Genomic DNA, 288,358 nt, shown 5'->3' with positions numbered 1-288,358 from the left:
AGAGAGAGAGTGAGAGATGTCAAGAAACCCCAAGGGATTGAGTGAGTGATCACCTCTACAAATTGGTACAATTTACAATGATGACCATTGCAGAACATATACAATAGTAGATATCTAAATTTCCTAAAATGGGTGATGTTGTAACTATTGATCTAAGTGAGCAATGATAGAGTCACATTGATGGCGATAAGGCTCAGTAACCAAAAAATAGGTAGCCTCGTTAATGGGGGATATGAATGTAACATGTATACCGAAGTATTCAAGTTGTCATGGGGTCAATGCAACTCATAGCCATGCAAACAAACGTATTTGGAGTCGTGCATGGGTGCATTTAATAAGATCCTGGAGCATTAATGTCTTTCCTAGGACGACACAAGGATACATGCACGTTAAAGGTGCAAGGAGCTAGATTAATCAAACCAAGAACAGGTGTGAATTATTTCCATGTGAATAAATTAAGCTGAATTTGAAAGTGGGGTAAGCCTAGTGGATCTAGGAGAATTGATCTCCTCCTAGTCCTCCCCAAGGAAAAATATGATAAGGGAATAAATAACTAGGGTACAAATGATTTTCAACATTTCAGAAATTTCCAATAATAGATGTTGGTGTCGACAAGTGAAAATCTCATAAGGGATGTACAAAAAATAAGAGAGTAACTAGGACATGTACTGACATGGGAATTTTTAAAACCGATGGACGAGGTCATTTTATCAATGGGGATTACTTACTTTGAACAAAGCATATACAATGACGATTGACACTAACAACATCGGCAAGTACCATTTGGGTGTTGAAAAAGGGATGGTGCTCTGAGTGAAACCAATGAGACTAACATGATGAAATGGTAAAAGGGGTATCATGGGGAGTACTGGTGTGCTGAGGACAAAAATATTCAAACAAAGGGAGACCAATATGAACAATGATTGATGGTTCATCCTATCAAAGATGACACAAATAGAAAAATGACAAGGGGTATTGTGGAGGTGATGACAATAAAAGTTAAACAACAACGACCAACATTAACAACAAAATATATTCGAACCTACTCAAGTGACTCAATGCTAATGCTTTGAACAAAGGTGACACGTGATTGTTGTCAATGTAGAATTGTAGTATCAAGTACTCGAAATAAGATGATGTGAATTGGGTATCAAGTACCTTAGGCCTATTTTATAGGGCCCTTTGGTGGAGATAGCTATAGAGTTGTGCGGTGACCCAATGTGATTCATGAGGGAGAAGTCCACATAAAGGCCATTCAACGCCTTACACTCTGAGCATCAACAAGGATTACTCATATATATGGTTCAACATCATCACATTGGATCGACAATGGATAGTTGGCAATGTTACGAGCAACATATAGTGTTGTCCACTATAGCCAGGTAGATATCATGCTCCAGAGCATCCAGAGCAAGCTCAAGGAGTCAAGGATCGAGCATCGGTAAGACAGTTGCTTTAGATCAATACTATGATGCTTCCTCATGGAGCATCTTCCATCAATTCAACCAGGTGTGGTCATGCCAGATTTGGGGTGACAGACTCCCAAGCTATGATGGTGGGTAGAGTTGATGCCATGCGTGGGTGAGAGACCTGTTGAGTGGATCTACGATGCTTGATTCATGGAGTTTTGGTGGACACAAATAGGATTGATTAATTGTTATTCATATGTTGGTATGGATTTACGATTTGGTCCAGAGATGCCAATCATTCTAGAGCCGTTATGGGGAGAGTAGGTTGTACATTTCTATCCTTGCCCTTAGTTAGTTTTATGCATTATATTTTTGTTATGCACATTTATGTATATGATTATGGACTAAATATTTTTGTGTGCTTGTGTAGATATGGGTCCCCAATCACCAGTTCCAGTGCCTTCGAGGCAAGATATGCCACAGGATGTAGTTGCAAAGACAGAGCATGTGAGGGCATAGAGATTCCCGAAAGAACATCATGATAAAGAGGCAAGACTAGTTAGTCGAGATAGCGTAGAGATTGAGGGATGTTATGGGGGATGTGGCCCACATAAGATGGCATCTCCTGGGCGATCAAAAGTCAAATTATTGTATGCTTGTGCCAATACGAGTTCCCCCAATGTGGTGAGACATTTTGCGCTGGGCGAAAGTAGCGACTGAGTCATGGCAGCTCAAAAGCAGCAATGGGAGTAGTCTGGATAGATCACCCATAGGATGTCATGGTCTAGGGGTGGAACACGAACCCGTGTTTAAGATAGAGCCTCCTCCTCCTTTGAAGAAGCGAAGGATATGTTGGATGTATGTACTCAAGAGCAGTAGTCCCCTACACATTTTGTACTACTAATGGGGCTTCATGTGTATGTAGACTCCATCCTAGGAGTTTTATATAATTCATAACGTACTATTTTGTTTTGAGACACACACACACATATAGACATGTTTGGTGGCACATGTGTTGTTTGAATGATATGTGACTCATTGTCTTTATTTATAATGCTTTACTGGTTACATAGCTTTGCTTATTATCTGTATGCATGCAATATCATGACGTGTGGTACTATTATAGATACACACACATGTGTATTTATAGTAGATACAATTAACTATGTTGTAGCTTTTAGGGTGCTTCCTTTAAAATAAAGGAGAGATGCAACTCTATTACAAGATTAGCTAGGTAATCGGCATATTGATTGTTCCTTCGATAGATGTGGACAAAGGTAACGGTGTCAAAGTGGTGGCAAAGGAGTCGCACAGAGGTACCAACGGAAGAGATGTTGATCATGGACACAATAGATGCCATTGAGCTAGGTGACTAGAAGTTGTGAATCCAAAGGTACAATTAGATGACAAATATGGAGTTGGACAACATCGGCTAACAAACCAACAAACCAATAACAACGTTATATTCAGCCTATTTTTTCATTGCTCATATTAAGCACATACCGCCATGATGTAAAAGATAGCATTGTGGTATGTAGATGGCCCACACAACCAAAGCTATGTTTAACAATAATTTTAAATGAAAAATAATATTAGTTATCAAAATTCCTATCCCATCAAAACAACTAGATTTTCACACATATTGCATCAAAATAGATATGGGATTTCATGCAAATTTATGAGCAACTTAAACTTCATTTTTTTAATTTGAATCATTATAATTTCTATAATAATATGTGTATGACATATTCATATAAAATGTTTTTAAAATCAATACATTTAAGTTATTTAGAACTCAAAAAATATATTCTCGTAATTTTTATATTTAGAAGAAAATAAAAAATAATCAAGTCTCTCTAGCACAAGCTGTTGAGGATAGGCCTTGTCAACAAGACTACCTAGAGGCAAGAGATGTGATAAAAAATCCAATCAGCTTTTCTATATAGCTTACATAAATTTGTTAGTGATTTGAAATGACGCAAATTTGAGATATTATCAAAAATATGGATAATTGTACTTTAAATTTTGAATTGAAATTCATAACATTCTATTCTAAGACATAAAAAAACATTACTTGCTTTCCAAAAATTTAATAAAAATTTAAATTTTTTATTTTTATTTTTTTCATGAAACTTACAACTTATTTGGTACCCGTCAACAACTTAAAATTTCTTTTAGGCTCAAACATAACGACATAGAAAGATTTTAACAAGTTTACTGAAAAAAACACCTTTAAAATTCACCAAAATCAATAGTGATAAATCGGGAAGCCGGAAAACATGAAGTAAATTTTTCAGATGAAAGATTTATTTTCTAAAAAAGAGTTAACATTTCAAACTAAACCATTCAAGTTTCTTGGCATTCACCTCAAGTGAAAAGTACGATGCCAAAGTTGGCTAAATCGTTCCAAAAAATAAATTTTGAGAGTAGTTCTCTATGGAGGAATAGGAATTTCCTGGATTGTTAACAGTAGTTTGAATCTAAATAAAAAAAGAAAAGAAATTCAAAACTTTTTTGTAGATGCAATGTTAATTATATTTTTGATAGCAGAAATAGATTTAATACCATGAAAGATTTTTAAAATATTTAAAATTATAAAATTTGACCATTTTTACTTGAATTTACAAAAATCTTAACCAACAGCAAAAAAACATAATCATTAACCACAACATTTTACAGCGTTTTATGATGCTACGAAGCAGATATATCTTGTCCACAAGAGATTGAAGCACATGCTATACAGAAATAAAGAACGCTTGCGTTAATTACATCCCACCTACGTTTTCCAATCTCCAGGAAGTAGAAAAATCGTCAAATAACAGGCCTTGCCTGACAAAATCTATATTCATATAATTGTGGCTTGCATCACAGAAATTTTCATACACTGCAAAATTGTCCATGAAATACCATTTTTCACTGAAGCATTTAAGATCCAGGCTCTTCAACAAACCCTCGGATGTTTCTTTGGGAGATTGACAGATTTCGTTCTTTGAATGCATACGTACCTTTTCGTCTCAAACTTCCATGAGTTAACACAGATCAATCCCCTAATCTGAAGCTAGGGTTGGTTATACATGACCACCAGAAATTTCAGAGACCGCAGATTTATCCCTAGACTTTGAGTAACCAGAAGTGCAAGATTCCCCCGGAATCGCTTGCTCGAGGCTTCTCATGACTCCATTTACGAGCTCCTCACCGGGAACACATTATTATTCTTCGTCGGCGGCTAGGGTTTCCTTAACTTGCAGTAGATGAAAGAAATTGCCTGTGTTTTCTGCATGTGGCGTTTCGGTTCAGGATATCACTAGACAGCGTCATGAGCAAGGGACCGTTTCTTAAGCGTCTGTCATGATTAAGAGACGCCCAGAGTTTCGAACAGTGAACACAACGGTTGTGCAAAGATAGACAAGAGGAGAAGAGGGTGGGGGTTCGACTACAGGGGATAAGTGGTCTACTTACTTTGATTACAGATAACGTATAATGACAGCGGATACAATAGCAGGGGATAACAAAATGTTTGCGCGCCCAATCTGATAAATTATTTTCCAATCTTTTAATTTTAATAAATGTGTAGAAATTAAAAGTAATATATTTATATATATATAAGGTTTTAGGGAAATCAATGTTATTTTTCCCATTTTTTTCATTAATGACATAATGAGTTTTTTTCATTAATGACATAATGAGTTATAGTGTTTTCATAAATATTGTTGTAATGATTTCACGCATAAGAATGAATATATATGTAAACTAGTTTGATTCCAGTGATCTCACACTAACGAAAACTAATTTTTTTCATTAATGACATAATGAGTTATAGTGTTTTCATAAATATTGTTGTAATGATTTCACGCATACGAATGAATATATATGTAAACTAGGTTGGTTCCAGTGATCTCACACTAACGAAAACTAATTTCATTTTTATGAGAAAAAAATACTTATAATCCATTGATTCTAACCCAAATCATAATAAAATAAAATATTATCCTCTCAACCCGGTTCTATTCTCATTAATGAGACCATTAGCATAATCAGGTGTGCAAGTTGATAAGACACAAGAGCTATTGTATTAAACAATGTCTTGTAGTATTTACTTTGAGTTGGTTACTTCACAACCACGAGATGATATCATATTATCTTTAACGGCTGAATGAGTAGATGAGGAGGGGAAAGCAAGCATTGTCTTAAAAAATATCATTAAAAAGTCAGTGAAGGAAAAAGCAGTAGTAATAGAGTAAACATGTGTTATAATAAATAATAAATTAGATCATAATATTTGAAGTTACAAAATGGTTGTGTGGATGCATTAAAAAAATGTTTTAATAGGGTTATAGATTTAAAGTTAAGAAAGTATTTAGATTATGAAGATTTTGAAGATTTTATTAAAAATATGTTAATAAAATCGTTGACAATTACTATTTTACAACACATATTTAAGAGAAATGGAACTAAATAAGAATGTGAATTGATTTATTAGGGTATTTCAATTTTATTTTACTTTTGTAGCATAAACATGACGATGGTGGTTTGAGAAGAGGAAATTGTGTATGGAATCAATGGGTGTCTATTTTCAAATATCAAGAACCAAATGAAGTATAATAATTATAGTGTTGCATTATTCAAAACTCAATAAGCATGTCTTTCAAATTTTATAATTAATTTTGGATTGTTATAAGTTTTCCATTTGAAGAGATGTATAAAAAAAGACATTTTAGGATGGAATCAGCGCGCGCACGCGAAGGATTAGGGTAGGGAGCCTTAGGGTTTCTGCAGTACCGTCGCGGTTACTGCTCTAGGGTTTCTCGATCCCTCCGCACCGTTAGGCTCTACCACCCGACGTTTTCGTTCATCAACCTGGGGGACAATATGGCCGACAGTATGGAAGATGAGGCGGTGGACTATTCTGAGGAACCGTTTCCGGACAGGGTTATTTTCGACAACCCTACTTTCTCTTCGAGACCCCTGACAGTACAGCCCCCTGCGGCTCCTGAACCGGATCTGCCCTCTGGCCCTCCTATTGTCTCGCTCCCCCGGCATAGCCCTGCTCCGTCCCTCATCGGTTCGGGCTCGGTGGACTCCCCCTCTTTCGGAGTCCCCCCCCTCTCCCCGGGCACCCTCCACATTCTCTCGACCCATACCCCCCCTTCGCCTTCCTTCGATCCCTCTTTTGATCCTCTATCCTCTGCTTTCTTCGCGGCCCCTCCATCATCCCAGCCGGAACAAGCTGTGCCTCATTCCTCACCAGTTGGTGCTCGCCCGTCTGGGTGCTTCGATACACCGGCTGTGAAAATCAAGCCATCAAAACCCTGCCCTCGCGATGGGATACCCAATCCTTTGGTAGACCATCCTTCGGCTCCTCGCACCAGCAAGAAGCGATCAAGATGCATTAAGGCCACTTCAAAGGATATCACGATCAGGTTCGACGAATCTTCGACAATATCTGACCTCACAGCTATGGCGAACATAGTTTTGGTAGGGCATGTTCGGGTCAGGGTTTACTCGGCAAAGCGTTTAACTCAATGGGTGAAGGAGTTCTCTTTGATCTCCCGGAAGTCCATGTACTCCCCAGAGGATGGTTCTCCTTACATTTCTCAAATGAAAGTCACACAAATCTGGTCCTGGGAAGATACTGGCATATCAAAATGTCTCCAGTCCTCCTCAAAAGATGGAGCCCCCTTTTTGACCCCGAACATGAACAGATTGGCGCAGGCCCGATTTGGGTGCGACTGCCTGGTCTCCCACTGCAATTCTGGGGGGAAGAAGTATTTATCAGGATTGGGAATGCATTGGGCACGTATCTGGACCATGACCACTCCTTTGTCGAATCAAGAAGTCGAACCCTAGCGCGCATACTGGTTCACCTCGACACTCGCGATGGCCTAGAGGAACAGATCACTCTTCAATGGGGAAGGTATATCAGAGTGCAGAGACTAGATTATGAAGGGGTACCATTCCGATGTAGGTGTTGTCACAAGGTTGGATACCTCATCTGTGAATGCCCCCTCATCAAAAAATCGGAAGATTCACCAAAAGCCACTTTGGCGCCATCAAGATTGGCTTCCCCATCCACTTCTCGGCCTATTCCATCGGGGCTGTCACCTGCGGTTTCCCCTCCAGCGGTCGATCCTGGACTCCGGAAGCCTACCCCGCCAAGGACCAGGGCTCGCACTGCAGCTGAAGCCGGTTCGATCTCGGGTTCCCCTCTATATCCCTCTCTTTCTGGTTCTGCATTGACTTTGCACGATGTTAGTCCATCTTTTCATGCTCCCATGGAACAATGTGCTATAAGCTCCCCCCCTCTGGCGAGCACCACGGGCCCCTCCATTATCTCCTCCTCTGATCTGCCTGTGACTCACTCGGATGATTCCCCCCCTCATCCCTATTTCCTCCGCTCCAGAACACATTCGAAGATACCAACTACACATTCGGGCCTGGGCATATTGGAGCCTACACCCGGCCCCCTGCCTACCAGAGGCAGGAAATCACACCTCTCAAAGGCCATCAAATTAGCAGGGGCGGAGGTTGTCTCTGGCCGACAGTCCACCATTGACGGGGTCCTTAGAGTAGGACACACCCCGAGAGGTGTTCCTCCATGAAGTGCCTTTCCTTTAATTGCAGAGGACTGGCTAGTTCCTCCAAAAAACTAGCCATGAAGCGATTGATTGAGTTTGAACCCATCGACATAATTATGCTTCAAGAAACCCTTTGCTCGGCTGAACGGATTACCCATTCCATGCATAATTTGACTCCTGGGTGGATCTATACAGCCCTCGATGCAGCAGGTCGATCCGGAGGCCTGGCTATCGGGGTCAACCCGCGCACTATTCAGGTGGAGTCATCCTGGGGAGGAACTGGTTTCTTGGGGTTGGATATCTTTGCTGCTGACCTGGGTATGAATCTGCGTATTGTAAATGTATATGCCCCATGTAATCAAAGAGAACTATTTTGGCATAAGCTCCTCCATCTCACTCCTATGGCTGAAGATCGGGTTATAATTGGTGGCGATTTTAATTTCTCTTTGGGCTTTCGGGAATCATGGGGATCAGCAGCCCAATGTGATTCCATCTCGGACTACATGAGCAGCCTACTTGAACAAACGAGCTTTGTGGATGTTCCTATGCATAAAATTCTCCCCACTTGGAGGAACCGAAGGGTGGGAGAAGCTGCTCTGGCCCGCCGTCTTGACATATTCATAATGAAGGAGAACCTTCTTCAGCACTTGCATCACTATAAGAAATGGGTAGGATTGGGAGGTATATCGGACCATTCTCCCATATATTTGGAGATTCAGGGTCCTTTCAAGAAACCCAAGGCCCCTTTCAAATTCAACCACACTTGGCTTAAGGATCCATCCTATATTAAGCTGATTACTGACTATTGGAAATCCCATCCCATTAATGTTGCTGGCTCACTTGCTAGAGGATTCTGCAGAAATCTTTCTGAGATCAAGCATCTCTCGATTATCTGGGCAAAGGAGAAGAGGGCCCGTGAAAATACACAACTTGCCCACATTGAATCAGAACTGCATATGCTAACAGATGAAAGGGGACGGGGATTTAATACTGCCGAGGACAAGGGTCGACTGATTGATTTGGAGCAGCAGAAGGTCAGAATACTCAAGGAGCGGGAGGAATCCTTAAGATTAAGGAGTCGGGCAATTTGGATACAAGCAGGGGACGACAATACAAAGTTTTTTCACAGTTATGCTAAAGGAAGAAAGGTGTCTAACACCATCTGGAAGCTCCCCACACCAGAAGGAGATGTGGCAGATACCTTCAATAAGCTCTCACACTTAGGCATCTCACATTTCCGTGCACTCTATAGCAGTCCCCGTGCTATGAGTCTTCCTGATATTATCAATGTAGCAAACCACTTTCTGAGATTTGTGGAGGAAGATGATGTGGATATGCTTAATGCACCGGTCACCTCTGGGGAGCTTGAAGGAATACTGCAATGGTTTAAGAAAGATAAGAGCCCTGACCCTGATGGCTAGACCATTGAATTCTACTTAGCCTTCTATGACATCTTGGGGCAGGATCTTCTGAATGTGGTGGAAGAGAGCAGGACCACTGGCTCCATATACCAGGCCATCAATGCTACATTCCTTGCTCTCATTCCCAAAGCGGATGCCCCCGCCTCTTTCGATGATTACAGGCCTATTTCCTTATGTAATTGCCTCTACAAGATCATTTCTAAGACCATTGCCAACCGTCTTAGACCTATTCTATCCAGACACATCGCCCCTCAACAATTTGCTTTCCTGGATTCTAGGCAGATTCATGAAGCCATTAGATTGGCACAAGAGGCCATTCACTCCATCTGGACCAAACATCTCAAAAGCATACTTCTTAAAATTGACCTCTCCAAAGCTTTTGACCAGGTTAGCTGGCTATACATCAAGATGATCCTTATACATCTGGGATTCCCATATTCCTTCATCTCTTGGATCATGGCCTGTATTTCTTCCCCATCCTTCAGTATTCTTATCAATGGATCGGCCACCTCTTTCTTTCACTCAGAAAGGGGTCTGAAACAGGGGTTTCCTTTATCCCCTCTACTCTTCCTGTTGGTTATGGAAGGCCTTAGCCGCCTTATAGACTCTGCCAAGCGGTCTGGTGATATTACCGGTCTTCGGATATCAGAGAATTGCTACCTCACTCACCTCCTATTTGTGGATGATGTTCTCATCCTTCTCAACGGCAGCATCCGAGACACCAGATCCTTTTCAAGAATACTTCTCCTCTTCTCATCTGCAACAGGCATGCTCCCTAATCAGACCAAATCTACAATCACTTGCTCCCGCACATCGGTTCAGGAAACTCATTTCGCCCGTCAGGTCTTCCCCTACTGTTTCCACCCCCTGGATAGAGGTCTCAAATATTTGGGATTCAGGTTAAAGCCAACTTTCCAAAGAATAGCCGATTGGGTCTGGCTGGTCACTAAATTGGAGAAGAGACTCTCTGTTTGGAGCTACAGATACTTGTCAAGAGCAGGCAGATTGGTTCTCATTAAATCTGTACTGGAGGCTACCCCGGTCTTCTGGATGGCGATTGCATGGATCCCGCGGAACATCCTGGGGAGACTAAAACAACTCTGCAATCGATATCTATGGAATGGCAATCAGGACAAAAGATTATTTGCCTGGATCAGCTGGAAAAAGATCTCCATTCCCAAAAAATGGGGAGGTTGGGGACTAAAGGACCTTCCTAATTTCGCACAAGCTCTCTCTGCAAAGATGGGCTGGTCACTATTGACCGGTCAAAACCTATGGGCGCAAGTTACATATCATAAATACATATGGCCTATGCAAACAATGGACTGGATCAGATTACCAACATGGCAATCGAAGGGATGCTCATCGATCTGGAAGGCCCTCACACAATCCCTACCTCTCATCCGGGACAATCTGGTCTGGCATATTAATGATGGAACACTGGGCAGGATTGGACTAGACCCGTGGGTAGGTAGTGGGGGTAGACACACGCTCAGCAGGGATCTTATTAGACTCCTACATGATCGGGATATCAGGAATTTCGCCCACATTGCAGACCAAATGCACACTGATATTTTCTCTCAGGCATGGAAGTCTGCTCAGCAACTAGACCTCCCACCTCAATGGCACCAAGAGTGGGGCATATATACACAGGCCTTAAAAGAATCACACATCCGCATTAAGCAAGGGCCGGATGAATTAGTTTCGTGTAGGGCTGAAAATGGTACATATGCACCAAAGCAGGGATACATCACCCTCATCTCACATAATAAACCTAATATATCTCCGAACTGGTGGTGCATAATTTGGAAGCTAAATGCTCCTCCTCGCACCAGGCTATTCTTCTGGTGCATACTACAAGATATTGTCCCCACGGGAGAACATCTATCTCGCAGAGCAATATACGGCCCCACCTGGTGCTCACTGTGCAAAGCAGACTCAGAGTCCACGGCGCACATATTTCTTCACTGTCCTGCCACCCGTGCTCTATGGCATAACATCTCTACATCTCTGGGCATCGCTGGAGCTTGGCGTGGGATCGACATAATTCATGCGTGGGAAGATTGGAGCAACAGACACCCGGGCTCAAAGCTCCTGAACCTTCCCCTTGTGGTCGCTTGGCATATTTGGCTGGCACGGAATCAGTACATATTTGAAGAACAAGTTATACGCTGGCCACGGACAGAAGCACGTATTATATCTGCTTATCATGAATTACCCGACCCCCCTCCGCCCAGGATTAGAACCATTCAGCCCCCTCCTATTATTGATGAATCGGTAGCATGGGCCTTCTTTGATGGCGCAGCAAACCAAACAGGTTGCGGGGGAGGATTTGTGCTCCATATCAATGATCATCATAGATACATGGTTAAAATGGGGCTCAGTGTGGGTTCGAATAATCTTGCTGAACTCATGGCCCTGCGAAACTTACTTCAATTCGCCCTACAACATCAGTGCACATATCTTAATATATATGGCGATTCAATGATTGTTGTAAACTGGATCAATCATGACACTATATGTCACATACACACACTCAGCAATATATTATATGAAGCACATAATCTCTAGTCTAAATTTAATCATGTCTCTTGTATCCACATTTAAAGGGAACATAATCAAAGCGCTGACAAACTATCCAAGGAGGCAGCGCTACTGCCCAGAGGAGAATGGTTAATACTGGAACAACAGGGCTCCGAGGAGTACAGATACTATCACAGGCCTTACATAGACCATTGAGCACCGAGGGACCACGGTCCCGGGGACCTACAATGAGGCTATTTTGATTTCTGTCATATGTATATACAGCAGTTTTTACATTTGATGCTTAATATACCCTGCAGGGTCTTGTACCAGCAAATAACACAGATTGTAAATGGCGACATAATAGCATTTTGATATATTACAAGCTAACACACTACGTGGTGAACATACTTGAGCAGTAAAGCATATGCGGCCTGCATATACAATATGTAATTTTCTTCATTAATGAAAATTACGATTTTTTCCAGTGGAAAAAAAACGTTTTCCATTTGAAGAGGAAATATTTTATATTTTATGAATTAATGAGGGGCATATAAATAATACTTGATCTTTTTCCCAACATAAATAGCACAATGGAATGAAAACTTGAAAAATATCATATCCATCGTACAAGCATTTTTAATTCCGAGGACAATGTTGTTGGTACTACTCCAATGCATAAATGGATATGTGTTGATCAGCTTGCTCTTGTACTTTTCATGTGACTTCCTCAATGTCTCACGTACATGTAGATGGATTTGTGTGACCTTCTCAACAAGTTTCTCTAGCCTTAAGGCATCTCTGTGAGATCCTCACTAACTCCTCTTTGTTTTCCATATGCCATATCCAAAGGTCAAGGTGTAAAATGTAATGCCCCTAACTGAACCTATTATCTTATATTGTGTTAATAACTTACCAGCTAAATGATTGTTCTCTATGCTTGATTCTAATGAGTATTGTTAGTATACATACGAGGTATGTGTATGCTAGCTACATACCCAAACCTTGCATTTATATGTTAGTATCCTATGAATGATATTAAACTTGACTTATAGTTAAGTTTGGTTAGTGGTTAATTGATTAATTAACCCTTAATCTTGATTAATAATTAATTAATACTTTATTATTAATTATTATTAATTCAACATTTAATTACTTAGGATTCTCTGAATCCATTTTGATTTGATTAGCCCATAAATGTATATATCATTATTATATTACTACTATTATCTTAGGTATTATTTACTCTTATGTTTTGACAATGTCTAACAACCTCGAGTTAATTCGAGGATGGGACAATGATAGGAGGACAAGGGAGTGGCTCGAGGCTGTTATGGAGGTTTTCATAAAGGGAGAGGTGAAAAGCATGGGGAAGAGGATTTATGACAATTATGATGGTTGGTTGGTATTCATGGGAAAGGGAGGCATAAGTGTGGGGGGGTGGGGAGGTCATGGACATGACAAGTTTTTTATTTCGAGTTTGGATTCATGTGGAAGGAGAGGTGGGAGGGAGAACCGAGAATAGAGAGGAAACTAAGAGAGGAGAGTGAAAGCTCATACTTGGTTTTGGTTTAGAGTTTGGAGTGTGTTGGATCAATTCTAGGCACCCTACAGCTACAGTTGGACATGAGCTCAAAAAGCTAGGGATACTGTGGAGGTTCCCTAGGCTAGAAAGCCATATAGACTTTACTAGTTGGTAGGGTGGCATATTTGGTGAGGTGGTCCCAACAGGAGCATTACAACTGAGCCACTGCATCAGGTATTTTCTTATTATTGTTTAATTTATGTAAATTTCCAATCAAATTTTGTACATGTTTTTAAAGTTTTTAATAGGTCGTAAGAAATACATACATTGAGTTGTCAAATATCCTTTTTTTTAAGGCTGTGAAATTATGTGAAAATTTTTTAAGATATTTTCATTCCCTGTCTTTGGATACTTCTTATTGTAACCCCTCAAATGTTTCACCAAAGTCTTCTTAACTACTTTTGTTTTCTCATATATTTGTGGATGGAACATTGTATACCTCTTCAACTTTATGTCCATATTCTCCCACAATGCAGTCCAAAATGCACTGATAAATCTAGTGTCCCTGTCAAAAATGATGCTCCTTGGTCTCCTAGAGTGTGCCTAGAACCATTGAAAGAATAAGTTTGTTGTTTCTTTACCATTGATGGGCTTTTTATAAAACATTAGGATGCACATCTTTCTGAACCTATCAACTACCACAAACAAGTATTCATGTCCCTTCCTGGTTGTTGGTAAACCTCTCACAAAGTCCATGTAAAGGATTTCCCAAGAACAAGTGGGTATAGGAAAGCAATGTTAGAGACCTTGTTTCTGGTTACTAGGCTTGTTGGTACAACAAAGCATACATCTTATTATGAACCTAGCTACATCTTCTTGCATATTGGGCTAATGTCCATACCTTTGTAATTTGTCCATTGTCTTCCCTATGCCAAAATGCCCTGCATCCTTGAATGTGTGAGCCTCTCTAATTGATTTTAGTCACTCATCTTTAGGAACATGTAACTAGTCCAATCTATAGAGTAACCCAATCTAGAGATGATAGTCAATTTTACTATCTCTATTGTCTACATCACTCTAGTTATACAACCACTGAAACACCTCCAAAGACTCATTGTCCTCTATATATTCTCTCTGTATGCATCATCAATGAAAGGGTCAATGTGCATCAAAGCTCCAAAAGTTGTGATCTTTTATGTGGGTGGTCTTAGAAGCATGCCATCCAACTTGTTTCTGGTACCCTTCTTGTACTTTATCACTAAATGAAACTATTATGAAAAGCCCATCCACTTGTAAAGTTTGGTTTGTTGTAACTTACTTTGGACCTTCAAGTACTATATCGGCTGGTGATTTATGTAAATGACTATCTGATTTCCCATCAGATAGTGTCTCCACCTTTTGACAGCTTCTACCAAGGCATAAAGTTCCTTATCATAATTAGGGTAGTTGAGAACCACCCCATGAAACACTTCAGAATGGTAGCATACAATCCTTCCTCCCTGCAACAAGACCACTCACATCCATTACCACTTTGAAGAGATGTTTCAAGTTTGGTAATGCAAGAACTAGTGCTTGACATATTTTTTTATTTAACACCTCAAAGACATTGTGTTGACCCTTTCCCCATTGAACACTCTTATCACTTGTTTTTATGGCATGGAGTGGTGCTACTGCTACTAAAAATGAGGTTGTGAATTTTCTCAGGTATTGTGTTGCCCCAACAGAACTATTGACCTCTAGAACACTGGTAGGCACCTGCCACTTCATGATGGCCCTCATCTTGGAAAGATCTATCATCAAATCTCCTCCACCAATTACATGTCGTAATTACACCAAAGATTGATGTGAAAACTTACATTTCTTGATATTTTCCATCAATTAGTGCTTCTTCAATGTCTCTAGCACATGAATCAAATGTGAGATGTGCTCTTCCTAGGCAGCATTGTATGCTAGTATATCATCCACATAAACAAAAACAAATGAATATAGAAATGGCATAGTATGTCATTTATTAATGTCGTGAACGTAGTTGGTGCATTGTATAAACCAAATGGCATGACTAACCACTCATATAAACCTTGTCTATTTTTGAAGAAATTTTTCCATGATTTTTCTTCCATTACTCAACCCTAGTGATGGCCTTATTTTAAGTCCAACTTGGTGTAATATTTTACTTACTACAATTGATCCAAAAAGTCAACTATCTTAGGCATGGGACACATATTCACTAGCATAAGTTTATTTAATGTCCTATATTAAATGCACATCTACCAAGTCCCATCCTTATTTGTCAAATTATAATGGGTGACCCTCATGGTGAGGTACTTGGTTGAATGACACCCTACTCCAACAATTGTTACAATTTCTTATTTTCCTCATTTTATCCTATAAAGAATTTTTTGTACAACCCAATTTTTGGTAATGGATAGTCTGAGAACAGTTGGATCTCATGCTCCACTTCCCTCTTGGTTGGTGTCCCTTTAGGCTCCTAGAACACACCATTATATGTTTGTAACAACCCTTCTAGTTGTTATATTTATTCCTTAGTACACCCCTTCAGGGATGAGTTTGCTCTCATTGACTTTTTTATAGACTAAATAATAACTAAACACACTTCTTGTTAGAACTGATCAATTTCATAGCTTGGTTGGCATTTACATTGAAATATTTGACTTGCCCTTATGTGTGTTGATAACGAATGATTTTTGGTCTATCATGAGGCCCTCCACCTAAATATTGATTCCCATATTTACATATACGGACTCCCAAAAACCACTCCACATACATTAAGTGGAACTACATCCAATTCTACTTCATCAATAAAATCAACACTGATAGAAAATTTGATTTTTCTTTATTTGGTTACCTTTATCTCTACCTACCAGAATGTTGTGGACACTGTATTCTTTTCTTCCCCCCTTTTATTGCTTCTTCCCCTCTTTGGAAGCTTATTAGTGTTCCTTCTACTTTGAACTGCTTGAATGCTCCTTTTTTTGGCTTATGTTTTCCAGGTATTGTCCCTATAAACAAGCCTCATTCACCCTTCTAGGTTTGAATAGCATCGCTTCTACAAATGGTTATGTAAATCTCCTAGATACTTGAGGACTATGTGTAGGTACTTGAGAGATATACCCAACACTATTACCATCTTCCTTAATTTAATGGTGTACTCATATACACTCTACCCCTATCTCTATTTGAAGCAATGTCATTTGATCCCCTATTCCTTTACGTGCCCAATAGGGTAGAATTGGGAATTTATGAGAGTTTTAAAATCGTCCCACTTAGTCATTAGAGGATACCCCTATATCTTTAGGGATTTCATGTGGATTTCCTACTAGGTCAAGGAATGGTCCTTTAATGTAGATTTTCCTATAAATTCACAACTCATGTAATGTACTAAAACATAGGACATGTATCTACTCTACTCTTTAACAACAAAAACCAATAGATCGATGAAAACAATAATCAACAAGAGGAAGATAATCAATGGCACATAACATAATAATTTCTTTGGGGAAATCCATTGCTCAAAACCTTGACTATCTATTGCATTAATTGGAAATCTGAGTGATAATACAAAGCTTTTTCACACTAGAACAATTCTTGCACAAGTATGATCAACTCTCTACCTCACAAGCCCGATCTAGCCAACACTTAGCCAATTTTGTTGCTTGCCAAGCCTCTACTTCCTTATGCAATTCCTATGAGTATCAACCCATATTTAATTGGGAAATCCTTCCTGCACAACTGTGCAATCCAAAACTAGGTCCTTCTCTGATTGCATGCATAACCTGTACAAATCAGATCATCATACAACTGATAATACATTATCCCTACACTCTACTCTCAACTGGGTCTTTCTCGGAACTGGCATGCATTCGTTTCTCATGAGGGAATCTTCAGTTAGCTGGAGTAGCACCTGAGGATGCACCAGTGCACCAACTCACTACTAATCCTCTACTAGTTCCACAAATAGTTAGAACTAGTTTAACTGTCTATAACTCAGTCAAACTGAGTTATCTAATTACAACTCAAATAAACCCATCTTGAACCCCTAAAAGGTAGGGAGAACATATACATGACTACAAAAATACTTCCAACTTGAAATTCATAAGCTAATTAAGTCAATTAAACTTAATTAACTATTTACGAGTTTCTATGAGAATAGAATTTGATTTTAATTATCAGTTTAATTCAAGGACAAATTAAACTGGAATTTCTTGTTGTCATTTCTAACACTCCCTCTCAACAAGAAAGGGATTATCATCTACCCCAATCCTATCTCTGTGAAACTCGAATTTACATCTTGACAATGCCTTTTTCAAATGTCTTCATCTTTCTCCTCTGTGGGAATGTACTCCAACAAAATAATCTGCTTCAATACACAATCTTGAAGATGGTGATATCGGATATCAATATGCTTGGACCGATCATGAAAAAATAGATTTTGAGAGAGTTTGATACAACTCTGATTATCGCAGTAAATCACAGTTGGATCCATATGTTGACCAAACAATCCAACCAGGATCTTCCTCATCCAAATCGCCTCAGATGTTTCCTGACTTGCAGCCATGTACTTTGCCTCTACCGAACTCAGTGCAACTCATCTTTGTTTCCTGTTGTACCAAGAAATTGTTGCTGACCCAATGCTGAAGATCCCTCCTGATGTACTCTTCCTGTTGGATGGACTCCCTACCTAATCTGCATCGGTGAAGCCTTGAAGCCTCACTCCCTATGTCTGTTTGTACCACAATCCATACTAAGTAGTGCCTCTGAGGTATCTCAACACATGCTTTGTTGCCTTCCAATACAGCTTAGTAGGCCTAACCATCACTTGACTAAGTTGGTTAGCTGCATAGCACATATCCAGTCATGTGTTCACCAAGTACATGAGTGAACCCACAAGTTTCCTGTAAATAGTAGCTTCCACTACTTCCCCTAAAGTAGCATCCTCTTTCCTCTAGTTACCTGCTAGAGGAGTCTCCATGGGTTTGTTTCTCTCCATGCAGAATCTCTTAAGTATCTCATTGGAAACTTGCCCTGAGACATAAACAATTCCACATCACCCTACCATACTTCCATGACCAAAAAAGTAATGCATGAGCTCCATGTCCTTCATCTCAAACTCTCTTGCAAGATCCTCCTTGCAAGACTTGATCAGTTGATCATCCCCTGTCAAAATCAAATCTTCGACATATAACACAATGATCAACAATTTACCTTCTGTCAAGGTCATAAGTCATAAATGTTTTTTCCATATCCTTTAACTTTCAATTTTCAATATTTGAGCCTATGACTACTGATATTGTCATAGCCTCTAGATCGTTGTCCGACATCTTTGAGTTTCTTGCATGAAGGGTTCATTCAAATTCTGAAAGGGTATTAGTCAATGGCAATCATGGTCGTGTATGTCTGTACAATCAAGTCATGCTTCCTTTTATTTCACACCTTATTTTCCCCATTTCCATTACATTTATACCCTTTCATATATAGCTTACATCCTACTTCCTTTCCCACCTATCATTCATATTACATTTCTTTCACTCCCATTTCATTTTAAACCCATCCCACCATAACACCACTACTTTCCCCTAATCACACCATGTATGACCCTTATGCATAATACACAACCCCCCATACCTAAGATACACCATATCCATTATAATTAAATGTTTCCCCATGCTCCTTTGCTCATGCCAAATAAAGTGGAGTGCTCCAAGTCCTAAAATTATACAAATTATTGTGCTACAAGACAAAATAGAGGGGGTAATTCAAATGGTTATGCTGCCTTAATCTTATGCATTGTACATTGACTACATTAATAATTAGACATACCATCCACATAGGCAACCATAGGTCGATCTCCAGTTAGCAGTTGGAAAGAAACTAGGTCACACTCACTGTGGGAATCAGTTGCGCAAGCCTTGTTTTCTCTTCTCGAGAGTTGCACAAATACTTTGTTTAGTCACCATTTTGCAAAACGGTTTCCGACCACATAGAGGATAATTTTGGGAAAATTAAAGAGGTTTTTCTCAAGGTCATGCCAAATAAAAATAACCTCTTCCATTTTTTTCACAGGTGTAACAAATCGAGCATTTTGAATGCATCTTCAAAGCTCATTTTTCAAAATTCGTAAATTTCTTATTTTAAGTCATTGTTTTGCAGAGCATTTTCTGGGAATATTGGGAAGAATTTGGAGAAACTAAGAGAGTCTTATCTTTAAAAAAACATTATCTACAATAACCTCCTTCTTTTTTACGTGGGTATTACTGTTTGGGAGATATACCCAAAACATTGGCCCATTATACAGGCACTATGCAGTTGTTGCACAACTGCTGCACACAAGTCTTCATGAGTTTTTGGAGGGTGCCAACAGTCAGAGACTAAGTGGAATGAGGTTCTTCTGAGTTGGGATCCAGTTCAGACAACCATGCATCAGCTAGGTTTCACCTTTGGGAGGAAAACATGGCAGTAGAGTGTGCTACCCAACACAAATCCAATAGTTCATTATTGTTTTTTTCCAAAAAGAAATTATTCAAGGATATGGATAATTGTTATAGGTTTAGATGCTTATAATAGGATAAGGTGATAATGAGCACGATGTTTTTTTTTTTTTTGAGAAAAAGGACTGTAAACAACATCAATTTTCCTTTTTTTAGTTTGCTTTGATCCACTTCATGGATCAAGGGTGCACTACATCCGAACATATTTTGGTATTCTATCATATGTTTATTTAAGATTGTAAACTAGAACGAAAGGAGGTTGGACAGTATTAGTATCGATTTTCAAACTCTGGTGTAGATTGGTAATTTTATTTGAATGACAGAAAGGGTCAAATGCACATTTTTTCCCCAATAGTCATTGCAAAGGATATTGTGGTATGACATTTTGGATCTATGTTTTCCTGCATGTCTTTATGTTGAAATTCTTCTTTGAAATTGGAGATAGAGCCCAGTAATTCTAGAATTCAATTAAAATTTCTCTAGTGTTCATTGTGTTCTTGTGTTTCAGTTGCAAATGGAACATGTTGCCTCCTTATTCATCATATGTTTCTCTTAAATATTGTCTCATGAGTATATGTTGAATCAGTTTCTCATTGCTTCCTTCATGGTTAAAAGACTGTTGTGAAATTTTTTCCCACTATACTACATACTCTGTATTTGTTCCAAAATGTGTATCAAGAGCAGACCTTTGTGCTAACTAGGTATATGCATAGGCGTTATATGTAAAAACTTTTGATCACCTACACCATATCTCAGAATTTCCACCAATTCCTAAGAAGACATTTCAAAAATACCCTTCATATCTGGTCTTTGTATGCCATATTGTCAAAGTCTTTAGTTTTCATAAGTTGAGGGAACCCCCTCCGGTTGGAGAAGACCAGTCTCTCAACCCAAAGGGGTTTGTGGTTCCCTCTTAGTTTTCTCCTTTCATTCTGGAGAGAACTACAATGCTAACATATTGGCGTCATTGTCGGGAAGCGAAAGGTTTCGTCTTCCCTGGGAAAGATTTTCAAAGTTTCAGATTTGGTTATTTATGGTTGTTTGCAGTCAGACATAGGAAGGCCAAACCATTCACCTGGCGACTTTGATTTAAAAAGATCTAGAATATCAACTATTCACTTGGTGACTCTGCTAGGAAATTTCAAATTAGTTTTAGAGAAGAACATGCTTTGTCAGTAGAAGGATGGAAGAACAATGTGTGAGAGTGAGGTACTTCAACTTGAATTTTTTGCGGGATATAATTTTATGTTGTATCAATTGCTTCCTATCCTTTCCTAAAAATGTCAAAAAATAATTCTTCTATCTGTTGAATCTGAATGTAGACTGCAAATCTGCACATGAATCCCTTTCTGGTAGTGTATATCATTCTCTTGAAGCTGCAAATGCATTTCCTTTTTGTATTGGTTGTCCTGAAAAAGATACAAATGATAATCACAGCCCAGTTGGTACAACTTCATCTCAGACCTCAGTCATGGTTGCTGCCTAGTATGCCCCATTAAATCTGCCAGCCCCTTTGCATGAGTTACCACAGAATTATGGTCAAAGGCTACCTCAATCTGATGGTATAGGTAAGATCATAGCAAGGAAGCATGTAGACAAAATCATTGACTTCATTGACCTTGAGGAAGTAGATCATGAAGATATCAAATTAAGGTTGTTTGCTCAAAGTCTTTCAAGAGAAGTTAGGACATGGTATAGAAGTTTGGCAGTTGGAAGTATTTCTTCTTTCCAACAATTTGAACATGTTTTCATTGACATTTGGGAGGTCAAAGTGAACCCCTTTCAGATTATGGATGAGTATCCAAATCTAAAGAGTCAACCTGGTGAGACTGTCCAATATTCCTCAACCAGATTCAATAGTGTATATGATTCCATACATATTGATGTAAAGCCTCCCCCAAGATTTGCTATGCCTCATTATCAAGAAGGTTTTGATGCTGAGCTTGCCTATTTTCTCAGAGAGAGGAATTCTGCCACTTTGGAGGATATGCAAAAAAATGTTGTTGATGTGGAAGCAAATTTGTTGATCAAAAAATATAAAATGGAAGTTGAAAGAAGGGAAGTGGTTAAGGAAGATCGTTCTCCATTGTCAGACCTTAAGTTGGATACATTGATGAAAACTACCGAAAGGTTGATGGGCACATTCACTATGGAAAACAAAACTGATGTTAGAGGGCAGCAAAGAAGAATTCCTCCTCAAGCAGATTTAGTAGAAGGAGAGTTTGTTGATTTATGGCACCATAAGTTAGAAAATGGTTATTTTATTTGTTTATTTGAAGACAGTCCTGAAGATAAATCGGTGGCATGTTCTCAGTAAGAGGATTTTCAATTTCAGATATTTGAGGAAAGCAATCTGTCTGCATGTGTCACTTATGACAGCAATGAAGAATATGATGAAAGTATTGAATCAGGTGAGCAGTCTTATAGTTTTGAACATAAAGAAAACAATGAATTTTCTTATGATAACTCTATACCTTTATGTTATGCTACATTTGAATTGCTAAGAGAAAATTATAAGATCGCTAGGAAAGCAAAAGATCAAGTTGAAGCTAGCATAACTTGGCAACAATCTTCAGATATAGTTGAGGACTTCGTTGCTCATTACATTGAAGACTCCTTCATCCAAATATTGCAGTAGTCTTCTGCAGTTTTTTATCATCTGATAGTTGACTACTTGGATGATTTCTACAGTCAAATTTTTTCCCCTTCAGCTAGTTATGAGTCTGAAAACAGGGGTGATGGAAACTTATTTTGTTTTCAGGAATATTTCCACTAGACAAATTTTTCTCCTTTTGCTGGAAATGAAGCAGATAGTACTAGTGATAATGAATCTCATGTTTGTTCTCTTGAGTTTGATGGGTATATTCAGTAGCCTTTCCAATTGTTAAGTGACCAAGTAGAAGATCAGGATATTCTTTTGAGTTTTTCTTCAACCCATTCATTTTTTGAATTATTATTATTTCAAGAAGAATCCTGTGAAAATTAGAGCTTTGAATTTGCATGCATAAAGGCTCTAGATAGTGAAATTGTTCCATGTAATAGCCACCCAGTATTGCAAGAAAATTATGAAGAAGAACATGTTGTTGAAGACCTCGTGGATGTGGATATTTTTTTTGTTGACAAGCTAGTGGCTGAAAACAAGGAGAGTGCTTGTCTTTTTTCTAGTTTTCAAGATGGACTAATGCTTCGAATTATTGAAGATTATTTTGTTGATTTTCTACAGTCATCAAAAGAGGTGATTTTTCATGTTTTTCAAGATCCTTTGGGTGATTTGTTGCAACCATCAAGGAAAATGGTTGTTCTCACATTTGTGAATTGTAGTCAACAGTTTCAATGGCAATTTGGGTTTTCAATCTTACATTTTTACTGCATGTTCAAGGAAACTGTGAACGAAACTCAGTCAAGTAGCCTTCTGTTTGACTGGCTACATTGGAAAGAGGTGATTACCTAGTGTACATACTTTCAACATATGCAAGATTCCATTGTACATACTGTGTTACTTTAAATATTGCAAGTGTGGGTGGTTGCCACTAACATTTTAAGCCCAAGGTGAAGGCCATAAGGTCTCAATGATCTGTTGCCATTAGTTTAGTCAGTCAATAGTTAAATTTTCAACCTTGTCAGTCATATTTTCAGTTTTGATTGTTTGACTCCATTTGCCCAATGGATAGGCTACTAGTCTATGTTGTCGTTCTTGGCACCTCACAGGGAGGTCACCATCCCCATTGGAGCCAATGTTAGGGTCATAATTTTTATCGTCAAATGTTTTTTCCTTATTGTTTAATTTTCAATTTTGAGTAGTTGAACCTATGACTATTGTTGTTGGCATATCCTCCAGATCGTTGTCCGACATATTTGAGTTTCTTGCATGAAGGGTTCATTCAAATTCTGAAAGGGTCTCAGTCAATGGGAGTCATGGTCGTGTATGATTGTACGGTTAAGTCATGCTTCCTTTTATTTCACACCCTATGTTCCCCATTTCCTTTACATTTATACTCATTCATATATAACTTACATCCTACTCCCTTTCCCACCTATCATTCATATTACATTTCTTTCACTCCCATTTCATTTTAAACACATCCCCCCATAACACCACTACTTTCCCATACTCACACCATGTATGAACCTTATGCATAATACACAACCCCCCATATCTAAGAGACACCATATCCATAATACTTCAATGTTTCCCCATACTCCTATACTCATGCCAAATCAAGTGGAGCGCTCCAAGTGTTCAATACAAATTATTGCACTACAAGACAAAGAACAGGGGGTAATATAAATGGTTATGTTGCCTTAATCTTATGCACTATTCATTCATTGCATTAATAACTAGACATACCATCCACATAGGCAACCTGTTATAGCTCCAAATCTCACTCTTGATATTTGTGATGCTACACTTATAGGAAGGCCTAAGGAGGAGAGAAGAGAGAGAAAAATCACTCTGCTGAGATTATCCCTAATCAAGTCTGAAGATCCTTGTGCTTCTAGCACTTCCCCCATTACAGGAAACCCTTGTTTCCTTGAGTTATGATGTCTTTTCACTAGTTGAGATATCCTTGTGTGAGTCATGGAAGGAGCCTTTTGAAGACTTGGGATTGGACGAATTCGGAGGACGGTTCCGCTTGGAGCCTGCAAGAGGAAGATTCAGGTGATATCATTCCTTACTTAGTTTTAGTTATCTGCAATAAAGAAACATTTGTCTTGTTCCCGAAATCAATCTTCTTCATGCTTATGATGTTTTTGTTATGGTTTGTATATAAATAGTTGTTTCAATTGTATAACTAACTACCTTTCAATATGTTATGAAGTTGATTTCTATATGATACTTGGTCCATATATTGCTATGCTTCTTTGAATTGATTATTTTTTAGGTTTAAGGATCGAAAGGAACTCCAAGAGGGTTTGAACCCTGGCTGGATCTACCTGAACGAAGGACCCCCAGGTGCATCTCTCTTCGCATAGTTTGCTTATTTTAGTATCATGGCTGTGTGGAATACTTCTTTTTTACTGTAGATAGCCCCCGCTCTGCTAGGGTATTGACCCAAAACCCTAAGGGACTTTGTCCCTCAACATAACCACAGGTCGATCTCCAGTTAACAGTTGGTAAGAAACCAGGTCACACTCACTGTGGGAATCTATTGTGCAAGCCCTGTTTTCTCTTCCCGAGTGTTGCACAAATACTCTATTTTAGTCACCATTTTTCCAAACAGTTTCTGACCACATGGAGGAGAATTTTTGGAAACTGAAAGAAATTTTATCAAGGACATGCCAAATAAAAATAATGTCTTCCAGTTTTTGCACAGGTATAACATATCAAGCGTTTCGAATGCATATTTAAAGCTCATTTTTTGCAATTCGTAAATTTCCTGTTTTAAGTCATTTTTTGCAGAGCATTTTCTGGGAAGTTGGGGAATAATTTGGAGAAATGGGAGAGTTTTATCGTAAAAAAAATATAATCTACAATAAACTCATTCAGGTTTTAGACAGATATTACTATTTGGGAGATATACCCAAAGCATTGGCCCGTTGTATAGGCGCTACGTAGTTGTTGCGTAGCTGCTGTACAAAGGTATTCACGAGTTTTTGGAGGGTGCCGTTGTCAGAGACTAAGTGGAATGAGGTGTTGCTGAGTTGAGATCTAGTTCAAACAACCATTCATCATCCAGGTGTCACCTTTGGGAGGAAAACATGGCAATAGAGTGTGCTACCCATCACAAATCCAACAGTTCGTTGTCTTTATTTTCTTTCCAAAAAGACATGATTCAAGGATATGGATAATTGTTATAGGTTTTGATGCTTGTAATAGGATAAGGTGATAATGAGCACAATGTTTTTTGTTCTTTCTTTTATTTAATAAAAAGGGTTGTAAACAACATCAAGTTTCCTCTTTTTAGTTTAGTTTGATCCACTTCATGGATCAAGGGTGCACTGCATCTGAACATATTTTGGTATTTTGGCATATGTTTATTTAATATTGTAAACTGGAATGAAAGGAGGTTGGAAAATATTGGTATCGATTTTCAAACTCTGGTGTAGATTGGTGATTTTATTTTAATGAAAGAAAGGCTCAAATGCACATTTTTTTCCCAATAATCATTGCAAAGGATACTGTGGTATGACATTTTGGATCTATGTTTTCCTATGTGTCTTTATGTTGAAATTCTTCTTTGAAATTGGAGGTAGAACTCAGTAATTCTAGAATTCAATTAAATTTTCTCTAGTGTTCATTGTGTTCTTGTGTTTCAGTTGCAAATGGAGCATGTTTCCTCCTTATTCATCATATGTTTCTCTTAAATATTGTCTCATGAGTATATGTTGAATCAATTTCTCACTATTTTCCTACATGGTTAAAAGAGTGTTGTGTCAGTTTTTCCCACTATACTACATACTCTCTATTTGTTCCAAAATGTGTATCAAGAGCAGACCTTTGTGCTGACTAGGTATATGCATAGGCATTATAGGTAAAAAAATTGATCACCTACACCATATCTCAAAATTTCTACCAATTCCCAACAAGACATTCCAAAAAAAACCTTCATATCTGGTCTCTATATGCCATATAGTCGAAATATTTAGTTTTCATAAGTTGAGAGAACCCCCTTCGGTTGGAGAAGACCAATCTCTCAACCCAAATAGGTTTGTGGTTACCTCAGAGTTTTCTCCTTTCAGCCTAGAGAGAACTACGAAGTGCTAACACCTTCCACCACTATGTGGTACAGGTTCACATCCGCTTCACTTTTGGTGAAGTAGTTATCGATAATAGTGTACCAAGCACAAGGTGGTTGCTTTAGCCCATACAACACTCGCTTGAGCCGGCACACATGCGAATCATGGTCGAAGGTCTCAAAACCTTCAGGCTTCTCTATGTACACCTCTTCCTCAATCATGCCATTAAGGAAGGTTGTCTTTACATCCATCTGATGTATCTTCCAACCCATTTGTGTTGATAGTGCCAATATAGATATGATCCAACTCAAGCTTATTTTGTGCATCTTTGGCCACATGGAAATATACTAATGATCGAAAAATCCTATAGTGACCAACATTTGGCCACTTACCAAAGAAAGCCTCCTCTGGTGTCTTCATCCCAAGTATCCGATGTAGGCTCTTGTTCTGCAAATAAACAGTTGTGTTGCATGCATCAACCAAAAATTGTAGTGGTAGGCCATGATCATGCAACATTGCCCTTGTTGCCCCTATAATGCTTCTGATCTTCTACTTGGCCACTCCATTCTGTTGTGGGTTATGGGGTGTCGTCAACTCCTGTTTAATACCTTTGTTGGAAATACTGAGGAGGGGTGAATCAGTATTTATTTTCAATTGTTATTTTTACCAGTTAGATCACTTATATTTAGAACACAAAATGAAAAATAAGAATAAATTCTTTTACTAATTTCTTCTTTACAAAATCAAGTACAATATATGTAGGGCTCCAACCCTAAATGAAGACACCGATCTTCAATCTCCTAGGCTCCAACCTATAATATGCCAAGCAATAACTTGGACTTCCAAGGCTCCAACCTTGTCAATTTTGACGCACCAACCTCAAGGGCTCCAACCCTATATCTGGTTTAGGCTCCAACCTAGTTTCTTGAGGACTTTGATCCTCCAGGGCTCCAACCCTATCTTCCAATGCACCAACCTTGTCTTTCTAGGCTCTAACCCTTAGCTTTACTTCATCAAGATATAGTTGGTTATACTTCACAACTCCCAATGTCTTCTTCAACGAGCCCTGTCAATCTTCAGTTATCCCTTCACTTTAGTCTCCACGTCTCATCATCAATGATAACCTTGATCTCTTAGAAGGTGTCACCGCTACTCTTCAATGTACCCAAACAGTTTCTCCAAGGTCACCTCATGATGGCTTCAATGCATCATGGTCTTCAATGATCTCCACAAATCTTCAATATGCTGCTTCACAAAGTTCTCCAAATCTACCCTATTCTGGTCTCAAGAGAAGACTTCAACAAGCTCTATTTGTGCAATCCTAATAAATCAAAACTTCGACCACGAAAACTATGAAAACTTAGACCATAGGAGCTTTCAACCATGACAACTATGGCAGCTTCTAACACAACAACTGTGGCAGCTCCAACCATGACAACTACAACAACTTCGACCACAACAACTACGACAGCTTCAACTACGCCAATTGCGGCAGCTTTGACCACAACAACTTCGACAATGGTTGCTTCAAACATGACAAGTACGACAACTTCAACTATGGCAACTGCAACCACAATAACTACGGGAAATTCAAGCGTGAAAACTTCTCTACTCTTAGTTCAAACCTGTGGGAGACTATTTAACCCAAGAACAATTCCACAAACTTTTCTTCCTTGTTTTTCTAGGTTGTGACTACTTCTCTACCTCTTGTCTTGTCTCCACCAAAAAATCTGAGCTTGAATGGATGAATTTAGGTTTATATTTATAGTTTTTTTTCCATATTTTGAAGGGACACGTCTCTTTTCCAAGGGTTATGAGCCTACTCAAGTCGGCTTGGACAGTTTGACAATTTTTGACATATGCTGATTTCAAAAATTGATTTCTCTTCAACGGTAAGGAATTAGGAGGCAAGTGAGTACTCATTGGAAAGAGGAAAAAATCCTCTTTAAGATGGTCTAGGTCCCATTGAGAAAATATGCCTCTAAGGTGGCAAAAAATATTTTTCTTTGTAACTGTCCTTAAATTTTATGCATAAAAAGTTTAGGACAACATGAGGAATGTTTGGGACAACATGGATTCTTCATTGTTATCAATGTATGAGTGTGTCATCATGTAGGAGTGCTACATTTATGTCATCATGATTCATGAGTGTATCCAATAATTAGTTTATCATCTTGTGTCATCATATAATGGTGCAGTGATATGTCATAGTGCAGCATCATTAGGAAAGTTCTAAGGTAGTCCTCCATATGTCATCAAGGGATCATCCTAAGTCATCATATAATCGTGTAGTGATATGTCATTTTGCAGCATCATTAGGAAAGTTCTAAGGTACTCCTCCATATGTCATCAAGGGTTAAGGCCTAGATCATCAAGGTACATGCAACACTATATTTAGTTCAAGAAATTCTTAGGACTTCTTCATTAGTGGTTTGACATCTTTGTGGCTTGACATCTTATTTGATGGCATCCTTATCAAACAATTTTTATTACATCATCATCTAGAACCAAGCATCTCAAGAATATTTTCCATCCCAATAATTCCATATTGACATCAATGACAACCTTGATTAACACCCTTCTGCCGCACAAAATTTATTAAACTCATTTCATACATACTCACCACCGTTATCACTCCTCATAGCTTTAACCTTCTTGCCAGACTCTTTCTCAACCAATGCTTTAAATTCACAAAACTTTGTGAAAGTTTGATCCTTCTTCTACATGAAAAATATCCAGCATTTACGAGAAAAGTCATCAACAAATATAACATAATACATGTGTTTGGTCGTGAATACTAGCGAGAATGGTCCACACACCTCTTAATGGACTCACTCTAGAATCACCTCTAATCGACTGCCTCTGTCGTGAAAGGAAGCCTTGGTGTCTTTTCCCAAAGTACACCCCTTACATGTATCAACTCGTTCTAGTGTACCTTTGGGAAGACCAGTAGAGATATGTTGCATGATTTTCAAAGCCCCATGATGCAAGTGACCCAATTGTATGTGCCACAACTCGCCAACGTCTCGACTCTGCACCATCTCTGCTTTTGTGCTCAAAGAGGCACAATCCTCTACCTCCAACTTATAAATATCCTTAACTCGAATCCCTATCTTATTTACCTGACCCATGGTTATGTGTCGAAGGAACACATTTCCTTTGCTAAAAACCACATCATAGCCTCTATCCTCCAACATGGCGACTGATACTAAGTTATTCTTCAACCTACACAAATACATAACATCCCTCAAGGTGAGAGGAGCACCATGCTCCCTCTGAAAATTAACCATGCCCAATCTTGTAAGAATATACCTACTGTCATCAACCATCTCAATATGCATATGGAGATCCTTATCCTCTAAGTCACTGAACAACTCCTTGTCGCAAGTCATGTGGAATGAAGCTCCACTGTCACGATACCATACACTACCCATTGTTGATGACACCATGCATGCAATGATAGTAAATTCCAATTCGAATTGAGAGGCCAAGGCCTCACCTTTCGCTCCTCCTAAGGACTTCTTCTTGGACTTCTTGAGTGGACAATTTGTAGAAAAATTTCCTAGCTCATGACAATGAAAGCACTTAACTTTCGACATGTCTTTCTTCTTACCTCCATGGCAAGAATCTAATTTAGAATGGGATGCCTTTGCTTTTCCCTTCTTTGCCTTACCCTCTAAGGAATAGTTTTCCTCATCATTGGTCTTTGATGAGGAACCATCTTTGGTGTTCCTTCCAATCTCCTCCTACATCAAATCTGATCACATTCATTCCCAATTCGGTAGCTTCTCCCTCCCATTCACAGAGTCCTGATAGTTATTCCAACTCTCGGGAAGGCCTAGTAGAGCTAAGCTCACCATAACATCCTTGATGATAGTTATTCCAACACTTCCAATATCATCACAACAGTGAGTGAACTTGGTCAATTATTTTGGAATGGTCTCGCCTTTCTCCATTTTGATTTTTTGAAGTTTTACTTTCAATGCCAACTTCCTGTGGTCATTGTTGTTCTAAAACAAGTATGTCAGTTCTTTCCACATAACATACAAAGTTTCCTTCCCATGGAGACTCAAGACATTGGGTCTCAAACTCCCTCAAGGATTATTTGTCTCGCCTTCGCCACACACTTCTTCCATTCAGCCAAATCTTTAGCCTCCGATATTGGTACCTTATGAATGTCTTGATCAATGAATTACTTGAGGCCATTACCCTCCAACACTACCTCCATCCTGTCCTTCCAGGATATATTATTTGAGCTTCCTTCTAAGGCATACTCGAGCCTCAAACTGTAGAAAGCTATCTGTTGATCCTGAAGTCTGATTTTCAAATTCAAATTTCACCTATAACCGCAAACTCAAACTTCGAAATCTCCTCTAGTATATTATCTTCAGCTCTAATACCATGTAGATTTTCTTGTAGACTCACATCTCATGTAATGTACTAAAACACAAGACAAGAATCTACTCTACTCTTTAACAACGGAAACCAATAGATCAATGAAAACAATAATCAACAAGAGGAAGATAATCAATGACACATAACACAATAATTTCTCTAGGGAAAGCCACTGCTCAAAACCCCGACTATCTATTGCATTAATCATAAATCTGAGTGATAATACAAATCTTGTTCTCACTAGAACAATTCTTGCACAAGTATGATCAACTCTCTGCCTCACAAGCCCGCTCTAGCCAACACTTAGCCAATTATGCTGCCTACCAAGCCCCTATTTCCTTGTGCAATTCCTGTGAGGATCAACCCATATTTAATTGGGAAATCCTTCCTCCATAATTGCGCAATCCAAAACTAGGTCCTTTTTTGATTGCATGCATGACCTGTACAACTCAGATCATCATACAACTGATAGTACATTGTCCCTGCACTCTAGTCTCAACTGAGTCTTTCTATGAACTGACATGCATGAGTTTCTCATGAGGGAATCTTCAATTAGTTGGAGTAGCACCTGAGGATGAACCAATGCACCAACTCACTTCTAATCCTCTATTAGTTCCATAAACAGTTATAACTAATTTAACTATCTATAACTCAATCAAACTAAGTTATCTAATTAAAAATAAAATAAAGTCATCTTGAACCCCTAAAAGGTAGGGAGAACATATGCATGACTACAGAAATACTTCCAACTTGAAATTCCTAAGCTAATTAAGTCAATTAAACTTAATTAACTATTTACAAGTTTCTATGAGAATAGAATTCGATTTTAATTATCAGTTTAATTCAAGGACAAATTAAACTGGAATTTCTTGTTGTCATTTCTCAACATTTAATTCAAATGAAAAAATGAAATTTTGTATTTCTCTTCTATGTGGTGAACGCTAAAATAAACCTCTAACTACTACAACTAGTGATTTAATTTCAAATCTTCAATCTTACCTTGATATGACTTGAAGTCGACCTTCGCTTCCATCTTCAACAAGGACTATAAATGGTTCATGACACTCGAGTTGCGTTGTTCTTTTCGGGTTCTTTCTTAGACTCTTCTAGTCCTTCCCAATCCCTCAATTTTCCCTCTAATCTAACCTATGAAATGTGACCTTCCTCTTCTTTTAATTTGAGCTTGTTTACCAGAGCCACCATAAGGAGTTTCATATTTCCACTAATATCAACAACCTATTTTTCCATCCTTGAGAAACTCTCCTCTACCAGATCTCAAGGGTTGTTAAAAATAGATTCATTGCCCATGATTAGGCTTTTATGACTTTCTTCTTAAACTGACCTAGATCCCCCGCAGCTTCCCACAAAATCCCAAATGAAATTCATTTTGATACCAATATGATCCATAAACTATTGTGGTTATTCCACTAGTCAGTTCATCACAACAGATCTAATGAAAATAAAATGAGACCTGAAATCTACATTATGAGGATTAATTTTCCTTGTATTTATGGATTTATTAAGTTACTACTTTTTGCTTATGCATGGAATATATAAAATGTGGAAAATAGAGACTAGGTAAAACACAATCACTCACAAACCATAATAAAACCAATATGTGCTCTAGGAAACCCTTTCGAGAGAAAACATGGCTAGAAGGTTAGGTTGCTTTGATCTCTTTCGTCTAGAATGGAAATGATGTGTGTATAAAGGAGAAGGAACTCTCTATGTAATTTCCTAAGACCTAAGGCCAGTATGATGCTACAAAACAAAAATCCCTTGTTATGTTCTTTCTCTATCCATACTTAGCTACTACTATGGAACAAAACACAAATAAATAGAATAGAACACAACGTAGTTATATCATGGCCTGACAACCAACTAATAATTAAATTTGACCTATTCAACCCGCAACATGAGTTACAAACCAACCATTATATAGTCCTTTTCATAGTGTTCATGTGGCTAACCCCTTTTCCATGAGACATGGGTGCTAGCATGGAATCCTCTCAAATTATGGTGGTCAATCATGATAGATCAACTTCTAGGAGGCATAACTTTTACATTTGAACTTAGATTGACATGATTCTTACACCGTTGGAAATGTCTTCTAATGTAAGATAACATTAGGGGGTGCAAGTTAAGAGGAAAATTTTCACCCCCAAAAAATTTCATTTAAAGCCTCAAACTAGCCTCAAAAGGTTTCTAACTTCAATTCTCCAAACCAAGTATCGCTGCTAAAACTACTCTAATAAGCTAATTTTTCTCAATTTTCCACTCTAAAAACATCAAGATGGATGAAAAATAATATAATGACCCAACCCTAATCATAATTTTTGCTACCAATGCTCAATGCTTTAAAATGATTTACTTAGACTTACTATCAAAGTAATCCTCCCATATATTTATCACACTAATCTAGGCTGTTAAAGTATTTATATCTCTACAATGTTGACTAAATTTAGAAATAATATCAAACAAAGCACTTAACAAATACTTTAGATTGAACCAAACTTTCTTTCACATTAAATAGTTGGAATTTACCTATAAATAAATAAACTAAGTATGTTTCAGTTGTTTTATTGAACAAATTACCTTAATATAATATATTTTCCCTCACATTTATCTTCTATATACAATGTGCTTGAATGATATTACATGTTTTCAATCATACCTATTTTTAATTTATAAAACTTTTTCGTTTTTGAAGATCTAAAATTAGGTGAAACTAGTACTAACAACCCACAAGCCAATATTAGCAAGAACTTTGACTTGGCAAGGGTCAAAGCTTCCAAAGACACTCCTTTCGATGATTATTTGGGACCCAGGCCAAAGAAATGCTTATTCCTCAAACCTCATCACAATAGGCCAATATCAATCAAACATGTATAAACTCTAGCCTCCTCTACTTTTACATTATAAAAACATTTCCAAAAATAATCTTGGTGGATGTCATGAGTCATGGACCATAACTATATTGCGTGAAACTAGTTGCCCTTTATTTTTTATATTTCTTGTAAACTAACTACCCTAATTTTTGGTTTGTACATTTATGTACCTATTATTACTCAAAAACACCAAGATAGTTGTCTTTCACATTTAATGAGATAAACAAACTTTGTTTTGCGAGTTTCCAAAAACTCAATGAGTATTAAAGAGTTTCCAAAATCTCAATGAGTATTAATCCTTTAGAATTGCATTTGAAATGTAGCTATGGTTCTTGATTATGCAAAACCATATATATTTCTTATATTTCTTTCACATTATTTCTTTTTATGTTTTATCATTAAAATCATCCCACCAAATAAGTATCATTATTTGTTTTTTTCTTTGCATTATATTTGCTTTATACGTATCATTATTTGGTTTTTTCTTTGCATTATATTTCCTTGAGTTATTTTCTTATGATATTCATTTCTTTAAACCAATTAGGAAAAATAGTATTTAATCCAAAAATAATGTAATGGTTTATTATATTTTGTTTTTTACTTTCTAAAATAGAAATAAAATTATATATTCAAATGATTAAAAACCTAATTATAACTCAATCCAGATTTAAATTGTATATTCAAATTATTAAAAACTTAATTGCACCATGAGTGAATGGTTGTTTAAAAGTGTAGAGAAAACATGTTTCTTCTCACAATCACCTTATCTGCACTATTTTTCATGTTTCTTGGCAAAATCACCTTATTTGCTACTATTGCAATCGATATCTTATCTTTTATTATGATTATGTTTGACGTGAAATTTTGTTTTTTTATGATGTTTTTTAATTTCTAAAACATGAATAAAGCTATATATTCAAATTATTCAAAATGTAATTGCTTTTTAAATTTCGAAAACATAAATAAAACTATATATTATTAAAAAACATAATTGTAACTCAATCATGTGCCAAATTATATATTCAAATTATTAAAAATTTAATTGCACAAAATGAGTGAACCACAATCAACTTCTTCAAATTACTACAACAAACGATATTTCTAATACTATCGCAATTTCCAAAAGCATACCCTTCCTCGAAAATTTCATTCAACATTTCATGTCAATTAAACTATTGTTGAAGCTTGTGCAGAGAGCTTTGTGTGAAAAGTTTTCATTGTGTAGAGAGCTTTCTGTGAAAAGAGATGTTTATACGTTTCTTTTTGACAAATCATTTCTTTTTTTATGATTTTAATTTCGAAAATAGAAATAAAACTATATAGCAAAGCTCCACACACAACTAACTCTATGCCAATTTTCAATGCCAAGGCACACTCTTCATCCATTTGACTTTTTAAAATGGTTATTTCGATTTCAACCATTTTAGCAGTGCCTCCACACAATGAAAATGAAAGAAAAAATCTCTACACAAAGCATTAACGATAAAAATATAAATGAAATCATAAATAATAACTAATAGTTATTAATTAATTAGTTGTCCAGTGATAATAAAATGAACTATAACTATTAATAACTGTAATAATTAAACAACAACAATAATTTCCTCAAACTATTGCATTTTTATAATGTTATAGCTATTACAAGGAAACCTACTAAGGGATTAACTATTTTCTTTAATAGTTATGAATTAATGAGTTAAACTCGGCACTGCAATAGCTATTACATTTAATTATTATTAACTTGACTATTAATAGACTATTTTGTATTAAATGTAGAGATTAATTTTGCGCCATTAATGTTTTTTTTTATAATTATTTTACATGGACAACTTTTATAATACTATAGCTATTAACTTTTTTATTAATAGTTAATAATTAATGAGTCAACAAAAACACAAATATTAGTATTAAACAAAAAATTTCACATTTTCACTAATAGTTAATAATTAATGAGTTAAACTTTGTAATGCAATAGCTATTACATTTAACTACTATTATCTTGACTATTAATAGACTATTGTGCATTTGATTATAGCTATTAATTCTCTGTTAATTAATGTTTCTTTTGATAATTATTTTACATGGACAACTATTATAATACTATAGTTATTAACTTTTTTTTATTACTAGTTAATAATTGATGAGTTAAACCCCATAACGCAATAGTTATTACATTTAATTATTATTAACTTGACTATTAATAGACTATTGTGCATTTAATTATAGCTATTAATTCTACCGCATTAATGTTTTAATGTTTTAATGTTTTCTACTTTCAATAATTATTTTACATGGACAATTTTTTCGAACAATAAAAGCACAAATGTTATTATTAAACAAAAATTTAATGCTTTCTACTTTCAACAATTATTTTACATGGACAGTTTTTTCACCCAATAAAAGCTAAACAAAAATTTTCACACTTTTGGACAACGAAAACACAAATATTACTATTAAACAAAAATATTTACACTTCTGAACAAAATGCTTCTGCACAAAATGTCCTATTCATATAAACCAATATTACTATTAAACAAAAATATTTACACTTCTGAACAAAATGATTCTGCACAAAATGTCCTATTCATATAAACCATAAGTTGCACTGGAGCTATTTATTTTATTTTATTATTGTAAAATGAATACATCATTACCAAAAAAACAATGTACTCAATAAATGTGAGACTTATAACTCACGTGTTAATTTTAGTTAATAATGGTATGTTCTATGCTCAGCACAATTACTTCAATGTCCTTTAGCAGCCCAATGACAATTTCCAATTTAGTTACCAATAGTAATCACATTGACAGTGATTGTAGATAGAACATGAAATAACAAAATGCAGAAGACAAGTCAAGACAAGAGGACACCAGATTTGACGAATGCCACAGAAAAACCCCAAGATGGGGAAAACCATTGATCAATTCTTCTTATTATTATATCAAATGTCCAGCAGAGAGAGAGAGTACAAAAATTCAAAGTTGACTTTCCATATCAAACTCAAATCATCCCTATCAAATCTGTAGTCAAATTCAGCCATAACTAGAAAGTCAACGTTGGTCAAAGTAGCAAAAAAATGTCCTCAAAGAAGCTTGGTCATACCCAGTCAAACTTTGCCTGAACAGGAGGTCAAAGTCAGCTCAAAACAATCCCAAAGTCAGCAATCAAAATTGGTCAAACTCTACCCTAAAGTTTGCAATGAACCTGTAATTTATCTCTGCAGTCAAAGTACCCAGAACACCTCGATTTGTGTGCCAAAGAGTACATCCAGACCAAACATAAAATTGCCCAGATCGAACTTAAAATATGCCTTTAAATTCAAAGTCAATGTTGGTCAATGCTCACCAAACTACAGGAAAATCTGAAATTTTTGGCCTTGCAATTATGTATGAAATTCGTCCTTCTTTGCCACATGTTTGAGTGAGAGAATATGCCCAATAGTTGTACGAACCAATGAGAAGAGAAAGAAGAATGTGTGAGTGATGATAATGCCAAATGAGGTGAGAGGTCACTTATATTTATACAAGTTGTTGAGGGTGAAGTGACATGTCTCATGGGCTTCATGATGTGGTTGACCTTGACAATTTACACGTGTTGGCATAAATTCAAAAACACATTTATGACTGTCCAAATTTGATGATCTTTAGATCAATTTTGGTCCTCTCAAAAAGGGGAATTCAATATAATCATCATCTCCATCAAATGAGTTGTCCAAAGTGGAATTTGGCCCTCATTGTCAATTTTAACACTCCCTCCCAACTAGGGAGAATTCCCCCTGTCAATCCATCCTTCATCATCGACCATCATGTCATCATGAACCGTCTTTGTATCTCATCTCTACTCTGTTGAACATTGATATAGATAATGAAGAAGAATCTATTGAGAGTGAGTAACAAGACCTTAGCACTCTCCACTAAGAAAATTCATTCTAAAGGCAGAACCTCAATCAGACTTGATCCCAAATCAAGTTGTTGAACACCATGCATCCTAGACATAGGTAGTACAATAGTACTCAATGAATTCATCTGTAGTGCTATGGTCCCTGTCCAATTTTCCTAACTCATTGGCCAGATGAGAGGTACTTCCCATGAGTCTCGAACTACATGGGTAGGATGTATGTTAGGACATCAACAGGAGAAGGTGAACCACTCATCTTATGCATATGTCAATCATAGGGGAAGGTGATTCTCTCACCCTACACATGTGTCATCAATCGTATGGGAAGGTAAACCACTCACCCTACACACATGTCAACCATCATGGGGTATCACAAGGGAAGGTGAACCACTCACCCTATACATAACGCACCAATAGCGTAAGGTGAACCACTCATCCAGTACACGAAGCACCAACAAAGGAAGGTAAATCACTCACCCTATGGTCACTCATAGCTCCAAGAAGTACCCCAAGCCCCCAGGAGTTCCCATAGCTCAATGTCCAACTCAAGCAGGACCCTCACGAAGGGTCTTTCCACGACTCCAAGTCTCCCTTGGAAGGCTAAGAATTTGACCTTCCCTAAGGATTTCGTAAGGATGTATACGACCTGCTCATCAGTCCAGATGTGTTGGAGCATTATTGTTTCCTGTTGTACCATATCCCGGATAAAGAGGTACGTAATATCAATGTGCTTGGAGCAGTCGTGGAACACAACATTCTCTAAAAGGTGAATCCCATTTCGATTGTTGCAATAGATCATGGCAGTATCCAACATGTGCACAAATAGCTCATTGAAGAGCTTCCTAAACCAAACAACTTCACACCAGGCCATCCTAGCAACAATATATTTGACCTTGACGGTGCTTAAAGCAATTGATTTATGCTTCCTGCTCATCCAAGAAATTGAATCAGATCCTAATGAGAAGCAACATCCAGACACGGTCTTTCGATCCATCACATTGCCAGCCCAATCAACATCAATATATCCATGTAGCCTCAAATTCTTGGTAGTGTATCTAATTCCATAGTTGATTGTGCCACTGAGATGTCTTAAGAGATTCTTAGTAGCAATCCAATGTATGTCATGAGGCTCAACCATAAACTGACTTAACATATTCACAGCGAAGCATGTGTCCGGAAAAGAGTTTACCAAAAACATCAGGGCCCCCACAAGTTGTCTATATTCAGAAGGGTTTGCCAATTCAGACCCAACAACACTTCCACATAGCTTATTGAATTTGAGTTCCATTAGAGTAGACACAAACTTGTAATCCACCATCCCACATCTCTCAAGCAACTTTACAATATATTTTCCTCGAGAAAGGAAAAACTCAACTAAATTTTTCCAAACCTCTAGGCCTAGGAAGTAGTGCATTGGACCTAGGTCCTTCATCTCAAACTCAGAAGCCAACTCCCTCTTGCACTGATAAATGAGAGGGTCTACACCTGTCAAAAAGAGATCATCTACATAAAGGACCAAAATGAGAGGCATGTCATTTTCAACCTTGGAGTATAGGTTAGGATAAGCATCGCTCCTCGTAAATCCCAACTTCATAAGATAGTTATCAATCCTCTCATACCAAGCCCTAGGGGTTTGCTTCAACCGAATCAACCCATAGAGGGATTTCTTCAATCTGCATACATGTGTCCTTCAATCTTGTACTTCGTCCTCCTTAAGTGAGACAAGCAAGAAAGTAGTCCTAACATCCATTTGATGTAGGTTCCATCCTTGAGAGGCAGCAAGAGAAATAATAGATCGGATAGTGGTATATCAGGAAACCGGTGCAAATATCTCGTCATAGTCCACTCCTTTCTTTTGAGAGAAGCCTCGAGAAATGAACTTGGCCTTATACTTTTCAGCACTCTCGTCAACTCCAAGTTTAATTTTGTAAAGCCATTTAGAAGTGACCACAGACTTTTCCTTAGGTCTAGGCACCACGTCCCAGACACCATTCTTCATGATTGATTCATATTCCTCATTCATCGCATCCTTCCACTTGGTGATTTATGGATTATTCGAGCATGCCTTGTTCAACTAAAACAATAGTACTCATAGCAACCAAGTACCCTTGATACATGTTCAAGTTCTTACCTTCGTGAAATGCCCCTCTTGGATCATTATGTTTTTCAGCATCTTCGAATGTATCTTTGAGCTACAAAGTTCTTTTCCTTGAGGTAGAGGGATCACCAGGAGGTGGATCAATGCGATCCATCAGGCCTTCAACATCGAGCATTGGCTCATCGGTCAGAGGTTCATCACATATTTCTGCAGCATCATTATTGCCCTTCCTTGGGATAGGGAGATCTCTGGCTTTTCCAAGGGAAATATCTTCATCGAAAGTGACATCACGGCTTACTTCCACATCTCTTCATCCAAGCACATAGATTCTATATGCCTTTGAGTTTTCACTTTAGCCAACAAATATACCTTTCTTCCCAGATGCTTCCAACTTGTTTATTTTATCTTTAGGCACATGAAAATATACGAGACAACCAAAAATTCTAAAATGAGAAACATCAGGTTTCTTACCAGTGAAGACTTCTTCGGGTGTCTTGAAATCCAAATCTTGACGCAAGCTTCTATTTTGAACATACACGGTAGTGTTGGCAGCTTCTCCCCATAAGAACTTCGATAGGCCTTGATCATGGAGCATGGCACGAGTGGCCTCCATGATTTTTCGATTCTTCCTTTCAGCAACGCCATTTTTCTTAAGAGTGTATGGAACAATTGTCTCCCTCTTAATGTCAGCCTCTATGCAAAATTCATTGAATTCATTTGATTCATATTCAGTTCCATTGTTAATCCTTAATATCTTGAATTTCTTCCATGTTTGATTTTCCACCAATGCTTTCAAAGAACGAAACCATTTGAACACTTCATCTTTCTTCTTCAAGAAATAGATCCATGTTTTGCATGAGAAGTCATCTACAAAGATTTCATAGTATAAGTATCCTCCCAATGATGTTACAAGAAACATACCAGATAGGTCAGAATGGATCAACTGAATAATATCGGTAGTTTGGCTTTCGCTAGAAGGAAATGGTCCCCTTGTAATTTTCGTAGTTGCACAACCCTGACAAACTCCTTCATGATTCATGTTGAACTTGGGCATACCTGTGACCATCTTCCTTACTCCAGGTAAGGCTTTATAATGAAAGTGGGCAAATCTCCGGTGGAATAATTCAAATTGAAGAGAAGTATCGCCAGTCAAGGCTCCCAAAGGGCTTCCTCCAACTTGATAGAGACCATCAACCCTAAATCCAAGTGTGAATGTACCTTTAGGGTTTCTCTGCCAAATACACCTTTCCATCAATGAATGGTTTGACCTTGATTCAAATGAAGAGTGACAATACCTATCTCTTTCATGGGGTAGGTAGCATTATCTCCAAGTATGATCATTAGATTAGTCTTCTTTTCAATCAAATTTGAAAGAGCCTCCTTGTACCCAGTGAAATGCCTTGAGGCTCCACTATCAATCAACCAGTGATCCAAGGTATGTGGAGGAGAAGCAGTGATAGAGCATAAATAAGATAAAACTCCTTTTGTTTTTCTACAACATTAATTTCCTCATACCTGGAATTTTTTGTCCTTTTGGGAGGTCCGCCATTTCCATATCGAGCAACAAGAGCATTCCTTTTTCCTCCATTTTTGAATAGGTTGTTCCTTTGATTGACATTGCCTTCAAAATAATTGTTGTTGTTGTTGTCTTCCATTAGAGAAACCTTCTTGTGAGAACACTTTCTAGTGTAGTGGTCAAACTTGTTACAATTGTAGCACCTTCCTTTTCTTCCTTCATTGAATCCCTGCTTGAATCCTTGACCCTATCTCATTGGACCAACATTATTTTTCCTCTTAGCATGAGCAGAGAAAGTAGTAGGTTGATTTCCATTTGAAGGCTCATCTCTCTCCATCATTCTCGTCTCCTCTTGAGTGCATCTAGCCAATAATTCATCGAGACTAGGAATCTTGTCATTGTTAAGAATGGTGGTGTTAAACGCATTCCATGCTCTTGAAAGACCTCCAAGTGCAATGAGAATGAGCTCCCTATCAGCAATAACTTCTCCAATAGATAGTAGATCATTCTTGATGTGAGTTACTCTCATAAAGTAGGATTGGATAGACTCCCATTTATCCATCTTGATGTCCTTCAACTTGTTTTTCAAAATGAGGATTTGATTTGCATTGTTTATTTTGAACATCCCAACCAGATTATCATACATATCCTTAGATGTTCCAAAATCAGAAATATAGGCAACCAAATTCTTTTGAATGGAGTCTATGATAATTCTCTTAGCTTTGACCTCGCATTTCTTATAATTCATCTTTTCAGTAGCAGGTGCATTTGAAGGAAGCTCCACCACTCATCCCTGCACATAGTCCATGGCATCATGCTCTTCCAAAGTCAAGTCAAAAGTTATCTTCCATGCATGATAGTCAGATTTGTCCTTGAGCTTATCCTCAGATTTGAAGTAATATGTTGTAGCCATTGAGGCTAGTCCAATAATCTTGTCTAGCAGATCTCCCTTAGTGATTGCTTTTCTCTCTTTTGTTCGGGCTTCGTCTTCACATGTGCTCTGACACCATGTTAATTTTAGTTAACAATGATATGTTCTATGCTTAGGATAATTACTTCAATTTCCTTTAGTAACCCAATAACAATTTTCAATTTAGCTACCAATAACAATCACATTAATCATTAATCACATTGACAGTAATTGTAGATAGAACATGAAATAACAAAATGCAAAAGACAAGCCAAGACAAGAGGACATTAAATTTGGCAGATGTTAAGGAAAAACCTCAAGATGGGGAAAACCCTTTGATCAATTCTTCTTATTATTATATCAAATGTTCAGTAAAGAGAGACAGTACAAAAAGACAAAGTTGACTTGTCATATCAAAGTCAAAACAACCCTATCAAATCTACAGTCAAATTCAGCCCTAACCAGAAAGTCAACATTGGTCAACATAGCAACAAAATGTCCTCGAAGTAGCACATTCATACCCAGTCAAATTTAGCTCAAAACAGTCCCAAAGTCAACAGTCAAACTTGGTCGAACTCTACCCTAAAGTCTGTGGTCAGATTACAATTTATCACTGCAATGAAAGTGCCCATAACACCTCAATTTTTGTGCCAAAGAGTATGGATTTCCCAAACAAAAAAATTCCCAAAAGATTGAACTCAAAAACCACCTGGAAAGTCAAAGTCAACATTGGTCAAACTGCAGGAAAATCTGAATTTTTTGGCCTTGTAATTTTGCCTAAAATTCGTCCTCTACCACACATGTTAGTGAGAAAATATGCCCAATAGCTATAGCAACTAATGAGAGGAGAGAGAAGAATGTGTGAGTGATGATAATGCCAAATGAGGTGAGAAGTCACTTATATTTATACAAGTCATTGAAGGTGAAGTGACATATCTCATGGGCTTCATGATGATGTGGTCGACCTTGACAATTTACACTTGTGGGCATAAATTCAAAAATGCATTTCTGCTTGTCCAAATTTGATGATCTTTAAATCAATTTTGGTCCTCTCGAAAAGAGGAATTCAATGCAATCATCATCACCATCAAATAAGCTGTCCAAAGTGGAATTTGGCCCTAGTTTCCAATTTTAACATCATGGCCCCACACATTTCAATAACAGAGTTTTGCACAATGAGCTAAGTTCCACACAATAAGTTATAATATTATTTTATTAATATTGTTTTTATTTTATTTTATTAGTGGAAAGCGAATACATTATTATCCAGAAAACAACTAATAACTTGTGTGCAAAAAACTTAGCCTATTGTGTGGAAGCGAGAAACTTAACTTATTGTGAAGAACTTAGCTCATTGTGTGGAGCTTATAGCCTATTTTGTAGAACTTAGGTCATTGTATGGACTTATTTATTTTATTTTGTTATTGGAAAATGAATACATCATTAGCAAGAAAATATTATGCAAAAAAAATCAATCAAATAGCGGTAGAGACAGGGACTATGTTGCATCGAATATATTCCTTTTGTTGAGAAGATCCTAATAGTTTCCAAACATTTAACTCCAAGTACATTGTTGATCCCATCTACAATTATAGCATATCTGTAATTAATAATGCAGGTTTATTGGTTTATCATTACTTTGAATTTGAGTAATTGCTAAATATACAAATTCAACTTTGATTGTCTTAATGGAACATGTTATCAATCACTGATTTTCCAAGTATTCCTTGACCTAAATGGCGTTTCTTGTAGATGAAAATATGGAGAAAACTATAATTCAAGAAAATGGAAATAATAGAAAAATTAAAAAAAATTAAAAATTAAAAAGGAAATAAATCTAAAAACAAAAAATCCCTAACTAACAAGAAATTTATTAAACAGCCCATAATAAGACCTCAACTAGTCACTTTACAAATAAATAAATCTACATAATATTAAAAATTGAATTCCTAATGTTAAAATATTGATAAGCATCAAAGTTATTTGGTCAAAGACAAATTAATACACAAGTCAAAGCAAAATTGAATACTCAAAAAAAGACATAATATTGGAAAAAACAAAAAAAAAAAATAACAATATTAGATAAAATGGAACGAAGAAAAAAAAAACATTGAAAAAAAAAATCATAAAAATATAAAAACATTAAAAGAAACTTAAAATAAAATAAAATAAACATTTTAAAAAATTGAAAACTGTTAAAACAAATTAATTACAAAAATTAAAAATATTTAAAAAAACCTAAAATGAAAACAAAAATAAAATAAAAGTAAACCCCACGAACCCTCAGGGTGGCAGGGTCGATTCTCAAAATCAACCCTGCCACCCCTCAGGGGTCGTTTCCCTACCACCCCAAGGGGTCGTTTGGCCGTCGAGTGGACCGCGGCCCAACAAGCCGTCAGCTGATTGAGAATCAACCCTACCGCTCTCAACCGGAGTTAGACCGCAAATTTTTATTTTTATTAGTTTTTTAATATATATCTATATATATATATATATATATAGTAATGTTTTTATGTTTTTTATTTTCTTAACTTTTTAATGCTTTTTTTTAAATTAAATTATCTAACATCATTTTCTTCTTCTTTTAATCTTGGTGTTTAGGTTATTTTTTTATTTTATTTTCTTAAATTATGACTTTTTTAATAATATTTTCCTTTTTAGTTATCTTTTATTTTTTATTTTATTTCTTTATTTTTTTTTAAATTTTTATGAATTGTAAATTTTTTTTTTTTTTTTTTTTTTTACATTTCTATGTTTGATTTTTTATTTTTTTGGTCTTTTTTATATATATTCATATTTTTTTTACTTTTTTGTGTTTTGTGTGTGTGTTTTTTCTCAATCTTTTAATGCTTTAAATTCTTATTTTTCTCAATGTTTTTAATTTTTTTTGTATGGGTATTAGACAACGTGAGAAATGGTTAAATAATAACATTTAAAAAAAATGTGCATACTTAGAACATAAGAAAATTGAAAGTGCTAAACATATGGCTTAAAAAAAATTTATGCTTTTAAAAATGCACATGAATATTAACAAATTTAAAAAAAAAAATTATTCATACTTAATACATTAGAAAATTAAAATGTAAAAAACAAGCCCTTTCAAAATCAACATGAAAATTGTTAACATTTAAAAAAAATGTGCATGATACATAAAAAAATTTAAAGTGCCAAAATATGCTAAAAAAATGTGTATTATGAAGTAGCATTTTTTACTTTTTGTTACCCTACCAAAAAATGGATACTCATTACAATTCTCGTTTCAAAGTTTACCTTGTTTTTTGAAAACACAAATAAAACTATATATTCAAATTATTAAAAATATAATTGTTTTTTTAATTTGGAAAACATAAATAAAACTATAAAAGAAACCTCCACACACTGCTAACTCTATGTTACTTTTCAATGCCAATGCACACTCTTCAGCTATTTGACTTTTTAAATTGATTATTTCAATTTCAACAGTTTTAGCCATTCCTCCACACAATGAAAATGAAAGCAAAAATGAAAGCATTAACAATAAAAATATAAATGAAAGCATAAAGAATAGCTAATAACTATTAATTAATTAATTGTCTCGAGTTAATTATGAAGCTATAAATGATAGCAGCACAATAGTAATAGCAAAATGAACTATAACTATTAATAAGTGTAATAATTAAATAACGACAATATTTTCTTGAAACTATTACATTTTTATAATACTATAGCTATTACAAGGAAACCTATCAAATGATTAACTATTTTCATTAATAGTTAATAATTAATAAGTTAAACCTTGCTCTACAATAGATATTACATTTAACTATTATTAACTTGACTATTAATAGACTATTTTACATTTAATTATAGCTATTAATTATTCGTCATTAACGCTATCTTTTGATAATTATTTTACATGGACAACTTTTATAATAGTATAGTTATGAACCGGCAACCTGACCTAGGGTTTCTGCAAACCCGATTTCGGCAGGACTCTCAATCTGGGTACAGCGGGCAGAGTCTGCTGAGCCAACGAGCAAGAAGGAGCGCCCATAAGGAACAGGAAAATGCAAACCCCTCAGGGGGAGGGCCAGGAGCCTCCCCCCGATCCGGACAACAGAGCACGGCCTACGGCCGACAAAGAGAAGGAACAGGGCATCAGCGGCAATGCCATCGATAACAGACAGAAGAAAGGCAAGGACACTGACGCAGATGAAAGGAGTAAGGCAAGTTCATCAACCTGCAAGCCTGTGGCGATCCATAAACCAAGGGTGGACTTCCCAAGTGAACGCATCAACGCCAGGATACAGTACATGAGAGATCATGCGCTAATCGGTAAATTCATAGGAATATGACCGACGGAGAGAGCGTTGAGAAGTTGGATCAACACTAAATGGCATCCTAAGGGGCACATTTCGTTGCATCTAGGAGCCAAGGGTTTCTTCACTACAGTTTTTAACTGCCTGGAGGACCGCAACAGGATTCTGGATCAGGGTCCTTATTTCTTTAATTCAGCTGGATTATACCTGAAAGGCTGGGTCGAAAGATTTAACCCAGACAAGGAAGATCTAACCTATGCGCCAGTGTGGATAAGGCTTTATTCACTACCGTGGGAATACTAGGAGGAAAAGTCTCTACAAGAAATCGGGAATGCTATTGGCGAGTTTGTAAAGATCGCAGAAGAAACAAAGCTATGCAGATACACATCCTATACTCGGATTTGTGTCTATATGGATCCCAAGAAACCACTGCCAGACACGGTAAGCTTCTTTCATGAGGACTCTGAATGGACACAAGTTATAGATTATGAACATGTGCCCTTTAGATGCAGGAAATGCCATGAGATAGGGCATCTCTATAGAGACTGTCCTCAAAATAAGGTACCCTCTCCCCAAGATAGTTCTGACAATCAAACTACAGATGGATTCACCAAGGTAACAAATCGAAGGAGAGGAAACAAGAAAGCAACAGGCAACACCAAAGTAAATCCAGTCAATAAGGCAAAGCCCACAACAAGCAATAGTTTCGAAGCACTGGACAAGGATGACGAGCAAGAACAAGAGAAGGAAAAGGCAAAAGACAAAGAGGTCCATCAAGAACAACCAGGCGAGACATCGAGGCAAGAAGGGAAGAAAATCCAAAAGCAAGACAACTTGATAACCCCAGCTAAAACCCTGCCATGGCATTCCCAAGGAATGGATGTTGAATATTCGCAGCCACATGAGAAATCTTCACAGGAGCGAGAGGATCCCTCGCAAGCACCTCAAATTATGGAAGAAGATCCGGAACCCTTAGACATAGGGGAGCTGGACATTCTCGGCTTGGAACAGGCATGCAAGACAGGGAACTTTGAAAAGATACCAGAAAAGCAAGTGGATAACCTAGTTGAAGTTCTGCACAGAGCACAGAAGAAATATTCGCTAGGCGTCCAAATAGGAAGTCCATGGGATGGAAAATTTATTACAAAGGATAATAAGAAAAGAGGTAGGAAATCCACTTTGGAAAGAACTATCAAGATCGGAGAGATTTTAGTGGAGTCAGGGAGGTATGCCAAACTGACGAAGTATTTCAATCCACACCCCCAAATTTCTCAATGAAGTTAATATCATGGAATATCAAAGGGCTCAATAGCCCTAGGAAAGGTAGATTATTAAAAAATATGTTGATGCAAGAAAAACCAAGCATTCTTTTCTTATAGGAAACGAAATGTAGTTCAATTTTTCTAGAAAAAATAGCAGTGAAAGCATGGCCAGGGGGACATGTAGTAGCTGTTGATGCTCAGGGAGCTTCGGGAGGACTTGCAATCCTTTGGGATGCGCGAGTCATACAGTTAAATAATATTCAATCTAATAAAAGCTTCATTCAGGCAACCTTTCACCTCTTAGGTTCTAGTATCCATGGGTTAATAACAAATGTTTATTTTCCTCAGGACATAGCTCAAAAAGCTCAGATCCTGAACACACTATCAGATCTCAGCTCAGACAGACCTCATCCACTTTGGATTGTGGGAGGCGACTACAACATGACAGCGAGCATAGAAGAAAAACGTGGAGGCCGAAGCAGAACAAATAATGAGGGCAATCTACTAAAAACTTTCATTCAAAATAACTAGCTGGTGGATGTCCATACAGGCAATGGTCTCTTCACATGGAGCAACAAAAGAGAGGGAGAGCAGCAGATCGCGTCGCGTCTTGACAGGTTCCTTATCTCAGATAATGCAGTACACCTTGGAGGGGAATTTATGGCATCCATACTCCCTGTCTCAGGTTCAGATCATTGGCCCATCGAACTGCAATGGAATAGGCCAGGTAACAATATCAAACGTCCCTTTCGTTTTGAAGAATTCTGGTTTACTCACCCGGACTTTGAGAGGCTAGTAAGATCCACTTGGCTCCATTTCAATCCTTCTGAAGGCACCAGAATGGCCAGGTTTCAACAAAATCTTAAGCATCTTAAAGGGGTAATCAAAAGATGGAATCACAATACGTTTGGCAACATCTTCACAACACAAGCCTCCCTCAACACAGAAATGAAGAAAATCCAGCAAATCATCATTACTGAAGGGCGCACGGAGGAATTAACCAAGCAGGAGCAAGTCTTAGAATCTAGAATCATAGAAAGGGCTAAACAGGAGGAAATATTATGGAGACAGAAATCAAGGATCAGATGGCTAAAAAATGGAGAAAAGAACACTAAATTTTTTCATAAAACAACGGTGCAGCGTAGAATGGTTAATTACATCTCTCACATTAAAAATGAACAGGGGGATAAAATTGAAACTCATGAAGGCATTGAAGAGGAATTCCTGAATTACTTCAAGAAGGCGCATCAGGAGCCCGATTTTAACAGAATGTCGGCCATCAACAAGCTAATTAAGAACATACCAAGGATAATAATAGAGGAACATAACAGTCTTCTCCTCAAGCCCATTAACTTAGAAGAAGTTGAAGAAGCTGTGCGGAATCTGAAGGAAGGCAAGGCGCCAGGACCGGATGGTTTTACATCAAATTTTTTTCATAAGTTCTGGGACTTGATAAAGGATGAAGTCTGGCAGGTAGTAGAGGAATCTAGAGCACTCAGATGGATGTATCCTGGATTAAATGCTACCTTCATAGCCTTAATTCCAAAAGGGGAAGATTCCAACACTCCAGACAAATATAGACCGATTGCGTTGTGTAATATCATCTACAAAATTACTTCTAAAGTAATAGCAACAAGATTAAAGCCGTTGCTCCCTCTGATTATATCGCCCGAGCAATCGGGTTATGTCGAAGGGCGTCAAATAACGGACGGGATTATTCTAACACATGAGATAATTCACTCCTTAAAGCAAACCAAGAAACCAGGTATGTTGCTCAAGCTAGACTTATCCAAAGCTTTTGACAGTCTTAGTTGGGCGTATATTCAAAAAATCCTTTTAGCTTTTGGTTTTGCACACTCATGGGTCAGATGGATCTTCAACCTTCTATCTTCAGTTTTTTTCTCTGTCTTAATTAATGGTATTCCTTCAGCAACTTACCGGCCTTCCAGAGGTATAAGACAAGGCGACCCCTTATCTCCCTTCCTCTTTGTAATTATGGCAGATAGATTAGGCAGAAACATCACCTCGGCCAGACTTACCCAGCAATTACGAGGTCTTTCTTTCAATAATTCCCCCGCCTATTCCCATCAGCAATTTGTAGATGATAATATGCTTTATGGACATCCCTCGGTGCAAGAAGCTCGTATCCTCAAATCTATCCTGTCAACCTTTTCTGATGCTTCAGGAGCCCTCATAAATCGAGTTAAATCCCAAATCTTTTTCTTCAATACCCCTGTGCCTACACAAAGATCTATTGAACGAATCTTGGGATTCACTATTGCCTCTCTGCCCTCCAAATATCTAGGTGCCCCTTTAATGGCCTCAGCCCTTAAGCACTCTTCCTGGAAGCAACTGCTGGAAAAGCTTGAGTCTCGACTCACCCTCTGGACTAATCGAGCTCTGAATATGGCTAGTAGAATTGTTCTTATCAAAGCGGTCCTTCAATCCATGCCCCTCTATCTATTCTCCATACTAGCTGCCCCAAAATGGGTTCTCAAAGAAATCAAGACTCTTCAGCGCAATTTTCTATGGGGAAGCTCGGGGCAAAACCGAAAATGGGCTTTAGTGAAATGGGATAAAGTCTGTCTTCCTAAAATAGCAGGAGGAATTGGGTTAAGGGACCCTGAGCACAGCAATAGAGCAATGGGAGCAAAAATCTGGTGGAGATGGCTTGCCCATCCCAGCACTCCATGGGCCTCTCTTTGGACAGCCAAATATACAAGCAACTGTCCTATGGAAGAACGAATAAGAATGACTGAGCTAAGCACGGGTTCGGTATTTTGGAATTCAGCCATACAACATAGGAGCCTCATACAAGAACACAACTTTTGGGAAATTAAAAATGGAACCACTGCGCGATTCTGGGAAGACTCATGGCAACAATTACCAAGATTAAGAGACATTCTACAAGATCATCAAATTCCAGAACGGGAAATGAATCAATATGCCACAGTCAGCCAATTCTGGAGAACAGGTACCACTCAAGAGCATAGGCAATGGCGAAATGCAAATCAATTTCTATCAAACTGCTCTGAGCAAACGAAGCATTACCTTAATACAGAACTTCAAAAGAGGCAAATCACTATCTCAGAAGGTATGGACACCCTCAGGTGGGGATATGAAGAGAAAGGAATCTTTACCACAAAGGAAGCATACAAAATCATTATCCAAGATCGGCTCAACAAAGATAAACTTTGGGAGGAAATCTGGCGTTCATCCAATTGGCCGAAAGTCTCCACATTCTTATGGCTTCTCTGTCATAATCGAATTCTAACTTGGGATAATCTTAGAAGAAGAGGTTTCTCAGGACCATCTATATGCCTAATGTGTAAGAAGGAGGAGGAAACAGCCATACATCTTATGCAGACATGCCAAATTGGTAGAAAACTCTGGGAGAAGGTAGCTTTTCGCTGTCAAAAAGAGGGCAGAGTACAGGGAGATCTCAAAGCGACTATGTGCAAATGGGATCAACAGCCTTTTCAAAGAAACTTCCTTAATACTCTCTGGCATCTTATACCTGGACTATTAATGTGGAATATATGGAAAGAGCGTAATAGAAGAATTTTCAAAAATCAATCTATGTCTCTAGAGCAACTCTGGATTAAATTTCATCAGAATCTAGTGGAGACTCTTTCCATTAGAGATTGGCACACAGAAGACCTTCCTACTTCACCTCAGGAAAAAATAATATGGGACAACTGGGGGATTCCGATAAATCAAATGGTCGCAGGGATAAAGAACCACATAATGCAGGGACCGGAATTAAACACCTGGATTCCGCCTCCCATCAATATGTTCCAGCTTAATTTTGATGGAGCCTCTAAAGGAAATCCAGGGAAGGCAGGATATGGAGGAGTCTTCAGGGATCATAATGGCAATCCTCACTGTATCTTCATGGGATCGATAGGCTGGGACACTAATAACTCAACAGAATTGGAGGGATTGTGGAGAGGTCTTAAACTAGCCCAAAGGAAAGGTTTATTTCCTCTCATTGTTGAAGGGGATTCACAAATCATAATCAGAATGCTCATCAAACTGTTGCATGGTTCTCCCACACACAAAGTAAGCAATAGTTGGAGAATGGCTCAAAGTTTGGAGTTAATCTACAACTGGCTGGCTCAGCATCAAGCAATTTCTTGCAAACACATCAGAAGGGAAGGCAATAAGCTCGCTGACTTTCTTGCCAACCTTGGAGTGGAAGCCAAGAGCGGTTACTTTGAAGGTCCTATTTCCAGCCTAGATTCAGAGGACCAGATCGTCAAAGTCCAGGAGATTGTCACTAGGGACAAAGCTCAGATCAAGAGAACCCACCCGGATGTGGGTGATCCCTCCAGCTATCAATGATAAACCACAACGAACAGACAGCTCGCTCCATGGATGGCAGGCCGGCGGACTGCATGGTACAGGCCGTAGGTAGAATTAATAGGTTCAAGCTAAGCGAATTAACTCTGTCGCAGCCTCGGAGTTGGCTTGAATTTATTTCGAGCATGGCGACTATGACAGCTCTCTGGTTCCGGATTTTGGATCAATGCAATGGCATCAATGCTTCAGGGCTATATAGGGCTAAGTCGCCTCTGTCATGGAGCATTGTCATTTGGGTTTGGCTGCTTGATCGGCACGGGAGACGCCCTGAGATTTCCAGAGCTCTCTCTGCTCCTGGTCATTTTCATTCCATTTGCCTTCATTGGCTCTCTGCCCTCGCAACCATGATTCGTAGAAGAGGCATCCCTCGCAGGGGAAGTAATTCTGGAAACAGAGGAGGCCGAGCTCGTCCCGTGCCTCAGACTGTTGATCCTATTTCATCTGTTCCGCCCTCATCTCCGATGTCGGAACCGGATAGGTCTCGTCCGAACAACTCTTTTCAGACCTCAAGCTTCTCCTTCCAGAGTCAGCTTAATAGGCCCATTGTGACAATCAATTTCACAGTTTTTGTTTCTGAAGAGGAGGGAAATTCTTCTAGCTCGGCTCCTTCTGATTACGCTCCTTCTCAAGACGACAACATCTTGCTCGGGGACCTGTCCGGACGTGTTTATCATGTGGACCATCGGCAAGAAGACGCCCCGGCTCCGGAACAGACTCAGCATCCGACTCCAGCTCAGGAAAACGCCCCGGTTCCGGAACAGACTCAGCATCCGACTCCAGCTCAGGAAGACGTTTTACTTTGCGGACCCTCTCATAGATATTCCAGAGTTCTGCACCTGGTTACTCATCCAAATGGCGAGCCAGTTCTGGATGAAGATGGTTTCGTTACCTGGCTTGCATCCCCCAGCCCGGAAAAGGAGGACACGCCACCGTTGCCAGGACATGTCGGTTGAGCACAGTAACTTCTTGCCGGGAGGCTCTCTTGCTCATACGTTTTGTTTTTTTGTTCTTATGGTTTTGTGTTGGAAGTTAATGGTTGATGACTGGTCTACTCTTTCATCTGATTATGCTGGAGGTTTTTTTGTACTGGCCGTCAATGCAGGCCAAGAAAATTATAAGAATGCTAAATCTAGTCCGCAGGACTACATTGTAATTTTGATTGAAGGGCTAAACTGTAAAACCCCTGTTTTTCTGGCTGAGGACTGGCTTAGGCCTCCTCTGAGGATGTAACCTTTTTGTACATATTTTTTCACTTTCTTAATAGAATTAGCTTTTATCGAGAAAAAAAAATAGTATAGTTATGAACCTTTTTTATTATTAATAGTTAATAATTAATTAATGAGCTAAACTCTCCAGTGTAAAAGCTATTAAATTTAATATTATTAACTTGGCTATTAATAGACTATTGTGCATTTAATTATAACTGTTAGAGCTATTAAATTTAATATTATTAACTTGGCTATTAATAGACTATTATGCATTTAATTATAACTGTTAATTCTCTTCCGTTAATTTTTTATGTTTTTTATAACTATTTTATATGGACAACTTTTTAGCACAACAAAAACACAAATATTACTATTAAACAAAAATGTTCACATTTTCATTAATAGTTAATAATTAATGAGTTAAACTTCACACTGCAATAGCTATTACATTTAGCTATTATTGACTCGACTATTAATAGACTATTGTGCATTTAATTATAGCTATTAATTCTCTCACATTAATATTTTATGCTTTTGATAAAGTGGCGAAAAACTACCTCTTGTGCAGAGCTTTGTGTGTACAGAGCTTTCCATGTGCGGAAAACTTTGCACAAGTAATGCTTCGCACACTACGAACTTTATGTCCATTTTCAATGCTAGCGCACACTCTTCAACCATTCAACTTTTTAAATTGTTTATTTTGATTTCAACCGTTTTAGCAATGCCTCCACACAATGAAAATGAAAGCAAAAATCTCTACACAAAGCATTAACGATAAAAATATAAATGAAAGCATAAAGAATAGCTAATAGCTATTAATTAATTAGTTGTCTAGAGTTAATTATGAAGCTATAAATGATAGCAGCACAATAGTAATAACAAAATGAACTATAACTATTAATAATTAAACAATAATAGTTTCAAGAAACTATTAAATTTTTATAATATTCCAGTTATTACAAGGAAACCTAGTTACATAAAATACTATAGTGATTAGCTATTTTCATTAATAGTTAATAATTAATGACTTGAACTCCACACTACGATAGCTATTACATTTAACTATTATTAACTTGACTATTAATAGATTATTGTACATTTGATTATAGTTATTAATTTTATGTCATTAATGCTTATTTTTTATAATTATTTTACATGGGCAGCTATTCTTGTTTATTAATAGTTAATAATTAATGAGTTAAACCTTGCACTGCAATAATTATTACATTTAACGATTATTAACCTTACTATTAATATACTATTGTACATTTAATTATAGCTATTAATTATAACACAATAATGTTCTCTGCTTTCAATAATTATTTTACATGGACAAGTTTTCCGCATAATGAAAGCACAAATATTACTATTAAAAAAAATGTTCACACTTCCACACAAAAAAAACACATATATTGCTATTAAACAAAAAATGTTCACACTTCCGCACAAAATTTCATATTCATATAAACGATAAGTTGGACAGTGTGGAGCTATTTATTTTATCTTATTATTGGAAAATCAATACATCATTACCAAAAAAGCGATGTACTAGATAAATGTGATACTTATAGCTCAAGTGTTAATTTTAGTTAACAATAGTATGTTCTATACTTAGCGCAATACTTCAATGTCCTTTAGCAGCCTAATAACAATTTCCAATTTAGTTACCAATAGAAATCACATTAATCATAATAACAATAACTATAGATAGAACATTGAATAACAAAATACAGAAGACAAGCCAAGATAAGAGGACACAAGATTTGGCGGATGCCAGGGAAAAAACCAAAGATGGGGAAAACAATTTGATCAATTCTTCTTATTATTATATCAAATGTTCAACAAAGAGATTATAAAAAGTCAAAGTTGACTTGCCATATCAATATCAAAACAACCCTATCAAATCTGCGGTCAAATTCATCCCTAACCAACAAGCCAATGTTGGTCAAAGTAGCAACAAAATATCCTCAAAGAAGCTTGGTCATACCCAGTCAAACTCGGCATGAACAGGTGGTCAAAGTCAGCTCAAAATAGTCCCAAAGTTAGCGATCAAGCTTGGTCAAACTCTACCTTGAGGTCTGCGATCAACCTGCAATTTATCTTTGCAGTCAAAGTGCTCATAACACCTCAATTTTTGTGCCAAAGAGTATAGTCTACCCAAACAGAAAACTACCCAAAAGATCAAACTCAAAATCTTCTTGGAAAGTCAAAGTCAACACTGGTCAACATTGGTCAAACTGCAAGAAAATCTGAAATTTTTGGCCCTGTAATTCTGTCTTAAATTCATTCTCCTTTGCCACATTTGTGAGTGAGAGAATATGCCCAATAGTTGTACAAATTAATGAGAGGAGAGAGGAGAATGTGTGAGTGATGATAATGTCAAATGAGGTGAGAGGTCACTTATATTTATACAAGTCATTGGGGGTGAAGTGACATGTCTCATGGGCTTCATGATAATGTGGCCAACTTGAAAATTTGCACATGTGTGAGCATAAATTCAAAAACACATTTCTTCTTGTCCAAATTTTATGATGTCATCCTATAAAATGTGATTGGTTCTCATAAAATGAATTTTGATTGTACATTTTTTTAGGAGGCCCATCTTAGACCTCAAAATTCCCCTAATGATCATCAACCATCATGCCATCCTGTCATCATGAACCATCTTTGTAACGCGTCTCTACTCTATTGAACACTGATATAGATAAGAAAGAAGAATCGATCAAGAGTGAGTCACAAGACCTTACGACTCTCCACTGACATGTTGGAAAATGTAACTAGGTTCGGTCTTCATAATTTTACTTGAAGTCAAAATGTAATTTATTTGTCAAAAGAAAGAGAAAAGAATTTTCTTATTGAATTGAATTGACTTATCAAAGCATGGGTTTCATGCTTGGGTCAATGGTTATAGGTCAAGCCTCCATTGTAAGCTATAGGATTGATTCAAAGTCAATTTAATGTTTGTACTCCTCCATCAAGTCATCCTCTCCAGCAAATTCTTCAAGTAGGCCTCAAGTAAGTTATCTACAAGTCGATTTACCTCAATATATTCATGTTAACCTAATATAATAGACGTATCTCTTCATATAAGTCATGTCGGCTCATTTCTATAGACGAACAACTAAATACAAGAGTATAACCTTTGCTCAAATAATCATCACAGAAGTTCAGATTATCTTTGTAATTTGAAAATCACATAAATGCTCTCGGTGCTATCTTAGAAGATATGTTTCAGTTATCACAATTATTATAGGTTCAATACCATTTTAGTTTCGGTGTTATCACATAATTACGGGCTCAGTGTTATTACAGTATTGTCAGCTCAGTGCTATCACAGTTTTGAGGGCTCAGTGCTCCTACAGTGTTAAGGGTTCAATATAATTACAGTGAGAAGGATGTCATTAAAATTCAAAGTGATGGATCTATAACAGTTAGAAGGATGCCATTACCACAATGAAGGATCTATCACAGTTCAGTGTTATCTCAGTGAGAAGAGTTTCACAGTTTCGGTGACATCACAGTTAGGTGAAAAAAGATGACATTTCAAGTTGGTGGTATCACAGTTCGATGACCTTATAATGATAAGGTCTCACAGTGATGATGTCTTAGCGTTACAAGAATTTGGTGCTCACACTGTGATGTAACTTTGGCATGCAGACATGCTGAGAGGAAGAACAAGGATGACTTGATGGAGGAGTCTCTAGTCTAGTTTGTAATGGTCTTGGTCATCTCATCTTGAATCTACTGAAGGAATACTTTGTGACTGGGTTTTCTCCTCGAGGAGGCTTTTCCCTGGCAGCATGCCTAAATCTTGTGTTCTCTTCTTTGGTTGTTTGGAATTAATTTTGATGATAATAAAAGATAATTAAGAAATCTAATACTAATAATGAAACCATCACAAGTTAATGTTGTCATAAGGGAAATCGTTTTAACTGCCAACTCCTTAGATTTCCCAACATGGTATTAGAGATACAATCAAAGTCAAAAGAAATTTTTAGATCTTTGAAACTCTCTCAGTAAGAAGGTCAAAGGCATTTTGACTACAGCTCGATGTTATGCCAACGACACAGTTCAGTACTACTACAATTTTGATGCCACTGCAATGGTTATATTTCAACAATGAAGGATCTCAGATTGATGGTTGATATGAAAAATATCAGAACTATCACAGTTTTCGAGTTATTACAATGAAGACGTTTTTGGTGCTAATGTAGTTCAGTAATGTTATAGTGGTTCTATCTTTGTGCTACCACTACTTCAGTGCAATATTTGTCCCTATGTAATTACAGCGATGAGAGTTAACATGATGCAGGAGCATCTAGCTCACCATGGTCGGGTGAAGTCTCTGCCAAGTTGGAAGGTTGTTGAGTATCTGGATTGTTTTTTTTAATTAGTTTATGAGGTCATGAGATAGGATTTTAGTTTATTTTACTCTTAGTTGTTATGAGGTAAAAGTTAAAAATGTCAAAGTTAAATGTCAGTTAGGGTTGTTATGGTTCCACGGTAATAAACATCAATTTAGGAATTGATCTGCCAATTTAGGAAAGAAAAGACAAAATTATCTAAAAGCAGATCTTGTAATGACAACCAAAACTGTAGTTACCCAACCAATTGTTTCTGTTCAGCTGAAAAACAATTGCAGTTTCAAATTAACTGTAACCAAAAGGTATAAAAGCAGCAATGTAAGACAAGAGAAAGGTTCTGCAATTTCATAACAGAGAAATAAAAGAAACAGAGACAGATCTTATTTCCAAAAACTGTCCATCTGTATTCATTGCCTATCTACTGTAATATTATATCTTCTTTTTATTTATCGAATTTTAATGAACAGTGTTGACAAATAGTGAAAGACCACGATAAGGTCATATTGTTTTTGTGTTCTCGTTGAATAAAAAAACTACAGCAAACTGATTTAAATGTACAGCCACAGAGCGAAGGACCAACGAGTTGAATCACAGTCCGAATAGGGAGTTATAGCAAAAGGACTGAGAGCAAACAAAACTAGCAACAGAGTGCCGAAGAAGTAAACCACAGTTAAGGTAATTTCGAACGAGTCCTCATAATTTTTATAAATCAAATAGATATCACAAAACCATGTTCTCATTGCTATTGACCGATACATAGATACATTACATTCACTAATAAACAAAAACAAGTGTCGCGTCCAGAGTGGACAAACCCTGGCCTAGGGTTTGGGAACAAAAACCCAAATAATCAGTCAAATGAATGACTAACCAGAATAGGAAATTACAACCAGGCAGAAGCCTCATCTCCGCAAGGGACAACGACTATATACGACAAGCAAAGATGGCAAAACAAAATCTACAGAAAACCCAAAGATCTAACAGTGCATTGACGGATTGAAGTGCCAGAGCCTACCGGCAGAGGTTTGCTACCATTGGAAGACCGACTCCCGGAGGAACCCGCGTACCCAGGTCGAGCCATTGACCTATACACACAACAGAGCACCATTAATATAGTTACACAACAAAGAACTGAAGCCAAAGCAACCACAGAAATAGGAGGGTTTCATATATTACTTGAGCAAGCCGGACCCAGGGTTCAAGGAGCAGAGCCATGATCGAATCGACAAAGCTGAGACAGAAGGAGCATTTCTGGTTAGCATCAATACCATGAGAAGGCTGAATTGAATCAGGGATGGAGTCAATACCTGTTTCAAAGCCGCGAGAACCTACTAATTTGTTGTCTGAATCCAAGGACGACGGAAGTTAAACCATTTTGTGCACAGAACAGTGATCAGAGATACAAATAATAGTAGTAGAGGTGACCATACGAAAGCAGAGACAATAAAACAATAGCAAGGAGTAGTTAACAGACGAGACACCAGGTTCTACAACCAAACTAAAGTAGAACAGCAGAACGAGACTAAAAAAACTTACCGTGTGAAAAGGAGCCGAGCGAGCACACCACGAGAACCAGAACAGTTTCGAGTCACCGGAGAAAACCACTGACAAAATCATAACCAGGATTTTGAGACTGATACTCACCCACAGTCATACCCGGAGAAGAACCAGGGATTTCCATACTCACCAGACCAAAAACCACACAACAAACTCTCGCAGCAACTTCACAAGCAAACAGAACAATCTCAAATGACCGGGAAGCCAAAGTGTTTTGGCCAAAGAATCAACGGAGGAACCAAGCCCGAGGTGTGTAGGTAAGAATTGAATGTGGCATTAATTGCTCACAGTTGCCAACCCAACGTTCACTGACCACCTTTGCATGCGACCGCCAGAAAAGTCTAACACGTTGTAAAGTCTGGCAACTGTTGTAAAGCTGAGGACATGTGGAGTTGTGGGCCAGTGTGGCTGGGCTACGTCATAACAACAAAAGTAAACTCACATAAATATCAATGACTCGATGACCTCATCTTAATGCAATTTCAGTGATATAAGTTCAAAAGAATAAATCTCAGAAACTTGCATATACCTTTCTGTGATGAAGTCTAGGTGACCACAATGAAGTTATTTTGGTGTATCTACACTCTTGCTTCCATCTCATTGCTATGATAATTCGGTGTAAAACGCAGAGATGAAGCCTTCCACAACACCACAGTCTTTCAGAATCTGAAGTCTGTCCTATAAAATATGAAATTAATAGTCCAAGGAACCAACTTGAAGAAAGGACTCTTTGAGGATCTGGAACAAAGAAACTCAATATTAAATAGAATATTTATATGTATTTATTAATAATGATTGAAGGATGATTTACAAAGTGAGAGGCTCGAGCTTAAATACAGCCCTACGTGCCTCTTGGTGAATACTAATAGTTTTACAAAATACTAAAAAAATTATATAACATTGCCTTCCTCCCAAAAAGATGTTTTGTCCTCAAAACATACGTAATGACGGATGTTGTTGATGAAACGCTTCAGTCTCTCGAGAAGCTTCTTCTTCTAGTAATTCCTTCCACTTGATCAAGTATTCTTTGATTACTCGTGATCAGATCTTTTTTTCCCTCGTGGATATGATACCTTCTGGTTCTAAAATGACCCTTCCTTCATTATCTAAGGATGGAAGCATTGTTTGTGTTTATTGATGGTCACCAAGTGCCATTTTAAGGCAATATTCATGGAATGCATTGTGGACACGACTTTTATCTAGAAGGGTTAAACTATATGCAACTTGGTTGATCTTTTTGTTGATCTGGTATGGTCCATACAACTTTGGTGCCAAATTATTTTTTCCTTTTTTTAAGGACAATTGCTTGTATGGCTGGAGCTTGACAAATACCCAATCTCCAACTTCAAATTCTCTTTTGGTTCTATTTCGGTCAGCTTGTTGTTTCATATGATTCCTTGCATTATTCAAATTTTATTTTATAGTTTGGAAACTTTTTGGGTTTCTTCTGACTGGTTTTTTAAAGTTGGCAGCTTCGTCTCGATGATAGCAAGGTCCTTCCATTTCGGAAGTTTGTAACCATACAAATCTTGAAAGGGAGTCATTTTCGTTGATGTGTGGTAAGTGGAATTGTACCACCATTCGGCAAGATGTAACCACTGAGCCCACTTGTTTTGTTTGTCTGTGGCATAACAACACAGGTAGGCATCCACACATTTATTGACAACCTCGATTTGGCCATTTGTTTGAGGGTGGTAAGAGTAAATCATGTTGAGGTAGGTTCCTATATGATTGAAAAATTCCTTCCAAAAATTACCCTTAAATTTGGCATCTCTATCGCTCACAATAAGCTTGGGAAATCCATGTACTTTGTAAACATTTTTGCAAAATATTTCAACGATTTGTTTTGTTGAATCTGATTTCCTCATTGCAATAAAGTAAGTATACTTGGTGAGTCTATCGACTACTACAAGAATTTTATCCTTACCATCAGACACAGGTAAACCTTCAATAAAGTCCATTGATATTTCCTCCCATTTCTTATGTGGAATGTTTAAGGGATGAAGTATTTCGGGTGTCATAATATTTTCATTTTTATTTCTCTAGCATTTTTCGCATTCACCTACATATTTTTGAATATCATTGCTTATTCCCATCCAAAATAAGGATTGGTGTGCGTCGTAGTAGGTCTTAAATTATCCTACATGTCTACCTGACATTGAATCATGCGACTCTTTGAGAACCTTGGCTTTAAATTTGGAATCTACATTTAGATAAATTCTTCCCTCGTACCATAGAATATCATTCTCCCATTCAAATTTTGAATTTTGAGGAAGATTATTGATTATAGCACTTTTTTCTGGATTTTCTGCGTATTCACTTCGAATCTCATTAAGCCATTCGGGAATAACTAATGACACTGTGAGTAATGATGGTTCATCGTCTCTCCTCGACAAAGTGTCAATTACTACATTATCTTTCCCTTTCTTGTGTAATATATCCATGTCAAAGGTAGCGATTTTTTCTATCCATTTTTGTTGTTCTATAGATAGCATTTTCTATTGAAGAAGATGTTGAAGACTATTATGATCTATTCGTATTAAGAATTTACTTCCCAAGAGATATTGTCTCCATTTGGCTAATGTGTGCATAATAGCAAGCATTTCCTTATTGTATGTAGGTTTGAGACGTTCGTGCTTATTGAGCTTTCTGCTTTTGAACGTGATTGGATTACCATCCTACATTAGTACTTCTCCTATGCCAAAACCCGAAGCATCACATTCAATTACAAATTGTTTTGAGAAGTCTGGAGTTGCTAATACAGGGGCATTAGACATAACTTCCTTCAAATCTTCAAAACACTTTCCTGCTTCATCATTCCATCAAAATGAGTTCTTCTATAGAAGGTTTGATAGGGGTGTGATTATATGGGCGTAATTTTTAAGAAATCTTGAATAATATCTGGTCAACCCTAAGAATCCTCTTATATTGGAGATATTAGTTGGTTTGGGCCTCCCTTATAGCCTTGATCTTAATAGCATTCACTTTTACTCCTTCATGGGATATTATGTGTCTGAGATATTCTACTTCTTCCTTCCCAAAGGTGCATTTACACTTCTTGGCATAGAATTTATGCTCTTCCAATTATGTAAGAACTTTCTCCAAATTTTGTGGGTTCTCCTTCCAATTTTTACTATAAATTAAAATTTCATCAAAGAACACTAAAACGAACTTCCTTAGATATGGATGAAATAAATCATTCGTAGTAGCTTGGAATATTGTTGGTGCATTGGTTAACCCAAAAGGCATTACTTTAAATCCTTAGTGACCTTCATGTGTTCAGAATGCATTTTATGTCTTTCAGCCTTATTCTGATTTGATAATATCCTAACCTTAAGACCAATTTTGAGAAATATCTAGCGCCATGTAGTTCATCCAGCATTTCACCAATGAAGGGAATTGGGAACTTGTTTTTAATGTTATTTTGTTTAGTCCTCAATAATCGATGCATAATCTGAACGATCCATCTTTTTTCTGCACCAATACAATTGGAGCAGCATACTGACTTTTACTTTTTGAGATGATGCCACACTTTAAAAGATCTTGGATTAATCTCTCAATTTTCATTTTTTGATGATGGGGATATCAATAGAGTTTGATGTTGACAAGGTTTGATCCCGCTTTGACTTCTATTGTATGCTTGATTTCTCTATTAGGAGGAATTATCTCTTTTACTTTTGGTGCTTCCTCATTGATCAATTTTGAAGTTAACATTTCTAATTGGTGACAATGTATTACATAGGCTGGTGCTCTTCTTCAAATCATTTTCATCATTTGGGATGATGATACGATTTGATTTTCAGGTGCTTGGAATCCATATAACTTGTATTTTTTCCCTTCCCATTTAAATTTTATAAACTATTTTTGATGTTTGGCAGAGTATGTACCAAGGGTTTGTAACCATTGGATACTTAAGACCACATCTACTCCTCCTAATGCTACAGTGTAGAACGGAGATTCTAAATTAAAGTCTTGAATTTGCAATTTGAGTTTATGGAATTTCCCTACATTTTCAATCTTCTTATCGTCGGCTACCATCACCTTCATCTTGGGCATGGGAAATGTGAAAAATGTTGAGTCTCGTCACCACGGTTGAGTAGAAAAAATTGTGGGTGCTACAAATGTCGATGAGAACCATTACATTGTTCTTCTTGATATGTCGTTTTAATTTTAATGTTTGGGGTTGTGATATATCTGTCATAGCCGATAGTGACACTTGCGGAATGCTTTCCTTGTCTAGTTCTAAAGAGAATTCTAGGGCATATTCGATTTCTTCTACGTTTGATTCATCACTATCTGAATCATTAGTTGCTTCAGAGTTATACATATTCTTGGTCTGTTTTCTTTTAGCACACCTATGTTTAGCGTCCCACTTTTCACCACAACATTTGCACTTGCCCTCTTTCATCCTTTGCATTTCCACATTAGTTTTTTCTCCTTCACGAAGATGTCATGGAACATATTTTTTGTTATCCATATTCGCAGACTGGGGAAATCTTCATCTCGAATATACTTTTTCAGCCTTTGACCACAACATCTTTTCAAATTTCTTTTCAGCATCTTTTGCTTTTTGTCTTGCTACTTCTATCGACGTAATGTCATGAAGCTCAAGTTCTGCTCGTAGATGGGTTTTAAGTCTAGAGGTGTACGATTGGATTAGATGAGTTTCTGATAATCCAGGTACTCGTGTTGCTAAAGTCTCCCATTCTTGAGTGTATTCATCCACATCTCCTTTTTGTCGCAATCTAGTGAGGGTTACAATAACTCTTCTTCCTTGACACCTTGGAACCTTTTAAAGAATGCATCCTTAAATTTTCTCCAACTGATACCAAGTGTCGTCTTCTGCCACCACATATACCCATTATATGATTTGCCTTCCATTTTCATGGAAGTGTGCTTAATCTTCTCATCATCATTGTCAATATCATAAATCTCAAAATATTATTCTACTTTATTGAGCCAAGCAATGCTGCATTTTTCGTTACCGTCAAATTTGGGTAGCTCGATTTTTTCTCTTCATTGATATGTCACTAATGGTGGAGTGAAAAAGGGGTATTGATTTGAAAACAACATATTGATGAATGGATTCCAGAGATGCTTATTTTGAAATTTCGTGTTAGTATTTTCTAGATTAAGCGTGGAAGATGTCTTCGGGGACTCAGGTTTCTCATGTGCGTCTGATGATTTTGGCAAATCTAGAGAATTGAGATGTTGAGTCGCTTCATTATTCTAGGGTATTTAGTGGGGTGTAATCTTTAGGCTGGTACAGATACAACCCAACATCACCATAGCTTGGTCCACCTTAACTGAAAGGTCTGCCTGATCCTTTTTAAATTCATTCTTGTTCTCCTTGAGTGACTCTTTATTCCATTTGTTGTGTCCTACAATGTCTCGATTTTGTCTCCATGTTCGGTCACCTTAGCCTCAAGTTCTATCATTTTTTTATTGAAATCATCCATTGACATTGATGCAACCATTGAAGTGGTATGCGGTGGAGTATACTTATCCATCTTATAAAAAAAAAAAAAAACAAACAAAAAATTGACCTAATTTTTTTTAATTAATTAGTTAATTATTTTGAATTATAAAGTTTTTATAATATATAGTATAAATGTATAGTTATAACTCTAATAATAAAATTAAAAGGCATGAGGGTCATGACGAGTTGGAGGCATCAAGGTCACGACAAGTTGGAGGCACAAGAGCCACAACGATGAAGGAAGGTCGGGCAGACACTGTCAATTGGTCGGAAAAAACCATAGAGTGTGTCAGTCGGATGAGTGAAATGAAGAAGGGATGACAAGGATGACAGGGAATGGTATGTCGATGGAATGAAGAATGGATTGTAGGGAATTGAACGACAGTTGTGGATGGAAGTGGACGACGACATAAAAACGGCGGAACAGTGGATCAAAGGCGACAGAAAAAATACGATTCGACCTGTGCGGAAGTAGAGAAAATGAGGATAGCCTAGCTCCGATACCATATGGAACAGAGAAACACAGTATTAAACAAAATATTTTTATGTATTTATTAATAATGATTGAAGGATGATTACAAAGTGAGAGGCTCAAGCTTAAATACATCCCTACGTGCCGCTTGGTGAATGGACATGATCTTGGGCATGATTACGCCCAAGATCATGCCCTATGCCCTAATTAACTAATAGTTTTACAGAATAATAAATTTTTTGTATAACAAGATCTGAGTACAAGGAACCAAGTAAGTATTGTTACTACAAGAAGTTGTCAAACTAAGAGGTATGTAATTACAAGGTAAATATGTTCATGAGTCTTTAGATTTAACTTATTCTTATAACTAGACTAGGATAAAGATAATAATCCCTAGATTAGAACCGTAATACTTGTTTTCTAGAGTTTATAAATAATCTAGGATGTCAAATAAAAGGTCCTACTGTTGATTGAAAGTATGAACAACTTATCATAGGATTCCATCCTTCATGATTGTAAATCTAACTTAAGAAGTCAAATCATGTCCTTAGTATCACATGTTCTTCTTGAAAGTATGCATTACAGGTATAGAAGATCATGGCTTACACTTCCTACAAGGTTTGTCAAGAAACATCTCCAGGTATGTATTAGACTATAAAATTCTATTTATCCTATTTTGAAGATTTGCATTACAGTAGCCTTTAATCATAATGACTCTTGTTCCAGGTGATTTATCACTTGGTAAATCTACCCCTCCTCATATTCTTAATTGATTTAGTAGAACCCTAGACAGGTTCTCTGGAAAACCCTAACCTAAGGGTATGTTGACAATGTGTGAAACCCTAGCCTACTTAGGGTTATTATGAAATGCTAATTAAAGTTTTTGTTGATGATGTCATGTTTTGGATTAGTATGATCATGAAATCTTAACTTGTCAGGGTTGAATGATGTTTGTCTGAAATCCCGAAATTTTGGAATAGTAGGGTTTGCTTTGCTACGAAACCCTAGATATTTAGGGTTTGGTTGGGTTTATAAGAAAAACCCATGTTATGTATTTAGAGTCCTAGGGATGAAACCCTAGGCATGTGTTCATAGGTTGAAACTCTAACTTATTCTAGGATGGTATATGTCTAACGTTGCATAGCATATGTTGTGTTTATGATGTACTCATGAATTCCTAGATATATGTGTTAACTTAAGTGTAAATGGGCATGAGTCCTAGAGTTTGGAAACAAGCCCTAGTCGAAGTTTGATGGTCTAGGACAATGTTTGGAAAATCTAGGCTTTAGCCGTTAAACCCTAGTAGTAGTTAAATTATCTAGTATGTATAATCATATGAATTTATATAGTGATTGCTGAGAATTTGTAATTTGAAATCTAAGGTTTACATCAAACTCTAGTAGATGCTCATCATGATGTCGGTTAAGTTGTGATTGATTTTTATTGTTGAAGCTCATGTATGAAATCTTAGTGAGGATTCTAACTCTTGAATTCTAAAAGTTGTTAGATTCATTTATTTGATTTGTTTCTAGGGTTTGCTATATGAAGGAACTCGTTGAAAGAATATTGGAACCCTAGAATAATGAGTTTGAAATCTTGATGAGCTATGAATGTGATTTAGGGTTTGTAATTAAACCTAGGCAAGAAGTTGAAATATAGTCTCTTGTTGATTATGTTAATGCTTCCACTATTATAAAGTTTTTGATATGGCTAACTTCATGCTTTTATAATTTTGGTTGTAATTTTTATCTAAGTTTTGCAGGTACATTATCTTCAAGTTGGTGAAGATGATCGTAAAATAAAGTTGATATGATAAGCATGATATATGAATGACTCTGATAATATGGATGGAAGCCATGAAAGATTCTCTGATGTCGTAAAGAAGTAGTACAACTCCCTAAGTTAAGAGGGAGCCTAGATGAAATCTCCCTAGGATAAGAGGATGGTTGAGAATATTCTTTATACAAGAATGATTAAGTCATCTCTGATTAAGAGGGAGTGAAAAATATACGTATCTACTCCATGTGTCATGCATTGGACTAGGACTAATAACCATAAGTCTTAGTGAAGGCCATGAGTGAGAGAAGGAAATTGGAGAATGCATTTTTGCTAAAAGAAGGAAAGCAGGATCCGATTGAAGAATATGTTATTGTATAAGAAGTAGGAAAGGAAAGTGTATGATTAAGGAATCCTCTATCAGATATTTGGTTGATAGTCCTACTATGAAAAGTTGAGAAGCAATATCAAATTGTCTGGGAGACCCTAAAGGTTTGTATTTGATTATGTACATATGAAAGTGTATTATTGATTTGGGTTGTGTTTGTACAAGTGAATCTCTCAAAGGTTTTGATAGCATGTTGGTTACCAATCAATTTGATTGGGAGAGATTGGTCATCTTTGATCTGTTGGATCAAGCAGTGTTGAGGCTTTATGAGTGAAACATTGCCTGGGAGGACATCTAGCCAGCACTTTGTGTTGATGTCTAGTTCTCGTAGTTGGAAAAGTTGGTGTTGATTATAGAGATTTGTTTCTTGATACACACCTGGATCTTTGGGTTGGTAGTTAGCAAGTAAGCATGATGGTACCTAGAGAGGTTGAAAACTTGAGTCCATATTAGTCCCACCCAGATAGATTTCCCTAGTCAGGAATCTAGTTTGTGGCATTATGGTGCCTAAATTGTTGAGAGGCCAATGGATAGGTTGCCCTAGTTAGGAATTTAGTCCATGGCATTACGGTGCCTAAACTTCTTCATAGATGATGTGGTTTGAGATCTTCCATGTACCTCTTTGGTTATATGTAAATATGAATACCTCCCTAGATAAGAGGGAGTTTTGGAAAATGTAACTAGGTTCGGTCTTCATTATTGTACTTGAAGTCAAAATGTAAGTTATTGTCAAAATAAAGTGAAATGAATTTTATTGTTAAATTGAATTGACTTATTAAAGCCTGGGTTTCATGCTTGGGTCAATGGTTATAGGTCAAGCCTCCATTATAGGCTATAGGATTGAGTCAAAGTCAATTTAATGTTTGTAATCCTCCATCAAGTCATCCACTCCAGCAAATTCTTCAATTTGGCCTCAAATAAGTTATCTACAAGTCTGGTTCCCTCAATATATTCATGTTGGCCTAATATAATAGACACAACTCTTCATGTAAGGCATGTCGACTCATTTCTATGAATGAACAACTATATAAAGGAGTATAACCTTCGCTTAAATCATCATCACAGAAGTTCAGATTATCTCTATAATTTGAAAATCACAGAAATGCTCTCGGTGCTATCTCAGAAGATATTTTTCGGTCATCACAGTGATTATAGGTTTGGTTCCATTTCAGTTTCGATGCTATTACAGAATTATGGGCTCGGTGTTATTACAATATTGTGAACTCGATGCTATCACAGTGTTGAGGGCTCGGTGCTCCTACAGTGTTAAGGGTTCAATGTAATCACAGTGAGAAGGATGTCATTACAATTCGGAGTGATGGATCTATCACAATTTGAAGGATGTCATTACCACAATGAAGGATCTATCACAATTCAATGTTATCTCTGTGAGAAGAGTCTCACAATTTCAGTGGCATCATAGTTAGGTGAAAAAATATGACATTTCAGATCAATGGTATCACAATTAGGTGACCTTAGAGTGAAAAGATCTCATAGTGATGATGTCTCAGCGTGACAAGAATTTGGTGCTCACACCGTGACATAAATATTGCCATGCATACATTGTGAAAGGAAGAAAAAGAATGACTTGATGGAGCAGTATTTAGTCTAGTTTGTAATGGTCTTGGTTGTCTCGTCTTGAATCTATTGAAGGAAGAATTTGTGATTAGGTTTTTCCCTGGCAGCATGTCTATATCTTGTGTTCTCTTCTTTGGTTTTTTGGCATTAATATTTATGATAAGAAAATATAACTAGGAAATCTAATACTAATAATGAAAACATCCCAAGTTAATGTCATAATAAGGGAAATTGTTTTAACTACCAACTCCTTGGATTTCTTAACATGACAGAAGTTAGTCCAGAGGTAGAACCTCAATCATACTTGATCCCAGATCAAGTTGTTGAACACCATGCATCATGGACAAAGGGAGCACGACAATACCTGATGTTTCCATCTGTAGTGCTATCGTCTCTATCCACTTTTCCCAACTCATTGGCCAGATGAGAGGTGCTTCCCATAAGTCCCAGACTACATGGGTAGGATGTATGTTGGGGCATCCATAGGAGAAGGTGAACCACTCATCCTACTCATATGCCATAGGAGAAGGTGAACCATTCATCCTATTTATATGTCAATTGTAGGGGAAGGTGAACCACTCACCCTACACACATGTCAACCATCATGGGATATCACAAGGGAAGGTGAACCACTCACTCTATGGTCGCTCATAGCTCCAAGAAGTACCACAAGCCCCTAGGAGCTTCAAGAACGACCCTCATGGGAGGGTATTTCCATGACTCCAAGCCTCTCTTGGAAGGCTAAGAATGTGACCTTCCCTAAGGGCTTCGTAAGGATGTCTACGACCTACTCATCAGTCTTGATGTGTTGGAGCCTTATTGCTCCCCGGTGTACCATATCCCGGATAAAATTGTACCTGATATAAATGTGCTTGTGGTGGTCGTGGAACACGTGATTCTATGAAATCCGAATCCCACTTCGGTTTCGTAATAGATCATGGTGGTATCTAGCATGTGCTTAAATAACTCACTGAAAAGCTTCCTCAGCTAGACAGTTTCACAACATGCCATACTAGCAGCAATATATTTTGCCTCGTTGATGCTCAAAGCAATCGACTTTCACTTCTTGCTCATCCAAGAAATTGAAGCAGATCCCAATGGGAAGCAAAATCCAGACATGCTCTTTCGATCCACCACACTGCCAGCCCAGTCAACATCAGTATATCCATGTAGCCTCAAATTCTCGGTAGTGTATTTCAATCCATAGTTGATTGTGCCACAGAAATATCTCAAGAGATTCTTAGTAGCAATCCAATGTATGTGATGAGGCTCAACCATAAACTGACTTAATGTATTCACAATGAAGCATGTGTCCAAACAGAATTTTACCAAGAACATTAGGGCCCTCATAAGTTGTCTATATTGAGAAGGATTTGTCAATTCAAGTCCAGCAACACTTCCACATAGTTTGTTCAAGTTAAGTTCCATCAGAGTAGACACAAACTTGCAATCCACCATCCCACATCTCTCGGGCATCTTTATAATGTATTTTCCTTCAGAAAGGAAAATATCACCTGGCTTTTGCCAGACCTCTAAGCCTAGGAAGTAGAGCATCAGACCTAGTTCATCCATCTCAAACTCGAAAGCCGACTCTCTCTTGCATTGATAAATGAGAGGGTATGCTCCTGTCATAAAGAAATCATATACATAAAGGACCAAAATAAGAGGCATGTCCTTTTCAACCTTGAAGTATATGTTAGGATCAACATCGTCCTCGTAAATCCTAGCTTCATAAGATAGCTATCAATCCTTTCATACCAAGCCGTAGGGCTTGATTCAACCCATAGAGGGTTTTCTTCAGCCTACATACGTGTGTCCTTTGATCTTGTACTTCGAACCCTTGAGGTTGTTCCATGTAGACTTCCTCCTTAAGTGAGACATGCAAGAAACCAATCTTAACGTCCATTTGATGTAGGCTTCATCCTTAAGAGGTAACAAGAGCAATAATAGATCAGATAGTGATATATCGAGCAACTGTGCAAATATCTCATCATAGTCCACTCCTTCCTTGTTAATTTTAGGTATGTTCTATGCTAGAGCAATTTATTTAAATTTTTTTTCCAGATTAGCAATCACATCATCATAAATTAAACTTCAGATAGAACATAAATATAAATCGTAGAAGACAAGCCAAGACAAGAGGACACAAGATGTGGCGCTAGCCAGGGACAAACCCCAATGTGGGGAAACCCTTGATCAATTCTTCTTTTATGTTCTTCAAAGTTCAACAGAGAAAGAGAGAGAGAGAGATAGTACATTTACAATAGAAGTCAACACTTTGACTTTTGATATCACATGAGATCAATTGAAGACATATGCTTCAATTGATTCTCTGAGGTGACTCCTTCACCTATCTTAGTGTTGCATCTCATCCATTTGCGACACCTTACCGTGTAGCACCATGCTGTCCCACCAAAGTGTTGGACCTAGATGACTGAGCTGCTCTCATCTATGCTGCTCATCATGTTGCATCTTCCATGGTCTCGCCCATGCTTATGATTACATTCATCTTGATGTTGTCCATGCTCCATGTATCATTGTGTTGCCCATGCACATGATCTCATACATCATGCTGCCCATATATCTCATGATGTCCATACTCATCATGCTACCCATATATCTCATGATGTCCATATTCATCATGTTTCTCATATATCTCATGATGTTTTCCATATTCATCATGTTGCCCATATATCTCATGATGCTATCCATATTCTACATAGAGTGTCTTTCATGCCATGCCATGCTAACACAATTCCACTGAAGATTGTTACAGTCATACCATTGACTGCTATATCAACATTGTTGTCCTCAAAGATGACAGTGTATATGTTTGGCACCCTTATATTTGACTGTGGCTCAGGCTGCAGCTTATCTTGCAGCTTGACTATGGCCTCATGTCCTTATGACTGCAGCTTCCTTCACTGTGTAAACATATTTCCTAAGTGTCCCTTATTCCAGCGTATCAATTTCACTACAGCTGCGTTGAATATTCAATGTGTATTCATTGACAGCGTGTATATATATCATTGACAGCGTATCTACACTTCTCATATGTGTTGCGGTTCATTAACTGTGTATAAAGGTTTCCATGGACAACGTATAAGGCTATCATGTCGTGCGTATATATTTCCTTTATTTTAGTGTATGGACTACGTGGATAAGGTTACCATATTGTGCGTATATATTGCCTTCATTACAACATATGGACTGCGTGGATAAGGTCCTTCATTCCAGCATATAATTAAGGTTACCATATTGTGCGTATATATTGCCTTCATTACAACATATGGACTGCGTGGACAAGGTCCTTCATTCCAGCATATAATTAAGGTTACCATATTGTTGTGTATATATTGCCTTCATTACAGCGTATGGACTGCGTGGATAAGGTCCTTCATTCCAGCGGCATTATGACTGCGGCTCTTTCTATTACAACTCTTGATTGTGATTAGAACATCTGTAGCTAGAGCATCCAATGTATTCTTTTTGTGTCTTCTCCTTCTCCAAAAACCCAAGATGTGGAGAGGAGGAGTTCACATGAAGAATGTGTGAACAAATGACATCAAATCCTCTTTTATTTATACCAAAAACGTATTGGTTGATACATGATGTTTGGGATTCTTGAGCCTACATAAGTTGCAGGGCGGCTTGATAATTACATAATCAAAATAAATTCATATCTCCATAAATACTTATCGGAATCGAATGATCTTTGGATCAATCCTACACCTATCGATGAGAGGGATCCAATAAAATTATCAGCTACCATAAATAAGCTGACCCGCATGGAGTTTTTCCCTAGTTGCCACTTTTACCTCTCCCTCTCAACTAGGGAGAACTCCATCCGCTAATCCATATGTCTGACTGTATTGTTTCTGCCATTAGTGCCCTGCACTACTCTACTTTGCTCTGCTCAGCTCTGCTAGCTCTACTCAGCTCTGTTGGCTCTCCTCTGCTCAACTTAGCTCTGCTGACTTTGCTCTACTCAACTTAGCTCTGCTGAACCATGAAGAGGAAGAATTGATAGAGAATTTCTCAAAACATTCTCCACTGACCCGAAGTCAGTCTCAAAGTGCGTACCGCTGGTCCCAAACCAATCTCATCCGACCCAAAGCTAGTGTCATAGTGGGTACCACTCCTACTACTGGTCCCATACTAGTATCATCAGTCTTAGAGAGTGTACCACTGGTTCCAGACTAGTCTCAATCGACCCGAAGTCAGCTTCATAGCATGTACCACTCTCACTGGTCCCAGACCAATCTTCTACTAACCTTAAGTCAGTCTCAGAGTATGTACCACTGGTCCCAGATCAATCTCAACTGACCCGAAGTCAGCGGCATAGTAGGTATAACTCCTACCACTGGTTCCAGACCAGTATCATTGATCCCAGATCAATGAAGGTCATCCTAGCATAGGGAGTACGATAGATACAGCGATGCGCCCATTGATACTACTATGGTCCCTATCCTCATTTCCCTGCTCATTGATCAGATGAGAGGTACTTGCCATGAGCCCAAAACTACATGGGTAGGATGCCTTGACAGGAGAACTTAAACAATCATGTCCTTACATGAGAACTAATCATCTTGATACACAATCGCCATGGAGAACACATCATCCAGGCCTCACAAGAGAACTAATCATCCTGCTACACAATCGTCATGGAGAACACATCATCTAGACCTCATAGGAGAATTAATCATCTTGCTACACAATCGTCATGGAGAACACATCACCCACACCTCACAGGAGAATTAATCATCCTGCTACATAGGAGAGGGAATCATCCTGTCCCATAAGAGAGCGAATCATCTTGTCCCACAAGAGAGCGAATCATCTTGTTCACAGGAGAGTGAATCATCCTGTCCATAGGAGAGCGAATCATCCTGTCCCACAAGAGAGCGAATCATCTTGTCCCACAAGAGAGAAAATCATCTTGTCCACAGGAAAGCGAAACATCGTGTCCACAGGAGAGCGAATCATCCTATCCCAATGCGCACCACCAGGGGAGGGCGAGTCACCCTGTGGTTGTATGTTGCTCCAGTAAGAACCGCAAGCCCCCAGAGCTCCCAGAGCTCAATGTATGCAACATGCAGGACCCTTTTACAAGGGTCTCTCGATGACTCCAAGTTGTTCAGGAAAATCACAAATTTGATCTTTCCATAGGGCTCTAACAAAGTGTACCAACCTGTACATCATCTCAGTGCGATGGAGCCTCCTTGCTCATCAACTTACCATATCCCAGATAAGGCAGTATCTGATGTCTATCTGCTATAGAAATCATTGAATACGAGATTCCTCAATAATCGAATAACACCTCTGGTTGTCACAGAGAATCAAGTGGTATTCATCATGTGTACTCACTAAAGAGTTTCCACAACCAGACAACTTCATACGAGGTCATACTCGTAGTTATGTATCCGATTTCGGCGGTACTTATAAAAAACGATTTCTTCTTCCCACTCATTGTTATGTACCTAGGGGGGATAATATGGGGTACCAAGGGAGGTACCCAAGGTAAAAATGTAATAATGGGATGGGCCATAGTAATAAATAAGGTGGTTAACCCATGTCATGTAAGGGACCACAAGTAGTTAATAATAATGTAATGGCCTCATGGTATTAGTTGATGGTATGAGGAAACCATGGTAATGATGCATGGTATTGTATGTATGAGGCCTATATAAAGGCTAGAGACTCCACATATGAATATGAAGAGAAGTATTCTTGTATGAACAGGCATATGGCTTGTGGAGTGTTCTCCTTCCTTAAGGAGTGAATGTATGGTGTTGCCCTACCTTAAGGGTTTGATCAATAAAGAAGCATTTATCTATAGTTATATCTTGTTATTTCTTGGGTTTAGTCTATTCTCATAATATTTCCAGGTTAGATCTATAACAAGTGGTAAAGGAGAACACTCCACAAGCCATATGCATGTTCATACAAGAATACTTCTCTTCATCTTCATATGTGGAGTCTCTAGCCTTTATATAGGCCTCATACATACAATACCATGCATCATTACCATGGTTTCCTCATACCATCAACTAATACCATGAGCCCATTACAGTATTATTAACTACTTGTGGTCCCTTACATGACATGGGTTAACCACCTTATTTATTACTATGGCCCATCCCATTATTACATTATTACCTTGGGTACCTCCCTTGGTACCCCATATTATCCCCCCTAGGTACATAACACTCATCCATGATATCAAAGTAGAATCCAAAGAGAACCTGCACTGAAAAGTGCTCTAGTGATCATCCACACTGCCTGCCCAGTCAGCATTCAAATAATCATGCAGTTTTCATATTCCCGGCAGTGTATCTCAATTCATGAGAGATTGTGCCCCGAAGATATCTCAGAAGATTCTTGGCTCCAATCCAGCGAGGCTCAACCAAATATGAGCTCACCATACTAACTGCAAAACATATGTCCAAAATCCAACTCCCTCTTACTTCTGCAAATGAGAGGGTCTGCACCTGTCAGAAATAGTTCATCCACATAAGGTGCGGTATGAGAGGTCCATCATCCACAACCTTCGGATAATGGTTTGGATTGGTTTCACTCCCAGTGAATCTCAGCTTCATCAAACAGCTATCAATCCTCTCATTTTACGCCCGAGGTGTTTTGCTTCAAGCCATAGAGGGCTTTCTTCCACCTGTATACATGAGATTCCCACTCATGAATCTCAAACTCCTCGGGTTGTTCCAAAACTGTGGACCTGTGGCATGAGGGGAATGGTCCCCTATAAGATTTTCCTTTGGTACATCTCAGACATGTACCTTCATGCTCTTTTTGAATTTAGGCATCCCTGTCACCATCTGACTCACAGACCTCTGGTGCTCTCTATCAGTGGACATGGTCCCCTAGTGGACTTCCTGCCTTGATATAACTCTGAACTCAAAAAAATCTTTGAAAAATATATTTTCAAACACGTACCTTTCCATCGATGAGTGCCACCCTGAAACCTTAAACTTCCATTTCTGAGATGGACACCAGGTTCTTCTTGAGATCAGGTACATAAAAGAGATTCTGGGGTTCCTTGCTTTCTTTGAAGAGTCAACCATTACCTTCATAACCTGCATTACTTATCATTCCTTTGATCATTGAAGATGTCCCTGGAATGATTGTTATCTTCATCAAGAGATGTGTCTCTGCTATTCGAACACTCCTTTGCATGATGGTCGAACTTATTGCAACCAAGGCATCTGCCTTTCCTTCCACCCTTAGATTTGAACTTCCCAATGAAGTGATCTTCTGTTGTGCCATTCTGATAATATTCTCTGCTTCTACTTCACCCTTAGCGAACTTAGAAGAGAGATTTGGAACTCATTGATCCTTTTGTCTTGTCCCTATTTTCTTTGGTGATTTCTCTTTCACTCTTGCTTGGGCACTGTCTTCACCTCAGCTCTGATATCATGTTAATTTTAGGTATGTTCTATGCTAGAGCAATTTATTTAAATTTCTTTTCCAGATTAGCAATCACATCAGCATAAAGTAAACTACAGATAGAACATAAATATAAATCACGGAAGACAAGCCAAGACAAGAGGACACAAGATGTGGCTCTAGACAAGGACAAACCCCAATGTGGGGAAACCCTTGATCAATTCTTCTTTTATGTTCTTCAAAGTTCAACAGAGAAAGAGAGAGAGAGAGATAGTACATTTACAATAGAAGTCAACACTTTGAATTTTTATATCGCATGAGATCAGTTGAAGACATATGCTTCAACTGATTCTCTGAGGTGACTCCTTCATCAATCTTAGTGTTGCATCTCGTCCATTTTCCGCACCTTACCGTGTAGCACCATGCTACCCCATCACAGTGTTGGACCTAGATGACTGAGCTGCTCTCATCTATGTTGCTCATCATGCTACATCTTCCATGGTCTCGCCCATGCATATGATTACATTCATCATGATGTTTTCCATGCTCCATGTATCATTTTGTTGCCCATGCACATGATCTCATACATCATGCTGTCCATATTCATCATGCTGCCCATATATCTCATGATGTTGTCCATATTCATCATGCTGCCCATATATCTCATGATGTTGTCCATATTCTATATAGAGTACCTTTCATGCCATGCTGACACAATTCCAGTGAATATTGTTACAATGATACCATTGACTGCTATATCAACATTGCTGCCCCTCAAAGATGACAGCGTATATGTCTGGCACCCTTATGTTTGACTGCGGCTCCCGCTACGGCTTATCTTGCAACTTTACTGTGGCCTCATGTCCTTATGACTGAAGCTTCCTTTACTGCGTAAACATATTTCCTGAGTGTCCCTTATGCTAGTGTATCAGTGTCACTACAACTGCATTGAATATTCAGCGTGTATATCATTGACATCATGTATATATATCATTGACATCATATCTACACTTCTCATATGTGTTGCGGCTTCATTAACTGTGTATAAAGGTTTCCATGGACATCATATAGGTTATCATGATGTGCATATATATTCCCTGTATTTCAGCATATGGACTGCGTGGATAAGGTTACCATATTGTGCGTATATATTGTCTTCATTACAAAATATGGACTGTGTGGATAAGATCCTTCATTCCAACGTATAATTAAGGTCACCATATTATGTGTATATATTTCCTTCATTACAACATATGGACTGTGTGGATAAGGTCCTTCATTCCAGCATATAATTAAGGTTACCATATTGTTGTGTATATATTTCCTTCATTATAGCGTATGGACTGCACGGATAAGGTCCTTCATTACATTGTATGAACTGCGTGGATAAGGTCCTTCATTCCAGCGGCATTATGATTGCGGCTCGTTCTATTACAACTCTTGACTGTGATTAGAACATCTTCAGCTAGAGCATCCAACGTATTCTTTTTGTGTCTTCTCCTTCTCCAAACACCCAAGACGTGGAGAGGAGGAGTTCACATGAAGAATGTGTGAACAAATGACATCAAATCCTCTACTATTTATACCAAAAACTTATTGGTTGAATAGATATGACGTTTGGGCTTCTTGAGCCTACATAAGTTGCAAGGCGGCTTGATAATAATTACATAATCAAAATAAATTCATATCTCCATAAATACTTATCGGAATCGAATGATCTTTGGATCAATCCTACACCTCTCGGCAAGAGGGATCCAATAAAAATATCAGCTACCATAAATAAGCTGACCCACATGGAGTTTGGCCCTAGTTGCCAATTTTAACATTCCTTTTGAGAGAAGCCTCGAGCAACAAACATGGCCTTATACTTTTCAACACTCATGTCAGCTCTATGTTTAATTTTGTAAATCCATTTAGAAGTGACCACAAACTTGTCCTTGGGTTTAGGCACCACGTTCTAGACATCATTCTTCATTATCGATTCATATTCCTCATTCATCGCACCCTTCCTGACTTGGTTCTTTACGGCTTCTTCGAACATGCATGGTTCAACTTCAACAATAGTACTCATAGCATTCGAGTACCCTTGATACATGTTTAGCCTCTTACTTTGTGAAATGTCCCTCTCCGAGCTGTATGTTTTTCAGCATCTTCGAGTGTATCTTTGAGCCACAAAGGTATTTTCCTTGAGCTAGAGGGATCACCAAGAGGTGGATCAATGGGATCCATCTGACATAGGCTCATCCATCAGAGGTTCATCTTGTTTTTCTACAGCATCATTATTATCCTTCCTTGGGATAGGGAGATCTCTAGCTTTTCCAAGGGCAGTATCTTCATCGAAGGTAACATCATGGCTTACTTCCACATCTCATTATCCAGACACATATATTATATATGCCTTTAAGTTTTCGTTGTAGCCAACAAATATAACTTTCTTCCCACATGCTTCCAACTTTTTTATTTTCTCTTTAGGCACATGAAAATATACGAGCCAACCAAAATTTCTAAAATGAGAAACATCAGGTTTCTTACCAATGAAGACCTCCTCAAGTGTCTTGAAATCCAAATCTTGATGCAGACTCCTATTTTGAACATACACAGTAGTGGCGGCAACTTCTCCCCATGAGAACTTCGATAAGCCTTGATCAAGGAGCATGGCAGAAGTGGCTTCCATGATTGTTCGATTCTTCCTTTCAACAACGCCATTTTGCTAAGGAGTATATGGAACAATTGTCTCCCTTTTAATGCCAACCTCTCTATAAAAGTAATTGAATTCATTTGATTCATATTCGGTTCCATTGTCGGTCCTTAATATGTTGATTTTCTTCCCTGTTTTAATTTCCACCAATGCTTTGAAAGAACAGAACCATTTGAACACTCTGTCTTTCTTCTTCAAGAAATATATCCATGTTTTGCGTGAGAAGTCATCTACAAAGATTTCATAGTATAAATATCCTCCCAATGATGTTATGGGCAACATACCAAATAGGTCATAATGGATCAATTGAAGAATATCAGTAGTTTGGCTTTCACTAGAAGAGAATGGTCCCCTAGTAAGTTTCCCGGTTGCACAGCCCTGACAAACTTCTTCATGACTCATGTTGAACTCGGGCATACCTATGACCATATTCCTTACCCCTAGGTAAGCATTTGTAATGAAGGTGGGCAAATCTCTAGTGCCATAATTCATATTGAAGAGAAGTATCACAAGTCAAGGCTCCCAAAGGACTTCCTCGAACTTGATAGAGACCATCAACCTTAAATCCAAGTGTGAATGAATCTTTAGGGTTTCTCTGCCAAATACATACATTTCCATCAATGAATGCCCTAAATCCAAGTGTGAATGAATCTTTATGGTTTTTCTTCCAAATACGTACATTTCCATCAATGAATGCTACCTTGAAGCCTTTATCTTCCATAACATAATTAGACACCAGGTTCTTCTTCAAACCAAGCACATACAATACTTCTTGTAGATGAACAGTTTGACCTTGATTCAAATGAAAAATGACAATACCTATCCCTTTCACGAGGTAAGTGGCATTATCTCCAAGCATGATCTTTATATTAGTCTTATTTTCAATCAAATTTGAGAGAGTCTCCTTGTGCATGGTGAAGTGCCTCCAAAATCAATCAACCAATGATCCAAGGTATCTAAAGGAGAGGCAGTAGATAGAGTGGAAATAAGATAAAACTCCTTTTGTTTTTCTACAACATTACTTTATTCATACCTGGAATTTCTCGTCCTTTCGGTAGGTCGACCATTTCCATATTGAGCAATGGGAGCATTCCCTTTTCCTTTATTGTTGAACCTGTTGTTCCTTTGATTGTTGTTGCCTTTGAAATTGTTGTTGTTGTTGTCATCATCCCTTAGAGAATCCTTCTTGTGAGGAAACTCTCTAGCATAGTGGTTGAACCTGTTACAATTGTAGCACCTTCATTTTCTTCCTTCTTTGAATCCCTACTTGCATCCATGACCTTGTCTCCTTATACCAACATTATTTTCCCTCTTAGAATGAGCAGAGAAAACAGCAGGTTCATTTCCATTTGAAGGTTGTCTCTCTCCACCATCTGTGTCTTCTCTTGAGTGCATCTAGCCAATAATTTATCAAGACTAGGAATCTTGTCATTGTTGAGAATGGTGGTGTTAAACACATCCCATGCTCTTTAAAGACCTCCAAGTGCAATGAGAGTGAGCTCTCTGTCAGCAATAACTTCTCGAATAGATAGTAGGCCATTCTTGATTTGAGTTATTCTCATAATGTAGGATTGGATAAACTCCCCTTTATCCATCTTGATGTCCTTTAACTTGTTTTTGAGAAAAATGTTTTGATTTGCATTGTTTACTTTGAACATCCAAACCAACTTATCATACATCTCCTTAGATGTTCCCAAATAAAAAATGTAATCAACCAAATGCTTTTGAATGGAGTCTATGGTAATTCTCTTAGCTTTGACCTCACCTTTCTTATACTTCTTCTTTGTAGCAAGATGTGCATTTGAAAGAGGCTCTACCACTCTTCCCTATACATAGTCCATGTTGTCATACTCTTCTAAAGTCAAGTCCAAAGTCATCTTCCATGCATGATAGTCAGATTTTTCCTTGAGCTTATCCTCAAATTTTAAGTAAGGTGTAGTAGCCATTAAGGCTAGCCCAATAATCTTCTCTAACACATCTTCCTTAGTAATTTATTTTTTCTCTCTTGCTTGGGATTTTTCTTCACATGTGCTCTAATACCATGTTAATTTTAGTTAACAATGGTATGTTCTATGCTTAGCACAATTACTTCAATGTCCTTTAGCAACCAAATGACAATTTCCAATTTAGTTACCAATAGCAATCACATTGACAGTAACTGTAGATAGAACATGAAATAACAAAATGCAGAAGACAAGAGGACACCAGATTTGATAGATGCCAGGGAAAGACCCCAATATGGGGAAAACCTTTTGATCAATTCTTCTTATTATTATATCAAATGTTCAGCAGAGAAAGAGAGCACAAAAATTCAAAGTTGACTTGCCATATCAAAGTCAAAATAGCCTTGTCAAATCTACAGTCAACTCTAATCAAATTCAACCCTAACTAGAAATTCAATGTTGGTCAATGTAGCAACAAAAAGTCCTCAAAGAAGCTCAATCATACTCAGTCAAGCTTGGCCTAAACAAGAGGTAAAAGTTAGCTCAAAACAGTGACAAAATCAATGGTCAAACTTGGTCAAACTATGCCCTGAAGTCTACAGTGAGCCTGCAATTTACCTATGTAGTCAAAGTGCCCAGAACACCTCGATTTTTGTGCCAAAGAGTATGGCCTGCCCAAAAGATCGAACTCCAAATTTGTCTAGAAAGTCAAAGTCAACATTGGTCAAACTACAAGAAAATTTGAAATTTCCAACCCTGTAATTATGTCTGAAATTCGTCCTCCTTTGCCACACGTGTGAGTGAGAGAATATGATCAATAGTTGTAGGAACCAATAAGAGAAGGAGAGAGAAGAATGTGTGAGTGATGATAATACCAAATGAGGTGAGAGATCACTTATATTTATACAAGTCATTGAAGGTGAAGTGACATATCTCAGGAGCTTCATGATGATGTGGCCAACCTTGACAATTTACACGTGTCGGCATAAATTCAAAAACACATTTATGGTTGTCCAAATTCGATGATCTTTGAATCAATTTTAGTCCTCTCGAAAAGAGGAATTCAATGCAATCATCATCATCAAATGACTTGTCCAAAGTGGAATTTGGCCCTATTTGTCAATTTTAACATCAGTGCCCCACACATTTCAATAGCAGAGCTCTGCACAATGAGCTACATTATGCACAATAAGTTAAAATATTATTTTATTAATACTGTTTTTATTTTATTTTATTATTGAAAATCGAACCCAGAAAACAACTAATAACTTTTGTGCGAAAAACTTGGCTTATTGTGTGGAAACAAAAAACTTAACCTATTGTACAGAACTTAGTTCATTGTGTAGAACTATTTATTTTATTTTATTATTGGAAAACAAATACATCATTAGAAAAAAAACACTATGCAAAATTAAATCAATTAAATAGTAGTAAAGCCCTAGATATTCCTCTGGTTCATATTCATATGGGAGATCCTAATAGTTTCACAAGTACGTTGTTGATTCCATGAACAATTGTAACATATGTATAATTAATAATGCCTGGTTTATCATTACTTCGAATTTGAGTAATTGCTAAATATACAAATTCAACTTTGACTGTCTTAACGGAACGTGTTATCAATCACTAATTAATATTGTCACTTCATTTTTTCCAAGTATTCCTTGACCTTCCAGTGTTTGACACCGTAAAAGGCATGTCTTCACTGCAATTGAAATAAATGGCGTTTCTTGTAGACGATAGAGGTTGGGAATGCTTAACTTTCTAGATATTAAGAAAGCTGAGAAAGTTTCCTTTAGCACTTATATATAATTCGATATCCATAGGATGAGATTCTTACAATTACTCGACTTGTACGTCCGAAGAGTGTTAGTGATAAATATGTTCTGAAACAGTGTCTTCTTCTTCTTGGTGTAAGCTTCGTGAAAAGCTTCTTTCTTTGGTATCGGGATAATCCACAGTACATAACGTCATTGAAATTTCCTTGATTATGATTGTCCGCCGGAAAACCGATCATAAGTTTGTCCTTTTTTAAGAAAGAAAAAGCTTTTATATTATAATGAGGCAATATATACAAAATAGATATGATGGATTTGTGAAAGATCGGTGGATGATCATCTGAAAAAAGAGAGACAGACATAGAAGATCTGATAGATTTGTAGCATGGATCGCCTGAGAGAAGACTGATAGTCAAAATATATAGCATCTAAGGATGGAGAAAGAAAACCAAAAGGCCTTGCGCGCAGAGCCAGCCATGATAATAGAGACAAAAAAACCACAATGGTTCAGCTTCAGGGGCTTGGAGAAAAGAGAGCGGAGAAAAGAGATAGGACATATATGGAGGACAGGGATGAGTCATCAAAAAAAAATTTGTTCCTCCATTTCCAGAGACTCCATAAAGCGATGGGAAGGACAGGACGAAGGGAGGCAATCTGTCTACCCCACCAATGCAAAAGCAGCATCAACTGAAATGAAACAAAAGTGCGGAAAAGAGAAGAGCTGAGCAAGATCGGACCAGATTTGTTGCGAAACAGTACATTTGAAAAACAGGTGAAAATTGGTTTCCTCCTCCAGCTTGCAGAGGGCGCATCTACTAGGCCCATGCCAAGAGGGCTTTCGCAAGGACTCCCAAGTCAGATTCTTGTTTGAGAACACCAGCCACGTGAATAAGATCACTTTAGGGGGCAGCCCAGGTTCCACCAGAGTGCTGGAAAACGCTTGCTGATCAGTCTGTTTGAGAGTGATATAAGATCCATATAAATGTCCTTGACAATTGCTTGAGAGAAGGAAGGAGATAATGACCAGACCAAATGGTCATCATCAGCAGAACGTGCAATACTGCCCTGAAGGAGAGAGGTTTTGAGAATGTCCCATTGAGGGGACAGATCCAGAGGAATACCAATGTCGAGAGCGTCCATGAGCACTGGAGAGGGGCCACTCCAATCTTTGATGACTCTGTCCCATGAGAAAAGGCAGGCTCTGTGAAGATGGAAAAGGATAGAAAAAGGAACAGATGAAGAACCCCTGAAACCTGCAAAAGAATCTATGCCCATCAAAACCTTTCGACCTGAGTGGATTTGCCATCTGAAATTGCTGAAGAAGTAATGCTGGACCCGTCTGAAACTAAGCCATATGGCAGATCCGTGCTGCGATCCAATTGTATGAAGCCTGAACCAGAACTCGATGCCGCGACCCTGCGACCCTTTTGGTATTTATGGCGGATAATGTCACTCCAGGGGGAGGTGCCGAAGATGCCACTCCAGAGGGTTTTGCCAAATATTAAGAAGCAAGATATTGAAATGGTGAGTACATACATAATGGCACTCTAATTTTATTTATTAAATCTGTAGTTAGTCTCCTGTTTTTTCCATGGAATTGTCACGACAGAATTTTCAACGTTAAATAGACTTGCTAATTGTGTTCAGGTTGAGAAGATGTGACCATTTTGTAATAATAGAGAAGTATACCCAGTGCATAAATTATGGTCTTGTTTAAAATGTGCGGTATTTTACTGAAAGAGTTGAATATTAACCAGGCTCTCAATGCCCTATTTTTTATTTAAAAAATGTAATAGAAACAGGATAACATGATTTCCTTGTCTATTGATACACAGCCAGATGGACATGGCCACTTATCCTCCGCAAATAATAAAAAGAAGGGTGATACAAAAGTTTCCTCAGCCTAAAATCCCTTGTGTTTCAGATCCAAGGAAACTAATGAATGTGCATGTTCGAGCAAATTTCCTCATATCCGCATTCCACCGCTTTGTGAACCCTCACATATAAAACATAAATATGCAAGACCTATACGCCACATGTATTGTGGAAATGAATGGTAATCTCCTATTAAAAAAATTTAAAGACACTGAAATTGCTCAAGATTAATAAGCAAAGTTGACTCTATGGATCCCGATGGATAATACTGCTTTTTGCTCCTTCTGTAGTTTCAATGCATCTACTCTCAGTTTCACTTTGCATCAGTATAGTCAAAATAATGTTAATGAAGATGAAATTGCAGTACACTGAAAAAAAAAATTGGGTCAAAGGGTTTATCCATATAAGAACAGACATTATCTTTCATAAATGTCTCTAACCGGTTGCGCATATTCCGCCTGCAAATTATTCAAAATTAGTCACAATTTTAACCAAACACTGACATAATATTGTCACTTGAAAAGTAATCCAAGAAAAGCCAATACTGAAAGAACTAACACCTATAGAGAATAAAAAATGTTCTGAACAGATGACCAGAAAAGAGATATAATGAAAAACCTTGACTTGATTTTGAACAACAAAGCTGTCTTTCATCAATATGCTTATGCTTGACAGACAAACACAACATATATGTCTTCATGTGCGTATGTTTAGAGAATAGCATTAAGAAAAAACACAAGATCCAGTTAAACCAATATAAGTTTTAAGTTTCTACATTGTAAATTGTGATGGTACATCTTTCATATTCCCAAATATTATTCCTAAATATTATTCAGATCGCATAATTTAGAGACATCATTACAGAAACTGAATCAAGGGGTTAAACTCGATTCATTATAATGAAAACTTGAAAATCAACTATCTAATTGACACGTAATGATATCGGGTTGTCAGTGGAGGATCGATACCGACCTTGGAAAGGAAAAAAAAATAAAAATGAAAAATATGAAAAGAGAATAAACATTGAAAAAAATAAAAACAAAAAAACTCGAAAAAAAAAAATAATAATAATAACAAAAATATATATATATATAAAACATGACTAAAAAGAAAAGAAAACAAAAATTAAAACATTGAGAAAAATAAACACTAAAACAAAAAAAATAAAAAAATAAAAATTAATAATAACAAATAAATAAAAATATATATTAAAAAATTAAAATTAAAATTAAAACATTGAGAAAAATAAACACTAAAACAAAAAAATTTAAAAAAAAAAAAAATAATAATAACAAATAAATAAAAATATATATTAAAAAATAAAAAAATAAATACTTCGTAAAAAAATAAACAAACATAAGAAAATGATAAATAAAATAAAACAATGGGTACATAGTAGCTAGTGCTTAAATATAGCTTAATTAAACTAAAAAACAATATGACAAAAATTTCATCACAAAAATAAAACATCCAGTAAAACATTGTATTGTTGAATGTCATCGCTAAAAATTAATAGATATAATTAACTAATATTATTTATTTTAACATATATATACACTTTAATATATATGTTTATTTTTTATTATATATTTATGTGTTTTATTTTTTATTAATATATATAATTATGTATAATTAGATTTATTAATTTATGTTTTCAATAAGCTAGTATATATTGCTTAGTTTAAATATAGCTTAATTAAACTAAAAAATAATAAAAACAAAATTTATCACAAAAATAAAACAATTAATGAAATGTTGTATTGTTGAATATCGTCACCAAAAATTAAAAAATAAGATTAACTAACATATATATATATATATATATATATATATATTTTAAAATTGAAAATATGGAGAAAACTATAGTTCATGAAAAAAAATGAAATAAATCTAAAAACAAAAAACCAGTAACTAATATAATTGAAAGTTATTAAAGAGCCCAAAATAAGACCTCAACCAATCACTCTACAAATAAATAAATCTAAATAATAATAAAAATTGAATTCTTAATGTTAAAATATTGATAAGCATCAAAGTTTTTTGGTCAAAAACACACTAATACACAAGTCAAGTCAAAGCAAAATGGAATACCATGCAAACATAAAAATGTGAAAACAAAACAAAATTCACTTATAAATGATAAAATTTAAAATACATATATTAAAAAAATATTTAAAATACAAAAAAATATATCAAAAACACATAATTTAAAAAAAAAAAAAAAAAAAAAAAAACAAACAAACAAACAAACAATGTTAAATCATTTAAATGTAAAAAAAAAAAAAAAAATTGAAAAACTTAAAAAAAAAAAAAAATATTTAATCACAAAAATTAAAAATATTTAAAAAAGTAAAATAAAATAAAAAGTAAACCCAACGCCTCGGGTCGATTATAGAAATCAACCCTGCAACCTCCACGGGTTGTTTGGCCATCGAGGTGGACGGGTAGGGAGGTGGCCCAACCAGCCCTCAACCGATTCTGAAAATCGGCCCTACGGTCCTCAGCGAGAGTTAAACCGCAAATGTTTCTTAAATGTTTTTATATATATTCTTAAATGTTTATATATATATATATATATATATTTCAATGTTTTGTGTAATGTTTTTATATATATATTTTTTAAATGTTTATTAATGTTTTTTTAAGTTTAATTATCTGATTTTTTTTTTTAATTATGATTTTTTTAATAATATTTTTTTTATTTATCTTTTTATTTTTTATTTTAATTTTTATATATTTTTAAATTTTTATGAATTGTAATTTTTTTTTCATTTCTATGTTTGATTTTAAATTTTTAGTTTTTTTAATATATATTTTTATATTTGGTTTTTTTGTCATATTTTTTAATTGTGTGTGTTTTCTCAATCTTTTAAATTTTTATTTTTCTCAATGTTTTAATATTTTTTATTTTTTGTGTGGGTATTAGACAAGGTGAGAAATGGTTAAATAATAACATTTGAAAAAAATGCATATTTAGAACATAAAAAAATTGAAAGTGCGAAAAATATGGCTTAAAAAAAATTAATGCTTTTAAAAAAATTAACAAATTTTAAAATATATATATATATATATATATATATATATATATATATATTCACACTTAATACATTAGAAAATTTGAAGTGTAAAAAATAAGTCCTTTAAAAATCAATATGAAAATTATTAGTGTTTACAAAAAATGTGCATACTTAATACATAAGAAAATTTAAAGTGTCAAAAATATGATTAAAAAAATGTGTATTTTGAAGCAGCACTTTTTTAATTTTTGTTACCATACCAAAAAATTGGTACTCATTACAATTCTCGTTTCAAAGTTTACATTGTTTTTTGGACTAATTGGATGGTTCGAAACACGTAGACGAAATTTCTCCTATGTGATTGTTTCTAAAAGAATTTGTTATTACTATATATTCAAATTATTAAAAATATAATTGTTAAATGCACACTATTGAGCTATTTGACTTTTTAAATTGATTATTTCAATTTCAACCGTTCTAGCAGTGCCTCCACACAATGAAAATGAAAGCAAAAATGAAAGCATTAACAATAAAAATATAAATAAAAGCATAAAGAATAGCTAATAACTATTAATTAATTAATTGTCTCGAGTTAAATATGAAGCTATAAATGATAGCAACACAATAATAATAGCAAAATGAACTATAAATATTAATAATTGTAATAATTAAATAAAGACAATATTTTCCTGAAACTATTACATTTTTATAATACTATAGCTATTATAAGAAAACCTATTAAGTGATTAACTATTTTCATTAATAGCTAATAATTAATAAGTTAAACCCTGCACTGCAATAGCTATTACTACTATTAACTTGACTATTAATAGACTATTTTAAATTTAATTATAGCTATTAATTATTCGTCATTAATGCTTTCTTTTAATAATTATTTTAATGGACAACTTTTATAATATTATAGTTATGAACTTTTTTTTGTTATTAATAGTTAATAATTAATTAATTAGCTAAACTCTCCATTGCAATAGCTATTAAATTTAATATTATTAACCTGACTATTAATAGACTATTGTGCATTTAATTATAGCTATTAATTCTCTTCTATTAATTTTTTATGTTTTTTTATAACTATTTTATATGGACATCTTTTTACCACAACAAAAACACAAATATTACTATTAAACAAAAATGTTCACATTTTCATTAATAGTTAATAATTAATGAGTTAAACTTCGCACTGCAATAGCTATTACATTTAACTATTATTAACTTGACTATTAATAGACTATTGTGCATTTAATTATAGCTATTAATTCTCTCTCATAGATGTTTTCTGCTTTCAATAGTGGCAAAAAACTACCTCTTGTGCGGAGCTTTGGGTGTACAGAGCTTTCCATGTGCAGAAAACTTTGCACAAGCAATGCTACACACACTACGAACTCTATGCCCCTTTTCAATGCCAGCGTGCACTCTTCAACCATTCAACTTTTTAAATTGGTTATTTCGATTTCAACCGTTTTAGCAATGCCTCCACACAATGAAAATGAAAGTAAAAATCTCTACACAAAGCATTAACGATTAAAATATAAATGAAAGCATAAAAAATAACTAATAGCTATTAATTAATTAGTTGTCTAGAATTAATTATGAAGCTATAAATGATAGCAGCACAATAATAATAACAAAATGAACTATAATTATTAATAATTAAATAATAATAGTTTCAATAAACTATTAAATTTCTATAATATTACCGTTATTACAAGGAAACTAGTTATATAAAATACTTTAGTGATTAGCTATTTTCATTAATAGTTAATATTAGCTATTTTCATTAATAGTTAATAATTAATGAGTTAAACTCCACACTACAATAGCTATTTCATTTAACTATTATTAACTTGACTATTAATATATTATTGTACATTTCATTATAGTTATTAATTTTATGTCATTAATGCTTGTTTTTTATAATTATTTTACATGATAACTATTATACTACAATAGCTATTCTTTTTTTTATTAATAATTGATAATTAATGAGTTAAACCCCACAGTGCAATAGTTGTTACATTTAACTATTATTAACTTGATTATTAATAGACTATTGTATATTTAATTATAGTTATTAATTATAACGCAATAATGTTCTCTGCTTTCAATAATTATTTTACGTGGACAAATTTTCCGCATAATGAAAGCACAAATATTACTATTAAAAAAAATGTTCACACTACCACACAACGAAAACACATATATTGCTATTAAACAAAAATGTTCACACTTCCGCACAAAATTTCCTATTCATATAAACCATAAGTTGGACTGTGTGGAGCCATTTATTTTATTTTATTATTGGAAAATCAATATGTCATTACCAAAAAAACAATGTACTCAATAAATGTGATACTTATAGCTCAAGTGTTAATTTTAGTTAACAATAGTATGTTATATGTTTAGCACAATACTTCAATGTCCTTTAGCAGCCTAATAACAATTTCCAATTTAGTTACCAATAGAAATCACATTAATCATTAATCATATTAACAATAACTGTAGATAGAACATGAAATAACAAAATGCAAAAGACAAGCCAAGATAAGAGAACACGAGATTTGGCAGATGCCAGGGAAAAACCCCAAGATGGGGAAAACAATTTGATCAATTCTTCTTATTATTATATCAAATGTTCAACAGAGAGAGATTACAAAACGTCAAAGTTGACTTGCCATATCAAAATCAAAACAGCCCTATCAACTCTGCAGTCAAATTCAGCCCTAACCAAAAAGCCAATGTTGGTCAAAGTAGCAACAAAATATCCTCAAAGAAGCTTGGTCATACCCAGTCAAACTCGGCCTGAACAGGAGGTCAAAGTCAGTTCAAAATAGTCCCAAAGTCAGCGGCCAAGCTTGGTCAAACTCTGCCTTGAGGTCTGCAATCAACCTGCAATGTATCTTTGCAGTCAAAGTGCTCATAACACCTAAATTTCTATGCCAAAGAGTACAGTCTGCCCAAACAGAAAACTACCCAAAAGATCAAACTCAAAATATTCTTGGAAAGTCAAAGTCAACAATAGTCAACATTGGTCAAACTACAAGAAAATCTGAAATTTCTGGCCCTGTAATTCTGTCTGAAATTTGTTCTCCTTTACCACATGTGTGAGTGAGAGAATATACCCAATAGTTGTACAAATCAATGAGAGGAGAGAGGAGAATGTGTGAGTGATGATAATGTCAAATGAGGTAAGAGGTCACTTATATTTATACAAGTCATTAAGGGTGAAGTGACATGTCTCATGGGCTTCATGATGATGTGGCCAATCTTAACAATTTACACATGTGTGGGCATAAATTCAAAAACACATTTCTTCTTGTCCAAATTTTATGATGTCGTCCTCTAAAATGTGATTGGTTCTCATAAAATGAATTTTGATTGTATATTTTCCTTAGGAGACCCATCTTAGATCTCAAAATTCCCATAATGATCATCGACCATCAAGCCATCCACTCATCATAACCATCTTTGTATCTCGTCTTTGCTCTACTAAACACTAATATAGATAAGGAAGAAGGATCGATCAAGAGTGAGTCACGAGACCTTATGACTCTCCACTGACATGTTGGAAAATGGAACTAGGTTCAATCTTCATAATTGTACTTGAAGTCAAAATGTAATTTATTTTTCAAAAGAAAGTGAAAAGAATTTTATTATTGAATTGAATTGATTTATCAAAGCATGAGTTTCATGCTTGGGTCAATGATTATAGGTCAAGCCTTCATTGTAACCTATAGGATTGAGTCAAAGTAAATTTAATGTTTGCACTCCTCCATCAAGTAATCCTCGCAAATTCTTCAAGTCGACCTCAAATAAGTTATCTACAAGTCGGTTTCCCTTAATATATTCATGTCAGCCTAATATAATAGACGCATATCTTCCTATAAGTCATGCCGGCTCATTTCTATGGATGAAAAACTATATAAAAGATTATAACCTTCGTTCAAATAATCATCACGGAAGTTCGAATTATCTTTGTAATTTTAAAATCACATAAATGCTCTTGATGCTATCTAAAAGATATGTTTCGGTTATCACAGTGATTATAGGTTCGATACCATTTCAGTTTCAGTGTTATCACATAATTACGAGCTCAGTGTTATTACAATATTGTCAGCTCAGTGCTCTCACAGTTTTGAGGGCTCGGTGCTCCTATAGTGTTAAGGGTTCAATGTAATCGCAGTGAGAAGGATGTCATTACAATTCAGAGTGATAGATCTATAACAGTTCGAAGGATGTCATTACCACAATGAAGGATCTATCACAGTTCAGTGTTATCTCAGTGAGAAGAGTTTAACAGTTTCGGTGACATCATAGTTAGGTCAAAAAAGATGAAATTTTAGATTGGTGGTATCACAGTTCGGTGACCTTATAATGATAAGGTCTCATAGTGATGATGTCTCAGCGTTACAAGAATTCGGTGCTCACACAATGATGTAATTTTGGCATGCAGACATTGTGAGATGAAGAACAAGGATGACTTGATGGAGGAGTCTCTAGTCTAGTTTGTAATAGTTTTGCTCGTCTCATCTTGAATCTACTTAAGGAAGAATTTGTGACTGGGTTTTGACCTCGAGGAGGTTCTTCCCTGGCAGCGTGCCTAAATCTTGTGTTCTCTTCTTTGGTTGTTTGGCATTAATTTTGATGATAAGAAAAGATAATTAAGAAATCTAATAGTAATAATGAAAACCTCACAAGTTAATGTTGTAATAAGGGAAATCGTTTTAACTTCCAACTAATTGGATTTCCCAACATGGTATCAGAGCTATGGTCAAAGTCAAAATCATTTTTTACATATTTGAAACGCTCTCAGTAAAAAGGTCAAAGGCATTTTGTGAAGGTTTAGTGTTATGATAAACTATAGCTCGATGTTATGCCAATGACATAGTTCAGTACTACTACAATTTTGATGCCACTGTGATGGTTATATTTTAACAATGAAGGATCTCAGATTGATGGTTGATATGAAAAATATCAGAACTATCACAATTTTCGAGCTATTAAAATGAAGACGTTTTTGGTGCTAATGCAGTTCGGTAATGTTACAGTGGGTCTATCTTCGTGCTACCACTACTTCGGTGCAATCTTTGTCCCTATGTAATTATAGTGATGAGAGTTAACAACAGAAGTAAACTCATATAAATATCAATGACTCGGTGACCTCATCTTAATGCAATTTCAGTGATATAAGTTCAAAAGAAGAAATCTTAGAAACTCGCATATACCTTTCTGTGATGAAGTCTCTGCGATCACAGTGAAGTTTTTTTGGTGTATCTACACTCTCGCTTCCATCTCATTTCTATGATATTTCGGTGTAAAATGCAGAGATGAAGCCTTCCACAACACCACAGTCTTTTAGAATCCAAAGTATGTCCTATAAAATATGAAATTAATAGTCCAAGGAACTAGCTTGAAGAAAGGACTCTTTGAGGATCTGGAACAAAGAAACTCAATATTAAAGAAAATATTTATATGTATTTATTAATAATGATTGAAGAATGATTTACAAAGTGAGAGGCTCGGGCTTAAATACAGCTCCACATGCCTCTTGGTGAATACTAATAGTTTTACAAAATACTAAATTTTTTATATAACATTGCCTTCCTCCCAAAATTATGTTTTGTCCTCAAAACATACGTAATGATGGATGTTGTTGATGAAACACTTCAGTTTCTTGAGAAGCTTCTTCTTCTGGTAAGTCCTTCCACTTGATCAAGTATTCTTTGATTACTCATGATCAGATATTTTTTTCCCTCGTGGATATGATACCTTCTGGTTCTAAAATGACCCTTCGTTCATTATCTAAGGATGGAAGCGTTGTTTGTGTTGATTGATGGTCAACAAGTGCCCTTTTAAGGCAAGATACATGGAATGCATTGTGGACACGACTTTTATCTAGAAGGATTAAACTATATGCAACTTGGCTAATTTTTTTGTTGATCTGGTATGGTCCATAGAACTTTGGTGCCAAATTATTTTTTCCTTTTTTTTAAGGACATTTGTTTGTATGTCTGGAGCTTGACAAATACCCAATCTCCAACTTCAAATTATCTTTTGGTTCTATTTTGGTCAGCTTGTTGTTTCATACGATTCCTTTCATTATTCAAATTTTCTTTTAGAGTTTGGACAACGTTTTGGGTTTCTTCTAACTAGTTTTTTACAATTTTCAGCTTCGTCTCGATTACAGCAAGGTCCTTCCATTTCATAGGTTTGTAACCGTACAAAGCTTGAAAGGGAGTCATTTTTGCTGATGTGTGGTAAGTGGAATTGTACCACCATTCGGCGAGATGTAACCATTGAGCCCACTTGTTTTGTTTGTTTGTGGCATAACAACATAGGTAGGCATCCATACATTTATTGACAACCTAGGTTTGGCCATCTGTTTGAGGGTGGTAAGAGGAACTCATGTTGAGGTAGGTTCCTATATGATTGAAAAATTCCTTCCAAAAATTACCCTTAAATTTGGTATCTCTATCACTCGCAATAACCTTGGGAAATCCATGTGCTTTGTAAACATTTTTGCAAAATATTTCATCGATTTGTTTTGTTGAATCTGATTTCCTCATTGCATTAAAGTGAGTATACTTGCTGAGTCTGTTGACTACTACAAAAATTTTATCCTTACCATCAGACTCAGGTAAACCTTCAATAAAGTCCATTGATATTTCCTCCCATTTTTTATTCGGAATGTTTAAGGGATGAATTAATTTGGGTGTCATAATATTTTCATTTTTATTTCTTTGGCATTTATCACATTCAGCTACATATTTTTTAATATCATGCTAATTCCCTTCCAAAAGAAGGATTGGCGTACGTTGTAGTAGGTCTTAAATTATCCTACATGTCTGGCTAACATTGAATCATGTGACTCTTTGAGAACCTTGCCTTAAATTTGGAAGCTGCATTTAGATAAATTCTTCCCTTGTACCATAGAATATCATTCTTCCATTCAAATTTTGAATTTTGCGGAAGATTATTGATTATAGCACTTGTTTCTGGATTTTCTACGTATTCACTTCAAATCTCATTAAGCCATTCAGGAATACCCACTGACATTGCAAGTAACGATGGCTCTTCGCCTCTCCTCGACAAATCGTCAGCTACTAAATTATATTTCCCCTTCTTGTGTAATGTATCCATGTCAAAGGTAGCGATTTTTTGTATCCATTTTTTTGTTCTGTAGATAACGTTTTTTGCTGGAGAAAATATTGAAGACTTTTATGATATGTTCATATTAAGAATTTACTTCCCAAGAGATATTGTCTCCATTTGGCTAATGTGTGCATAATAGCAAGCATTTCCTCGTTGTATGTAGACTTGAGATGTTCGTGCTTATTGAGCTTTCTGCTTTTGAATGTGATTGGATGACCATCCTACATTAGTACTACTCCTATGCCAAAACCCGAAGCATCATATTCAATTACAAATGGTTTTGAGAAGTCTGGAGTTGTTAATATAGGGGAATTAGACATAACTTCCTTCAAATCTTCAAAACACTTTCTTGCTTCATCATTCCATCAAAATTAGTTCTTCTTTAGAAGGTTTGATAGGGGTGTGATTATATGGGTGTAGGTTTTAGTAAATCTTCAATAATATCCAATCAACCCTAAAAATCCTCTTAGATTGGAGATATTAGCTAGTTTGGGCCTCCCTTGTATCCTTGATTTTATTAGGATCCAATTTTACTCCATGGGATATTATGTGTCTGAGATATTCTACTTCTTCCTTCCCAAAGGTGCATTTACACTTCTTGGCATAGAATTGATGCTCTTCCAATAATGTAAGAACTTTCTCCAAATTTTGTAGGTATTCCTTCCAAGTTTTACTATAAATTAAAATTTCATAAAAGAACACTAAAACGAACTTCCTTAGATATGGACGAAATAACTCGTTCATAGTAGCTTGGAATGTTGTTGGTGCATTGGTTAATCCAAAAGGCATTACTTTAAATCTTAGTGACCTTCATGTGTTCGGAACGCATTTTTTGGTATGTCTTTCAACCTTATTCTGATTTGATAATATCCTGACCTTAAGACCAATTTTGAGGAATATTTAGTGCAATGTAGTTCATCTAGCATTACATCAATGAAGGGAATTGGGAACTTTTTTTTAATGTTATTTTGTTTAGTCTCAATAATCGATGCATACCCTGAACGATCCATCTTTTTTCTGCACCAATACAACTGGAGCAGCATACTGACTTTTACTTTTTGAGATGATGCCACACTTTAAAAGATCTTGGATTAATCTCTCAATTTTCATTTTTTGATGATGGGGATATCGATACAGTTTGATGTTGACGAGGTTTGATCTCGCTTTGACTTCTATTGTATGATCGATTTCTCTATTAAGAGGAATTATCTCTTGTACTTCTGGTGCTTCTTCGCTGATCAATTTTGAAGTTAACATTTCTAATTGGTGACAATGTACTACCTAGGATGGTGCTCTTCTTCGAATCATTTTCATCTTTTGGGATGATGATACGATTTGATTTTTAGGTGCTTGGAATCCATATAACTTGTATTTCTGCCCTTCCCATTTAAATTTTATAAATTGTTTTTGATGGTTGGCAAAGTAAGTACCGAGGGTTTGTAACCATTGGACACCTAAGACCACATCTAATCTTCGTAATGCTACAGTGTAGAGCGGAGATTCTAAATTAAAGTCTCTAATCTGCAATTTGACTTTATGGAATTTCCCTACATTTTCAATCTTCTTACTGTCGGCTACCATCGCCTTCATGTTAGGCATGGGAAATGTGAAAAATGTTGAGTCTCTTCGCCATGGTTGAGTGAAAAAAATTGTGGGTGCTACCAGTGTTGATGAGAACCATTACATTGTTCTTCTTGATATGTCGTTTTAATTTTAATGTTTGGGGTTGTGATATACCTGTCATAGCCAATAGTGACACTTGCGGAATGCTTTTGTCGTCTAATTTTAGAGAGAATTCTAGGGCATCTTCGATTTCTTCTACATCTAAATCATCACTATCTGAATCATTAGTTGCTTCACAGTTATACAAATTCTTGGTCTGTTTTCTTTTGGCACACCTATGTTTAGCGTCGCACTTTTCGCCACAACATTTGCACTTGCCCTCTTTCATCCTTTGCATTTTCACGTTAGACTTTTCTCTTTCACGAAGATGTCGTGGAACATATCTTGTGTTATCCGTATTCGCGGACTGGGGAAATGTTCGTCTCAAATATACTTTTTTAGCCTTTGACCGCAATAGCTTTTCAATTTTCTTTTCAGCAACTTTTGCTTTTTGTCTTGCTACTTCTATCGACGTAATGTCATGAAGCTCAAGTTCTGCTCGTAGACGGGTTTTATTCTGGAGGTGTACAATTAGATTAAATGAGTTTCTGGTAATCCAGATACTCGTGTTGCTAAAGTCTCCCATTCTCGAGTGTATTCATCCACATCTCCCTTTTGTCGCAATTTAGTGACTGTTGAAAGAACTCTTCTTCCTTGACACCTTGGAACCTTTTAAAGAATACATCCTTAAATTTTCTCCAACTGATACCAAGTGTCATCTTCTTCCACCCCATATACCAATTATATGCTTCGCCTTCCATTTTCATGGAAGCGTGCCTAATCTTCTCATCATCATTGTCAATATCGTAAATCTTGAAATATTCTTTTGCTTTATTGAGCCAAGCAACGCTGCATTTTTTGTTACCGTCAAATTTGGGTAGCTTGATTTTTTCTCTTCGTTGATATGTCGCTAATGGTGGAGCGAAAAAGGGGTATTGATTTGAAAACAACATATTGGTGAAGGGATTTCAGAGCTGCTTATTTTTAAATTTCGTGTTACTATTTTCTTGATTAAGCGTGGAAGATGTCTTCGGGGACTAACGTTTTTCATGTGCATCTGATGATTTTGACGAATCTAGAGAATTGAGTTGTTGAGTCGCTTCATTATTCTGGGGTATTTAATTGGGTGTAATCTTTAGGCTGGTACAGATACAACCCAACATCACCATAGCTTGGTCCACCTTAACTGAAAGGTTTACTTGATCCTTTTTAAATTCATTCTTGTTCTCCTCGAGTTGACTCTTTATTCCATTTGTTGTGTCCTGCAATGTCTCGATTTTGTCGCCATGTTCGGTCACCTTAGCCTCAAGTTCTATCATTTTTTTATTGAAATCGTCCATCGACACTGGTGCAGCCATTGAACTAGTATGTGGTGGAGTATACTTATCCGGCATAATAAAAACAAAAAAAATTGACCTAATTTTTTTTAATTAATTAGTTAATTATTTTGAATTATAAAGTTTTTATAATATATAGTATAAATATATAGTTATAACTCTAATAATAAAATTAAAAGGCATGAGGGTCACGACGAGTTGGAGGCATGAGGGTCATGACAAGTTGGAGGCACGAGGGCCACAACAGTGAAGGAAGGTCGGGCAGACATTGTCGATTGGTCAGGAAGAACGACGAAGGGGGGACATTGTTGATTGGTCGGAAAAACCGCGGAGTGTATCGGTCGGATGAGCGAAATGAAGAAGGGATGACAAGGATGATGGGGAATGGTATGTTGACGGAATGAAGAAGGGATTGCAGGGAATCGAAAAACAGTGGTGGATGGAAGTGGACGACGACATAAAAACGGTGGAACAATGGATCGAAGGCGGTAGAAAAATGACGGTTCAACCTGTGGAGAAGTAGAGCAAAGGAGGATAGCCTCGCTCTGATACCATATGGAATAGAGAAACCCAGTATTAAATAGAATATTTATGTGTATTTATTAATAATGATTGAAGGATGATTTACAGAGTGAGAGGCTCAGGCTTAAATACAGCCCTACATGCCTCTTGGTGAATGGGCGTGATCTTTGATCATGTCCAAGATCATGCCCTATGCCCTAATTAACTAATCGTTTTACAAAATACTAACTTTTTTATATAATAGAATCTGAGTACAAGGAACCAAGTAAGTATTGTTACTACAACAAGTTATCAAACTAAGAGGTATATAATTAATGTAAATATGTTCATGAGTCTTTAGATTTAAATTATTCTTATAACTAGACTAGGATAAATATAGTAATCCCTACATTAGAATCATAATACTTGTTTTCTAGAGTTTATAAATAATCTAGGATGTTAAACAAAAGGTCCTACCATTGATTGAAAGTATGAAAAACTTATCATAGGATTCCATCCTTCATGATTATAGATCTAACTTAAGAAGTCAAATCATGTCCTTAGCATCACATGCTCTGCTTGAAAGTATGCATCACAGATATAGAAGATCATGGCTTACACTTTCTACAAGGTTTGTCAAGAAACATATCCAGGTTTGTATTAGACTATAAAATTCTATTTATCCTATTTTGAAGATTTGCATTACAGTAGCCTTGAATCATAATGACTCTTGTTCTAGGTGATTTATCACTTGATAAATCTACCCCTCCTCATATTCTTAATTGATTTAGTAAAACCCTAGACAGGTTCTCTGGAAAACACTAACCTAAGGGTGCGCTGACAATGTGTGAAACCTTAGCCTGCTTAGGGTTATTATGAAATGCTAATTAAAGTTTTTGTTGATGATGTCATGTTTTGGATCTCAGTATGATCATGAAATCTTAACTTGTTAGGGTTGAATGATGTTTGTCTGAAACACCGAAATTTTGAATAGTAGGGTTTGCTTTGCTATGAAACCCTAGATATTTAGGGTTTGGTTGGGTTTATAAGCAAAACCCATGTTATGTATTTAGATTCCTAGGAATGAAACCCTAGGCATGTGTCTGTTGGTTGAAACTCTAATTTATTATAAGATGGTATATGTCTAACATTGCGTAACATATGTTGTGTTTATGATGCACTGAGGAATTCCTAGATATATGTGTTAACTTAAGTGTAATTGGGCATGAGTCCTAAGGTTTCGAAACAAGCCCTAGTCGAAGTTTGATGGTCTAGGACAATGTTTGGAAAATCTAGGGTTTCGCTGCTAAACCCTAGTAGTAGTTAAATTCTCTAGTATGTATAATCATCTGAATTTATATAGTGATTGCTGAGAATTTGTAATTGGAAATCTAGGGTTTACATCAAACTCTAGTAAATTCTCATCATGATGTCGGTTAAGTTGTGATTGATTTTGATTGTTGAAGCTCATGTATGAAATCTTAGTGAGGATTCTAACTCTTGAATTCTAAAAGTTGTTAGATCATTGATTTGATTTGTTTCTAGGGTTTCCTATATGAAGGAACTTGTTGAAAGAATATTGGAACCCTAGAATAATGAGTTTGAAATCTTGATGAGCTATGAATGTGATTTAGGGTTTGTAACTAAACCTAGGCAAGAAGTTGAAATATAGTCTCTTGTTGATTATGCTAATTCTTCCGCTATTATAAAGTTTTTGATATGGCTAACTTCATGCTTCTATAATTTTGGTTGTACTTACATTATCTTCAAGTTGGTGAAGATGATCGTAAAATAAAGTTAATATGATAAGAATGATATATGAATGACTCCGATAACATGGATGGAAGCCATGAAATATTCTTTGATGTCGTAAAGAAGTAGTAGAACTCCCTAAGTTAAGAGGGATCCTAGATGAAATCTCCCTAGGATAAGAGGATGGTTGAGAATATTCTTCATACAAGAATGACTCTCATATCTGATTAAGAGAGAGTGATAGATATAATTATCTACTCCATGTGTCATGCACTGGACCAAGACTAACAAACGTAAGTCTTAGTGAAGGCCATGAGTGAGAGAAGGAAATTGGAGAATGCATTTTTGCTGAAAGAAGGAAAGCAGGATCCAATTGAAGAATATGTTATTGTATGAGAAGTAGGAAAGGAAAGTGTATGATTAAGGAATCCACTATCAGAGATTTGGTTGATAGTCCTACTATCAAAATTTGAGAAGCAGTATCAAGTTGTTTGGAAGACCCCAGAGTTTGTATTTGATTTATATGAAAGTATATTATTAATTGGGGTTGTGTTTGTACAAGTGAATCTCTCAAATGTTTTGATAGCATGTTGGTTACTAATCAATTTGATTGGGAGAGATTGGTTATCCTTGATCTGTTGGATCAAGCAGTGTTGAGGCTTTGTGAGTGAAACATTGCTTGGGAGGACATCTAGCCAGCACTTTGTGTTGATGTCTAGGTCCCGAAGTTGGAAAAGGTGGTGTTGATTATAGAGCTTTGTTTTTTGATACACACCTGGATCTTTGGCTTGGTGGTTAGCAAGTAAGCATGATGGTACCTAGAGAGGTTGAAAGCTTGAGTCCATATTAGTCCCACCCAGATAGATTTCCCTAGTCAGGAATCTAGTCTATGGCATTGTGGTGCCTAAATTGTTGAGAGACCAATGGATAGGTTGCCCTGGTCAGGAATTTAGTCCATGGCATTGTGGTGCCTAAACTTCTTCATAGATGATGTGGTTTGAGATCTTCCATATACCTCTTTGGTTATATGTAAATATGAATACCTCCCTAGTTAAGAGAGAGTGTTGGAAAATGTAACTAGGTTTGGTCTTCATTATTGTACTTGAAGTCAAAATGTAATTTATTTGTCAAAAGAAAGTGAAATGAATTTTATTATTAAATTGAATTGACTTATTAAAGCATGGGTTTCATGCTTGGGTCAATGGTTATAGATCAAGCCTCCATTGTAGGCTATAGGATTGAGTCAAAGTCAATTTAATGTTTATAATCCTCCATCAAGTCATCTTCTCCAGCGAATTCTTCAATTTGGCCTCAAATAAGTTATCTACAAGTTTGTTTCCCTCAATTATATTCATGTTGGCCTAATATAGTAGACACATCTCTTCATATAAGGCATGTCAGAGCATTTCTATGAATGAACAACTATATAAAGGAGTATAACCTTCGTTTAAATCATCATCACAGAAGTTCGAATTACCTCTCTAATTCGAAAATCACATAAATTCTCTCGGTGCTATCTCAGAAGATATGTTTTGGGCATCAAAGTGATTATATGTTTGGTGCCATTTCAGTTTCGGTGCTATTACAGAATTATGGGCTTGGTGTTATTACAATATTGTGAACTCGGTGCTATCACAGTGTTGAGGGCTCGGTGCTCCTACGGTGTTAAGTGTTCAATGTAATCACAGTGAGAAGGATGTCATTACAATTCGGAGTGATGGATCTATCATTGTTTGAAGGATGTAATTACCACAATGAAGGATCTATCACAATTCAATGTTATCTCTGTGAGAAGAGTCTCACAATTTCGGTGACATCATAGTTAGGTGAAAAAATATGACATTTCAAATCAATGGTATCACAGTTCGGTGACCTTACAGTGAAAATATCTCACAATGATGATGTCTCAGCGTGACAAGAATTTGGTGCTCACACCGTGACATAAATATTGCTATGCAGACACTGTGAAAGGAAGAAAAAGAATGACTTGATGGAGAATTTAGTCTAGTTTGTAATGGTCTTGGTCGTCTCATCTTGAATCTACTGAAGGAAGAATTTGTGACTAGATTTTTCCCTCGAGGAGTTTTTGCCCGGAAGCATGCCTATATCTTGTGTTCTCTTCTTTAGTCGTTTGGCATTAATCTTGATGATAAGAAAATATGACTAAGAAATCTAATACTAATAATGAAAACATCACAAGTTAATGTCATAATAAGGGAAATTGTTTTAGCTGCCAACTCCTTGGATTTCCCAACATGACGGAAGTTAGTCCAGAGGTAGAACCTCAATCATACTTTATCCCAAATCAAGTTGTTGAACACCATGCATCCTGGATAAAGGGAGCATGACAGTACATGACGTGTCCATCTGTGGTGCTATGGTCCCTATCCACTTTTCCCAACTCATTGGTCACATGAGAAGTGCTTCCCATAAGTCCCAGACTACATGGGTAGGATGTATGTTGGGGCATCTGTAGGAGAAGGTGAACCACTCATCCTACTCATATGCCATAGGAGAAGGTGAACCACTCATCGTATGCATATGTAAATTGTAGGGGAAGGTGAACCACTCACCCTACACACATGTCAACCATCATGGAGTATCACAAGGGAAGGTGAACCACTCACTCTATGGTCGCTCATAGCTCCAAGAAGTACCCCAAGCCCCCAGGAGCTTCAAGAAGGACCCTCATGGGAGGGTATTTCCATGACTCCAAGCCTCTTTTGGAAGGCTAAGAATGCGACCTTCCCTAAGGGATTCATAAGGATGTCTGCGACCTACTCATCAGTCTTGATGTGTTGGAGCCTTATTTCTCCCCGTTGTACCATATCCCGAATAAAGTTGTACTTGATATCAATGTGCTTGGGGCGATCATGGAACACATGATTCTCTGAAAGGTGAATCCCACTTCGGTTGTCACAATAGATCATGGTGGTATCTAGCACGTGCTCAAATAACTCACTGAGGAGCTTCCCCAGCTAAACAGTTTCACAACAGGCCATACTAGCAGCAATATATTTTGCCTCGCCAATGCTTAAAGCAGTTGACTTTTGCTTCTTGCTCATCCAAGAAATTGAAGCAGATCCCAAAGAGAAGCGAAATCCAGACGTGCTCTTTCAATCCACCACACTGCCAACCCAGTCAACATCAGTATATCCATGTAGCCTCAAATTCTCAGTAGTATATCTCAATCCATAGTTGATTGTGCTACGGAAATATCTTAGGAGATTCTTAGCAGCAATCCAATGTCTGTGATGAGGATCAACCATAAACTGACTTAACATATTCACAATGAAGCATGTGTCCGGACATAATTTTAACAAGAACATCAGGGCCCCTATAAGTTGTCTACATTGAGAAGGATTTGTCAATTCGGGCCCAGCAACACTTCCACATATTTTGTTGAAGTTAGGTTCCATCAGAGTAGACACAAACTTGCAATCCACCATCCCACATCTCTCGGGCATCTTTACAATGTATTTTCCTTCAAAAAGGAAAATCTCACTTGGCTTTTGCCAGACCTCCAAGCCTAGGAAGTAGTGCATCAAACCTAGGTCATCCATCTCGAACTCGAAAGCCAACTCTCTCTTGCATTGATAAATGAGAGGGTATACTCCTCTCATAAATAAATCATATACATAAAGGACCAAAATAAGAGGCATGTCCTTTTCAACCTTGAAGTATACATTAGGATCAACATCGTCCTCGTAAATCCTAGCTTCATAAGATAGCTATCAATCCTTTCATACCAAGCCCTAAGGGCTTGCTTCAACCCATAGAGGGTTTTCTTCAGCCTATATACGTGTGTCCTTTGATCTTGTATTTCAAACCCTTGAGGTTGTTCCACGTAGACTTCCCCCTTAAATGAGCCACGCAAGAAACCAATCTTAATTTCCATTTGATGTAAACTTCATCCTTGAGAGGTAATAAGAGCAATAATAGATCCGATAGTGATAAATCAAGCAACCATGCAAATATCTCATCATAGTCCACTCCTTCCTTTTGAGAGAAGCCTCGAGTAACGAACCTGGCCTTATACTTTTCAGCACTCTTGTCAGCTCTATGTTTAATTTTGTAAATCCATTTAGAAGTGACCATAGACTTGTCCTTGGGTCTAGGCACCATGTCTCAGACATCATTCTTCATGATCGATTCATATTCCTCATTCATTGCATCCTTCTAGACTTGGTGCTTTACAGCTTCTTCAAACGTGCATGGTTCAGCTTCAACAATAGTACTCATAGCAGCCAAGTACCTTTGATACATGTTTGGCTTCTTACTTCTGTGAAATGTCCCTCTCCGAGCAGTATGTTTTTCAACATCTTCGAGTGTATCTTTGAGCCACAAAGGTATTTTTCTTGAGGTAGAGGGATCACCAAGAGGTGGATCAATGGGATCCATCGGGCATAGGCTCATCCATCGAAGGTTCATCCTATTTTTCTGCAGCATCATTATTGTCCTTCCTTGGGATAGGGAGATCTCTAGCTTTTCCAAGGGAAATATCTTCATCGAAGGTGACATCATGGCCTACTTCCACATCTCATTATCCAGACACATAGATTATATATGCCTTTGAGTTTTCACTGTAGCCAACAAATATAACTTTCTTCCCAGATGCTTCCAACTTGTCTATTTTCTATTTAGGTACATGAAAAAATACGGTCCAACCAAAAATTCTAAAATGAGAAACATTAGGTTTCTTACCAACGAAGACCACCTCGAGTGTCTTGAAATCCAAATCTTGATGCGGGCTCCTATTTTGAACACACACAGCAGTGTCGACAGCTTCTCCCCATGAGAACTTTGATAAGCCTTGATCATGGAGCATGGTAGAAGTGGCTTCCATGATCGTTTGATTCTTCCTTTCAGCAACACCATTTTGCTAAGGAGTATATGGAACAATTGTCTCCCTTTTAATGCCAACGTCTCTGCAAAAGTCATTGAATTCATTTGATTCATATTCAGTTCTATTATTGGTCCTTAATATCTTGATTTTCTTCCCTGTTTGATTTTCCACCAATGTTTTGAAAGAACGAAACCATTTGAACACTTCATCTTTCTTCTTCAAGAAATAGATCCATGTTTTGCGTGAGAAGTCATCTACAAAAATTGCATAGTATAAGTATCCTCCCAATGATGTTATAGGCAACATAACGGATAGGTCAGAATGGATCAATTGAAGAATATCGGTAATTTGGCTTTCACTAGAAGAGAATGGTCCCCTTGTAAATTTCTCGATTGCATAGCCCTGACAAACTTCTTCATGATTCATGTTGAACTCGGGCATACCTATGACCATATTCCCTACCCGTAGGTAAGGATTTGTAATGAAGGTGGACAAATCTCCCTTTCCATAATTCATATTGAAGAGAAGTATCGCAAGTCAAGGCTCCCAAAGGACTTCCTCTAACTTGATAGAGACCATCAACCCTAAATCCAAGTGTGAATGGATATTTAGGGTTTCTCTACCAAATACGTACATTTCCATCAATGAATGCCCTAAATCCAAGTGTGAATGAATCTTTAGGGTTTCTTTGCCAAATACGTACATTTCCATCAATGAATGCTACCTTGAAGCCTTTATCTTCCATAGCATAATTAGACATCAGGTTCTTCTTCAAATCAAGCACATACAATACTTCTTGTAGATGAACGGTTTGACCTTGATTCAAATGAAGAATGACAATACCTATCCCTTTCACGAGGTAGGTGGCATTATCTCCAACTACGATCTTTATATTAGTGTTATTTTCAATCAAATTTGAGAGAGCCTCCTTGTACACAGTTAGTGCCTCCACAATCAATCAACCAATGATCCAAGGTATCTAGAGGAGAGGCAGTAGATAGAGTGGAAATAAGATAAAACTACTTTTGTTTTTCTACAACATTACTTTCCTCATACCTGGAATTTTTCGTCCTTTCACGAGGTCGACCATTTCCATATTGAACAATGGGAGCATTCATTTTTCCTTTATTGTTGAACATGTTATTCCTTTGATTGTCGTTTCCTTTGAAATTGTTGTTATTGTTATCATCATCCCTTAAAGAATCCTTCTTGTGAGGGCACTCTCTAGCATAGTGGTTAAACCTGTTACAATTATAGCACCTTCATTTTCTTCCTTCTTTGAATCCCTTCTTGAATCCTTGACCTTGTCTCCTTAGACCAACATTATTCTCCCTCTTAGCATGAGCGGAGAAAACATTAGGTTCATTTCCATTTGAAGGTTGTCTTTCTCCATCATCCTCGTCTTCTCTTGAGTGTATCTAGCCAATAATTTATCAAGACTAAGAATCTTGTCATTGTTGAGAATGGTGGTGTTAAACATATCCCATGCTCCTAAAAGGCCTCCAAGTGCAATGAGAGTGAGCTCTCTGTTAGCAATAACTTCTCGAATAGATAGTAGGTCATTCTTGATTTAAGTTATTCTCATAATGTAAGATTGGATAAACTCCCTTTATCTATCTTGATGCCCTTTAACTTGTTTATGATAAAAATGTTTTGATTTGCATTGTTTACTTTGAACATCCCAACCAACTTATCATACATCTCCTTAGATGTTCCCAAATCAAAAATGTAGGCAACCAAATGCTTTTGAATGGAGTCTATGATAATTCTCTTAGCTTTGACCTCATCTTTCTTATACTTCGTCTTTGTAGCAACATGTACATTTGAAGGAGGCTCCACCACTCTTCCCTACACATAGTCCATGTCATCATACTCTTCCAAAGTCAAGTCCAAAGTCATCTTCCATGCATGATAGTCAGATTTGTCCTTGAGCTTATCCTCAAATTTGAAGTAAGGTGTAAAAACCATCGAGGCTTGCCCAATAATCTTGTCTAACAAATATTCCTTAGTAATTGCTTTTCTCTCTCTTGCTTGGGCTTTTTCTTCACATGTGCTCTAATACCATGTTAATTTTAGTTAAAAATGGTATGTTCTATGCTTAGCACAATTACTTCAATGTCCTTTAGCAACCAAATGACAATTTCCAATTTAGTTACCAATAACAATCACATTGACAATAACTATAGATAGAAAATGAAATAACAAAATGCAGAAGACGAGGACACCAGATTTGGTGGATGCCAGGGAAAAACCCCAAGATGGGGAAAACCCTTTGATCAATTCTTCTTATTATTATATCAAATGTTCAGCAGAGAGAGTACAAAAATTCAAAGTTGACTAGCCATATCAAAGTCAAAATAGCCCTGTCAAATCTACAGTCAACTGCAATCGAATTCAACCCTAACCAAAAATTCAACGTTGGTCAATGTAGCAACAAAATATCCTCAAAGAAGCTCGGTCATACTGAGTCAAACTTGGCCTAAACAAGAGGTCAAATTCAACTCAAAACAGTGCCAAAATCAGCGATCAAACTTGGTCAAACTATGCCCTGAAGCCTACAGTGAGCCTGCAATTTACCTATGTAGTCAAAGTGCCTAGAACACCTCGATTTCTATGCCAAAGAGTATGGCATGCCCAAATAGAAAACTGCCCAAAAGATCAAACCCCAAATCTGTCTGGAAAGTCAAAGTCAACATTCGTCAAACTACAAGAAAATTTGAAATTTTCGGCCATGTAATTATGTCTGAAATTCGTCCTCCTTTACCACACGTGTGAGTAAGAGAATATGCTCAATAATTGTAGGAACCAATAAGAGAAGGAGAGAGAAGAATGTGTGAGTGATGATAATGCCAAATGAGGTGAGAGGTCACTTATATTTATACAAATCGTTGAAGGTGAAGTGACATATCTCATGGGCTTCATGATGATGTGGCCAACCTTGACAATTTACACGTGTCGGCATAAATTCAAAAACACATTTATGGTTGTCCAAATTTGATGATCTTTGGATCAATTTTAGTCCTCTCAAAAAGAGGAATTCAATGCAATCATCATCATCAAATGACTTGTCCAAAGTGGAATTTGGCCCTAGTTGTCAATTTTAACATCAGTGCCCAACACATTTCAATAGCAAAGCTCCGCACAATGAGCTATGTTTTGCACAATAAGTTAAAATATTATTTTATTAATATTGTTTTTGTTTTATTTTATTATTGAAAATCGAATACATCATTAACGAGAAAACAACTAATAACTTTTGTGCAAAAAACTTGACTTATTGTGCAGAAGCGAGAAACTTAACCTATTATATGGAACTTAGCTCATTGTATGGAGCTATTTATTTTATTTTATTATTGGAAAACAAATACATCATCAGAAAAAAAACACTATGCAAAGTTTAATCAATTAAATAGTGGTAAAGGCAGCATCCCAGCTATTCCTCTTGTTCATATTCATATGGGAGATCCTAATAGTTTCACAAGTACATTGTTGATTCCATCTGCAATTATAGCATATCTATAATTAATAATGCCTGGTTTATCATTACTTCGAATTTGAGTAATTGCTAAATATACAAATTCAACTTTGACTGTCTTAATGGAACGTGTTATCAATCACTGATTAATATTGTCACTTCATTTTTTCCAAGTATTCCTTGACCTTCCAGTGTTTGACACCGTAAAAGGCATGTCTTCACTGCAATTGAAATAAATGGCGTTTCTTGTAGATGATAGAGGTTGGAAATGCTTAACTTTCTAGATATTAAGAAAGCTGAGAAAGTTTCCTTTAGCACTTATTTATAGTTCGATATCGATAGGATGAGATTCTGACAATTTCTTAGTGATAGTCCGAAGATTGTTAGTGATAAATATGTTCTTTAACAGTGTCTTCTTCGTCGTGTAAGCTTCGTGAAAGGCTTCTTTCTTTGGTATCGGGAGAATCCACAGTACATAACGTCATTGAAATTTCCTTGATTATGATCGTCCGCCAAAAAACCGATCATAGGTTTGTCCCTACAAATATAAAGAAGCAAGTTATTGAAATGGTGAGTACATATATAATGGCACTCTAATTTTATTTATTAAATCTGTAGTCTCCTGTTTTTTCCATGGAATTGTCACGACAGAGTTTTCAACGTTAAATAGACTGGCTAATTGTGTTCAGGTTGAGAAGATGTGACCATCGATGAATCATTTAGTCTATTTTGTAATAATAGAGAGGTATACCCAGTGCATAATTTTTGGTCTTGTTTGAAATGTGCGTTATTTTACTGAATGAGCTGAATATTAACCAGGCTCTCAATGCCCTATTTCGGATTTTAAAAATGGAAAAGAAACAGTATAACATGATTTCCTTGTCTATTGATACACGGACAGATGGACATAGCCACTTATCCTCCACAAATAATAAAAAGAAGGGTGATACAAAAGTTTCCTCAGCCTAAAATCCCCTGTATTTCAGATCCGAGGAAACTAGATGAATGTGAATGTTCGAGCAGATTTCCCCATATTCGCATTCCACCACTTTGTGAACCCTCACATATAAAACATAAATATGTAAGACCTATACGCCACAGATATTGTGGAAATGAATGGTAATCTCCTATTAAAAAATTTTAAAGACACTGAAATTGCTCAAGATTAATAAGCAAAGTTGACTCTATGGATCCCGATGGATAATACTGCCTTGTGCTCCTGTAGTGTCAATGCATCTGCTCTCCTTTTCATTTTGCAATCAGCATAGTCAAAATAATGTTACTGAAGATGAAATTGCAGTACGCTGAAAAAACATTAGGTCAAAGGGTTTATCCATATAAGAACAGACGTCATCTGCCATAAATGTCTTTAACCGGTTGCGCATATTCCACCTGCAAAATATTCAAAATTAGCCACAGTTTTAATCAAATACTGACATAGTATTGTCACTTGAAAAGTAATCCATGGAAAAGCAATACTGAAAGCACTAACACCTACGGAGAATAAAAAATGTTCTGAACAGATGACAATAAAAGAGATATAATGAAAAACCTTGACTTGATTTTGAACAACAAAGCTGGCTTTCATCAATATGCTTGACAGACAAACCCAACATCCATGATCCAACTGATACATCTTCATGTGCGTATGTTTGGAGAATAGCACTAAGAAAATACACAAGATCCAGTTAAACCAATATAAGTTTTAAGCTTCTGCACTGTAAATTGTGATGGTACATCTCTCATATTCCCAAATATTATTCCCATCTACATAGCATAATTTAGAGACATCCTTACAGAAACTGAATCAAGGCAGAGGGGAGAAATCATTAGGATAACAAACATAACAAAATGGATTTCGTTATCAGCAATATTTTAAAGACGGCAAAGCTTGGGATGATGGACAATGTGGACCTAAGAATTCAAATACAATTAGAATGTGATTCATTTTCGGGACAAGCATTATTATTAAGAAGCAAGAGTACTTAAAAACGACTTGTATCTGGTGGATAAACGTCAAGCAAAATTGAGATCAATGACAAGCTCCAAAGATTATATTCCACATCAACATGGATAATTCAGGATGCAGTCAAAATGAATATTCACAAATGCAATGTATTTGAGAAAGAATGAAACATAATACTCACTTGTTTATTGAAATGAACTGTGCCACAGCTCGTGATACCACATACATATCACCAGATGCATGACGAAAATATCTGATGAAGGAACAAACAATACCAAAGATTATTACTGATAAACAAGGCTAGGCTTTCACACATTCCAAACATGAAAATTAGCACTCAATGTAATTGCACCAATCAAGATCACTGAATAAATCAGACGCAAAAATTGCAATATCACAATACAAGAGTAATATGTTAGACCAATAAGATGTTAGATTCAAACAGCTGAGATACCCAGTTCCATGCACAGAATAATTATTAATTACTGCAGTAAACTTCAGTTATCTAACTGGTTCTTAATCCAGCCCGGACATTCATTTTAAATATTGGACACATTGTATCTCAGAAAAATAATAAAATAGGGTATATTTGAGTCCTTGCGCTGTGCATGGGCAGAGAGGAGGAAAAATTTCCAAAACCCTAAAAGAAAACATGAAAATGCCAAAATAGAGTATATTTCAAAGAGAGCATCTCCAAAACATATAGTTTACAGTGTTGCAAACATCCGAATTTCATCACGAAATTGCGATTTTTTGGCCTAGCTGATGTTTGCCAATTTTTACTGAACTTTTGGTGGTATCTTAATTTTCCCGATGTTTTCCTTTCCATATATTTCTATGATTTTTACGATTGTTTGGTTTTCTGGACCGCTGCCAATTTTATCCTGATGCCGATGTTTGCAACATTCGTTTACATTTCAAACATCAATCAGTAGGAAAGTTAGGCTCCTGCAAAGTACCAGTTCATGCATGACGATGTCTATCTGATTGAGGTTTTGTATCTGAAATGTGGTGATGACTTCCCACCTTTGGCAGAAACCAATCACTTGATTGCTGATGAAAAGCAGTCAGCCCTCAGACAAAATTAAAGAAGGAAAGAGTGAAGATATCATTCAATATATGAGGACAGCTGTCTAAGAAGGGAATTTAAAAGATTTATAATGGTAATTGAAGTTCAGGAGACGCATTCCACAAATAATGAGACATAAGGCTCTGAAGGAAACACCCAACAGCAATGCACAAAATGTTGCTTTTAAAGGTAGTACATTTACAGAAGAACATTGGCACTCTTCATGCAATAAGGAAATGAGACATAAGGGTCCGTAGGAAACACCCAACAGCAACACCCAAAATGTTGCTTTTAAAAGTATTACTGTTAATTTACAGAAGAAAATTGGCCTTCTTCATGCAATAAGGAAAGCTTTCAAGAGAAAAACACATATTGAAGGAACCAGACCAGTTCTTCCTCCTAGCACAAATCAAAATGCTTAAAGCATTTAATGTAAGCCTGTGACGAAGCTGATATCAAGTAGGAAGGCTCTTATCAGAAAAATAAGACTGTATAGTGATAGAAACTGAAGTAGATTTGTTAAGCTATTTATCCATTCCAGTTACATTGCAAGGGACCAACTCGCAGTCTCGCTTCATATAAGTGAGTCGTGACTGAATAGGAGGCATATAAAATAAGAAATCTCAGTTTTTTCTTTGCTAACAATAATTTCTTGATGTTTAAATGAATAACTTAAAAAACATACTTACGATTTCCCATCTCCAAACTTCCATGATTCCGGTTCATACCACTTGTGGCTCCTGAAAAGAAAAGTCTTGCATTACAAAACTGATGGTAGCCTAAATCAAATTTTAAGGAAAGATGAATGATTATAATTCCAGGTAAAAGACTAATTATACAACACAGACCTAAAGGCATGGGAAAGGAACTCACGGATTGGAGAAAACCTCTCCTGATTTCATGCACCCAATGTAAGCACGTGGTTTATCCCAGTGTGTGGCAAGCATTGCCCCCAGTTTATCTGTAAAACAAACAAAACACACAAAAATGAAACCATATGTCAACACATACAATAGTAACAGTTATAGTTAAACATTCTTAATTATGGGGGTGGGCACATTACATCTGTTATCAACCAGTGAATAGGAAGCACACAGATCTTACTGACACTCCAAACCTTCCATGGGATCAAAACAAATCTGTTCAAACCATTAACGTTGATTTCCACTCCTTGTCTAGATAAAATGCACATAGATCTGTCTTCCGGATCCATCACACAAATCATTTAAATTGCTGACATGTTTCAAACCAGCTAATGTGGTTCATTTTCAGGACGATTACATTAACCACATATTAGCTGGTTCAAAACACAACAGCAATTTAAATGATTTATGTGATGGATCCGGAAGACAGACCTCCGAATAACTCTACTCACAAAAGCCGACATTCAGATAAAATGCACATAGTCATGGCTTTCTAAGCTATAGCTCCACCAACTTAGCCTGTGTTGTAATCAGTGGCAAGTGAAAGAGGAAAATAAAAAGGGTTAAAAACATATCCTGTGAATGCATCTATACCATGGAGATTTTGGTATCGTAGATCCTAAATAGAATATTACAGTTGATGAAAAGTTAATATGGTTAGATGCCAAAAATACCAAGTTCCCAAATTTAATTTATTATTCAAAATGGAGATTATTGAGATTAGAAGTGTACATTGATTATAAGAAATATTGTTTAATTCAACATGGAAAAAATTGTTTCCACCCTCCCTTGATCTGCAATCACTCAGCGTGTGGCTGAGTCAATTCACCAACATGGATCTTAAGTAATGCAGAAATTACTTTTGTTTATTTTTGTTTGCTTATTCGCTGTGCTTAAAAACTGATTTCTATAAAACTCACAGGACTGTAACTAAAATGCAGAAAACAGTACTGAAGACATCAATCATAATCACAAATATCACAGATTCTACCCTGGAAACCCAAATGGAAAAACCAGCAAATTGATGTCTTCTTCAGCTCTTTATTAGTACAGGATCACAGCAGCCACAGTCTTTCTAACTGTTTGCGCTCTATTTCTTCATTCTTCATGGTAATCTGTTAACGCACTGAGACAATCTTCATTCTACCAGGGAATCTTGTTTCTGAATTTCTTCCCAGGCTCAACAATCGCCCAAATCATCCCTGATGACTGCTGTAAAAAAATCCAGCTAGAAAATGTCACAGTGGGTGCATTATAGTACTATACACTCATTGACAGTTCATGGTGTTACGGAGCTGTTGTTCTCTTCTGCAGCATATAACCTTCTTTCTTTATGATATTCATGGATAGCTTCTGCAGCCTAGGCTTCATGCTGCCTTATGCCCTTGCTTTCCTTCACTGGTGCAAAGTAAGGGATGCAAAGTGCAGAGCTAGGCTCCCCTCCAACTCCTCTTCTCTCCACCGATGCAATGACCTCCATATGGCTTGTTTAAGTCTATGCAGAGTGTGAAGTGGATGATGTGCCCCCTTCAACTCCTAGTCCTTCCTCTGCTCACTCACAGCTCCACATACCTTGCTTTGTCACTGACTGCAGCATGTGGAATCTGGAGCTACATTTCAATTGGACTCCTAGTCTTTCCTCCACATAACCTGTCTGCCATTTTCCTGCCTTCCAAAAGTTAACAGTAATATTGTCATTAAGGAATCAAAAACGGCTATCTGCTAAGGTTTTGAGGAAGGCTTTAAGGCCAACGAATCTGCAAACCTAGTGACTTCTCCATGTTAAACTCAACCTATTGTTTGGGGTGAAACCAGATCTAGCAGCTGGATCCATTTTAGATCATCCCCACTTATGGTGTTGGAATCCACATCTTCTCTAGGTTGGCTTAGTTATAGTATGCCAGGTGTTATATCAAATGCATGTTGACCTTTTGTTCAATGCATGAATTGCAGCTTCAATTTAGTGCAGGTTGGCAGTCCTTATGTAGGCCATACTGATAACTATTAAATTAAGATATGATTTTATTAATGTCCCCATGACCAAAAGAAAAGGTCAGAGAGATTAGAAAATACAGCAACAAACATAATTTAGGAGTGCTAAGCATCTCCTGAAAGCTACAAGCTAAGGAAATACAACTGAAAAAGGAAAGGGAGTAATAAAGGGTGACCCAATAGGGTAGAACCTACCAATTGGAGAAGCACTACTCATCATTAGATATAAAAGTTGATGTAGAAAAGGGACATCTCCATCATCATCAATCTTTGTGAAAGTCAATGCAATCCCTGATATTGTCCTCTAATGAATACCTGACGTTGAGAGGGCATGGTTGGGGGATTATGGGAGGAGTCCACTGGCAGTCACTTGTAAATCTCCTAATATTTGAGGCTGGAATCTAGTGATGAGTATCTGGTTGCTCAATCTGGATTAAATGTCAGCTTCATGTTGGAAGAAGGTACATCTTTGTGGCCTCATGAAAGTGTGTTGTCTAGCAACATGCTAGAATGCCAATGCACATCATCTCACTGAACCCATATCAACTACATCCAAGGCTACAGAATCTACATGGCGCTTAGTGCCTCTAGTCACTACACTAGACTATAAAAAGGAGGTGATCAACCTAGTGAGGCAAGGCCTAGATATATCCCATATGGTCTGAGATCTGAGAAATCACCTAATATGTGTAGAGACCCAAATAATTCTGAATAGAATACCTAAAGAAGGTCGCAAGGGTCCATCTAGAGTTCCAGTATAGATGTTCATATATCCTTTAGATCTCATAATATATGGGAGATATGAAGATGAAGATGAAGTGCACCTCTTACAAATGATACAACTAACAAATCCTCCCCATCTACAAGATATGGTGATTAGACTCATCCCATAGCTAGTGAGACGAAAACCTCAATTAGATGAGAAGAATCCTACGGCCATGAGGCCAATGACATCGTAAGGAAAATAATTGAGTCATCCTTCAATGGAAAAAAGCTCTCATAATAGAAGGCCATCTAAAGGCCAGGACACTCACATGGGTGGAGATACAAGTGACCTTTCTAGCCACCCTATTGATCTCCCTTTTATTAGGAAGGAAGTGGATTGGGGCATCTAAACAAGACCTAAAATGGGGGAGGCACACAATAGAAATGTCAATTGATTGAATGGGAAAAGCTGCCTTTAAATAACTAGCATTGCCTCTTCCTTGAGAGGTTTGTGGAGGCAATCATCCCTAGAGGAAAAAGGGCCAAATAGGGGTATCTTTCCCATCCTATCACTGAATTACTTGGGGTGTGTATCCTATGAAAGAAGACAACCATGAAAATGCTCAAAAGGCACAAGGGGTGGGTGCCAAACTCGGCTTGGACAATGCTCTACAAGATAATTTGTTTACAATGGATCATATGTTTGAACCAGTGAACACGGCCATTATGAAACCCACGGGTACCCGTTTGTAGGAATGGGTCACATGCTGAGATGGGTCAACCACATCGAACCCGTGGTCTAGACCCTTACCCTGCGGGTTTTGTACAAGACTCGGCTACCCACATCAAACCCACGGGTAGCCCATTAAACTCTCATCGGACCCCTATAAGACCCTCCAAGCATCAAAACCCACAATCTGTCCAAAAAATCAATTTTTTTTTACTTTATTATGATTGCACCATGAAAGGACATTCCCCCTCCTACTATTATTTTGGGACAATTCTGAGCTATTTTCTGAAATTGAAAGAAGATAGGAAAACGGTGGAAACGTAGGAAGTACTTTCAATCTTTTTTGACCTAGTGGAAACCGCTTATTGAGCAAACTATAAATATGTTGAATGTTTGCTTTTGCAAACTTTCTTCATAGTACACTAATGAAGTAATACTCTAGAAATTCATTCCAGTTGCATAATTCCAATGGCTTACAATTTTCGTGGAATAACCATGATAGCAAAAGCCATCTCCCATCTCCCTGATTGTACTTATTAAGTTATTTGTCATATAATTGATCTGACTTCTTGTGATTTTCACCATAAGGTGTGATCTTGTCCATTTTGTGAGATAGTACTAATTTTTCAGAACAAATAACTAGTCTTGAGTCTCACCTACTAATTCTTTCTTTGATAATCTAACTTTTAGCACATTAACCACTATGCCAGCCTTTCAGATTGGGGCTCTTGTTGGTTCTAAATTGGGTCTATTAAGCATATTGACAAGTACAAATCCTTGTTTATTTTTGTCTCTATCTTATTTAAACTGCACCCTATCCATAATTTACAAGTAGAAAGTACTTCTCGAGAAGAAGATCATCTTTGTTATAGTAGAGATCTTTTACTTCTTCATTCTTAGGCTTCTTTGACTCAGGCTCTTTCACTTCTTTAGTAATGTGTGCTCCTTCTCTATTCCTCTTGTCCTTACCATGATTAGGACAATCTCTTCTATAGTGCCCAATTTCATGACATTCATAGCATCTTATATTATCCATGTTCTTCCCTTTCTTTGGAGGATGAAACTTTTCCAAATTTTCCCTTTCTTCTTGTCATTGTAGCATATGCTTGATTTTGCTCACTTGGTCCAACATCAATTTTTGCCTTCAATCTGGTTTCTTCGATCTCAGAGAGTGACCATAGATCTTGAAATGGAGTAGTCTCTCTCTTCCCATATAAACTTGAAGTGAAGTTACCCCATTCTTCCGGTAGTGCATTTAGTACCACTGTGGTCATCTCTCTATCAAACATGACTTCTCCTAATTCTTGTAATCTAAGTCACCGGACACGGGGATTCGGGACACGTAGGATTCGGGATTCGTGGTGTCGGATTCGGGACATGTTGACCCCCAGAACAGGACACGTTAGGACACGTTATATATTATTTTATTAAAATATATATATATATATATATATATATTTAAATATATAAATATATATATATATATATATATATATTAAAAATTAGATATTATCATATTTCTTACACAAATTTTAATTAATGATACAAATTTATTGATTTCAAACATAGATCTTCATCTATAGCTATTAGCATGCATAGTACATACAAAATTCAAATAAATGTCAGTGGTACTGGTCACATAAATGATAAATCTATTAAAAATTTAAATCATGATTCATAATTCATAATTGAAAGACAACTTACAACTACAAGATAGTAAGATAAACACACTGACAACTGTAGTTTTCTCATTAAGTCATCAAATCAAAATGTGTTACATAGGTAGTGTTGGTGCAATGCCAATGGCAAATAGAAATAGAAAATATAAAACCACTACAGGTATACAAGCCTCAAGGCATCAATCAGCATCAGAATCAGCATCATTGTCCCCATCATCATGGTCCCCACTGCTCTCCTCTGCATCCTCTTCCTCCCCTGTATCCATAGTCGCCTCTGCATCTGCTGGTATGGAGGTTGACCCCTCTAAGTCATCAAATCTAACAGGCTCAAGCACTGGATCACTGAGATCCATGTTGGTCAATGCCAACTCAACAGTGGTGTCCAGACGCATATCATCAGGAAAGACATCCCACATCTTTGTCTTTCCCCTCAACCACTCTTCCCTCTGCCTGTAAATAAGACGAAGGTTGGTGTGCACATACACCATTGTCTCTGCCCTGGACTGCTCAAGCCTGCTCTTCTTCACATTATGCAAATTCCCATATGTGCTCCAATTCCTCTCGCAACAAGAGGATGAAGTCACCTGAGAGAGGAGCCTCATGGCTAACTGCTGAAGAGGAGGGCTTGTTGCCCCATGATTTTCCCACCAAGAATAGGGCTTCTTAACCCCCCTGTCTCTAATCACATCATAACCTCCAAATCGACCAGTGCCAGTGGAAAACTCTGCAAAGGCATCCTCCACCTCAGCAAGCAATGCACTATCCTGATAAATCCGCCTCAATGCCTCTTTCCTCCCTTGTGAGATTTCACCATCCATGTGAGGAGGGAATCTACGGGAATGTCCACCATTCAGCCACTCATGGTTGTAGTATTTGGGGTTCAATGAGTGAGCCAAACAATGTAAAGGTGTACAATTCTTGTCCCATCTGCTGAAAAGAATATCATGTATGGTATCGCAGAAGGCCTCTGGTGATGTCTCATACTGGGGGCACTCACTCTGTAGAATAATGCTCCTCACAGACTCAATCATGGAATCCCATCCCTCATAAACCTCTCCTAGGATGGGTTTGTCTGTATCTGCAACTCGAAGCAAAGAGATGATAGGGCCCATGATCCAAATAATTAGATCTACCCTCTCCCACCAAGCATCATCCAGTATCGTGTCCTTCACTCTTTAAGAGGCTGCCTGATCTGTCTTTCTCCAAAAAGACCAAAACTCAGAAATAACCATGGACCCAAGAGCAGTCTTGACCTCCCTCAACCTCTTCAACATCATGAATGAAGATGCAAACCGTGTATCAGCAATCTTCAACAATGATACATTGTTGTACTCCTTGTAGATAGTGAGGGCATTTGTATGATTTTGCACAAAGTTACGGATATGTCTTGCATCCTCAATAATGCTTCCAATCCAAAGCACATCAGAAGCAATGGAGTTCAGTGCTAAGTTCAATGAATGGATAATGCAAGGTGTCCAAAACACTTGTGGATATTTAGCTTCCACAACCATGCCAGTCGCCTTGCAAACAGGTGCATTATCTGTAATGATTTGCACACAAGATTCAACACCTACATCTTCAACAACTTTAATAAATAACTCACCCATAAATTGTGCATCCTTGTATTCGCCAAGTGTATCCACTGCTTTCATGAAAATTGGACCATTCAAGGAAGACACCATGAAGTTGATGATTGGGTGTCGTGCTGGATCTGTCCATCCATCAGAAACAATGCTAACCCCAGATGTTGGCCATGATGCCATAATAGGCTCAAGCATTTTTTGCACCTCTTTTTTTGCCTTCGTCAACAATGTGGTTCTCAGCTTCTCTGACCCAGGAGGCACATACCCTGCTGGAGCCCCTTGAGCTAGAGCTCGACACATCTCAACAAATAAAGGTGAACGTGCAACATTAAATGATATGAAGTTTTGATAGAAGAAGAAGGCAATGGTGAGATCAAGCTCTTCCCGTCTCTCATTTTGGAAAATCTTGTCCATTGGACCAAGTGATATTCTTTTTTATGCTTGTCCCCCAGTAGAAATAGAACTCTCAAATGGAAATTTGGTGGTGGCTTTCCTCAAAAATGGAAGGGGGTCTTCATTCTTGGGGTATTTTGATTTTAAAGCCAGTGCCACATGTTCCATACCAACATTGGCCTCCTTTTCCAATTCTTTTCTCTTTTGTGAAGTAATAGCTCTACAAGATCCAATCCCACAATCTACAAGATCCAATCCCACAACCAGGTAAAGCCAACAAATGTGATTTCACATGGTAATATGTCCTTTTGAAATAAATGTTACAAAAGTTGCAGTTTCATTGCACATTGCCTCCTCCCTTTCCCTTGTGGTTTGGCCCATCCTCTCTTGTGACATATTTCCACAATGGATATTTATCATTGTCTTTAAGTCCTCTTCCCTCAACATTACTTGCAGCAGACTATGATGATATTGGGGGAGGAAGGGCATCTCTACCCATGACATTCTTGCCCTTCCTTTGCCCCCTAACTGCTGCCTTTGATTGAGCCATGAACGCTGTTACCTCAACCTGTAAAAAAAATGAACAAACTGCTGTAAAAATTTAAAAATGAAAAAAAAATGAACAAGAATCAACACTAATTTGAATTGTAATTTGTTACCATTACCAATTTATTGCATAGATGATGTGCAACTGAGTTTTCAGTGGCACATTTCATCAAACAGTTTATAAACACACTGTTGTAGGTGCTCTTCTTGTATTTATTTCAATGTATTATAAATTTATACACAGTACCACAAGAATGCTTATAAGTTTGGCACAAACTACAGTCTACAATATAAAGGTGACCAAGGAAAATAGCTGACAGACATCACCTGTGGATTGCATCAGGCCATGAATATTGTCTTTCTTTTGCACATCAAGGTTCATTGTCTACAAGGGGAAGCATAATTTTTTGGGGCAAACTAGGCAGTGCATTGTATCTATAATCTACCCCGGATCCAGACTCTGGATGTTGTACAATCGGTGGTCGAATTGTTAGTTGGCAGGGTTACATACTATATGACAGTTAATTAGTATGGCAAAGGATGGTACAGCACTACAGCGGGCAGTGTATGGACACAACAATTTGAAACAACCCATACTTGGCAACTTTCTTAAATTTACAATTCGTTACTTGTATGGATGTATGAACACATCCTCTGACTTCATTATTTTTCTGATTGCCTTTGGCTTTTTCAGCAGCGGAATACTTTCTTCACTGAATTTCTGTGCTTAAATGGTCAAAGGCTAATACATTGCTGAGGCTAGGGTTATAAACTTATATGAATATCAATATTATTATGGTTGATCCAATGATCCACCATAACCACGGTCCACTTGTGTTATAATTTATAAACTGCACTAAGATATGTTGTACAGTGTAAAGGAGTTCTGAGTGAGAGAGATGTGTTGAAACTTGACTGCAACAGTTTTAAGTTTTAACTTTTAACTTTTAACGGAAGTCTATTCCAAGTTATCATATTTCCACCGTCTATTGGAAGTCTATTCCTTATGAATCAAGAACTGCAGTGTAATACGTAGGTTTACTAGGTTACGTAAAGAGTCATTCAAGTATTTAAATTCCATTGAATCTCAATTCCATTCAATACACGCTACCTCTTTTACGATTTATCTGGTGGACTACTTACCTGGTGGACTGTGGACGTTTGGTGGTCGATTCTCCTTGCTGAGAGTCTGCTCCTCGCTGCAACAGCACAATGAGTTGCCAAATCACTTGCAAAATGAGCCTGTCAACGAGCAAACACGCCCCTTTAACCCGCGCTGGAAACGAGTCCCAGAAACAGGACACGTCCCTAAAATCGCGACACGCTGTGCCAAATCGGGACACGTTATAGGACACGACGTGTCATACAGTTTGGACACGAATCCGTAGCGAATCGTGTCGGATTCGCTGGATTCGTGATTCGAGAGGACTTTTGGACGAATCCGGTGATCTAGCTTGTATTTGATCCCTAATTTATGATATCCTCATGAAGTATGAGGCTATTCCATCTTCGTTGGATATCTTTAGTTTGTAGAGTTCTTGCCTTAAGGAGATTACTTCTACTGCGGTACTTACAGAAAATTGTGAAAATTCCATAAACTACAAACCCTACTGCAGCAACTGATGATATTTCTCCTATTTGTTAGATTTACATGAACAAGTTATTTGCAATTTCCAACAACAAACATCGAAATACATACACTGCAGCCTACACCATTAAAATAATATGTCAAAACAAGAGACTAAACAATAGAGAAAGATACAACACAAATGACACTGTTGTTTTTGGACAAACGTCCCCGAAAATACCCAATGCAGGGAAACCAGTGCAGCGGATCTGAGGGTTTTTATTATTAAGCAAAATATTTATGAATGCAACCTCTGAATGCCTTGTTGGTAATCCAATACAGAGAATATCACCCGGCAAAAGAAATTAATGAGATTACCTCACTCTACGTTGGGAAACCTGGTTGATTTAGCCCCAGAAAGATTGCCCTCGGCTTCTCTAGTTGGCTCTGCGCAGTGTCCGCGTCAGCTCAGTGTCAAGCTCACCGAGGATAGCGTTAATCCTTTGGTTGGTCGATTTGCTGCCCAAGGACTTCGATTTCAACCTCCCGGTCTCACACCCCGACTCCCGGCTTCTGAAACTCGAAATCCTTCAACGAATTTCAGACTCCCTCTTAGCGTCTGCGTGGGTCTTGCATGAGCCCTTCCTAGCTCAGCGTCACCCTCTCTGGCCTCTGCAATGCCTCCTCTATGTGTGTCTCTTTGCCTCTCTACTAAGTATTCTTGGATCCTGAGAAGATCCTCCAACCAAAACTCTCTTTGCCCCTCTCTACGTGGTCACTGCGAAGTTATTGCGTTGCCCTACCTTAGTGATTCGATCTGACTGATCAACTCTCTGTGTGTTTGCCAAATGACCCTCAAGCCTCCTCAAATAATCTCCTCGTTGACATTCAATGACCCAGATTAGATCTTAATCAACAACTAAGATCATTTTGACTTGATCCTCGTCTTCTTCTAGAAGTCACACCCACAGTTAGATTACTACCCATTAATTATTTTAATTTCCTAAGTTTAGATTTCGAAACCCATTAAAAATAATTAGTTATTTTAGTAAAATTGTTTTTGGATGGAATTTCCAAACGCTTTCTGGGTTCTTTGGAATACATGTAGCCAAGCCTCCTTGCAAAATTTGAGGCTTAGAGCACATCCGATGCTACCAGAAATCAACACTCCCTCTTAACGAGAAATGTGCTCTAGCAATGCTTCCCACTAAAGCATCGCTCTGACTTCATAACATCATCCTCTGCGCTACTAATGTCTGACAAGTTGTCCACCAACTACTGTGTTGTTGCTACAACTGTACTACTGCTAACACTGTCACAGTCAACACTGCATCTATACTACAACTCGCTCTCAAGTGTTGCATTTGTGCTACTGCTAGCACTACCACTACTAACTCTACACTTGCACTGCAACTTCAACTGTCAAAAAGGCAACTGAAAAACATCCCAAAATCTAAACAAGTATTCAGCATAGGTGCGTCTCGATGATAAAGATCTGACTGTTGCTAGTCCCATGTTGACCCTCTAAAGTCACTGCACTGTAGCTGCTACTGCACTGTGCCTCTTTGCACTGTTGCAACTCTCCACTACGCTACTTAGACTTGGCGCTCTAACTTCTGCATATGTCGCTTCATGTTATAGCTCTGATACCACTATTACCCAAGGTAATAGTGTAATAATGGGAATGTCCATAGTAATAAATAAGGTGGTTAACCCGTATCATGTAAGGGACCATAAGTAGTTAGTAATAATATAATGGGCCCATGGTATTAGATAGATGGTATTGAGGAACCATGGTATTGACAAATAGTATTGTATGTATGAGGCCTATATAGAGGCTAGAGACTCCGCATTGATGGATGTCAAGGATTATTGTATGAACAGGCATATGGCTTGTGGAGTGTTCTCCTTCCTTAAGGAGTGAATGTATGGTTTTGCCCTACCTTAAGGGTTTGATCAATAAAGTGAAGCATTTCTATACTCAGATCTTGTTCTTTCTTGGGTTTATTTCTTGGGTTATTTGTATTATCTTATATTTTTGGATCAGACCTATAACAAGTGGTATCAAAGCACTTTCTTGGGCAAAAAGTGGAGAATTTTTTTTTTTGCAGGATTTCTAGGGCGGCGAGTTTGCAGATCAGATATGTATGTTTTGAGGCAAAATCTGCAAAATCTAATTGCAGATCTGAATTCTTTGTGAAAAGATAGCTGATTTCAAAAAAAAAATCGACTGAATCGGAGTCCGGATGAAGGAGATATTGCTAATCTAAAAACCAGTGGTGTTGCAGACAATTTTTCGGGGCAGCCAGTTTGCAACGCAGATCTGGACGTCTTGGTGCAAGATCTACAAAATCTAATTGCATATCTGGATTGTTTGAAAAAAAATACCCAATTTCAAAAAAAAATCAATCAAATCGGAGTCCGGATGAGGGAGATATCATTGATTTAAAATCAGCTCTTTTTTCAGAAATTTTGGTGACGGCGAGAGAGTTGCAGTGCAGATCTGAAATTCCAGAGCCTGGATCAAGATTTCTATCACATAGGTCGATGCGGAATGGTTGTTACATTTCTGAAAACAGGTCATAATAAAGATTCTGAGCAATATTGACTAAATTGTGGCCATTTCAAATTTTCGCCAATACTTTGTTGTGATGGCGAGCCTAGATCAGAGTTTGAGAAACGTGTATAAATTTGATGGCTCTAATCCGACTAAATGGCTAGCACAAATGGAGAAATATTTCAAATTGAATTACGTCTATGATGATGCGACTTAGCTGAGTGTGGGAAAAATGTACTTGGACCACAAAAGATGGCAATGGTGGCAATGACATCTAAAATGTCATCCAAGGACAACTACTTGGGAGATGTTCGCAAAATCTATTTGTGACCACTTTGACCATAAATCTAATTTTGCGGGTCATCTTACTAAGCTCACACAGACCGGCACACAAACTAGCAAAGATTTTATTTTTGCAGGAAAGAAGGAAACCAAGAAACCTAAAGGGTTATTTTCTACTAATATCTCCTTATTGCAGGTTCATGGATTGATTCAGAAGGAGAAGATCATTGTGTCTATAAATCCTAATTGCAAGCATAATTTTGTCAATGTTGATTTGGCAAAAGAATTGCAAGTTCTAGCCAAACACATTGAAAACACACAGGTTGATGATGAGGATGTTCAAGTTTATAAGAATTTGAAGCTGTCTATGGACAAGTATGTGTTGCATGGTGATTTTTATACTTCAGATATGGATAACATGGATGTTGTTTTAGGATACCCTTAGATGGAATCAGTGGGTACTATCAATATTAATGTGCAAAAGAAATTCCTAAAACTTTGGTATAAAAAGAAGAAAATTACATTACAAGATATTTCCATCAATAAACAGGGAGTGTCCACGGAGGCTGAAGCAGAAGATGTTCCAGGGACTGACATATCAGATGAGGAGCCATTGATGATCGACAATCAAACACAAACAGAGGCTGAAGTAGAAAAGGATACAGGTGCTGATACATCAGATGAGGGCTCAGTGGTTGAAGTAATATTGGAAGATAAGACACCACAGCAGGCACCACAACATGCCCCAGATAACAGTCAAGCTCCAATAATGGGTGAATTAAAGAAAAAGACACAATGGGTTAAAACTTCAACATATCATCACCCACATCACCCCGCAAGACAACACCCAACAAGATGGCAACCAATTAGCCACAAGGACAACAACCCCTGCAGGACAGATAGAGAGGAGTGAAGATCCACCTACCACACATCAACACAGAAGAGCTGCCACGGTCAACTTCCATCTCAAGCGAGCGAGGCACCGGCTAGATCGAGGGTTCACCTTTCTCTTGGATGGCTAGATGCACGTGCATGGTACCAGTGGACTACTCTTTTGAGTAGATCTTATTATTTGTGTTCTTCCCATGTTTCGGGGACGAAACATGCTAAGGGGGGTGGAATGTTATATACCTAGGGGGGATAATATGGGGTACAAAGGGAGGTACCCAAGGTAATAGTGTAATAATGGGATGGGCCATAGTAATAAATAAGGTGGTTAACCTGTATCATGTAAGGGACCACAAGTAGTTAGTAATAATGTAATGGGCCCATGGTATTAGATAGATGGTATTGAGGGACCATGGTATTGACCCATGGTATTGTATGTATGAGGCCTATATAGAGGCTAGAGACTCCGCATTGAGGGATGTCAAGGATTATTGTATGAACAGGCATATGGCTTGTGGAGTGTTCTCCTTCCTTAAGGAGTGAATGTATGGTGTTGCCCTACCTTAAGGGTTTGATCAATAAAGTGAAGCATTTCTATATTCAGATCTTGTTCTTTCTTGGGTATATTTCTTGGGTTATTTGTATTATCTTATATTTTTGGATCAGATCTATAACACTTCAACACTCCTTTGTATCAACTGATACTCCTCCAGCCTGCTACTTCTGACTTTGGGCTCCCATAGCAAAGTCATGGTCCAAGAGGTGGGCTCCTCAAGGATCTTACCCATTTGGAGTTCTTTCGAACTACAACTCTAAATCAACCCACCTCCCTCCTTGAGGTATCTCAACTGTCATGGCAAACTCCTCCTCGATCTTCGTAGCTGCAGCCTTCGGATTGTGCTTGTCATCCTCGTCCCTCTTCCTGAGAGGACAATGTGTTGTGTAGTGACCATACTCACCACACCTTAAGCATTTGATCTTCGAAACATCCTTCTTCCACTTCTGCTACTCTTGTTGCCCCTTAGATGTGAGGATTGCATTCTCTTCCTCCTCCTTAGGCTTCGACCCACTACGACTGCTTCTGTCAAGTTTACACATGACTAGATCTCTCCTCAGCTCTTCCTGCTTGAGATTTGCCCACATTCCATTCCAATCTGGCAAAGTTGTCCTGCCCAAGATGCTCTAGACAAAGACTTGCCACTCTTCTGAGACTAAATTTAGGGGCAATCTCACCATCTCATAACCTTGAGGTGTAGACCCCACAACTGTTAACTCGTCTCGGGTCTCCTAAAGCTTCATGAGGAAATGTGCTCCCCCTTTTGCATCTGTGCGGATCTCAGTTTCTGCTCTCAGTACATCTTTCGCTGCTCGGAAGATCCTTGATACAACGTAGACAAAGCATCCCACGTGTCCCTGGAAGTATCTCTGTCAGGAATGTGACTAACAATATGATCCTTCACCCCGTCAAGGATAATCCTCTTCATCTTCACCATTTCACCCTTGTACTTCTTCAGCAGATCTGGATCTGCAAGCACAGCCACCACACTGTCGACATAGGTCTTGAGAGAATGCTCATCTAGAAGAAATGACATCCTTACCTTCCAGATAACGTAGTTGGATGCCCCATCCAACCTGTCCTAATCTCTCAACCCATTGGTTGCCATCTCTGCCGCGAAAATGTGGAACTGCTCCTCTTTGCTTCTTACTATTCTTGCTCAACTAATAAGAAAACAGCCTTCGTGGAAGAAAGTCTTACTAAGGAAAATTCCCCTCACTGTGCCTCTCCTTTCTCTTTTAACGTCTTTCTGCCCAACAAAACGGCATGCAGAAAAACTGTGTCCCACCATCTCTTTCTCGCACTGAGGCTCATCGTTGCTCCCTCTGCCACAGTAATATTCCAGTCTGGAATCCCTTCCTCTCTGTCGACTCACTCAGAGAGAGACTCTCCTCGAAACTTCAGCCCTCCTAACTTGGACTACGCAAACCCCTCTGGGTATTCGAACTACTACCTCCTGCAGCAATTTCAATCTCCTTTTCTGCTCAGCGTTGGGTTCTTTGGCACTGTTCTTCTTGCTTCACCTGCATTCCTCTAATACCATGTGAAAATTCCATAAACCGAAACCTCTACTACAGCAATTGATGATATTTCTCCTACTTGTTAGATTTACATGAACAAGTTATTTGCAGTTTCCTATGGCAAACATCGAAATACAGACACTGCAGCCTACACCATATAAATAATATGCCGAAACAGGAGACTAAACAATAGAGAAAGGTGCAACACAAATGACACAGTTGTTTTTGGACAAACGTCCCCGGGAAAACCCAATGCGGGAAAACCAGTGCAGCAGATTTGAGGGTTTTTATTATTAAGCAGAAGTATTTTTGAATACAACCTCTGGATGCCTTGCTGGCAATCTAGTACAGAGAATATCACTCGGCAGAAGAAATTAGTGATATTACCTCACTCTACACTGGGTATCTTGGCTGATCTAGCCCCAGAAACATTGCCCCCAGCTTCTCCGGTTGGGTCTACGCTGCCTCTGCGCAGTGTCTACATCAGCCTAGCATCAAGCTCACTTGGGACAGTGTCAATCCTCTGGATGGTCGATTTGCTGCCCAAGGACTTCGATTTCTGCCTCTTGGTCTCACACCTAGGCTCCCTGCTTCTGAAACTCAAAATCCTTCAGCAAATTTCGGACTCCCTCTTGGCCTCTGCGCTGCTCTATCCTTCAGCAAATTTCGGACTCCCTCTTGGCCTCTGTGCTGCTCTCCGTGGGTCCTGCGTGAGCCCTTCTTGGCTCAACATCACCCTCTCTGGCCTCTGTGCTACCTCCTTTGTGTGTCTCTTTGCCTATCTGCCGAGTATTCTTGGCTCCAAAGAAGATCCTCCAGCCAAAACTCTCTTTGCCCCTCTCTGCATGATTACTACGAAATTACTGCACTATTGTGCCTCAGTGATTCGATTTCACTGATCAACTCTCTCTGTGTTTTCCAAATGAACCTCAAGCCTCCTTAAATAACCTCCTCGTTGACATTCAACAGGCTAGATTAGATCTTAATCAATGGCTAAGATCATTTTGACTTGATCCTCGTCTTCTTCTAGAAGTTACACCCACAGTTAGATTAATACACATTAATTATTTTAATTTCCTAAGTTTAGACTTAGGGACCCATTAAAAATAATTAATTATTTTAATAAATTGTTTCTAGGTGGAATTTCCCAAAACGTTTTCTGGGTTCTTTGGAATACATGTACCTAAGCCTCCCTGCAAAATTTGAGGCATAGAGCACATCTGATGCTACCAAAAATCAACAAAAATTACTCTACCAGTTCATCATATATAGCTTTTGCAGTTTCCAATTTTGATACATATGGGATTAGAGAGTCTTTTATAGATTCTATAAGAATCCTTTGGACTCTCACTTCTCCCTTCATGTATCTAGCATTCTCTTGAGTATCTTCTTCTGGAGGTTGGGTTATTGATCCCTTAATGTGATCCATGACCTCATTCTCAATAAGATTTAGGCCAGTCATTTTCTTCCCTGCGAGGAAATTTACAGCCGCAACAAACTTATTGCTTTCCTTGCAGAAAGACATTTTGATATTATCAGATATAGTCATAGACTTGTCAAATTGTTGCTTGCTTCCTCCTTTATCGCGATGTTGATAGAAGACCCCCTTCTTGAGTGATTGATGAGAGAGAGCTTGATTCACGATCCTTCGATGATGTGATGATATTTGAAGTGTTTATAGGGTTTCGATTTCTCTTCCTATTTCCTTCTTCGATCTAGGGTTTCTATGATGTAGATCTTCGACTTGTTGATAACCTTCGACTTGCTTTGATGCCTTCTTTGAAAATCGATTTGTGTGTCAGCTTGCATTGACTGCCCCTTCTTGCCTTTCGCACCTAAGCTCTGATACCATGTTGAGAAATCTAGGGCATTCAAAGTTAACAATTTCTCTGCTTGATAATTGCTTGTGATATGCTTTTACTTCTTAGCTTATGATATTTTCTTTGGTAGCTAATTAGTGTGTTCTCTTCATCAAGACAATTACCAAAATAAACAAGATTGGTTGCATGGCAGCTAGTCCCTACCATGAACATTGGTAAATATGAAGATGTCAAGGTCTTTTGTGTTTGTTTTGCTAAGTTTGTTTCTTGTCTAGGTTCACCTTTGCTGACTAGAACGATGTTGCAGATGCTTGATATGATGGAGGAGCACATGCTTTCTGTTCGAATACCGTGGTGTTTTTTCTAGTCGATGCAATGCAGCGCTGCAAGATAGAAACATAGGTACAATATTTCATATTGTTGTTTGCAAACTGTATCTGAAGCCCATGCACCAATGTTCTTCTATTGGATGCCGGTGAATGCTATTGGGGTATAACAAAGGTTGGATAAGTGCGTTATTGAGAGGTTGTTGAAGTAGTTGGGTAGTTTGTAATAGTTTAGTAAAGGGAAAGTAGGCATAAGATCTCACGCAATAACAATCAATAGTGGTACCCAACGAACCAGTCAGCAATTGTATTGAAACTCGTTACAAAGGCTCTATGTGAATCCCTTCCATGAATGCAATCCACCAATGTTGTAAGTCTAAGGGAGTAATTCAATATCTAGAGGTTGTTAAAGAGCAACGGGGTGTTGGTAGATAAAGCGAAGTAAAAGGAAGTATACTGTGGGGCGTAGCGGTAAATATTCAAGATTTTGATCGGTGCGGTATCCAAATTTGGTAAAGCGAGTGGTTGTTTGAATATCTAAGTTAAGGTAAGCCGGTCTATCAAGTCTTCCTTATCAGGCATTGATCAAAGTAGGAAACCCTCGTTTCGCCTGGAGGTGTAGAGACAGGAAGCAGTCACGGGCTTGCTTCAAAGGTGAGAGTGCTAGGCCCGAGGAAGGCCAGTTAGTAATGCCATTATTGGAAGGAAGAAAATCTCGTAGACATAAGTGAGGAAGGCCAAAGTAATATAGGTTGAGCTCCACCGGACTCCCTTTACGAAGGCAAGTGAGACACAGAGTGAAGTTTGTGTAAGTTCGTGCTTGAGTGAGGTAGAAGCAAGCGCACTCATAGGCATATCTCTCACTGCCTTGCCCCACCCATACTAACTGGTTTCTTTTGAGCCCCTCGCTAAGTGGCTTATAAGCCCCCTTATGCATACTCCTTTCCGTGGCTTGCCTCATGAACTTACCCTTGCCATAGTATAGTAAAAGAGAAACAATTTCCTACATCTACCTATGCTTCTCGTTCTTCAACAGATGCTTCTGGACGAACTATATCTTATTTGGTTGATAAATGTGTGAAATGAGCTTGCTTGAAGGGTAGGTACATGAGATGGCATACGGTGTTAAACGTGTGGAGACCAACACTTATTAAAATGTTGCATGTATTACACGTGCCCTCACCATTGAAGTAAAAGAGATGGAGGAAATTAGGCAAAAAACACTTTTACTAAGCAGCTAATAACCATTCCAGTTTTATCTATTTGAAAATTTCTTTATGTCATCTCTGCTTATGCATCTAAACATGAGAATGGCTGGGTGAGTGGCCTTCATAAACCTGGAGCGCTGGGAGAGTGGCCTTCATAAACCTGGAGCGTTGTGCAAATAAGACTATGAGTTACTGGGAGTCTCACTATATTCATATATTTCTATTTCTTTACTCACTTTTCTCTTGTTGGAGCAGCAACTGTTGCCAATTTGTTTGAAATGCAGAAGATGACAGTTTGTGGTCGCTGCGGGTATGTGAGGACAAAAACAGATGAAACATCTGGATTTCAAAGACTATGATTTATAGGAAGCAGATGGAGTTCGAGTTCGATTGTGATGTAAAGATATGCAGAAGATGAAGTTGTCCGCATATCTGAAGACCAAGAAATTATTTTTGGTTTTAGACAACATGTGCAGCACACTTTATCTGAAATAATTGGGCGTGGAATTTGGCAACAGAAGGAACAAACTTGTATTCACAACTTTGAAATAGAGACATGATTCAAGAAATGAAGGCAAAAGAGTCCATGCAAATACAACCCTTACGAAGAGAGGAAGCTTGGGAGTTGTTTTGGAAGGTAGCTTTCGAAGATGGCTCTGTTCCGGAGGATATAGAGCATACTGCACGACAAGTGGCCGAGGAGTGTAAAGGGTTACCATTGGCGATAAAGGTAATTGCCGTTACAATGAATGGCAACACAGCCGTAGATGAGTGGAAGCATTATTTGAAGCAGATGCAGAAAGTGGATATAAATTTTCCACTTACTCACCCTAGAATTGATCGAGATTTATATCAACGATTGAGATGGAGTTACGATAGTTTGCCCCATCCTAATTTGAAAAGCTGCGTTCTTTACTGTGCCATGTGGAGTGAATATTCCCACATTCCGGTGGACTGGTTGGTGCAGATGTGGATCGCAGAAGGTCAGGTGAACACTAATGAAGATGTTGTGTATGACTATCGCAGAAGGTCTGGTGAACACTAATGAAGATGTTGTGTATGACTATGTATTGAAGACGGAGCAGAGCTATGTAAAGTTCCTTGCAAATCATTGCTTATTCCAAGTGGAAGAGGATCATATCAGTGTCCATTCTAAGCAAAAGTTGTCAGTTCTTGTATTTCTTATGTCAGTTCTTGTATTTCTTCTTGTATTTCTTATGTCAGTTCTTGTATTTCTTATAAATAGGTGACGCTTTTACTCTGTTTATGAAAATACTGAATGCTACATGTTAAATATGCCTAATATGTATAAAGACAAGTTCAATATTGTCATAGAATGCTTTGTATAACGTTAAGCGTGCATTTTCTGGTGGAGGACTGCTGGTTGTGTTGTTGTTGGGCCTCCTTCTGGCTTTATGGCTTGGCTTATATTTATCTCAGCAAGGAGCAAGAAGAAATAGAGAAGTAGGTAGGTTATTACATCCCTCTTTTTTGTTTTGTTAGCGTAAATAAGCAAAATCTAAACGTGCAAGCAACTATTGATAAATAAAAACAGGTAGGTTGCAGCACTGGCTTTCGAAGGGCAATAGATTCACGCTTACTAACTACCCCTTGTCGATTTCTACGAGGTAAATGGGGTAAATTGCCAGTGCTTTCGATGATGGCTATCGATATGCAATTGGCTTCCCTTCGCCTATTTTCAAAGGTGGATCATGCAATTGACTGCAAGGAAACTCATATTTCAACATCTCAAGCAAGTGATCCTAGAATTTGAACTCTGGTAATTTTGACATCAACTATAGTTCCTCATTACCTAGCAAAATTATAGTCATTCTGTTACCTATAAGACAAGCTATCAAGATTGTTACAAAGTCGTTTTCGATTTTGGTGTTCATCTGAAAATTCTTCAATTTATATGTAACATTTTCTTGTTACCTTATGCACGGTCGCGCCTAAGCAGCAAGATACAAGTTATACCAGCTATAAAGACACAAGCTAGAATGGTGTATGCTAGCGAGAGAAAGACGTTGAAATATGCTAAGTATGCAGGATCGTGTAGATCATCTGGAACTACTACTTCTTCTTACCAGTAGAAGATCTTGCATAAGATTAGATTACCTAGTAAAAGACCCTATGACCCGGCATCATGGGCAGTTGGGCGGTTGTTGCCCAGGTAGAATGTTGCAGTTTGCCATGCAGAATGTTGTAGTTTGCTAAGCGGCACACCTATCATGTTGCCCAGGTACATGTGTCATGTTGGGCGAATGTTGCCACCCAGGTATAATGTTGCAGTTTTCCATGCAGAATGTTCCAGTTTGCTACTCGGCACATGTGTCACGGTAAAAAAGTTTATAAAACATAAAACATAGGCAATGAAAAAATAATAAACATTAAATGTTACGGAATTAATGGAATAAACATTAAATGCGAAGAAAACTAATGAATATAACCTATGTTTTTGCCTCCCCACCTCAGGAAGAGGCCAAATAAGATGGTGAAAAAGGCTGAAGTATAAAAAATATAGAGCGTGATTAAAAACTTTGGTTATTTGTTATTGTTAAGCTACTGAACTAATGCTTACGCCCGACATTTCAATTACTATAGTTCCTACCTTGCCTGCGGCAAGGACTAATAAGGATAAGTGACATAGTATATCGGCTTCTCCAACCAGGGCCAAAACCTCTCACCTCTTGAGAGGAAAACTCGATAAAAATTCTTCTTCTAGATCTTCAATTGATAAGTACCAAGACCATGACACAAACCTTTAACTCTAGTATCCTCTCAAGAACTTTGTCACCAACCTTGATGCTTTGCCTCTTCCTTCCTTTGCCTTTCTTCGTGATCTAGAACTGCTCCTTCTCGGCTCCTTCTAGATAAACTTAGTCTCTATCCTTTCCACTACACCTTCACAACTTCCCTAGAGAATCTCGATCTCTAGGTCTTAGAGAAACTCGATCTCAACTTTGATTACCCAAAAGAGTATTTCCTTTGCTGCCCCAAAAGATTCCTTCCTTCGCTTATCATAGAAGAAACTTATCTACTGCCTCCTTTGTTGATCCACAAGATCCCTCTAAGCTGCCCCAGAAGATTCCTTTCTCACTGCCCCAGAAAATCCTTCTTCGTTGCCCTAGAAGATTCTTCTTCGCTACTCCAGAAGATCCTTCTTCACTGCCCCAAAAGATCCTTCTTCGATGCACCAAAATAGTGACTTTTGTAACCCTAGAGAAAACACTTTCGTTGCCTCTACTTCACATTTCTTCTGTACCTTACTTCGCACTTCTCTTAGACCGAAATCATATCGAACTTTTCTTGCTTAGAATGGAGGCCAAGTTCCTCTATCTATACACCTCTTCACTAGGCCTTTAGGCCGACTTGAAGAGGTTAGGTGACAAGTTCTTTGGAGGATACTTTACATAGGCAAGATAACATTTTACAAAGTGTAACATGACTTCATTTACATGACAATGACACTTACATTTTATGACTAGATGACAAATAAATCCTAAAGATGCTCAATGGGAATCTTGACTCAAAAACAAATCCCTTGCTCATGAAACCCATGAAGCAAGTCAATATAATTTTATTTTTCTTATTTACATCTCATTACATAAAATCATAATTACATGTCATTACGAAGACCGAACCTAGTTACACTTTTCAACAGAAACAGGGTACGCAACAGACAGCGATCAGTGGAAATGGTATGGCTTCCGAACGTGGTCGAGTCTGCTAGGAGTTTGCAGGGAACTAGTGACAGGGAAAGGGAGGCTTTGACACGAGAGTGGTGATGATGTTGGGCAAAAGCCAGTGACGGTCAGCGGGGAGTTGTCGATGATGGAGGCAGTATTTTAGCAATTGTTGTGGTCGCTAGATAGTCGGTTGTGGGAGCGACGTTGGATGTGAGGTTGGAAGAGGATGAGTATAGCGCATGTATGACAGGCGAACAATGCAGCAGGGATGGCAATGGTTGTGCGATCAAGCGAAGGCAAGGTCAGACTTGACTGCAGCAAATTTTTTTTATTTCTTTTATATTTTTTTCTTAAAGTCGCTTGTTTTTTTTTCTACAGTTGTTGTCACCGAAATCGATGGCGTCGATTTGTTGCATGGTTGTACAAGCGACGTTCTCAGTAAGTAATGGTCAGTGGCTTGGCGTGCTCGCTTGTATTTCTTTTATATAGACTTTTGTTTTAATTTTATATATATATATAATTTTTTTTAATTTTTACTTTTTTATTTTCAATATTTTTTTAGTATAATTTTTTTTCGTCAATATATACTCTCTTCTTTTGTTTTTAACATATATTTTTCCTCTCTTGTTTTTATATTTTATTTTTTCTCATCCTTATATATATACTTGATTTATTTTTTAAATTGATATACTTTCTTTCTTTGTGTAAATTTTCTTCCGGATCCATCACATTCAATTTCTTTTTAGATCGACATTTCGAACCAGCAACGGTGGTTCATCTTCGGGATGTGAAAGAATTAATTGAAACACTGATCTTATTTATCAAATATATATAGAGATGCATGAGATGCTTAGCCGACAGATCTTTAAATTATTTTTTAATTGTTTTATTTAATTGTATTATTGTTAATTTTATTAGTACTAATTATTTCATGTTTTAATTCTATCTATTTTAATTATATTTGCTTTAATTATATTATTATTAAATTAATTGTTTCTTTTAATTATTTTAATTTTAATTAATTTATTAATTAAAATTAAAATACATATTCATGTTTATCTATTAATTAATTAAAAATTAAATATGTATATGTACATATATATTTTTTTTAATTAAAATTAAATGTGTATAGGTATTTTAATTAATTTATTAATTAAAATTAATATATATATATATATATATATATATATATATATCGGTTATACTTATATTTATTTCATTATATTTATTTATTTCACTATTTTAATTAATTATTAATTTTAATTGTTTATTGATTTTAATTGTTATGCTCCTATTTGTTTATGTTTTAATTTTTTTCTTTTCTTCTTTTTTTAATTTGTCGTAGGATGCGTTGTCCTATGCTAATGAATTATTATTTAATTATTTTAATTTTAATTAATTTATAAATTAAGATTCAAATACACATCCCTATTCTAGTTATGTTAATTAATTCTTTAGTTAATTCAAATTATTTTGATTTTAATTAATTTATTAATTAAAATTAAAATACATGTCCATGTTTATTTATTAATTACCCCTTTAATTATTATGTTTGATGAATTATTATTTTAATTATTTTAATCCTAATTAATTTATTAATTAAAATTATTTTAATTCTAATTAATTTATTATTTGAAATTAAAATACATATCCATGTTAATTTATTAATTAAAATTAAATATGTATATGTATTTTAATTTATTTATTAATTAAAATTAAAATATATATGTAAATATTTATATTTAGTTACATTGTATTTATTTATTTCATTATCTTAATTAATTATTAATTTTAATTGTTTATTAATTTTAATTGTTATGATTCTACTAGTTTTTGTTTTAATTTTTAATTTGTTTTAGGACGACGTCCTATTCTACTTGTGTTAATTAACCCTTTAGTCATTCTTGTTATTATTGTAATTGTTTTTACTATGTTTATATCTTAATTATATTACTTTTAATTATGTGTTTTGATTGTTTATTAAGGCTTCCTATATATTGTCCTAGGTTGCGGATTTATTATTGTTAAGATATCTTCAATTGATGTTTATTGTTAAATTATATTTTAATATGGTCATGGTGTGTTGATTTAGTTAGAATGGATTAGATTTTTAGGTTAATTGGAGGAGGATTGTAGTTGGGTAGGGGTAGATTTGGATGATAGGATTGGAATCTAGTTTTTGCTTATGGTCCATCCATCGTCTCTATTGAGGTTATTAGGGTGTTTGCTAATTTCTATGGCTTCTCTGAATTTCTTTATGAAGTAGTGATCACTTCTAGCTAAGATTCGGGTATCCTCTATGCATATTTGGTGCTTAGTTTTTTCAGAATGTTCAGCAAGAGCTGAGGACTTGGATTTTTTAATGGCCACGAGCCTAACGAAAAGTGTGTGTTGAAAAGTGTAACTAGGTTCAGTCTTCATAATGACATGTAATTATGATTTTATGTAATGAGATGTAAAGAAGAAAAATAAAATATTGTAATGCTTGCATCATGGGTTTCATGAGCAAGAGATTTATTTTTGAGTCAAGACTCCCATTGAGAGTCTTTAGGAATTATTTGTCATCTAGTCATAAAATGTTAGAGTCATTGTCATGTAATGAAGTCATGTTACACTTTGTAAAAGGTCAAACTTGTCTATGTAAAGTATCCTCCAAGACCTTGTCACTTATCCTCTTCAAGTCGGCCTACAACGATGGAAGAACATGCTAGAAGAAGTTGGCCTAACCTCTAGTGATCATGTTGGCCTAAAAGACATGGGGAGGTGTATATATAGCCACACTCTGCCTCACTTAGAGGCAAGCAACTCGACTTGCATTTGATCAAGAGAAGTGAGAAGAAAGAGCCTACGAAGAGTTTCTTTTGGGGCAAGAGAAGGAGGGTTCTTCTGGGTCAATGAAGGAGGATTCTTCTGAGTATAGCGAAAAGAGATTCTTCTAGGACAGCGTAGAAGGATTCTTTTGGATCAGCGAAGGAGGTATTCTTCTGGGGCAGCGAAGAAGGGTATTCTTTTGGGGCAGCAAAGAAGGGTTTCTTCTGGGGCAGCAAAGGAAGGATTCTTTTGGGTAACCGAGATAGAGATCTAGAGACTGAATTTCTCTAGAAGAGACTAGTGAAAGCCTAGACAATGAGATTCTCTAGAGGAAGCCGAGAAGGAGCAGTGTGAATGATAGAGACTGAGTTTCTCTAGAAGGAGCCGAGGAGAGCAGTGCGAGAAGAAAGTCGAGAAAGGGAAGAGGCTGAGCAGCAAGGTTAGTGACAAGGTTCTTGGGAGGATACTAAAGTCAAAGGTATGTGTCATGGTCTTGGTACTCATCAATTGGAGATCTAGAAGAAGAATTTTGATATGGTTTTCCTCTCAAGAGGTGACAAGATTTTGCCCTGGCTGACAAGCCTACATACTGTGTCACTTCTCTTTTATTGTGCATATTGGTAATTGTTTTGATGAAAAGAACACAATAATAACATAAAGAAGAAAAGACTTTAAGCTAAGAAGTAAAAGTACATCACAAGCAATTATCAAGCAGAGAAATCTTTTAACTATTCATGCCCTAGATTTCTCAACATGGTATCAAAGCTTAGGTGTTGAAGTCAAGAAGGGGCATTCAAAGCAAGTAGACACACGAGAATCGAGCTTCAAAGAAGGATCAAAGCAAGTCAAAGAACACCAAGCAAGAGATCTAGATCTTCATCAAACCAAAACCCTAGATCGAAGAAATATACTCCAACAAGAGTCTTGAAATTATCTTCAAGAAGGAAGCAGGAAGAAAGACCGAAACCCTAGAAGCACTTCAAAGATCATCACTCATACATCACCAAAGTGGAAGCTCTTCAAATCTAAGGAAGGTTAGATCAAAAGGCAATCTTCTCTTCATTGAAGCAAGGATCTCATTTGGAAAAAGATTATCCTAAAGGAGGTAGTCTTCCCTCATCAGAGTAAGAACCTTCTTAAAGGGATCAACAAGTTCATCATCAAGTTGACGATTCTATCTTCACAATTACCTTTTTATTATAATCTAATCTAGTAAAAATGACTTTATGTTTCAAGGAGAAGCATAAGTTGGTTGGGATATCAAACTTCCTTGAATGGAAATAAGGATAGACATAGTCCTCGAAGTAAATGAAGTCATTGATCATGTCCATGGAAAGGTCTCCAAGCCATCCGAAGAACAAGCATTATTTGAATACATGGAAAGGGATCTAAAGGCTCAAAAGATTCTCAAAGAATCTATCAAAGATCCTCTCCTTTCCAATATAGCCGAGCTTGAGACATCTAAAGAAATATATGATAAGCTGGTAGAACTTTTCTCTGAAAGCACGATAGAAAAGACCATATCACTTAGATCTAATCCATATAAATTGAAGGTGTCAAAGGATGAAGGGATATCATCATGTCTTGCAAAAGCATCTTAAATAAAAGGTCAATGGTAAGATTTGGGAGAGATGGTATATGAGAAAGAAACGATCTTTGTTGTTCTAAATGCACTAACTGATGAACAAGGCAGCCTCATATCTACTAAGGAAGAGGAAGCTATCCCATTCATCAAATTATGGTCTCTCTGCAAGGAAAAAGAAAACAGGATGAAGAAAGAAAGTGACAAAAGATCAGATAGAAGGGATCAATTAGTAACAAGGAGAATAGGGAAATTTGGAAAGTTTGGTCCTCCAAAGAAAAAGGAAAACATGGCTAAGGAAAGATGCTATGGTTGTCAGAAACTTGGGCACTATAGAAGGTATTGTCCTAAACGTAAGAGGGACAAGGAAGAAGCCCATATTACCGAGGAAGTGAAAGAACCTGAGACAAAGAAGCTTAAAAGGGAAGAAGTAAAAGATCTCTACTATGACAAAGATGATATTCTTCATTATAAGGTACTTTTCACTTGTAATTTCTAGATAGGAAGCAGTGTAAATAAGATAGGATGCATCAAATTAGAAAATAGCATCATGATAAAAGCATTAGAAGTAAGGGCTCTTGACATGGGAAGCAAAGAGGATGTCTGAAATAAATTCTATTGTTTACAAAGAATAAGAAGCTCTTAGCAAACCTCATTGAAATCTCAAATGATACTTATAGAAATAGAGGTCATCATCAACTGGGATCATCATACAATAATCAATAAGGAAACATCTATCGAGTGAGGATATTAAAGATCCTCAAGTTTCTCTGATGGAATCCTTATCAAAGGATTCACAGATCTAAAAAGGAAGCAAATGTTTCATTAGGAATTCCAACTCAAGGAATGATGGTATGATGACATTACAGGAAAGCAGGTCTAAAGGATAAATTTCTTTCGTTCCAATGAAGTTACTACAGGAAGTCTGGACAACCGACAGGAAAGATGAGGTATGTATGCTTACATAGGATATTATGAAAGTCATGGCATACGGTTGCAGATAATGTATGCTTACATAGGATATTATGAAAGTCATGGCATATGGATGTTTGGGTTAATGTTATTCTATTTTGGAGCTTCTCTCTAGTAAATGTGATGGATGGATAAACTTTTTCTTCCATGTAAGTTTCTCTTTTATGCGAAATTTTCATTATGTGTTTAATGTATGGAATGTTGCATCAGGATGTTGCTTGTGCTCTAAATTATGCGAAAATATTGCATGCATTATTCATTGGAAAAGAAAAAGTGAATGCTCCTAGGGGTTGTCTTTGAAAACCTAACTCTAAAACTCCATTATTTGATAAGTCGAAGTATAAATCCTTGTTGTAGCTGGGTAGCTGCTTCATTAGGGCATGTGAAGCTGCGATTAGGCTCCTTAATAGAACAAAACCCTAAATCAATCTCATTCTTGACTCCATTCTCCCAATAGACTAGGCACTGGTCTTAGATCCTTGGTGATCATATTAACTTAATGAAATATCATTCTTTCACCTCTTTTCTTCCTCGTTTCTTCATCCCCTAAGGATAAGGAGATTTTCTAGGGCTTGGTGCGAAATATTAGGGAGGAGCAATTTTAGAATTCCATTCAGACAAGTTTCTTCATTTAAGCCTTCTAGGCATCATCCAGTTTTGAACGAATTCCAACAGTGGAATTTCAAATAAATCGATGCCCTAGCTATCACACCAAGAGGGAACCCTTGAAGCTCTTTTGGCTTGGGGATATCTTGACGGATTGCACTTTGTATTTCATCATTCAAAACCTATTCTCTTAACTATAGGTGATCATTGGATGAGCCTTTACCATGGTATATCTCTCAACCCTTAGTCTCTTATAGTATTTCTCTCAAGGGGTTTTTCGTCGAAAGTCACTGTAGCTTCTCCCAAAGCTCACACTTCAATTGAATATTTCCATTGAATGAGCCATCCTTGCCTCACTTTGAACCCTAATATAAACACATCAATCACAAGTGAATGATTTTGGAAGTTTTGACCTTAGGCATTCATCATTCTTGAATATTCCTAAACTCGAGGTCCTCCTTCCCTCAAGCCTTTCTTGGAGAGCCCTTCTTTTGCTTCTAAAACAAGCAACCTATTATCTACACCTCTCCTTTGAATAGGCATTGGAAATCACATTGTGCATCGTTATTGACCTCATCATTCTAGTGATTTCCCTATACCAAGACTCCTCCCATTGGTGAAAATCCGTAAAGAGCAGGAGTAAGATGATGGTACTTACTTGTTAAAAGGACGAGAGAAGCAGCGGGAAGAGGACGGAAAAATCGCGCAGAGTTTCTGAGTTTCGCAGAGTCTGACCCTAATGGAGGCCCGTGGAGGAGGGAGCTCCACTCCCTCCTACAAAGATGTTGTGGCCAGCAGAGGCAAGTCACATCTGAGTAATGTCAGAGGTTCAGAGGAGGAAGAAAGCAGAAATAAGGAAAAGGAGACAGAGGGGGCAGAATCCAAGGAAAAGAGTAACACAAAGGACAAGGTAGAAGAAGACAAAAACCAGGAAAAAAAGAGGACGTTAAACAAAAGGGACCATGTAGACCCAGAGCGAAAATCACACCGAGAGTAGTTTTAAATAATCCGGCACTACAAGAGCACAGGGAACATATGGAGACTTACGCCATCATTTGCAAATTCATGGGTGTATGGCCCACTGAAAAAGCTTTACAAACCTGGATCAAATATCACTGGAAACCTAAGGGTAGCATAGATTTACACCTTGGGTCAAAGGGTTTCTTCATAGTGGTGTTTACAAACATCGAAGACAAAGATAGAATATTCGAAGGAGGGCCCTACTTTTTTGCAACAGCAGGCCTCTATATGCAGCGCTGGGTGATGAACTTTGTTCAAGAACGGGAAACTTTCACTTCAGTTCTTATCTGAGTAAGGCCTTTTTCTCTACCCCTGGATTATTGGAAAAATGAATCACTTGTGGCTATAGGCAATAAACTAGGTCGTTTTATCAAAGCCTTGGAAGCCACCAGAAGGGGTAAATACACTTCCTATGCAAGGATTTGTGTGGAGATGGATCTTTCAGGAGCTCTTCCGGATGAAATTATCTTGGAAGTTTTAGATGAGGAATGGATGCAAACGGTGGACTATGAGCATATACCGTTCAGATGCCGTAAATGCCACGAACATGGACACTTGATCAGAGACTGCCCTCTCAGTAAAGCAGAAGACAAAAGCAAACTGAAAGCAAAGAAGGACACTGAAAACTTTCAGAAAGTATCAAGCAGAGGAAAAGGAAGTAAAAAAGAACCAAAGCAACAACATAAAGAGGGGCAAAAGGCCAGTCAGAATAAATTCCAAGCTCTGGAAGAGATGGAAGACATGCCAAACAAAGTCCAGTCTATGGAGAAAGACCCTAAGGAAAAGGAGAAAGGGGAAAACTACAGTCCAGTACAAAATACTAGTGATAAGGAAGAAACTATGATGAATGAAACAGAGCTAGAGATGGACCAGGAAATGACCCAGAGTGAAACAGATCTGGAGGATCATGAACTTCTAGATAAAGAAAACCTAGATCTGGAAGGATTTCTGCAGCAGGGAACCATGGTGGGGATAGATTCATTACCACAAGATGAATGCAATAGAATACAGCAGTTGTTTTTGTGGAAAACTCAGGAAAAGGGGGCAGTTAAAGGAAGAAACATCGAAGTGCAGGAATGCAGAGGTGTGAAAACAATGAAATCAAATCCAGGATTAGCAACCAGAAATGCAAGCAAGAAAAGGGGCAGAAAAAAACAGAAGGAGCTATTAATGGAGTGTGGAACGTTGATGACAGACTCAGGTAAGATGAAAGACCTGACTAGTTACTCCTTCACAAATCTTTAATTATGAAGTTTACATCTTGGAATATAAGAGGTCTAGGTAGTAAAAGAAAGCAAAGAATGCTCAGTTTCAGAATGAAACAAGATATGTCGAACATGATCTTCATTCAGGAAACAAAGTGTTCCATCCAGAAATTAAAATCAATCCATAGCAAATGGCTTCATAGATTTGAGTTTTTAGAAGTTAAAGCAGATAACACAGCGGGGGGCATTCTCACACTCTGGAACCCCCAAAAAGTCAGAGTATTAGATGCATAGGCATCCAGAAACTACTTATCAGTAGTAATTCAACCAGTAGGGGTTTCTAAAACCTTCCTAGTTACTAATGTCTATGGTCCTCAAAGAATAGAAGATAAGCTCAGATTGCTAGAATCCCTCACTGATCTCAGGGAAAGGCAAAATGGTATCCCTTGGATCTTGGGAGGGGATTTTAATATGATCAAATCTCTTTCAGAAAAGAAAGGAGGAACCAGAGTGCTAAACAAAGACTCATTGGCATTTCAATCGTTCAAAGAGAACTTGAAATTAGTTGACTCAGACTCAAATAATGGACTCTTTACTTGGAACAACAAGAGAGGAGGGGAAGCTCAGGTGGCCTCTAGGTTAGACAGGTTCACGATATCAGAGGAACTTATGCTTATAAATAATGAAATCACAGCAAAAATTCTTCCCATTGGAGGCTCAGATCATTGGCCGATTCAATTGGAAATTAAGGGTTTGGATGCTCCAAAGAATAAACCCTTCAAATTCGAAAACATTTGGCTCTCACACCTAGATTTCTTGACTAATATCAAAAAAATGGTGGATTGAGGACTTGCAGATCCAAGGATCTAAAATGTTTCCCCTGCATAAAAGACTAAAGCATATTAAGTTTAGACTCAAAGAATGGAATAAGAAGGATTTCGGTAACATTTTTGTGAATAAAAATTCAGTGGAAAACAAAATTCAGGAACTCAACCAGGAGTTGATCCAAGAAGGCTTTAACTATGACAAAAATGAACAGTCTGACAAACTCCACCATGAATGGGAAAACTTATGTAAACAAGAGGAAATATTCTGGAGACAAAAATCTAGAGTGCAATGGCTCAAAGAAGGAGAGCGCAATACGAGATTTTTCCATAGATCCACCATGGCCAATAGAGCATTCAACAGAATCTCGGCAATAAAGGATAAGAAGGGAGAGACTCAAAACACACATAAGGATATTGAAAAGGTGCTTGTTCAGCATTTTCGAAACATTTCACGAGAAAACAATCCAGACAGGGAAGAATCAATCAAGGAAATCACAAGATATATCCCTAAGTTGGTGTCTAGAGAGAACAATATTAACCTAAACAGACCTGTAACTGAAGAGGAAGTTAGCGAAGTTCTCAAAGAAATGCAGAATGGCAAAGCACCAGGCCCAGATGGTTTTAATGTGGATTTCTTCAAAGCTTGTTGGGATATAGTTAAACTGGATATTTTAAATGTTGTTGAGGATTCAAGGGGTAGTAAAACTATCCTAAAAGCCCTCAATACCTCCTTCATCTCCCTGATTCCCAAACAGGACTCGGCTCAAACAGCAGATAAGTATAGACCCATAGCTTTATGCAATGTAGTATACAAGATAATATCCAAAGTAGTGGCTAACAGACTCAAACCTCTCCTCCCTACATTAGTATCAGAGGAGCAATCTGGGTATGTGGAGGGCAGGCAAATTTTGAACAACATTATTCAAGCCCAGGAGGTGGTTCACTCTCTCACAAGCAAAAAGCAGGCTGGGATGATCATGCAACTGGATATCGCCAAAGCTTATGACAAGGTCAGTTGGGTATATATCAAAAAGATACTCACAGCCTTTGGGTTTGATCACAATTGGGTCAGATGGGTAATGGCTCTGGTAACTACATCCAGCTTTTCGATTTTGGTTAATGGCTCTCCCTCGGATATCTTCACTCCTTCGAGAGGCCTTAGACAGGGAGACCCGCTCTCTCCCTTTCTCTTCATCCTTATGATGGAAGGACTTGGCAGGGCTATCAAGCAGGCTAAAGACATGGGCAGAATTAAGGGTCTTCAAGTAACTGAGAATGGATAGACACTTACTCACCAACAATTTGTAGATGACACCATGTTGCAAGGAATTCCCACAGTCAAAGAAGTTGTTGCCTACAATCAAATCCTCAATGTTTTTGCAAGGGCAACAGGTATGGAAGTTAATCTTTCAAAATCAAAAATTTTCTTCTTTAATACTAACATTGCTATTCAAAGAAATATCTCAAGGATCCTTGGCTTCCAAAGGGACTCCCTCCCCTCAAAATATCTGGGAGTGCCTCTCTCGGACAGACCAATGCTTAAAAGTATTTGGGAACCTGTGCTAAATAAGTTACAAGATAAAGTTAAAAAATGGACCTTCAGAGCCTTAAACTTGGCTAGCAGGCTTGTTCTGACAAAGGCAGTTCTACAATCCATCCCGGTTTTCATGTTATCAGCCCTTCCAGCTCCCAAAGGAGTCTTAGAGCAGATCAAAAATATTCAAAGAGATTTTCTATGGGGTAAGGAGGAAACAAGGAAGAAATGGGCCCTGGTTTCCTAGGATAAAATCTGCAAACCCAAAAGTTATGGGGGTCTAGGCTTAGATGATCAGGAGATTCTTAGTAAAGTGCTAGGAGCCAAGCTTTGGTGGCGTTGGGTGAAAGAGCCAAAAGCCCATTGGGCAAGGATCTGGAAAGAAAAATATGCCAGCTCTTGGCACACAAATGATCTCATAAGAATGTCTGGAAACATAAGGGGCTCTCACAGCTGGAACAGGGCCTGGGAGAATAGAAGCATAGTGCAACATCACAGTTTCTGGGAAATCAGAGAAGGTGATCAAGCACTCTTTTGGGAGGACAAATGGCAACAAGAACCAATGTTGTTAAAATAGGACTTCTTAAGTCTCAAACAGGAAACAGATTCCCAAGGGTTAAACAAAGTAAGAGATTTCTGGGATATCTCTCAGGTACAAGGAAAGTGGAGGAGATGGAGTAACATTGACTGCAGCAATAACAGCCTCATAACAACAAAAGCAGAGGCACTGAGAAGCATATTAAAACAAAGGATGATCTTGGTTACCGAGGGGCAGGATCAATTGAGATGGGGTAACAACAACAAAGGAACCTTTAATCTCAAAGAGGCAAAGAATATTCTCCTGGGGCTGGAGTCCAGTGTTCCAGAAAAATCCTGGGAGCAACTCTGGACTTTCCGAGGATGGATGAAGATCAAGCTTTTCATGTGGCTGGTTCACCATAAGAAAATTTTGACATGGGGCAATATTAGAAAAAGGGGTGTCTTGGGCCCGTCTAGATGTCAACTTTGTGAAAAACAAGAGAAGACGATGGAGCACATTCTCAACTGTTGCTCTTACACCACCTGGTTTTGGAATTCTTTTTCCAACATTTTCCAGCAAACAGACAGGGATAGAGGGAGCATCACTAATACCCTAAATAAATGGAGAAGGATCTTTTTGGAGAATGAAGCTCTTAATTTGGCTAGGATTCATTATCTGGAATGTGTGGAAAGAAAGAAACAAAAGAATCTTCAAGAGTGAAAAGGCCAACCCTCAGAAGCTATATGATTTGATTTTGAAGCAGATTAGGGAAACAGTCAGTACCACAATGCGCAATAGCCCAGAGAGTCCTCTCTCAAAAAAGGAGTTGAGAGCTCTCAAATTGTTGGGATTGCAAGTGATCACTCCACAAGGGATTAGGAAAAAGGATACGACAATGAATAAAGAGAAAGATTTCTGGCACCCTCCTACGAAAAACTTCCTAAAATTTAATATTGATGGAGCCTCAAAAGGTAATCCGGGTACAGCTGGTTTTGGAGGGGTTTTAAGAAATGAAGATGGCAGAATCATCTTAATCTTCCACAACCATTTAGGTAAAGCAACCAATAACATGGCGAAATTAATGGCTCTGGAGCAATGCCTAGAGATCCTGATTCAAATTCGCAGCCCAAATGTTATTATAGAGGCAGACTCTGAAATTACCATCAACTCAGTAAAAAGAATTAGCTGTGGTTCTAAACCGAAGAAAGTCTCAAATCATTGGAAACTAATTCAGGTTTATCAACGGATTCAAGCACACCTTCAGGGGCTTGGTACTATTAGTTTCAATCATGTGCGCAGAAATGCTAATAAGCTTGCGGACATGCTGGCCAACCAAGGTGTGAACAATGAAGATTGCAGGATGGTGAAGAAGTGGCAGGAAATGCCCCAGAACCGTTTAAAGGTACTCTGTAATGAGCAAGCGGCAGAGGATATTGAAGTCGTCCGATATCGTGGGGGGGTTTCATGCAGGAATGAAGTTTCCCCAGACAATGATTCCTCTGCCTCTTAGTTTTCCCTTTGGGCGTCACTGGTTCTCGGAAGGTTTCGAGACGATGCTTTTAGCTTCATCAGGACACTCTCGGATTTTGATACATGATTAGAGCAGAAGCGGCGGGAGGTAAGTTCCCTCAGTCACCGAATTAGTTTTCCTTGCTGGGTTCGTGCGGATTGTTGTGCATCGGTGGTTTTCCGTTGATCGCGCGGAGCTTACATGGTAAGCGGTTTTAATTTTATGGCCGCGATTCCATTGAGCAGTCAACACGTGGCTTTGGCCAGTTTTGATTACCACCCTTCATCGCGGCTTAAAGTTCGGTTGTGTAGGGGGGAGCGATTTGGCTCTTGACCGTTGGATCCAGGCGCCTAGATCAACGGTGGGGATTGAGTCGTTTAGTTGGTGGGGTCAGGAGGACAGGCAAACCCTTTGGCGGGGTTTTTGAGGCTGAGATTTTTTGAATACAACTGTTGAGGTGACCCCCACTGATCGAGTTGACCTGAGGTCGGTTGTGTGGGTTGTGTAAGGAATGTTTGTCCAAAGCTCTTGGTTTCAAACGAAATATGTATACTATGTAACCATATTTTGATTTAATGATATAGAAGGTTTTGCTCTTGCTTCAGCAAAAAAAAAAAAAAAAAAATCGTAAAGAGCAGGCAACATAGATTGAGGTGACAATGAGTCTTTGTTTCATTGTTGCCACTTAATCTAGTAGTAGTCCCTTTGGAACCCCTCCTAAGACCCCTGCTAAATTAAGCAATAACAAGCCCCTTTATTCATGACAAAGGGGCCAGCCACGTGATTATGATAAAGAAGACTCTAGAAGAGTCTATATTGTAACTATGGTTAAGAGTTGAGACAGTCAAACCTAACCACTAGTAGGTTGTCGATGCATGCATTACTAACACTATTCTACAGATCCAGAAATCTGAAAAGAAATAAAATTGTAATATTGTAGAATTTCAGATTTTAAGTATAATTTTATCAAATCTATTGTGACGAACAGTCCAATGGAATATCCACAGTGGTTTACAGATCATTGACAAGTGACAAAGACATCCAGGAAGGGAAGAGAATTAACTTGTTGGGTTTCCATGGTAAAATGAATGTGGGAGGATAAGCTGTTGAGATGGTCCATAAATGAGCTTACGGAAGATTGGCCACGGGGCCAAATAATGAAAGTGTCGTCAACAAATTTGGACTTCGGTTTGAGAAGGAACCATCTCCTCCTTTGACCAAATTCATCCTTGGAAACCAAAATAAAATAATAATTTATTATTAATTGATCAAATTAGTCCTCAGCAATAGGATTATTTCATTTTTCATAAAATTGTCTCTTTTCTAGGCTTAAAAGCTATCTTCCAAAACTATTTAATCTCTTTGGTGCCTCTTCTCTGTAATTCAAAGCTAAAGTTGATCCCCTGATGATGGGCTAAGTTTCCACTCAAAACATTTGGACCATTTTATAACTAGCATGGAGGTTAACTCCAACAATTCTACTACAATTGTGCACATTCTTTTAGCGTTTTAGAGTCTAGTCACTTTTTCAGTCCCTGGGGTTATTTTTCTACTCCAGATCTTCTCTATATATGTTACTGGGTGTAATTTCATGTCTTGATAACCTACTTTGGCCATTCGTGAACATTATTATAATTTCTTTCTTTCTTCTGTCTTTCTTATCTTTTCCACAAATGGCACTCAAAAGGCCCGTAATAAATTCCCACTATCAAAAACATGATTCTCAGAGGTGCATCCACATATGATAAGTTGAGGTTAAAAACCTAAAATTCTTGACCATTCCAGAAGTGCAAATTAGTGTTCAAATATAAATTTGGTCTTACTTTAAAACCCATATCTCTTGACAAGTGGCATTAGAAAAAACCCATAAAAATGTCCCACTATTTTAAACATGATCCTCTAAAGGTGAAACCACAGATGACAAAGCTCAGGTTTGAAACCTAACATTCTGGACAATTTTAAAAGTGCAAAACTAGTGTTCATATATAAATAACACCAAGATCTCATTCACACAAGTCTCAAATGATTAAGGATTACTGACAGGATTCAGTCATGAGACAAGCCTAGGCCTTGATGCCAATGAAATATGTACTGCAATGGATGCTAATGTCAAGGGAGTAACGAAAGACATGAAAATAAATTCCACTTAATACCTATTTCATCTATTCATTAACTGCAAAATATGTATATCTTGCTCATTGACTTAATATAGTGGCTGTGAGTTGCAACCCTGATCACAGAAGCATCTTGCAAAGTTTAATACCAAACCTAAACTAATTATAATTTGGGTTGCCATCCCCACAACAGGTATTATTCAAATGCAGTTAGGAACATTATCATTGCCAGATTAGAGAGTTTCTATGGTCCATGAGTGCATTGTTTCTTTATTACCAATTTAGTAAGTATGAAGACATTTCAACAATCACAAAATTCTCCCATGGATTTCGCACCTATATTAACAAAAACATTATCTTGAACCTTGACATAGAAGTCAGCATCCCAAGTATCAGCAGCATTGCTGAAATATAGTTTAGACTTTTTGGACAAATCCTCAGAAGACTCCACATGGTTTTCCTGCACAATCAGAAAAGATGACACGAATGTCACAAACTAGTGAAGGCACTGATGCAGTTGGAGGGAACTTATCCACTGTGCTACCCCATTGAAGTAAAATTTCATTACTCAAGAATTACATAAAAGGCAATTTCTCAGAAACAAAGCCAATTTTATAGACATGTAGATCAAATATTTTTCTATGCTTTAGTGTAGAATTATAAACCTTCCAACAACTATACTATTGAGAGCACTAATGCAACTAGTAGATGAATATACTACAATTCTTATAAACAAAAAACAATCTTTTGGCATTTCTTGGGTACATAATCTATAGCTAGACAGGCATGATAAATTCAAGGTATTTGAGAAAATGTTTCACTATTCAAAACACTGTTCATAAAATAATCATGACATAACTGTCTACATTGTTATTCCCAATTATATATCCACATGGCACAGAACATTACTTTCGAAATTGTTAAGAATAGATAATGTTATGTGCCCACCTCCAACCTCCTATGGCTAAAAAGCATCATCAACACAACTCAATGCCTTGAACCATGCAGCCAAAACACAGATGATCTTTGCTAACTAAACAACGGCTACACCCTAATAGCACATCCATCATCACTCTCAAAATAGAGTGAATAAGTAAATATCACTCAAAGGTAAAGGTGAAGAATAGCACAGAGATGAATAATAACCCCTTAAGGTAAAGAATTGTACCTAGAGGTTAAATTAATATTATTTATCATCAGTGTAAATATTCATTACAAGCTTATGATTACCAATCCAGAAGCCAAGTTTATGGGCTAGTGCTCACATTAATAGGAACAATCATTTTCTTGTATAGAGGAGAATAATCAATTTAATGGTATAAATTTACTCTATTTGAAAGGTATAGAGATGAAACTGTAAATCAATGAGACACACAGAGTTGTATCTTAAGATAGAGGAACCACGATTAACTCCTATATGTGCTACTGCATAAGTATTTTCATGGGATAACATAATCATGCAGCATATAAACTGCTTCCACACCATATGTTAAACTTATGGCCATTAAAAGCTGAGAGTAAAAATTCCTCATGATTTATGCTTGGAATATATTAAGTAAACAAGTGTTACCGAGTGCGTCAGAATTGATGGAGAAAGAGGGTGGTCTACTAGGGTATAACTACATAATATATATATTCCTATGTACTATTTCAGATTTCTTATAGGTCATGACCATTCATCTGGGGTCACAGGTGCAGATGCATTATTCTGGGTCCCAATGCAAACAAAGAATTAACATTTGCATGGGGCATTGAGCACACTACATTAAATCAAATATTAGCTTACAATGGTCAATTAGATATTGCACTGTTATCGACTAATTTGTCATGGGTGCAAGCCCCGGAAGTGATGATTGATGCTATGTGATTCGTTCTCCACATTTCACTAGTTTCAATCCCACTTCTTCACCCCTGTGAGCATCACCCGATGCAATGAGTGCTAAGTGAACTATTCAAAAATCATGAGAAATTAGTCAGTTACGACTACCTCTCATGGAAATGGTCATACGTTTGAATGACTTACTTAACGCAGTTGAATCCCAAAAATGATATAATGCACTGCGTAATCCCCCAATACTTAAAAAAAAAAAAAAATTCAAAAAGAGTCAAGGGATCTCTACTTGAATGGTTCATGAGGCACAATACTTGCTAAGGTTTTGCAAATGGGGTAGCAAGCTAAGTGGGCTTGATTGTGGGAAAAACTCCACAGTTAAGCGCGCTTGAGCCAGAGGAGTTCTGGGATGGGTGATCTCCTGGGAAGTCCTGGTTACCGGGTGCAAGCCCCGGAAGTGATGATTGATGCTATGTGATTCGTTCTCCACATTTCACTAGTTTCAATCCCACTTCTTCACCCCTGTGAGCATCACCCGATGCAATGAGTGCTAAGTGAACTATTCAAAAATCATGAGAAATTAGTCAGTTACGACTACCTCTCATGGAAATGGTCATACGTTTGAATGACTTACTTAACGCAGTTGAATCCCAAAAATGATACCTATGTAAATCTTAAATATGATGTCAAAAAAATGGACATAAGTGGGCTGCTGATAGATTCCAAGAATGAAAGAAGCATACTTTGGAACTAAGTTGCATGGTACAAGGAAATGGGTGCACGTTTCTGAAATGGAAACACATCGGAAAGTGACCCCCAAAAAATTTGGAAACAGGGAGATGTGCACATTATATTGAAAATTGGAAAGAAATCATTATGAATAAATGAGCAAGAACATTTAATTATTTAAATGACAAACAATGTTCCACCATCACTTATATTGGGATCCTTATCATTAGTATCACCCTATGCCTCTACCTCAATCATCTATGGACATCAGTCAACACCACCCAATTTTGATGAAACTACCTAATCCAAGCTTTAAAATATGCTACGAAATGCCTAACATGCCTAATCATGATTTTGGTTTGAGTGAAGGGTACATTTTTGTTAAGGCCGTTACAGGGGAGTCCAACAAGCAATATCACTAACATTGAGGTAAATTAAGGGTTTTGTGCTCTCGATTAACTACCAATAACATACCTTCATACATGATAGACTGATGCAAATAATCCTGAAATTCTGAGAACTGTTAAGTCTGCTAAATTTTGAATAAGATATGAAATTCTACTTTCTCCATAAGAAGGTGCAAAGTGAGAGTGAAACCCTTTTTTTATTAATCCAGTCTTATAGGTTTCTAGAAGTCTCATTAATTCATAATTAACCTTTTATTAGGCAACAAAACGAAAAATGTGGGTCCCGACAATTAAATAAAGGCTAAATCAGATAAATTTCATCTAGAAATGCATTGTACAAAAGTTGAAACATATTTCACTGTTCAGTTTGTATGAAACACATTTCGACCATGTGAAATGTGTCTCATACAAACTGAAATGCATTCCCGTCGAGTTTCAGAGTTTCAAAACGGAAACACGATTGAAACACGAGGGGGGTCGAGTTTCCTGCAACATAACTTTGGAATCTCGTTGAAGCTTGGAAGCAACAGAATGTGCATGGATTTTAATCAATCTAGCCTAAGTGGGAAGTTGCTACATGGTGATGACAAAAGAAGTGTACATTGAAAGCTCTCAAATGAACTTGCTCCACAGTGATAACCAATGAAGTGCATGTCAGAATTGTTGTGGGGATCAAAGAGGAAGCCCATGCTAGGTATCTAAGGGCCATGAGAGGCCTTTCCATGCCAAGAAGACACATGCTACTAATCACATCAATGTACACATAATAGAGTCTAGACATCAATCTTGTAGACCAAAGGAGCATAATTGGGGTTGCAAAATCGCGAATGAATCACCAAATTGCGATTTTTTCTAAGCCTCCAATTTTGAGCCAAAATAAATTGGCGACTTTTTCACCAACGAAAAACTGCATTTTTTTTCGAAAAAATCACAAAAAACCATGCCACTATGCAAAAGTTTGGCCCGCAGCGCCTGATCTGAATTGGAGTGGGTTTTTTTATTTTTTTGACTCATTTTACAAACAGTGAACATTTTTTGGAGAGAAGAGGAGGGGGAATAAGGTTCCTTAAGCAGAGGAAGAGGACAACACAAATTACAATTTTTCTTAGCCATCAATGTCAATTTTTGCAATGGGCGTCAATTTTCTTTAATAGTGGACGCACTTATATGTTGTTGAAAATGCAACAAGAAATTCCTAATTTAATTTTGCCTTTGATTAAATTGGGAGAAAATCAAAACTCCACATCAACAGACAGATTGAATGAGTTAACTGAGTTGAAATAGTTGTTATCACTTAGTTAGCTTAGTTATTCGAGTTGGGGGCATGGACTTGAGTTGTCTACAATGATTCGTAAATTTTAGGAGCCTACGTTGAGTTAATTTCAATTGTAACAATTAAATTGAGTTATGGTCAGTTAAGCTAGTTCTAACTGTTAAAGGAAATAGTGGGAGGTCTGGCAGTGGGGTGTAACTTCAGTGTTTAAACAGTTAACTGATCAATCAGCCTAAATTAACTCAAGCATGTAGAGAATTCGAGTTACCAAGTTGAGATTGGAATTCAATGGCAATGCACTATCAGTTGTAGAATTTTCCAAGTTGTACAGGTGGTGCATGCAATCAAAAAAGGGCCTAAAGGAGCGCATTTCTCAATGAGCAATTTCCCTAATTAATAAGCGCTAATTCCTCATCAAACAGCGCAAGGAAATAGGATCTTGGAGGCTAGGAAATTTGGCTAAGTATTGGCCAGAGTCAGTCTATCAAGTAGAGGATAGAAGATACAGGTGCAGGTTGTGCTCTAGCTTGAGCAAGCATATTGTATTCATCCATATTCTTTGATTAATGCAATACAGATAGGAAGGGGTGATCCGAATCGGATCCATAGAACACTGTCAAAGAACCATGGTTGTATCAGGTCGGAACAAATCTCTAAAGAATCCAAAACAGTGATCAAAAACACCCTAAACCAGTGGCAATGGCAACCAGCGTGGAACGACAAGGACCTCAGTCAAAGCGCGCTGACCGAGGCCCATGGAGACTGCGCAGGAGGTCAAAGTAGCCCCTGGGAGCCCCGGATCGGGAAACGGAGGTGGATTTTGATGCGCGATTAGCGCTAATCGCGCATCGCTGGGCGAACAGGGCTGAAATGGAGGAAGCCCGAGCACTCGGTCGCATTGGGAACCGGAGGACCGCGGGCAGAAAAGGAAAAAAAGCGCTAAACGTACAAGGCGAGACCCGCGCTCTAGAAAACCGACGGTTTTGATCGCGGCGCCCTTAAACGGTAAGAGGTTTTGGATGAGAGCGGAGCGATTCCATACACTAATCGACGCGTGGCAGGCGGAGGTGAGAGAAAACCGTCGTTGATCACGCACTATCGGCCGAGCAAGTCAATCGCGCGAAACGTGCATATGGCATCGGCACTGGAGGGCCCAGATCGAACGGCTGAGATCACGCCCGACGGATCGACAAGGGAATACGCCGCGTTTTAGAAGGGATTTGGAATCCATTTTGACCGCCACGGTGGAGGAAAGATTCATCCACGACGTAACTGAAGAAATGAATCGACGAAGTATGTTGGTGTCGTTTAGAGGAGGACAAGTGGCCACTCCCTAAGCGTTCATGATGACGCCAAACCAGGGACTCCAAGCGCAGCTACAGAAGGTGAAGAGATAGAGGCGGAAGAGGAACCGAATAGGCATAGAGATCGAATGGCTAAAGCCATGAACAGAGACAGTCGAATCAGTGAAGGAAGACAGAAGTCGAGAGACAAAGAAGTGGAACAGTGAACCGAGAGAGGAGGATTGAACACAGAGAACAGTAAAGCAAAGCAAAAGAGGACAGAGGACCGAGCTGACCAGAGGCAGCATCGAGCACCAGAGGCTTTAGAGATCTGAGCCGTCCCAGAGAGGATTTGTCCGAGCTGAGCACCACATTGAGCTCTCCCCTGTAGACCAGAAGGTCACATCGCTGGTAGGAAGAAGAATTATGTGTACTCAAGTGGCTTGGGGAATCCAAGAACCACCCTGCCAAGCAAAACCTGCTTCAGGAGAACTCAAACTGAGTCCCTGTATTGTAATTTCTCTGCTTAAAGGCGCAATAAAACAAGGCCACCACTGAAAGCTGGACCGGAGATGTAGCCCTGGAGAATAGGGTGAACTCCTTATTAAAATTGCTTGTGTATTTCTCTGCTTATTGTATTTCTCTACTGTCTTTCCATTTTATTGTCTATGTATTGGCAATCTGATCGATCTGTTGCTTTGATAACACAGAACACACACCAGCACATGAGTCTGTAATACCTCAGTTTAATAAATCTTTAACTGATGTCACTCATAGGGTGAATATCAGATCAAGTGGTATCAGAGCTCTAGGTTCTAAGGTTAGACAAGCTTGTGTTGGTTTCGCTGTGAATGCTCATAAGATCAAAGCTCAAATTAGGAGAAGGAGAGTTGGTGGAAACTAATCCTGAAATTGGGAGAGTCTATTCTCGGAAGACAATGTCAAAGGAAGGTTCTGTTGGGCCAAACCCTCAATTCATAGAGAGTTTCCTAGCTATAAAATCTATGGTAGAAGAAATGTACAGAGACTTTAGAAAGCAAAAGGTTGAAGATTCATCAGGTTCTAAACAAGATAAAAAAGAAGATGAGTCTCACTGCCATGACCGCTCTAAAGGAAAGGGGAAAGAGGAAAGCTTCCTCATACCTCCTAATAGCCCTGTGCATAATAAGAAAGCATCTTTGATTAAGCTAGATGTTAAATTTGATTTGCCTATATATGATGGAGAGCTACATGCTGAAAAATTGGACAATTGCACATGAGTCCGTAATACCTCAGTTTAATAAATCTTTAACTGATGTCACTCATAGGGTGAATATCAGATCAAGTGGTATCAGAGCTCTAGGTTGTAAGGTTAGACAAGCTTGTGTTGGTTTAGCTGTGAATGCTCATAAGATCAAAGCTCAAATTAGGAGAAGAAGAGTTGGTGGAAACTAATCCTGAAATTGGGAGAGTCTATTCTCGGAAGACAATGTCAAAGGAAGGTTCTGTTGGGCCAAACCCTCAATTCATAGAGAGTTTCCTAGCTATAAAGTCTATGATAGAAGAAATGTACAGAGACTTTAGAAAGCAAAAGGTTGAAGATTCATCAGGTTCTAAACAAGATAAAAAAGAAGATGAGTCTCACTGCCATGACCACTCTAAAGGAAAGGGGAAAGAGGAAAGCTTCCTCACACCTCCTAATAGCCCTGTGCATAATAAGAAAGCATCTTTGATTAAGCTAGATGTTAAATTTGATTTTCCTATATATGATGGAGAGCTACATGCTGAAAAATTGGACAATTGGATTACATAAATTGATGTGTATTGCAGGGTACAAAATATAAACTCAAACAAGAGTAAGATTTAGCTGGCAAGCCTACGTCTAGGAGGCACTGCCTTCGTTTGGTGGGAAGGCAGAACCCAAGCTGATATGAAAAGACATGGTAAGACCATCTCTGTCTGGAGTGACTTTGTTTCTGCAATCAAAAAACAGTTTTATCCATTAGCTTACATGCAACAAGCCATGATGAGTTGGCAAACTCTTCGACAGTCGAAAGGGCAAAGTGTGCAAGGGTACACTCAAGAGTTCAGAAAGAGAGCATTGATGTTGGGTATCTCATTAGACTCACCAAAGACTCTTTTGAAGTACATTGGTGGTCTACACAACTACATGAGGCATACCATCCTCATGTTTAATCCCACTAGTATAGATGAGGTATATGTACAAGCTACTCATCTAGAATCTAGAGAAAAGAATGGAAATCCAGAAGCTGGGGGACCATCCCAACCCACTGTAAGCAAGAGCAAGGAGAAAAGAAAGCAGAAGTGGAAAGCAAGGAAGGTTAACACTGCACAGAAAGCCAAAGTTTCATGCACTCACTGTAAAAAGGAGGGGCATGATGATGAGCATTGTTGGATTCTGCATCCAGAGCTGAGACCTAAGAAGTTCGAGGGCAAGAGGAAGACGACAGTTGCAGCTATTCAGAAAGATTTCGGGTCAGACTCGGGAGATGAAACAACTATAGCAGCCACATGTATAAAAGGTAAAAATTCCAAAGCATCTACTAGTAATTCTGCTCAATTTGTTATTGATGAAGAAAATGAGAGAAAAAGACATGAGCTTTTCCATATTCAAGTTATTTCCAAAAATCAAAAAATTGATACTTTGTTTGATAGTGGCTCACAAGTAAATTTGAGTTCTGAAGCAATTGTAAAGAAATTTGGATTAGCAACTACACCTCACAAGAAACCATACCCATTAGGATGGTTGAATGATAAAGCACAACTACAAGTGACTAGACAGTGCAAACTCAAGTTTTCTTTTGGGTCACCATTTGTAGATGAGGTTGAGTTAAACATAATTCATTTGGATATATGTGGAATTGTTTTAGGAAGCCCTTACTTGTATGATAGAAAGGCTATTTTCTATAGAGCTGATAACAAGTATTTACTTGTTAAAGATGGAATCGAATACTTTGTAAGAACTCATAAGCTCAAGAATAATTATGCTCTCATAAATTCATGACAAATGAAAAGAATGATAAATTCATGCAAACAATTCTTACTGGTGGTTGTAAAGGAAAAGAAACCTAATAAAACCAATGTATTTGAGGGTTGTAATGCTGAACAACAAGCTGATATAGAAAAGGTTGTTTCAGACTATGATGTCTTGTTTCAAGAACCTAGAGGTCTGCCACCCAAAAAGGGAATAGTACATGATATTATTTTGCAGCAATATGTTCCTTTGCCTAACATTGGGATGTACAGGTTGTCTGCTTTAAAGAATGCTGAAATCAAGAAGCAAGTGCAGGAGTTGCTCGAGAAAGGGTTCATCAAGCCTAGCATATCACCATGTGGGTCACCAACCGTTTTGGTGAGAAAGAAAGATGGCTCGTGGAGAATGTGCATTGATTACCAAGCACTGAATAAGATAACAATCAAAAATCATTATCCCCTTCCTCGCATAGATGATCTTTTAGATCAATTGAAGGAAGTTGTTTATTTCACCAAGCTGGATTTGCACAGTGGATACCATCAGGTCAGAGTTGCAGAGCAAGATGCATGGAACACTGCTTTCAAAACAAAGCAGGGATTGTATGAATGGCTGGTTATGCCTTTTGGCTTAACTAATGCTCCTGCTACTTTCATGAGATTAATGAATGATGTACTCATACCTTTTCTTGATGATTTTGTTATTGTGTATTTGGATGACATTCTGATTTTTAGTAAAACGTGGGAAGAACATTTAAAGCATGTTAAGCAGACATTAGATGTTTTGAAAAGAGAAAAACTTTATGTTAAACTCTCAAAATGTGAATTTGGCAAAACATCTCTAAACTACTTGGGTCATATAGTAGGGGGAGGTGAATTAAAAATAGATCCCTCTAAAGTGGCAGTCATTGCGAACTAGCCTAAACCCAGGTCTGCTACAGAAGTGAGAAGCTTCCTAGGAGCAGCACAATATTGGAAGAAGTTCATTTCTAACTTCTCCCCGATTGCACCTCCCTTACATGCTTTAATAGGATTGAATAAGGTGTTTCAGTGGGGCGGCAAACATCAGAAATCCTTCGACACCTTGAAAGAGAGAATTAGTACAGCACCTGTACTAGCACTGCCAGATTTACAAAGACCATTTGAGATCCAAACTGATGCCAGTGACCCATATGTTCTCATTCTCAGACTTTTAATCCTGCAGTAGTTAACTATCCTACATATGATAAAGAATTGTAAGCATTAGTTCAGAGTGTGAAAAAGTGGAAACATTATTTAATGGGCAAAGAGACAGTAATACATACTTATCATCAGCCACTTCAATGTCTACACTCCCAAACTAAGTTGCAGGAATCAGGACATTACAAATGGATGGGGTTTCTACAACAGTTTCATTTGGTCATCAAATATAAAAAGGGCATACATAACAAGGTTGCAGACATGTTATCTAGACCCATTATAAATGCATCTACCATACTTAAGCATAATTTTGTGCTACATGAAAGCTACATAGAACAATATGCTCAGCATATGGACTTTAAATATGTATATGCAACTTTGAGTCAAGGCAAAAGAGTAAAAGAGTAGAAGAATTGGACTATCATGTGAAGGACCGACTCTTATATCATTGTGGGAAACTCTGCATTCCAAAACTGAGAGGCTAAAGATAATTAGGGAAGCACACACTTCTCTGATATCAGGTCACTTTGGGGTAAGTAAAACAATTGCACAGCTGCAAAGGTTCTGCTATTAGACGAAAATGAACGAGACAGTTTCTAGATATGTAAGAGGGTGTGCCATGTGTGCTAAAAGCAAACCCAGCAATAGAAAACTAGGCTTGTACACTCCATTGCCAGTTCCTTCTCACCCTTGGGAAAGTGTTTCCATGGATTTTGTTGGAGGACTGCCTAAATCTAGGAAAGGTCATGACTATCTATATGTTGTTGTGGATAGGTTCAGCAAAATGTGTATTTTGATACCTTGTAGTAAACAGATCACAGCTGAACAGACTGCAAAATTGTTCTTTGAACATGTATGGGTTCATTTTGGATTACCCACTTCCATTGTATCTGATCAAGATACCTGATTTGTGGGGAAGTTTTGGTCAAGTCTGTGGGAACTGATGGACACGAAACTAAAGAAAAGCACAGCCTTTCATCCCCAAACAAATGGCCAGACAAAAGTAGTACACAGGACAGTGATCCAGTTACTAAGAGGTTATTGCAACAAACATCCTAAGCTTTGGGATGAACACTTGTGTTATGTGCAGCATGCTTACAACAGAGCCAAGCACTCTTCTACACAGAGATCTCCTTTTGAGACCTGTTTTGGTTTCACACCAAGGTCTCCTTTGGATTTTCTCTTTGGTAAAGATACCATGGTTGATGAACACAGTGATGTGGACAAGACAACTAGGTTCATTGAACAGATCCAGGAGATCCACCAGGCAGTATAGGAACAGCTAAAAAAGAACCAGGCCAAGTATAAGGCTAGGCATGACAATCGGATGGAGCATAGTTTTCAAGTTGGAGACCAAGTCTAGCTGTATCTCAGCAAGGACAAGATGCAAGGTGAAGGTAAAAAGCTAAAGCCTATCAAGTATGGACCTTTTAGGATACTTGAGAAGATTGGGGAAAATGCTTTTCGCCTTGAGATACCAGCTTACATGCACATCTACTCAATCGTAAATGCAGATTGCTTGAGATTGTTTGAACCTTCAATGATTGAGGACCCTGAAGAGCAAAGTCAATTGCCTTCTATCAATGACCTGCTACCTGAATATCTCAATGAGTTGCAGGAAGACACGGTGTTGGACAAGAAGATAAGGACGACGCGCAGGGGAACTGTCGAGTACTTCAGGATTGGACTCAAAGGTTCAAAGCCGAGCAGCGCAAATTGGATTGAGATTGGAAAGTGAAGAACAGTATCCTCACTTAGTTGATGCTTGAAAACCAAATTTTGGTGGTCCAAAAGCTTTTTTAGTGGGAAGGTCGTGATCTGAATCGGATCCATAGAAGACTGTCAAAGAACCATGATTGTATCAAGTCGGAACAAATCTCTAAAGAATCCAAAACAGCGATCAAAAACACCCTAAACTAGTGGCAATGGCAGCCAGCATGGAACGACGAGGACCTCGGTCAAAGCGCACTGACCGAGGCCCATGGAGACTGCGCGGGAGGTCAAAGTAGCCCCTGGGAGCCCCGAATCGGGAAATGGAGGTGGATTTTGATGCGCGATTAGCGCTAATCGCGCATCGCTGGGCAAACAGGGCCGAAATGGAGGAAGCCTAAGCACTCGGTCACGTTGGGAACCGGAGGGCCGCGGGCGGAAAATGAAAAAAAGCGCTAAACATACAAGGCAGGACCCGCGCTCTAGAAAACCGGTGGTTTTGATCGGGGCGCCCTTAAACGGTAAGAGGTTTTGGACGAGAGCGGAGCGATTCCATACACTGATCGACGCGTGGCAGGCGGAGGTGAGAGAAAACCGTCGTTGATCCCGAGCTATCGGTCGAGCAAGTCAACCGCGTGAAACGTCCGTATCGTGTCGGATCTGGAGGGCCCAGATCGGACGGTTGAGATCGCGCCCGACGGAGGAAGCGGAATCAACAAGGGAATACGCCGCGTTCTAGAAGGGATTTGGAATCTGTTTTGACCGCCACGGTGGAGGAAAGATTCATCCACGACGTAACTAAAGAAATGAATCAACGAAGTACGCTGGCGCCATTTACAGGAGGACAAGTGGCCACTCCCTGAGCGTTCATGATGACGCCGAACCAGGAACTCCAAGCGCAGCTACAAAAGGTGAAGAGACAGAGGCAGAAGAGGAACCGAACAGGCATAGAGATCGAATGGCTAAAGCCATGAATAGAGACAGTCGAATCAGCGAAGGAAGACAGAAGTCGTGGAACAGTGAACCCAGAGAGGAGGACTGAACACAAAGAACAGTAAAGCAAAGCAGAAGAGGACAGAGGGCCGAGCTGACCAGAGGCAGCATCAAGCACCAGAGGCTTGAGAGATCCGAGCCATCCCAGAGAGGATCTGTCCAGGCTAAGCACCACATTGGGCTCTCCCCTGTAGACCAGAAGGTCACAGAGCTGGTAGGAAGAAGAAGTCTGTGTACTCAAGTGGCTTGGGGAATCCAAGAACCACCCTGCCAAGCAAAACCTGCTTCAGGAGAACTCACATTGAGTCCTTGTATTGTAATTTCTCTGCTTAAAGGCACAATAAAACAAGGCCACCACTAAAAGTTGGACCGGAGATGTAGCCCTGGAGAATAGGGTGAACTCCTTATTAAAATTGCTTGTGTCTTTATGTTTGCTTACTGTATTTCTCTGTTGTCTTTCCATTTTATTGTCTGTGTATTGGCAATCTGATCGATCCGTTGCTTCAATAACACAGAACACACACCAGCACATGAGTCTGTAATACCTTAGTTTAATAAATCTTTAACTGATGTCACTCATAGGGTGAATATCAAATCAAGGGGTTTTGAGCAGTTGCTTTCCACTAGATAAATCTCTGTGAGTGTGTGTTGAATCATGATGCATGTTTTTGATATGTGTTCTCGATTGTGAATTTGCTTCCGCAAATGAGTCGAGTAGATTTGAGTCTTATGTTTAAGTAAATTATATGAGCTATTTTGAATCTACAATTAATTTCTACATGGTATTAGAGCTAATTCACAATAGAGAAGAGATTTCGAAGTTATCCTTGAAGGAAATTCGAATTTGAAGATCAGTGTTACAGGTTTTCTCCGGGACTGAGAAAATGACCTTCAACAGACTCAACCTCGAGTATGCTTTGGAAGGAGCCACAAACTTTGTGGCATGGAAGATCTGCATGGAGGCAATATTGGATGATTATGGGCTGCTAGAATACATCAATACAGATGTAACAAAACCCCAAGCATTTGATACCTAGGGTCTCGCTCAGTGGAAGAAGGATGTGGCTACAGCGAGGAGAATCATAGTGGAAGAAGGATGTGGCTACAGTGAGAAGAATCATAGTGGAAGGAGTTTGGGATCATATTGTCTCGAATCTCCATGGGAAAGAAACTCGGTTCGCGATGTGGAAAACACTAACAGAGTTATTCGAGAACAATAGTGACCACAAGATGCTGGCACTCAAGGACAAGCTTTGTAGTATCAATATGCAAAAGAATGAACCAATTCCGCAATACCTGAGCAGGTTTACACAGTGTCGTGATGAACTCGGCGAGATCGGTGTTATTGTTCTTGAAGAAGACTTGGTAGCTCTAGCCCTGTTGGACCTACCTAAGACCTGGCATAGCTATCAAGATTTCATGAATGGTAGAGATAAACTACCAAAGTGGGAGTGTTTATGGTCCGATCTAGTGCAGGAATAAATAAGGCGAATTAACAGAGACGGAACTTCATCCAAGGGCGAGGATGAGGAGAATTGTGTCTTGGCTGAAAAGGAAAAACAGGGAAAGGGAAGAAATCCAAATCCAAAGCAGAATTCTGTCAAGGGGGAAAGAAGAAAGACTTGTCCAAAATCAAGTGCTTTCACTGTCATGCACTGAGACACTACGTCACAAAGTGTCCACACAAGAAGGCAGGCAAGAAGACCTCGGGAGGAGCGGCAAGTGAAGCTTTGGCTTCACAATTCGACTTGGACTTCACCCTCATTTCTTGCATGGAAAGCACAATGATGGGTAGTGATCCAAAATGGATCTTGGATAGACTTCTAAATCTAAAGTGTTCCTCACAGAGGAAAATGAAAGTCCAAGAATGCTCCTGGAAATAGTCCCATTGCAAAGATCTTTACATTCTGAATCCACTGCAACTTGAATGGGCCAAAACGGATTTCGGATGAAGAAGTTATCGCAGAAAAAAGTTGCCTTTGTTCTTCGATAAAGGAGGCATTTCTTCTAAAAATGGCCTAAAAGGCTCCTTAAGGAAAATCACATCGGAAGGGTTAAGCGGAGGACTTAAGGCAAGGGCAGAAGGAACGCCCGACTGCGACCTCCGACTTATCGCATCAGAAGTAGGCCTCCGCCCGATATCGGGACCCCAGGCATAGCGACATGCGACTGGGCGATATGCGACAATGCAATTGCGATGAGCGATATCGGCGATCAGAGGAGCAGGGACATAGACCCCCACCGATGCGATACGCGAGGTGCGATATCAGCGATTGGCGGATCGGTGGATCGACCGTCAGCATTTTCAAAGGGAAGACCCCCTGGGCCATTGCGCTGGCGATGTGCTATCGCGCATGGACCGTTGGATCGGGTGCATAGATTAACGGTCAAGATTCGATCAAGGTGATCAGATATCGGGTGATCTGTGATCCTCGATACAAAGGGCCGTTGGGCACGCGACTTGTGATAAGCCAATAAGGATCAGCGATCGGAGGAGCAGGGACATAGACCCCCGCCGATGCGATACGCGAGGTGCGATATCGGCGATTGGCGGATCGGCGGATCGACCGTCAGCATTGTCAAAGGGAAGACCCCCGAGGCCGTTGCGATGGCGATGTGTTATTGTGCGTGGACCGTTGGATCAGGTGCGCAGATTAACGGTCAAGATTCGATTAGGGTGAGCGGATATCGGGTGATCGATGATCCCCGATACAAAGGGCCATTGGGCACACGACTTGCGATAAGCCAATAAGGGCTGGACCCGATGGGAATTATAAGCCCGATTTCATAAATTTTGAAATCCGGGAATTCGGGATTTCTGTGTATTCCCATGTATTGAGGTTTTTAGACCTCCCGCCTATGCGATTGCGATATGTCGATGAAAGGCGGACCCGATAGATTTATAGATGCGATTCTATAATATTTGAAGTCTGGCTAAAAGGCAAATTATGTGTTTTTAACGCGTCTGCCTATGTATTCCATTATGTTGTTGTTTTCGAGTTTTCACCTGAAGAAAGGCCCCGATTCCTTTGTAACAACCCCGATCATTGTGCCACGCTGCAAGCAAGCGATTTGTGAACAATGATGCATTTGTAACGTGCAGAGCCACAGAGCCAGAAGCCAGAGGGCCAGCTGAAGGGACAAAGGAATGATTACACGCAGAGAAACAGACAGGAAGCCACAGAGTCGGGAGAATACCTCAAAGAAGCCAGAGAGCACAATTGACGGTAGCGCAAAGAGCTAAGGGAGTTTTTGGAGTCACTTGGAGGTCAAGTGAACCAGAGAGCTCAATTGACAGCAGCGAGTTGTAGCTAAAGGTCACTGGAAGGTTGCTAAAGGTCGCTTGGAGGTCAAGCGAACCATTGATGCACGAGAGCCAGAGCTACGAGCCAGAGCCACGAGCCAGAGCCAAGAGCCAGAGCAAGAGCAAGAGCCGAGATCCAGAGCCAGAGCCAGAGCCAGAAAGCTGGAGAGCTTCAGAACCAAGGATAAGATGGTGTTCTAAGCCCATTGTGTTCTGTGTAAACCAGTGGAGTTGAACGTGGAGCTTGTAAAAGGACTTTTCCATAATCCCAGAGAGCATAGTTGAGTTGACTAGAGCTCAAGGAGACGTAGCCCAAGAGTTTTGGGTGAACTCCCTATTATATTGTTGTTCTGTGTGTTTGTTTTATTGCTGCATTATTTATTATCACATGTATTTACATATTGGCATAAACAACCGAATTTAAAGCGTCGAACAGTTAAAAATAAACACAAGCATACACCTATTTCAAACATTATTAACTCCGCAATTGGTTAATCATAATATCTTAGGAATATATAAGCTTTGGAAGTGGAAGAGGTTCTTGTAAGCTAGACAAAAAACCTTTAGTACCCCATTTTCAAATTAGGTAGTATCAGAGCTTGAGATTGATTAACCCCACCTTCAGGAAGGTGATATCAAAGCTGGTTATACCAGAGCAAGTGGTATCAAATCAAAATGCTTGATTAACAGAGCAAAGGTTGCTTGTCTAAAAGATGTTTAAATAGTCAGAGGTTGATTGTACGCTTGTTTGCAGATTGACTATTGTTTGAGTTTGCAAAGGTGAAGGGAAAGCTATTGATAGCTCAGTCTAGGAAGGACAAGAAGGAAGAAGGGTTGAACTTTTGAAGGCATTCTTCTATCCCAAAGGACCTCAAAGCAATCCTTGAAGCACAAGAGGTTTGTTGCAAAAGGTTGCTTGAATAAGCTCCTTGTTAATCTTGTTTGAAGTTTTTTGTTCATTGGCATAATGACAACTTCTACAAGTGAATCCACAAATTTTTCTTTCTTCATAAGAGTCTTTGATGAAGACATGAAGCAAGACTTGTTCACCATGATGGACAAGGTGAGAGAAATATATGAGGATGGAAGGAAGAGCAGCATACTTAGAGAGCAGTTGAATTCCGTGGAGGAAGAGAAGCAGTTGCTTTCTGACAAATTGCAGGAAATGGAGAGGCAACTTCATATTGCGAATATGAATCTGAAAAGGATGCATGAGTTGGAGACACAGGTCTTTGTTGCCAAAGAAGTCTTGGTCAAGTATCAGCTTGAAGAAGAGGTAAACCATTCCAGTTTGTCTTCAAATTCTTCTAAGAATGCTTGTATTGGTTCTTTTGAAAAGCATACCAGAGGCATAGGTTCCAAGCTAATGTCCAAGATGGGCTATGAAGGAAAAGGCTTGGGTAAACATGCACAAGGTATCGTTGAGCCAATAATGGTTGAGGAAAGGCCTAAGTATTTGGGTCTTGGCTATGGACAGTCTTATGGAGAGAGTTCCAAAGCTGCCATGAAGACCATTGAAATAACGCCAAGAAGGAGTTCCATTGCAGGTCTTCTACCTCAAAAGTGTGAAGATTGTATTCAGGAGGAATGCAATAGCTTGAAACATCATTTGCAGAATGCAAGTGTTCAGAAGCACACACTTGAACCAGAGAGTTGTGGAAACTCTGGAAGCCTTGAAGAGATTGATGGTGTTCCAAAGGGAGCCACTTCTTCATTTGCTTCACTTCCTCATGAAGGCAATAAAGGTGAAAAAAAAGTTATAAATCTGGTTCTAACCATATTCCTTTTGATTATGTTCAGCATGGTAAATTTCCACATAGATATGGGAAAAGAATCGCATGTTCCTTTTGTGGTTTGGAAAACCATAATGTTTCTAGATGTTGGAAGAGAATGGCCACATACAAGAAACTTTGAAGGAAAGGAAGCAAGAAGCCAAAGGTCCATTGGACAAGGCAAATCACGTTGTCAAGAGGATGCACATGTGTTGCACTTACTGCCATAAGCAAGGGCATCTTGCTGAAAGGTGTTGGACTCTGAATCCAGCAATGCTTCGATGAAACTTGAAGAAGGTGGAAAGAGAAGATGGCAGAAATGGAAAGGAAGTTTCCTTGGATGATGTATTTCAAGATGATTCACATGTTGATGCTGATGTGCAGATAAAGTAAAGACCTTTGAAATGGATTGGTAAGAAATGGCTAGAGTTCTTATCCAATTAAAGATTGCATGTCTTTTGATTTGGTGCATCTATTTGCATTTCTTTGTTGATGGAATGAAAGTTGCAGGATTTGACCAAGAAGGTGAATGGAAAAGTTGAGTAGAAGACTCACTTTATTGCTGCAACATTATATTTCATTTCAGCTTCGAAAGTACAGTGTGCTTAAGCAAAAGTTGAAGGATGAAATGCAAGCATGAGCTTGATATGCATGAACACAGGGATGTTGATGATTTCCTTGTATTTGAACATGTATGTTTAATTAACTTGAAGGGTTGATTGCTTTGGCATGCATGTAATGCAATGTTGACTTGGGAGAAGTTAACTTGGTCTCCAAGATGGAGATAATGAAGGATTGTTTCATATTTTTGAAAAAGAATCCTAGAAGTCTTTTTCTACATGCTTGACTTGAAGGGTCATTTGTTTTAAAGGCATGTTTTTGTGGGCTTGTTATCTAGTCCATCATTTGTATGCAAATGTAAGACATGGAGAAGGTTCACAAGATGTGAAATCTGTTTCTTTTGTTGAAGCAGGAGTTTAGTCCATCCAGTTGTTGTCTGTATTTTTGTTGTTGTTAACAGTTGTTGTTGGCAGCTTGTCAAACAGGTACAAATGAAAGTTTTGTGAAGCAGATATCACTTCACAATTGTTTGAGCCACCTTGGATCAATGATCAAGGCAGAGAAGTTCAAACTACCTTCTGTAATCTTCTCAGCAGGAATTCTGCAGGAAGTCAAGGAGGAAAACAGTTCTTCCCAGGAGGACCAGCACATCCAGGAAGGAGAGTGGTCAAAGGCTTTGGTTCAGAGGCACTAGCCATGAAGGCAAGTGTATGAAGGCTGAAAGAAGATGGTGAAGTACTCTCATTTACTGTTCAGATCAGTATATCAGACTTTTGGGGACCAAAAGTTCTTTTAGTGGGAAGGCGTGATCCAAAATGGATCTTGGATAGACTTCTAAGTCTAAAGTATTCCTCACAGAGGAAAATGAAAGTCCAAGGATGCTCTTGGAAATAGTCCCATTGCAGAGATCTTTTCATTCTGAATCTACTACAACTTGAATGGGCTAAAACGGACTTCGGATGAAGAAGTTATCGCAGAAAGAAAGTTGTCTTTGTCCTTTGAAAAAGGAGGCATTTCTTCTAAAAATGGCCTAAAAGGCTCCTTAAGAAAAATCGCATCGGAAAGGTTAAGCGGAGGACTTAAGGCAAGGGCGGAAGGAACCCCTGATTGCGACCTCCAACTTATCGCAACGAAGGTAGGCCTTCGCCCGATATCGGGACCCCAGGCATAGCGACATGCTACTGGGTGATATGCGACAATGCAATTGCGATGGGCGATATCGGCGATTGGAGGAGCAGGGACATAGACCCCCACCGATGCGATACGCGAGGTGCGATATCGGCGATCGGCGGTCGACATGGTCAAAGGGAAGACCCCCAGGGCCGTTGCGATGGTGATTTGCGATTACGCGTGGACCGTTGAATCGGGTGCGCAGATCAACGGTCAGGATTCGATCGAGCTGATCGGTGATCCCCGATATAAAGGGTTGTTGGGCACGCAACTTGCGATAAGCCGATAAGGGCCGGACCCAATGGGAATTATCAGCCCGATTTCATAAATTTTGAAATCCGGGAATTCGGGATTTCTGTGTATTCACGTGTATTGAGGTTTTTAGACCTCCCACGTTGCGATTGCAATATGCCGATGAAAGGCGGACCCGAGGGGTTTATAGACGCGATTCTATAATATTTGAAGTCTGGCTAAAAGGCAAATGATGTGTTTTTAACGCGTCTGCCTGTGTATTCTCTTATGATGTTGTTTTCGGGTTTTCGCCTGAAGAAAGGCCCTGATTCCTTTGTAACAGCGCCTTATCATTGTGTCACGCTACAAGTGGGCATTTTGTGAACAATGATGCATTTGTAACGCATAGAACCACATAGCCAGAAGCCAGAGGACCAGCTGAAAGGACAAAGGAATGATTACATAGAGAGAAATGGACAGGAAGCCGCAGAACTGGGAGAATACCTCAAAGACGCCAGACAGCACGATTGAGGGTAACGCAGAGAGCTGAGGGAGTTTTTGGAGTCACTTGGAGGTCAAGTGAACCAGAGAGCTCAATTGACAGTAGCAAGTTGTTGCTGAAGGTCGTTGGAAGGTTGTTAAAGGTCGCTTGGAGGTCAAGCGAACCATTGATGCACGAAAGCCAGAGCCACGAGCCAGAGCAAGAGCCAAAGAAGCCAGAGCCAGAGCCTAGAGCCAGAGCCAGAGCCAAGAGCCTAGAGCCGGAGCCGGAGCCGAGAGCCAGAGCCAGAGCCAGAGCTGAAAAGCCAGAGAGCTTCAGAGCCAGGGATAAGATGTTGTTCTAAGCCCATTATGTTTTGTGTAAACCAATGGAGTTGAGCATGGAGCTTGTAAAAGGAATTTGCCATAATCCCAGAGAGCCTAGTTGAGTTGACTAGAGCTCAAGGAGATGTAGCCCAAGAGTTTTGGGTGAACTCCATATTATATTGTTGTTCTGTGTGTTTGTTTTATTGTTGCATTATTTACTGTCACATATATTTATATATCAACATAAACAACCGAATTTAAAGCGTCGAACAGTTAAAAATAAACACAAGCATACACCTATTTCAAGCATTATTAATTCCGCAATTGGTTAATCATAATATCTTGGGAATATATAAGCTTTGGAAGTGGGAGAGGTTCTTGTAAGCTAGACAAGAAGCCTTTAGTGCCCCATTTTCAGATCAGGTAGTGTGTGGTATCTCTAAGTTACCAAAAACGGGTACGAATTGGCACGGAAACGTTTCAATGGAAACACGGGATCCTAATTCTTAAACGTTTTTTTTTTGGAAACGCAAGATCCTATTTTTGAAATGTTTTAAGCATTTTCAAGGGTTCCGTTTCCAGAGTTTCACGACTTGGATATGACGTTGAATGCCATGTCTCATATGATTTTTTTTTATGAAGAACCACCAATAATTGCATCTTCAAGTGGACATGGCAGCAATGTTCCCACTCATGGAGAGGATCTAAATGATGATGTGGATCTTAATTATATGGATGAAAACATATTTGATGATATGTAAATGTAATTTATGATGATGTTTTAAACTTTTTAACAATGGACATTGAATACCATAATATGTCATATGATAGTAGACTACCAGCCATAGTTCATTACTGTAATTTGTACATGTAGTGTGCATTTAGCATTATTAATTTTGGTGATGATGATGATTGAAATTGGAAACAGAAACTTGATGATATATTGAAAGTTATAATATTCTCTAATGATGATGACAGTGTTTATGCTAAATTGGTGATGATGATTTATTTATGTGGAATTTATGATGATGATTATGTATTTTTAAATATAGAAGATAGATTCTAAAAGATGAATGGTAATATGAAAGTTTTATTTTGTCATATATATATGTGTGTGTCTGTGTTTTTTCCTTGTCGTATCGTATCCAAATTTTTTGAAACTATGTCGTATCCATTTCAAACCCCATCTTTGTATCCGTTCACATATCCATTTCGGTGTAACTTAGTGGTATCTGGATAGTGGTGCCTCATTCCATATGTCGGGCAACCGAGAATTTTTCAGAGACTTGGAGGGGAAAGGCCTCCAGATGCACATCAAGATGGGAGATGATGGGAGGTATAGCGCGACCGGTACTAGTACAATTACTTTTGGGAGGGAGTCTGGCTCCCCTCTCAGACTCAAGGATGTGATGTTTGTTTCAACTTTCAGGTCTAAAGAAGAATTTGGTTTTTGTCACGGTGTTGGAAGACCGTGGCTACAATGTAATATTCAGCAAAAGGAAAGGCATTCTCGAGACACATCTCCACGGGACAAGTGAAGCAGATTAGGGTTCAGGTGAAGAACCTCTATAAGTTGAATGTGGCAAACTGTGTTGCTTTGAACACAAAGGCAGAAAAGGTGAAGAGCCGAGATGTCGACGAATTATGGTAAAAAAGGTGAAGAGCCAAGATGTCGGCGAATTATGGCATAGAAGGATTGACCATTTGCACCATGGATCTTTGAAGATCATGCAGCAAATTACCACAAGCCTCCCCAAAGGAGAAGTAGAGTAATAGAATACATGCAAAGGGTGTACCTTGGGGAAGTACACAAAAGCCACCTTTAATGATCAGGATAGCAGGGCACATGAAATCCTTGAAAGGATCCACTCTGATGTCTTTAGACCTTTCTTAACAGCCTCCATGGCCAAGCACATGTATTACATTATATTTGTAGATGATTTCTCACGGAAGCGTTGGGTTTTCTTCATGCAGAAGAAAGACCAAACATTCTCCAAATTTGTTGAATTTTAAGAACTTGTTGAGAAAGAAACTAGCAGGAAAGTGTTGGCTCTTAGGACCAATAACGGTGGTGTTCAGAAATCTAGGGCACTAAAAGTTAACAATTTCTCTACTTGATAATTGCTTGTGATTCACTTTCACTTATAGTATTTTATTTGTTAGCTTATTAATGTGTTCATTTATCAAGGCAATTACCAATATGCATAATAAAAAACAAGTGACACCGTATGTAGGCTTCTTCAGCGAGGGCCAAAACCTCTCACCTCTTGAGAGGAAAACCCAATCAAAATTCTTCTTCTAGATCTTCAATTGATAAGTACCAATACCATGACACAAACCCTTGACTCTAGCATCCTCCCAAGAACCTTGTCACTAACCTTGATGCTCTGCCTCTTCCTTTTCTCGCCTTTCATCTTGACCTTGAACTGCTTTACCTCGACTTCTTCTAGAGAAACTCGGTCTCTATCTTTTTCACTGCACCTTCACAACTTCCCTAGAGAATCTCAGTCTCTAGGTCTTCTATAGAGAAACTCGGTCTCTACTGCGATCACCCAGAATAGTCTTCTTTTGCTGCCCCAAAACATACCTTCCTTCGCTATCCCAAAAGAAACCCTATTTCACAGATCCCAAAAGAATCCTTCTTCGTGTGCCCAGAAGAATCCTATCTACTGCCCTAGAAGAATGCCTCCTTCATTGATCCAAAAGATTCCTTCTTCGCTACCCCAGAAGAATGACTTTCACAACCCTAGAAGAAACCCTTTCGCTACTCTTACTTCGCACTTTCTTCTACACCCTACTTTGCATTTCTCTTAGACCGAAATTAGATCGAATTTCTTGTCTAGAATGGAGTTCGAGTTCTTCTATTTATACACCTCTTCATTGGGTCTTTAGGCCAACTTGGCAGCTGGAGTTAGGCCGACTATATCTAGAAGTTACTTCATCACTTGTAGGCCAACTTAAAGACGTTAGGTGACAAGTTCTTGGAGGATACTTTACATAGACAAGATTAATCGTTTACAAAGTGTAACATGGCTTCTTTTACATTACAATGACTCTAATATTTTATGACTCGGTGACAAATAAATCCTAATGACTCTCAATGGAAGTCTTGACTCACAAACAAAATCCCTTGCTCATGAAACCCATGAAGCAAGTCAATATAATAATTTTGTTTTTTTTATTTACATCTCACTACATAAAATCATAATTCCATGTCATTATGAAGACCAAACCTAGTTACACTTTTCAACAGGTGGTGAATATGTGTCGAATGAGTTTAAAAAATTTGGGGCATAAGAAAGCATTTGACGGGATTTGACAGCACCCCACAACCCACATCAGAATGATGTGGCTGAGAGGAAGAACAAAAGTATTGTGGGAGCAGCAAGGGCGATGTTGCATGACCAAGGCCTACCACTGCACTTGTGGGCTGAAGCATGCAACACAATGGTCTATTTGCAGAACGGGGGTCCTCATCAGACTCTTGGAAAGATTACACTAGAAGAAGCTTTTTCAAGGAAGAAACCAGATGTGTCACACTTCGGGATCTTTGGATCATCATTTTATTGTCATGTTTCCAATGAATCAAGGAAAAAGCTAGAGCCGACAGTAGAATTGGGCATATTTGTGGGGTACACAGAAACACCTCACAACTATCGTGTGTACTTGCCATCTCTCAAGGTGACAATTGTTCGTAGAGATGTGAAGTTCGATGAGGAGAAGGTAATGAGGTGTTCCCTTGAGAGAGAGCTTCAGTTGCATTCAGATGAGGAGCTTTTGGCTCCAAAGGAAGAACCTCGGGATGTTGTGGAGCAGCCACAAGCAGAGAAGCAAACAGTGGAGATACCCACTCATGCAGAGACATCCAGAGAAGAAAGGAAGAGCACCAGGGAAGTTGACAGATTATCGCATGATGCTAGAGAGAATGTGGGAGCACCCACATCACAGCGCAGGCAGAGGAAGTCACCGGATCGGTACACTGGTTACATGGCTCTGATGAGTGAGCTAGTAGTGACAAAACCATCCTCATTGGAGGAAGCAGTGCAACAACCAGTATGGGTTGATGCCATGGTAGAGGAATATGATTCTATTGTCAGAAACAGTGTTTGGGAGGTTGTCCCAAGACCAGAGGACAAGGTGAAGCAAGCAGCAAACGGAACCATCGAGAAACACAAGGACAGATTTGTGGCCAAGGGGTTCTCTAAGGTGGAGAGAATTGACTATGAGGAGACCTTTGCTCTAGTAGCAAGGTACTCTTATATCAGATCAATTCTAGAACTTGCAGCGCAGATGGGATGGAAGATCCATCAGATGGATGTGAAGACAACATTCATCAATGGAGTGATTGAGGAGGAGGTGTACATTGAACAGCCGGAAGGATTTGAGACATTCGACAGAGTGTTGCATGTGTGCAGACTCAAGCGAGCATTGTATGGATTGAAGCAAGCACCCCGTGCTTGGTACACCAGGATCGATAGCTATCTCACCGAGTTGGGCTTCACCAAGAGTGAAACAGATGCAAACCTTTACCATATTGTTGTTGAAGGTAAATTATTGATTATAGTATTATATGTCGATGATTTGATTTTAACCGTTGATGAGAAGTTGATTATATCTTGCAAAGAGGATCTTGCAAGAGAATTCGAGATGAAGGACATAGGACTCATCCATTATTTTCTCGGTTTGGAAGCATGGCAAGGATATGGGGAACTGTTTGTCTCTCAGGGCAAGTATGCCAACGAGATGCTGAAGAAGTTCCGCATGGACAGTAGAAAACCCATGGACACTCCTCTAACAAGCAATTGGATGAAGGAGGATGCCACTTCAGGTGAGGAAGTGGGGGCTACTCATGTATTTGGTGAACACACGACCAGACATGTGTTATGCAGTTAATCAACTTAGTCAAGCAATGGTTAAGCCAACCAAACTATATTGGAAGGCAGCAAAACATGTGTTGAGATACCTTAGAAGCAATACTCAGTTTGGTCTTTGGTACAGACTGGCAAAGGGAGTGAAGTTGCAAGGCTTCACAAATTGGGCAAGGAGTCCATCAGACAAGAAGAGCACATCAAGAGGAATTTTCAGTGTTGGGTCTGCAGCAATTTCCTGGTACAACAGGAAGCAGAGATTTATCGCACTCAGCTCAGCAAAAGAAAAGTACATGGTTGCCAGTGAAGCAGCATGTGAGGTGATCTGGATGAGGAAGATTTTTGTTGGGTTATTTGGTCAAATGATGGATCCTACAATGGTTCACTGTGACAACTAGAGTTGTATCAAACTCTTCGAGAATCCAATTTTTCATGATCAATCCAAGCATATCGACATCCGATATCACCATCTACGAGATTGTGTACAGAGGATTGTGTACAGAGGCGGATCATGTTGTTGGAATACATTCCTACAGAGGAACAGGATGCAAATATTTTGACAAAGGCTTTGTCAAGAGGAAAATTCGAGTTTCCTAGAGGCAGGATTGGGGTATTTTCCCATTTTTTAGAGCAACTGCTGAAAATACAGCAAGAAATTCCTAATTTAATTTTTCCTTTGATTAAATTACGAGAAAATCAAAATTCCACATCAACAGACAACTTGAACGAGTTAACTGAGTCGAAAAAGTTGTTATCACTCAGTTAGCTTAGTTAATTCGAGTTGGGGACATGGACTAGATTTGTCTACAGTGATTCCTAAATGTTAGGAGCCTTGGTTGAGTCAATTTTAGTGGTAACAATTTAAATCAGTTAAATTGAGTTATGGTCAATTAAACTAGTTCTAATTTTTTAAGGAACTAGTGGGAGGTCTAGCAGTGGGTTGTAACTTCAATGTTTAACCAGTTAATTGATCAATCAGCCTAAATTAACTCATGCATGAGAGAATTCGAGTTACCCAGTTGAGATTGGAGTTCAAGAGCGATGTACTATCAGTTGTAGAATTTTCCAAGTTGTACAAGTGTTGCATGCAATCAAAGAAGGGCCTAAAGGAATCGTGCAATTCTCAATGAGCAATTTCCCTAATTAATAGGGGCTAATTCCTCATCAAACAACGCAAGGAAATAGGAGCTTGGAGGCTAGGAAATTTGGCTAAGTATTGGCCAAAGTCATCTAAAAGGCAGAGGATAGAAGATATAAGTGCAGGTTGCTCTAGCTTGAGCAAGCATATTGTATTCATCCATATTCTTTGTTAATGCAATACAGATAGGAAGGGGTTTTAAGCAGTTGCTTTCCCCTAGATAAATCTTTGTGTATGTGTGTTGAATCATGATGCATGTTTTTTATATGTGTTCTCGATCATGAATTTGCTTCTGCAGATGAGTAGAGTAGATTTGAGTCTTCTATTTTAGTAAATTACATGACCAGTTTTGAATCTATAGTTAATTTCTACATGTGTATGGGCATCAATTTCCACCCAGCGTTTTCGTTTTTTCTTTAGATTTTTCTACAGGTTTCAATCACCATTTTTTTCATGATTTTTCTAGGGGTAGATTGTGTTATCACCAAGTAATTTCCCAAGGTTAAAGAAAGAGACCACCAGGGTAACCACTAGCCACTTTTGAAGAATCAGAACCTAGCCTTCCTGATGCTCAGAGAGGGCTCTCTCTACATGATTTAGCTTTGTTTGTTTGAGTATTAGGCTAGTTATGAATGTTCAAGGGGTTTTTGAGTTGTATTGAAGATTGGGTGGTGGAATCCTTGAAACAGATGGATAGAATGATACCTCTAGAGCATTGGGCATATAGAGTCAAAAGAAGGACAGCAGAACTGGATCAACTCACTGAAGGGAATGTTCAAAGGACAAGATAGCAGAGTAGAGTGCAGGTCTTTAGGCCAGAGGGGTGAAAAGGTTTTAACCAAGGTGAGATAACAATTAAGAATTCTCAGACCGGGATTGAAACGAGGAACAAAGGGTAATCGGAAACAAAGGGCAACTAAAAATCCTTTGCTATAGATTATAATGAAACAACCTAAACTAAGGAGCAATTAAAAATTCATTAACTTAGATTATCAGTAGAAAACATATATTTGCCTAACTGTTATAACAAAGTGTAATTAAACAAATTTTGATACAATACTGCAGTTATGGCATTCAAATTTAGATAAACATTATGGAAAAATTTTAAGAAATAACAACAACGTGAGAAAATACTTGTCTGCACTTCGCTCTACACATGAATCATTTCAAATATCTGGTCTTTATTCATCAATCCAGCTTGCTAGCTCAGTTAATGCTCCAATGGCTTTACAGTCTTTCGATCAAGAAGTCTATAGAAATGTCTAAGAATCCACCCTACATGCTTCAAATTGTGAAGTATTTATACTAAGGTTTTATTACAAATATCTCAAACTGACTTCAGATTTAATCTAGCATAGCTAATGAACTACTTTCATGCTGTCCCTGTTATTGTGGTATTACTGGCTGGTTATGTTTTGCTTTTAACTCTTTATGCTCTTTGTTGTTTGAATCATTGCGCTAGAGGCTTTATTTACGTTTGACTTTCATCTGATACTCTCTATCACTGATACTCTTTCACTCTGATGACCTGTCTTTATCCTTTCTGTGTCTTTCCTTTTTATTGTACAAATCAACCTTTTACTGTGTTTCAACAGTAAATTCTTTTGTTTTTACGTGTATCAACATTGGGAAGTGAATATTTGATCAAGTCTCTATATGTTTCATCTTTTGTCTTCTAACTGCATCTTTGGTCTGGTTCCTCTGTTTTAACTGTCCATGTCTCTGTATAAGTGTTTTCTTCTCGGTTTTGTGTGTAGTTGTCTTCATCTTCTATTCCTTGTATAATGGTCTTCTTCATTTGAATATCGGCTTTTAACAAATTTCTTGTTGAGTCTTCGGGTAAACAGGTTATGCGACTAGTATCAGATATGTTTATCCAAACTCTGGTCTTCGGCGGATTACCTATAAAATTCAATCAATTATTAAGAAAACCTCGGTCTGCATGGAAGGCGATTGATGGCTTTCTGGCACAGGGATGCCTGGGGAAGGGGTCGTGGCAGTGTTTTGGACGTAAATGGAGGTGGAATTGCGTCGCAAAGGTTCAAGGTCCCGCTGAAGGGTTTTATGGGTTTATACTGTTAAACGGGCGAAAGGCACGCAAACACAGGTTTTCAAGGTTTAGAGTTTAACGGGCAAACTTTTCAAATATGGCGTGAAATTTCATATTTACGGAGGATAGGCGGTTTCTCGGATCGGCGGGGAGGCGATTTTGGGAGTCGTCGCACCGCTTTTGTGGCGTGGGTGAGGGTCACCCGATGTATGCCAGATCTTGACACGTAACAATCGAGGGGTTGGGGAAAACCACCTTATAAGGCAAGGAAAGGTAGGCTATCGGGCTTGGCTGATATACCTTTGGGCTGTCAAATGAGCGGGAAGTTGATCTAACGGCAATCGGGTAGAGGAAACGCGCGGGTTATAAAAGCTTGGGTTTAGGAGGGGCCCAACGTTTTAATCTTCGGCGGTATTGATTTATTTAGGAATTAATCATGGGTTTAAAATGATCGGGCCAGGCTTAATGAGGGAGTTCAACTCTTTGGGTAAAAGTTCGGGCGTCGAGTGAGGCCGATATGGCTACGCGTCGTTGGATTTGAGCACGGATGATCGGATGGAGGTCGGGTCGATGAAGAAGCACGGGTGAAATGTATGGAGGCTTAAGGGGGGCCCGAAGCTTTTAATCATAAGTGATTTTGGGTTTATTTGGGGTTAATGGGGGATTTATATGTTTTGTCGGGATATGGGTAATTCATATAGTTTTTATTTAAAACTAAGGGTTGAGGTATTTAAATAGGGATTTATTTTATATACGGGAAAATGGTTATAGGGGAGTTATACAATAAAGTTAGAAATTAATATGAAATGCGATGGCGGAGTGGGTTTTTCCTCAGTAAAAGGATAAAAGGTATGCATTTGCGCACTTAGCTTTATACTTGGGATAAAAAGGATTTTGTGGGTTTTTGAGTGGAAAGAGATTCATACGAGGGGTTTTCACTTTTCTTAGGCAAATTGTGTTTAACCTTAGAAAAAGGGGTTTTCTTAGGGTGATGAGGGGAAATGGATTGTATGAAGAGGGAATGATTTTATGAAAGGGATTCTAGCACTTGAGTCCATAAGTCATAAAGCCGAGGGTCCGGTCCCACCAAAAGTCAGAGAAATGCTCTAAGCCTCTTTGACTTGTAGGATTTAAAAGTACTAGAACATATTTGTAGATAGGAGAAAAGTGAATGAGGGGGAGTTAATCACATGAACTTGTAAACCTTTATCTTTGTCTTCGTAGTAGACCATACATGTTGAAAGATGTGTATAAGCATGATGCATGTGCTTTGATCTAATTAACTTTGTAGTTCAGCAACCTTTTTTCTACTTAGCCATTTCTTACTTCTAACATGTTTTCTTCATTTCTTTGGGTGCATTTAGGCTAGCAAACCCTTATTCATCTATTTTTCTTTTGAAAAGTAATCTATCTATTTCTAACCTTATATCATCCAAGGGCTCAGATTAAGCTTATGAGCTCCTTTTATTTTCTCTACCTAACTATGATCTGCCAAGATTAAACTGTTTGGTCAAATTTTATTCTCTAATCTATAAACATAAAATTCAAAGCATGGAATAACCAAGATTAAACAGTTTGATTACCATGGATTGTGGCATGAATAACAAGTTGCACACAATCATTATTATGCATAAAAGTAAATAGTAGTGGCATTTAGACTTGCACACTTTCATGGTCTTTTTTGCTTTTTGAGGTTAACATACTTTCATTGTTTTTTTACTTTCTCTTATTCTTTTGTCCTTTGATTTTTTTTTAGGACATACCCTCTTTACATTTTTTAATTTTTATATTATGAAAAATATTTGCAGAAAGAAAAGGTATATACAATATTACAAGGTTTAAGCTTAGTCATTCAAAATTATGACTCCTATTGGCCTAGGAACCTAACAGATTGAATTTTTTGCCATTACCATTTTGTACAGTGGAGAGGGTTCCCAATTGGTGACCAAATTCCCATAGTCGTTGGTGTCTTTTCCATTTGGCAATTTGCATCCAACAGGGACATCCCTCTATTATTGAAAAAAATCACTATATTTGTCTTTTTTTTTGTGAATTTTTTTCCATTTTGATTGTTGATTTTTATTGTTTTCAATTTTTTTGTGCACTAGGTTCAATCATTACCATTGAAGAGTCCAGACTAAAAATTACAAGAAATTTGGACCCTATGTGAGAATATGGTGAACCCAAGGGAGGTTCAATAGACAAAATATGAATTGCAAGTTGTGTGGGAAGCATTTGACAGGGGGAATCTCTCAATTACAATTCCACCTTGAACAAATTCCTCGACATGATGTAGGAGTTTGCACAAAGGCAAGTCCAAAAATTATCTATATTGTTACCAAAGCACTGCAAGATAAAGTTGTAGCCAAAGATTACAAGGAAGCTATGAGAAGTCAAATTGGAAGGGGAGTGGGGGGGGGAGTGAGAGTGGTTCTTCAGTGACATCACCTTCCACAATGGCCAACCCTGCATCTACCACATCAATTTTTGTTTCTAGAATCACACCAAGTGCAAAACCTTCTATAAGGTCGACGGTTGAAAGAAAGGAGAAGAAAGAAGTTGACAAGATGGTGGGTAGGTATTTTCTATGTAGTGATGTTCCCTTCAGCATTGCCAAGAACAATCCCTTCTACCAACCTATGGTTGATGTTATTGCTATTGTTGGCCCAAGGTACAAATCCCCTTCTTATGATAAGTTGAGAGGGTCTATTCTTCAAAATGAAAACGCTGATTGCACTACTAGATTGGAGGACTTTTAAGGCATCATGGAAACACATTGGATGCACTATGATGTTGGATGGTTGGATTGATCAAAAATATAGAACCCTTGTTAACTTCTTGGTCAATGGTCCCAAGGGAACACTGTTTATGAAATCTATTGATGCATTTGCACATATTAAAGATGCACAATTATTGTGTGTTGTTGGATGTGTTCATTTAGGAGGGAGGTCCACAAAATGTTGTCCAAGTCGTAATGGACAATGTTGCAAATTATGTTGTTGTTGACATGTTGCTTATGGGGATGTATCCTAACTTGTTTTGGACACCTTGTGTTGCACACTATTGATTTGATGTTAGAGGACATAGAGAAAATTCCTTATGTCATGAATATTGTTGAATCATCCAAGAGCATAACAAAATTTATATATAATCATGCATTTGTGCTTAACTTGATGAAAAGATTCACCAAAAACAATGAGTTGGTATGTCTTTCCATTACATGATTTGCCATTAGCCTCACTTTTTTTCAATCTCTCTTGACTTCTAAGTGGGATGTGAAGAGAATGTTTCTTTTAGGAGTGGCGTGCTTTATCTTTTAGCCACAAACTAAAGGGAGAGGCCATATACAAGCTAATTTCATATCAAGAGAGTTTTTGTTCAAGAATGGAGGTGGTGTGTGCCATCACCGAACCTTTGGTAAATGTTCTTCGATTGGTTGATGGAGACAAGCCCACAATGGGTTATTTGTATAAGGCCATGGATAGGGCCAAAGAAGCCATATATTCCCATTGTGAAGATAAGAGGGATGGGGGGTTTGACAAACAATAGTTGTTGTGGAAAGCAATTGATGAGTGATGGAACAATACCTATGTTGCAGGAAACGTGGCATAGAAGTTCGTTTCCGTACGGAAACGCGTTTGGTACGGCCGTGAAACGCGTTTCCGGCCGTACTGCCACGTTTCCCGAAACGGAAACGTGGCCAGTACAGCCGGAAACGCGTTTCACGGCCGTACGACCCACGTTTCCTCATTAACTTGTGTTTTTTTTTATTTTATTTTTTAATTTGTTTTTTAATTTACTTTTATGGTATGTTAGTGATTTCTAGATGTGTGTCTAAAGTTATAAAAGTGAATTGCAGTTCATCAGGAAGTTTGAGGCATATGCAGTTCATGGTAATGTTAAATTCTTAAAGTAAAAGTGATATTCTCCTTTATTTTCCATTTTCATCCTTTTACTTAAATTTTTAACATTACCATGAGATGACTCAGGATGTTTGAGAGTGGTTTCGCCCTCATTGGATTTCATATGGAGAAAATAGAATTTTAGATCTCACTCAAAATCCAGCAGACTTATTTGTTTTTCAGGATTTCAGGATTAGGGGGATTGCAATGTTTCCATTGGATTTTATCATGTACTAAGGTATGGAACTTGTATTTAATCAAGAGAATCAAGCCCTCTATGCAGGGGAAACTCCCAATAATCAAGATCATTTAGGGTACTAGGGTATGAAACGTGTATTTAATCAAGAGCACTAAGGTCGTTCTACTATGTAGGAGGAGACTCCCAATACAACAGTGGTCCTTCTAAAGAATGGGATGTGGATGCAGAAAATCCTGATTTGGATCTCTCTCTTGCAGCCTTATAGTCTTTATTGTACTTGCAGCTTCATATATTAATATAAATAAAGGTTGATTTTGAGATTTGGATATATAATAAACGTTGCTTTTGCATATTCCGATATTTTTATTTTCATTATGTGATCATTCATGAGTAAATGTGATGTAAATTAAATCTTAATGTTTAAGTGTAATAAATTATAATGTATCATTTATGCTTTATGATTGCACATATATATATATATATATATATATATATATATATATATATATAAATATTTTCAATATATATAGATATAGATATAGATATAGATATATATATATATATATTCGTGTTTTCCCGTTTCCAAAATTTGGGGAGGTCGCGTTTCGTATCGCTTCCCGTTTCGGAAAATCGTACCCGTTTTCCCTTTTCGTGCAACTTAGAACAATACACTCCATCATATTCATGTTGTAGGGATTTACCTCAACCCTACATTTTCTTACTCCCTTGGTTTTAGATTTGATGTCGAGGTGATGGATGGGTTCTTCACCAATGTTCAGAAAATGGTGCCATCTCTGCAGCAACATGTGGAGATTTCTAAAGAAATGGATATATATAAGATAGCAAGAGGCACATTTAGCATTGACATGGCTATCTAGGACAGGAAGACCAAAATGCCAGGTAAGCTTCAGTTTGTTTCAACTTTCAACTTTCAATGTTTTTTTCTTATGTTTCTCTTATTTGGTGTAGATGCTTTGACATGGCTATCTAGGATAGGAAGACCAAAATGCCAGGTAAACTTCAGTTTGTTTCAAATTTCATTGTCTCTTCATACTTTGTTTCAAATTTGAACTTTCAATGTTTTTCCTTATGTTTCTCCTATTTGTTATTGATTTTTGGTGGACAAGCTATGGTGGCAGAGTACCCAATCTCCAAAATCTTTCTAGTCAAGTACTTAGCCAAGCATATAGCTCCTCCAAATGCAAGCACAATTGGTGTATTTGAAAAAAGACACACCAAGAAGCGCAGCAAGTTAAAAATTTTCAAATTAAAAGTTTGAATTCATTATAAATTATAATTATTTATTTATAATTTATGACCCTCATACATGTTGGAGTCCCAATGCCCCAATAACATGGTCTACATGTACTACAATATCTGTTTGTAGATGAGGCAAATTCAGAAAATACCTAACATGGAGGCCATCTCATTGGATGGGATTTACACCATTGTTGCATGGAGGGTTGAGGCTAGGAGGCTTGTCACGGAATCAACCCCTAATTGGTTACAGGAGTACGTGCAGGAGGAGGTAGCAACAATAGCAAAGAGAGAGGAGGAGGTGACACCACCTAGCATGGTCACCAGTGGAGGATGTCAGAGTCTACCTCCTCTTTCTTCTTCTAGAGAAAAATCCAAAGCGAGACCCAGGGGCCTTCTTCCTCTAGAGGAAAATACATTACATTTTACCGTAGAAGTGGCAAAGGAAATAACTAGTTAGTAGTTTATGACACATGTATCTAATTTCATTGTAGATGACTCATGATGATGAGATATATTTATTATATTTTTTGTTGATATTTTGAGGTTGAGTTAAGACTCAAGATTCAAGACATGATTCATCGTTGATGTGTAATGTAGCACTATACATCTTATATATTAGTTTTCTTTTCATATTTATGTGGCAATGCATTTATTTGAGGTTGCGGATGCTGTAGATGCTAAAACAATTGAAAAAAAATATGAATATTTTTGTATATTTTTTTTTTATTTTGCTGATGTTTACCAAATTTTACCGATTTTTTGCCTATTTTTTTTATTTTTTCATTTTCCATACCCTCACCAATCTTATCCCGATGCCAATTTCAGAAACCTTGAGCATAAATGAGAAGCTTTTCCAAGTCTCTGACAAATTAATCCACAGTGAAAGCCTGCATTAACAAAAAGGCATTGTACGATACTAGTTTGGTGTGCTAGCTTTTACATACTGGATCTTGAGGTTCAACACTGGCATATTTGATATTAGATGTGCAGCCTAACATTGAGACAGAATCACCTAGCAGACCAAGATGATGGAAAGTTTGGATCAAGTGCTTTAAAGTTTATATGTTAAAGTCAGCAGAAAGTAGACTGGAAATTACACAACTGTTACCTTGATTTATTGTCTGCATTAGAGAAAAAGTTCAGTTGCTTTACTATTGGTCAGTGTGGATCTCATGAGGATTGGATGCTTGTTGGAGAACTAGAACCATGGGGAGATATAAAAACAGGAACTAGGTGTGGAGCATAACCAGCTACAAAATCATTGTGGAGGTTCCATACAAGGATGCAGACCCCCATCTATATTTGCACCAGCTGCTGGAACACCTGACTGTTTGAAATGACACTGAAGTATGCCTGGTAAAGCTGAGATTCTCATCTTGAGAGTTCCAAGTTGTCACCTTTAATTTTAACACAGTATTTTAGGTCAAGGAGGCTTTGGAATTGCGTACACAGGAATCCTATAAGATGGTACTCTGGTAGCTGTGAAAAGACTGAAAAACACTGGTGAAGTCTGATCACAAACAGAGGTAGAAATGATCAGCTTGGCTGTGCATAGGAACTTGTTATGTTTATATGGATTTTGCATGGCTTGCACAGAGAATGTTGGTGTATTGCACAGAGAATGTTGGTGTATCCATGCATGCCAAATGGAAGTGTAGACTATCGTATAATACATAATATTTGGGAGAAGCCAGCTCTGGATTGGTGTGCTCACAAACAGATAGCACTGGAGCAGCATGGGGATTTTAATAATATGTATGAGCAATGTGACCCCTAGATGCACCAACTATGGATGAAGAGTTTTAGGACAAACAGTGATAGATGCTTATGAACAAATAAAAGTGTGGATAATGTATACCAAGTTTCATGGACTGTTGCAGCACAATTTCAAACTGGAGCGAACAGCTCATGCACCTGTACAGTGTACTGGCAGCTCCAGAATTTTCAAATCTGTTTTTAATTGAATGTGACGCTTCGGGTTTTGGCATAGGAGCAGTGTTAATGCAAGATGATCACCCAAACGCATTTGAAACCTGGAAGCTCAACAAGAAAAGAGTGTCTCAAGTCTACATAAAACAAATAAATGCTTACCATTATGCACACATTAGCCAATTGGAGCCAATATCTTTTGGGAAGTAAATTCTCAATATGAACAGACCATAATAGTCTTCAGCATCTCCTCCAGCATAAAACACTCTCTACAGAACAACAAAAGTAGATCGAAAAAATTGTTGCCTTCCACATGGATATATTACATAAGAATGGGAAAGAAAACGTAGTAGCAGATGCTCTGTCCAGAAAAGACGAAGAATCATCATTACTTGCAATTTCAGTGGCTGTCCCAGAATGGCTTAATGAGATTCGAAGTGAATATGCAAAAGATCTAGAAACAAGTGCTATAATCAATAACCCTCCTCATAATTCAAAATTTGAATGGAAAAACGATATTTTGTGGTACAAGGGAAGAATTTACCTAAGTCCCAATTCCAAATTTAAAGCCAAAGTTCTCAAAGAGTCCCATGATTCATTGTCAGTCGGGCATGTAGGTTTTTTTAAAACCTACTATAATGCACGCCAATCATTTTTCTGGAAGGGAATGAATAATGATATTCAAAAATATGTAGCAGAATGTGATCAATGCCAGCGTAATAAAAGTGAGAACATTATGACACCGGGTTTTCTCCACCCCTTAAATATTCCAAACCAAAAATGGGAAGAAATATGAAAAAAAAGGATTACCCATGTCAGATGAAAAAAAAGATAAATTTCTTGTAGTAGTAGACAGACTCATAAAGTATGCGCCACACTTCTTAGGAATGAAAAAAACAGATTCAGCAAAAGAGATCGCTGAGATATTTTGCAAGAATGTCTACAAATTACATGGATTTCCCAAAGTCACTGTTAATGACAGAGATGCAAAATTTAAAGGGAATTTTTGGAATGAGCTCTTCAAACATATTGGAACATACCTCAACATGAGTTCTGCATATCATCCTCAAACAGACGGTCAAACAGAAACTCACAATAAGTGCTTAAAAGTTTACCTTCGTTGTTATGCAGTAGACAAACAAAATAAGTGGGCTCAGTGGTTACATCTCGCTGAATGGTGGTATAATTCAACTTATCACACTTCCGCAAAAATGACCCATTTCAAACTCTGATACCAAATGGAGCAAATAGCTCATTAATTGACAGAAATACTTATATATTTTATTAATAATTGAATGATGATTACAATGAATGAGGACTTTGGCTTTAAATATAGCCCAAGAGCCATTACATGAGGGAGCATGATCTTTGATCATGCCCCTTAGTCTAAAAATGAAGGTAATTAAGTTAGTGAAATAATTTTATACATAACACAGACATGTTCTGGCTAGTGGCATTCCTAACCACATCAAAACTTGTCTCATTCAATCCTTTTTCAGTCCTGGTAATGTTTTTGTGGCATATATCCTAGAATGAACTATAGCTCAAGGGGCACATGTCTAAATGACAAATATGTTGCATCTATATAGACAGATACAAATACAATACTAAATTTGATAGGTGAACCTAAGTTATAGTGTTAAAATTGGCAACTAGGGCCAAACTTCATGTGGGTCATCTTATTCATGGCTGATAATATTTTTATTAGATTCCTCTCGTCGAAAGGTGTAGGATTGATCTAAAAATCATCCGATTCCGATAAGTATTTATGAAGATATGAATTTATTTTGATTATGGAATTATTATCAAGCAGACCTACAACTCATGTAGGCTCAGAAGCCCAACAGTCGCATCTATTCAAACATCAATAGTTGTGTATAAATATAGGAGGACTTTTCGTCATTTGCACTCACTCATCTCATCACATCTCTCTCTCTCTACTGCGCAGAAAAGAGTCGCTTCTCTACTGCGCAGAAAAGGGACTCTCTCTCTCACACATGTGGAAGGAAGTTGCTGAAACTGAAGCTGCAACTGCAAATCCAAACTTTGACCAGGGTGGACCATCTAACCTCCTCTTCTAAACTACGTTGTAGGTTCATCTAAACTTCCTCTGAAGGCTGCAGCTTTTGGTGGTGGAATCAAGCCGATCCGACGGTCGGTTTGCAAGATATCGACTGCCCTAGTTTGAAGGAAGCTGTTGAAACTGAAGCTGCAACTGCAGATCCAAACTTTGACCAATGTGGACCATCTAACCTCTTCTGAACTACGTTGTAGGTTGATCTGAACCTCCTCTGAAGGCTGCAACTTTTGGTGGTGGAATCAAGCCGATCCGATGGTTGGCTTGTGAGATATCGACTGCCCTAGTTTTGATGATGAAGCCGCTAATGCTAATGTTGCTGATATAAATCAGATTTATTATACTATTTCTCTCTGCTGAATTATTGAAGATAAAAGAAGATTTGATCAAAGGGTTTACCCACACATTGCGGGGTTTGACCCTGGCTAGCCGCCAAATCTTGTGTCTCTTGTCTTCGCTTGTTTTCTATCGATCGTTTAATGTTCTATCTGCACTTTACTTTATGTACATGTGATTGCTAATCTGTGGAATATAATAAGAAAAGAAGTAAACTGTTATAAGCATAGAACATACCATAACTTAACATATAGGCTTGAGCCGACCTACACATACAGAACTTAGTGCCGCCTTTTGTATGTCTTAACTGTGGAGCTAATAATGAGGAGCCAACCCCTATTGAAGGATTGCTCATTGATTGGTGGAGATATATCTTCATTGGAACCCATATGTCCACATTTGGAAGACCTTTGGAGGCAACATGACACTTTTGAAGTTCATATTTCCCTCAATCAATGAGATATCTCATTTTGAGGGGTTTTGGTCATTTAATTACCGTACATGGGCATGAAAAGCTCAATTGTAATATGATTTAACTTAATTATTTGTTGAAGAGGGCCTTTTACCCCTCTATAGGTAAGATTAGGGGTTCTAATTTAAAAAATAAATGTTTTAATTGTAAGGGAAGTTGAGCATGTCATATAAACAAAGATGCACTTCCTCTCATTTCCTCATTGCTCGATTGGGAGAGAAATCCATTAACAAGTTTGAAATTTCTTGCAATTATTTTGTAATGGATTTGGTGTTGTGGATGGTAGAATGATGCACGTAATTGAGGACATGATTTGCAGATAATTTTTTGCAATTTCTTGATGATTAATGGCTAGGGCTTATAGACGAGCAATGTTTTCTTGAGTAGGTGGTCTCTTTATGTCTTGCGGATTTATTTGTAAGACTAATGCACCTCATTGAGGACATGATTTGTGGATAAATTTTTGCAATTTCTTAATGATTAATGGCTAGGGTTTATGGATGAGCAATGGTTTCTTGAGTAGGTGGTCTCTTTGTCTTGTGGATTTATTTGTAAGACTAATGCCACTCATTGAGGACATGATTTGTGGATGAATATTTGCAATTTCTTGATGGTAAATGGCTAGGGTTTATAGATAAGCAATGCTTTCTTGATTAAGTGGTCTCTCTAAGTATTGTGGATTTATTTGTTGAATGTGTTAAGTGGGAATGTCCTTATCTAATGGTGAGGTCGTTTACTCTTTGTATTATTCTTGGATAAATCCTATCTTGTAAACCATAGGAAGAGTTCTAGTGGAGAACCATCCCTTGAAGTTATCTTGGAGCTTGTAAAAGTCATACGAGAATCTTCCTGGGTTACAACCCTAGTCATCACCCTATAGGAGGACATTCACATCACCTTACACCCATTCTTTGGTTTCTCAAGGTATACCCCATATTCCCAATGAAAACACACCAGTCTCCTATCTTCCCATCGCATTTCATATTCTAAATTCCTTCAAAACCATTTTGGTGGGTTTACTCTTCATATCACCTTCAATTTCATTGCCTTAAAATCCTACCAATCTTAAAATTGGGAAACCTCCTTGAGCCAAAGGAGAGCCAATATGAAGTAAGAAGAGCATTAGTGAGTTGACAATGGCCCCCCTCTTGAATTTCATTCAAATCACATTTGATCTTTTTGGAGTTCATCTCAAGAAGTGTGAGTTTGTGTGATAACATGCATAATATAAGTTATATCCAAAATGATTATACCCTAGTTATATATATATATATATATATACCATTTCTTATAGGTATTATATATATATATATATATATACCATGTTTGGGCCATCTGTATAATGGGGATGGACCTAGGTTCTCTAGCATTCTTAGAGACTAAGACTCCCACACCCCTTCTGATGTATTGGACACTCATTCAACTCGTAGGGGTGCCTTCCATAGATATTTCCCCAAAATGTTTGCTCCTCACTCCTTTTGTGAGGATGAGATGACTATGGGAGTCTAAGTGTAATGAAAAGGAGGGAGACACTATAGAAATGCCAATGGAATAAAGATATGAGGTGACCTCCAAGAATCAACTTCATCTACATGCAGAAAGACCCATCAAGGAAACCCCCTTGAAGGAGCAAGTGAGATAAGGGTACCTATCCTACTATGAAGTAGACTTCGCCATGCTGCAAATTATATGGAGAACGCAAGTCTAAAAAAAGCATTCTCCAATCATAAAGGATAGGCCACAAATTAGAGCTAGGTGATGGCTTGTAGGATTGCCCATTTGTAACAAAACATATGTTACAACATGATGATGCTAAACTCTTTGAACCCATCACTAATAGGTTTAAGTCAAACTAGGTCCCCAAACCTCCGCTCCATAAACAGTTGTAGGTTTAATGATGGTATCAAAGAGGAACAACTTCATTGGGATGTCTTGAAAATAGAAATAGAAACTATGAAATATTGATAAAATATCACTCATTGCAATCAATCGGTAATTATCTAATGTATTTAATTCTAAGCAAAATTAATATATTGCAAATGTTGATTTCTACTAGCATCGGATGTGCTCTAAGCCTCAATTTTGCAAGGAGGCTTAGGCACATGTATTCCAAAGAACCCAGAAAGTGTTTTGGGAAATTTCACCCAGAGTCTAAACTTATGAAATTAAAATAATTAATGGGTATTAATCTAAACTATGGGTGTAACTTCTAGAAGAAGACAAGGATCAAGTCAAAATGATCTTAGCCATAGATTAAGACCTAATCTGGGTCGTTGAATGTCAACAAGGAAATTATTTAAGGAGGCTTGAGGGTCATTCGGAAAACACACGGAGAGAGATCAAGAAGATTGAATTTCTCAGAGACGGCAGCATAGCAGTTGCTAGAGGAGAGATCGAAGTGATCTTTTGCAGTGAGGGGCAGAGATAGTTTTCGGAAGAAGGAAGTTTTCCTAGGTCGGAGAATACAAGGCAAAGAGGGCAGAACGACATCCATAGAGAGGCAAACACCGGCCCACACAGAGCTGACGCAGTGGCAGCGCAGTCCTTAGAGCGAGATCGAATTCCTGTTAAGGAAATCGAGTTTCAGAAGCCGGAGCTAGGGTGTGAGACCAGGAGGCAGAAATTTTGTATTTCCAGTGAGCAGAGGGTAAGAAGGAAGGAGGAGCAACGTGATTTCCAGCAGGGGTGACGCAAAGACTGCGTGAGGCTTACTCAATTCTACGCAAAGACCACGTAGAGGGGAAACAGAGGCTCCAGTCCAGCGTGATCAGGCTGAGATTCTTCCAGTGACAAGTGAGAGCATCTCACTATTGTTTTTGTCCAGTTTCTCTCTATATCGGATTGCTAGTTGATCTCTCTATATCGAATTGCTAGTTGAGCATCCAACGAATTGTACTCAGATTACTATTGCATAATAATAAAACCCTCTGAGTTGTTGCACCAGTTTCCACGCATTGGGTTTTTCCGGGGACATTTGTCCAAAAACAACGGTGTCATGTGCGATGTTTTCTCTTTTGCTCAGTTCTCTTGTTTCAGCAAATTAATAAATTAAGTGAAGGTTGCAATGTATTAGTTTCGATATTTGTCGTAGGAAGCAATAAATAATTTGTTCAGAAATTAACAAATAGAAGAAGCTTAATCAGTTGATGCAGTAGGGATTCCAGGTTGAGGAATTTTCACAGCAAATACTAAATAAAAACGCGATTGCAATATTCACAAAAATTAAATTGTGAAAACCCTGATAGAACCAATCACAAAATGGACACAATTATTTTTGGACAAAATGTCCTTGGAAAAACCTCAAAGGGAAAACCAATTCTTCAGATTTGTGGGTTTTATTATTATTCAACAAAAACTGCAATTAATAAATATTACAACAGTGCTACCCCAACAAAGCTCCAGCAAAATATTTCTTCACCTCCACAAGTCAATCTAACCACTAGAAGGCTTACGGCCTCCCTCTGCAACCTGACACAGCCTCCCCTGTAATTCGCACTGCGATTCCAACAATCCGCTGTGAATTCCTGCAATTTGCCTTTTCTACAATCGCACTAATTTCTTGCAATTCGCTCTGCAACTAGAAATCTCAATCTACTAAACTAGCAACTCATACGGCCTCTCCTCACAATCTTGGCATCTCTGTCTGCAAAATAACTCTGGGAGAATTTCTCCTCCAGATCTTGGAAATTAGAAGAATATTGATGAAGGAAACTCTAGAAATATTTACTGCTTCAATTGTTGCTTGAACCCTCATTAGTGTCAAACCCCACGTTGTCACTGCGAACTCTTCACTGCAATGAATGGATCTCCAAGATTGCCCATTGATTTCCTTTATAATCTCTCATTAAGAAATCAATGGCCAATATCTAGATTTGAAATGATATAATCAATGGCTAAGATCACTTAGAAACTTTACTAGAATTATCTAGAGGAAAATTGACCATGTCTCAATTATTACTAATTAATTAATCTATTTCCCTATGTTAAAACTTACAAGAATAATTAAAAATTGATTAATTAATTTAATTAAGACATTTCCATTCAAAAGAATAACTTGGGCTTAGAGATATTTTCCTCTCTTGTGTTCCTAGACTCACTAACACCACTTGAGGCTAGAACACTTGTCTAAGCTACATCAACCAATAGAAACATCGGTATTCCAACATAATAGGGGAAGCACACCCCTTACTGAATCAAGGCTAGGAAAAAAGCCTCATGGTGAAGCTAGGGTCTGTAAATTAAACCGAGTGATATCCACCTCCCCACCATAAAAGAAGAAATGAAAATCCTACACAAATTTCTTGGAGGTATTAAAAATCATAACCTTAGTTGTTATGGCTTACTACCATCTACTTAAGGTCACAAAAGCCATCAAGGATATCCAATTGCCTTTAGAGGCCCTTAGGTAAGCAGATTAAGAGGACCACAACATCTACAAACAAGATTGATGCAATCAACATATGGTGTAAGATGCAACCATCATCTACATGAGTAGTCTCTCTAACGTTCCTTCCCAACTCATTGATATAAATCCCAAAAAGGGTAGTTGAAAAGAGTCAACCTCATTTGATAGCAAAGGTGCTCTTGATAAAATAAAAAAAGGCCCTGTTATATACAAATCCATCGAACAACTATCTCAAAAAGCTCCATGGTAGCCATGTTGAAGGACCCAAAAAAACCAATTCCCACACTCTCTAGAAAAAGAAAGTCCTCGGTACTAAGTCAAAATCCTTTCAAACGTTTACAAAATAACAGAAGACTTTAGAAGACTATGGCCTAACTTCCCTGATAATAGCCTAAAGAATAAAAATGCAATCCACAATCTAGTAGTGATCCCTAAAATTCGCTTACCAAGTGGCCATGAGTTTGTTCATTAAGATGGTCCTATAATTTTTTAGAGATGCCTTCCCCATCAACTACAATGTTGAAACTCATGGGACGAATAGCGCTTCCAATCTCTAATGGGGTAAAATGGTAGAAAGAGAGAAGAGAGGAACCAAAAGCAAGCATCTAAGATAGCAAGTCGTGTGTAACATGCAAAATCTAAGACTAGTAGTCAATATCAGAGAAGAGGGGGGCATTTTTGGTAAAAAATTGTGCCAGAATACTTTAGAAAAACTATGGAGGGAAGAAAGCAAATGATGATTCTTATGTCAAATAATATAGCAATATTCTTCTCAAGTGAATCAGATGGAGGAAGAGTCGGGAGAAAGGACAAAACAAAGATGTTTATGAGTTACATTCATCATTAAACCATCAATACATGGTGCAAGGATCAAGGGGTAAACATGTTTGAGGTGGGAAAATGGAGTCAAGAAAATAAGAATAGATAAGATAAGATAACTATATGAATTTCCAACAAATGACCACGAAAGTAGGTCAATGGAGCTAAAGAATACAACTGTTGATTTTTGTAGCTCTGGCAGGTATTTCTACACAGGCCTTGTATATAGGCATGTAGAAGTTGTGCACATTCTCCCTAGAACACTTCTCTAGGTTGAGCAAGTTGTTGATGTAACTTAGCTTGAGTCTAACTTAGGAAAAAGCACATATTAATACTATGGTTTATTGAGCTAATAGAAACTTAGGAAAAGTAAAGTAATTTACTTTAGTGAATAAGTTTTAATCTTAGCCATTGATCTCAAGTGGGGAAGATCTAATCTCAGTCGTCCACCACTTTGAGATTAGGGTTAAGATTAGGATTTTGGCTCAATGTAAAGTTATAAAAGCAAGACTAGGGAGAGGGAGAAATACACAACAGCAGCACAAGATTGAGAGAGGCGTCTCAATTAGTGGTATGCTGGGTCCAAGGGAGTGGAGAGAGGTTGGAGATCTATATCTGCAGGAAAGAATGAGCACCGATCTAGGGAAAATCTTTTGGATCATATCTAGGCTATTGTATTTGTATTTTATCAAGTGGGCCATTATACCAAGACGGGAGCCCACATAAGTTTGGATTTATTAATGAAAAACTTGTTGGGCAAAAATTTGTGTGTATCATTGTGATTAAGATCGTTATTTGCTCTCGGTGAATATTTTGTTAGGAACCTAGTTGTGTGTTTATTCAATAAGTTTTTGCTAGGAATAAAATATCGGTTATTGGCTTCTAAAAACTAACAACAACCAATATGAATGCAATGTGGGAATGCAAGTGAAACTCCTAGAAATCTCAAAAATAATATCAAGAACATAGTTTTAAAAACCGGCCTAGCTAACCGGCTACCGGTCTAACCGGCCGGTTAGTAGGCCCACCAGTTGGAACCGGTGAAAAAACCGGGTTTAATAGGCTGTGTGGCGAAAAATTTGACCTAACCGGTCCTAAACCGGCTGGTTACCTACCATGCCCTCCGAGGACCCACAGTGTAGCTTTTCCAAGGTAGTTTAGGGGTTTTAGAGGGAAATTAAGGGTGCTTTCCCTCCAAAAACACCCTCTCCAAGCCTTTAAGGAACAAAAACAGTTAAATGATCTTGTTTTCGTGCAATACAACCTTCGACTAAGGAGGAACCAAATGATGAACAAAGCACCTGATTTAGATCCCATTGTGTTGGACGATATTGATCCAACATTAGAAAGGGTGGAGGAAACTGAAGATCCTGTGTTTGAAGCTGATTTTGATATCGACATGGCTTTAGCGGGGGATGAAGCAGATTTTGTGGCGGCATCAAAACTAGGATTAGTAGCGGCATCAAGGAAAGGCAAAGAACCAATGGAAGGCACTAGTCGTGCAGGTCGACAAACTCGTGCTTCCATTAGGTCCACTTCTATTGTTATTGGTGGCATTGCTACAGAGGTTGCAAATCAAGCTGAGGCATCCTCAGACTCTAAACCAGATGATGTCTATGTAACTCCTGATGATGATCCTGGGGCTAGTAGTGGTGATGAACTTGATGATTGATCATATGTACACTGTAGATTTGTAGTAGGCCAATGGCCTCATAACTTGCAGCATTGATTTTGGACTTTATAGGCCATTTAGAGCCTCATTGCTTATGTATTTTGCTATTTTGTCAATGATATGTATTGCACTCGGTGCCATTTCGATATATTCACCTTTACATGGTATATAAATGAGCAAACTTTGCATATTTTGTCTCTATTGGCTTGGAATTATGGTTTTAAATCTTAAAAATAGTTTTGTTTCATTAAAAATTAATTATTTGATGTATTTTTCTAGAACCAGTTCGTTTAGACCAAACCAATCCCAGTTAGACCGGTTCCGTCGGTAAACCAGTTCATTAGGTGGACCGGTCCGGTCACCGGTTCCAGTTTTAAAAACATTGATCAAGAAAGAAACCTACATAGGTGTAACAATAAAACATATGTATAAATGTATAAAACTATGGCATAGGTATGGTATTAAAATTACTAAGTGAATTTGGGTAACTCAAGACCCTATCAAGAGAGAGAGATTGGATGACGAGGCCAATGATACAAGGGTCTCCTGAGTCTGATGGTTCAAGGAAAAGGGGGTGAACAAGGCATTGGCTTCTTGTCAAAGTCCTCTGGAACTATCGAGGGGTCTAGTTGTATGATCCAGGGAGAATGTACAAGCAAGGGATACTCCTAGCATCCAAGGTTGAAAGAAGGAAACTTTAAATGGATTTCTAGCTTATCCTCTAGGTCTGGGAGGTAGTTTGATGGGAGGGAGGTACTCTAATAGAGAATAAAACTTAAAGGTGAAAGCGTATTGCCTAAGGTTGAGAGGATAAGAATATTAATTACCATTGTAGGCAAGGCTAGTACAAGCCTCTAATCTACAATCCTAGTGACTACTATATGGCTCATGATGATGGATTTATGGAAACATACTTTTTCATCTATAGATGAGAATAACAAACGCAAACATATAGAATTATTTCATTTGAAACACAATATGAGAGAGATGAAAGAGTACCTCAATAAGGTGCACAGAGTTGTATATTTGCAGTAGAACAACTAGAATCAAACAACATTTGCACTAGTGAGAGATCTTTCCATAAGACATGAAAATCATGGGCCATATGACCTACTTCCAATGTCATGCAAAACTTATGGCCATTCAAACTCGCAGGTTTAAATTCCTCACAATTTCCAGATCTCTTTTTTTCCTTGAGCTACACATCTCAAGGAAACATATCAAGCACTTCCCCTCATTCTGAGAATGGTACCTAGGGAAGATTGGATTTTGCATAAGCTCAAGGCTTTATCAACACACGGCTCAAGGCTGGTATAACAATACAGTCATTAAGAGTTCAACATGTCACTTGTGGTAATTGAACTTAGGCGGGGAGGATAACATTCCTTCTCACAACCGCCTGGACTTGACCCAATTAACACAGTTTCCAAATTCTTAAAATGAAGAGGTGCACAATAATTGTGAAAAGAAAAAAGAGAAATTGCTTCAATGTCTACTAGTGACCAAAATTAGGTCAATGGGACTCAAGTGTGCAACAAGTATTAATGGCCAAAAGAGGAGTGCTTATGGCATCTCCTCTCTAGAAAACAAAAATAATAAATGTGAAAATGCACATAAAAGTGAGGGTGACAACCTAGAATATAAATGCTAGTCCATGTAAGCCCCGTGGTAATATCAGTTGAGTAGGTTGTTGGCAAGCAGAACAGTCTGTAGGTAGAATGGTCTACCTTCTTGCTGCAGGTCAGCCCTCTTAGGATGTGCATTTATCTTCTTTGATGTTTATGATTATCAATGTATCTTTATTTGTACAGAATTTAATGACCTTTTCCTCATATTAAGGCTCTCTTTTGTTGACTTGGTCTTCCTGTTAAGAGTTCTTGCCATGGCAATATTAGCCATGCAAGAACTTCATATCTTGTATGTCTACATGAAATAGAAAAGGCCCAAGCGTATTCACTTTAGAGCCCCCTCAATAGAAAACTAAGGGACAACTAAATATGTCCTAAGACCAATATAAACAACATTTGATCATATTACTAGGAGGTCAAAATGGTTATACATGGAGTTCAATGAGCATGATTTAGCTCTATATCTATGCACCTAATTATTTTATGCTTCTTGCAATATATAGTGCTCCTAATAAAGCAAACACTATATGAAAGACTAATTGCAACCAGCATTGCATGCAAACTTCAAGGGGAAGGGAAGACTTCCACTTCACTACAGTCATTGAATGATGGGATAACCTAGTGCGCTAGGGAATTTGGAGGTATGGGGAAAGGTATGTCCTTTCTTCCCTTCACTATATCAGGGAAAGAATAACCTGGACCAATCCAGTTTATTCAAGCTGACTTTGCAAAAAGAGCTCAAAAGTCACATTTTCCCATTTGCAATTTTAAATACTTTGACACACGTAGCCTGGATCATCAGCAAGGCATTGGTTCCCTTAATATTTATGCTTCACTGGTATAATGAGCAGAGAAGAAAACAATGACTATGCATGAATGCCCCAAAAGCATATCCATGTTCTTTATCAAACATGTTAACCATGTGATGAGTAAAAGATTCACACTTACAAGAATAAAAAAATCTTTAGTTTGCCGGTTTTCATCATCAATAGCTTTGTCATAAATATCTCCCCTGTTTGCACTGCAGGTAAAAAAAACAAACGTGAAATCATATAAAGATAAACCTCTGAAAGTATTAACTCTCAAACATAGTAACACTACATTCTTTCATCTTAATCAAAATGATAGTACCTTCGACCTAGAACAAAACGGATGATGATTCCTTTGTCTTCTTCCAGCTTTCTTAACTTTGTGCCTGCATGAAATATCTGCCATTAAGATGGAAGAAAAAGCATTCCAATGCACGCAATCTAATACCAATGATAATTTTCACTCATATACAACCACCTAAATCACAACAGTATATATAAGCATTTCAACAAACACATATTGCATCCCTTCTACCACCACCTACATCTTTGTATATATCCTAATTTTCATTTTTGAAACAAATTGACACCAATTTGGTATAGACATTGTAATAAACATTGTACAGCCTCAGTGAGCTTAACAGTTAAGAACATCAGTTTTTTCCTTGGAGGTCACATGTTCGATTCCAGAGTACACGTGAGCAAGTTGTTGTTTGTGGATATTAGTGTGGGGCTGGCAAAGTACCAACACTAATTCTTGCTTATGGGCTAAAAAGTGGGATGAATTGTATTTCCCAAGTAGACCCAAATGCCCAAAATTTTCCTGAGCAAAATTGACATAGAGATAAACAAACTATGCAAGCAGATGACATTGTTATGTCAGTGAATTACCAGCTCAATATAGCAGAAGTGGAGACGTCAAGTTACAAGTCTCCTTTCCTAGATCCCGAATTGTTGACAAGAATAAATATCATTGTGAAATTTACAAGTAAATTCATCCAGGCAATAAGGTCCCTGTTCTAACACATCATGCTCTGTTACATACATACAAACCCGTGAATGTAGAAAAGTTTATTAAACTTTTGATAAAAGATGGTAAATCATGGTGGCAAAACATCCATCTGATACAACCTTAAACTGAGATCCCTACAAGTAAAGGATGATATGGTCTATGACCTGATCAAAGTCATAATACACAGAAATGTGATTGGTATGTTGGGTCCAAAACATGAAATACATAAATTAAAGCAAATGTGAAAAACATCTAAACAAATGCAGTCAATACAAACTGCAAACTGAGAGTCAAAACAATTTGATAGAACATCTAATTCATGTAAAGAGCATAAATCAGTAATCAAATCACGAGTCTTCCGCATTTCACAATCTGAAACATTATATCAGTTGCTGTGATAAGCTTAAAATAGGAACAAGAACCTTGTGTTAAAATCAATTATTAATGTGACTGTGTACATGGTCCATGCTGAATAGTTCATCATTTGATTCTTTCCAATTCCCCCAGACATAAGGATCAAGAAAAACAATGTTCTTACTATCCCCTTATTTATGCTAGGTAACTACGTGCTGAGGAAGTGAAGCAGTGAAAGATCTATTTGTAGATAAGACAACAATCAGGGGATCAAGCATACAAAGACAGTAACAGAAACAAATCACTTGAGCTTTTGGAACAAAGATCAGTATCATAGCACTCTAAAAATTGAGCAGATAATAAATAATTGCAAAGATTAACATTGTTTGGAATTTGGTAAATTCTTATAGTTTGACCAAGGTCAAATATCACAAAAAAAAAATTATGATGAGTAACAAATATGAACATGATATTTTAAGTCACCAGATTCGTCCTAAACCCCCTACGAATCCCGAATCCAGCGAATACGACACGATGCGGTCCGGATTCGTGTCCAAATCATATGACACGTCGTGTCCAAGGTCGTGTCACAATTTTCAAAAGCGTGTCGCGATTTTGGGACACGTGTCCTGTTTCCAGGACTCGCTAAGCTCAGTGCGGGAAAGAAAAGGGCGTGTTTGCTCATTAATATTTTCATTTGGCAAGTGATTTGTGCTGTTGGCAAGTGATTTGTGTTGTTGCAGCAAGGAGTAGAGCATTTTGGCAGCTTCATGATCAAGTGTAGGCCCTAGTATTGATATGCTATTCATGGTAATATTAAATTCTTAAAGTAAAAGTGACATTCTCCTTAATCTTCATTTTCATCCTTTTACTTCACTTTTACTTAAATTTTTAACATTACCATGAAATGACTCAGGATGTTTGAGAGTGGTTCTGGCCTCATTGGATTTCATATGGAGAAAGTAGAATTTTAGATTTCATTCAAAATCCAGCAGACTTATCAGTTTTTCAGGATTTTAGGATTGGGGGATTGCAATGTTTCCATTGAATTTTGTCATGTATTAGGGTATGGAACTCGTATTTAATCAAGAGCACCAAACCAAGAGCTTCTGAATATGTCGCTCCGGCTCCCGTTTTCGCTCCCGCTCCCCGATTTTGCTCCCGCTCCCAAGTAACATTGTTCTTGATGATATGGGTCTGGACACCACCGTTGAGTTGGCATTGGCCAACATGGATCTCAATGATGCAGTGCTAGAGCCTGTTAGATTTGATGACTTAGAGGGGTCAACCTCCATACCAGCAGATGCAGAGGCGACTATGGATACAGGAGAGGAGGAGGATGCAGAGGAGAGCAGTGGGGACCATGATGATGGGGACAGTGATGCTGATTCTGATGCTGATTGATGCCTTGAGGCTTGTATACCTGTAGTTGTTTTATATTTTCTATTTCTATTTGCCATTGGCATTGCACCAACACTACCTATGTAACACATTTTGATTTGATGACTTAATGAGAAAACTACAATTGTCAGTGTGTTTATCTTACTATCTTGTAGTTGTAAGTTGTCTTTCAGTTATGAATTATGAATCATGATTTAAATTTTTAATAGATTTATCATTTATGTGACCAGTACCACTGACATTTATTTGAATTTTGTATGTACTATGCATGCTAATAGCTATAGATGAAGATCTATGTTTGAAATCAATAAATTTGTATCATTAATTAAAATTTGTGTAAGAAATATGATGATATCTAATTTTTAATATATATATATATATATATATATATATATATATATGTATGTATGTATGTATGTATGTATGTATAATAAAATAATATATAACATGTCCTAACGTGTCCTGTTTCGGGGGGTCAGCGTGTCCGAATCCGACACCACGAATCTTGAATCCTACGTGTCCCGAATCCCCGTGTCAGGTGACTTAGGAAAAATAGCATTGTTTTTTTATTATGGAGTATATAAAAACAGCATTGGAAATAGGTCCATTTCAAAATAATGAATTAACATTGTATCAAAGTAAAACCCCATAGTCATAAAGTAGTAGATCAGAGACCCATTTTCTAGATAGTAGCATAGCCCAAGCATCAGGCACATCAACAACAACAATGTCCATAACAATCATAATGTCAAGGTAAACTGATATAATGAACTTGTAAATCCTTGATTAACCCATGAACCTCAATCTTCTTTAAAATCCATGACACATATATCCTAGTAAGGCCTAGAAACTCTCAAATTAAGTTGTTCCATGACCCTCTTGGTCATGACACACTAATGCACCAGAATCCAGCATACAATTATTCAATTTATATCTATTAACCATCAAAGTAATAAAGAAAAATTGATGATCCTTGTTATCTGAATCCAAACTTTGCAAATATATAGGGGCATCCTGATAGACAGTCTCAGGTGCCTTCTGTTGAGAAACATTCACATGAGGAGCTTCAATAACTTTTAATAGCTTAGCTCTTTGGGAAGGAATCTTCAAAATCTTGGTGACAGGAACCCAGATTTTTGAGTTATTAAACCAACTTCCGAATCAACATCCAATCCAGAGTTTGAACCACGGTTAAAACTTCGAGGGGGAATTTAATTTCCACTTTGATCCTTATCCCTACTTTGATGAGTTAAACCCTTATCTTAAGCAATTTCCAAGACTTGCTCCAGAGAAGGCTTTTCACCAAATAACTTAACCATCACATCCTTTTCATGATCAAAATTATTTATACTAAAAGATGATGTGGAAGGCCTAACATCTTGACTGTTTTCCTTAATCTCCATCCAATCTTCCATAGACAAAGAAAACTCTTTACCAACAACATTTATTTGATTATTCGCCCCAAACATTCCACTATCCATAATCCTTTTAATCGTGGGGCAAGTAGCCTCCTCATGAAGAGCATCACAAGCCCTACAATAAGGCGGAGCTTCATCGACCAGATTAGTAGATTCAAGCGGATTAGGCAGTCTCTGCTCACTAGATTGGCCTTTTTTCTGCCAAGTATTATTACTTCGATTATTATTATGATTCCTAGGCTGGAAATTTTGCGCTTGAGCCCTTTCCATTTGAACCAACCTAGACTGCAAAGTACTTATTTCCTTAGCATGGTTAGAGATTAATTTTGCTTGGTTAAGCTCCATGCTTTCAAGTTTTTGCAGTTATTTTTGCATAGGGTTGTTTTCAGATTCCTTAACCTCTTTTCCTTTAGACTCTTTCAATTTGGTTGAAGCCCTATCAAAACCTAGGATTTCAGACTTCCCAAATGCCTTCTTATCCTTTTCAAGCTCTACAGCTAATGTATAAGCAACTTTATAATCACGATTCTTAGCTCGTTTCAATTCATAAGATGTATCAGGATTAAAAACATCAATGTGAAAATCCAAAAGAGATTTATCAAGAGGTTTATAGTCTTGAGGTAATTCCTTAATAATATCATTAAACCTCTTATTAAATTCTTCTACAGCCTCATTTTCTCTCTTATTCATGACACTGATAGCTTTTACGATATGCCTCTCTATTCTCTTATCTCCATACTTTTCCTTATATGCATTAATAATCGATTGCAAAGAATCAAATGAATTATCACGCTTTTTCCATAAACCAGTGCAAAGCATCTCCCTCCAAGGTAAGAACAAAAAGGCTCATTTTTATAGTTTCATTATTATAATCAGCAACCCTCGCATACTTACCTATCCAAGAACCAAAAGCCTTCAAATGAGCATTAACACTAATTGCATTATTGCGTGAAAAGAAGGTAATTTATCCATCCCATTCTCTAAAAGATCATTAGGATATCCTTGAATGTTAACAAAGTTACAAGGGGCGAACACGTCCATGATGTCGTGCTCAACCGGGTTAGGAAAAACCAAATGGATATCAGAGAGAGCTTCTTGTCCGAGATTAACACAAAGAGTACGAGAAGAGAGCTTGTGTAATCATAGCAGGATTAACAAAGCTACTTGGATGTCTTCTAGAACACACTCTTGTAGAAGATGGAGGATGTGGAGTTGCCACTCGGACAAAAATCTAATGTAAGGAAGAAAATCAACAAAAGGAACCAAGGACAAGGAACTTATCTTGATGAGAGATGAAAGAATGAGAAATATGAATGAGATGAATGTCGAATGTCATAAAGCCAAAGTCCAATAAATTGGTCCCCGACAACAGTGCCAAAAAATGTTGTTGCACAGAATTTCTAAGCACCGCGACAACGACTCTAATCAGGGGATGTCACCTTAATCCCCAATCTCTTCGTTTAAGTTGTCTCCCCACAGTAGGCTAAGGGGGTAGACCCTATGGAAATGAAATGAAGGAGAACTAGTTGAGAACCAACCAGTTCGGGAGACACAGTCAAGCAACCAAGTACTTGACTTAGATTTAGCAAGACTTATAGGATTCGATTAGATTTAAGCCATTGATTCCAATGCCTTATGGAGTCAACTATCTTGCTAGGAAATTTGGGACCAAGTAATTGATTTGCAACTGCTACTTGAATGAATAATTGTCTTATATGAAAAAGTGTAGATCCTAAAGCTAATATGAGATGTAAGAATCTTGATAAATTTTAGTTAAATTCCTATTTAAGTTTTAACCCTTCGATCATTTATATATTGAGCTTGATTTCGTAGTATGTGGCAGAGAGAAGATAAGGTGAAGCACACTAAGGTGTGATTAACGATACCTCTCCTGAAAATCTAACATGCCCGGTGCCTCCAACGCTGTAGAGAGTTGTGGCTTTGACAGCTGCAAGGTCACCATTTTAAGTACTATTAAAAGCAGGCTTCTCAAGCAAAGATGAATGGATACCTAACTTTCTATCGACCAAGCTTATGCTTGGAAGTAAATTTTAATTATGCAAAACTAACTTAATATGCAAATGCACGAGATGATTAGAAGATGAGATGAAGGAAGTTTCAAGAATTAAAAGCGCTTATGCCACGATCTATTTCAGAGTTATGATCCAAAACGTTTAATCGCCCAAAATGGATATTCACTTTACTAGACTGTAAGACAAATTTCTCAACAATATGCTTGAAATATCACAATGTAATGCCCAGTTAAATCACAAGCCTATCACTTCAATTTATCTAGATTATTTCAAATGCAATTATAGCTCAAAGAGAACAAAAGCCTCTTCACAATTTAATATCAATGTCAATTATGTAGATGCTCAAAGATATTCAAATAAGGAAACAAAATATATGCAATTTACCACAATTACATGAAAGAGTAATTAACAATTACTTGAAAAATTTGCAAGTATTTAATATGCAATAAATATCAAATAATTCAAGCAATTAAAACCACGCTTCGAGTTAATTAGACGATGAGAAATCTCAATAGATGTCAAGCACAAAATGTTCAAAACCCTTAGCATACAAAAACATAAGCAATTAAATTCCGAAAATAAATTACCACATAGAAACGTGAAATTCAAAATCTAGACACTTCAAACAATTCCGGATTTCAAAAAAAAACCTTAAATCCTTCAATCCAGAAAAAATTTCTTGCTTTCCTATAGTCAAACTTTAGAGATGATTTAAAAAATATTTAAATGTGTTTTGACTATAGAGAAATTTTTAAAAAAATTACCCCTCAAAAGATTTCACTTTTAAGATTTAAAAAACCCTAAACCCTTAACACAAAAACCCCAAAAAATGAACTTTAGATTAAAAATTTAATTATTCCTTCGGCAAATTTAATGTGCTAAGTTTTATGAATAAAAATTTTAATGTGGCAAGAAGTTTAATTTAATTTTTAATGGGCCAAAGGCCACATAAAAATTTTAATTCGAAATTTTAAAAATTGAAACCACACTAAATCAAAACCATACCTAAAAAAAACAAAAAAAATCAAACTTTCAAAGAAAACAAAACCACACCTAAAAATTTAAAATCGAAACTTTAAAAATTTTCTTTTGTTTCAAAAAAAATCAAAATGAAATTCGATTTCTAAAAAAAATCAAAGCCACACTCATAAATTCAACCAAAGTCAAAAGAATGAAAACAAAATGAGAGAAAGTGCTACAGTTTTAAAGGAGATGGACGGTCGAGGAAATAGGAGTATCGTTTATGATGTAGGTCGAATGGATGAGAAGGGACGCGGGGTTAAGGAGAAGTTGTTGAGGAAAAAGGAGTACACAGAGGGAGGGCAACAGACATGAAGGAAGAGTTGCGAGCGTGAATGAGGGAGTGTTTCTTTTTATTTGCAGGATTGCAGGTTGAAAAGACAGCGGCAAGGCTCGAAGGATGAAAGCCAGCTCGAGGGTTTCAAAGGAGGGCGAGGAGTTGCGACAGGGCAGCGAAAATTTAAAGGGAGAAATCACGAGCAGAAAGGAAGGAAAAGGGATGAAGGTCACAGATAAAAAGGAAGGCGCAGGGAGAAGCAAGGAAGGAAAGAAGAAGGGACTGTGATTTTAAAGGAAACGCAAAGAAAACAAAGCATAAAAATGAGGACAAAGGGAGAAACAAGGAGAAAAACACAGAGGAGAAGGAAGCTAAACAAATGGAAAAAAGCAGCAAAAGAAAACATAGAGGAGGAAGAAGAAAAACGCAGCTGGAGAGGGTTGCAATTTGGCAGCATAAAAAGAGAAGCAATTTCAAGAAGAAAAAATAGGAAAATGCAGACAGAGGGAGCAGTGAAATTTTAAAGGGATTCAGGGCAAGAAACGGTAGCCCAAAAACCTTAAAACAAATCCCAAAAATTTATGACCAAAAAAAAAAAAAACTGCCCAAAATTTTAAATTTTAAGACAACATATTTTTGCTTTAAAGTTTGCTCTCAGTGAAAACTTCAGATCTAAATTTGAAACCCTCAGACTAAAAATAATTTTGAATAATGTCCCTACAAAATGGTATTGAGACCAGATTTTTCCCTCCTCTGGATTCAAATTAAAGTTTTCCTTCAGATCCGCACCTGCAAAACAAAAACAAAAAATACCCAGATCCCAGATATACAAAAATGAATAAAACCCCAGAAATCCATGTTAGAAAATTTTCAGATCTTAAAAAAAATTACAAATCTATGCACAAAGGTTACAAATTAATCAGATCTGAGGAGCATGAATCCAACTCTGCTCCCATATCCGATAATCTAAGGCTCTTACTAGCTAGATTTATCATTTTTTCCACAAAAAAAAGATTTTGAAATTTTAGAGGTACTAGCCCAAAAACACCCTGCAAAGAAAATAAAAACAAAAAAATTGTTAGATAAATCCTGGAGTTTATATGAGGTAGCCTCTTCAGAAAATATATGTTGAGAGTTGGTTGGTCCAACCGAGGACTATCCTCAAACACTCAACGAAAACCTGAGAGATCTCCTGCAAACTCTAGATCAACCATCAAACCAAGTAGAGAAATAGTACAACAATGAAATTCTGAAGAAATAAAGATACTTGCTACTTTGATCAAAATTAAAAAATGTTACCCTAGATCCAACAAACTGAATAAGGTACCTGTATTCAAATTATTCTAAGGGAGCTATTTTAATAGTTTTCACATAATATTAAGCAGGAATTAAAACAATGTTACCATAAACTCATGAAGAAGAACACCACCGCAAGTTGAAACCCCAAAGACTCTTGCATTAATTCAAAAAAAGTATACAAGAGAGGTTGAGAGCTTAGTACATGATTCAAAGATTGAATGAAAAAACAGACTGACACTGACCTCTAATTTATAGGTAAAATCTTCAATGGCTAGTTGGCGTGATCCCTGTCAAATTAATCTCGACTGTTCATAAAGATTTAATTATCTTTAATCATCACTGTCGAAATTATTTAATTTTTTGAGGAAAAATGAATTTTTCATTTAATTGATTTTTAATTAACTCAAAATTAATTAGTTTGAATTAATTTCCTCAAAAATTTGACTTTGACTTTGACTTAACCACCAAAACCCAAGGGTCCAAAATTTCTTGAATTTTTCAATATTCCCTTGGTCGGGGACCTCCAAAAATTAACTTCTTTAAAACCCACGAATTTCACCATTAGAGAATTTAATTTTACCTAGGACACAATTAATTAAATTTCTGGCTTAGGATTTAATTTAATTTTGCCAGAAAATTTAATTAATTGACTTATGAGGGGATTAATAATTTTTCCAACCCTCTAATATTTAGCCATGGTGTCTAATTATGAGGGACCATGCACTAAATATTTTTTACATGAAGATTTTACAATTTAATACATGAAGGGGGACACCCATTCGTTATAGACCCTCAACATTTACCCATTTTTGTGACACAAAATATGATCTAGTAGACCAAGTAATCTATAATAAAATAATCTAGCCAATTAGCTAAGATTATTCCCAAATTACTTTTACAAAGACTCGATAAAAAACACTAGGACTGACTTAATATCTTGATGACAAAATCCACCCTAGCTTTGGGGTGAAGTTGGAGGAAAAAACTTTGCTGATCATTTGTGTCTAGAGATACAGATGAATCAATGAGACCAAAAACCTCCTAAGGTAGAAATCGTCATCAAAATACTATGCTTACCTAGGCTGTTACATACATGATGGTCTTACTAAGATCATTTACATTATAACCATGCAGAATAGACCCTCAACATTTACCCATTTTTGTGACACAAAATATGATCTAGTAGACCAAGTAATCTGTAATAAAATAATCTAGCCAATTAGCTAAGATTATTCCCAAATTACTTTTACAAAGACTCGATAAAAAACACTAGGACTCACTTAATATCTTGATGACAAAATCCACCCTAGCTTTGGGGTGAAGTTGGAGGAAAAAACTTTGCTAATCATTTGTGTCTAGAGATACAGATGAATCAATGAGACAAAAAACCTCCTAAGGTAGAAATCGTCATCAAAATACTATGCTTACCTAGGCTGTTACATACATGATGGTCTTACTAAGATCATTTACATTATAACCATGCAGAATGGATTTACATCTTTAACAAATTGCCGACTAATGATGAAATCTGAATGATACGAACACTCAAACATGATAGATCGCTTTTGCGAAAAAAAAGGGGTGTACTGCTATGGGGTCATTGGCACAGAGTAGTCAACAAGTCCTTCATCCTAAATACGAAAAAGAAGTTTTTGAGATTTTTATTCAAAATTAAAAGAATAACACTACAATATGTTACATTGAAGCCAAATTCAATACCACCAGAAGACATACAAGATATTTCAAAAGTAATTTTTCAAGAAAGTAAAAAGTAGTACAAAATGTGCAAAGGGAAGTTGACAAGATCGTCACTAACAAAAATGAAGAAGTTTCTTGGTTTAAAAACCATAGTGAAAAATTACTGACGCAAATTAAGAAGATGAAGAAGGACAAGAAGTCCTTGGAAAACAAGGTACAACAACTTATCGAGAAGGAAGCATCGAACGTAGAAATCCAAGTTGAAGAGAAAGGAATAAATACTGATCCAGTGAATATCACAACCAATGTTACTTGGGAGCGGGAGCGGGAGCGGGGAGCGGGAGCGGAAGCGGGAGCGGGAGCGACCATTTTCAGAAGCTCCCGGTTTGGGAGCGAATCGGGGAGCGATTTTTTAAAAATATATATATTTTTTATATTTTTTAATTTTTGATACATATATGTCAACAAAAACATGTAGAATGATGAAATAGACATAAAAAACATAAAAAAACATAGATTGAACCATATAACAACAATCATCTAGAAGTTATAATCTTCATCAACCACGTCCGCAAGTTAGTAACATAGTAACATACAACATATTGAGTCTCATGATTCATCAATCTTAAAGTTTCAAGCTTTTAAAATTCAATATATAACATTTATCATCATTGATCACCAAAGTTGTACTTGTAAGCTAAGTGTAACCATTACAACAAATAATATCTAACATGAAATGAAATGTTATAAAATGAAATGAAATGAAACAACTTTCAACTTTCACGAAGCATCATATTCATAATTCATTACTAATGAGTTATAATTGCCAACTTCAAACTTAAATTGTCATATATTGTTTAAAAAAATATCATAATAAATATGAAAGAGTCAATAGTTATAAAAGCTACTAGAAACTAGAAAAGAGAAGTAAATCTATTATCTATTTCTTATGCTTGGGCCTCTTGCCACCACGAGAAATGTCTAATTTTTTAGTCTTGTTGCAAAATCAGGATCTTTGTCATTAATATCACCCTCCAAGCATTAATATCCAGAGGTATCTTTGTCATTACCTTTGTATCTGTATAGGGATCTTTGTCATTAATATCACCCTCTAAGCATTAACATAAGATAGAAAAAGCATAGCATGTCAAGTCAAGATTTTGTTTGAGTGATGCGTACATTTTTAGAAGGGTCATGATAGAGGAGTTCGACAACCAATGTCACTAACATCAAGGTACATAGAGGGATTGGTACTCTTGATTAAATATGAGTTCCATACCCTAATACATGACAAAATTCAATGGAAACATTGCAATCCCCCAATCCTGAAATCCTGAAAAACTGATAAGTCTGCTGGATTTTGAATGAAATCTAAAATTCTACTTTCTCCATATGAAATCCAATGAGGACGAAACCACTCTCAAACATCCTGAGTCATTTCATGGTAATGTTAAAAATTTAAGTAAAAGGATGAAAATGAAAATTAAAGAAAATGTCACTTTTACTTTAAGAATTTAACATTACCATGAATAGCATATCAATACTAGGGCCTAGACTTGATCATTAAGTTGCCCCACTCAAAAACTATTTGTTTCTTTCAAAAAAAATTGCATTTCGAACATTATTACAAAAAAAAAAATGCAAAAAAGGCAAAACGCTCCCGAAAACGCTCCCGAAAAGGCAGGGAGCGAAATTTTTTTTAGGGAGCGCGCTCCCGAAATCGCTCCCTTTTCGGGAGCGATTTCGGGAGCGCGCTCCCGACCCGCTCCCGAGTCGCTCCCGCCCGGAGCGCGGATCGGGAGCGGGAGCGAGGGGGGGGGGGGGCGCTCCCCCGCAACACTGATCACAACTCAAGAAGAAGAAAAGCTAGCTGAAGAAAAGACACTCAAATGTTGTAGTTCAAACGAAAAACATTCCAAGTGAAGGTTTTGTAACCAACTCAACAACATCGTCACCTAAAGTAAATCAGGAAATTCTCAAACACATGATAAGAGAAAGTCAAATCAACAGTACTCCTTATCGACATCCGAACCACAAGAGCATACATCCCATCAGTTTGTGTATTTGTATCACTCAAAACAGAAACAACAAACTCGTGTTCTGAATAATAATGATGTCAACACAATCCAAACTAACGATAACAAATTATCCCAGCTATCCAATAATTGTCAAGCTCCACAGAAGATTAATTTAGGATGATTCAATCCCTTCTCAATGTGACAATTTTGTTTATCACTTAGAGGATCATATCGTCTTGTATAAACGAAGATGATAGTTCCAAGACAAGATAACATTCAAAACAGAAAAAAGAGATCAAGCATTTTCATTAGTATGCTTTGACGACAAAGCTTTTCGAGGAAGGCAATGTTATGAATAAAATATACATAAAATAATACAAATAATGTAAATAATAATAATAATAATAATGATCAATTAACCAGTGATTAGTGTGAAGAGGCATGTCTCTATGGACATAATGATTGGTGAAAAGGTATCTGTCGAGGTATACAAACAGGTCCTCACCTTCATTTGTAATCATCTCACTTGTATTCAAATATTCTTATATAATATAGTATTTGTCCCATAATGGACATTCTTATATACCATATCTTTTGAGTATTTTGTTGCGTGCACGAACCTTATTCGTTACATTTTTCATTCCAATCTGAACATCAAGAACTGAAGAATAACCAATACCAATCCATCTACCAATCACTTTGTTTATCTAGAATTCTATGTTACTCTATTGTACCAATAGTGCAACACCCAATAGTGCCAAGTTGTCATCGCAAACAAATCTTTGAGGATAACAAAAGTACAAAGAAAATTGGTGCAAATTTGAGCTCATTCTCCACTTGAAAACCTTAGTTTCATTCAGAAAGAGCAGAGATCAACACTTTGTGTGAATTCACGCATTTCTTCTCACTCAAAAAATTTTGTTCAATCCCAAATATTATTTTGGAATTGTCTCCATGTGAGGAGCTAAAACACAAGCCATCCTTTTTCATCAAACGGGAACAAGAAAGGAAGTTTCAACAATTGTTGGCAATGCCCCAATAATGCCTGTTTCTTTGCATTGTACACAATATTCTCCTTGTAGTTCTGACAATAGGTTGTTACAAACTCCCCATGTCTGAGACAAAAAAATACAAGAGGGGAAAAACTTGCATGATGCTACACACAACATGTATATAATCAGATTGATGAAAGAACCAGGAGCTATCAAGGATTGAAAAACATCTAATTGATGGACATTGGACATTACCAGAAAGATATCACCCCTTTGCTCCTTTGTTGGGACATGTAGAATAACTAGTACAATAATTGAAGACAAGATCTAGTCGATCTGTTTGCAAGACAAGAAAAACCATTATCAATATTTCAGGAAAAACCTTTGTGATGCTCCAACTTGTGTCGTTCTTGCATGACCCTAGTTTCTAGATTCACATAAATCATTCTTCCTGCATTATGATATGCCACACATTCACAAGCAACTCCAGAACCCTACAGTAGTAGTGCTAACCCTCCATCTTTGAAAGGCTCAAGCAGCATGTTCCATTATCATGATGTTCTTCATTATGTTGTGCATCCGAGGAATCAATGAGCATTCTTGCACACATAACTAACTCCAGAATGATAATGACAAGCAGGCCAGGAGTCCCCATCCACGGGCATTGGTGGAAGTCCCTTCCAGCTTCCAGCTTGCAGGCAGGTTGTACATTCTTTTGAATGTATCGAAGAACACAACCCTCTGCAACCTTTGTGTGATCAATATGTGGTCAAACAGAACATCATATTGCATAGCCCAAACTTCCCTTTCTTCAAATGCTTCATAGCATTCAACCTTGCATATACTTGAAGAAGCTTTCATCAACAAATAAGATTTGTATCTTGAGCATACAAATCCATCTTTGGCTCTTCTTGTTTTCTTCTCCACACCTTGGTGTATTTTTATTTATGCTTGGTAGAAATATCTCGCCTTCTTGACCTTGCCATGTGTTTTTTTGAGGTCTACCTTCCAGCTGTTAGGTTGTGTCTGAAGGAACTTGCTCTACTACCAATTTTTGGAAATACTGAGATGAGGGGAGTGAATCAGTATTTCGTTACTACTAACTATTTTTAGCTTTTAAAAACACTTGATCCACATAAATCATGAAACACAAATCTTTATTATACAATTTTTATTTGTAAATCTTTTGTAAACTTCTTCGTACAAAGTAAGCACCAACTTACAAATTTTGTAGGCACCAACCTACAGAAGACTCCAATCCCCTTAGTGAAGTACCAACTCAACAATTTGTACTTGTAGGCACCAACCTACTTTTTCAAGGTCCACAACTTTTCTTGGTTCACAAATTGCTTTTCTTTAGTAGATATGTCACCCAACCATGCCACTCTTAGATTTGCTTTTTCAAGCCTGATCACAGCCACTTTTCCTTATCTTTTGCCTTGTCCTAGCACTTGGCTCAAGCCATTTAAGCCTCACTCCACATCTTACATCATTGTATCTGCTAACTTTTGTAGAACTTTGCCAACCTCAAAACACTTGAAGCTTTTCACAAACACTGCCCCTTATCCTCTTACTTATCCACACTATTGTTTGTGACTTAGGAACAACCCTCCTTTCTCACCTCAAGAGCTCAGCCTTGTTTACTACTGAGATACTACAGTAATAACACAAAAATGCTCTTTGTTTGTTCCTTTTAGTATGGCCTACATGCCTTCATAATCTGCTTCTTTTCTACTCTTTAAAACCATCCTAACCACAATGAATTTGAAATTGTTCACCACAAAAATGTCACTGTTTTAAGTACTTCGAGTTTGGTCTTTGTATGGGTTACTAGCCAATCCTTTGTAGACTTAGACTACTCCAAAACAAGGTAAACACAAAGCTTTTGCAATCAAGATAGCCTTCTCTGTTGGCACCTTGTAAACACAAGAAATTTGGCCCACAAAGATAACCCAGAAATCACAATCACTTCTCTTTAAGTTTCCCTACAGGCCTACGGCCTAGATAGACCAAGGTTTGGCCTTCTCCATAAACAACCAAGGATAAAACAAATAACTCGACCTATGGCCTAGGGCTCAACCTCTTTCAAAACTAGCAAGTGTAAAACACAGAACTTGACTAGGGCTCGGCCTATTTCAGAACCAGCAAGAGTAATACAAAATTTGACTAGGGTTCGGCCTCTTTCAGAACCAGCAAGAGTAATACAGAATTCAGCCCGTCACAGAGTAGCACCAAAAATATCAACAAATTTTACCTCTGCAATCCTTCCTTGGTAGCCTGGCATCCTTTAGTTAGCGGTAAGCTTTGGCTCCTCAATTCGGCCTTCTTCTTCAACTCAAATCTTTTGTGGTCTACTTCAGACCTTATTGCTTACACAAACACCGAGTTTTTTTTTCAATGAGCCAAATGACTGGCCTTATTTAGGGCCAACATGTCCCCTTAAACAATGGATTCAGTTAGCCTTTAAGTGAAGGACCAACTTGAGTTGGGGTCACAAATTACAATATATATTTACATGTGTTAATAAATTATTTCCCCTCAACCATGAGGAGTTAGAGGTTGTGTCGCCTATCACTAGAAAGCTAAGTCACCTAACACAAGGACATGGGACACGAGGATTCAAGTGTCAGACACAGACACGCTGAACCCCCAAAACAGGGCATGTTATATATATATATATATATATATATATATATATATATATATATATATTAAAAATTAGATATTTCTTACACAAAATCTCACTCATGATACAAATTCATTGATTCAAACATATATCTTCATCTAGATGTAGGTTTTACAAAGTAAAATTATGCATACAAATACAATTGTGACATAATAACTATTCATCAATGATCCAATAGGAGAAAGACAAGATATTGTAGTTTTCTCATTAAGTCATCAAAATCAAAATGTGTTACATAGGTAGTAGCAATGCCAATGGCAAATACAAATAGCAAAGACAAAACAACTACAAGCCTCAAGACAGTAGGTAGCTCATGAGTCATCAATCCTCATCATCAAAATCAGCGTCATTGTACTCATCATCATGGTCACCACTGCTCTCCTCTACTGCATCTTCCTCCTCTATATCCAATGTCATCTCTGCATCTGTTGGTGTGGAGGATGACCCCTCTACAATATCACCATCATCAAAAGTGATAGGCTCTAGCACTGGCTCATTAAGATCCAAGTTGGCCAATGCCAACTCATCATTGTTGTCCAAACCCATATCATCAGGAAAGACATCCCACATCTTTGTCCTTCCCTTCAACCACTCATCCCTCTACCTGTATATAAGACGAAGGTTGGTGTGCACGTACACCATTGTCTTTGCCCTAGACTGCTCAAGCCTGTTCTTCTTGACACTATACAAATTCCCATATGTGCTCCAATTCCTCTCGCAACAAGAGGATGAAGTCACCTGAGAGAGGAACCTCATGGCTAACTGTTGTAAAAGTTTTGTTGCCCCATGAGTTTCCCACCAAGAATAGGTCTTCTTAGCCCCCCTGTCTCTAATCCCATCATATCCTACGAATCGACCAGTGCCAATGGAAAACTCTGCAAAGACATCCTCCACCTCATCAAAGGATGCTTTATCCTGAAATATCTGCCTCAATGCATCTTTCCTCATCTGTGAAATTTCACCATCCATATCACGAGGGAATTTGCAGGAAGATACACCATTCAGCCACTCATGGTTGTAGTATTTTGGGTTCAATGAGTGAGCCAAACAATGTAAAGGTGTGCAATTCTTGTCCCATCTACTGACAAGAATATCATGCATGGTGGCGAAGAAGGCCCTGATGATGTCTCATACTCAGGGCACTCACTATGTAAAAAATGCTCCTCAAAGATTCAATCATGGAATTCCATCCCTCATAAACCTCTCCTAGGATGGGTTGATCTGTATCTGCAAATCGAAGCAAAGAAATGATAGGGTCCATGATCTGAATAAGTAGATCTACCCTCTCCCACCAAGCATCATCTAACAATGTGTCCTTCATTCTTTTTGAGGCCGCTTAATCTGTCTTTCTCCAAAAATACCAAAACTCTAAAATAACCATGGCCCCAAGAGCGGTCTTGACCTCCCTCAACCTCTTCAACATGATGAATGAAGAGGCAAACGTGTATCTGCAATCTTCAACAATGATAGATTGGTGTACCCCTTGTAGATAGTGAGGGCATTTGTATAATTTTGTACAAAGTTGCGGAAATGTCGTGCATCCTCAATAATTCTTCCAATCCAAAGCACATCAGAAGCAATAGATTTAAGTGTTAAATTCAAAGAATGGACAATGCAAGGTGTCCAAAATACTTGTGCATATTTAGCTTCCACAATCATATCAGCGGTCTTACAAACAGGTGCATTATATATAATGATTTGCACACAAGAATCAACACCTACATCTTCAATAACTTTAATAAACAACTCACCCATATATTGTGCATCCTTGTATTGTCCAAGTGCATCCATTGATTTCAAGAAAACTAGACCATTCAAGGAAGACACCATGAAGTTGATGAGTGGGTGTCATGTTGGATTTGTCCATCCATCAGAAACAATGCTAACCCAGATGTTGGCCACGCTGATTTAATAGGATCAAGCATTTTGTCCACCTCTTTCTTTGCCTTCATCAACAATGTGTTTCTAAGTTTCTCTGACCCAGGAGGCACATACCTTGATGGAGCCCCTTGAGTTAGAGCTCAGCACATCTCAATAAATAAAGGTGAGCGTGCAACATTAAAGGATATGAAGTTCTGATAGAAAAAAAATGCAATGGTGAGATCAAGCTCTTCCCATTCCTCTTTCTGAAAAATATTGTCCATTGGACCTGTTGTCGCGCGGATTGACACGACAACGCTCAGACCGGGGGTTGTCACTCTGATCCCCGGTCTCTCCGTTTAAGCCTGTCTCCAACAGCTAAGGGGGGTAGACCCTGAGGAAAGATGAAGGCCAACTGCCAAACAGTTGGGCCGGGAGACGAGATGCACTAAAATGGTTTTATTGATTTGATAGACCAGTGCCTTGTTAGATTGGTGCCTAAATGATTACTTTCTAGGTGATATAAGAGCATAAATCATAAACAGCAATCACCTATCAACAAATGATCAGAACAATGCTTTAAATATCCAGTAAAAACCACAAAGTTCCTCAAATAACGATATCCGGCACTAAGAGAAATAAATTGCTTTGAATAACAGAGAAACCAGATACATGTTTTGTGTTCAGATCTCAGCGTGAAAGATATGCAGTGAAAAAAAAAACACTGATACTGGCAAAACTAAATTCCCACAAAATTTTCGAAATTTTTTTTTTTTTTTTTTTTTTTTTATTTTTATTATTATTTTTCTTTAAAACCAAATCAAAATCTAATTTAAAATCTAATTTAAATTTTAAAGACTAAAAAAAAAAAAATAAAAAAAAATAAAACCTAAAACCTAAATTAAAATCTAAGGAATTTAAACTAAAATTAATCTAAAAAAGGCTAACTATAAAACATTAAAGTCTAATACATTAAAAATTAAAGAAACTCTAAACTAAATCAATTAAAATCTAATTTAAAAATAAAACTAAAACATAAATCTAAACATTCATTGAAATATTACCAAACTACAAATTAACATGAGAATCTAAAACATTTTTTTTTTTTTTTTTTATTTCTAAAACCAAAATAGAACAAAATTTTGATCTAATTAAAATCCTATAAACCTAAACTAAAATCTACCTACGCTTGACTCTTTTTTTTTTTGTTTTATTTTATTTAAAATATAATAACAAAATCTAAATGAAATGGAATCGAAACTGTATTTATCAGTCAAAACCCTAACCTAAGGCATCAAGACGCAAACGACTATGACGCAGAGAAAACAAATACGAAATTATCAAAGCGATGCCGCTGCATTTAGATTTCCAGTTTTTCGATGGCGGGGGTTTGGAAGGGCCTACGGGTCGATTTCTTTTTTGAAACGATGGCTGTCAAAAATTGAAAACGATACTGAATGCGTGCCCCTGAAATGTAATTGAAGTCCAACGTTTGTCTTTTCCTTGCTGGACACTTAAATTTCTTTCAACGCTGATCCCTTTTTGCACGCGGACGCGAGTCAAAACCTCCAGTGCGAATGTTATCAATAATGCCTGCAGCTTGAGGAGTATCTGTGAGTGTTTATGGGTTTATTTTGGGCCACGGTTTTTGGACTACGCTATCTCAGCGGCTTCTATTATAGGGAATTGTATTACAGACCTCTGGAGTTTCTTGTGTGTACAAAATCGACATTCACAGTGAGCTGAAACACATATACAGCAAGCCGAGATGCCAAAATTGAACGTTGACTGCCCACCACGTGAAATTTCAAATGCATATGGTAATCAGATCAGAATTCGGTGTATGGTGAATTGTTTAAATGCTGGAACCTTGAAGAACAGAATGCAGATCTGGAGTGTTTTGAGTGGCTCCAGTAATGAAAGCATACATAAAAAATTTAACGTGGAGGGCTCAAATTTGAGGAAATCGCAGACATAAAAAAAACAAAACCCTACACAGGTTAAGCGTTTGACAACCTTGAGGAAATAGCTTTGGGCGTATAATGACACAATGATCTGCGTTGCCAGCAGGAAAATAAAAAAAAATTGTAAAACATTTAGGAACTTACCTGAGCAACAGAGTATCGTTGCCAGACTTTGTTTTGAATCTGATGATTTTTCTTTTTTTTTTTTTTTTTTACTCAGTGACGAGACAATTCACCCTTATGCCAATTCCCCAGAGACGCTTTATTCTCAGGACAGCAGTACGATAACCCTGAAAAGACCGACAACAAGATTTTGGCAGATATATGCAGAATTTTGGAGTAAAACCCTTCAAAATTACCTAAAATCAAAATTTTACAGCTCCAGAACAGCCAGATTTAACCATGATTGCAGTAACATTTTCAATATATCAGAATTTTGAACTTTACTGTGAAAATAAAGAAAAATCTCTCATGTAAAACAGGAAATAAACTCTTAATATTTAACCCAGGGCCAAAATCAGCTAGGCTCTGCAAAGAAAAGCCTGTGGGAGTCGGCTGGTTCAGCCCAGAACTTCCCCAAACGCCCACAAATACCCTTTACCTGAAGATTTCCTGCACACCTCAAGCAAACATCAGTAATGAGGGCAAGAAATGCTGCTAGATTTCAAGAGATAATGGAGATACCTGCCATTATTCCAGAAACCCTACAACATTCAAACCCTAGCACGTGAGCAAGATACCTGTACTCACAATACTCTGAAAACCAGCTATTATTAACTGCTGAAAACTGAAATATGCAGAAAAATGAACATCTCACAGCAATTCCAGAGAGTAACACCAGCCAGTTTGAACCCCAAAGTCTTTTTATTAACCAGAAAATCAGATTACAAGAGAGCTTTTTCAGTACAGACTCACAGATCAGATAAACCTGTAAAATGACCCCCTAAGACCCTATAAGAAGGAAATGATCCCAACGGCTAGTTTTGGTTGATCCATGTAGAACTGATCTCGACCGTTGATGAGGATCAAGACATCTCTTGATCTCATCCGTCGATTTTATTTAAAAATGATATTTTGCATGTGTTCACAAAAAATATTATTATTTTATTATTTAAGGTTTTTGCTTTGTTTTATGAATTTTTTTTTTATTTTATTTTTTTTTTTTTTTTTATTTTTTTTTTTTTTTTTTTTTTTTAATATTTTATTTATTTTCTAAATGGATCATTTGAACCAAACCGTTGGAAACATCCCCTAGGACCTAGGACCTAGGACTCATGAGGGGATTTAAACATTTCTCAACCCTCAAGACACATTACATCATGACTTTTACAATTTACATCTTAAGGGGACGAACCCACTTTAACATAGACCCTCATAAACCACCCAGTTCTGCGACACAACTATAATCTAGCAAATTAACACGCTAGGATTCTCCTAAAGTCCTAATAACAAAATGCATCCCGGCTTTGGGGTCGGGTTTGAAGGAAAACTCTGCCGATCCATGGATCGGTGAGACTAAAAACCTCCCGGGACGCATATCATCATTAGAAAGTTAGGTCCACCTAGGCAACTTTACATACATGACTCTGATCTGCTTAGATTATTTACAATTCAAACATGCAGACTGGGTTTACAACAAAAATGATCAAGCTGTCGATGACTGTAGGCTGGCACGGACATGTCGCTCAGGAGCTACCCCTCTCTGCCAACAGAAAGGAGGTGGACTGCATGGGCAGTTGACCAGTAGTTGTCAACATCTGGCTCTACTTGGGGACACGTTGCTGCACTGGTAGGAATGTGAGAATCCAGAATCTGCATCCATACAACACACAAATAAAAATAAGTAGCGTCCATTCCAAAATCATCATATACATTAAGCACAGGAAAGATAAAAGCTCTTCATTTATTGACTAACTAATAACATGAAAAGTAAATCTAATCCTAAAAACAGAAATAAAATGCTGAAAAGACAAGGAGTAGGGATAGAAATACAATACAAAAGATGCCCCATGGCATCAGATATCATCTCTGAAGAACAGCTTGAGCATTTGGCCGTTCGCTGGTAGATGAAGTGGTTCACCATCCAATCTGCTCAAGTGGAATGAGTTTGGTCCAGCTATATCTCTAATGATGTACAGTCCCAGCCACAAGCTGTCAAACTTCTTATGCTTTCCTGGTTTTTCATTTTTGTGATCCCAAAGTAAAACCATATCTCCAACCTGCAAAGATCTAGATCTAGAGCATTTATCAAAGCTTTTCTTAATATTAGATTGATTTTTACATATAGTTTCGAAAGCTGTCCGACGAGTCTCATCTAATTCCACAATCTGATCTATCCTATTCTGAACAACATCTTTATCAGTGGAAAAATTTTGGAGAAGCTGATAGGCTGGCAATTTTAGGTGCACAGGTAAGGTAACATCCAAGCCATAAACCAATTCAAAGGGAGATCTACCAGTAGATTTCTTCTTAGTAATTCTGTCGGCCCACAAAGCATACTTGATTTTGCTGTCCCAAGACTTCTTGTTATCTCCTACTATCTTCTTTATAATGGTTATTAGATTTTTATTACTTGATTCAGCCAAACCATTACCCTGAGGATAGTAATTCGACGAATGAGATAAGACAATGCCATATTTGAAACAAAAAGATGTAAACTCTGAAGAACTAAAAGCCTTGGCATTGTCCGTGGTTATCTTAGCGGGGACACCAAATCTAGTAATGATGTTACTCTCAATGAAATCCATAATCACCTTTTCAGTGGCATTCTTAGCAGGAATGGCTTCTACCCATTTAGTGAAATAATCTGTAGCAGTCAAAATCCAAGAGTAGCCATTGCTAGAATTTTCATGGAACTTCCCTATGAAGTCCAGACCCCAATGCTGAAAAGGTGCCTCTACAATAACAAGTTGTAGAGGAAGGGCAGCAAGCTTCTGTTTCCCAGTGAACAGTTGACAGGCTTGACACGTTCTAACATACTTGTGCACATCAGAAAAAATCGAAGGCCAATAATAGCCAGCTCTCAGGATTTTGTGGGCAGTAGTTCTAGCGGCATAATGACCACCACAAAATCCTGAATGAAATTCGGAGATTAATCTTTTGGACTCAACATCGTCAACACACCTAAGCACTATGCCCTCTGGATTTCTCCATCCAAGGCCATCCTTCATAAGGCAGTACTTAGTGGCTTTTAGTCTAAGAGCCCTTTTCTTATGAGCGACTAAGTGGATAGGACATGCAAGGTTTGTTAAATAGTAAACTATGTCCTTATACCATTCATGCTCAGCTAACCTTCTTAATTCTGGTGAAGATAGATCGTCAAGGCAGAACAAACCAAGAGTCTTTTCATTACTTTCAGCTAACATTTGAGCTAAACCTTGGCCTTTGATCGGCTTAGTGGGTCTAATCTCTAAATCATACTCTTGTATCTTAGTAACCCACCGAGCACGAGTCCCTAAGCAATCAGTTTGAGTTAATATGTCCTTAACAGCAGAATGTGGGACGAAAGCGATGATCTTAGAATAACCCACATAAGTTTTAAAATGCTTAAGAGACTTGACCAGGGCATAAGCCTGCTTTTCCATGGTATTGTACTTCAATTCGGAGTTTTGAAGTGCTCTACTCATGAAAGCGATAGGCTGCTCATGACCATCTTTATTCTTTTGAAGCAAGACACCGGCAATGGTATCCTCAGAAGCGAAAGAAAAAATCATGAAATCTTTGGAGTAATCAGGACTAACAAGGACAGGAGCTTTTGCGATAGCAGACTTGATTTCTTGGAAAGCCCTTTTGCCCTCTTCCTGCCAGACAAATTTCACATCTTTCTTCAGAAGACTTTGAATGGGCTTAGCTATTTCCGCATAATTCGGGATAAATCTTCTAATAAAATTTATCTTTCCAAGGAAAGACTGAAGGGACTTGAGGTTATGCGGGAGAGGAATCTTTTGAATTGCTTCAACTCGTTCAGGATCGACCTTGACTCCTTCCTTAGAAATGATATGACCCAGAAGTTTCCCTTCAGTTACCCCAAAGACAGATTTAGCCGGATTCAAAGAAATTCCATATTCTCTGCATCTTTCGAAAACCTTCCTAAGATGATCTATATGGCTGATACCATCTTTAGAGAAAACAGTAAGATCGTCTTGGTAAATTTCGATGATTTTCCCGATTAACCCTTTGAAGGCATAATCCATGGCCCTCTGGAAAGTAGCCCCAGCATTTGTTAACCCAAATGGCATTCTGATGTATTCAAAAGTGCCCCATGGTGTTGTGAATGTGGTCTTGTGTCGATCTTCCTTTTTAACCCAAACTTGATTATACCCAGAAAAACCGTCTAGCAATGACATCATTCCAGACCCAGTTACTCTTTGCAACAAAGTTTCCATTTTTGGCAAAGGGTAATTATCCTTTTTGCATGCTAGATTAAGGTTTCTAAAATCGACACAGAGTCTTATTGTACCATTCTTTTTCCTGACAATCACTAAATTCGAACACCATGTCGAATGCCTAGTTTGAGCGATGATCCCTGCTGCAAGCATTTTCGTAAGCTCTTTCTGGACCAGGGGGGCTAACTTAGGATTAATCTGCCTAAGCTTCTGCCGGAAGGGTCTAGCATTTTCGTCCTTTAATGGAATAGTATGCTCCATAATATCCTCCCTATAGCCCTTCAATTCATCATAGGAAAAAGCTAAAACATCTCGATATTCGCGAAGTAAATCGGTTAACTTTTTCCTTTCCTCCAAACTAGTACCCTTACCGATTTTAACTATTTTCGGATTTTCAGAAGTGCCAATGTTGACTTCAAGGTACTCACCTGGGTCCATCTTGTTTTCTTCTCTCAGCTTCGTGGCATCATGCCGATCAAAATGTTGCTCTAAGGCAACCACATTTCTGGGAGTGGGATTTATGATATGTCTATGATCTAAAGACCCATCCTCGTCAGAAGCTAACCGGAAATCCTCAAACTCGTCTAAACTATTGAGAAAACGAACGACTTGCTTTTCATCATTAAAAACTTGCCAATGCTCTGAGTTGTCTGGGACAGATGGTCTGAATATTACCTCCATTTTAATTTTATCGTTAATTAACTCATCAGACAACTGGAAAGTGGTAGCAGCTACGGCAAGTTCATCTGCCGAACTATTTAGTTCTCTAGGAATTGCTTCAAGGTTAAGGGCATCGAAGTGCTCCATAGTATCCCACACAGCATTCCGATAGTTTCTTAATCTCTGATTTCTACATGTAAATTTGTTCTTAAGCTGCATGATAACCAGATCGGAATCCCCCTTTATGCTAAGCAACTTAATCTTCAAAGCTTTGGCCAATTCAAGGCCCAACAATATGGCTTCATACTCAGCGACATTGTTGGTTGCTTCAAATTCTAGACGATAGGCAAACTTGAATTGGTGACCAAGGGGGGACTTAAGCACAATTCCAGCACCCTTACCATGACTAGAGAACGCACCATCGAAATACATATACCAGACTTCATCTTTAAGACTTTTGACCTTTTCATCGGGAGGAGTTATGAAGTTAGACAGGATAGCATAGTTCCCGATGTCAGATTGCTCTCTAATTATTTCGTTATGAGGCTTTTCAGGATTTTCAACATGAAATTTCCTCTCAGGCTCTCTATTTAGTCTAACGAAACCGTCACCGCTAGGAGAAGGAATCATAGCATATGACCAATTCATCTGAATGCTTCCCCCTAGATCAGAGGCCCACTTCCTAGATAACAGCATACCCCAAGCATCAGGTACATCAACGACAACAATATCCATAACAACCATGATGTCTGGATAAACCGAAAGATGAACTTGCAAATCCTTGATTAAACCATGTACTTCGATTTTCTTGGAATCCATGGCACATATATTATAATAGGGTCTGGAAACTCTTAAGTTAAGTTGTTCCATAACCCTTTTAGTCATGACACAAGCAGATGCACCTGAATCCAACATGCAGTTATTCAATTTATACCCATTGACTAACAAGGTGATAAAGAAGGGTTGATGATCCTTGTTATCAGCATCTACGCTTTGCAGGTAAATAGGAGCATCCTGATAGTCAACCTCACGAATCTTCTGTTGAGAAGCATTGACTTGAGGACCCTGAATTGCTTTTAGTAACTTGTCTCTTTGGGAAGGGATCTTAGCAATCTCAGATACGGGAACCCAGATTTTAGCATTATTAAACCAACTCCCCAAATCGACATCTATTCCAGAGTTTATACCAGGGTTTAAAGTTCGAGGAGGAATTTGATTCCCGCTCTGATCTTTATCCCTTCTCTGGTATGTTAAACCCTTATCTCTAGCAATTTCCAGAATTTTCTCAGGAGAGGGTTTCTCACCATACAACCTAGCCAAAATGTCATCTTCGTCTTCAAGGTTATTTATATTAAAAGCAGATTGAGGATTCCCAACATCATAGCTCCTTTCCTTAACATCTATCCAATCATTCATAGGCAAAGGAAACTTGCTCCCTACTACGTTTATTTGCTCACCTGTCCCAAACATTCCATTATCGAAAAGTCTTCTGATAATGGGACAAGAGGACTCTTCGTGAAAATCAGCACAAGCACGACAGTAAGGAGGAGCATTATCCACCAGGTTGGTAAGCGGATTAGGGGGCCTCTGCTCACTAGATTGACCCTTTCTTTGCCAGTTACTATTTCTGTTATTATTATTTCGAGGCTGAAAATTTTGCGGTTGCGCTCTTTCTATTTGAATTAACCTATTCTGCAAAGTGTTTATCTCCTTGTTATGATTAATTTCCATGGTTTCAATTTTTTGAAGTAACTTGAGAACAAGTTCATTTTCAGGCTCTTGGGCTGCTTTTCCCTTAGGTTCCTTTAGTTTTGTAGCAGCCCTATCATAACCTGGGATTTCAGACTTCCCAGAAGCTGCCTTGTCCTTCTCAAGTTCTACAGCTAAGGCTTGGCAATCTCAATAATCAGTAAGTTTAGCACGCCTTAACTCATAAGATGGTTCAGGACCAAAGGCATCAATATAAAAATCTTGGAGAGTTTTATCTGAAGGTTTATAGTCCTGAGGTAATTCTCTAATAATACCATTAAACCTTCTATTAAATTCTTCAACAGTTTCGTCTTCTCTCTTTTTCATCAGAGTAAGAGCTCTTACAAGATGTCTTCCCTCTCTCTTATCTCCAAATTTTTCTCTAAATGAATTAATGATTGATTGTAAAGAGTCAAAAGAATTAGGAGGTTTTTCTGTAAACCAGTCATGAGCATCACCTCCTAGAGTCAAGATAAAAAGGGTCATCCTGACATCTTCATGGTCAAAATCAGGAGATCTAGCATACTTAGCCATCCATATGTTGAAATCTCGCAAATGGGAATTAACAGTAATGGCATTATCTCCATGAAAGCTAGGCAATTTGTCTATCCCAACAGATGGAATATCATTGGGGGCTCCAGGAATGTTAGAAAAATCACAAGGGGCAAACAGACTCATGGTGTTGCGCTTAACTTGACCTTTAAAGAGCAAATGAATATCGGAGAGGGCTTCTTGTCCAAGATTTCCAAGAAGTGTACGAGAAGCGAGTTTGTGTGATCGCACCCTATAAACCTTTTCAGGGTCAGGAGTAGGATTGCACAGACCGCTTGGATGTCTTCTAGTGTACACTCTTGCAGATAATATAGGAAGTGGAGTCGCCACCTGAACAAGAAGCTAAGCATAGAAAAGCTTGAAGAACAAGGACCAAGGACAGAAAAACTCTATCCCCGGCAACGGCGCCAAAAAATGTTGTCGCGCGGATTGACACGACAACGCTCAGACCGAGGGCTGTCACTCTGATCCCCGGTCTCTCCGTTTAAGCCTGTCTCCAACAGCTAAGGGGGGTAGACCCTGAGGAAAGATGAAGGCCAACTGCCAAACAGTTGGGCCGGGAGACGAGATGCACTAAAATGGTTTTATTGATTTGATAGACCAGTGCCTTGTTAGATTGGTGCCTAAATGATTACTTTCTAGGTGATATAAGAGCATAAATCATAAACAGCAATCACCTATCAACAAATGATCAGAACAATGCTTTAAATATCCAGTAAAAACCACAAAGTTCCTCAAATAACGATATCCGGCACTAAGAGAAATAAATTGCTTTGAATAACAGAGAAACCAGATACATGTTTTGTGTTCAGATCTCAGCGTGAAAGATATGCAGTGAAAAAAAAAAACACTGATACTGGCAAAACTAAATTCCCACAAAATTTTCGAAATTTTTATTTTTTTTTTTTTTTTTTTTTTTTTTTTTTTTTTTTATTATTATTATTATTTTTCTTTAAAACCAAATCAAAATCTAATTTAAATTTTAAAGACTAAAAAAAAAAAAAAAACCTAAAACCTAAATTAAAATCTAAGGAATTTAAACTAAAATTAATCTAAAAAAGGCTAACTATAAAACATTAAAGTCTAATACATTAAAAATTAAAGAAACTCTAAACTAAATCAATTAAAATCTAATTTAAAAATAAAACTAAAACATAAATCTAAACATTCATTGAAATATTACCAAACTACAAATTAACATGAGAATCTAAAACATTTTTTTTTTTTTTTAATTTCTAAAACCAAAATAGAACAAAATTTTAATCTAATTAAAATCCTATAAACCTAAACTAAAATCTACCTACGCTTGACTCTTTTTTTTTTTGTTTTATTTTATTTAAAATATAATAACAAAATCTAAATGAAATGGAATCGAAACTGTATTTATCAGTCAAAACCCTAACCTAAGGCATCAAGACGCAAACGACTATGACGCAGAGAAAACAAATACGAAATTATCAAAGCGATGCCGCTGCAATTTAGATTTCGAGTTTTTCGATGGCGAGGGTTTGGAAGGGCCTACGGGTCGATTTCTTTTTGAAACGATGGCTGTCAAAAATGGAAAACGATACTGAATGCGTGCCCCTGAAATGTAACTGAAGTCCAACGTTTGTCTTTTCCTTGCTGGACACTTAAATTTCTTTCGACGCTGATCCCTTTTTGCACGCGGACGCGAGTCAAAACCTCTGGTGCGAATGTTATCAATAATGCCTGCAGCTTGAGGAGTATCTGTGAGTGTTTATGGGTTTATTTTGGGCCACGGTTTCTGGACTACGCTATCTCAGCGGCTTCTATTATAGGGATTTGTATTACAGACCTCTGGAGTTTCTTGTGTGTACAAAATCGACATTCACAGTGAGCTGAAACACATATACAGCAAGCCGAGATGCCAAAATTGAACGTTGACTGCCCACCACGTGAAATTTCAAATGCATATGGTAATCAGATCAGAATTCGGTGTATGGTGAATTGTTTAAATGCTGGAACCTTGAAGAACAGAATGCAGATCTGGAGTGTTTTGAGTGGCTCCAGTAATGAAAGCATACATAAAAAAATTTAACGTGGAGGGCTCAAATTTGAGGAAATCGCAGACATAAAAAAAACAAAACCCTACACAGGTTAAGCGTTTGACAACCTTGAGGAAATAGCTTTGGGCGTATAATGACACAATGATCTGCGTTGCCAGCAGGAAAATAAAAAAAAATTGTAAAACGTTTAGGAACTTACCTGAGCAACAGAGTATCGTTGCCAGACTTTGTTTTGAATCTGATGATTTTTCTTTTTCTTTTTTTTTTTACTCAGTGACGAGACAATTCACCCTTATGCCAATTCCCCAAAGACGCTTTATTCTCAGGACAGCAGTGCGATAACCCTGAAAAGACCGACAACAAGATTTTGGCAGATATATGCAGAATTTTGGAGTAAAACCCTTCAAAATTACCTAAAATCAAAATTTTACAGCTCCAGAACAGCCAGATTTAACCATGATTGCAATAACATTTTCAATATATCAGAATTTTGAACTTTACTGTGAAAATAAAGAAAAATCTCTCATGTAAAACAGGAAATAAACTCTTAATATTTAACCCAAGGCCAAAATCAGCTAGGCTCTGCAAAAAAAAGCCTGTGGGAGTCGGCTGGTTCAGCCCAGAACTTCCCCAAACGCCCACAAATACCCTTTACCTGAAGATTTCCTGCACACCTCAAGCAAACATCAGTAATGAGGGCAAGAAATGCTGCTAGATTTCAAGAGATAATGGAGATACCTGCCATTATTCCAGAAACCCTACAACATTCAAACCCTAGCACGTGAGCAAGACACCTGTACTCACAATACTCTGAAAACCAGCTATTATTAACTGCTGAAAACTGAAATATGCAGAAAAATGAACATCTCACAGCAATTCCAGAGAGTAACACCAGCCAGTTTGAACCCCAAAGTCTTTTTATTAACCAGAAAATCAGATTACAAGAGACCTTTTTCAGTACAGACTCACAGATCAGATAAACCTGTAAAATGACCCCCTAAGGCCCTATAAGAAGGAAATGATCCCAACGGCTAGTTTTGGTTGATCCATGTAGAACTGATCTCGACCGTTGATGAGGATCAAGACATCTCTTGATCTCATCCGTAGATTTTATTTAAAAATGATATTTTGCATGTGTTCACAAAAAATATTATTATTTTATTATTTAGGGTTTTTGCTTTGTTTTATGAATTTTTTTATTATTATTTTTTTATTTTTTATTTTTTTTTTTATTTTTTATTTTTTTTTTATTTTTTTTTATTTTTTTTATTTTATTTTATTTTAATATTTTATTTATTTTCTAAATGGATCATTTGAACCAAACCGTTGGAAACATCCCCTAGGACCTAGGACCTAGGACTCATGAGGGGATTTAAACATTTCTCAACCCTCAAGACACATTACATCATGACTTTTACAATTTACATCTTAAGGGGACGAACCCACTTTAACATAGACCCTCATAAACCACCCAGTTCTGCGACACAACTATAATCTAGCAGATTAACACGCTAGGATTCTCCTAAAGTCCTAATAACAAAATGCATCCCGGCTTTGGGGTCGGGTTTGAAGGAAAACTCTGCCGATCCATGGATCGGTGAGACTAAAAACCTCCCGGGACGCAGATCATCATTAGAAAGTTAGGTCCACCTAGGCAACTTTACATACATGACTCTGATCTGCTTAGATTATTTACAATTCAAACATGCAGACTGGGTTTACAACAAAAATGATCAAGTTGTCGATGACTGTAGGCTGGCACGGACATGTCGCTCAGGAGCTACCCCTCTCTGCCAACAGAAAGGAGGTGGACTGCATGGGCAGTTGACCAGTAGTGGTCAACAGGACCAAGTGCCATTGCCTTTCTTTTTGCTGCTTGTCCCCCACAGGGTCATCATTCTTGTTTTTTTTAGATGTTGCAGCCACCTTTGCCATACCAATGTTGGCCTCTTTTTCCGTTTCTTTCCTCTTAGCTAAAGACACGTGTGTGCATGCTGCAATTCCACAACATGGTAAAGTCAACAATTGAGCTTTCACACGATAATATGTGCTCATGAGATGATTGTTGCAATGGTTGCATTTCCAAGCAACATTGCCTCCTCCCTACATCTTCTTGCCTGGCCCTTGCTCTCTTGTGACATTTCCACAAAAGATATTTGTTATCTTGAGGCTGTTGTCTTCCCTCAACATTTGAAGTTGTTGTTGCAACCCCATTTCCAATAGAGTGAACACTTGCAGACCCAAATTGGAAGAGGGACATCTCCAACGGGGACATTATTCCCCTTCCTTTGCCCCTTCCCTGCTGCCCTTGATTGAGCCATGAATGCTGTAAAAAAATAAAGAAAAAATGCACATGCAAACTGTTGTAATAAAAATGCAAAAAAGATAAAGACAAAATGCACATACATGTTGCTTGAATCGCCTCCAAAACTCTCCCACACCCTTTTCTCTTTACTCTCACACACCCACAGCAAGAAAAAATGAGTATTGACTATTGTGATGTTAGAATGGCCCAAATCGGCCTTTTATGGCTGCGCGGAGGTCAAAAAAGTGGGACACACTAGGACACAATCTGGAGGACACGTGTCCCACTGAATCGTGTCTAATTCGCCCGATCCAGGACATGTGAGAACTGAGGAACGAATCTGGTTTCTTAGCTAGAAAGGTCTCGAAAAATGCCAGTTGATTATGTAACTTTCCCCTCCATCAGAACTGTCTTTGACATCAATAACATCCGTTTTCAACAACTGTCTCACTGAGTATTTGACTCGTTATGGATCCAATTCCTCAAATGGCTACACTACCTCATGAGAGGCATGAACTGGTTTTCTATCATTATAGAGCATACTTACAGAATGATGGACAGGTCCCAACTCCCCAGTACTCTTACTCCTCTGTCAAATTTGTGCATGTGATTGCAATCCCTCATGTGCATTCTCTTATCACAGTAGTTCCTTAACTCCTTCACCCACTTCCTAATACCTAGCCTTTAGCTACAATATTAATTTGTACCTTAAATGCCTCATTATTACATCACATTACTAATGGGACTTTATTATACTTATAAGTCCTAATATGTTTAATTTCTAAATATGATCAATATCTCTAACAGATCCATTAAGCTGTGAGCATCCATAAGTAAACATTACTGAAAGAGCTTGGACTTATATTATGGAGACCCTCAAACCAGAACAATAAGTAGATTTGTCCATCAGGTATTAGTACATGTTCTAATAGTGTCTATTCATGCAAATCAAGCTAAAGAAAAAACATAACAATTTCAACAAAGAAATCTGTTAAACAAGCTTTTTAGCATCAGCTTTCTACTATAAAGGAAAACTGCAACAACTGTCAGCAGCTACCGAAAGAAATCTCACTCTACAAGGAAGCCCACTCGACAATAGAGAAACAGCTAAAGAAATTTGACATACAAACAAGACTTAGAGGAGGTCAAGCTCCAAGAATGCCTACAAGAGGCTACATCCAAATAATTCCTTTATTTTCAAGACAGTGGAAAGTACATTAAAGTCCCACATTGGATTCCAATAAAATATATGGAATAGCACAGTGGACAGGTTTCCCTTAGCTGGTCCTAAATCCATCATTAGGTCAATTCCAAACTCCTTGGTTTTCAAGTTCGGACCTATTAAATTCAGTACTCCTGCCTTGTCTATCAGTATGTGACAGATTTGGACAGATAAGCACCATAATATGTTTTGCTTGGGTTGTTTTATAAGTATATATCTCAGGCTAGCCTACATCCCTCCAAAAATGAGTTCTGCTGTTATTTTTAGAAATACATCTCAACTTAAAACACTAAAGACCCCAATTATTCCTATAAAGAGACATGACAATTCCCTCCAATTAAAATTATTTGCCCTCAAACATTGACTGTGCTAAATGGATCTTTTGAAAAACAATAAAAAAATCACTCTTCTCCCTTTCTAAACCTTCTCTTTAACTGAGGTGAAGTCATCACTTGAGGATACCGTGGCATAATCACTTGCATATTCACTCATTTCCCATCCTGCATATATCTTTTATAAAGCTCTTCTACTTTCAATGCAAATTCCCATAGAATCCTTACCAATTTTATGAGACTAATATTACATCGTCCTGTTGTTTTATCTTGTATAGGATTTTGTCAATGTTGGACATGCATGGAACAGGGTTACACAAATTGAGCATCCACATTCGAGACATTGTACGAGCATGGAGCACAGTGGATGGTAGGCCTCTTTTACAGGAAGGCATGTGGGCTCCAAGCAGTAATTGGTTACATCACCAAGAGACAAGATAGCATAGTTCGATGTGTGATTAGGTAGGAGCATGGCAGTTTAGGGTGCACCAGATTGATTCATGATACATGGTGTCCATCTATTGGTTGCATACATGCATTAGTGATGGGGCACGGATGGGCGCCAACAGTTAGCATTGCTTCGCCGCAGCAGTTAGTTAAAATCAGAGTGGCACAGCAGCAACATGGCAATTTCCTTTTGGGATTAGCATGGGACCCTAGCATTACAACACTTGAAAGCTCAACCACCATTATGGGTGAGTTGGTCTCTACAGGGGGAAATCACTCAAATCTTCCATTGGACTTCAATTCAGCAGAGGGCATTTCACTTCTAATTGATTCATTGGGGGTTATCAGAGGTGCTAGTGGTCAATTCCTATGGGCGAGGATCCTTTTTTGCAGGTTTTGGAAGGTACTTTCAAGGGTTCACTCGTGAGGTGCACGAGATTGGTTTTCTGGTAGAGCAACTTCTTGAGGAGTTGGTCAGACTTTCACATTATCGAGACGCTCTACTTATTGGCAGTATGCAGAAGGCCTCTAGTGTTTATTCCTTGTTGGTGAGTGAGGGGAGCGAGAGATGCTTAACGATGACTAGGATGGTTTGGGACCTTGGTATTCAATTGGATCAACTTGTGGAGCGACAACATGTGATGGCATTGCTTGAGGGCAAGCAATTTTGGGGAGGGGACACTGTAATGTCCCCAAATTTTGGATTACTAGGCGAGGTGGTTAGGAGGGTTTTCCAGAGCTTGTGTCAACCTGGTCATAGGAGCAGGATTACTCCATTGGTGGGCCTAGAGGGTTTTAGAGGAGTTTTATGGGTCCGACTGGGATCGCTTACCATATTTCATCATCAAGATCAATTCCGCATGGTTTTCTCTTGGTTCCGTTGCGTTCCAACAATTTCCGTAAAATGGCATTAATAACAGGCATATTTTAATTATTTATGCTTAAGGTGTTGTTTCAAGCTGATTACTTGGAGAAACACCTTAGTGTAATAACTTGTTGGAATCGGGGTGAAAATATCTACAGAGCAGAATGATAAAAAGGGGATTTGGGTGGCCAGTGTGACCACAAAGGCAAATTAAGCATTTTTCAACATTAAAAGTGACTTTAATTAGTTTATAAAAGTCATTTTATTAAATAAAGAAAGGAAAAGTGCTTTTAAATATTTAATTGGAGGGAAAAAGTAAGTGAGTTATAAAAAAAACAAAAAGAAAAGAAAAAAGGGGAAGGTGAAGGTGAAAAGACAACCCTAAACTCATTAAATAAGGAAAATGAGGAGACTCTCCTCATTCGTGCATTGTGTGAGTTTGAAGAGAGAGCTCTTGGAGAGAGTTGGAAGAGAAAGCTGAGTGATTTGGAACCCTAGTTGCCACAGCAGGCTTCAGTGTTGCAATGAGACCCCCAAGTTTGGATGTGAGAGTGAAATCACTCAGATTTCATCGTACAGCTTCAGTGGGGAATGAAATGTCTGAGCAATAATGAGGTATTCTAGTGTTATCAGTTGAATTTAGAAGCTTAATTGGTATTTTATATATTCCCTTTTCAGGTGGAGGAAATGCCTGAAACTTGAGCCCTGGGAAACAAATTCCATGACCAAATAGAGGTTGAGTTTGTGGTTTATAGTGGTTGTTCATTTCGTGGCAGCAGATAGAGGGCATCAGTAGCTCAATTCACATCTTCTGGAAGGCAACTCGAACACCCAGTCACAGCTATCCCTTATTTGATTGCATGGACGAGTTCCCTGGTTGCTTGGGACTGCATATTATAATGATTGTGGAGCATACTCAGAAGCTTAAGCAGGCCTATCAATTAAATTTTGGGCTGCATATTATTTAGAGGACGGAATGTATGCACTATAGGAGGTAATACAAAGCTACAGGCAGGTTGTGTCACATTTTTCGGGCATCAAATCATTTCTCAAGAGGCTGCATCTCCTTTCTGAGCATAGCCACGAATTCTGGAGCATTATAGAGACAATCAAAGGAATATTCCTCGTTGCTGTAACCTCATTTAGGAGATTGTGTACCATCTCAAGGCAAAGTTGAAGAGGATTGCTGATGTCAAAGACCCTTGTGCAAGGGTTGTCAACAATTGCCAGAATTATGCTGAAACTGAGAGAATTTCTGTAGCTACAGTTTGTGCAAGGACGTGTCTGGACCAAGACTAGAGACCAAATCAAGTTGAATATCAACCCATCTTGCTCGTTGATTGAACGTGGAAGTTGTTGGTGCAATTTGCATATGACTGGGATGAGTTTTAGAGTGAATAACACTGTTGGACATGGCCAATTAAAGGCTGATATGTATGGTTGTTTTCCCTGAAAGGAACTGATAAGTTGGAGGCATCTTTGTTGAAGCTACATTACTAGGTTCCTCTAGTCCATTGTTTTTCCATTGTATTTGCACAGTATTGAAATAAAGGGACTGTTATGGCTATTTTCATTGTGATGAAATCAATTACCAGTTTTTATAAATTTTTGAGCTGTCATAAAAAATATAGATGTGTTTTGGTAAATTTGTGGGTTCATATGAAGTAGAGAACACATTGTCCAGCAAACAAGATTAAAAGATGCACCTACAACAGTTTGAATGTGACATGTTTGACAAAATTTCTAGCTGAAATATTCACTGAAAAAAACTCAGAAATTTGTGGTCAATTGGGTATTTTCCTTGTTTGGAATCTTACACAAGGTCACTTTCTTTGTATTTAGAGGGAGTTAGGGACAAGCCATGTTGATTGGATTATAAAGATGCAGCTTTTGATGATGTGTGATTAATGACCCTCTCATTTATCAATGTAAGAAGGAGTAGACTTTTAAAGTCAAGATTGAAGACCTAGCCCTGATGCACTTCTTCCTGCACTTAAAGGTTTGATGAGATTGGGAAGTTGTTGGTCTGCATATGTATATCTTGTGGGATCCCTGGTGTCCTTGATAAACAACCTATCATTCATATGCCTCGCCATGAAGACTTTGAGTCAATCTATGGATGAACCTCATTATTGGATTTCTGCTTATTGAGATATCTTTGTGATTATGTTATCTATAATTTGAGGTACACTGTTGGAATCTAATATTCCATGAATATTTTGATGTTGGCTCGGTTGGCAGTGTGATGGATAGAAAGAGCACATCTAATGCTATATCTCTTGATTTGATTGCTCTAGAAGCACTATTGAGGCTAAATGTATATAGCAACAAGTATGGCTTATTATGAAGCCAGTTGGTTGAGGAAGCTCTTTAGTAAGCCATTTGAGCACGCACTGGTAACCACCGTTGTATATTGCGATATTCTTGTTGGGATTCAATTTTCAGAGAACCCATGTTCCATGACAACTCCAATTATTGGGTACCACTTTATTTTGATATGGTACATTGGAGAGCTACCAAACTCCATCTGTGAAAATTCTAAAAACCATAATCCTATTGCAGCAACTGGAAATTATTCTCCTAATTGTTAATTTTATTTAACAATTTATTCGTTGTTTCCTATGGCAAATACTGAATAACTCACACTGCGACCTTTACAACTAAAATTCTGCGGAAAAATAAAACATTGGAACCTGAAAAATGCTAGCACACACATAAAAATAACACAATTATTTTTGGACAAAAGTCCACGGAAAACCCTAACTTGGGAAAACGGTGTTGTAGCTGAGGTTTTAATATTAAACAGCAATGAGAAATTATGAGTACAACTAGATGCCGAAATTTGGCAATCCTGTAGAGAAAAGTACTGGCAAAAATCTAGTGAGGAATTTTCCTCGGCGCACAGGCAATCTCCCGACACGACTTGCCTTCAGAAATTCAGCCCTCTAACCCTCTGCATTAGCCTCTACGCAGCCTGTTGGAAGTTTAGCCTCAGACTGATCTCTGATGAAGTTATTATGCCTTCTGTTGACTAGAAAGATGCTTCTCCAACACTCTAGGACTCCTTCCCAGCCTCTAGAACTGAAAACTTCTCTCCCTCTCAGCAAATCAATCTTTCCTCTAGAGGTTGTTGCGCTACCCCAGCATCAGCCTCTCTATAAATGCACTTGTTGGATCTGGAATGCCTCCTCCAGCCTCACTATCTTTGCCCCTCTCTCACCGCTTTGATCTCTAGCTCTCTCTCCGGCAACTGACTGTTGCTACTCTGGAAATCAATCTACTCAAAAATCGAACTATTGAAGTGTCTTCTCCATCACCACATTGACCTCCTCTTATAATCCTCTATTGGAACACCAACGGCCAAGATTAAAACATAATCGATGGCTAGGATTATCTTTGGATCGATCCAGGTGATTTTCTAGATGATTCTCGCCTTAACTTAATTAATACTGATTAATTAACCATATTCCCTAAGTTTAGACTTAGGAAATATTTAAAAACTGGTTAATAATCTAATTAAGTCATTTCTAGGCGGAATTTCCAGAAATGATTTCTAGGTTTTGGAGATCTCATGTATTCTAGTCTCTCCACAAAATTTCGTGGCTAGAACACATCTGATGCTACAAAAACTAACGCTGATCCAGGTGGATGTTGGTGGCCACCCACCTATCCCACTTGGACCCCCACAACTGTCTCTTTCAGTTTTTCAGTTTCCGTAATTGTAGCACAATTTATTATTTTTAGCAATTTTTCGGGTCCTGAACTTCCGGAGCCGTTTTGAGGCCCTAAACGACATTTTTTAAGAAATCTTGGAGCAACATGGGTTCATGGACTGATGTTGCTCTTCCCAAAGTTTTAGTGCTTGGATAGATCTTTCTAACGAGCTATTGTATGCGTCAAACGAAGATTGGGTGCCAAAGTTACGACCCCGAGAAGTTGATGTACCAACTTACCCAAAACGGGGCCCACAATTGGTGTTTTATCTTCTAGGTTTAGGTTTTGGGATGTTAAGAGTTTTCCATTGTTTCTCAACAATAAATAGGCCTTCAAGCCTCATTGTAACATAGTTCAAAGGCATGTTGCTGCCACATCTCTTCTCAGAAATAAGCTACCATCGCCCTAGCTGGTTTATTTCCATTTCTATTTGTAAGCATATTTCAGTATTTTACATTAATGAAATGAAGTATTATTTCCGTTGCATCTTTGTGTTTATGGTTATCTCTGTAATTTGTTGTGTTCCTGTTTAAATCTGGATCAACGGTATCAGATCGGTCTGATTTTTCTCTGTTTTTCTTTGCATGTCCCCAGAGGCGGCGCATCGGCTTCCAACAACTACTCTGGAAACGCCACATCGTTTAAGGTACAAGTTAATTTTGAAATACCCATATTCGAGGGTCAGATAGACACAAATGCCATAGATAAATGGTTAAATCTGCTAGAAGGGTATTTTTTTGTTCATGAATTTTTCGAGTCGAGAAAAAATTGTTTTTGCTCTTCTCAAAGCAGGCCCCCACGTCAAGGACTGGTGGGAAACCTACTGCGAGCAGATGGAAAAGTACATGCTCACTATTTTTAGCCGCACCCACTTGGAATTCATTCTGAGATGTCGTCAAGGAGCAGTACTACCCTGTCAAAAGCTATGAGGACAAATACATAAAGTGGACCACGCTACGACAGGGAAGGGACCAAGATGTGCCAGAGTTCACAAACATTTTTCATACCCTTCACATACAGTTGGGTATCAAGGATTCTGAGCTACATTTGGTACTCAAATACCACGGCTACCTACACAAGTACATCCAGAAAGAGATGTTCCTGAACATCCTACTCGCTCGGCAAGGCGTACCGATATGCTGTCAAAATCGAGCAGAAGTTGAAACAAAAGAAGCAAGACTTTGGATCTACAAATCTGAATACCAAAGGACAAAGCCAAGGCAGGGTGACCCAAGACAATTCGTCGAAGCCGCAAGAAAATAACAACACCACAAAGTTGAAGAAGGACACATGAAAGTGGTGTGAGTTCCATAAGAGTCCCACTCATAACACAAGTGAGTGTCGGACCAAGCAGTCGTTGGTGGCCGAGTTGAAGGCTTCCGAATCAGATGCATGTTCTGACCCTGAGTCAGAACCCGACAAGGGGAATGGCAAAGGGAAGTAGATCATTGATGCAGAGCCCAGTGCCACTGTTGCCACCGCCAAGATCCAGAAGAATGAGCCCGAAGATCCAGAGGGGGAGCGTCTTTTCCACTCACAGATGTGGGTGAAGGGTTCGCCGCTACAATTCATTGTCGACAGTGGCAGCCAAAGGAACTTATTTCAGCAGAGGTCGTGAAGGGGTTGGTCCTACCGACTACACCACACCCGCAACCATACAGTATCGGGTGGCTTCACCAAGGACGAGATCTCTGAGTTCGCCAGCAGTGTCGCCTTCCCTACAGCATCAAACCCTTCACAGACAAGGTATTGTGTGATGTTACACCTCTGGATGTTTGCGATGTATTATTAGGCCAACCATACTTGTGGAGGCGACATGTTGTGTATGAGTCAAGGCCTCGCGTTGTTATTATTTCTTTGGGTAATTCATTATCTAAGATACCGGAGGTAGCCCCACCTACCGCCACCTCTTTGATCGCTGCTAAGAAAGGCAGCAAACTCATCTCACAGACTAGGAAATTTATTTTTTGTTTGGTTCGCTCCCAAAGTAAGGGAAAGATCGTCACCACATCCATGACCCCTGCGAAAGGTTCCTCCACGCAGCAGCAGAAGCAGAGGGATACGATCATGAAAGAACACAGGAACAGCTTCTCCTCACCCACAGGCGTACCACACAAGTTTCAGGTGAGCGACAAAGTTTGGTTACATATGCAGAAAGAACGCCTTACAAGAGCCCATCAGAAGCTCAAACCACTCCAACATGGTCCTTACAGCATTACCAAGGCTGTGGGAAACAATGCTTTGGAGCACAGCATTCCTCCATTCCTTCGCCTGCACCAAGTGTTCAATGTGTACCGCCCTCGACCATGCTTCCCACCATTACTGGACACATTCGAGATTGCAGAACAGCTCACCAGGGACCAAGTTCAGCAGATGGAGGAACTCAATGCAATGGGGACAATTGCTTCCTAAGGGGGGAGGAATGATCCAGGTTGATGTTGGTGGCCACCCACCTATCCCACTTGGACCCCCACAACTGTCTCTTTCAGTTTTTCAGTTTTCGTAATTGTAGCACAATTTATTATTTTTAGCAGTTTTTCGGGTCCTAAACTTCTGGAGCCGTTTTGAGGCCCTAAACAACATTTTTTAAGAAATCTTGGAGCAACATGGGTCCATGGACTGATGTTGCTCTTCCCAAAGTTTTAGTGCTCGGATAGATATTTCTAACGAGCTATTGTACGCGTCAAACGAAGATCGGGTGCCAAAGTTACGACCCCGGGAAGTTGATGTACCAACTTACCCAAAACGAGGCCCACAATTTGGTGTTTCATCTTCTAGGGTTAGGTTTTGGGATGTTAAGGGTTTTCCATTGTTTCTCAACAATAAATAGGCCTTCGAGCCTCATTGTAACACAATTCAGAGGCATGTAGCCGCCACATCTCTTCTCAGAGATAAGCTACCATCGCCCTAGCTGGTTTATTTCCATTTTTGTTTGTAAGCATATTTTAATATTTTATATTAATGAAATGAAGTATTATTTCCGCTACATCTTTGTGTTTATGGTTATCTCTGTAATTTGTTGCATTCCTGTTTAAATCCGGATCAAACACTCCCTCTTAGTGAGGAATGTGTTTTAGTGCTATTGCACACCCTATAGCAGCACCCTGTCTCTACATCATCTCCTGTCACACTGCTAATGTCTGGCCATACTGCCCACCAACCACTGTGCAACTCTAATATACACTACATTTGTGATGCTACTGACACTGCCATACTGCTGCCAACACGGCAACTCCCTCTCATCTGTTGTTGTTGTTGCAACTGCAACATCTACAACTGAAAAGCATCCAAAATATTGAACCAATTGCGATCATTATAATGCATCTTTCACCCGAGTATCTGACTACAGCTAGTATCTGCACTGTCACTGAAGAATTTGTGTTGTTGCTAACTCTGCTCTATGCCAACTACACTACTGCCAACTCTGCACTACACTTCCTAGTGTCTGACTACTACTAGTCTCTCAATTGTCACTCTGGCATCTGACTGCATCAACTATCATTGATCCATCCTACTACTGAATATTGTGGGCCCCTGTAGCCAGGTAATGATCCATGAGGGACTCTTCAAGGATCTTGCCCATATGTAGCACTCTGGGGCTACAACACCAAGTCACCCCACCTCACTCCTAGAGGTATATCGACAAACATTGTGAAGTCTTCCTCTAGCCTAGAGGACAGCGTATTGATCTCTACTAAAGATGCCTATTGGTCCTGCTTCTCCTCCTTGTCCTTCCCGAGAGGACATTGGGTACTGTAGTGACCAATCTCACCACATCTGAAGCACTTGACCTTCGACAGGTTTTCTTCTTCTTCCTCTGCTCCCCATGTCCTTGACTTGGACCCTCAGATGCGAGGGCCACATTCTCCTCCTCCTTCACCTACTTTTGTCCGCTATTGTTGCCACCAATGCAGCTCTTTAGAAGAGCTCTCCTCAATTCCTCCTACTACAAGTCAGCCCACATCCTGTCGCACTATGGTAACTTCTCTTTGCCCAATAAGCTTTGGACAAAGACTTGCCATTCCTCAGAGACATTGTTGAGTGCTAATCTCACTAGCTCTATGGGTTGAGGCATTGCCCCAACAGCTAACAACTGGTCCTGGACCTCCTGAATCCTGTTGAGGAAGGGGTCTATGCCTTCTTCTTTCTACATCCGGATGAGCCTCAGCTTCTCCTTGAGGTACACCTCTCGTTGCTCGAAAGTACCCTGATACAACATGGCGAGAGCATCCCACATCTGCTTGGAAGTGTCTTTGCCAGCTATATGCGAGACTATATGATCCCAGACTCCATCTAGGATCAATAGCTTCGCCCGTGCCATCTCTTTGTTGTACACTTTTTAATGATCTGCATTCGTGGGAATTGCAACCACTGCATCTATATAGGCTTTTAGACCATATTCATCTAGAAGGAAGGACATCATTGCCTTCCAGATGATGTGGTTGGAAGCTCCATCCAACCTATCCTGATCACGAAGCCCAACAGTGGCCATCTCAACGAACTGTCGAAAACTTCCTCTTTCCTTCTGCTCGGCTGCTGCTATGTTATTCACACTCCCTTCTAGAGTGAGAAGATTTGCTCACAACAACTATTGATCTGCAAGGAAAAATCAAACTTCTTGAGACTAGAAGCTCCCTGAGGAAAAATTTCCCTTTGTGTGTGCTTTTATCTCTTCCACCCTGATGTTGGCTCTACTCTAGCAAACTGCTGCAAAAAACCACTGCATCCAGCTAGAGATCTGCCCAACGAAAAATCTGAGTTGCTCCCTCCTATGTCACCATGTTCGGTGAACAAAATGCTTTAGGTTCGAAGTTCGTCGAACTTAAATGCATATTGAATAAATTCGTTTTGGTTCGCCGAACATAAACCCGAACTCGATCTCAAACGCGAACATAAAAAAAAATCGCTTTAAATTCGAATAAATCTGGCTTATGTTCGAGTCATGTTGTCAGTTGATAATTAAAAGAAATTAAAAATTGAAACCCTATGCTCCTGATGGCACTCGCAGTCTCACATTCCATTGTCAACCCTTGTCATCTGTGTCCACACTCCACTGAGCACCCTCAACCCCTGCCACCTGTAAATCGAAAAGCCATCAAAATAAATGTCAAAGGATCATTTTACCGAGTCAATTTGACAGAGCTTAAATTGATGTGAGTATCGAACTTCTTCAGAGTAGATGCTCCCTGAGGAAATTTTTCCCTTTGTGTGCTCTTATCTCTTCCACCCCGATGTTGGCTCTACTCTAGCAAACTGCTGCAAAAACCACTGCGTCCAGCTAGAGATCTACCCAACGAAAAATTTGAGTTGCTCCCTCCTATGTCACCGTGTTCGGCAAACAAAATGCTTCAGGTTCGAAGTTCGTCGAACCTAAATGCATACTAAATAAATTTGTTTTGGTTCGCCGAACATAAACCCGAACTCGATTCTGAACGCGAACATAAAAAAATCGCTTTAAATTCGAATAAATATGGCTTATGTTTGAGTCATGTTGTCAATTGATAATTAAAAGAAATTAAAAATTGAAACCCTATGCTCCCAATAGCACTCGCAATCTCAGATTGCATTGTCAACCCTTCTCATCTATGTCCACACTACACTGAGCACCCTCAACCCCTGCCACCTGTAAATCGAAAATCCATCAAAATAAATGTCAAATGAGCATTTTACTAAGTCAATTTGACAGAGCTTAAATTGATGTGAGTGGGTTGTCGTCACTTCACCACTGCTCTATGACACGTTACAACTCTTCGTTGTTGGAATTTCTAGTAATGGACGACTACTATCTCCCAGCGTCCCAAATCCTGAATCAACATATGCCATTTCGGGCTTATTTCTTCACAATATGTGGATGTATAAGTAGATAATCTTTTATGCATGTCTTTTAACAGTGGATATAGTGGGGTTTGTTTGAACCAAAATCACCCTTGTATCGAAAATGGTTGAAGTAAAGATTTATAATTTCAGAACAATATATTATTGAATTTAATTTCTTACTGGAACTGTTGAAATCGCAAAATGATTCATGTCATCATGTTTTATGGAATTATATAATATAATCTAAAGAGAAAGAAAAGAAACATGAAAGTAAGGCATTTTTTTATAATAAGAAACTATATATTAATTAAAGATAGGAAAGCCCCCGGATGCGGGTGCTCTGCATGACATTTAAAGCGATGGGATGGTGGACGGTGAAAAGGGAGTGGCACATGTCCAGCATGCGCGACGGACGGTTCTCCAGGTGGGAAGATTGGACTTCAAGCGCGGTAGAAGTTATGGTTGAAGGGATTATCAGTCACAGCATTTATCAGAGGGTTGGCTTCGCACGCATTGACGATAATCCGTCTGCAACTGCTCTGATGGCGAAGTTAATGGAGAGGGCGGACCGAGGTAGAGGCGCTCGTTTATATAGGTGCACAGGCTGTAGCATATTGCTACTATGCCTCCTGAGGTTTAGATTCATTCTGGGAATCGGTTCTGATGAAGTTTTAGGAGGGACTGGTTCTGAATGTTGCAATCGAATTGGGTCTGAGGAGAAGAAATCCTTTGCTGCTGAAGGAAGCTGCTGTGGAGGGGACCGAAGAGTGACTCCAGCTGAGTTCTCGGATGGTAGCGGAACTCCGGAGAACGCAGGTAATTCTCTTAAGGTAAATTGGGAATTACTGCTTGCATTGGTCTTATTTCATCTTGCTATGTATAATCTTGGGAAAGATATGACTATACCCTGCCAGCGTCTGTTAAGCCGGAGAGGCTACGGCAGGGGAAACCCATCACGCCCCTCTGCTGGGTAGGAACACAAGAAGCAGGCTCCAGATTCCCTGAGACCTGAAAATGTCATTAATCCGGGTCAATTTCTAAATCCTAGCTCACCAGGGTCTACTGGTTCGCCGTCCTTCGGCTCTGCTACGTTCACTTTCAATTGCACTCTCAGCCGCCCCCGAATCACAGCTCATGTCTCAGTTCTTTTCCTGGAAGAAACTCAAGATGAGGGCGAGCCCAGTTGCATCTTGTCCCACTTTGCTGAACCCCCTGCTGCAATGCACCATGGAATCTCAAAGACTGCCAGCGCTCAGGCTCAGATGGAAGGGATGGAAGGCACGGAAGATGATTACGGAGGCTGCAGGATCGTTGAAGAGCTCCCTGAGGATGAAGGAGGTTGTAGGATTGTCGAAGAACCCCCATGATGCTCATCCCAATTCTCAATTCCTCTTCAGTTTTGGCTCTGTCGGTCAGCTTATTTGTATTTGTTCATGTGTCTCAGTGGTTTGTTCATGTGTCGAATCTACTGGAATGTTCAGTGTCTCAATGGTTTGTTCATGTACAAGTGTTATGTTCATGTGTCATGTGTCGATGCAATGGTTAGGCTCCAAATAGTTCCTACTGATTCCCCTGCGTGGGATATCCATATCCAGTTTTACAGTTTTGGAATAGACTGTCATTCGGCCTGGCTCTCAGGCACGAAGCACATCAGGACTCAAACGATGTAACAGTAATCTCTTTTTTGTAAATAATAGTTTAATTTTACTTAGCAAAAAAAATTAAAGATAGGAAAGCTTATTTTAGTTTAGTTTTTTAAATAAAGTTACAGTCAATATTCATAATTATTATCTAGCAAGAGGCATATTTTCACTCCTTTCGTGCATATATTAATTTTATTTGTATTTATAATTAATTTTAATTAATAAATCTATTTTTATAAAGTGCACGTCCTAACTCTTATTACCCCGATCCCTTGGGTGAGGGAGAGGATGCGTAAGCATGACTCGACCAACGGGAGAGGATGCGTGGGATGTTGCAAAATGGCCACCCAGAGCATTTCTCCTTGTATTATTTTCATATTTGAAAAACAAATATATACTTAACCTTTCTTTATTTATTGAATAAACATTTAGTTGAATAGCACAGGAGTGAGATGTGTTTAAACATTGTATATATATATATATATATATATATATATATATATATATATATAGTATTTCAAACTTAATGTCGAACTTTATTGTCAAAACTTTAAGTGCCGAACTTTATTCGAACATCAAAGTCACTGAATTCGAACACGAACACCAATGCGGTGACTTAGGCTCCCTCTGCCTCTGGAATCACTCCATTTGGTAGGATCGAATTTTTCTACTTGTTTGCTTAGGAAAATCGAACTTCCTCAAGTAACTCGGCCTTCTTGGCAAAACACTGTGCTACCCCAGGAAATTTTGGCCTACTACTCTCACTAAACAGTGAAATTCCTTCTTTCGCTTTTGAGCTCTCCAGTTGATCAACTACACTCTGATACCATGTGAAAATTCCAAAAACCGGAATCCTATTGCAGCAATTGCAAATTATTCTCCTAATTGTTAATTTTGTTTAACAATTCTTTTGTTGTTTGCTACGGCAAATATTGAATAAATCACACTGCAGCCTTCACAAATAAAATTTTGCGGAAAAATAAAACGCTAGGAACCGGAAAAATGCTAGCACACACACAAAAATAACACAATTATTATTGGACAAAAGTCCCCGGAAAAACGCAACTTGGGAAAATCGGCGCAGCAACTGAGCGTTGTATTATTATGCAACAATGAGAAATTCTGAGTACAACTGAATGCTGAAATCTGGTAATCCTACAAAGAAAATTACTAGCAAAAAATGTAGTGAGGAATTTTCTTCACCACACAGGCAATTTCCCCACACGACTTGCGTTCGAAAATTCAGCCCTCTAACACTCTGCACAGCCTGTTGGACGTCTAGCCTCAAACTGGTCTCTGATGAAGTCGTTCTGCATTCTGTTGACTGGAAAGATGCTTCTTCAGCACTCTAGGACTCCTTCCCCGCCTCTGGAACTGAAAACGTCTCTCCCTTTCATCAAAACGATCTTGCCTTAAGAGGTTGTTGCGCTGCCCCAGTTTCAACCTCTTTGTGGCTCTTATGCCTCTCTGTAAATGCACTCGCTGGATCTGGAATGCCTCCTCCAACCTCACTATCTCTACCCCTCTCACTGCTTTGATCTCTAGCTCTCTCTCCGGCAACTCATTGTTGCTACTATGGAAATAGATCTGCTCAGAAATCGAACTGTTGAAGTGCCTTCTCCATCCCCACATTGACCTCCTCTTATAATCCCCTGTTGGAGCACCAATGGCTAAGATTAAAACATAATCGATGGCTAGGATCATCTCTAGATCGATCCGTGAGAGTTTCTAGATGATTCTAGCCTTGACTTAATTAATACTGATTAATTAACCATAGTCCCTCAGTTTAGAATTGTTGATTTGGGGTAGCATTGGATGTGCTCTAGCCACGAAAATTGGTGGAGAGGCTAAAGCACATGAGATCTACAGTATCCAGAAATGGTTTGGGCAGATTCTAAACAATTTGGGAGATATTAAAATAATTAATATTTTTAATGGAGTCCCTAAGTGTAAACTTAGAGAAAATAAAATATTAATGTGAATTAATATAAAACTGTGTTAGAATAGTCCAAAAGTCATGGATCAAACCAGAGTTAATCTTAGCCGTTGATTGGGGACTTAATCTCGGTCATTGAATTGTCAACGAGAAAAGTATAAGAGGAGGCTTGAGGGTCACTTGGAGGATACACCGAGTTGATCAAGATTTCGATTTTCTGGGGCAGGGTTTGTTGAGGAAGTCGAAAGAGTGATCAGAGTTGCAGCTGAGGGGTAGTGAATACAAAAGCAGAGAGGCAGAGATAGTACCAAGAGGACAAGCGCAGAAGCCGGGAGAGAGGGACACAAAGCCAGCCAGAGGTTCACGCAAAGCCAACCAGGGCTCACACAGAAGCAGCCAGGAGTTGCACAGTGCCTCAAAGAGCCAGCGTGGGTGACGCAAAGGCTCTAAGGGTTGACGTAGTGCCTCCAGAGGTTGACGCAAGGCGAGCTAGGGTGACGCTGGGGAGACGCTGGGCCAGAAAGCGTTGACGCAATCCCTGGAGGCTGATGCTGGGGTTTTCGTGGGGCAGATTGGAGCTAGGAGCGGTCGGAGTGTTTATCCGGGGTTTTAGCCGAAACATTTGTCTCCGACTGAGAGGTACCACTGCCAAGATTATTCTCTGTTGGGTGAGCCGGTTTTGGCACCTAGATTGTATTTTGAAACTGATTAATAATTAAAACCCTCAGATAGCTGCACTGATTTTCCCGCATTGGGTTTTTCCAGGGACATTGGTCCAAAAAAAACAATGCCACTTGTGTGCTTGTTTTGTTTCCTTCAGTTGATGATCTATAATGTGTTGAGCATGTACTTGTATTTATTTTCAATATTTACATGGTAAATAACTTGTTAATTAATCAAAACAAATAAGCAGAAATAAATCAAAAAGTACATGAAGGATTTCTAACAGTTAAGCTTAGAAATTCCAACAAGAATTAAGAAATATTTAAAAACTGATTAATAATATAATTAAATCATTTTAGGGGGAATTTCCATAAGCGATCTTTGGGTTTTGGAGATTTCATGTATTCTAGCCTCTCCATAAAATTTCGTGGCTAGAACACATCTGATACTACAAAAACTAACACCATCATTGTAGGTTGGATGAGAAAATTACTACCATAGCCTCTTAGTAAGGTCAAGATTATCTTTCTTCAGAGTCCAGACAGAGCCTGTGAGTCATGGAAGGCCCCTCCCATGAATGATGAGGGTCATGCTTGAGTTGGACATTGAGCTCAGGGAGCTCCTAGGGGCTTGGGGTACTTCTTGGAGCTATGAGCGACCATAGGGTGAGTGGTTCACCTTCCCCTATAGGTGCGTTATGTACAGGGTGAGTGGTTCACCTTCCCCTGTGATACCCCATGATGGTTGACATGTGTGTAGGGTGAGTGGTTCACCTTCCCCTAAGAATGATGACACGTGTGTAGGGTGAGTGGTTCACCTCCCCGTACAATTGATGATATATGCATAAGATGAGTGGTTCACCTTCCCATATGATTGACGATATATGCACAGGATGAGTGGTTCACCTTCTCCTGTGGCACATGAGCAAGATGAGTGGTTCACCTTCCCCTGTGGCACATGAACAGGATGAGTGGTTCACCTTCTCCTGCGAATACCCCAGTGAGAGATGCATATAGGCATCTGTCGGTTGTCACATGTGTACATGTTGGTGGAACGTGGTTCATTCTTTCCCCACATGTAGGATGTCCATTCCCTACGATCGATGGTTGACATGTGGGTGGGACATGGTTCATCATTTCCCCACGTGTAGGATCCTTCCTACAATTGTTGGTTGGCATGCATGTAGGATGTGGTTCATCCTTTCCCTAATATCGATGGTTTGCATGTGCGTAGGATGTGGTTTATCCTTTCCCTACGTGTGGTTGTGAGCAAGATGTGATTTATTCTTTCCCTGTTGTTGCCCAAGCATCATCCTACCCATGTAGTCTGGGACACATGGTAAGTACCTCTCATCTGGCCAATGAGTTGGGAAAAGAGGATAGGGACCATAGCACTACATATGGACGCATTGTAAACTGTCAGACTCCCTATGTCTAGGATGTATGATGTTCAACAACTTGATATGGGATCAAGTTTGATTGGGATTCTAACCCTGGACGGACTTTTGTCAGTGGAGGTGGCAAGGTCTTGTAACTCACTCTTGATTGATTCTTCTTTATTATTACATCACTGTTCAACAGAGTTGAGATGAGATGCAAAGACGGTAAATGATGACAGGATGGCATGATGATGGATGGATTGGCAGGTGGAATTCTCCCTAGTTGGGAGGGAGTGTTAAAATTGGCAACTAGGGTCAAATTCCACTTTAGAAAGCTCATTTGATGGAGATGATTATTGCATTGAATTCCTCTTTTCGACAGGACCAAAATTGACCTAAAGATCATCAATTTTGGATAAGCAGAAATGTGTTTTTGAATTTATGCCCACACATGTGCAAATTGTCAAGGTCGGCCACATCATCATGTAGGCTCATGAATCCCAATAGACATATCACTTCACCCTCAACGACTTGTATAAATACGAGAGACCTCAAACCTCATTTGGCATCAATCATCACACACATTCTTCTCTCTCTTTCTTTGATTGGTTTGCACAGATTATTGGGCATATCTTTTCTCTCACACGTGTGGCAAGGAGGATGAATTTCAGGGAAGATTACAGAGCCGCAAATTTCAAGAACTGTTGTCGGTTTGACCAGCATTGACCAGGGTTATATTGACCTCCTTTGATTGGGGGATTTTGTTAATTTTAGGCAACAATGGTATGTTCTATGCTTTAGAGCAATTTTACTTGAATTTCTTTATTAACCCAGTATCAATATTTAGATTAGCAATCACATCAACATGATAGTAAAATGCAGATAAAACATAAACATAAACAGTAGAAGACAAGCCAAGACAAGAGGACACAAGATGTGGCACCAGCCAGGGATAAACCCCAATGTGGGGAAACCCTTGATCAATTCTTCTTATATTCTTCAATAGTTCAACAGAGAGAGAGTACAATTTACAAATCTGATAATTTATGACAGCTGCAAAAGAGCCCTAACCAGAAAATTCAACACTGGTCAACAGGGCAGATTTGACCCTCAATTTAGCTTGGTCAAACCCAGCCAAATTTGGCCTCCACCAGTAAGTCTAATCAGCCCAAAACAGTCCAAAAAAGTCTAGTCAAAAATGGTCAACAAAAGTCAGCCCTGCGGCCAGCCCTAGTACAATGAATGTTGGTCAAAACAGAGGTCAAATAGCCTCAGTTTTCGTGCCCAAAATTGCGGGCTTGCCCAAACAAAAATTCCTCACCCAAATCCGCAGTCAAGGAAGGTCAACACTGGCAACGCAGCCCAAGAAAACAGCCTCTGAAATTCAGTCAAACTGGTCAACGCCTAAAACAGAAAATCGTCCTCCTTTCCTTCGCACGTGTGAGAGAGAAAGCTGCCCAGAAAATGCATACCCAATCAGATGAGGAGAGAAAGAGATGTGAGTGAACGAGTGATGTCCAAATGAGGCTCAAGCATCATGAATTTATAGGAAACGTTGAGGATGAATGGACGTGATTGTTGGGCTTCTGAGCCTACATAAGTCTGTTGGCCAACCTTGACAATTTGTCCATAATGAAAATAAATTCATAACTTCATTTTGTACATGTCGGAATCTGATAATTAGATCAATCCTACACCTATCGAAGAGAGGAATCCAAGAAAAATATCAGCTGTTATAAATAACATGACCCATGTGGAGTTTGGCCCTAGTTGCCAATTTTAACAGTTTTCATGCTAGAAATTCGATTTTGGAAGGCCACATTGATTGGCACAGGAACCAAGGCATTCTAGGCACATTGGCCGAGGCCAACCCCAAAGTTGACCGCAAACATCAAGTGCAAAATTTAACCAAGTTTGGTTGTTGATTTAGTGACTGTTTTGGGTTGACTTTGACCACTTCAGAAGGCTGAGTTTGACTGCCTTTGACCGAGCTGCATAAAGGATGATACGCTACTGCGTTGACCATCATTGACTTTCTAGTTAGGGCAGAACTCAACTGTTGTTGACTACTGCAGAAAATGACAGATTTGACAAGGTTGCTTTGATCATCATTTGGCAAGTCAATTTTGACTTTATTGTACTCTCTCTCTCTCTCTCTGTTGAACATAAGAAGAATTGATCTAAGGGTTTTTCCCAGGCATCCGCCAAAACTGGTGTCCTCTTGTTTTGGCTTGTCTTCTACATTTTGTTTCATCAATTACTGTCATATGATAATGGTTAATGTGATTGCTAACGATTAATGGAATTAATAATGGGCTAATGGATAAATGAATTAACTAACCTAAGCAAAGAACATGTTAAGTCTAAAATTAACATCCACTCATGGGATCGTTTTTATCGGCGGGACCCAGTTTGGCAAAATAGGGTCAGAAACTTTCTGGAAGCATTTGGAGGCATCAAATGACGTTTTTTGGGGGTACAACTTTACCACATTAGCGCCACATCTTTTCATTGTATTCTACACATAAAAACCTTTCCAACGACGCAAGAATCGTGTCAATCGGAGTCCGTATGCGAAAGTTAAGCCACTCAGAAGTTGACCTTCCTATTTTCACCACCATAGTTCGAGAGAATGCCACGTCAACCCCCAATATTCATGGAAAAGGGGCTAGCCACATGATTATGATGTAGAAGACTCTAGAAGAGTCTATATTGTAACTTTGGTTAAGAGTTGAGGTACTCAAGCCTAACCACTAGGAGGCTATCGAGTTGTGTTATAGCTGGGCCACTACGAAGAAAAGGGATTCCATTCTTTCGAGTGCATTTATTCCATAGCTGAGCAAAAAAGAAGCCAAGAGTGATAGGAGATAGAGCACACAGAGAGAGGACTTGAGCACTGTAGCAGCCCATGGCCACAAGACATACTTCTTTGTACTCACAGCCATATTTCCATTCAGAGCGAGAAAGAGCGGTGCAAACTCACCTTCCCGCTGGGTCTTTCTCCTGAAAGGGCTTCCAAGAGCATATCTTGTGTCAAATGTGTGTGTGAGCTTTTATTTTGTCATTCTCTATTTTCTGCGTAATTTTAATTCATGTGCATGCACTATTAACAATAAATCTATAGATCCAAAAATCTAATAAAACTGTAATAGTGTAGAATTTCAAATTTTTAAATATAATTTTATCATATCTATTGTGACAAACTATCCAGTGGAATATCCACAACAATTTAAAGGTAATATTTTGTAGATTTACTGTTAATAGTGCATGCATGCATGAAAATTAAAATTATGCAGAAAAATAGAGAACGACAAAATAAAAGCTCAAACAGACACACACACGTTTGACACAAGATATGCTCTTGGAAACCCTTTCAAGAGAAAAATCTAGCAAGAAGGTGAGGTCGCTCTGCTCTCTTTCTGTAAATGGAAATATGGCTCTGAGTACAAAGAAGTATGGCCCATGGCCCATGGGCTGCTACAGTGCTCAAGTCTTCTCTGTGTGCTCTATCTCTTATCCCTCTCGACTATTTCTTGCTTAGCTATGGAACAAATGCACTAGAAAGAATGCAATCCTTTTTCCTCCTAGTGGTTAGGTTTTACTACCTCAACTCTTAACCAGAGTTACAATATAGATTCTTCTAGAGCCTTCTACATCATAATCACATGGCTAGCCCCTTTTCCATGAACATTATGGGTTGACGTGGCATCCTCTCGAATTATGGTGGTAAAAACAAGAAGGTCAACTTTTGTGTGCCATACTTCGCATACAGACTCTGATTGTCACGATTCTTGCGTCGTTGGAAAGGTATTTATGTGTAGAATAGCATGAAAAGGTGTGGCACTAAAGCGGCAGAGTTTTACCCACAAAAAGCATCAATTGATGCCTCAAAACACACTTTTGCCAAACTGGGTCCCACCAATAAAAACAGTCCCATGAGTTGATTCTTCCACTTTTTCCACTCTAAACGCATCGAGATGGATACAAACAATATGATGATCCAATCCAGATTAAGCACCCTATGTGGGTTCTTGTTCTGCAAAAAGACTGCAGTGTTGCATCCCTCTGCCCAAAGGAACATTGGTAGCCCCTAGTAATGTAAAATGGCCTTAGTCTTTCCAACCATCCTCTGGTTCTTACACTCAACCACCCCATTTCGTCGAGGGTTATATCAAGTGCTTAGTTGTATCCTTATGCCCTGCTTGGCATACAAATCCCTGAATACATTGGAGATGCACTCCCCACTGTTATCTAACCTCAACGCCTTGATCTTTTTGTCGGTTTGGTTCTCCACCAAGGCTTTGAACTCCACAAACTTTGAGAAGGCTTCATCTTTCTTCTTCATGAAGAAGATCCAAGTCTTTCTCCAGTGGTCATCAATGAAAGTAACATAGTATCTATATCCCATAAGGGATGGAGAGGAAAATGAACCGCAGACATCCGAATGAACCAACTCCAAGATGCTCTTGGCCATGTTGTCTCTGTTGGGGAAGGATGCCTTGGCATACTTGACAAGCGTGCAACCATTGCACATGTCACATTGGTCTACACTGCACTGTGGCAATCTCCCTGAGATTCTTCAGAGCTCTATGGTGTAAGTGACCCATACACCTACGCTAAAGCTCCCCATGGTCACGACTCTACTCACAGACTCCTCTGCTGCTCAACGTTGCAATTGTTTCAAACTGAAACCTGTAGAGGTTCTTCACCCTAACTCCAATCCGCTTGGTTGCTGCAAAGTTGGAAGGCTTGATTGTCTTTCCTCTGCTAAAGATAAACCTCAAAACCCTTGTTTTCTAGGATGGAGACTGAAACAAGATTTTTCTTCAAACCTAGGACATAGAGGGCATCTTTGAGGTAGAGAAGGTTCTTCGACTCCCTCTCAAACTTGATAATTCCCACGCCCTTGGCTAAGTACCTGCCATCATCTCCCATCTCTTTGTGAAACTGCATATCCTTTTCGGTCAACTGGCTGAAATACTCCCTGTTCTCGGTCATATGACAAGATGCTCCACTATCAATATACCACATACTACTAGCCACTGAGCTTGCCATGCAAACTATGAGCGAGAACTCCCTCTCAAAGTGAGAAGAGAATTGCACCTTCATTGATGCTACCATTTGGTCCTTCTTAGACCCTTTCTTCCTGTTCAGGCACTTGGTGTAGTAGTGCACACACTAATGACACGAGAAGCACTTTATATTGCTAACATTTTTCTTCTTATTCTCGCCTTTGGAGCTGGAGTCAACCCCTCCTGCACCCTTCTTGCTCTTGGCCTTGCCCCTTTTACCAACTACGGTAAATTTTTCCTCTTCCTTTGTCTTGACATGAGACCCAGATCTAGTCTACTTCCAAATCTGTAAGCTTCTCTCTACCACTCACTGCATGAGTTATGCTTTCCCATGACTTGGAAAAACCCAACATTACAAAACTGACAAGGTCTCTATCCGAGACTGTCTCCCCAACTCCTACTACCTCGTCCCTCACTTGAGTTAATCTGGTAAGGTAGGAGGCCATGAACTCAGACTTCGCCATCCTAATGTTTCTGAGTTTGTCTCTGAGTACCAATTTCCTACCTGCACTCGAACCCTGGTACAATCCTATAATGGTTACCCACATGGCCTGAGCGATCTTCTTCCCAAACTGGTGAGATATGATGTGGTCCTTGACTCCTTCAAGGATAATTCTTCTAGCTTTTGCATCTTTCTTGTTGTGCTAAGCCTGCTGCTGAGGGTCAGTTGGTTGGGTTGTTAGACTGTCCACAAACTCCCAAACTCCTTGCTCCTCCAACACTACACCGATCCTTTCCCTCCAAGAACAAAAATTTGAGGCCCCATCTAGACGATCCTCGAATCTCAAAGCCAAATATGACATGTTGTTGTTTGAACTGCTCAAAAACCCTAGCACAGAGTTGCTTCAAGAAAACCCTAGCGTTGGTCCTAAATGATAAATTGTGCCTTTGTTGCCTTTGACCTGCTCCTGAAGAAATAAACATGCTTCTGGTCTTCAATCAGACTCTGAGTTCTGATACCATGTTAGATTTTAAATACCCAACATCTAATTTAATGAATTTTCTAAAGTGAAAGAAACTGGAATTGAACTTTCATATGCATTCACTAAATATATTGAATATTCTAACTGAACATTTGCAGCAGAAAATAAGCTTTGAAGACACAAGCACATCAAAAGCATATAACACCAGAAATTACCTAAGAAACCCCAACTTAGTAAAACCTGCAAAGTGTGTGTTCTTCATTAATTCTTCAGCAGTTGCTCTTTTCAAGAAAAATTACAAGGATGAGGGAAAACTTCCCCACTCAGCAACCTCCGAAAACCCCTCAATGTCCAATCTGGACTCGGTTTAGCCCTCTTGGCCTGCTCATCTTGCACACGGTACGAAATCCATATAGATTCATACAGCTTACTGAATGGGCCTTTATGCAAATACACTTGGTCTGCTCAAGGAAATGGTGGACTACAAAATCCTAGGGTTGTACAGCCTCTTTTCCTCTGGTCCTTTGCGCTAGAAGTGAAACCCTGGAGCTGAACTCGCTGGCTGCAATTGCTGAAGAGAACACGCAACACTTATTATGCCTTCAATAAACTGACTCCACCAGCTGCCTTATCTCCCCTTATAATTCGACTTGGGCCCCACAAAGCACTCACAAGGTTGAGAATACTTTTTAATATTAGGCTGAGATCAAATTATAAATTGATTTTAGGAAAAAACAATTTTTCCTAAGTCAGTAAATAGGAAATAATAAAAAACTACAAGGTGGAAATCTGTGGGTCCCTCTGCTAGTCTAGGTCCTAGGCCTCATGTACTAGACAGAACCCTTGCTCTCTAACCCCATTCAACAGTGTCATCACATTGTTGGTATAGCACAAGGAGATGATTGAACATGTGGAGATTTTATCACAATGTTGGCATGAAATGGCATGTTTTAGCAATAACCATCTGGAGATAATTGCACATGTTCTATTTTGAAGAAAGAATGTCATTGTATGTGATCACCAAAATATCCTCTCATGCTGAGATTCCTCTTCCGGATCCATCACATTGAAATTATTTATGCCCACATTTTGAATCAAGTGTGGTTCATTCTTTTGTCCTGAAGATGAACCACACTTGATGGTTCAAAACATCTGCACAAATAATTTCAATGCGATGGATCCCAAAGAGGAATCTCAACTCAGCTCAAATCACAGAAGCCTCAATTCTAAAATCCTCCAATGTTCCATGGTCGAAGTGTTGCCTGTACAATTTGTTTCAGTGTCCTTCCAATTTTGCCACTCGGGAAATTAGTAATTTATATTTGACATCATTGTCGAATTCAGGTGCAAGATGGCATCCAATTTTGGTAAGCAACAGTCACCACAACTTAGTCGGAGTTTAGTATGGTGCATGGCCATGACAAGAATGCAATGGAATGTGCAAAACATTGAGATATCCAACAAATTTGACCAAGGTTCATTGCACATGACAATGTAGTGATTCAAAAATATGTTAGTTATTTGTGTGCACGACTTGCATAGTTATACATAAACAATGACTTCTAGGTGCAGTAAGACGAGATTGACAATATAATCCAAAGTTCAAACAAGCACAATGCAAAAGGCAGCAATTGCAGAATCTGGATCTTTCATTATCATTGATCTTGGTCTCAGTTATTGTATAGATTTTAGACATATGCTGTTGCGGATACAAGTCTCTCCTAAACTTCAAAGTTCAAACCATTCCACAAATGGTTCGTTTATGAGGGCCTAAAGCATCGCCTGAAGAGAGCACCAAGTACAAGTTGGTTCATATCACTCCATTTTAAGGTCAGCGGGAAATACCTCATTGGGTGATCCTCAGTTTCTGCTGTAAATGTGTTGGAGTGAGGTGAAGCAAACGAATTTAATTTATTGTAATTGAGGATAAGATAAAAGTGTGGCGTAACCCTCCCTGCTGTAAATGAATAGGAAAGATTACATCCTGCATTCCCTGACAAATAACAGACTATAGGCAGTGCCTCCTTCCTGAGATGGTCGCTTATACTTCTTGAGATAAAATTTATTGCAGGAAAATGCTTTTATTGAAATAAAGATGATATCATAATAAAACACATTAAGACAATGGGAAGAGAAAAACTACCAGTTGGCATCCATGACTTCCTTATTGAGTCTCTGTTGGACCTATGACCAAACTCTGTCATGATTCCTATCACAGCCATCAACCTTCTGCTTGTAGTTGTACCATTCTCAACCATTGAGTGCTTTGGAACAAAACCTTGCTTCCTGGCTGCAGCTAACTCCATCTCTAGTGCTGCTAATCTGTTCTTTTGCTCCCTGTAAGAAGAAAAGTCAACAAAATATTTTAAGCACATCAAACTCGTAAATTTACCTACAACATAACAGTGCTGCAAAAATTCAGACGAAAGAAAGCCCCTTGAGAGACATGCTGCTTAAGTCCATGAAAGATTAATACAAAATTCTTCAAACGTACCTGCAGCCTAAAATTTTAAGCGTATCATCCACAGATATAGCTGGTTGTCCCTAAAATCAGAGCATTACACCCAGTTAACATGACAACCAACCTTGACTTAAAGGCGATTAATAACTATTTATTAAATTAAGAAACTCCAAAGCAACGAATTGCTGATCTTTATATCGTGTTTCTAATCATGCATAGAATGTTTTATCTGTAACATTTGTTTTTCAATAATGATTCCCAACCTGCAATGGAAATCAACCAAAGGCAGCGTAGGTGGTTAGTAACCAGTATCCAGTAAAACCTGAAGTTCAAGCACCAGGGGATCATACTGACAGAAAAACCCATTAATTTAGTGGAAATGTCGGTATAGCCTGGGAAACTGAACATTTGACAGAATTGATCTCGATCTCTACTTCCATGCCTTCTTGAGCAAAAGGAGAAACATCATAGTCGGAAGAATAAATAATGTGCAATATCTAGAGAAATTAAATTGCTTGCCCTCAGAAACAATCTTGCGGTCAAGATGCGGTCAAAGATAGACTCCACCACTCTAGTTCTACAGATGGTAACGGTGTAATTTGTCAAACCTGACAACTAAGCATAGGCTAAACTTGTAACAAACAGACCCGCTTTTCAAGCCAAAAAAATGGGCCTGAATCCGGCCAGATTTTCAGGGGTAGCCTGAGTTTCACACAATCAAAGTTCCATGAGTTTCAGAACCCTGGCATTTTAAAGCAACCCAAATGCTCAGAAAATCAACTGTAGTTCTGGATTGGCCAGAAATTTAAATTGTTAGGTCACTGGATTCCAGCGAGGGAGGGAAGAATGCTACATGAATAGACTGCCCCTTAAGCACTAGGTGTGGGAATGTAAGGCAGCACAAAGATTCTGGGACTGGATAGCATATGAGTACTACTCACTCTTCATCACCAGCCTTCATTGGCAGGACCCATGAGCTATACTTGGTGATAAGTGGATGATTAAACAGGTAGGGAAAAGCACATGGGACCACATGCAATTATCTGGCATCTCCTTCAAGTGGAAAAGGCAATACCAGGCAAACTTTAGTGAAGATTCAATAAAACTGCACCTAGTTGAATTGTCGGATTACAAATCAGATTAAGCAATTTAGTATTGTGCTCACTGCTGAGATAGGCACTTTTAGAAAAGAGTTGGGACTCTCCAGATACAATGGGTGCTAAAGCAAATATGTTGGCTTTTCTTGCCGATGTTGGCAGGGGAAGCTTGCATACCTATGCTGTGACCCAGTAATGCAAAGTTGTATGGTGTATTTTTTTGTGCTTGAAGAAATATAAGTTGTATTCTTGAGGGGCAATTTAAGGATGGAAATTTATCTTGGCGATTAGTCTTTAATATTTGGCAATATTTATAAATAAAAATAAAACAAATTTATAATATAAAAATTGGGCAAATGGAATTTAACAATATTTTTTATTTATTTTTTTAAATGGAACATTAGGAAAAAATAAAAATTGACATGGCAAATTTACCTGACCAGTTCTTCTGTCAAGTTCTTTAGAAAGATAAATCCTACCCTCTGACTCCTGCCACAAACTGATAAGCACAAGCTCTCATCACATTAATGGCCCTTATAAAGTGAGTTTAACACAGCTGATCATGCTAAGCTAAATCACCGCTCCTTATGACAATACGCCACATAACAGCTCCAATGACAAACGAAAAGAAAAAAACAAAAAGACAATCCTCCAGATATATCATATTTTCTATTGAATTCCCCAATAAAAACATACCGTCCAGCAACGTAAATGGCAGCCATAACTGCAGCCATGGAGAGCATAATAGTCGATATGCGAGCGCGAAGCATTATACTGCGAGACTGAGATCCTCTTCCCTTCATTTTGTCTACTACTCATTCAACACCAACAAGACGAATTCAACAAGTTTAGCTCATATGGCCAAGGATCGAAATCAACTTTTAGACTTCAGCACATCAAACTCGCCGGATCACGGAGGTCCATCCAGAAAAGGAGGGGCATACTTCTTAACAGACGAAGATCGCAAGGTCAAAACTTGTAACATAAACTTTCAGATAGAAAATAAGTATTCTGTCAAACAGAACGGCAGGACAGACGAATCATATTTAAATACGCGGTATAGAGATATTGAATTTCAAACCCTGGGTTGCAATCAGGGAAATTTTAAACAAAACAAGCTATAGCTCCGGTATTCATAAAAATTCAAAGATCGAACCCCAATATTTTCCATGCCGTCCGAAATTCTTATTTTTATGATTTAAATAAGTTGAAGATCGAACTCTCAAAATGTTTTTCTCAGATAATTAATTGGTAATGGAAATAAGAGAAGATCAAATACCTAAGAATCACACAGAATTTCGCGGAAATTTTGATTTACAGAAGCTTTGTCATTAATCTCACCTGTGTTTGCGGACCAGACGTATGGTTTTGTTTGGTTAAAACTGCATTTCAAGCTTCGAGGGAAGCAGCAGATAATCGACTATGAAAGGTTACCCAATTGTTTGCTTCATTGGTCCTCAACCTATCCTCAGGCCCACATTTCTCTGTGTCTTTACGAGATCTACCGACAGATCTATAGAAAAAATATTATGATATCCTGTCTAATCAATACCTCAGTGATCTTAATTGTAGGAGTGGCCATCAAAGTTCGCTCAATGTGGTTCGATCCCGAGACCAATTACTACCTCGCCTCGGAAACAGGCTGTCTGTATCTTTTCATTCTTTTCTTTCAAAGTAGTTTTTCGTTGTAAATTAATCCAAATTAGATTTTGGCTGAAAAAATATATATATATATATAATATTATTTCGAATAAATTTTTATCATGTGGTGGGGCTGTTTATATTACCTAAAATAAACAAATAATCTTAATATTATATTATAATAAAATACTCCGATATCTCTATCTTTCATTGTTTTCATTCTAGTGAGGTTTTGGCTGTAAATTGCGTCAACTTAGTTTTTGGTTTGAATTTAAAAAAATAATAATTATTTTATTATTATGTGGGTTTTTGGCTGTAAATTGTTTCAAATTAGTTTTTGGTTTGAATTAACAAAAAAGATATTATTATTATGTGATGCAGCATTTTGTACTTGCTTGAAATAAATAATTTTAATAGATAATCTTAATATTTTATATTATAATAAAATATTCGGATACATATAAAAACAAGACAAAAGCCGCAGTCTCCCTATGTTATAAAAGTTCCTACTATAATTATAATTTAAAGTTTGACTAGGTTTAATCTTTTTCTTAAAAGATTATAGAAAAAAAATAGGTAGATTTTTTGAAAAGTGTAAGTCGATGAAAAAATATATAATTTAATTATTAAGTCATAATCATGTAATTAATTATGTAAGTTTAAATAAAAAAATATTAAGTGGATGTAGTTTAGGTGGATGGACGAAATGTTGTCATTTTTTTTTATCTTGGTTCAATATTTACATGTGAGATGTTGAGTTTATAATGAGTATATATTTACTTTTTTGTTTTTTATATAAGGGAACTAGTAATCTCTCTCAATATATGCAATAGGCCGCAAGCCACATATATCAAAAATTCATAGTTCAGCCTAGGATCGAGACATCTGGAGACCACCGGAAACTGAAGCTAGGATCCCAGACTCCAACGGGATGTCTATCCTTCCAGCCTTACTATGATGGACCATGTCACCGAAGACTTGAACCCAGGTGGATGGGATGGCAAACCACCATCCCAACCACTCGAGCTAAGACCCATTGACATAATGAGTATATATTTATAATAGACTTCCAGCCTTCTTATCTTAAGGCTCCTTCAAGTACAAAATTTATATATTCTTCATATGGAATATAAAGATATTTCTTCCTAAAGAAAAAAAGAAAAAATCTATAAAGATATTTCTTCCTTTAAAAAAACAAAAAACAAAAAAATATAAATTGTCACAATAAAAATATATGTTATTATAAAAATCAATTCAAGTGTGTTATTATATCAATCAATTCAATCCAACAAGTGGATTGTGGAAAGGATGCAGCGGGGAAGGAACTCGATCCCTGGTCAAATCCTTGAACCTCGAACAGGGCTTGGGTGAACAGCAGAGGCCAGTTTTACGCACAGCTGCCTTCTCGAAGCTTCCCATCAGCTCTTTGCAACTGGCAGTTGGAGGTTATTTCGCGTTTTGGTCTTTCCTAGGGTCGATAAAGACAATTTTTTTTATCACTGTCAACTGTCAGCTGTTAGCAGTCTCCGTTTCTTTCGGTCTGTCGGTGGTCTCTCTCCTTCGTTAATAACAACCATGGTTAAGCCCTCCGAGTTTCTTGCACTGGACCCAGACGTCGAGGACATTCTCTCCATGTGGGGCAAAGAAATCAACTCACAGAATGTGGACTATTATTTTGGATCAGTAGATTCCCCCAGCTTGGCGTCAGCTACACAGCCGGAGATCCTTCAGGTTCTTTCCCAAGTTCAGGCGCCGGACAGAGAGCTCCAGCCAGAAGATTTTTCGACCGGCCCTTCTCATCAAGCGATAGAGACAGATCTGAGAAGGGCGTTTGCGGCATCAAAGCCTTCGGAGCCAAAGGGTCTTTCTCTGAAACCACGGTTTCCAAACCCTAAAGGGCTCGAAGAAATCTCACAGCTAGGGTTTCCTGCGGACGACGAGCACTCTAGACCCCCAGGCGCTCCAGGTTCGCTCACGAGGGTTTCTCTCTCCCGAGATTCACAAGGCCTCCCCGAGGTTCAGCCAAGCGACCAAGGCACCTCCTTAGCTGTCGGACCGGCAGGAAATGATGGTCAAGGGGCTGAAACTCTGTCCGCCGGAAATGTCAACCTGGTTCTTTCAGGACAGATCCCGCCCCTATGGGAACCAGATACCATCTTGGGCTCAGCTCAAATAACATCCGATAATACCGAGGACTGTGAAGGAAGAAGACCGGGGGGGGAATGCTCAAGGCCAAGAGGCACGACAAGGAAACAGAAAAGACCTATTGGTTCTCAGATAATAGCGGAGAATCTGGTTCTAGGGATGGAGGTTTCGATGAGAGAAGCCATTGCGGTGGCTGACTGCACTTTGGTAGGAAGAGTAAGAGGTAAGCCATATTCATCAGTTTTTCTTCAAGAATGGGGGGAAAAAAGCTTCACTCCAGAAAGACCCGTAAATTTCGAAGCACAAGTTCTAGCAAAAGGATGGTTTAAGTTCAAATTTGAAGACAAAGACACGGCGGATTGGGTTCTGCAGCGTTTATGGCATATTGATAACATCCCCGTTCTATTCAAAAAATGGTCTCCATTATTTGATGCTATCAAGGAACGTACTGACTCTTTTCCTGTCTGGGTACGCGCTCCGGGTCTACCCTCCCTTCTATGGACTGAGGAAGTTTTCAGAACAATCGGCAACCGGCTGGGGGAATACATGACTGCAGACATGTCCTTCTTAACAACAAACAATTTGGCAACCGCGCGTTTTCTTGTAATGCTCAAACCAAGTGGGGGTTTGGCACAAAAGGTAAACCTTCAATTTGGCGAATATGTCCATGAGCAGCTTTTAGACTATGAATACCTTCCTTTTAGATGCCATTGGTGCCACGAGCACGGCCATTTAGCAAAAGATTGCCCCCATAAGAGAAGAAGGCGACATTTTCGTAGGACTCCTGCTCATAGAGCAAATGCACAATCCGATGCTCACATAAGGATGGAGCAGGACTTGCCGGAGCCACATGAACAAATGAATATGGAGGCAGAGGAGACCGAGAAAGAACCATCGAATACAAACGCAAAGTCTACAAATCTGGAAGCAGAAATTGGTACAGACCAGGCCGTTGTGGAAGGGGCCGTCGAGGTAACAGCCAAAGTCCCGGAAGCAGAGAAATGCTCGGCTGAAGGAACACTTCCAAACCTATCCGACGATCCTGAGAAGGGTAAGTGCTCGGGGACTCCCTCCTCTTTTATTTCTCCTGTGTCTTCAAATGAAAAATGTAACATTGCCTCTTTGTCTTATCTTGAAAAAAACTTAAAAATTGTTGACAATTTGGGCGACCATTTCTCTGAGCCAAATGTGGAAACCCTAACTGAAACTCTGCCCCTCCTGGATATAAACTGTGAAGAAAATTGGCCCCCTCTTCCTCTTCCTGTGACTCGGACCCCTTGTCCTTACAATCTGCGATCCCAGGGTGGGATCCAAGTGATTCAGGAGTCTTTAGGTGGGCTGGGCTTGATTCCTTCACAGACAAAATCCAAGAACAAACGAGGACGGAAATCTGATCTATTCAAGGCAAAACTCAAAGCAAAGATGGATATTGCAGATGGCAAACAATTCTCCATCCAGGGGGTCCTTAGAGCAGCCCATCCCCCCGAAGGAGTTATCAAATGATATTTACATCCTGGAACTGCAGAGGTTTGGCCAGCAAACCTAAAAAACTGGCCCTGAAAGATTGGATTCTCAACTCTAAAGTAGATGTTATCCTTCTGCAAGAAACCCTTGGGAAGGCCTCTGAGATCGAACCTATGCTTATGGCTCTTCTTCCAGGGTGGTCCTTCTGCGCTATGGATGCCTTTGGTCATTCGGGGGGATTAGCAATTGGGTTCAAAGATGGGAGAGTTAAAGTTCTCAATACTTGGGGGATGAAGAACGTAATGGGAATGGAGATAGTATCCCCTGACTTCCAGTTCCCAATCTCCATTATAAATATTTATGGGCCTTGTCAAGGCAGGGAATTTTTCTGGGATTCCTTGATGGCTACATCTATTATGAAAACTCCAGTGATGATTCTGGGTGGTGACCTAAATTTCTCTCTAGGTCGTGCCGAAGCCTGGGGACCCATGGCGAGAGAAGATCCACAAACAGAATTTTTCCACAATCTCATCTCAGCGAATAATTTAGTTGATCCTCTCCCGATCAAGCTAAAGCCAACTTGGCGGAATCGAAGAGTTGGTGCTGACAGGATAGCTAAGAGGCTTGATCGCTTCCTCCTCTCAGATCCTCTTTCTGCTAAAATTCCCCTTATCAGACAGTGGGTTGATGAAATTGGGAATTCCGACCATTTCCCAATCTTTCTAGATCTTTCTTCTCCTCCTCACAAGCCCCCCGCCCCTTTCAAATTTAATCCAGCTTGGCTTCAAGATCCCTCTTTCAGTGAATTGTTTAAAAAAACTTGGATTCACCCAGATCACAATGCAGGAGCGGAGAAAAGCTATTTGTTCATGGAAAATTTAAAAAGAATGAAATCTGCAACAATCTCTTGGGCAAGGGATAGGAAATTGAAACAAAATGAGGAGCTAAACAGTATTAGGGAAGATCTGAAGAAAAAGGAGAGTTTGGATTCTGATGGATATTCATCTCAAGAATCCAAGGAAAGAATTCTTCTTCTGGAGAAGCAGCAAACCAAAATTCTTCTGGAAAAGGAAGAAGAATGGAGAATCAAGAGCAGGGCAATCTGGCTTAAGTCTGGGGATGAAAATACAAAATTCTTTCATAATTTTGCAAAAGGAAGAAAATCAATAAATACAATTTGGAGCCTTAAAAATGAAGAAGGAAGAGAGGTCAAGTCCTTTTCTGATCTCTCTGGACTAGGGAAACGACATTTTCATAAGTTATACTCTGATCAGAGAGAAGCAACTATAGCAGAAATCTTCAAAACGGTGCAATGTTTCCCCAGATTCATTGAGGAAGAAGAATCTGAAGATCTTTCAATTCCGGTCACCAAGGCGGAAACTGAAGCAGCCATGAAGCTTTTAGGCAAAGACAAAAGTCCAGGTCCTGATGGTTGGACTATTGAATTGTTTCTTCATTTCTTTGATTTAATTGGAGATGAGATATCCGAAGTTGTTGAGGAGTCCAGATTGAAAGGAGATATTTATAGACCATTTAATTCAACATTTATTGCTCTCATTCCTAAGAAGAACGAGCCAGAAAGCTTTGATGATTTCAGACCAATTTCTTTGTGCAACTGTATTTATAAGATTATTTCAAAGGTCATTGCCCTCAGATTAGCTCCAATTCTGTCAAGGAACATATCTATGGAACAATTTGGGTTCCTAGATGGCAGACAAATTCATGAAGCTATAGGGGTTGCTCAGGAGACAATCCATAGTATCAAATTAAAGAAAAAGAAAGGAGCTGTTCTAAAAATTGACCTTTCCAAAGCATTTGATAGGATTAGCTGGCTCTACCTTCGAATGCTTCTTACTCATGTGGGATTCAACTACCAATTTGTCAGTTGGATCATGGGTTGCATAACTAATGTCAGCTTTGCAGTTCTGGTCAATGGAGCTGCTTCTTCATTCTTTTCTAGCCAGAGGGGCCTTAGACAAGGGTGCCCATTATCACCACTTCTGTTTCTCCTTGTGGCCGAAGGTCTTAGCAGGCTGATCCATAAAGCCAGAAGTGCGGACAAGGTAAAAGGTATAGAGGTAGCCATAAATCTCTTTATCACCCATCTTCTTTTCGTCGATGACATATTGATCTTTACAAATGGAAATTCCAGTGAATTAAAGGAGATAAAATGTATCTTTGATCTTTTTCTTAAAGCTACAGGAATGCAGATAAATTCTATGAAATCACAAGTTTGTTTAGCAGATGTGGACAGAAGGGAAAGGAGCCTTATAGCTGATCTTTTTCCGTTTCCTAGCCAATCCTTGGATGCTCCTTTCAAATATTTGGGGTTTTGGCTAAAACCTGTCGCCTACAGAAAAGCAGATTGGAACTGGATCATAGCAAAAATTGAAGCTAGAATATCACACTGGAGCTTTAGATGGCTATCCAGAGCTGGTAGGCTAACTCTCATCAAGTCGGTCTTGCTAGCCATTCCGGTTTACTGGGCCGCTCTAACTTGGATTCCTAAAGGAGTAATGGAGAAAATCAGGAGAATTTGTTGCAGATTTCTTTGGGCTGGTTCTAAGGAATTCTCTGGTTTACCGTGGGTGGCTTGGGACAAAGTGGCCAGATCAAAAGAATGGGGAGGTTGGGGGATCAAAAGACTTCCCGAGTTCAGCACCTCTTTAGCTGCAAAGTCTGGCTGGAGGCTTATAACCACAGAAAATCTATGGACAAGGGTGATCAAAAGGAAGTATATCGATCCAACGCCCTTGGAAGATTGGATCCGGAGTCAAAACAAGAAGGCTAAAAACTCATCTGTAATTTGGAAGGCCACAGTGGATGCTTTCTCAGTGATTGAGCAAGGTTTAGCTTGGAAAGTGGGAGATGGTAGACATATCAGGATCGGTAGAGACCCTTGGATCGGGTGCAACGAAGCATTCGCCTTATCTCCTGGGCTTCTTCTACATCTTGATTCCAAAGATATCACCTCATTAAATCAGGTGGCAAGAGTTGGGCAGTTTTCCATTTGGGGCCAGGCCTGGAAGGATGATGAAGAATTAGGGCTAAATATCAGATGGAAGAATGAATGGACAGGTTTTATAAAAGAATTAAAACGATCCAATGTTAGGATCAAGGAGGAACCTGATAGGTTAATGTGGGCTCACAGCAAATCGGGGGGATATTCACCAAAGGAGGGCTACTCTTATCTTCTGGGAAAGAAAGGTTGGGATGCTCCGGAATGGTGGTCCAAAGCATTATGGAAACTTAAAAGCCCAGCAAAATCAAAGCTCTTCCTATGGTGTATTCTAAAAAAGAAGGCTCCGACATGGGAAATCCTCCAATCTAGGTTTCTAGTTGGCCCAGGGCGTTGCCCCCTGTGTAAGGATAATGAGGAAACTTTAAATCATCTTTTCATCTCCTGTCCCTTCTCACGGCAGATCTGGGCGGAGGTCACTGGGCTTCTCAAGGTCATTGCACATTGGGGAAATGAGCCTCTAGACGAATCCTGGAGGAAGTGGTGGTATACATACTCAGAGGGGAATATGCGGAACCTTCCGATTATCTTCTGCTGGGGTGTGTGGCTCGTGAGAAATAAGAGCCTGTTCCAGGACCAAATTACTCCGCCTTCCGCTATCGCCTCTAATATCGCAGCCATCTATCATACTCTGCCTCCCCCTGAAGCAAAGAAACCCAGAATAAATCAAAACAATCTCATTTTTCAGGAGGACATCCCTTGTGGCTTCTTCGACGGAGCCTCTCAAAATAATAGGGCTGGCGCAGGCTTGAGTTTACACATCAATTCAGAACACATCCTAAAAGCCTCAGTTGGGTTGGGCCCAGGAACCAACAATTTTGCAGAACTATCCTCTTTGCGCCTTCTTCTTTGCTGGCTTCAACACAGACACATCAACACAATTCAGTTATTTGGGGACTCTCTAAACGTTATAAATTGGGTCAATGGATCTGCTGCTTGTCAAAATCAAATTCTAGTGACAATTGTTGAAGAGATTTTATTCCTAAAGACTCTCTTTAACAGGTTTTCATTATGTCATATCTACAGGGAAAGGAACGAAGAAGCCGATCAGTTATCTAAGGCAGGTATACTACAGGATCCGGACAGCTGGGCGATAGAAGAAATTTTCCAGGGGCAATCAGTCAGATCAGACTTGCCTCCTTATGATCAGTAGTACTTTCTCAGTATATGCTCCGCCCCGTTTTTGTTGGCTCATATCAGATTTTATATCTCTCTCTGATTGTACTTTCTGTATATATTCCTCCATAGCACTTCTCGTTTTTTCCGGCTATTTATTTCTCGGCTTTCAGTTTATCAAATTTTGTAAATTTTGCTCTTACACAGTGCTGATGGACACTTTTTTCTGACTGTAATGGAGTTGTTTTCCAATATGGAGACTCCAGTTTTTTTTGAACTATTGTAACAAATGGATTCACAACCTCCTCTCGGGAGGTAGACTTTCCCAGTTTCTCAAACAGTAAAAAAGCTCCCTGCGGGTCGAGCTGTGACTGCTTCATTAAGCCCTGCGCGGCTTAAGAACTACTGGATCAAAACTTTTATTATTATAATAAATACTGCTTTTTTCCCTGGAAAAAAAAATATCAATCAATTCAATTCTTTTATCCTTAATAACAAAAAATAATATAAATAGATGAATGGCACTTTCACTAATTATAAGAATGATATTTAGCTTAATATTAGTAGAGTTTGTTTGTGCCTCTAAATGCACTCCACGCATCTAAGTGCCTCTAAAACAAAGGGAAACACAGTGTTGATACTTGCTTGACAATTTCAAGCGACAATTCCTCAATGGAGGCTACATGCAGCAATCATGTATATAACATTAAATTTTTGTATTTGCAATGCAGTATCGTTAAGTTTGTTGAGCTTCTTCAATCTCCAACCAAACTTTCACCCAAAGAAAGTTATTTGTAAGTATCATGTGTATACTATAAAACTTGTATGTCTACAATGCAACACCCTTGAGTCACTCACTGATATCCAAATTCATGGACTAAACAAAGCAATGTTTCTAGTTACAACCTTAGCATACCTATAATTTACTATGAGTTGATTTTGTGTTATAATAGTTTTTCTCACTTGTGTATATAAACACCTATTTTCCATCCCATATTTTCATGCTTGGGAAATGTATTTTCACTGGTGTCTCACTATTATTAAAAAAAAAAATCTCTCTTTACTAGTAACTCAAAACTACTAACATAAAAATCTATCTAAAAAAGTTTTTAGCTTCTAGCTCCAACAACCAAATCTTTAAATTTGAACATTATTATTTAATCTCAACTTTGATTCCACAACGTGGTATGTTGAATTAAATTACGTTTCCACAACATGGCAGGTTGAATTAAATTATGTTTCCACAACATGGTATGCTGAATTAAATTACGTTAATAGCCAAACTGCTATCATTAAAAATCGCCAAAAAGTTATAATGGGGAATTGTTATAAAAAGATTTGTACGAGACAAATATATACTATTTATTTTTTTGGTTCAAGCTCAATGAATATAAATTTCATGTTATTTATTTTTTTGGTTCAAGCTTAATTAATACAAATTTTATGTTTTATTATATTCAAAAAAAATGATCTAGTTTTTAGAATTAATTATGTCAATAAGCATTTCGGTATAGGGTTTCTAGAATTTTAATTTAATTATCAATAATTATTAGGTGGATGGTTGGAATTTAACTTCATGGAATATTTAGTAATAGTGAGAATTAAGGTTGAGATTTATTGGAAAAGTAGTTGTCCCCTTTTTGCTTTTTGCTTTAATTAAAAAAATGGCACATTCATCAGTGTCATTAAACTCTTATTGCATATTGTTTCTTTATTATGTTTTGCTTGTTACATGTTTTGTTTGTTTTGTTTTGTTTTTTTCTTTTTCTTTTTTTGTTTAGGTTGAGCCTAGGTCGGGCCTAGCCTGTTTATTGGATGGAAGAAGTAATGGTCAACCCAAAATGGGATGCTTGTTACCCGGATTGTGCAAGGATCAATGAAGCCTAAATGCCCCTTCGGAAGTTTAATTCCCTCAAAGTGGCTTCCATCCTCAACCACTCCCTATGAGGTTTGAACCTGCTGTGTCAGTCTTTGCAGCCTTCCTCCAGTAATCAAACATGCTCTTACAAAGTGATTTTAAGGTGTCAAGGTCAAATTTTGTCATTTCAGTGAGTCTTCAAGTAAAATTTGGTCCTTGGGTATTAGGTCTAGGGTTTGTTTTCACCCCTTTCAAAGTTGTCCAAATGTCGGTCCATGTCATCATTCAGCTGAGTGTACCATCATTCAGAGGGTTGTCATCATCATGTTAGGTTCCAATTGGTCATTTTACACCTTGTTCATGCTTCAGTTGTGCCTAGGCAAAGTTCATTTCCCTCTCCTAGGGTTTTGAAGCTAATTTCTCCTGGATGGTCAAATCATCAACAAAACTTGTATCCAAATGTTCATACACCTTACCCTATCCTTAATGTCCCTTATTAAACACTTCTCATCACTGAGATCCCCCAAATTCCTCATTTTTGCACAAACCCTAGTTTATTGCTACAACTTGACAATTTTCTAGACTAGGCCTGTGTTTTTCCCTTTTGGACCCCTTCCCCTCACTCAATCTTTGAAATTCCATTTTCCCCTACTTCCTAGCATCCCTCCCTACTTCCCAAAATTTTCTCAAGAATTTAGAAACCCTTTATCCCCTTCATTTCACTTCATTTCGACAAATCCCCTCTTCCACACATCGGGATAGGTTTTACTCCAATGATGTTTCTGAGTAATAAAAAATGAATTTGGGAAAACTAAGAGAGGTTTTTTTCCACAATAGTCCAAGGAAGAAAAACCTCCTTCAATTTTTACACAGGTGTCATGGTTCTAGAGAAATGTCAAAAATACAGTTGCCTCGGGAGACTTGATGCACCTTTGAAGTGACCTTGGGAAAATTAAGTTTTTTCTTAGATTCGTTGGCCAAATGACTTGATCGATGAGTCAAAGGGTAACTACACACAAAGATATTTCGAATGAGCTATCATGAGCTCAATTTGGAGTTGAGGAAGCCCTTCAAAAGTTGACTGCAACAGCACTCTGCCTTTAGGCAGCCTCATTTTGCACATTTTGACCAGTCTTGGGAGATTTGATTTTTGGCAGGGCAAATGAACTACAAATTGAACAATTATGGTTGGGTTGGAAAGTAGACTCAAATACCTTCCCAACGAGCTATCCTGCGCCCAATTTGGACACCAGGAAAGCCTCTAAAAGTCTTCTGGAAAAAGTGCGATGCACTGGGCAGGAGGCGCAGCGCATTGGTGAGGCGCGGCGCACAGGGCCTCAGAACTCAGTGTATTTTTGCACAGGCATGGCGCATTGGGCTGGATGCACGGCGCACACAGCCAGAGAACCCAAAAACTTCCAGGATTCGCCCAAATCGCCAAAAATCACATGGCTTTGCTTTGTGACAAGTAGGTAGACCCTCCATCATTGTTTTTTATCCAAGTTTGGTGCTATATCATGGTGGTTAATGAATGGTAATTGTTCAACAAAAATCAAACCCTACCATTTGAAATTCCAAGAAACTTGCTGCCTAGGGTTTGATTAACTATTTGCTACCAAGTTTATCATTCCTCCATCACTCCCTTCTCCCATTTGTCCCTTGATTTCATCCCTAAGTTCCCCTACCCCCTAAATTCACTAATCCTCTATCCCAAGTTTCCTTTCCCAAAATCCCAATTGTAAATCCCCAAACCCTAATCTTATACAAAAATCCCAAAACATCCCACATTTCCCTAAACTAAAATCTATCCCAAACAGTCCCTTAATTCTCCACTATTTTTCCCTCCCCTTACAGTCCCTCATTTCATTGTTTTCCCTTGGTGACAAAACAAAAGGTCAAACACATCAGCATCTACAGCTCCAAAACAGTTCATTCACTAGCAATGATGGCATATGATTCTTCATATGAGTATGAGGAGGAGACCCTCAGTGACTCACCAACAGGGGTACATGCACCCAGGAGGCCTCATAGAGGTGGCAAAACAGTCGTGAAGACCGACAGGCTGCTCAAAGAAGCCTAAATGAGATGACACCCATTCAGCAGGAGATAGAGGCTGATCGAGGGATTTGGCTCGAGAGGATCAACATTCATCTTGAGAGGCTATTGGCGAAATCAAGCAAGGACAAGGACATGCTCAGGCACATGAAAAACCATTATTGGGCACGAAATCATGTTTGCAAAGCGAGGATCAAAATCCTGAAGGCAAGACTAAGGAAAGCACTAAAACGACGCAAAAGGCATGATAGACTTCAAATCTTGGTTGAGGCTTCCTTGGCCCATCACAACACTTGATAAAGATGACTCAGCCCAAATTTCAAGAAATTTGGAGCAATTTTTGTATTTTTGAAAAATTTTGGCATAAAAAACAAGGTTTTCCTCCCTATGCGTCGCGCCACATGGCACTCACTTTCGCTAGAGGGCTCCAAATCCAAAAAACTTTGCATTTCTAGATTTTTCATGATAAATTATGTTTTCCTACCTATGGCCAAGAAATTTGGGCAGGTTTTGAGCCCTCAAAAGGTCAAAAAACACTCAAAAAATGACCTCACTGCCCCTATTTTGACACACAGGAAGCAGTCTTGGGAGATTGGATATTTGGAGGGGCAAATGGACACCAAATCTAGAAATTCCACTTGGGTTGGAAAGTAGACAGGTAGGGATTTCCAACGAGCTATCATGAGCTAAATTTGGACTTCGAGAAGTGCCTCAAAATCAGCTCCAAAGTGGCGTGACGCATAGAGAATTTGGGCGCGGCGCATAGAGAAATTTGGCCTCATTTTCACTCTTCAGCTCAGAAATTCGCCCAATTTTGACTAGTTTTACTTTTTGATGTAACTATTGATCTACCATGATGTAATTTGATGACCATGATGTAATATTGGCACATTTTTACTTGTTCTAGAGGATTCATTCACTAAAAAGTGAAAATTAAATGAATGAATCAGTTTCCTAGCATATAGGGGCAAGTTGTTTGATTGCCTAGATTTCAGTGCCTTGTTTAGAATTGGTTGAAACAACTCCTAGAATGATGAGCTCGACCCCTAGAGGCAAGGGAATGGGTTTGGCTTGTCTATATTATGTAATTTCTAAGTCATTTTCATGGTTGGACACTTGGGATTGCTTGGCACTCCATTGTACATTTGATTTCTGCATTTTTGGCAAAGGAAAGACCAGGGTTTTGCAGCACTTGTTGGGATCCTTGTGGCTCTGTGTTTTGATGGTGTTTTTCTTCATGCAAGTGTAAGTTCATTGATGTTTTATGTATGCCATTTCCCTTCTCTTTGCTTCTGAAATTAAACAAATTGAGTGACAAAGATAGAATTCATGAGTTTGTTGTGCTCTGCCTTAAAATTTGTTTAGTTTTCAATGTTTTCTTTAGTTTGAAGAGGATTCTTGGTACCCTCTTGCCCTCTTCAGCTCCTCAGCAGTATTTTTCCATCCATTCATTTAATCTAAAGCATCAAAACTACTGCCTACCTTGCCCCAACCAGAACTCTGCAAAAATTTGGCCTCATCCCCGGACCCAAATTTGCCTTTCCCTTTTTTCCAACAAAACCCCCCAAAAATCAAATTAAATCCTTGCACTTCATACCTAGCCTAAAATTAGTTTGTATTTCAGTCATCTCAAGCCCCATCGATTATCTTTTGCTGAGATTGACCCGGAGAGAGCCCTCTCCTGTCCTCGTAGGGCTAGCTACGAGGTTGAGCGTGGTTTGATGTGGACCTAGAACCTTGCCTTTTCAGCCTGAGGCAAATCTAGGCCCTAATAGAACCTGTGACTTGGTGGGTACTAAACCCCACACAAGCCAACTAATCTACACCTCATGGGTTTATATATATATTGTAATTAATAATAATAATAATAATTTAAAATAAAAGCTATAATTTGGTTTTTTTTTTTTTGCCAATGTAAGAGGTATCATAAGGTAAGTGTCTTAATGCCTACTGTGAATTGATGCTTATCATTTTTTATTAGCCATTTAATTTATATGGCTGCACTAGTATTATTGTTATTCATATAACATGTGTAAATTGTGCTACTTACAATTAAGATATATGTGGGCTTCTGTGAGTGCATGTAAAAGCTCTAAGTTTGAATATGTGATATTAATTTTTAAACATAAGGTATTAGAAAGATTATAGAAATGCAATTGAAATGCAAGTTTGTCTTGAGTAATAATATGCATTATGACAATAGTTTTATTGTTTTATCTCCCTTAGAGAGAAGAGTATGCCTCTGAGCTAGAAACACCATGGAAAAACTTCAAATTGCAAAGAATTTTACAAAGAATTGTCAAAAGGAAACTTCAGAAGATATAAGTAGAAATGTAGGAAAGACATAAACTTCCAATTATAGAATGTTGAAGCATTTAGGGTTCTCAAGCAATGAATGAGGCAACCAAATGATCAATAAGTTAACGAAAATACCAAATATCAAAATCAATATGATTACTATGGTGATAATCATTATAGGTAATTGCATTTTGAGTTATTATAGTGCACTAAACATCCTATAATGAGTAGATGCACGCTTATTTTAAATAAACCATTTATTATTGATTAAATATTTGCCTCAATTTATAATGTTGTTTGACATCTAGATTTGTTTCATTCATTTTTCTAAACCATTGTTAAGGGGTTTAGTCAAGTTGTTGAAAGTTATTTTAAAAAGTCCACATATTGACATTACCTATATGGTTGAAAAATAGATAAAGAAATGTAAAATAATATTGTTGCACATTAAAAAGGTTGGTTGGAGCGGGACGGGTGATCTTATGCCTTGATTAACAATCTGGGACTGGCGACTAGGTACTTCAACAAACAACCAGGCTAAATTCTTGGCTCTTTCGAAAGGATTGGAGCTTGCCATTAACAAAGGCATAAGGAAAATGGCGATTTTAGGGGATTCGATGATCGTCATAAGGTAATTTTTAAAATCAAAGTCTGAGAAAGTTTCTTCCAACTCTATAATGGTGAACAAGTTTGCATTGCAATTGCAGAAATTTGAAGAGACTGTCATCTTCCACATCCATAGGAATCTAATGAGGAGGCAAATAAACTTGTCAATCATGGGGCATTGTTAAGGCAAGGAATATTGGAATTTAATCAAGCCCACAATTCTCCCCTTTTCCATGAATGACATTTTTTTGGTATTAATTATTTTGGTTGACCAATTTGGTCGCACCTTGAATAGTGGGCAATATATTGGAATGGAACGTCTTGTGTTAAATGGAAGACCCATACCCAAGTTTATTACACTTGGTGTGGATTACAACCAGACTTTAGAGCATCGAGAATGGATTTACTTCTCATCCAACCTCTCGTCGTCAAGCATGCGATGAAGGGACAGTTGGGGGTGGATTCAATTCCATTTTTGTTGGAAAATGCAAAGTGGCAACTTATTAAATCAGTTTTCCTTTTCCTTAATTATTGCTTGTGAACTTAGTTATTATTCTTATGTTATTTAGTTATATCTTTTCATCAAACAAATATGAAGAATGAAACAACAACAACATAGGACACACAAATTACGCTCTCGGCCAGGGAAAACCCCTCCAAGGGGAAAACCTTAAAAACTCTTGTCTTCTTATAGAATATGCTTCAATTGAGACACAAAGACCCAAACCCTAAATCAAGTCCTTCTCCAAGTACCAAGTCAACCATCCAACATTGAGTATTTTCTTGATTTTGCACCAACCAACTTCAACCTGCAACTTCGACATGCCAACTTCAATACTACTACTTGGATCTTGCAATTTCAACCTTGCAACTTTTGTGGAAACCTTAATTTAGCCTCCTTCTTAGAGCTTCCTAGAGCAAGACAACTTTTCCCAAGGTCAATGAGGTCAAGGTAGGGTATTCTTCCTTCCAGCTACAAGGTTTCACACTTCGGCCTCCTTATACAACACCAGAAACCTTATAACTTTGCATGTGTGAGAGAGATAGAGCCCAAAAACAAGATATTTCATCCTTCCTTCTTCTCCTAGACCTTTTCTCTTCTTTTTTACTTCTCCCATCTTCAGATCGAACTTATTTCTTGGTAGATCGAACTTGTGGATGAGTAAGTTCCAAACAAGGTTGAATTGCTTCTTTATATAGCCTTCTCAAGGGGTCGAATTCCCTCCTTTAGGCTGACTTGTAACTGTTAGTGCCAACTTATACTTTTAGAGTTTCCAGTACTTTCTAGACTAAAAAATAATTATTTTTACAATTATATTTTTCTCAGAAGGGTCTTATAAACATGATGTTGACTCCTTTGACTCTTGAAAACAAATCCTAAGACCTAACAAACCCTAGAAGCATGAAGAACATGCTTTTACCTAAAAGACCATCAATAAAGAGCATGAAACCCATGCTTTAATAATAATAACTTTTTATTTTCTTCTCTTGTTTGTTACATAGGATACATATTGAAATGAGTACAACAACAATTGTGAAGACCGAACTAGTTATATTTTCAACACTCCCTCTTAACTAGGGAGGTATTCATAATTGTGCAACTAGTACAACATCACCCTCAAATTGAAGAGTCGAATTGATAAGCCATATTATAAGTATCATCATCATGAGCAACACTCTCTCTAAAGCCTAACTAGACAAGTTCTACTTTATTAAAGAGCGTTATGTTGAGAGGCTTTATGTGTGATACCGCACTACCTCTACAAGGCACATACCCCATCTGGATGTCCACAAGGTATGTCCTTTTAGGAATATTCTTATCTTAGATCTCCATACCTGAGTCCTCAAAGAATATTGGTCCTCTTCAACCACTCTTCTCTTGAATGCTTGTCTCGTTCTCAAAGAGTATCGGTACCTTTCCTTTCTTGGATGCTTTATCCTCAAGGAAGCCACAAATGCTTTTCCAATCCTCCGTCATTCTCTTTCCATCACATGAAGAAGAGAATGCACATGTGATGTCCAACATCACTCCCTCTCAACCAAAGAAGATATGCCTATTTTCCCTTTTGATTGGAGAATAGATCCCTACTCTTGTTTGAAGGAGACTCTTTTGCTCCCTCTCAAATCCAGAAGAGATTCATGAATTCCTTTCAAACTAGGAATTCAACACCACAAGCCTTGTAGTTTGTCTTCATGAGTGTATCATCTACTTGATATTCATAGCTACATGGCTCCCTCTTTCTTTTACATTTCTTGCATCGAGTTTGCTTTTCTTTCGAGGTATCATGGAGCCATCTCCACTCTGTGATCTTGTGACAAGATCTAGGTCACCTCTCTTGCTCATCACTTTCATCTTTGACTTGAAGGCATTGTATTGAGCCTTTCCTAACTTCAAGTTGATCATAGCTTCCTTATGAAAGTAATCTCCTTTGGCCTTTAGGTTATCTTCTCACACTACTACCTTCATGATGAACATATCTTAACTTTATAGTTTCTAGGTACCATATATTGAGCTTTCCTCAATATTCTTCATCCATACCGTTGAAATTGCCTCAATTATCATCATGTAATCCTACAACATTTTTCCAGGTAGCAAAATAATGTATTAACTAGATAACCAACAATTCAAATTATGCTTACCTCATCATGATGACCTTTTAGTACCATCAACATCCTCATCGACCATCTCCATTTGAAACTTCCTTCATGCATCAAAGTGCCCAAGGATCGAACTTGATTACCAAGTTAAAACTTGTCTTCCAAAGATTATATTGGATGTTAATCAATGTTGTATATTCTAGAGAAAGTATTAATTCTATGTTCATCCTAGAGTGAGTCAAATTCTTCTCTTTCAAGCATCATATTATATACTCAAGTATATTTTATGACCAACTTTCCTTTCATAAGATTCTATGCATATGAATCTTATCCAAAAATTTACATCCAACATGCGTTCCTATGCTTTCACCCAATCATCTAGTTATTTGTCCTAAAGTGAGCTTGTAACATGACCCATTGCATTCTTTCATCCCTTTACCAGTATTGATCCCGCATTACATGGAATGTATACTAACATTGTCATGATGCTTTTCCCAAGGACCTTCCAAAATGATGGTCTTTCCTGAATCATGATGATTTAACTAAGCAGGATGACAACTTCTAACATAATGTTAGATAATACCTAGATGAACATTATGCAAAAAGAGTTTGTCTATCCATCTATCTAGATGATCTCTACAAAGCAACTTAATCATGTAAATTCTAGATATGCTATTATCATATGTTTGTCCCTATGATGTTATACATAATCATATTATCTAAAGGAAAGAGCATTTTATGTAGCTTCCAAACATAGTGCCTTCTTTAATAGTAAATACATTTCACTTCTTCCTTATTCAGCTTCTTTTTCGATTCTCTCACTACCTCGGCTACATGAGCTTCACTTATTTCCTTTCTCTTGTTGATTTGTAGGCTTGGACAGTCCCTCTTAAAGTGTTCAAACTCATTGCACTTACAACATTGAACCTTGGACATGTCTTCCTTCTTTGACTTTCCAAACTTTCCTTTCTTCAACTTCTTGACTCAGGATAGAAAGGCTTGAGACTGCTCATCTGATCCAATGTCATATTTTACCTTGATCCTTGATTCTTCCAATATGCATTGAGCCCAGAACTTGTCAAAGGGAGTTGAATATTTCTTGGAGTAGATGCATGTTGCAAAGTTGCTCCATTCTAGTGGCAATGCATTTAGCACATAGAAGGTCACTTTCGGATCAAAAATTGTTTTCCCAAGCCCTTGTAGATGGTCTCTTAGCTAAGAGAATTTCACAAGAAAGGATGACATATCCTCATCCTTTGATTTCTTCATTCTATATAACTTATTCCGCAAAGACCTCTTTTGTCCTGATGTACTTACAGAGTACAAGTTCACTAGCTTGTCATACATAGCCTTAGAAGTTTTCAAGTTTGCAACAAATGGAATAAGAGAATCTTTAATGGATTCAACTATGATACTTTGAGTTGTTACTTCCCCTTTCTTGTACTTTGTTAGTTCTTGTTTCTTGTCTTTGTTAGGTTCAATAATTTGCTCGGTAACATACTCCATTACTTCTTGTTTTGTGAGTATTAAGTCAACCCTTTTCTTCCATGCTAGTTAATTTGATGCTCCAATAAGCTTATTCCTCTCCTTGCAGAAAGAATCCATATGACATTTACATTCAGACACGATATAATAATGTGGTACTTACTTGATGACCAAGATTCTCCTTGATGATGTCTTCAAGATCTTTGAAGAGACTTTAATAATGCCCTTGAAGGATGTTCCCTATGATTCCTCCAACAAAAACTTCCCAGATCCTTCGATGCTTCCTTCAAATATGCTTTCCAAATAGATATTCTTTCTCCTTCTAATTTTCCTTTGATGTAGTCTTGATCTTTTTTAGTGTAGAAACCCTCCTTCTCGATTAATAGGTCTTCTATTTATGAGTTTTTAACTCGATCCTTCAAGAGAAAATCCTTCTTGGAGTCTTCTTAATCAAGATTTCCTTAAGAGTTTCCTTTTTCCTTCCCCTTAACAATCAACCTCTTCTGGTGTCCTTCCAGATGCCTTCTCTTGTTCACCTTAGCTCTGATACCATGTTGGAAAATGCAAAGTGACAACTTATTAAATCAATTTTCCTTTTCCTCAATATTTTATTATGAATTTAGTTATTCTTGATATGTTATTTAGTTAGATCTATTCATCAAATAAATATCACGAATGAAACAACAACAACAAAGGACACAAAAATTAGGCTCTCAGACAAGGCAAAACCCCTCCAAGGGGAAAACCTGGAAAACTCTTCTCTTCTTATAGAAATTGCTTCAATTGAGACACAAAGACCTGAACCCTAGATCAAGTACTTCTCCAAGTACCAAGTCAGCCCTCCAACAAGTCTTTCCCTGATTCTACACCAACCAACTTCAACCTGCAATTTCGACCTGCCAGCTTCAATACTGCAACTCGTACTGATACTTTGATCCTGTAATTTCAACCTCGCAGCTTTTGTGGAAACCCTAATTCAACCTACTTCTTAGACCTTCCCAGAGCAAGACAACTCTTCCCAAGGTAAATGAGGTCAAGGTAGGGTATTCTTCCTTCCAGCTACAAGGTTTTGCACATTATCCTCCTGTAACTCAGATCTGCAACTTTGACCTCCTTTTGTAGCACCAGAAACCCTAGAACTTTGAACGTGTGAGAGAGATAAAACCCATAAATAAGATATTTCGTCCTTCTTTCTTCTCCTAGACCTTCGCTCTTGTTTTCTGCTTCTTCCAGTTTCAAATCGAACTTCTTTCTTGGTAAATCAAACTTGTGGGTGAGTGAGTTCCAAATGAGGTCGAATTGCTTCTTTAAATATCCTTCTCAAAAAGTTGAATTCCCTCCTTTAGGCCAACTTGTACTTTTGGAGTTTCCAAAATTTTCTAGACTAAAAAATAATTCTTTTTACAATTACATTTTGCCTATAAGGGTCTTATAAACATGATGTTGACTCTTTTGACTCGTGGCAATAAATCTTAAGACCTAACAAACCCTAGAAGCATGAAGAACGTGTTTTTACCTAGAAGACCATCAATAAAGAGCATGAAATGTTGAGATGTTGATATATATGCAAGAGCTCTTTATAATTTCCTCCCTAGTTGTCCTGTGGATTTCACTATGGTCCAGCACGATGAGCTTGGAATGACAAGACCCGTCTTTCCCTTGGGAGTTTGTTGTAGAGAAATATTTGGAACGATGGAAGCAATCAATGGAAAACATGTTTAAAGTGCTAATGGGCATGATTGAAATCTCTAACTAAAGAATGGAGCTCATGGAAAGGAAAAGGAGGTCAGGTTCAAACTGTTGGAGAAGCGTTGCGAGTGGCTTCAAGTTAAAATGGATAAAAATTTAGCAAGTTTGGATGCAAACTATTAATTATGAAGCTTCATTCCAATGGTGTTGCCCCGTTTGTTAACAACTATGGAATTACGCTGCGAAAAGTGAAGCATGGTGACAATGAGTTGGCGGCAGAGGTCAAAGAAGGAAATATGCATGGCAAAGGCACATCCCGAAGCTCTGAAAAGAAATTGGTATCTGCGAAAGAAGTTGGGCTGCTCGGGGTATTTTAAATTTTATATGTTTCTATGTATTGCAAATATGCACTTTTTTGGGGAAAATTTTGCAAAATATATGGAATATTTCAATATAAAATTGTAGTTTAGAAAGCCCACAAAAGCAAGAAAATTACTTTGCAGTTATATTGGAAAATCGCAGTTGCAATCAATAAATTATGTAAATGGTTTTGGATATATATATATATATATATATATATAGAGAGAGAGAGAGAGAGAGAGAGAGAGAGAGAGAGAGAGAGAGAGAGATATCTCTCTCTCTATATATATATATATCTCTCTCTATATATATATATATCAACAACTAAGCATAAAAATGTAAACATTTATTGTTAGCTTTATTGAGCCGAGAGGCTCATTCTACATCCCAGTATGAAAAAGATGTGTAAGTATGTCTGTGTTCAACTTGGAGTTGACACATGTCCATATATATATATATATATATCACTAAGGAGAAGTGGTAAAAATATTTCACCCACTCTCAACCATAAATAAAATATTTCACGTCAGATATAATAAAAAAATTAAAAATGAATATATATGTTTGGCTTGTTTAATTAAATTTATAATAAACATCAATAATCTCACTCTAAGTGCCTATAATAAGGAGAAGTGGCAAAAACATTTCATTCTCACTCTCAACTATAAATAAAACATTTGGATGTTCATATGAAACAACATAATCTTATATTAACTTTATAGAAAAACAAAGTAGTTAAAAGTTAAGAAAGCGCTATATATACAATATATATAAAGCAATTGAAAAATAAATAAATAAAATTATATTTAAAACATTTTTAACAATCTCACTATTTTATGCCCAAATAAAATTTCATCAATTTTATACATTCAAAAATACAACATAAACAATGAAAAATTACAAGTGGTATATATATATATATAAAGGATCAAATATGTGAAGGTACAAACATCTTATTCAAATTTTTCATTCCAAAAAAAATTTCACCTCAAAAAATTTGATCTCCCTACTCTCTAGCTAAATCCATAATTAAAATAAATCTTATTAATCTATAATTATATTAAATAACATAATCATTTTATTTTTATTTTATATATATATATAATCCATCCACACTGCCACATCATTGTTGGCTCATATACATTGCAATCACGACAATATTATCTCAGGTTGAATAACGATACATTACACTAAAAGTCAAGTTAAATTAAAAAACTAAACAAAGAAAAAGTAAGTGATACTTTATAACATTAAAAAGTCAATATCAAAATATTTTATTTTGAAAAAATCAAAAGCATGACTTTACATAATTTAAGAAATAAATATTTATAAAAGATATAATAATATATATACACAAAAGATATAATAATATATATACACACTAAACATTAGAAACAAAGTATTATTTAATTGATAAAAATGAAAATGAATGATGGCAAGTAATCTTAATGAAAACACAATTTTAGAAATATAAAATACGAAACCAATAAAAATAATTAGAAATATAAAATACTAAACCAATAAAAATAATTAAAACGAATGATGACCAGAAATCCTTATCAAAAATATAATTTTAAAATATTAAACAAATAGAAACACAATGTTTTTTTTTTTTTAATTATATGGTGAATTGGTAACTGCCAGTCCTAATCTACGGGAGACTTAGGATCAATCCTCGTAGCTGCTTCTATAACACCAGGAGTACATCCAACTACCTGCAAGTCGATATACTAAGATCCTATGATTTTAGCAAGAGCTAGACTCACGTGCCGCCAAGACCAACGCCATCTTTTTAATAAGTATGAATTATGGAAAGGGTAAGGTAATTTCTTCCAAGTTGATAGTCTAGGTAAAAGAATTATTAACACGATCTTTTTTTAAGCTATATAATAATATTTATGTTATGAAGTAATTGATTTATATTGATATTTTTTGTTTTCTAAAAGACACTTTAAAATTTTATAGACAAGTAGATTGAACATAACTTGTTCTCATGATCTTAGTTTTAGTAAAAAAGATAACAATTAAAAATATTCTAATTATCTTTCCTCGATGGGGTGTCCAATCCATATGACATGTGGTTGTGTGTTGGAGCGTGGATCCAGATGAGCCTCCATGCGCAACACGCACGGCATAATGGACGTTGGGACTTGGGCTCCTCCCGCCAGTGTTAGTTAATGTAGAGCATAGGTCGAAGGGTGGCCATTTACAGTTGTTGGGCGATGAAGAGGGAGTGTTGGGTGCAGGAGAGCAGTGAGGTATTAGGGTCTTGGCTCAAGCGAAGGCTTGGGGCGATGGTGCAGGACGAGTTTGGGGTAAAAGTGTATGTGGGGGACTGGAACCTGCAAGCACTTTGGTCGTGCGATCTGGGAGAGAACTAGAATAGTCGATGCGACAAGAATTGCAGTCCCGGGGTTGGAGTGTGTGGGTGGTGGGTTTTTGCTTCCCCTACCTCACTCTGGGTCTACTTCAGGAAAGGGATTGCACCTCTGGAGAGGCAGTTTGGCAAAGAATTTGGGTCGTGGCTCTTCCCCTGGAGCGGATTGTCCAACTTTGAGACCGACAACGCACCCCCCAGCTCGCCGAGAGACAATGGGGAGTAGCACGGGAATTGCACCAGGTATTCAGTGAACCCTAATGTCGGGGAGGTAAGCTGTGTATTTTTATGTTTGGTCCATATTAGACTAGTGTGGTGGGTTGCACAGGGCAGCCTGGTTCGTCCTCACTGGTCAGAGGAGGAGTTGACTGCATGTCGAGGCAACGAGGTCAAACTCGTAGAGCGGGGGCTGGTCATCGTATGGAAAACTACCCGTCGCAGGATATGCCCAGTTCAGGCTTGGGGTCGACCAAGAGCCGCCACTCGGATGTAGAGGCAGCCATGTTCCCAGGTCATTCCCAGGTCCACGCAGAGGCCCCGGCCACCCTATACTCTATTGCGGCATTGAACACTCTCCATCTAAGCATGGAAACTCTGAGGGAACAATGTTACGATGATCCGAATGAATTGGTGGCCTGCATCAACGAACTCCAACACACGCAGAATGAACTCTTGGATTCCATAAATTGCCTTCGGTGGCAACTTCCACGGACAAATGACCACCTATGTGCATTGGAGACTCAGGGGGAGCATATTGACTACCACACACATGAGCATGCAACGTTCTTTGTAGCCCCACCATTGTTTCCCCCCAACCCACCCCTGTAATGTGTAATTGTGGAAAATTATCTTCTTGTGCTACTTTTGTTTCGAAAATAACCAATGACACTGGTTGTCTTGGCTTCTTCACAGGCTCAATCTTGTCCAAGCATAACTCTTGTTAGCTCTTAAGCCTGTTATCTTGCCTGGTGTGGCAACAATGATGTACACAAGTGAATTGTTGATGTATGTGCTTTTTAAAATTTTGATAATATAATGCATCTTTTTGACCCACAAAAAAAAAAAACATTATAACTATCTCACCCATTGATAATTACATGCATTGGTGGTGTTGGGCAGACAGAGAAAATTGTGTTCACATATAGCATACTAAGACATATTGAGAGCCATAGAAACATAGTAGAAGTAGACATAGCATAGACAAAAATAAGAAGTCATGCACCATGAAAGACTATTAGTTTAATATAATGATTGGAGAAAGAGCATTGGAGTTGCCTTGGGGTGAATCCTCTGCTGGTGCGTTGATAACAATTCGTGTGTGAGGCTACAATTTGGATCCAAAGTATGAATCCAACACCACAAAGTGTTCCACCCAAGTTAGTCTGGTGACTATATCGTCCAGGTTGTATCTGATGTCCCGGAGGATCCATTTGATCTCCTCTTGTCCTGCAAATAACTGGTAGTGGTTGACTTTCATGTCACATATGACCATGTGAAGCAAAGTCGCTAGTTGACGATGCAGAGCCACTGAGTGGAGAAAATGAAGTCTCCTTTCACGAAATTTTACAGGATCCGTAGGCCATCTAAAGGTGTTGCCATTGTTTTTAAAGTCAGAATAATATGTCTAATCACCAAATTCCTTGGCTTACAAGTGAATGAACTCTTTCCTCACTTCAAGAGGGACAAAGTGAAAGTGGTAAGCCACTGAGTGCCAATCGAATAAACGTCAGCGACAAGAGGTGGATGCTCCTGCAACACCACCCCGACGACTAGGTTGATGCAACCGAGGGGCCATAAGAACAATTGTTTTAAACACACTTGACTAGGATGTCCAAAGTAGGGTGAAACAAGTGGTGTAGACAAACACAATATGTGTGACTAGAAGTCGAACCCAGGTACTACAATGATGGAGAGGTGGTAGTCGTAACTACCCTCCTCCCACACTTACCTAAGCTAACTGGTCCACCAGGGTAAACACGTGACACAGAGTTACTATGATATGATTCAACTCCCCAAGTATAGTTAAGGAAGTGTAATCTACAAACCAAAAACCAAACTGACCTTCCTTTAGAGCTACAGGAACCTAAGAGGCTAACCAATCACTCCAGGTGCCCAAATGTTGAGTTAACTTGCTTTTTGATAGAACTATACCTCTAGTCTCTCCTATGACAATCCCTCCATGTGACTGAAACCCTCTAGTCACTACCACAACAAGGCCTCCATGCAACTGCAGTATTTTTCAGGCAGTTTTCTACCAATGACCTCGAATTTGAGCCACTTTTTCAGGGCTAGGACTCAGACCTCTGACTAGAACTTGATCAAATTCTCAGAAAATGATAAATAACAAGAAGGCAATGCCTCTAATGCGAAACTTGAATAAGGACCTGACTTGACTCATCCTAACCATGAGATGAATTTCGTCAAACACATCATGAACATGTAACTTATAGGTCATAAAAATACACATGAACATAGGGACCTCATAATTATCTAAGAATCGCCAATAAGGTCTAATGCCCTCTCACATTCACTGCATTATCATCTATTAGGTCATTCACTCATTAACATTTTATATACTAACCGAAACATGATGGGAGCCATAACTCAAGATGGTCACAAAAACATACTTATAGGCAGCATATAACCAAATAAATAACAAAGATAGAACAACGATCAAAGCCATATAATAACAAGTACATTTATGCACAGAACATAAGAAGAAATGAGCTCTTATTAACATATGCAAATCTAAACAGGTCAAGGACTTCCACGTACTTCCCGATCATAGATTCGGCTGAACCAAATCTATCTTTCATCCAATCACCCCCATGCCACATTCCAAGCATGAATGTGGGATCTCATGGAATAACCAAATAAAACCAAACCCAGGTCTTCCATAGGTCAAACCACCTCAACCCTCAACTAGTGATTCCACCTCATGGTAGGACATCACTAACCATCACCAAATCAATCTCTATCATAGTTTTCCAGGGCTCAAGAGAGTTTTTTCCAACCTGACTTCCAGGACTACTAACTCAACCCACAACTGTCATCAGGCTCCAGAGCATTTGTCCAACCAAGGCTTCCAGGACTAGTAACTCAACCCAACAAGGGCTCTAGAATGTTTTTCCAACCAAGGCTTCCAATACTGGTAACTCAACCCAAGCTATTACACGGCTTCCAAAGTGTTTGTCCAACCAAGGCTCTGGGAACTAATAACTCAACCCACAACCAAAGGAACATGAGCACCAACCAAAAAACAAAGATAAAACCCACAACACCATGGCTATCCAGGGAACGACAAGGCTAGGCAAAACCATTTTCAATCCAGACAATCCTCGATGCCAATGACATATCAAAACCAAGATGTGCCATGCATGACAAAACTAGCAAGGAAATCATACATGCAACTCAATACCTGCAAGCAAAACTCGTTGTAACTGTTGATCCTGCCGTCCTCTTGCAATTTCCTACTTTTATTTTTCCTTCTTACTCCAAATCCCAAGTATGCCACACTGCTCCAATAATGCTCCAAGAAACTCTAAGTGTCCAAGAGTATTAGAGAGAGAGAATAGAATGAGAGTTCTAAAGATTGAACTGACAAATATTAACACTGATAAAATTTGTGTATCGATCCTTAGAAGCCTTTTTATTAATGAGGCCTCTATTTTCTTCATTTTCCATTATTTTCGTTCAATTTCCTCCTCACATGCAACTTGTGACCTTTCACCTTCCTTTTCTCCTAATTTTCCATTATTTTCGTAAATAAAATGTCAATAAATGCCTCATGCCTTTCCAAAGCCTTTGGCATTGCCTCTGCCAATTTCCATAGTCATTAATTAATCACAAGTGATCCTTGTCACTATGTTTTTGCTCAACATTCATCTTGGAATACGTGTCCCATGACCTTGGTTATTAGTTTTCCTTTATTAACTTTTTTACATGGATTTTTAACCTGGGGTTGTTACAGACCCCTCCCCCTTAGGGGAACACCATCCTCAGTGTTCAGTGACACCTAGAACCAGCAAGACTGCTAAAAAGCAAAACACATTGCCCATGTATCTTTATAACTTAGCTCGTTGCAACATTTACAATGAACAACCTGTTGAAAGCAAACCAACATAACCAACATGACAACCATACCACTTCTTGGAGCTTTATAACACAACTCATGACGGTATCTACATCCATATACATATATACATATACCAAAATTGTTTTTCCTCAACCGAAAAAACAAGGAAGGATACATAGCCCACATTTGATCATCCATCTCCTGTGTAGCTTCATTGGGCCCAAAGTGCTTCCTCTGCACTTTAACTTTCTCGATTCTGGAGCATGAACATCTTTCTCTGCAAAATGCACTTAGGTTCTGACTAGAATTCTCCTTCTAGCTTCACCCGCAATACAAACCAATCAATAACATGATCACCATCTTTCACATATATTTTAATCAATGAAACAAAGGCAGTGCAAGTCGATATGCCATTGGTCCAATCCTCTCAAGGATCTCGAAAGGCCCACAATATTGAGGTGCCAACTTCGCACATGACCCAATCCTCGAGGATTTCTTCTTGGGCTTGATGCACAAGTACACATGTACCCCAACCTTAAACTCCTTAAACAACTTGTGTCAATCTGCATAACTTTTATTCCTATCCTGTGTTGCCTTTAGATTATTCTCTATTACCAACATTTCCTATTCCATCTCTGTCAACATGTCCGATCCAATCAACACCATGTTCATTGGATCACTCCAACTGATGGGAGTATTACAACTTCACCCATAGAGTGCCTCAAACAGACTCATCATGAGTGACTCCTGATACCCATTTTTGTAAGAAAACTCAACCAGTGGAAGATACTCTTCCCACTTCCGTTGTTGATGCATCACATACATCCTCGACATGTCCTCTAGAATTTTGTTGACCTTCTACGTCTGTTCATTATTTTGTGGATGATAAGTTGTGTTGAAGGCCAACTCTATGCCCAAACCTATAAATAACTCCTTCCAAAACTTGGAAGTGAACTTAACATCCTTGTTTTACACAATTGTAATATGTTACTCCCACATCCACCCAAGTAACCACGCCAACTGGGGTAAACATGAGACGAGAGGCTACTATGATAAGATTCGACCAATCACATATAATCATCCAATACCATCAACAGAACCCTCAGGAGACAAGTCAGCCACTTAGACAGCATGTCCTTGGGTCCCACTGTTGTTCTAGACAATTTAAGGCTCAATCATTCTCATGCTATGGGGAAGGAAATGACCAGAGACCTAAAGTCACTCTCATAGGCTTGCATCCCAGCGACTATGGATGAAACTTGCCAGTTCTATGCCAGCAACTTCGTGGATTGAGCCAATTTTTTCGGGCCCAGAGCCCAGGCCACTACCTAGAATGGTATGAAAGCTTATAATTAAGTAAAGTGCAAGGAAAAAATGATGCAAAAGTAAATAGTTAATCAAGGCCTTAACCAGACCCCTACAGGCCATGACAGGCATTTAATCAAACACATTGACAACATGTAACCTATGGGTGTAATTAACATAATTAAGTGAAGGGATCTCTTACCTATCTGATAATCGCCATGAACCATTGTTTCCTCATGTCTTTTGTTGCCTTATCACTTATTAGGTCATAGACACAATATCCAATCAAATAGAAGCAAAAACATGCTCAGAGGCAAACATAGTTGTTTCCATAGAATGTACATATAACCAACATAATAGGAACATAATTACAATAAACATATCAACCACCAGAATCCATACATACACCGGTACATTTACACACAAAAATCAATGGAATGAATTTCTCATTAATCAATGCAATGAAGCAACTAGAGATGGGACTACCACGTTCCACCCAACCATAGATTGGTTGAGCGAAGTCTATCTTCAACCAATAACCCATGTGCCATATTCAAAGCATGAATTTGGGACTCATAGAACACATCAAAAACACCTATCAATGTGGATTCCATCAGAGTTCTCTGCCTAAACTGTGAGGAATTTGAGTGATTCCTAGTCTCTCAGGCTTTACCGTTCATCCATAGTCCGATCCAAGGATCACTAGGCCCTACACTGAGACATACTCTCCAGGATTTACAGTGTATTCCATCTTGAAATCGCTAGGCCCAACAAAGATAAAATCCACCTCTTGGCTTTGCTGTATATCCCACCATTCACCGACAAGGATTCCTAGGCCCAACGAGGCACACAATCTAGCTTTACTGCAACCCACAGTCTGGTTCAAGGGCTACTAGGTAAGTGGCTTCGTGCATCCTCAGTCTAGTTCAAGGACCATTACCACCATGTGTTTGTCCATTCGGAGATCCACCCCACTCATCTTCGAATCCAATCCGGCCATCCCACATAAACTACATGAGAGAAACCATCTCATCAAAGCTGTCAGGAAATGACAAGGCTAGGGTGAAAATACTATCACACCTGGAAAAACCCATGCCATGGTAGAAAAGAAACACATGAAATCCCATGCATACCAAATATAGCAAGGAAAATACACATGCAAGTCAAGCCCTGCAACGAAGCCTGTTGTAGCTACTTGATCCCGCCTTTCCCTACTTGATCTTTGCTTCCTCTTGCCTTCTTTGCCTTTCTTTCTCCAATGCTAAAGTGCTCTAAGAAAACAGAGAGAGAGAATAAGGAAAGAGCTCCAAAGCTAAACTGACAAAAGGTTACGAACTGATCCTTAGAAGCCTTTTATGAATGATGCCTCTATTTTCTTTATTTTCCATTATTTCCTTTCATTTTCCTCCTCACATGCAACCTGTGACCTTTCGCCTTCCTTTTCTCCTAATTTCCATTATTTCATAAATAAATGTGCCAAAAATGCCTTTTAATGCCTTAGCCATTTCCTTTGCCAATTTCCTTAGCCATAAACAATCAAATGAACACCCCCTAGGATGTCTTGCCAAACATTAAGCTTGGAATACATGTCCCATCATTCATGGTATTTATATATTTTTACATGGAATTTTCACCAGGGCTGTTACAGAACCCTCCCCCTTGGGGGAACTGTAGAGCCTCTAACTTGCACCTCATCATCCATTATTACCTACTGTTTTTCCTCACTTATCCCTCTCTTTTGCCTCATTTTCCTTGTAAACCTACCCAGATCATTACATTAGATGTCTTTAAGCATGATCAAGTGAACTTTGCTAATGTGTGACTGTTTTGTTTAGATTTTGACATATTTACAGAGATTCCGCAGTTGTCTGGCAATTCCGCAGCCATTCAGCGATTCCGCAGCCATCTGATGATTCCGAAGCCTTTTTGTTAATCTCAAGGTTCCACGTGTCATTTTGCAAA

General features: G+C 38.0%; 3 protein-coding genes across 4 annotated transcripts; 2 read left to right on the top strand and 1 right to left on the bottom strand.

Moving 5' to 3' along the window:
* Nucleotides 1-46,388: 46,388 nt before the first annotated feature.
* On the top strand, nucleotides 46,389-52,246 carry LOC149194371 (uncharacterized). The gene is made up of 4 exons (XM_089407657.1): nucleotides 46,389-46,547; nucleotides 46,944-47,805; nucleotides 48,453-51,301; nucleotides 51,518-52,246. Exons 1-4 carry the CDS (start codon nucleotides 46,389-46,391, stop codon nucleotides 52,244-52,246), a joined length of 4,599 nt encoding a protein of 1,532 aa, XP_089263783.1.
* Nucleotides 52,247-109,346: 57,100 nt separating this feature from the next.
* Nucleotides 109,347-257,995, bottom strand: LOC149194370 (Galactosyltransferase family protein). 2 transcript variants are annotated; one of them, XM_089405075.1, is made up of 13 exons: nucleotides 257,585-257,995; nucleotides 257,002-257,116; nucleotides 256,741-256,804; nucleotides 255,242-255,291; nucleotides 254,891-255,084; nucleotides 197,348-197,411; nucleotides 197,165-197,237; nucleotides 149,578-149,701; nucleotides 112,450-112,537; nucleotides 112,266-112,316; nucleotides 110,689-110,760; nucleotides 110,094-110,206; nucleotides 109,347-109,933 (listed from the first exon to the last, which is right to left on the bottom strand). In XM_089405075.1, exons 2-13 carry the CDS (start codon nucleotides 257,106-257,108, stop codon nucleotides 109,911-109,913), a joined length of 1,023 nt encoding a protein of 340 aa, XP_089261201.1. In that variant the 5' UTR covers nucleotides 257,109-257,116; nucleotides 257,585-257,995; the 3' UTR covers nucleotides 109,347-109,910. The 2 variants fall into 2 exon arrangements, with proteins under 2 accessions (XP_089261201.1, XP_089261200.1); XM_089405074.1 differs by having other exon boundaries at nucleotides 257,647-257,994.
* A 1,289-nt stretch (nucleotides 257,996-259,284) lies between these two features.
* Nucleotides 259,285-266,047, top strand: LOC149194369 (uncharacterized). Its single transcript, XM_089405073.1, has 2 exons — nucleotides 259,285-261,142; nucleotides 265,601-266,047. Exons 1-2 carry the CDS (start codon nucleotides 259,522-259,524, stop codon nucleotides 265,669-265,671), a joined length of 1,692 nt encoding a protein of 563 aa, XP_089261199.1. The 5' UTR covers nucleotides 259,285-259,521; the 3' UTR covers nucleotides 265,672-266,047.
* Nucleotides 266,048-288,358: the final 22,311 nt, after the last annotated feature.

This window comes from Pinus tabuliformis, chromosome 2_2 (assembly GCF_031772625.1).
Source record: "Pinus tabuliformis cultivar Carrire ecotype Pingquan chromosome 2_2, CPIR1, whole genome shotgun sequence".
In the NCBI taxonomy this organism is placed as follows: domain Eukaryota; kingdom Viridiplantae; phylum Streptophyta; class Pinopsida; order Pinales; family Pinaceae; genus Pinus; species Pinus tabuliformis.
Note: the sequence above shows the minus strand (reverse complement) of the source record. Positions and strands in the feature narration are given on the sequence as shown.

Excerpts from the sequence above, each read along its gene's own strand:
- LOC149194370 (XM_089405075.1), bottom strand. The coding sequence starts at position 257,108 with ATGAAGGGAAGAGGATCTCAGTCTCGCAGTATAATGCTTCGCGCTCGC. Across the intron at positions 197,412-254,890 it reads GAAGTCATGGATGCCAACTG|GCACAAAGTTAAGAAAGCTG; the intron begins GTAGTTTTTCTC and ends TATTTCATGCAG. Across the intron at positions 110,207-110,688 it reads CAGTTCATTTCAATAAACAA|TGCTATTCTCCAAACATACG; the intron begins GTGAGTATTATG and ends GTATTTTCTTAG.
- LOC149194371 (XM_089407657.1), top strand. The coding sequence starts at position 46,389 with ATGCAAACCCCTCAGGGGGAGGGCCAGGAGCCTCCCCCCGATCCGGAC. Across the intron at positions 46,548-46,943 it reads ACGCAGATGAAAGGAGTAAG|GAGGAAAAGTCTCTACAAGA; the intron begins GCAAGTTCATCA and ends TGGGAATACTAG. Across the intron at positions 47,806-48,452 it reads AAAGGATAATAAGAAAAGAG|GCAATGGTCTCTTCACATGG; the intron begins GTAGGAAATCCA and ends ATGTCCATACAG.
- LOC149194369 (XM_089405073.1), top strand. The coding sequence starts at position 259,522 with ATGGTTAAGCCCTCCGAGTTTCTTGCACTGGACCCAGACGTCGAGGAC. Across the intron at positions 261,143-265,600 it reads ATCCGACGATCCTGAGAAGG|GGAAAGGAACGAAGAAGCCG; the intron begins GTAAGTGCTCGG and ends TCATATCTACAG.